This window comes from Lissotriton vulgaris, chromosome 5, assembly GCF_964263255.1.
Source record: "Lissotriton vulgaris chromosome 5, aLisVul1.2, whole genome shotgun sequence".
In the NCBI taxonomy this organism is placed as follows: Eukaryota; Metazoa; Chordata; class Amphibia; order Caudata; family Salamandridae; genus Lissotriton; species Lissotriton vulgaris.
The window spans coordinates 552357313-552645670 of record NC_141693.1 but is presented as its reverse complement, the minus strand read 5'-3'; the positions used below and the strand labels follow the sequence as shown (position 1 = coordinate 552645670).

General features: G+C 43.9%; 1 long non-coding RNA gene across 1 annotated transcript; it reads right to left on the bottom strand.

Moving 5' to 3' along the window:
* Positions 1-139709: 139709 nt before the first annotated feature.
* LOC147711228 (uncharacterized) lies at positions 139710-281024 on the bottom strand. The gene is made up of 2 exons (XR_015295669.1): positions 280942-281024; positions 139710-142148 (listed from the first exon to the last, which is right to left on the bottom strand). It is a non-coding gene; the product is annotated as an uncharacterized LOC147711228 (long non-coding RNA).
* Positions 281025-288358: the final 7334 nt, after the last annotated feature.

Here is a 288358-nt window from a genome sequence, read left to right as displayed (position 1 = left end):
GTGACAGCAAACTGCCGTCACACTGGCCCCGGTGTCGCATAGGGCTTCAGCCCGGTGCCCATTTATGTTTACCCACTGGCTGTATTTTCTTGTATTGGCGGGTAGGGGAGCCCGCGGAATCATGTCTCTCTCCCCTAGGCAGACCAGGGACATGGCGGCTGGTTCCCACTCGGGCTGTTCCTGTTCGTATTCTTCATACTCCTCTTGGGCTTGCTCTTCTCCCAGGGCGGCGGCAGCGACCTGGTGGGGTATAGGATTCTGGTTCTTCGGGCAATTAGGGTTGTTGGCATAGTGGCCGGTCCGCTGGCACCGGTGGCAAGTAACGTTGGCTCGGAACCCCGGATGCATTGGGGGGTTTCCCCTGCCGGCCGGGGGCGGGGTGTTGCTGGCGGGAGCCGCCGGGACGGCGTCTCTGCCCCGACCCTGGCCTCCTCCTCCTCGGGGGCGATGGGGACCTTGGTTGGTTCTGTTTGGCTCGCTGGGCCCGTTTCGGGCAACTCGAGTGCTTTCCCATCGGTCAGCTTCGGCGGCGAATTGCCGAGGTTCAGTCAGTTTACTGTCGAGGAGGTGCTGCCTGAGCTCGACGAAGCAATTGTTGGAGAGGTGCTCCCACACAATGAGGTTAAAGAGTTGTTCGTAGGTGGTTACCTGGCTGCCCTTGATCCACCCCTCGAATGCTCTGCTGAAAAAGTTCACGTACTCCACCCAAGTTGTACACGGGATCCGTTTGCAGTCGCGGAACCGCTGGCGGTACATCTCGGGCGTGAGTCCGTATCGAGTGAGAAGGGCGGCCTTCATGTGGTCATAGGACGTCATCTGATGGTCCGGGAGTTGCAGCCCTTCGTTGACGAACCTCCCCCATAACCCGGCTCCCCAGTCACTTCGAGAAATCCGGTGGGAGGTCATGGCTATCTCGTAGGCTTTGAACCACTGCTGGATATCGTCGTTCCGATAATATTCTCTGACGACATCCTTGGGGATGTGGACTTTAGGGTCTGTAGTGCCAGGAGTGTTTGGGCGCTCGGGCACCCCGAGATCTTTATTCTGTTTCCGAAGCTCTATTTCTGCTAGATTGCGCTCATGTTCGTAGGCTAGTTTTTTCTCTTCTAACTCCCTCTGTTTTTGCTTCTCTTCCCGCTCCTCTCTGAGCCGCAAGTGTTCCAATGTTATCTTTTGTTCCGCCAATTTCAGTTCTCCGTCCAACCGAAGTCGCGCCAGCTCTAATTCATGGAGTCTGCTTTTTTCTCGTTCTCGGATCTCCTCCGGGGAGAGACCTGATCTCCTTCCTTCTGTCGTAGTGGTGCTTGTTTCTGGCGCCTCGAGGTTTTGGTTTTGGGGTACGGTCGTACCCGTCTCCGCCCAAGATTCTAGGGCCTTTTTGAAGTCTTCTTTCGTGCTCAGTCCTGTGGTAGCAATGCCTAGTTCTATGCAAAATTGTTTTAGCTCTCTGTGGTTGTACTCTTCTAGTTTCTCCATCTGGAATTTTTCTGTGGTTCCGCTCTCTTTTGTTGTCATTGTGGTTGAGTCGTGGGGTGAGTTACTCTCTGTACGATTACGCGTTGGTTCGGATCGCGCCGCTGGCCACCAATGTTAGACGGAGACCCGGAGGGTCGGCCGAGGACAGGGGGAGAGGCCTCCGGTGAGGGCCGTCTCCTGCGATCGTACAGACGAGTAACTTCCCCCCCACAGATGGACACCACACAAGGATGAGGTCAACACTCTTTATATATGATTCTTGAAGCAAGGTTATCAGCGATACAGTGAGGTCAGGACACGAGGGTCCTCTTAATTCTAGTCTCTGAAGGGAAAAGGGTAGCGGGACAGTCTTGGTACCGGTCTGGTACGGGGTGGCAAGATGGGTAGCTCACAATCCTCGAGCTCGGAGTTCTGGAAGGTCGGGCCGCGGCAGCGCCAGCAGGCTAGGATGATAAGTCTCACTTGAGAAGGGCCGCAGCAGCGCCAGCAGGCAAAGGCGATGGTTCACACAAGGACGGCCGCGGCAGCACCAGCAGGTCCCGACGAAGATGTAGGTTGCAGAGGGCCGCGGCAGCGCCAGCAGGCAGGAACGATGTTTCACAAGGATGGGCCGCGGCAGCGCCAGCAGGTCCCGACGAAGGTGTAAGTTGCAGAGGGGCCGCGGCAGCGCCAGCAGGCAGGAACGATGGTTCACGAGGATGGGCCGCGGCAGCGCCAGCAGGTCCCGACGAAGGTGTAGGTTGCAGAGGGCCGCGGCAGCGCCAGCAGGCAGGAACGATGATTCACAAGGCAGGGCTGCGGCAACGCCAGCAGTCCATCAAGGATGAGTTCTTCAAGGTGTCCCTCGACTCCAGGATACAACTGCCTTCCTGCTCTGGAGATGCCCCAGTTATAGGTCTGGTGTCCTTTGATGTCCGGACCCTCGCTCTTGGAGGTCGGGAGGTCCGGGATGAGGGAGTCCAGACACCCAGCAGGGGGGTAGAGCCAGTGCCCAGGGAGCCCGGGGGCGATCGGCACCTGGCGGGGGAGAGCCATCAACACTCCTTTCTCCCATTGACCTGCCAAGTGGTCTCTTCACCTCCTGGGTGGATGGTGGTGCCTCGATGTCGGGCCTGGCCAGGCCCAGGGTTGGGGTCGAGCTGCGGCCACGCGGCCTCGTGGTGCAGTGTCCAAGATGGCGGCTGGGCCGGGGCAATGCTGCTGATGACGGCCCGGGCCGGCCGATGTCGGGGTGTTCGGGAGCAGGCGCCCCGTTGGGAACGGGTTGCGGGTTGCTTCTGTGGGTTGCCGGGGTGGTTCTTCTGGTGACACCGGGAGAGCCGGTGCTCGGGCCTTATTATGCGGGGGAGGGAGCGGCCCCTTCAAAAAGGCCTGTTCAACACCGGTAAACGCACCTGCCAACTCACTGAATCCCATTCAATACCAAGGAATGTCAAACAACAACTGGGCCCTTCTGTCTTCTCCGGTGCCAATGGCACCCCAAAATCCTGCGCCAACAACTGAAACTGCCGCAGAGCCGTTCCACATTCGCCAGAGCGCCCCGTCCCCACAAACAGAAAGTCGTCCAAATAGTGAGACACCAGCCGGTGCCCACTGCGGTCCACGAAGGCCCACTGTAAAAAGGAGCTGAAAGTCTCGAAGAGCACGCAGGAAATCGCACAACCCATCGGCAACACCATGTCCACAAAAATGGCCCCATCAAACTGCATACCCAACAAAGGAAAATCCGCCGGATGAATGGGGAGAAGGCGAAAGGCCGACTTGATGTCACACTTGGCCAACTCTGCCCCCCTCCCGCAGGACCGTACCAGACCAATGGCAACATCCACCGAAGCGTACAACACTCTAGAGTTCTCTTCTGCAATGAAATCATTCACCGACTCACCTTCCGGCCAAGACAAGTGATGGATCAACCTGAATTCCCCTTGCTCCTTCTTGGGCACCACCCCCAAAGGCGAGACAATGAGATCGGGTAGCGGCCAATCAGAAAAAGGACCCGCAATCCTGCCTTCCGAAACCTCCTTCTCCAACTTACGCGCCACAACCTCCGGCAGCTCCTTAGCGGACCGCACATTCTCAGCCCAACGCCTCTCCCTGGGCCCCTGATAACCAATCTGAAAACCTTCCACAAATCCCCAGTACAAACGCAACGCCGCCTCCTTATCATGGTACCGGGAGAGCCAAGGACCCATGGCCTCCACCTTAACCGGAGTATGGGCCCTTTGGCCCAGGCTGCCCCCTACCCTTGGCAAATTTCCACTGCTCTGACGGCATAGCCAAGGTGAGGCACTGCGTGACTGGGTGACGCCCCACGCACTTTGAACACTCATGTTTACATTTTACAGGAGGGGAGGTTGCAGAAACCTTTATTGAACCCCCAGCAGGCCCCCGAAGCGACTGGCTTGTACTGCTGCCCTGCTGATCCAGACCACACAGGCTGGCTCCCTTGTCCACTTGCAGCTCCCTGGTTACCCGCCCCAGACTGGGCGGGGCGCGGCTGAAAAGACCGATACGTGATCGGAAGACCACTGGCTGTATGCGTAGACGCCGCCGCCTGCGTCGAGGACATCCACTGAATCCAAAGCTCCTGATCTACATGCCCCCACGGTTTGTCGGGGTTAACGCTGACCCTAGCCCGAAACACCTCGTCGTAGCTCAACCATGCAAAACCCCCAAAATGAAGCTGCTCCTTCCTTATCACATCCATATACTTGAACAAAGCAATAGCCCGATCCCCATACTTCTCACAATAAATACTTGCATAAATCAGGAAGGCAGACGTCCAATTCTCCATCGTGATCGTCACTCTCGGCCACCTGGTCAATTCCCATTCCTCCTCTTTAGACCCTTACTTCGCCTGAATCTCCCTATGCAGTAGCTTAAACACATCCACATATTCATGCCTCCAGATCCTTGCCTTAGTCTCGTCCGACAAATGTGACCCCAGGGGTATCGCCAGCCCCATGTACGGCAGTTTCTTCCGTAGCTTCTCCACCCCATCCTCCTTCCCCTCCAGGTCTTCCACCTTGTCGGTCTGCGCACTGGCCATCGCGACCTGCTTACCCCCATCAGCCTTCACAGGCACCGCTCCACCTTGGGCCCCAGCCCGCACATACCCATCCCCCACCCCCACCGACCGGCAGGGCTTTTTCCTCCCCCCACTCTCCCCTTCCAACCAGGCGTCCCAGCAAGGGCCCTCACCTGACAAAGTTGCAGGAGCTTCCCGCTCCTGTCACCGTGCGTCCGCCGGCCTCGACATTCCTCTGCTGGCCCGACTGGCGCCGTCCCGTGCCTCTTGGAAAGCACCAACCTTGGTCGCTGCCACTCTAGCCTTACACCCACGTCCAGGCTCATGCAACTCACCCTCTTCCAGCTCATCCTCCTCATCCTCATAGTCCAACCATTCATCCTGCACATCCAGCGGCACCACTTCAGTCACGATGCTCTTAGCACCCTTCCCTTTCACTCCAGGCGTAAATTCACACTCTAACATGGACGGTGCCTGCTCCCTCGGTGGAGGGCAGGCCGCCGCGGACCACCCTGCTTCTTCGTCCCGGCGTTTGGAGGCCGTTTTGCGCCCCGCCGGCCTGCCCCGGCCTCTGCCATCTGACCCTGCTGGCCTGGTTCCCCCCCCCCCCCCTGAGCCGTATGCACTCGGGGGGGCCTGTGCCACCAGGTCTCTGATCCGTCAAGGCAGTCCCTGAACTCTCCACCCAGACCCACTGCCCTTGCGCCCCTGGGGCCCCTTTACCTCGGCCCCCAGCCGACCCCCTGCCTCTCCGGGTGCCCGGGCCCCATCGCCCTTAGGCACCCCGCCCGCCTTCGCCTCCCTGGCGGCACATATGCGCTGCCACTCCCTCTCATATTCCTCTATGACACGGTGCTGGTCACGGGCCCTCTCCTCCTCGGTCATCTGGGCCCACCGGTCGAACATGGACGACTGCCCTGGCTCCCCTAGACCTACTTTCCCGGGCAAGGGTGCCGCAGCACTCCCCGCCACCTGCCCTGCCCCTCCTAGCTGCTGCGCCTTCAGGGGGCCCTAGCCCTTGGAACCCTGGGACTTCACCACCCCTTTCCGGCCCCCCGAAAGGTCGACCGGTTGCTCGATGATGGTGAACCCTTCCTCGCCCCCGGACTCCTCCCCGGACAGCGTGAGGGGAAAATCCTCCCCAGCCGCCACCTCCCAGTCATCCGAGTCCTCCCCCCCACTGCCTTCGCTGCTCTCACCGTACCCCGCCAACTGACTCAAGCTCCTAGACAACCTGGCCTGGGACGCCAGTGGAGCCTGGCCCTGCCCTGGCTCCCCAACTGCCAGCTTGGGGCCTTCAGACCCCTCCCCCCAGCACCCTCCTCTTCCTCCGGGACCACATCCCTGCCCCCACCCTGGCAGGGAGGCTCAGCCTCCTCCCCCCTTTCTTGCGGGCCTCCTGTGGCTTCTTGCCCTTCCCTCTCCTGGGCCCCCCCTCACGAGACCCAGAGGGCTCGTCCATGCAGGCTGCCACCAGAGCAGCCACCCCTGCAGATGCTGACCTGGTCGGGCGGGTCATGCCGACCCAAGCCTGGTCCAGGACACCGGGCTGGAGGAGATCTGCCCTCCCAGCCCGGCCAAGCACAATCAGTGCAGCCCTCACAGCCTCAGCGTCTGGTGTAGCCATCAGAAAACCACCGTACACACCCTCCGCGAGATGCGTGAGGTTCGGCACCCGCTCGGTCCGTCCGCGAGATGCGTGAGGTTTGGCAGCCCTTCGCGTACCGCACCTGCGCACCTGCGCCGAGTAATTCAATTAAACGCTAAATCACTCCCAACCTAATTTAAAAGCAGGAAACTAGCCTAATCGTCGTCCTGGGGCACCAAGCACGACGTACCAACAACCCAATCACACTCCGCCTACCTAAATCACACTCCGCCTAAGCTCCAAGACTAACTTCTCCCTGAGGCACCGGGGACAGGAAAAGGAAGTTGTTCCCTCCTGTCCCCCTAAATAGCCTCCTACCTAACCCCTCCCACCCCTGACCTAACCCCTACCTAACTTCCGCCTGTCCTAACCTCGCGCGAACAACCCGGGGAAAAGACTGGTCTGCCGACCTGCATTCCCCCGGGGGCCGCAATGAGCATCCTAGTGTGCATGTTCGGGCTGGTTGAAAAAAATGTTAAGCCCTAAACAGAACATGCGCATTACAGCTCAAGCCAATCCTGGCGCTGCTGCTGGAGCAGCGTTGCTTTAGCTAGGAGCAGGCGGTACTTGCCAAGGCGCCAATGTGGGAGTCGGACCCCGGCCCACGAGGACTCGCAGAGGCGGCGCAGATCCGGGAAGTTTAGTTTGCCTAATATTAATAATGGTGCTTTATTTTCCCTGTGCCGTGTGCGACAACACCCCACGAGTATTGGAGCACGAGCCACGACTGGGCATTCGACAGTCTATGATGTCAGGGCAGTCAGTCTCGAATCTCAGCATAAGCTGAATAAGCATGGGCGGAAAATCAGTTTCGCTCGCGGATTTTGCGGATTTTCGGGAAATTCGCAATCTGCGAGATTCGCGAATCTCCCGCAAAATCCGCAAATCCGCGAGCAGCGGATTTTGCTCGCACTGCTCGCACTGTTCGCGTGAGTTCGCGGCTTCCCAGTACAACTTCGCGCCCCGCGAACAAGTGCTAAATTGCAGAAATACGATCTTAGCAAAACTGAAAAGTTCAGGCTCATCATTAGTAGCCATTTCCTGTAGTGCTTCCTGAGGGGCCCCTCCAGAGTTCAGTTGCCAGTTGCAACTATTATGTGACCCTGCTCTGAACCTCAGAATAGTTACACATATGCCACAAAGGTCCTGAATTACAGCTAAGGGAGACAAGCAGGAGCCAGGCTGGAAGTTAAAATCCATTAATCAGCCCCTAATTCATTATTGTCAGTTGGGGCAGGGCAGGTGTTGTAACTAATTTTGCAACAATGAAAGCACTTAGCAAGTGCAAAAGATCACTAATCAGGGCGCACTAAGGAAGCAGGTGCCACCAAAAAAAATATTCTGTGACACATTAATCAGCCCCAAATTAATTCAGGTCACTTGAGGCAGGGAAGGTGTGCTTTGCCGAAAATAATGTACACTGGACAACCAGAGGGTGTGGTGATGAAACAGAGGGTGGCATTGGTGGGCCAGAGGGTGGCATGAGTAGTCAGAGAGTGGCAGTGGTGACAGAGAGTGGCAGTGATGAAGAAGAGTGTCCCAAACAGGCTGGACACGTAGAAACAACAAGTTCGCAAAACTTGCGACCCGACAGGTAAGTTCGCAAATTGCGAAATTGTAAAAACCCTCGCGAACTGGCAGAAACACGGGCGAACACAAAAAAAATAAATCCGCAAATTTGCGGGAATTCGCGAATTTTGCGGATTGCGAGTTCGCAAATCCGCAAAATTCGCGAACGCGAGATTCGCAAAATTCGCCCATGCTTAAAGCTGAATCAAACCTCATTTCAGCCACATCTTAGCTTTAAATCAGACAGACAGGTTAATGCAGGAAGCAGGGCGCAATGGGCTCTGAAGAGTAGTTCATACAGATTTCCAATCCTTTTCTCTCTGTTAATAATGCAGCCCGAGGCTTTCCTAGTTACACAGAGAATGAACCAGCAGCTATCTAATATATTAAAAGTTAGTCATTAATGTATTCTAATGCCCAGGAATCAAACTTTGTATCCTATGTTTGTCTGCCTCTTCATTGTCAGGGACAGTTTGCAACAGAAAGTATTCCGTCTGTGCCCATTCAGAACAGCATGTCGCTCGAACTGGCCCCTTAGGACTACAAATGACATTTGTTGAACAGAAGAAATAGGTTATGCAATGGCTTCCTTGAATAATGCTGATGCTAATGCTGAGCCGTGGAATTGCCCATGATGCAGGACCGCTTTACTTGTGCCCAGCTGCAAGCTTTCCTTTAGCACTCAGTGTAACTCAGGATTTAACTTCCAGAAAGGCCAAACGATGCCAGCACGCACCCTGACTTCGATCACCTTGTGCTCAAGAGTGTGCTTCATCATAGTAATACAAAAATCTTACCCAATAATCTCATTTTTTAATAATTTAAGCCAACGACTTAAATTTCACCTACAAGAGTCATTTTGGGGCGAAAAACTGCAGGAAAAAGCTAGTTATTATGAATTGGGGAGCATAGGGTGGTCCGCACATTTAAGTTTGAGAATCCAAGTTTACGGTTTTCAAATATATATTTAGTTTCTATTCAATATCCCTTTTAAGTTAGTCATAACCTGATCAAATAATCAGATGTCCGCCTCAGAGGCATTTTTCCTAATTGAACAAACCGCTTGGCTGATTGGGAGACACTTATTATCTATCAACCATGCTAAAGTAAATAACAAACAAATGCAAACATTTCCAAAATGAATAACAAAAACATACAGCTAATATTTTAACAGTTATGGTGCAATGAAGCGGATGTGAAGTTCTTTGTAGAGTTTAGCTTTATTTCACAATCAAAAGTGGTAGAATTGTTTTTGGCACAATCAACTTTAAGTAATGCAGTTTATTAACAGGGAACTCCCAGATTTTACTCCTGTTGGGGGTTGCTTGTGTGCTCTCCCCCACCCCGGGTGGAAGTGCTAATGAATGTCGAGTTGATTTTGCATGGGATGTTTTCGGATTTCATTATTGCTCTCATTTATTGTATTGTATTGTAATTGCATTTCTATAGCGCTCACTACCCCTGACGAGGCGTTGAAGCGCTTTTTCGGCGAGTAGCATGCTACTCCGGGACCCATGAGGATTAGTGTTGAATTAGTGTAGTGAAACATGCACTACATTTTAAGTGATGGATAGGTTAGTCAGTTAATTGGATTTGGAATGATAGCAGAAGGATAGAGGAGGACAAAGGTTTGTATTTATATAGCGCTTGTTGACGCACGCTATTCAGGAAACCTACAAAGGATTAGTGGTGAATTAATATGGTGAAATATGAAGTAATTTCAGTGGTGGATATTAGTCAGTTACTTGGAGTGAGAAGGATAGTGGAGGGATAAAAGGGGAAGAAAGATTTGCATTCATATAGCGCTTGTTATCCCTGATGGGTGTTGTAGCGCTTTTCTGGCAAGTAGCACGCCACTCCGGAACCCATAAAGGATTACTGTTGAAAATTAGTATAGTAAAAAATTATGAAGTAATTTGAATAGTGGATATGTTATTCAGTTATTTGGGTAGTATATTAGTATAGTTTAATATGGAATTTGAGAAGTGAACATGTTCGTCTGTTAATTTCGATTGAAAAGAATAGTGGAGGGATAAAAGAGCGAATGATTTTTTTTTTTTTAGGTCTTAGCAGTAGGAGGAGGCTTTTGGATGAGTAAAAAGGAGTTTTGGAAGGGAGGACTCAGTGGGAAGAGTTTAGAAAGGTTTGTTTTAGAGGATCGGTATAGTAAAAGAGGTGTCAGATGATGCAAGGAGGGGTAAAGTAGGAGAGAGTCTAGAAAGGGTTATTTTGGCAATCATAGTAGTGGTATGGGGTTTGGGATAAATGAGAGCGTGGATGTAGAGGATATATTGATAGATGTATAGGATGAGAGATAGGGTAGTGCATTGGAAGAAGTAGTAGAAAAAGTTTGAGGTGAGTCAGAAGGTTGGGCTAGATGATATATTGAGCGAAGTATAGGCTGAGAAATAGGGTAGTGCATTGGAAATGCTAAATTAGAAGAAAGTGATAAATATATAGATCCATAATTACATTGAAAGTATATAGATACATAAAGGAGGTAGGTATATGTAGATTAAAGATATTGATAGAGGCACAGGATGAGAAATAGGGTAGTGCATTGGATATGCTTTTTCAGGAGAAAAGTAACAGACACACAGATCCAAGTACATGGAAGGTACAAGGATGCACAATGGAAGTATGCACATGTAGACCAAAGATGATTTTCTTTATTATTTATTATTATTATAATTTTTTTCTCTCAACAACATAATTATTTTACATGTTTATACAAAGTAATACACAAAGATAGGTATATATCTGTAGTGAAAAAAAATGCTTGTATACAGAGGGATATGCTGTAAATTTCTGTTTGCGTATAGTGCTTATGTGGGAAAGAGCCAAATCTTGAGTAGTTTTCTGAAAATAAGGTGGTTGTCGATGGACCTTATGTTGGGGGGTAAAGAGTTCCATAGTTTGGCTGTTTGAACAGAGAAGGATGTGCCACCCGTGGTTTTTTTCTTGTATGGTGGGATTTTGAGGCTCAGTGCTCCTTTAGAGCGGAGGTTCCTTTGTTGAATGTGTTTGGTGATTTCATTCCTGATGAAGAGTGGTCCCATTCCATGTATTGCTTTGTGGGTGATACAAAGCAGCTTGTACATGGATCTTCTGGCACCCAATAACTAATGCAGGGCTTTCAAGGCAGGAGAGATGTGGTCTCTCGGTTTGAGATGCAAGAGTAGTCTGGCAGCCGAGTTCTGAATCTGTTGTAGTCTTTTCATGGTCGTTAAAGGTGATCCGTGGTAGAGGCTCTTGGTGCAATCGAGTTTGGACAGAACAAGGGAAATGGTAGCTTGGACCTTGTGGGGAAATCCCAAATGAGGGAAAATTTGTTGCAGCATTTTTATAGTAGCAAAGCTTGATCTTGCTAGTTTATCCACTTGGGCATTCATCTGCAGTTTGGAGTCCATGGTCATTCCGAGGTTTCTTACTTCCTTCGATACTTTAGGCAGTGATCCCAGTTCATCAGGCCATGTGACAAGCAGGTTGTAATGTTTCTAATTGCCACACGTGAGTATTTCAGTTTTTGAAGCATTCAATTTGAGATGGCTCCAGGTCATCCACTGATCCCCGGCTCTGAGACAGCTGAAAGTTGGTGATTTTCCAATGTCTTTTGGGCATTCCAGTTAAAGGAGTATTTGTGTGTCATCTGCATAGTTATAGCACATAAGGTGAAATTTATTGATCAGTACTGGTAATGAGTTCATGTAGATGTTGAAAAGCATGGGCAAGATGATAGAACCTTGAGGGACCCCTGCTTTTGTGGAGTATGGATTGGACGAGAAAGGTGGGGTATGGATGACATTAGTTCTGTTTTGAAGGTAGGATGTAATCTAGTGTAGAGCAGTTCCTTCTATGCCGGCTTCATAGAGTCTTTGTTTCAGAGTGTCATGGTCAACCGTGTCAAAGGCAGCTGAGAGGTCCAAGAGGAGTAGCGCAGCAACCCCGTTGCGGTCAACTGTATTCTTTAGGTCATCCCAGATGACAAGGAGGGCAGATTCAGTGCCTCTTCTCGGCACACAAGTTCCACTTCTGGCTGCACTGAACTTGTCACTCGGAGGGGCCGAGAAGGCCCCTTGACTGAGCCAAGCACTGCTGCCTGCTGGTCACACATGTGCACAGTCAGGGCAGGCAGAGGCAGACAGGGGCCAGAGCCCAGGCTCACTGGCACTCCCGGGGCCCCATGTAATGAGTGACACCTTCACAATCCTTGCCCTTACAGGCTATAAAATAATGCACTCAGATCAAAAACTGGTCACGGGGTGTCTGTGACTGGAGACTGTTACTGGAGGTAGAGAGGGGTGGTATGTGTCTGTTACTGGAGACAGAGGCAAAGGGGTTTCTGTTACTGGAGACAGAGAGGCGCGGGTGTGTGTTTCTGGAGATAATAGGGCTGGGGGTGTGCTGCATGAGGTAAAGAGAGGCACGGGGTGTCTGTCACTGGAGATAGAGGGGGCTGAGGGTATCTGCTGCTTGAGGTAAAGAGAGGCACAGGGTGTCTGTTACTGGAGACAGTTACTGGAGGTAGAGAGGGGCAGTATGTGTCTGTTACTGGAGACAGAGGCAAGGGGTTTCTGTTTCTGGAGACAGAGCGGCGCGGGATGTAGGGTGTGTGTTGCTGGAGATAATGGGGCTGGGGGTGTCTGCTGCTTGAGGTAAAGAGAGGCACAGGATGTCTGTTACTGGAGATAGAGGGGGCTGGGGGTGTCTGCTGCTTGAGGTAAAGAGAGGCACGGGGTGTCTGTTACTGGCGACAGTTACTGGAGGTAGAGAGGGGCAGTATGTGTCTGTTACTAGAGACAGAGGCAGGGGGTTTATGTTACTGGAGACAGAGCGGCGCAGGATGTAGGGTGTGTGTTGGTGGAGATAATGGGGCTGGGGTTGTCTGCTGCTTGAGATAAAGAGAGGCACGGGGTGTCTGTTACTGGAGATAGAGGGGGCTGCGGGTGTCTGCTGCTTGAGGTAAAGTGAGGCACGGGGTGTCTGTTACTGGAGATAGAGAACATCTGGGGGAGTCTGCAGTACTAGGTAAAGATAGGCACCAGTGTCTGTTACTGGAGATAGAGAAGAGCTGGGAGTGTCTGTTACTGGAGATAAAGGGGGATGGGGGTGTCTGGTACTGGAGATAGAGGGGGCTGGGGGTGTCTGCAGCATGAGGTAAAGATGTGCACGGGGTGTATGTTACTGGAGATAGAAAAGAGCTGGGGGTGTCTTTTACTGGAGATGGAGGGGGCTTGGGGTGTCTGCTGATTGAGGTAAAGAGAGGCATGGCATATCTGTTACTGGAGATAGAGGGGGCTGGGGGTGTCTCTTACTGGAGATAGAGAAGTTTACGTTTTTGTGAATTTTTGCCTTTAGAGTTCGGCAGGAGAGGCTCTTTTCAGCATGCCACACTGGCAGACGGCGGCAAGAGAGATGGCAGAATGAAGAGGCAGACAGCGGCAAGAGAGACGGCAGAATGAAGAGGAGTGCTTAATTAAACATTTTAATTGCTAAGAGCCCAGACAGGCTGGGATGGTTTAATTAACAATCTGTGCAGCCGATGGCGCTTTAAGTGATGAGAGATCTCGTTTCACAGAAGCGCCGTTAAGCCATCAGTGAAGGTCTCCATAAAGCGCTGTATCCCATGCAGTCCTAGGAGCTGAGCGCTTTAAACGTGTTGGGCTTAAGATAAATGTGCCTATCCGTACCTTTATGTATTGCCTTCCCTGTAGCCTTGCGGTTTAGTGACAGGCTTCGTGTGCACTGTTACATAACTCCTGGGAGAGTCCTGCTGCTGGGTGAGTTATGGGTGGTCTGTGAGGAGTGGAAACGAAGAACTCTTTCGATTTCGAGGGGAGCATTTTCAAACTTCTGTTTTCAGCTGTGCCGGTCCCTGTTTTTTATGCTGTTCCGTGCATTGTCTCTGCTCTTTCCTAGTAAGTGAGGACTCTATGTTTGTTTCTCACGTGCAGCATATTATGGATTTCATGCCATTTATTACTCAAATGTCACTTCTTTATTCTGTCCCATACACACAGCATGCAGCTGTTATAAATATGGACTTGAATCCGCTCGATTCTCTGGAGACTTTGCAGCGCAGCTTGCTGAATATACACTCACAATAAAGTTAACAAGCATTGGCATAGCCAATAGGTCTCGCTTTTGGGACCTTCTAAGTATTTAGTTATGCAGCACAATATCCTTGGTAAAACCACATCAACTGTTGCGTGGCTAAACACTTATAAGATCCCAAAGGCAAGACCTATTGGCTATGCCAATGCCAATGCTTGGTGTGGTTGTGTGTGTGGTTGTGTGTGTGACTTTGTGTGTGGTTATGTGGGTGTGAGTGGTTGGTTGCGTGGTTGTGTGTGTGGTTGTGTGTGGTTGCATGTGTGGGTGTGGTTGTGTGTGGGTGCGGGTGCTGTTGTGGGTGTGGGTGTGGTTGTGGGTGCAGGTGTGGTTGTGGTTGTGTGTGTGGTTGTGTGTGGTTGTGTGTGTGTGGTTGTGTATGTGGTTATGTGTTGTATGTGTGGTTGTGTGCGTGGTTGTGGTTGAGTTTGTGGTTGTGTGTGTGGTTGTGGTTTTGTGTGTGGTTGTGGTTGTGTGTGGGTGCGGCTGTGGGTGTGGGTGTGGATGTGTGGTTTTGTGTGTGTGTGTGGTTGCATGTGTGAGGTTGTGTGGTTGTGTGTGGTTGTGAGTGTGGTTGTGGTTGTGTGTGTGGTTATGTGTGTGGTTGTGTATGTGGTTGTGGTTGTGTGTGTGGTTGTGTGTGTGGTTGTGTGGGTGTGGTTGTGTGAGTGGTTGTGTGTGTGGTTTGTGGTTGTGTGTGTGGTTGTATGCGTGGCTGTGTGTGGGGTTGTGTGTGTGGTTGTGTGTGTGTGGTTGTGTATGTGTGTGGTTGTGTGTGCGTGGTTGTGTGTGTGGTTGTGTGTGTGGTTGTGGTTGTGTGTGTGGTTGTGTGTAGTTGTGGTTGTGTGTGTGTGTGTGTGTGTGGTGGCTGTGTGTGTTGTATTTGTGGTTGTGTGTGTGGTTGTGTTGTGTGTGGTTGTGTGTGTTTGTGTATGTGGTTGTAGTTGTGTGTGTCATTGTGTGTGTGTGGTTGTGTGTGTGGTTATGTGTGTGTGTGGCTCTGGGTGTGTGTGTGTGTGTGTGTGTGGCTCTGGGTGTGTGTATATGTGTGGCTCTGGGTGTGTGTGTGTGTGTGGCTCTGGGTGTGTGTGTGTGTGGCTCTGGGTGTGTGTGTGTGTGGCTCTGGGTGTGTGTGTGTGTGGCTCTGGGTGTGTGTGTGTGGCTGGCTCTGTGTGTGTGTGGCTGGCTATGGGTGTGTTTGTGTGGCTCTGGGTGTGTGTGTGTGGTAGTAATTGCTGTCTGCTGAGCCCGTCCGTAGGGTACAATAGGTCTCACATTTGCGAGAGATTAAGCTAATGGCAATGGAAATGACAATGCCATTTATTTATCTTTCAAAAAACCAACACATAAATACTAATTTTGTCATTTACAATGCCAATAGCTCAAACTTTTCCAAAGGCGAAACCATTGCATTGTAAATGCTTGTTACTTTTGTGATGCATGCTTATAAAGTACATGTGTCCTCAGGTCATCTCTCTCACCCTCCTCCCACTGTCCATTCTGTTTCCCCACCGCTCCATCCTCCTCTCGCTGTTTGTTCTGTTTCCTCCACTGCCCTGCCCTCCTCACACTGTCTGTTCTGTTTCCCCACCCTTCACCCACCTCCCGCTTTCCGTTCTTTCCTCCTCATCCCGTCCCTTATGTACCTTGTTGTAATTGCTCAGTTTCCTAAAATGTGTTCCTAACATCTTTGTAAAAAGAAAAACGTGGTTGCGTAGTCTGTGCCCATTTGTTTTGCTCCATGAAATTTGCAAGCTAATGTGAAGGTGGAACAAAGGTATTTATCATGAGCAGATGGCTTTAAATCTATTCTTGTTGTTGTTAGTGGATCTGTGTATTGTAATACATACTTTCGCTGAGGCGGGGAAATAGTAAATATACAAAGCTAAGAGCTGCAATGAGCCTGAACTAACCACAGCAGAATCCGCTGGGTGATCGTTCAGGCGTAGGCTCAGTGAAATGTTCTCCGCATACAAGGAAGAGGAAACAAGGTAAATCTTGATAGAAGGTTTATTCGGAGAAACAAGTAAGCACATCCATTAAGCCCAGGCCAACCGATACATCTGGAACTCCAGGAACAGGCTTCACTCCGAGTGTTCCGAGTTCCAGATGGAACTGAGGACACCACACATCTCCCTCCTTAAAGAAATGATAAAAAGAAGAAGTAAAATTTGATATAATAAAGAAAATAAATATGAAGAAATAAAAACTGTAAAGGTTGCAACCACAAGGAGATAAACAGGAATAAAGTATACAATATACATATTATCAATGCATCACATAATCTTTGGACCAAACAGGATATTGTCTAGATCTAAAACTAGCTCTTGGTAGATTCGTGGTCGAACTGCGTTGACACCTCAACATAGACGTGCCAACACGAGGGAAGAAATCACCTTGATACACATTCCTATGGGAAGGCCCACCAACACGCACCTCATGACGTGAGCCTACAGGAACGTGAGATCTGGGGAACTTCACAACCTTCGACAAACTCCAAACATTACCATCAGACAACTCGACAACCTGTTTCCCAACCCTAACAACCTGCATAGGATCAGAAAATCGAGACTCCCCAGATCTGATGAAACCAGCTTTCCTCACCCGCACCCAATCACCAACAGAACATGGGAAACTCACAGAGGACGAAATCGAACCAGACTTTTTAGATTTACCACAAACCAGATCCCTCATCCACTGTTGATTCATATTACACAAACTCCTTCTACCCCGCATTTTTTCAAAAGGAGATAACTCACCAAAACTTCTGGGAGTATTCCTGTATTTCCACAAAAGTTTTTTAACTGCATCATAACAATTTTGACCGTTACACAAAGTAAGCTGCAACCCTTCCTTTAACACCCTGATCCACCTTTCCACAATACCATTACCCGATAATAGACAGAGGAACGTTTATGAATAATCCCGTGATTATCACAGAACAATTTCATTTCATTCGATGTAAACTGAACACCGTTGTCAGATAAGATCGAAACAGGAAAACCCTCCTTTTCAAAAATACAATTGAGAAAATCAATAACAACTTTAGATGTCACCTGGGGAACAAACTTAACTTCTGGCCATTGAGAGAACTGATCAGTTAAAACAATGGCATAAACTGGAATGTGACCAAAACTCATAGGTCCTGCAATATCAATGGAAACACATTCCCATGGTCTTGTGGGCCTAGATACACAATCATGATGATACTTAACCATCTTCTGAGACTTATCGCTATTGGTGCATTCTACACACGATCTAACTTTTCTTTCAATGGGCCTATCATTGCTGGGCCACCAAAATTCACATCTGATTCTTCTTTTCATACCAGTCATTCCAGGATGTCCCTCGTGAGCCATCTCAAGTACAATATCTCTAAAATCACGAGGAACCACCAATTGTAGCCCCCTTAGTAATATGTCATTTTCAACAGATAACTCACTGGCAATTTGAAAGTAAGGCAAAATATCATGAGACAAATTAGATTTGTTTGGCCAACCACTCTTAATAAAGGACATGACACGCGTATATTCTTCATCATTACTACCCGCAATCCTCCAATCTTCCTCTTTGATGCAACCATTAGAGACCTCGCAAATGGAAATTACTCTATCATTGCCGTCATCATAAGCAACTATGTTATCGTCTGCAATGGGCAATCTTGAAAGACAGTCAGCCAACACATTTTTTTCTCCAGGAATATATTCAACAAGAAAGTGAAATTCCTGTAATTTATATTGCCATCTGGCAATTCTGGCGGTAGCTTTGTTACAACCCTTCGTAGTGAAAAGGTCAACGAGTGGACGATGATCAGTTCTTACAACAAATCTAGACCCATAAACATACTTGCGAAAATATTCAATACCCCACCAACAAGCAAGGGCTTCTTTTTCTAGGGTGGAGTATTTGTCTTCCGCACCACGCAGTGGCCTAGATGCAAACGCTACTGTAACAAGACCTTCTTTTTGCTTCTGCATAAGTACAGCACCTATACCAACATTGCTAGCGTCAGATATGATCACAGATTGACAGGATGTATCAAAAGGAGCCAGGGCAGGGGCAGAAGCAATATATTGTTTAAGATAGGAAAATTGTTCTTTACAATTGGAGTCCCAAATAAACAACTGTTGATTTTTTATCAAATTTCTTAGGTGTTTAGTTTTGTTGGAGAAAGTGGGAATAAATTTAGCATAATATTCAGCTAATCCTAAAAAGGGTCTCAGTTGATCTTTATTGGTGGGTTCTGGGGCATTCTCAATAGCTCTGCTTAGGAGAAATACCTTTATTGCTGATGGAGTGACCCAAGTAATCTACAGACTCCATATTAAACTTGCACTTCTCTTTAGTTGATGTTAATCCACTATCTTGCAAAATAGAAAGGACTTGATGTAGGACCACTGAATGTTCTTTCTCATTTTTCCCGAAGACTAATATGTCATCTTGAAAATAAAGAACATTAGCCACATTTTTAAACAGATTATGCATGAGACATTGAAAAACTGATGAAGCAGACACTAGCCCGAAGGGCATTCTTTTGTATCTATAGGCTCCCTCAGTAGTGATGAAAGATGTTAGGTGTTTGCTTTCATCATGAAGAGCTATTTGATGATAAGCATTGGATAAATCCAATGTTGTAAACACCGAAGCATCTTTAAGTTTAGAAAACATTTCGCCAATGTTGGGAAGAGGATGTCTGTCAACCCACACTTTGAAATTCAGGTCTCTTAAATCAACGCATAATCTTATTTTACCATTCGGCTTATGAGCAACGACAACAGGTGAAAGCCATTCAGAAGATTCAATTTATTCTATAACGTCAAGTTCACAAAGACGTTCCAACTCTTTCTTGACAGATTCTCTTAAAGCTAAAGGAATGTTTCTAACTTTATCAACTTTAGGGATGGCATCATGTTTTAAAATTATTTTGTGAACACATTTCTTCAATAATCCTAGTTTGGGAGAGAAAACACTGGGAAACAATGTTTCCCAATTATTATCTGTGCAAGAGGAAATGAGATTAACCATATCTGAGTAACCCAAAACCTGTTGAGGATGGTTAGGATCTAATTTGATCATTAAATCACGTTGTTGTGGCCAACCTAACAAACATGAACCTTCCTTGGCAACATACACTCTAGACTTAATAGTTTTTCCTTTAAAAGCAATGTCTGTGATGAAATAACCCAAAACATCAATTGGTTTCTTCGCATAACCAACTAATCTAATGTCTGATGGGAATAAAGACACATTAGGAAATTCCTTGAGCCACTCATCTCCAATTAATGTATGCTTGGCACCAGAATCAGCCATAACTTTTATGACTTTAGAGCCAACTTGTAACATACAGAATGGTGCATCGTTTTTTTCATCATCAATTTCATACACAGTTAACAAATTATCATACTCATCAATGTCATCGACGATTTCATGAACATTGTCATGTTTGTTAGCTCTGATATCTGCATTAACATGACCAAATTTACTTCTGTTTCAACATACTCTAGCGAAATGCCCTTTCAATTTGCAATAATTGCAAATTTGACCTACAGCAGGACACCTTTTATCAGTAGCAACATGGCCAGGAAAACCACATTTAAAACAAATTATATCTTTTCTAAAATTTTGAATAACTGGAGGAGAAAATTTGTTGCGATTGCTTTCAAAAACTTTTCTCCTAACTACTTGAACTTCGGAAGTCTCAGGTTTCTTTTCAGAATAGTCTCTTGATTTCTTATCAGATAATTCTTTCATACCCAACTTCATGTCTTCGAAACGATGGGCAATGTCAAGAGCTTTGGTGAGAGACAAGTCTTTGGCATCCAACAACTTTTCTTGCAATTTTGTGTCAGCAACATTATGTACCATTTGATCTCTTACCATTTGATCATGAAATTCAAGATAGTTGCATTTAGCAGCCAAAATCCTTAGATCTTTAACAAAAGAATCAATAGATTTATTAGGTAACTGGGATCTGCTCAACAATTTGTGGCGTGAAACAACTTCATTCACTTTTTTGATGTATTGTTTATAAAGTTGCATAATGGCATTTTCATAAACATCCCCTTCATCACTTGAATTGTCCATAGTAAGAGGTGGTAGATGACTAAGTACCTATCTGCCTTCTGCACCTAAAGAGTGCTTTAAAATTGCAAGTTTACGTTTATCAGTAAAATTATCGCCATCAATTGCTTCTAAATATGCTTTGAAACCTTCTCTCCATTGCTTCCATTCTAAAATTGGCTCACCAGGTGTAGGTAAAAATGGAGGAGGAGCACTGAAACTTTCCAAGTTAAAAATAGTATTGAAAATAAATATATAACACAGAAGTAATGTACTGTAGAATTAAAGGCTTCCTCTTATTCTTTTTCTTTTTTTTATACAGTCAATTGAGCTATTGTGACATCATGTTCAATAAAAAGTTGATAAAGAAGGATCCAATTGTGAGTTACTAGCATTGTCTTGTCATCATTGAGAAATACAGACTCTGTAGCTCAAATGCGTCACAAAGCTTGTGTTGCTAGGATACAGAAACACACTGCAGAACGTTCAGTGTTTCAGTGCGATCAGCGTATATTACGCATGCGCTAAAGAGTGTGCACTTGACTGCTTCAGCGTGATTAGAGCGATGACTCTTGCGCATGCGCTATGGTTGCTTCAGCGTGATCAGCGTGATGACGGCATGCGCTATGACCAATGTGCGAGACCGCTGTGATAGAAATCAAGAAAAACCATGAAAATGAGAGAAATGAACAAAAGTCTCACCGTTCACAGCAAAAGAACGGGAATTTCACCTCAGAGGATCGCTTCGGTCGTGCTGGTGTGCGACAGCAGCTGTAGTCACAATATTCATCAGAGAAAAGCAACGGACTTCATGGTCTGCAACAAGCAGTGGTCCGGGCTTGTAAATTCAGTAGGTTCGTTAACCCGATCGTCGCCAGTGAAATGTTCTCCGCATACAAGGAAGAGGAAACGAGGTAAATCTTGATATAAGGTTTATTCGGAGAAACAAGTAAGCACATCCATTAAGCCCGGGCCAACCGATACATCTGGAACTCCAGGAACACTCTTCACTCCGAGTGTTCCAAGTTCCAGATGGAACGGAGGACACCACACTCAGGTGTTAGTTATGTCTACTACCAAGGCAACAATTGTTGGTAAACAGGCATTCCAGCCTCCAGGTTGTGCTTCTGAGCAGCAGCTTGCACATGCAAAAACTTTAAAAACAAGTTAATCAAAGGCTTGTTGAACGCAATGGTAGCTTCAAGGAATTCTTTTAAAGCACAAGGGTTAGGTACTGTCTGGCCTGCATGAGTGAGTGTGAATGTTCTGCTAAGGATTTTAGTCTTTTATTCTTAGGGTTTCAGATTTCTGGTAAGTGTGGCACAGTTCCGCAAAAGACGAGAACTTCTCCAAACCCTTAGTTAGGGCCCATAGTTTTTAAAAAACATCTATTAACATTGAACCTTATCTGTTAATTGTTAACAAGTTGTACCACTAATGGCTCCTAACTAGGTTGCGTTTTAATTTGATTCATTTAACATTGGGGGAGTTTCAAGGATGGTGTAATCCTGAAGATGCTGAACCTTGCCAATGTGCTAATTTCTCGCCCCAGGTCACGTTACATTTTATGATGTTTTGTGACATTTTTTCCCCATATTCGCATGAGATTTTTGTTACCTATCCTGAGAGGAAGGGGTTTCACCCAGGTTAGACCAGCGCTAGTTTTTCTTCAATCTTTGTGTAACCCTGGTGATATTTTTAATATTGCATCCTTTCTGGTAGCAGCAGTGAGGATTAAGAATAAGAGAACTTTGAGGACGTTACCATCTTAAGTTGCCGCTTGTGGTCCTCTGCTAGTATCAGGTCAAGGGGTCGGAATGGGTGATAGGGTTTGTTTTATTGATTTGAAATATTGCCTATGTATTTTAACTGTTAGGCCTAAAGATTTGTAATATTGTTGCCTGTGTTCCGTTTTTGTACTTTTATGGTTTTAAGTAATCAAATAAAGTGGATTGACTGACTGACTGACTGACTAGTCTTTTACTCTTATGGTTTCAGGTTTCTGGTAAGTGTGGTACAGTTCCGCATAAGACGAGAAGTTCTCCCAACCTAATTGTTGCTGGCACTGGGGGCACAGTTAGATGTCTCTGGACACCAGTGCGCTGCTTGATGTCTTTGGGCATGAGGTCTCACACACACAGTAGATAGGAATCACAAAGAAGAAGGGCATTACAATCTCAAGGAACCCTATAGCCTTAGCATTGAGACAACAGATATGGCAGCTACAGCGCATGGCAAGTCCACAATTGCATGAAGACTGTTGTTACTGCACATAGTGCCTTTCTCAATAAGCAAGTCATAACACTTTTGTGAAGTTTCAGTAACTTATATTGCACAACTGCTCACCAATCTAAAATGTACAACCCCCAAAAATGTATTATTTAATCACATAGGTGAAACCTTATGCATTTACCAATGCTTGTTTTAAACTGTAATCAATCCAAACTCCTTTTATTCCTCAGGCACATAGAAAGTTCCATTGCAGGGAGAAAGGAAAGGGGCCCAAATACGGTGCGTTAGCGGTTCCATTCACAGAGATACCTGGTGCTTCTCGTATGTGTGTATATCAGTCATATTGTATAATATTGCACAACTTTAAGCATGCTATATATGTGTACTGCCTCTAAATACTACATAAAAATATACAAAAAACATCATGGATCTTCTTCCCTTGAAGGCTTTGGTGTCGTGGATGCCATTGGCCTAAACAGTATCCGTGTAATACACAGGGAAGGAAACAGGCTGTGAAGATATGTCAGCATTTACAAATGTAGTGTAGGAATTAATACTGAAAATAAACACTGAGGCTTTTATTCAATTAAATAGCGCTATCGGGGTTTTATTGTAAAGTAAATAGGTAAGAACGTAGCAATTCTACTTGTTAGATGTAAATAGTATATTTAGTTCTAGGCAGCAAAGCCAATAGGGTCATAAACATGAGTGTTTAATAATTAAAATTGCAAAATAGCATCCCTATTTTACAATATACCTATAAAACAAAAATGTTTAATTAGTAATTATATCAAAGTACATTATCTGGTATGTGCTGCCATCTTCTGGGTTTTTGAATTATAACCACATCGGTCACTTCACAGTAATATATTGTACTAGGTTCAGGCTAAATTCAACTTGTTTCACGTTTTCAGTGTGAGCTCAAGAGGATTGGTTACACATTACATTATAATCGAGCTATGAACAACATGTGTCCTGTTATTTTCTGAGCAGTCCAAAGCCTTAGGGGCAGATTTACATGCCCCCTTGCAACACTATTGCGCCACCGTTACATCACCTTTTGACGCAGCTGAGACATAAAAAATGCGGGCAATGTACAACGTGATGCATCTAGGGAGATGTATCACGTTGTAAAGCCCTGCGTCATATTATACCTGTGTCAGGTATAATTTATTCGGGGTAGGTGTTCCCACGCAGAAATGCCTTGTGAAAGTGACGCAGAGAAATCTACAAGATTTCGCTGCGCTGCCGCTGCGTCACTTTTCTGACCCAGTGGCGACGTAAAAAATGCTGCCTAGTCACAACGTGACGCATCTAGAGAGATGCGTCACGTTGTAAAGGCCTGCATCCCATTATACCTTTGTCAGGTATATTGTATGCAGGGTGGGTGGTCCCATGCTTGAAAGCCTTGTGAAAGTGACGCAGTGAAATCTACAAGATTTCACTGTGCCACTTCTAGGACGCCACTGCATCAAAACCTTATGCCAGCTTGAAGCAGTCGTAAGGAGTGACGCAGTATAATGAGAATAGGCCTCAAGATGCATTGCTGGAGTTGCGTTGTGCTTGCAGCAGGACTCCAGCAATGCGTGACTTTTGCGCCAACTGATGCATCAGAATTTCTTAAACATCTGTCAATCCTTGTGCCATGGTGTGCTGTATTGTAAATACGGTGCATCCATGGTGGCGCAAGGGTTTCGCAGGTTGGCGCTGGGAAACTGACACATTCTCTACAGTTTGTATCACTCATGTTTTAACCAGTCTCTACCCTCATTAACCATGTTTAGGATCCCTAGCAGGCCCCATTATCACTACAAATCAAGCGGTTAGTGTGTTCTTTCACATCATGGTGCAAATTGACTAATCTGCAAACACCGGAAACAGGAGACCTGGTTAAAAATTCTCCAGTGACAAAACGTTGTAAGACTGGATTTATTTTCCTTTATGTCCCTTCTACTTCATGCAAAAAAGTTGCCAGTGCTTAGAGGTGATTCAGTTTGCAGTGTGCGCTAAACAAGATAAATCATTCATTTATTCACCCCGTCATCCATTACGTAAGCTTTAGCCCACATGTGTATCTCACGTCTGCTACATCTAAGGATAACTTATAAGTTGGTCTATAACCCTTCACATTAAAGTGCTTTAATCCGGGAAGGAAGCCGTTTTTCACACGGTGCGGTACGAAGAAGGATGGTGCAGGGAACATAGTACTTTAGCAAGAGTCACCCCTGTTGGAACAATCGTTTCTCTGTCCATCTCCCTCTGAGCTTTAGACTATATAGCAACTAAAGAGGACGACCATAGATGTCTTGCCAAAATTTTGAAGACGACCTTTCTTTTGACTACTTGTTTGCGCACTTCACAATAATTATGTGGCATCCCAGCACTATTAATTAAGAAATCCTTTGAGACGTTGAGTTACAAAGAAACTATCTACCCATTAAGACGACTATCCATACTTAAAAGAATTCGCCCTGAAGAAGTCCTTGAGGACGAAACGCGTCGGCTGCGAATACCTGTGTTTTGATTGTACACCCTTTTGGAATTAAGAAAATCACAACTAAGAAAATCTACGTCTGTGATTATTAGCATTGTAGTTTTGGAATTGTGTGGTGCGCCTTTGCGTTTATGTATTGATTACTTAAGTTCTTGGATGAACCATCACTGTGACAGTGGGTGTTAACCAGTGTGCACACACTTCGCCCATACAAACTATCGGGGGCGATTTAAAAATTTGGGAGTGATTTGGGTTAGGTGCTATAATTTAGGAAGTTTCCACTGTCTCTCTTTCCTCTTGAAACCCTTCACATTAAAGCTTAAAGTGCAACACCTGCATCGTGGTCAGCAGAAGAAGCACGGGTTAATGATCTCTTTTGATATAAACAAATTAATGCTCACATTTTGCTCATTTGGGTGCACAAAGTAAACATAGTCCACCCCGAAGAACTCTTTTGAAGCAAAAATGCACATTGAAGCTCATAAGAGCTTTGGCACTGTTTTCAATATGAAATCTGCTGGTGCTACATAATTTATGGAAAACAGGCATAGAGCGCGAAACTAATTAGCTCTAAACATGGTAATAGAAATTACATGCCGCACTACTACATTTCTAGGTGCTGGAATTAATTAGCCTTACGATTACCTAACATAATACTAGTCAATGTACTGACTTTGTAGGGGAAGAATAATCATTGAGTCTTGCAAGGATTCGAATTCGCAAACTGCAAAATTGCCATTTTGAACACCCCTCTGACACATCCTCCCAGATAGATGAGCTCACTCAGCTCAGCTGAATTATCTTGACAGTGTGCACCTAAAAGGTGAATTAAAATCATCACACTTTCTCATTTCTTGTTATCTCAGTTTCTTCTCCTAGCCACTGGTCATGTTCATAGCACGAGGGAGGTCATAGACAGGTACATGCATCAATATTGCTTTTTGCAATTCCTTTATTGCGAAAAATAAGGGATCGCAATTAAGGAATTGCAAAATGCAATGCATCAAGAAATCGCTAAATAAATTGCGATTTCTTAATATTCCTTAATTGCGACTCGCAAATTGCGAGTCGTAATTAAGGAATACCTCCCCATTCATTCCTATGGGCCTAGAGGCCCATAGGAATGAATGGGAAGACATTCTCAATTTGCGAATCGCAAATTGAGAATGCGATTTCAAGGGTGCAGGGGTGTCCAAAGGACACCCTGTTGCACCCCTGAAATCAATCTGTGCACATATGTTGTGCACACACATGTCCTTAGGGCATGTGTGTGCACAACATGAAACTTTGAAAAATGCACAAAAGTGCATTTTTCAAAGTTTTCGCAAATTAGCATGAGGTTCAACCTCATGGTAATTTGCTCCCCCTAATTGCGAAATCGCAATTTTTTTAAGTTTCATGCTTTGCATTTAAGGATTCGCGAAATGCGATTCCTTAAATGCAATCGCAATTTGAGAATTCGTAAATATTTGTGAATTCTCAAATTGCGAGGGCCTTCACCCTTCATGCATGCCAAAAGCAGATTTTGCGATCGCAAACGGCCGATTTTTGCGATTCGCACCGTTTGCGATCGCAAAATCCTTTGATGCATGTACCTGTTAGAGTTTGGCGGGCTGTAATTTGGTGGTGTCCCCCGCTACTGCCAAATGTGAATCACCCACCTATCTAGAGTTGAAGGACCTGCTGTGTGTCGGGTGGTGGAACCTCAGCTCGCTCTGACAGTAGAAACCCTTGAGCTGGCGGCTTAGGTATCGCTGGGCAGACAACTCCTAGTGACATAGGGTGAGATGACTGTCCCTAGATTGCCCTGCTACCCAACAAACGTGGGTGCAACCATTTTACAACTTTGGGGTGTCATAGATAACATCATAGAAATAGAGACACAAGTGTCTCAGTGACTAATTTTGTGGTCCATCTCATCTGGATAGGTGGTGTAGTGAGGGTAAATGGTTGAGTAAATTTACTATAGAAACACTTTCAGGTCACTGGGGTATCTATGGCACCCCAATGATATAAAATGAGTTCACTACAGATTCTGGTGTCGTTGCCATATATTGTTTGGGGGGAATAACCTAGAGTGTGTAACCCTGCCCTCCTCTGCGATATGAATTGAGGGGCTTATTTAGCAGTCCCTAGCCCTGCCGGTGCCTTGTTTTATGAGGCTCTGTCGATGCAGAGTGCAGACCCATATCAACGAGGCCACACAAAGCCATTTTGCGTGGCTTTTCACAGCTTTGTAGGTATGGTAAAGAAATGCAGCGCAAGTCACTGCGTTGCCTTACACTGCGTCAAGGTAGCATTCTATGGCCATTGCAGTGGGTTTTCCTACACAACATCCTTGAGCTTTGACACATTCCAGATTTACAAGGATCTGTAAACCTGGGAATGTTTTAAAACTGTAACCCTCCCAAGGGGAAGCGTAATGAAGAGAAAGGAGAAATATCTTTATTTCTCCTCGTTTTGTTTTCTTTCTTTGTCTACTGCATTGTGCAGCGCACATAGAAAAAGGAAAAATCCTTGATCAATTGTTTTTGTGCGGAAAGGTGTCCCTTCCTGCGCAAAAGCAATCCAGCCAACCGTGGTGCAATGGTGCCTGTATTGGCGCTAGGCACCAAATTGTGAGCTGGAGCAGCAGAAAGAACAGGAATGCACCGTATCTTGTAAATATGGTGCCTTCCGGCACCTTCGAATTGGTGTAGGGCAGCACAGCAAAACCTTCTGGCGCTGCCCTACGCTAATTAATTGTAAATGAGGCCCTAACTGCACAGCAGACTAGCTGTGGCGAATTCTCTTGCACTGTTTGTACAGCGAAGAAATACATATGTGATTCAGCAATTGCTTGACTCCTATCGGTCCGTGATGTGTTAATGACCGGTCTTTGTATTTATAAACACATTGAACTGTAGTGCTAACCATTCTTGATCTTTGAGGGACTGCTCTAGCTTGGATTGTAACTTTTTATCCCTCATGGTAGCTCAGATAACTGAAATATTAGCAACCTTCGCCTCATAACAGAAGATGAGATTCAAGTCACAACTTATAATGTAAAAGAATTAGAGAATCTGCACTCCTTTAAAAAGAAACAAATAGATAATGTACTCCATGGAGGGTTTATTACCGAATATCAGGGAAACTCTAGCTGTGTACATTAGCAGATTGGAGTCCAAGATCTTCCTAGATGACCCAGAGTTTTGTAAGAGCTGGAGCCAAATTTTAAGTGAATACACCAAAGACAGGTTGTTTATCATTTTTAACACTGCCAAGAACTTTCAGAATTACTTCTTTGGGGGATTTGGGAAAGTGAGAAGAAGTTGGCAAACACTGTAATCTTTTCAGAGCAAAGAAAGAGAATGGCAGAAATCCCTCAGGAAGTGACAGATTACCAAAGTTATACCTAGGCAGAAAATGTGTCCACTCGACAAACAACAGTAGCCATATACAAGTACAAATAGCATATCCATATATTTTAGACAAGCTCTACTAAAAATTAGGAACAGCATCAACTCACCAAAGGGTATGTAAGAAATAAAGAAAGGCAACATGCATACGCCCAAAACTAGACCTTTTAGAATCCCAGGGAAGAAGACTCTACGTATCTCACTGCTGAACCTATTCTAGAATGACAATACAATGGTTCTTATTAGCAGCATGTAAGCGTAGAGGGGAGAAAGTAATTCATATTGCCAATCAATTCAACAGGAGTTTCTTTGGACACATAGTAACCACAGACAACTACGTGAGGTTAGCTACTTTATTACAAAGCCAAAAATAACTGAACATAAAGTCACCTTAAGATGAGAATATAGAGGGGGGGGGGGGCATGGCCGACCACATAAGATGTTGGACGCGACCTGGTGAGGCTCCGGATCCTGGGGGGGAATTATCCTGTACACTCGTAGCAGTGCGGATTCTAAACGGTGTCTGTGAGGTTCTGCCGCCTACCCATTGCGGCCCGACGACGGAATCCAGCCAGAACCCCGGTGCACAGACTGTGGAAGGGAGCTGCAGAAGCTTGGAGCCTACTGCTAGATTTGCGGCCTAGAGGCGGAGCCCGTAGGAGACTATAAGACAGACCGCGATTCTCGCTGCCTGCGATCGGGGATGCAACTGCGGATGGTGAAAGATACAGCTTCCCGGAATATCGGTGTCTGAAAGAACGAGCACTGGAGATCGGCAACGGCGCTGGACTGCAGACAGTAGACGCATTTACACAGGGCGGTGAGATGCGCATATGCAAAGCATCAGCTGGGAGCGGTTGGCCCTTTCTGCCTCTACTTTCGCCTCTGCGGCCCGCCGACGTCCTGTAGGGCTGAGCTGTGGGGGCACCGAGTGAAGGCACGAACCTGGAGCGCAGCCTGCAACGCGGGCAATAGTACTTGGCGGTGGCGCCCGGCTGGGCAGTGAAAGCGAGCTTCCCCCAATAGCCCTACGGTGCCCCCCTTGGCTGGAGGACGTGGATGCGCTCCCCCCAACAACAACCCTCACCTCCCTCGCACATTGCCAGGAGTGAGTTTGGGCAGACCTGATACATGTTGGTCTACGCCTTGATCCCTGGAGTGGACAATTGCTGAGGCAGCTGTCATTGCAGAACAGCGGATAACGACCTGCTGTAGGACGGACCTCCGAGGGCTACCATGAAAATTGAGGCACAGTGACACAGGGACGGCGGTGGCGCAGAGGAGAGGGCTGACCACTACAGTCATGAGTGCGCAGTAGTGCACTGTAGAGTGCTTCCTGGTCAGACGCCACATTCACACAGGATGGTAAGGAGCACAGGTGCGGTAAACTGGGCTAGGCGAGGGCGGCCCTTTCTGCTTTCCACTTCACCCCCATGGCCTGCTGACATATTGTGGGTCTCTTGCGGGGAGTTTGTCCAGACATATCAGATACCTGCTCAGCTACACCAACGTCGACCGAGGCACAGTCGGGGGGCAGTGTGGAGGTGGATTACACTATAGTGAAGTGGATGGCGGTCTGCTACAGGATGCACCCTTGGGGCTGATGTGAAGACTGGGGTGCTGGGACATAGAGCCAGTGGAGACGCGGAGGGAGGAGTCAACGTCCACTGACTGGAGTGCACAGCGGCATACTACATGGTGAGAAGCAGAGATTACAGACTTGGCCAGGACTTGGTAACGTACTGTGACCAGCAGAGTCTCTTGTCCTCGGTGCCCTGGCTTGGGATCAGCTGGAATCCATGATGGGCAGACTAAAGGGCAAAGTTCTGGACGCCGGCCTGGAGGCCCCCCCCCACCCCCTGAATCCAATGATAAAAAACCGGCACCGGGCACTTCCAGCACCAACCCGACTGAGTCCCACTCTGAGAAACTGGATTTAATACTAAAGGAGATCCAAGACTCCAAAAGGTTAATGGAACAGTAGATAGGGGCCCTCGCGACTGGCCTTACTTTACTGCAGGCAGATCACGGGAAGCTTGCCGATACGGTGCGTGATCATGAGAAGGCACTGACAAGCATTGGCCCCCAGCTCAAAGAACATGAAACGCAAATACAACAGCTACAACACCAAGTTACTGGACTTCAGGACCGTATTGAGGACGCGGAGGGATGAAATAGGAGAAAAAACGTCTGAGTTATTGGTTTGCCGGAACGAGGTGAAAGGGTGAGACCAGCGGACTTTATGGAAACGTGGTTCAGAGAGCACGTCGCTCCAGAGGGTCTGTCCCCGTACTTCTGCGTGGAGAGGGCACACCGGATTCCGACTTGTGCACCAAAAGTCAGAGCTCCCCGCGCCCTCTGATTGCCAAGATTCTGAATTAAAGGGACAGAGACATGCTACTCCAAAAAGCAAGGGAAAAGGCGAAAATCCAATTTAGAAACCAGAGGATTTTACTGTACCCAGACTACACGATCATGGTGGTGCGCCAACGGACCTCTTTCCAAGCAGTAAAGAAAACACTACGAGTGGCACAACTCAAATATGCCCTATTGTTCCCTGCCAGGCACAAAGTCATCCACAACAAGAAATCTTATTTCTTTGACAGTCCCAATGATTTGGAGGAATGTCTCGAGGTAATGGACTTAGGACACAGCCAGGAGAGTCTGCCTGGTTCGGTGAGACATAACCCTGTACAGTCACAACACCAGCTCCCCTGAGGACGGGGTGGAGGCTCGAGGTTTCAGTAAGACGGGGTCTGACGCCGGCCAGTGGCGGTCAAGGCGGAGGCATTGGAGGTCGCCGGATCCTTCCGAGAAGACAACACAAAGATGTCGACAGACTCAGAGGTCAGCACTATACATTCGTACTCGGAACATAGCATCGCCCTCTTCCCCTCAGCAACCCCCCAAATGGGAGATGGCCTGTTTGACAACTGAGAGACGGTCATAAAATATCTCGACACTAGGATTGCATGGGGCTGACGGCTTGAGCATGGTCACGATACCGAACATTGAACAGTATCCTTTTCCTGTTTCTTGCATGGATTGGGCTGGGCGTTTTACAATGTGTATACTGTTCGTATTATGATCCATTCTGTTCTGATCATGTATTACTTACACACCGAGTGCAGATTGTGTTTTTACAGGAGTCCCACCTGACGGAGGCAGAGGCAGGGAATACTTGGAAAAAGTGGAGAGGCCGAATATATATCACTAATTATTCAGCCTGGAGTCCCATTTGAGGAAGTTGAGCGATGGGTGGATGATAAAGGGCGGTATATACTTCTGAAGGGGACATTAGATGGTCTGCCCATGGTCCTTGGTTGTATATATGCACCGATTTTTGACCAAGTCAAATTTTTCTCTGATCTGAGCAGAGCTCTGGTGGGATGGAATACCATTCCCTGGAACCTGGGGGGAGACTGCAACGCGATACTGGACATAGACTTGGACAGATCCCACCCTCCATTGAACAGGGCCAGCACACACAAACAGGCTGAACTACTGAACACTTGGATGCAGGGCTGGGGTCTGGTAGATGCGTGGCGAAAGTTACATCCTACACAAAAGGAATATTCTTTTTACTCCCCAGTCCATCAGCTTCACACCAGGCTTGATAGATTTCTCTGTTCACACACATTAGTCGCACAAATACACCGATCGACGTATTAAGCCAAGACATTCTCAAATCATAATCCCCTAGAGGCTACTCTCACTTGGGGCAGGATCCCGACCCCGGTGCCGACCTGGAAATTATGCCCGCAATTTCTAGAAGACGCTCCCTTTCGGAGCACTTTACTAGTTGTTGTCAATAATTACTTTACAAACAACTGGAATACAGCATCTTCCAACCTCGTAGATTGGGATGCGTTTAAAGTGGTGGTCCTTGGATCGTCAATTAGTGCTACCATAGAGGCACGCCAAGACACGCATAAAAGACTTACAGATACGGAGGCACTGATGACTGAGTTAGAACAGGCTGCAATAACAGATGACGAAAAATGGGTATCTCTCCAAGAGGATCGTATTAGACTCGCAGAGACCCTGGAAACACTTAGACTTATGGATTACCGAGCGTATACGTAACTGAAACACACGGATGCTGACAAATCCGGTACGTTGCTGGCCCGAATATTGAGAGATAACATAGAGTCGCCTTTGATCACCTGCATCCGTTCACCACAGAGGGGACTAATCCACATTCAAAGTGAGATTAATTACGCATTTTGTAATTATCTCACTACCCTATATGCGGCACCACTGCACGTGGACAACGGTCTCATGGAGGCCTTCTTCGGCTGCCTGCAGTTCCCCAAGATCACAGAGGCCATGCGAAAAGACCTTATAGGTCCCATCACCCAACAGGAAGTAAAAGCAGCGATAAAGGGCCTTAACCGTAATAAAACCCCGGGACTAGATGGCCTACCTGTGGAATTTTATGCAACGTATTTGGATGTCTTAGAAACTAAATTAGCGGAACTATATAAGAAAGCTTGGGAGATCGGTAGATTGCAACAATCCACGATGCAAGCTGTGGTGGTGACACTCCCCAAACCAGGACGAGACGTCACAGAGATGTCTAATTATAGGCCACTGTTGTTACTGGCCACTGAATACAAAATTCTCAGTAAGCCCCTAGCTAACTGACTGGTACCGGCTCTCCCCACTCTTATACACAGTGACCAATGCGGGTTTCTCCCTTAGAGTAGCACTTCACTCAATACTACGAGACTTCATCATGTGATGAGGTCTATTCCCAACGATAATGACAGGCCGGGATGTCTAGCCTTAGACCTACGTCAGGCAATTGACTTCATAGCATGGGAGTACATGTTCACAGCCCTGTCGCGTTTTGGTCTCCCCTGGATTTCTTCCGGTGGGTGCGCCTACTATATACTGACCCTACTGCACGGGCACATACCAAGAGGTATATATCTTTGGAATGCATATTATACAGAGGCACTAGGCAGGGGTGCCCACTCTTTCCCCTCCTGTTTGTGTTTGCAGTGGAACCGCTGGACATAGCCTTGAGGCAGTCATCTGAACTTTTGGGTATTCCCATACTGAATGATACACACCTTATCTCAATATATGCAGAAGACATCCTCATATATTTGCGAGACCTAGGGGGCGTGGCGAACCCGCACCCTATGGTATTCTCCACCTTCGAGACTATATCGGGGTTGGCTAACGACGGGAAGTCCCATGCCTTTTATTTCCAAGAAGGTCTTCGTCCAGAAATAATACAATTCAGTACTTATCAGATACCGGTAGCACAGGATACCTTTAAGTACCTTGGTATCCCCGTCTACAGGACTCCTACGGACCAACTAGAAGCAACTTGATGAAGGCCATCACCTCGCTGCGCCCTAGTACTTCCTTCTGGACATCCCTGCCACAGTCCGTGATGGGGAGGATAGCCATCTCCAAGATGGTGATGTGGCCCCGCCTATTGTATTTCTTTGTACACTTGCCCCTGGTGGTGCCCAAGTCTATATTTCACTTATTAGACACACTCTTGGTAGAACTTATATAGGGCAGTGGTAGGCGCAGGGTAAGTCTCAAGAAATTACAGCTAAAATCAAACAGGGGAGGGCTAGGAGTCCCCGATTTCTGAGCATATTATTATGCATCCCAATGGAAATGGTTGTCTTTCTGGACAGCATGTTGTAGATAACTGGGTTAAACCCATATAGCCAAAGGGACCTGGGTAAGTAATCGTTATAAACATAGGGGTCCCAGACTGGACAACAATTTTTTTTTTATATAGTCTACAAATATTTAAGCAAACGAATGAAGATACCAAATCAAATAAGTGCAGTGTTTTTATTTTCACTGCACTTGTATTACCATTCAATGGTTAATAGATTGTATCAAAAAAGAAAACATTTACATTTCAATATTACGCCCACATAGGGAAAGGGAAAGGGGGTGCAAGGCACAATTTGAAACAGTTGTAATTCACTCATCAATAATTCATAATCAAGCATATAAATTCATAACAAGCATATAAATTCAATTGGTACTAAATGGTCCCCATGAGGGAGGCCACACAGATTATGCACGAATCAAAACATTATTCTGACAATCAAGCTCCTACACGGCTATATGAATCATGCTGATGGTAGGAGTTGATATTGTAGATAGCAGTCTACGTTTCGACCCTGGGGGTTGTAGGATAGTTGATCCTTACTGCGCGGGTCTTCGTCAGGAAGTGTGGGAAGGGGTGGGAAAAGGGGCTGATTTTCTGTCGTGTTGCGGGGCGGGAGATCTCAGATGCGGCCAAAAAATGGTCCGTGGACAATCTGTGGATGTGGGGGAGCTGTTGATGTTAATCAATTAGCTGTCCGTATCTGTAGGCTCAGGATTTATTATGAAAAATCAGTTCCACGCGACCCCTGTAGCTGGGAAACGCTGACGAGGGGAAGCGTAAGTATTCAAGGCTCGATGTGCATTAATCAGCTGTCCGTATCCGATAAATCAGGATTATGGAGTCGTTCGGGCAGCGTCTCTCCGCGTCTCCTGTAACCAGGAAATGCTGCAGAGGGGAAGCGTGATGGCATTCAAAGCATAATAAATCCTGAGCCTACGGATACGGACAGCTGATTGATTAACATCAACAGCTCCCCCACATCCACAGATTGTCCACGGACCATTTTTTGGCCGCATCTGAGATCTCCCGCCCCGCAACACAACAGAAAATCAGCCCCTTTCCCACCCCTTCCCACACGTCCTGACGAAGACCCGCGCAGTAAGGATCAACTATCCTACAACCCCCAGGGTTGAAACGTAGACTGCTATCTACAATATCAACTCCTACCATCAGCATGATTCATATAGACGTGTAGGAGCTTGATTGTCAGAATAATGTTTTGATTCGTGCATAATCTGTGTGGCCTCCCTCGTGGGGACCATTTAGTACCAATTGAATTTATATGCTTGTTATGAATTTATATGCTTGATTATGAATTATTGATGAGTGAATTACAACTGTTTCAAATTGTGCCTGGCACCCCCTTTCCCTTTCCCTATGTGGGCGTAATATTGAAATGTAAATGTTTTCTTTTTTGATACAATCTATTACCTATTGAATGGTAATACAAGTGCAGTGAAAATAAAAACACTGCACTTATTTGATTTGGTTTCTGGACAGCAGGCAGGAACTTTCAAAAAATAAACTGTACTACACAGGATCTGGAGATGGGTATACTACATAGTATGCTGCTCCAGAGGGTGAGAGTGTGTAACGACCGGATTCTCGAACCAGATAGGATCAGCTCCTTAGAGCACCTCCAACCCAGTCGGAACGTAATCACCTCCCTCCTTAGAACGTATTTACAATAGGTATATGTATATATATGTACATCTCGTACCTAAGGATGGGGAAATAGCAATACACACGCATAGGTTTTCTACAATATCCCATTCATACCAGCTAGTCTCACGGCAACTTAGGCCCAGACTAATCTACCCTGGGGCAGTTCTGATTATGTACCATTACACACTGATCACCATCAGTGCTCACTCGACACGCAATCCAGCGTATCTTACACACTGAGCTGCAGCCCCAGTGCTCTCTTCCTCCCAATCCGGCGGACCTAGACACTGGTATCCCTCCCAGTGTTCTCTCACTCACAGCCCGATCCGCAATCCGGCGGATCTACACACCAGTCTCCCACCTGGTGCTCTCATTAACGCCGCTTACCAACGACGATCACTCTCCTATGAATACCTTTGGAAGGAATCTCTCATTGGCTACTCGGGGTGATACTACAATAACAGGAATTAGCACAACTTGCCAAATTGAATCATGTACCTTCTGCTCTCAGCATCAAATGGTCCCTCTCTCCCTCATTATTCAGTCACCTCTTACCTGACCGGGATTTACATCCGTTCATGAAAACGATGTCTGACTAGAAGACCAGGTTACCCTGATTGAACAAGAATACAAGGCACATGTTGGTTCACTAAGAACTAGGGTATTTTATTACAATGATTATAAACACAGCACTATACTATAACATATATCCTGCAAAGAAAAGTAAAAGGTTAGAATGTGCACACTATGGGGAAAAAGTTCGACGTCACCTTAGTAATGTGAAGTCTGGGTTCAGCAGTCATCTAGGTTCCCTTCTCGTCTGTGCCTTGGCTCGTCTCGGAATCACACCTCAGCAGTCACGAGTACACGTCTGCACTGCTATGCTCTGTCTTCTCTACTTTCCTCCAAGTCACTGGAACCTTCCTCTTTATTAGCTGCTGTCTCTCTCTGTCTTCGATGGCTCTGCACTATTCCTCTCTCCTCCTCAATCTTTCTCAGAGAGTATCAGCATCATGATCTTTCTCGGACTTCAAAATGGCGACTGTCTGCCTGGAAATAATTAATGGCATTGATGCTAACGGCTAGCTGCCGCCTACAGACTGACTGACTCACAGCCTAACACTTTCGCTAATATGGAAGCTTGTCCTTTCATGGAAAGTTACGGCCAGTAACCTGCCGCCCACCAAATTCTTGTACCTCCCCGTACCAAGGACACGTTCCCAGCCGGCCGGCCTGATGTTGTGTTCTCGGAGTGGAGAAAAATACAGTCTTTCGATAAGGGCCAGCCTGAGCCGGTTCTCTCCAAGCGAACAACTCTTTGAAACTAAAACATTACACTTGGCCTAGAAGCATCTCAAGCTGCCGGGGCAGAAAGCAAGATGGAGTCTCTCCCGTTTGAGGCCTACAAGGCCCGAAATAAGCATAACTCCATAGAAGGTATACTAACACTCTTGCAAAAGTACGGATTATCACTAATACTAATGAATCTATCCCCTAGCTTAAGTTTATAAGCCCTGATCTAAGGAAAAGGGTACGAAAGTGCATTACTGTGCCTTATGAATAGGCCCTGTTTATAGTTCTTATCCCTGCACTAGCAGGATAATAGGCTGGAGTCACCTCCAACCATTCTCCCTCAAAGGAGGGCCGAAAATGTTGGTCAGAACACTTCACCCTTGACTCCAGTCTATTACACATTCTCTATATGGAACTAACATCCGTGGAAGAATAATAGGAAACAAAACTAACTGATCTAGTCCTCTTGCCAAATCTACAGTATTGGAGTAGAGAAGGAATGCACTGAATAAAGCAGCAAATTGCTATCAAAATACAAATAGAAATCATAATACCCCCTAATATCTGTTGTAGGGAATGTAAGTCAGGTAACCAATTGAAGAGCCAGTCAAACCAACCCTGGTCAATGTGCTTCCTAACCTCTGTAGTCAAATCATGGAGTTTGTCAATATGGGCCTGAATTGATTTCGTATGGTCGGACAAATTGAAACAGCAAAGACCTTCAAAGTCAGAACTGTCGTGTCCATGCTTTAACAAAAGATAGTCGATGGCTGCACGGTTTTGCAGAATTGCTCTGCGTTCACCCTGGGCATCTAATAGCATATCAGATAAAATTGTAGAAGTATGATTAATTGATTTTACCATCCAACAGGCCATTTTCCTAATGGACTTGGCATTATAAACAGCCAATGCCGGGACACCAATAATGGAAACAGCTAAACTAAGGTATTTCGTTTTAGAATAAAGATGTAGAGAAGAGTCACAGTCCTCATGTAACATCATAGCATCACGAACTACACGGGAATAAGTATTAGGATGTGAGGAAAACATTAATAAACTCAGTCTAGTGATGGCACACGGGCCTCCGGAAATATTTGCAAGAATTTAGGGCCAGGAGGTGTTGCCGCATGAGAACAACCAACCAGAAGGTAACAACATTGTACGGTAATGGCTAGGAGCAACTACTATACTTTTACAGGTCATATTATTTCTAACAGAAGCACATGGTTTTGGGGGTCTTCGTGAGCACAGCAATCGTTCATGAGTCGAAAAAGAAGTGGAGGCTTTAAACTTCAACTTTACACATTCAGTAATTGCATTAGGATCACAAGTCAAGAAAAAGCACAAGTCACCCTGCGTGATATTATATGTAGTAATCTGAGAATGAATCGGGGGAATAGAATCCAAAAGAATGGTACATAAGGGACAATATTCATGGGCGGCGAAATCGCCCAGGATTACAATGGGTCGGGCATTTGATATATTGAAAATATGTTTTAAAGTTTCAATTGAGGCAGGGACAGCAACCAAACAGGTCGCTAAAATATCAGTTACTGAGCGCATGGGTGTCAGGCAAAAATGTGGAGAATTAGTAACTCGTTTAGCCAGAGTAGTCCAAAAGTTCGATGATGAATCCCACGCAGCGAAGGAACGCGGTACTCGGGTTCTCAAATCAACCAAAGCCTGTGGGTTCCCTCCTCTCCCGACGTAGCAGACCAAAAGGAGTCCAACGCCGGCACATCCTGCAGCAGCAGTCCAAAAAATGATATGAAAGAAAATCAAATACAGGCATTATTCATTCTCATAGGTAACATTTGTCAGCCGGGACAGCTTCCCAGCTATCTTTCCCTGGTCTCATCACCAAAATGGTGTTGTCATGACCGGTTGCAATAATTTCAGCTTGTTCAGGGGGATTTTTAGGCGATTGCACCCATATTCTCGCTCCAGGATTATCGGTAGATCCAAAGCCTTTTTGGCCTCGCACAGTTAGTAAAGTTGGGGCAGTGCCTTTCTGAATCTCACCACTGAAAACAGGCATAATTAGCAATTGGGCAACTCGGTCAGTCTTTTGAATCGATAAATCAACCTCACTGCTGTTCAGCAGGAGAACCTTAATCTCTCCCTGATAATCACTGTCAATCACTCCTCCAAGTACTTGGACACCTTTTAAGGCAAGGCCGATCTAGGGGCAATCAGTCCGAAACTTCCAGCCGGTATACAGACACCAACGCCTGTCTCAACAATTATTCGATCCTTACTCTTAAGTACAATGTCATTCATGGCATGCAGGTCCAAGCCTGCGGAACCTGGGGTTGCTCTGCAAGGAGCTAGAGCTCCGGGGGAAATTTCCCAGTACATTACAGTATTGCCAATGATGTTGGGTTTCGCATCAACATTTGGGGGAAACAAACGCATCAAGGGGGATTCAGCATTTAAAAAGGGACGATTATTCAGAATTAACAATGCTTGAAACAAATAATCCCTCCAATTTTTATATTTGTTGTCAGTCAATTTTCGCAATTGTTCTTTAAGCAAACCATTCATTCTTTCAATAAGGCCTGATGCCTGTGGATAATAAGGAATGTGAAACACCCATTCTATATTGTTTTCCGCACAAAATTCCTGTACCAATCTTCCACGAAAGTGGGATGCATTGTCAGATTGAATTTGAAATGGAATGCCATAATATATTATGATCAATTCCAATGTTTTAATGGTATTTACTTGGGTAGCTTGTTTACAGGGAAAGGCCACCAAAAGGCCACTGTAAGTACCGACAATTGTACAAACATATTGACAATTCTTGCTCATAGGGAGCGGGCCGATGTAATCAATCTGCCAAATTTGAGCGGGCAGTTTTCCTCGATGTAAATGACCTTTAACAATTTGTGGTACTTTTCGTTGTCTGGAATGTTGACAGATGGGACAATGCAGAATAGTATCTTTAATGTAATTTAAAGGAATATAAATTCCTCGATCGGCGGCCCACCTGCTAGTGGCTCTCTCTCCAAAATATCCTGCTTTCTGGTGGGCCCATTTCGCCAATCCCGCCAAATCAGAATCTTGCATGTCCACCACTGCCTCAGCAATTTTAGATTTCTCATCTGCAATGTTATGAAAGAATTTGTCAAGGGAGTCTATTGGTGTATGAGCATCCACATGAAAGATTGTCACAGTACTCTGTGGAAGCATTTCCCAAATGTCTTGCCATAATTCTTTTCCCCACAGTTCTTTTGAATGCAATTCCCAATTATGAGAATGCCAAGTTGGTAACCATACCGCCAGTCCGTTAGCCGTGGACCAGGAATCAGTGAAAATATGACATGTGCCAGGTAATTCCTGCTTCAAAACTTGGTAAACTGCATATAATTCAGCAAACTGACTGCTCTTTCCTTCACCAGTTGTACTCAACAATTTCTGTGTGATTGGATTATAGGTCACTGCCTTCCAATGCCGTTTCTCTCCAAAGAACCTCGCTGAACCATCCGTAAACCATACATGTTTTCTGTCCTCCGCGGACAAATCATCAAACGGCTTACCCCACTTGACAGGAGATTCCTGCACTACAGGTACGGAGCAATTACTTCCAGTCTCATTCGATGGCGCCTGCGCCACTTGCTCATGTAATGCTGCCACACCTTTCGGACCCGCACGTGCCCTGTCCTGAATGTATCATTTCCATTTAATCACACTCGCCTCTAGAGCATGTCCAATTCAATGAGTTTTCGGTGAACTCAAAACCCACTGCATAATAGGAATTTCAGGTCTCAAACTCACATCATGACCTAAAGTCAATTGCTCGGTATCCACCAGAGCCCAATAGCATGCAAGCAACTGTTTCTCAAAAGGTGTATAACGCTCACCAGCCTCTGGTAACTTTTTAGTCCAAAAACCTAATGGCACTTTTTGTCTGCCTTGCTTTTGCCACAGACTCCAATTTGCATAAAGTCCTTGTACAGACATATCCAAATCCACATCACCCTCGCCCACAGGCCACAAATCCAAAGCATACTGAATCGCTTCTTTTGCCAAATTAAATGCATTCTGTTGTGGTTCACCCCATTCAAACGCATTCTTTATGCGAGTGACTCGATATAAAGGAGCCAATATCTGACTCAAATGTGGAATATGTTGACGCCAAAAACCAAACAAACCAATGAAGCTCAGAGCTTCTTTCCTATTCCTCGGAACTGCAAAATCTAAAACTTTTTGTTTAACCTGCGGGATCACCTCTCTGTGACCTTCATGCCAATTGATACCTAAAAACTTGACATTTTGGGATGGACCTTGTAGCTTATCAGGATTAATTTCCCAACCTTTTTCACGCAAGCAGTCAAGGATTTGATCTAATTGGGTCTGAACTTGATCTTGTGTTTCGCCTTGAATTAAAATGTCGTCAATATAATGACACACTTGAATTTGCGGGTGTACAGTTACTTCGGACAAATGCTCCGCCACCAGCCGGTGACAGATCGTAGGACTATGTACATAACCTTGAGGAAGACTTCTAAACGTCATTTGACGCCCATTCCAGGTAAAACTGAATTGTTCCTGACACTCGGGGGCAATCGGGATTGAAAAGAAAGCATTAGCAATATCAATGGACGCATACCATGTACCTGGATGCTTTTGAATTCTTTCAATTAAGGTAATGATATCTGGTACTGCAACAGTCAAAGGGGGTGTGTGTTTGTTCAGTTCTCGATAATCAACAGTCAAGCGCCAAGAATTATCACTCTTGCGCACGGGCCAAACGGGATTATTCCAAGCAGAAGTAACCGGAGTTATAACTCCTACATCAACCAAATCCTGAATAGTGGCACTGATCTCGTCATGGCCACCTGGAATACGATATTGCTTCTGAGAAACAACTTTTGTAGCCTGGGGAATTTTTATGGGGGGCATTCGTAAACGACCAACCCGTACGGGTCTGGACGATATGTAATGTTTAGTTCCAAATTGATAACAACCGTCATCCAAATGCAAAGTCATTCCTTTTAAAATGTCAATTCCAATTATATATTCCAAGAGTGGTACAACTAATACAGAATATTCTCTTCAGGGAATTCTACCTATTCTCATTTCAAGTGTAGTTTGCACTGCAGGAGTCTCCTTTCCACCTAAACCAGTAATTGTAAAAAATTGGCCTTTGAATTTCTTCGACTTACCATGAATTAGAGTGGCCTCCGCTCCTGTATCTACCAATGCTCGGGCCCTTTGGATATTACGATGTTTCCAAAAAATTTCAATATCTACATAGGGTCTATTGTCTTTGTGAGCCCGCCTGCGTACTGGAGCTTGACCTATTTCCTAGTCATTTTTACTGCGTTCCGTCAACCAGGACAAATCAGGGTAGATGCTCTCATGTTTCTTAGGTATCAAAACATCCTGTTCATATCCATCTCGATTACGAAATGGATTTTTGTCATCTCCATAGTATTGTGAATTACAATCAGAAAGTCTGTGTCGATCCTCCCTTCTCCTCAACTCAGGGGACTGATCCCTTTCATCTCTATATCTGTTGTAGACACGATCATCTCTCCCCCTTTCTTTTTCCCCCTCTCTCCCCCTTACTTTTTCACGACGAGGAGATTCATAACGCTCAAAGCGCCGTTCATCACGGCGATCAGAATCCACACGACGCCTGTCGTCACCACTGTCATCAGAATATTCACGATCACAATCATTCTTTCGCACACGACGGGCACCCTCCTTGCGATTAAACCTCGCTTACGAAACATGTCCCATAAGCGATTATTAGGTTCACCGTCAATGTCCTCCTTTTTCACACCATCAGCCAGCAGTGGAAGAAACATATCACGTCTAGAGAATTTATCATCTCCAGCAGTACGACCCTCTGGTCGAGATTGTCTCTCAGGTTTAAACCAGTCGCCCAACTCACCAAGCTGACGGACAGATTCAAGCACCATTGATAAAGGATTGCCAGTTTGATTAATAAACAAAGTCATCATAACCTGCTTATAAGCAACAGGGGAAGAACGGATAATGCGATTCCGCACAGAAGATGTCAATAAGCCATCCAACAACCTATCAGCAGTACTGAGAAAAATAGCAGTTTTCATCACCTCCTCTTTCAAGCGCTGCGACGCATCGCGCAAAGTATACCACGGCTTATCATTGACAGGCCAATCAGACTCAGTAGGATATTTGTGATTACAGCCATCAGTCGCTAGCTGGAGTAGACTAATTTGGCCGACACCATTAAAATTACGAAACGATCTTGTACAGTAGAATCAGAACTCAAAGAGCAAAAACGCAAAGCATCACCTGCATCCAGCATGATACCTGCAGCACCTAACTCATAAAGGCGCACCATCCACGTAAGCAAAGCCTCACCAGGCCGTTGTCGAAATCGTTGCAAAATGTCACTAACTTCCTGTTGAGTAAAGTCTTCAATACTATCCATATGAATACCATTTGGATTACCAGGAGCCTGTTGTAATTTGCGCTGAAAAACTGGGTGCGCAGAAAACCTCCGGACGAGCATCCGAAGAAGCCCGGTCCATAGATTTAGAGGAACAATCAGCGCGAGATACGTCATCAGAACGGGAAGAGCGACCACGGACGCTAGAATCATCGTCTTTGTCACAAGAAGCAGATTTACAATCACGTCCGGAGCGAGAAGACTCGCGTCTGTCAGACTCCTCAGCCGAGGAACCAGAATCATTTGAGTCCCAGATATTACCATCCCACTTGTCGGTGTTCCAATCCAGTCCGGCTTTCGCCACGACCGAACGCACTTTCCGTTTAGAAACACGACCGCGACGGTTTCTATATTTGTATTTAGCAATCCGAACAGCAGCCCTTTCGGCAATAGTCTGATAAGTCTCAAGTTTGTCGGCAAGCAATTTATTTTGACAGCGCAAAAGAGTATGCGCATTCTGTACTTCAACAAACTTTTCCTCCATATCCACAAAACGCTTTTGTAATTTCGAAAATTTTTCATGAAGCATTCTGTATGCAGTCAACACAATCCAACCTCTGCGACCTAAAATAGGAAGCTCATCACCCTTCACTACTGGTGCCTTTTGCAAGCAAGAAACCACATCAGCAGGCTCCGCCTGCTCCAAACAAGAAGTTCAATTCTCACTTAAACCAGTAGAATCGGCCCACTCACGGGCCAAAGCCTCGTAAGGCGTTGATTCCCAGCCGGGAATTTCAACAGGTAATTTGAAAGTAGATTTTGACTTTCGCGAAAACATTTTGACACACAAAAAATATATACACAATTAACAACAAAGAAAATGCGTACGAGCCGAGCGCAAAGCAACAAGATGAAAACAATTCAGCGCACACAGGCTTCGTAAACAGTTCGTGACGCCAGATGTAACGACCGGATTCTCGAACCAGATAGGATCAGCTCCTTAGAGCACCTCCAACCCAGTCGGAACGTAATCACCTCCCTCCTTAGAACGTATTTACAATAGGTATATGTATATATATGTACATCTCGTACCTAAGGATGGGGAAATAGCAATACACACGCATAGGTTTTCTACAAAATCCAATTCATACCAGCTAGTCTCACGGCAACTTAGGCCCAGACTAATCTACCCTGGGGCAGTTCTGATTATGTACCATTACACACTGATCACCATCAGTGCTCACTCGACACGCAATCCAGCGTGCCTTACACACTGAGCTGCAGCCCCAGTGCTCTCTTCCTCCCAATCCGGCGGACCTAGACACTGGTATCCCTCCCAGTGTTCTCTCACTCACAGCCCGATCCGCAATCCGGCAGATCTACACACCAGTCTCCCACCTGGTGCTCTCATTAACGCCGCTTACCAACGACGATCACTCTCCTATGAATACCTTTGGAAGGAATCTCTCATTGGCTACTCGGGGTGATACTACAATAACAGGAATTAGCACAACTTGCCAAATTGAATCATGTACCTTCTGCTCTCAGCATCAAATGGTCCCTCTCTCCCTAATTATTCAGTCACCTCTTACCTGACCGGGATTTACATCCGTTCATGAAAACGATGTCTGACTAGAAGTCCAGGTTACCCTGATTGAACAAGAATTCAAGGCACATGTTGGTTCACTAAGAACTGGGGTATTTTATTACAATGATTATAAACACAGCACTATACTATAACATATATCCTGCAAAGAAAAGTAAAAGGTTAGAATGTGCACACTATGGGGAAAAAGGTCGACGTCACCTTAGTAATGTGAAGTCTGGGTTCAGCAGTCATCTAGGTTCCCTTCTCGTCTGTGCCTTGGCTCGTCTTGGAATCACACCTCAGCAGTCACGAGTACACGTCTGCACCGCTATGCTCTGTCTTCTCTACTTTCCTCCAAGTCACTGGAACCTTCCTCTTTATTAGCTGCTGTCTCTTTCTGTCTTCGATCGTTCTGCACTATTCCTCTCTCCTCCTCAATCTTATTCAGAGAGTATCAGCTTCATGATCTTTCTCGGAATTCAAAATGGCGACTGTCTGCCTGGAAATAATTAATGGCATTGATGCTAACGGCTAGCTGCCGCCTACAGACTGACTGACTCACAGCCTAACACTTTCGCTAATATGGAAGCTTGTCCTTTCATGGAAAGTTACGGCCAGTAACCTGCCGCCCACCAAATTCTTGTACCTCCCGTACCAAGGACACGTTCCCAGCCGGCCGGCCTGATGTTGTGTCTTCGGAGTGGAGAAAAATACAGTCTTTCGATAAGGGCCAGCCTGAGCCGGTTCTCTCCAAGCGAACAACACTTTGAAACTAAAACATTACACTTGGCCTAGAAGCATCTCAAGCTGCCGGGGCAGAAAGCAAGATGGAGTCTCTCCCGTTTGAGGCCTACAAGGCCCGAAATAAGCATAACTCCATAAAAGGTATACTAACACTCTTTCAAAAGGACGGATTATCACTAATACTAATGAATCTATCCCCTAGCTTAAGTTTATAAGCCCTGATCTAAGGAAAAGGGTACGAAAGTGCATTACTGTGCCTTATGAATAGGCCCTGTTTATAGTTCTAATCCCTGCACTAGCAGGATAATAGGCTGGAGTCACCCCCAACCATTCTCCCTCAAAGGAGGTCCGAAAAAGTCGGTCAGAACAGAGTGCCATTGAACGGACCACCGCTATTGCGAACGGCGCTGCAATGCTAGAAAAAGGCACTTCAGTACACATCGGATGCGATCCCCTACACGTCCAATACCCCACTATTGGGGCTGCCAGTCATGGGCAGTAGTCTCACAATGTCTAGGCTGAAGGCTTGGGAGGCTGTGGGAGTCACGAGATGGGCTCTTTCTTTGGGGTAGGGGTGCTTATGGATCATGGCACATTTGTAAGGACCACTGGGGCTTCCGATAGCCTTTATCTACTGTATGCAATGATAGTACATTACATCAAGACCATATGGGCACCCCAGCGTAGTGAGCCTCCACAGCATGACATGGTGCATCTGCTTTATTACATGGGGAGAGGAGGACACCTAGTTAAGTGGCTATATACCAGCACCCAAACGCAGGCCTCTATCAGCCTTACAGACCTCCGTTGGAAATGGGCAGAAACTACGGATATGGTAATTACTGGTACGGTCTGAGAGGGCATTCTGGAACATCCGAAGCGGGTCTTCCGGAATGCAAAACTCAAGTTTATACAGTATATGGGACCCCATATAGCGTATCTATCCCTGAAATGGATACACTGCATGTTCCCGGAATCCCAGAACCACTGTCCAAGATGTAGGGAGGAGGAGGCTGGTTTTGTACATATGCTATGGGCTTGCCCATGTCTCTAGGATTACTGGCGACACATTCACAATGTGCTAAAGGACATCACACACCTTCCAATGACAGACAACATATTGGAGTGCTTATTGGGTCTAAGCAGGCACACCAAAGCCCAGAAGGTACACTTGAGATTTCTAGACCTAGCGCTATACTGGCGCTCAGAGCAATTACCATGAGATGGAAATCCCCAAGGAGCCCCCCACTACATATATGGAGAGAGGAGGTAATCAGATGGGGTAACGTGGAAAGCGCTGCACTTAGGCGAGAGGAGGCAAGGGGATTGCAGAGGTGTCCCATCTCCATGGACTGGGATGTTATGCTAGAAGACTTCACTCAATTTGATATCCCACTTCCATTTCTTGATTCGCTACCCTGATCCACTATGTCATTCATCACACCACCAGAGACATCAGAGTAGACTATGAGGAAAGGCCCCATGTACACTGAAGGTATAGGTTGACACTCATGATTCCGTATGAATGTGAGACTGTATAGAAGACAACACACTGACAGACCAGGAAGGGGGGAGGGAGAGGGAGGGGGTAGTTAACTTAGTTCAGGGATGAGAAAATACAAATTTCTGTCACGACACGTTAGTGACATTAGTCATTAATATGGATGAGTCCACATGCCGCATATACGTTTAATGTTGTAGAACTGATGGATACAAAGATTGAAGTATGTACACTTATTTATAGTGAATGATGGGTCATGTTACACCACAATGAAAAATGTAAAATGCCAAGAACGTTTACTATGATGTAATGCACCCTGAATAAAGGCACAATAAAGTTTGTTAAAAAAAGATGAGAATGTAGAAATACATAGAATCAGCAGAAAGCCAAACCTGCCTATCCAGTTTAAACTTTTTAGCATAAACAAAACAATTAATTCAAGAGCCAGGACACAGAGGATGAAATTGCAAATTTCCCTGCATCGAGGGTTGATGAAAAAAAAATTAATCTATCTCTACACTAACGCTAAAATGACATCCCTACTTAAGCATCTTCTGGGAAAGGAAATAAAAGGTGTCCGCATGAGAAGTCTTCCTAAGAAGCCTCTCCACCATCGATGGGTCACATAGCATAAAGCTAATGAGACAGAGCTTGTTCTAAGGTGCTCTCTCTCCGAAGGCAGAAGGAGAAGTTGGCACTTTCCTGTTGAATGGAAGGTCCAAAAAGGTAAGTGGTAAACTCTTCTTTATTGCAGTCTGTCTCTACAACTGCCGCCACAAGGCAACTCCCAAAGAACTGTCACCAACTGACATAGAATGTTGGTAATAGCGAGAGCTGCAGTGGCACGAGGAAGAAATAAACCAAGGCATATGAAGGGGAAGAGAGGAGGAGAGGGTAACGGGGAAAACAAGGAATAATCAATATAACTCATCTTCCCCCTTATGTCCAAAATAAAAACCAGGAATAAATAAAGTGAAGAAGCACATCCCTGGAAATAATGCAACACAAAGGAGATTTCAATACAATATTCAGCAGTTAATGTAGGTCATGGAAAGTATACATAGTATTCAGTCTCAAACGTAATTACAATACAAGTTCCCAGAACCAGCTATGAACTATCGAACAGAGTGGAACCTAACAACATATCAGTTTGGAATGTAATCTCTGTGCGACACCGGAACTCTGTGTGGTCTCATGCTCCACCAACCATTTTCTGTTCTAGCATCATTCCAAGATCTCGCCACAGGAGTGTTTTTGATTAGTGAAGGGAGACAGTCCACCAACCTCTTCACACTCTATGTACGTCCATCATTCAGAGTAACTACATTCATACCCACCCTGATATCCTTCATGGGCTCTGAATACTTGCTTCCACCTTTTTGGCGAGGGATAGGTAATTTGACCAGGGTAGTGTCTCCCACTATCCAAGTGCCCTCAACACCCCCTTGCTTGAACTCATAATTATCTTTGTAACTTCGTTGGTGGAGTCCCCTTAGCATGTTCATCTTGTTCCTATCTACCCATCTAGGCTCTCTTCCACCTAACCAGTTAGGAAAAAGCTTAGTTCTGGGCAATCTACCTTTTGTCGCCAGGAACTGTGAGATATTGGTAACCAAGTTGAGTGTAGACATCAAAAGAGACTGATTGAGGCATCTGAGCGGCATTGGAAGAGTGTCTCATATTCATTCTGCGTGCCTGACCGTAAAATGGAAGCCACACCAAGACTAAAGTGAATCATACACTCGGCGTGCCTGACCTCAACATGGCTGCTGCACTCGGGTCATGGAATTCTTCTTTTATTTAGCATGGTTTATCCCCAAAACGCCCGCTATTGATCTTTGAAGCAATTCATTTTATTTTTTCTTTATTCAAGTAGTCATCAAAGACACTATAACATTATTACAGTGAACAGTGAAACAGGACTGGGGGGCGCTAGAGGGCGCCGGACAAGATGGCCGCACTTGCGTGAGGCTCTGTCAGGACCACACAATATTCGCCCATTAATCCTGCTTACTTAGCAACCTGCACCCTGTAATTGAGCTGGGGGGGCCCCGCTGACATCGGGGGCCTGCTGCATACCCTTTGGCCGAAATCTGAGGCTGTCCTGAGCGCGATTGGAGAGGAGCGCTGCGAGCCGGGAACCTGCCGCCTGCAACGCTCGCACCTCGTGGACCCGGATTGCCGCTGCTGGATGACTTGGGCACCCGCTGGATCCTGACGCTGCCGGCCGGCGGAGACGGGGACTGGGACCGGCGGAAGCGGGGCGGAGCGGAGTCGTCCCTTGGTGTGTCCCCGGAGAGGCGCCGGAGCAGAGTGCAGCCTGAACCCGGCTCCGCCGGAGTTGGTGAGTGGGGCGGGGCGCTACGCAAGCCCGGGGCTGCGGAGGTGGCGCTGGGCCTGCCGAGGCCGCGCCGCGTGAGCCGATTTCGGTGGGGGCAGGGGGAGGGGGCGGGCGGAGCAGTAAAGCGGAGAGGGGCCACCACTGAATGCAGCGCCTGCACCCTGGACAACGAATGGGCGCTAGTTTGACCGCCTCTACACTGATACCTTCCATAGCCATGATGGATGCTTGAGAGATCTATGGGGAGCCCGCCCATTCACTTTTCACGCTGCAGGCTTAAGGCTATCGGTCCCTGAGTGGGGTGCTGCGGCCAGCTGCTCTGGAGGGGAGCGTTGAGAGTGCCTAGACTCGATTGGGGTACTGGTTCCTGTTGGGAGTGGTGACCTTGCCTGAATTTCGGACAGGTACTTTACAGTGGGCTGACGCTGCGGAGCCCGCCTGACAGTTGCAACGGACCCACTCGGCTGGCACGTCCGAACTGCTAGCTAGTATAATTGATAGTGCTGAGTGCTCTGCAACCATGGGCCGAACAGACAGGAGCCAGCCGAAAATCACATTCGAGGCAAAGAAAACGGCACTCTCGTCCTCCCAGGCTCAGGTGGACGCTGACCAGGGGGGGGCCGTGGGGGGCGCCCCGAATCTGGAATCCACGTTAGTGGCCATGCAGAAAACCCTACAATCCATCGAGGGCACCATGGAGTCAGTCAATCACCGTCTCGATCAAATGGCGACGCAATTTGACCGGCAAAATGAGCGCATGGGGGAGGTGGAGCAGAGAGTGTCTGCCACAGAGGACGGCCTGGCCACTGTCTCATCTAAAGTATTCAACATGGAGAGGGTGCTGGCGGTCATACAGGCGAAGAACGAGGAGTTGGAAGGGAGGTCCAGGAGGAACAACGTAAGGGTCACGGGCCTGCCGGAATCCACGAATGTAGGACGCATGGAGGACTATATGGAAAGGATGCTCATTGACATATTTGGAGCAGATCAGTTGTCTAGAGTCTTTATAGTGGAGCGCGCCCATCGTTCGCTGGCCAAACGTCCGCCACCTGGGGCGCCGCCGCGGCCGATAGTAGCCAGAATTCTGAACTATAGGGACAGGGACACTATACTTCGGCTCGCCAGGGAGAAGGGGACCATTGACTATCAGGGCAACAGGCTAGAGTTCTACCCCGACTTCACTATGGCGGTGCAAACAGCCCGTAAAGAATTCGCCCCGGTGAAACAACTGCTGAGGGCTAATGACGTAACATACGCCATGTTGTATCCTGCGCGCCTGAGGATAGGGCCACCGTCGGACAACAAGATCTTCTCCTCCCCCAAAGCAGCAATGGACTACGCTAAAAAATTGAAAAAGCGCGCCAAGGAACCGGACGGGAGACATGTGGCTGAGGATGAGGGGCTGGAAGAGGCCGCATGAGCTGTGTTTGGACTGATTGACCGCGACAGGGGCGCTGCTGCGGGGCGCTGTGCTGAGCTCTCCCCTGTGGTCTTTCATCTGCTTATTTTCTAACAAGGTTGAGCGACCCACTGAGGCCTGGAGAATTTCAGAGCGAGAACATGTACATTGCGGAATGAGGAAGGAGCCGGCGAGTGGCATTTTTACATTTGCTGTGGACTTACGGTTTGCTGGCTCTGTCCCCACTGCACAAGATTGGAAGCTTTATCGGGCGGTGGGCACGGGGGGGGGCTGGTTGTGGACAAGTCCGGGGTTTTTTTTTTTGACAATGTACTGCAAATGTTTGAATTACCATTGGGTGTTTTGCTTACGACATCGGGGTTGCAAGGTTGGAGGTGTTCTTATTTAGAGTGGTCCACGCTCCCGTCACTTCTTGGCGGGGGAAGTGTGCCTCTACGCCCCCCGATATGGGAGATCCCCACACACTGTTGGTTGCCTTGTTGAGGGTTGTGCGGTGTTGGGGTTTGGGATGGCTTTGGCAAATTGGGTGCGCTGAAGTGGGTGGTGGGATGGGGGATGGGGTTTTGAGGGATGTTGGGGGATTGTTTTCTTTTCTGGTCCGGGATGAGGGATCTGTGATGCTGGTAATGCGTGTTCGGCTCCATTGGTTGGGGGTCTGCCTTCTACATGAAGATATTCCTGTTGTTCGTGGGATGCGGGGTGCAGAGGTGAGGTCCTCGGGGTGGACAGGGGGGCTGCTCTACTGGCTTTTGGGAGGCTTACAGAACGGGAGATATGGATAGGGGGGGTAAGATCACATGCGTAACTTGGAATGTACGGGGTCTCAATAGGCCGCAAAAGACAAGACAAATGCTTGCGTTTCTGAATCGACATGGCGCACAAGTGGTGTTCCTGCAGGAAACACACCTTCAGGGCAGGGCGGCTGAAATGGTGGGCAGACAATGGGCGGGGGTACGCTTGGCCACTACGTACTCTTCCTATGCACGGGGGGTGATGATTTTGATCAAGAGAAATATACCCTTTGAAGTGGTCCATGAGGAAATAGACCAGGAAGGAAGGTTTATTATTGTGCAGGGCAAATTATGTGGTACGCTAATTACTTTGCTTAATGTGTATGGTCCAAATATTGACGATCCTGATTTCTATGTTATGCTCTGGAACAAACTTTATATGCTCGCTCCGTCAGCTATTTTATGCGGGGGGGATTGGAATGTCACGCTGGATTCGGAGCTGGACAAGAAACATGATAGGCCTGTTGTGCACAAGAGGGCGGCGGAAGCGGTGAGCGAGGGTATGGCTGGGCTGCACTTGCTGGATGTATGGAGACTGCGAAATCCGACTGCGCGAGTGGGTACTTGTTACACATCGGCACACGACACGTGGTCTAGACTGGACTTCTGGCTGGCGACTAGGGATGTGAGTGGATGGGTGGTGGACGCTGCTCATTTGCCTCGCACTATTTCAGATCATGCACCTACTACACTGGTATTGCGGATCCCATCGCATGCTCCGCCCCCTTTCACTTGGAGACTCTCCCCCGGGATGCTGACTGATCAGGTGCTTTCCGAACGCCTGGGGCGGATAGTGGAGGATTTCTTTGTTAATAACGTGGGATCTGTTGAAGATATAGGTACGGTGTGGGAGGCCTTTAAGGTGACGGTGAGAGGTGCATGTATAGGTTTAAGATCGGGGGTGCTCACGTCTATCAGAGACTCCATGTCCAGGCTAGAAAGGGAGTTATCATCACTTGAGCGACGGTTGGAAGAGGGTGCGGAGGGCACGATACTTGCAGATATCAGGCTGAAGGTCACTGAGTACAATGAGTTGGCGGAGCAAGAGGTGAAATTCATGGCTAAACATGCTACTGCTAGATATTATGGAGAAGGGGGCAGGCCGGGAAAGGGGCTGGCGGATCGCATCAGAGAGCCGTGGGCGCGTCACTGCACGGTGCACGAGATCGAGGACCAAGGAGAAGTAGTGACAAATACTGAAGGCATCTTGGCTTGCTTCTCGAAGCATTATGTGCAACTCTATGAGCGAAGGGACACGGCTGATGAGGAGGAGGTGAACAGTTACTTAGAGGGTGTTGCCTTGGTGTGGCTCTCCAGAGGTCAGCAAGACTTCCTGATGCACCATATTACGGAAGCTGAGTTTAGGGATGCTATTGCGGCACTTCCGAATGGGAAGGCAGCCGGAACGGATGGCCTACCCTCCGAATTTTATAAAAAATATGCTGATATCCTGATTCCGCAGCTGGCGCAGGTCTTGGAAGAAGCGTTTGAGCGCGGGCGACTCCCGGCGACCATGAGGGAGGCGCTCTTGGTGGCACTGCCCAAACCTGGGAAACCACCAGATAAATGCGATTCCTATCGTCCCCTATCGCTTATGAACACTGATGTCAAGATCATTGCCAAAGTCTTAGCTACAAGACTGCGTCTCCTCCTGCCGGTCATGGTACTACCGGACCAATCGGGATTCATCCCTCTCAGGTCCACGTCGCATAATCTGCGGACCCTTTTTGCCGTATTACACCTGCTTAAGCCGGACCTCCCTGCAGCTGCAGTCCTGTTGGATGCGGCTAAGGCCTTTGATTCGGTGGCATGGAAATATATGATAACTGTCCTTCACCGGATGGGGGTGCCTTTTTTCTTCACTTCCCTTATTGCTCTATTGTACACTGCGCCGACTGCGAGAGTCAGGGTCAACGGGCATGTCTCCTCGTCGTTCCCGATCCAGAGGGGGACAAGGCAGGGGTGTCCTCTATCACCGCTCCTATTTGCCATCATGATGGAACCTTTGGCCTGTATTCTGCGGCAAAGGTACGCGGAAGCAACGTTAAAATTCCCCCTCAGAACGCTGGCTGTGTCGATGTATGCGGACGACATGGTCCTGTATGTAAGAGACCCGGGGCTTCATCTCGAAAATATGCTCCACGAATTCATTAAGTTTGGTCGGCACTCCGGGTTGACTATCAATTGGGACAAATCGGTGATACTCCCACTCACGGATGCGACTAGCCAGATACCGCTGGAATTCCCTCTGGAGTGGGCAACGGAGCCAGTTCGCTATCTGGGCGTCTGGGTACATAGGGATTGCCAGGAGGTCATAAGGGCTAACTACGGGGTCGCCATATCTAAGTTGGAGGATCAGGTGGCGAGATGGACTCGGCTCCCTCTAACGCTGGCCGATCGCACCTCTTTAATTAAAATGGTGGTTCTACCGAAGTTTCTTTATCTATTCGTAAATATCCCTGTACAGTTAAAGTCGCACTTTTTTGCGAGACTGAAGTCTCTTCTGATCTCGCTCACCTGGGCCGGCAAGAAACCACGTGTGACTTGGGACGTCATGATCAGGCCGCATGCACTGGGTGGGTTCGCCTTACCGGACATGAAGCTGTACTATCTATGCGCACAAGCGCAATTTGCTAGTTATTGGATACAGGCTCCGCCGTATACACCACATGTGGCGCTTGAAGCTAGTGCAGTCTTGCCGTATCCGCTTAGAGCGATGATAACTAACAAACATTCGATATTTGAGAAAGGGGAGATCGATACTGTGCGGCGCACAGCATCCGCCTGGGAGGAACTTGGTAGACGAGCTGCCAGATTGCCGCTATATGCCCCGGCTATGCCTCTGTTGTACCACTCAGATATTTCAGTGACCAGTGAACCCGGGGGATTGCAGGTTTTGAGGGAAGCTGGAGTTCAGACCATGGGGGATCTCTTCCCAGGGGCGTCCTTTCTTTCTTTACAAGACATGACAGCAGGCCCCACCAACGCAACTATGGCTACCTTTGTTTATGCACGATTGAGGGCAGCAGTACGAGATTTGTTTCCATCATATCCGGCGGAACCAGCGACACTTGGGGCATTACAGCTGCTCTACACAGCCAAAGATAGAACTAAATTACTCTCTAGACTTTATAAGGCTGCGCAGGAGGATGAGGGAGGAGGGGCGGTCTTGGCCAGGGCGCGCTGGGATAGGAGTTTACCAGACCCTCTGAGCGATGATGAATGGGAAGAATGCTGTAGCATGACTGGGGGGTGCGTGATTAATGGCAATTTTCGCCTTCTGCACTTTAAATTTCTGCACCAATGGTATTACACACCGGTCCAGCTGGTCAGATATGGGCTCCGGACTGGTGCCCAATGTGTTCGATGTGGAGCTGACGACGCCGATTTTATACACCTGGCATGGGGTTGTCCGCGTGTGTATGATTTTTGGAAGGAGGTGACCGAAAGACTGACTGTTATGATCTCTAGTGAGGTACAATTGGATGTGCGTCTCTGCCTCTTGGGCATCGCTTCTGGGGTACCAGCCCAATCGAGACGGCTTGTGGTCCTGGCATTGCAGTTGGCTAAGAGAAGAGTTGCGGTTGGATGGGGGGGGAGACGGGCGCCTGATGTACAGCTGTGGCTGAAAGACATGGCCTACTGTAGAGACCAATTGCACTGCTATTATGAGGGGCTGCCAGAGAGATCTCGTCCGAAGGATGTGTGGGAGCCGTTTACGCTCTACGTGCTGTCATTGGATGATTCTGATAGCGAAAGGAGTGAGACAGTTGAGTTGCCGAGGGGGGTCCAGGAGTCTGCTTGAATGCGGCCGCACTCTGTGTGAGACGTCCCAGCTATGTGGGAGGTGTGCCTAGTGATGCCCCCTGGGGCTCTCGCCTTTGCCCTGAGAAAAGCCGGGAACTTGCTGGCCTTTGTTGCTCCGTACTACTGTGAGAGCTGAAACAGAAACTGTGAGATATTGCCCAACTCATTTGTATACTTTTTGTACCCTGCTGAACCGGTTGACATATGTTCCACACACTGACTTGATTTGGTATCTTCGTTAGGACCAGGATGGAGAGGGGAGGGAGGGTGTTGGGGTTGGATGTTGGTTACCTTTAGTTCTACAAAAATGGAAAAAGACCGAGATCACATAAGGGCTATACGGCCGGAATTGATAGTGCACCTTGGACACCGTTTCTGGAACATTTGTGGTGCCTTCACGGGCTTAGCATACACTGCATATGCGTTTGAACTGAACTGACATGATGTATTGCTTGCCCTGTCTAATCTGTGGTGCTCTGATTGCGGCCGGCCCAATCAGTGGGTTGTAGGCACACCGCTGTGTAAATGTATAATGTACAATAAAGGTCTACCAAAAAAAAAAAAAAAAAAAAAAACAGTGAAACAGGACTGAGTAGTTAAAGGGCCCCTCGCTTCAAGACCTTTTCTGGACTATGAACAGAAAGGTAGGACACTTCACTGGCTATATGGTGGGGTAGCATTTTGGAACGTTCTAACTACAATAGGGCACTTCTAGTCTCCTTTCAGTCATGATGAGTAAGAAATGTGGGTTCTTCCCCCTAGCACACCTGGGTCTCGACCTGCTTGGGATCTACCTGAATGTCCTCCTAAATTGGGCCAAATAATGATTACTGTAAAAACATGGTTGGTGTGGCCCTGACCTCTTGTGAGTTTAGGATATACACTGCTATAAATGTTTTATACTGCAGTTACTATGGCACTTCAGAGCTTATTGTATATACTGCATGTAATTGTATGATAACTATCACCCTGCCTTCTGCTTGATTCTGTAGGCCGTTCTCGATCTTGACAGCTCGGACTCTAACCTCTGCCCTCCCTCGACTAAAATCCCCACAGGCACTCCCCGCTCGACACCTGATAATCTGAACCCTCCCTCACAAACTACCTCTTCCTCCAACACAGACCCTTTTCCCCGACCCTTATTTCCCCCTTGTCCAACGTCATCTCCAATCCATTGGCCACTCTCCCCCCTACTACCACTGCACACTCCCCTTCCGATGTCCCACAGCCACAGGCACAACCGATCTCCACCGCTTACCTCACTGACAACCCCCGTGACATCCCAATGTCCAACGTCATCACCAATCCAGCAGACACGATCCCCCCTATTATCACTGTACACTCCCCCTCCACCATCGCACACCCACATACACTACCTTCCTCCACAGCTAACCTCATTGACATTCCCCGGAATTCTGAATTCCTACCTAGAATTTCTCTCCCTCCTATCTTGGACAGTAGACCCTCTTCTCCTCCTCTGAACTTCTTGAATGGGAGCATTATTAATCCGGCTCCTCGCGTCAAACCTCTCCCCTCTCCTAATCCCACTGATTCTGTCCAAACCCTGACCCCTGTTTACTCTCCCTCCATAGACCCGTCATTTGCGGACCCTGCCTAAAACCTTCAACTTTTTCAGCTCAATAGCACAGCCACTGAACAGAATGGAGCTGAAAATGAACTCCCTTGCTGCTGATTTCCTATACTTACAACAAGACTGTCTCAAAAGGGCAAAGCCACCGTGCTCCCACCCCACTCAATACCTCTCCCTTGGCCCCTCAGAGCACTCCTGAACCCTCCAGTCCGTCAGCGAGTCAGGCACTTCAACCCAACCGGGATCGCCAACCCTTTTCAATACCGAAACCTGATGAGGTCAACGACTCTTACCTCGCTTTAAGCCAGAAGTCAGTCCCTTTCCCCAACCCTGTTATTATCTGCACTAACAGAATCTCTAAAACTGTCCACTCGCCTAGACCTCCTGCTCAATACACCTCTACCTACCTAACTCCCCCCGTCATCGAGGTTCCCCGTTCTCTCTCTTGCATGCTCCTCAACTGCAGATTAGCAGTACAACACGCCACAGACACTGCTGAAGCTCTACTCGCTGAAGAAATTGACATTGCTTTCCTACCCGAATCCTGGCTCAATGTCCACTCCACCTCCATTCTTGACATTCTCACCCCTCCAGGGTACACCATCATCAGACAAGACTGACCGATCCAAACTGGGGGGGGGATAGCCATCATTCACAAAGCTGGAATACAGATTTCCAAACTTAAACCTGCAGAATACCTATTGTTTGAATACATGGGTGTCAAACTCACTGCCAAAGGCACCTCACCCATAAAATTCCACACCATCTACAATCCTCCTGGAGAGCGTAGCCTTTTCCCCGAAGAACTAACAGACCTAATATCACGATTCTCCATGACAGACACAAAAGATGTGTTCATAGGTGACCTCAATATCCACTGGAACGACCCAGAAGACTCCACTGTCCAGAACCTATCCAACCTACTTGAAATATATAACCTCAACCAATTCTGCAATAAACCAATTCACATCAAAGGTGCAACACTGGATGCAATCATTACCAACAATGAACTGGTCTCTATGAGAGCGATTTCTCCCATTGACTGGTCCGACCACCACCTTATTCTGTTCAAGATTGATGCACTTGTCAGCCACCAACCTATTTGTGATGACAAACCTAAATACTGGACCAGAAATATCAAAGAAGTCCCTTTATCCGAACTTGAAACCAGGATTCATGCCCATCTTCAACTCCAACCCTCATCATGGACGGCCGATGAGCACACTACACACTTTAACTCAAAAATAGCAGAGGTTTTAGACCAAGTAGCTCCACTCAAACTGAAACAATTGAGGCAAACCAAATCTAAAACCTGGTTTAACGTGGATCTGAATGATGAAAGGCGTCAACTCAGACAAACGGAAAGGTCTTGGAGACTAAAGCCCTCAACCTTACACCTAGACCAACTTAGATCTGCTGGCAGGCATACAAAAAAACACATTTTCAGTGAAAAGGCGTAATTCTTCTGCAGCCAACTAGATCTGGCGAAAAACAGACCGAGAGAAGTCTTCAACATTGTCAAATGCCAAACAAACTGAACTCCCTCTCAAGAAACCAAAGCCACCAATGAGCGACGTGAAGAAATTGCCACCTTCTTCACTAATGTGGAGAAGTGTGGCTCAGGGGTTATAGGCGGCAGACCCGGAAGCTGAGATCGGCCCTGGACCAGGGTTCAATTCCCCGCCTCGACGGGGCTTGGGCTCAATAATTCCACAGACTCGATAATTCTCGCTCCGGTGCCTACTCGACTCACGGGTTCACACTCTGCGACTCTGGGCAATAGCTTGCCTAATCTCCACAACGGCCCCTCGCGGCGGGATGCCTGGCTTTCACCTTGTGGATACCCTGCCGGGGTTATCTCACAGGGGAATACCAGGACGGGTTCCCTAAGCAAGCGCTTAGATGCCTGCGATGTGGGTGATTTGCGCTATATAAATACATGTACATTTACATTTACTAATAAAGTCTAAAAAATGTATCAATCCTTCAACCAAACTGCTAACCCTCCTTCCCTCTTAACCTGCCCCCCTTTAACCACCCTTGACCATTCAGACAGAGTTCTTAACAAGGACAATCAGGCCTGTCTCCAGACAAAAATCAATGTGCTTTGGTCTGACTTTGAGCTAATGTCGGGAAATGAGGTCTTCAGTATAATTTGTAACCTAAAACCTTCCTCCTCATCCCATTCACAATTATAAAAGAACTCAACCACACCATTTCCCCTTTCTGATCAAAAATCATCAACGCCTCTTTCACCTCAGGCTGTGTCCCAGACTCCCTTCAATTAGGACAAATCAAACCCATTCTCAAGAAACCAGGGGCCGACCCTAATGATCTTAACAACGTCAGACCTATCTCCAACCTCCCATTCCTTGCAAAATCATTGGAGAAATGCTTTCTCCACCAACTCAACAAACACATTGATGAGTTCAACCTCCTCGACATCTTTCAATCAGGATTCAGAAAAGGCTGTAGCACAGAAACAGCTATGCTCAACGTCTCTGACGTATATTCATAAGGTTTTAGATGAAGGTGATGCCTGCCTACTCATCCTTATTGACCTATCTGCGGCATTCAACACAGTAAATCATCCAGCACTTCTGGAGACCTTCTCAAAGCGCTCCGGCATCAAGGGCACAGTACTAACATGGTTCACCTCCTTCCTTCAACACCGCTCGCAACAAATAAAAATCCACTCATGTCTCTCGAAACCAACAAAAGTCAAACTTGGGGTCGCAAGGCTCAATCCTCTTCCCGTCCCTTTTCAATCTCTTCATGGAGCCCCTCACAATCATCTTGAAAAAATCTGGAGTGAATTACCACCTTTACGCTGATGGTACCCAAATCTATTTCAAAATCAAGTCTCCCAGCGACATCCGACACCTCAATGCCACTCTAACCGAGATCCAAACTTGGTTCAACGCTAACCACTTAAAGCTCAACCCAGATAAAACAGAACTAACCCTATTCTCTCCAAAAAGCAACCCTCATCCAATCCAAGAGTGGCTCAAGAATCTGATTGCCCTAAACTGCCCCATCGTCCTATCCGACTCAGTTAAGTCTCTAGGCATCACCCTTGACAAGAACTTATCTATGGAGGCCCACATCAAAAACTGTGCAAAAGGTGCTCTTTTCTCTCTAAAACACCTCTAGAAATTGAAACCTTTTCTTCCCCATGATGACCTCAAGACAGTAGTCCAATGACAAGTTCTCTATAAAATCGACTATGGGAACGCCATCCTAACAGGGACTCCAAAAGCTCACCTAGCCCCTCTAAGGGCAGTGCTGAACATGGTTGCTCAAATCGTATCTGGAGTAAAAAAAAATTAACACATCACTCCAGCTCTCAACTCACTCAACTGGCTTCCCATGGAAGGGAGGTGTATTTACAAGCTGGCCTACATCACAAACAAAGCCCTTCACTCTCCGGCCCCCAACTACCTGAACAACAAACTGGTAAGAGCAGGTCAATCCAGAACTCTGAGAAGCTCCAACTCACTCCTTCTTATTCCTCCGAAACTGAAAAAGAAAACCACACAATTCAGATCGTTTTTTGGCAGCCCTCCCAGGATGTGGAACGCTCTCCCTAAAGTCCTCAGATGCAACCCCTCCTTCTCCTGTTTCAAAAGGGACCTGAAACTCCATCTCCTTAACAAACACTTTTCTGACCAACGTCAACTAACCTAGACTTCAATATCCGAGTTTACTCCTCTCCCTCGACATTCAAGGATAGTTGGTGACCGGACTGTGTTAACCACCTTATTTTTCATGCTGTATTTATTACCTACTGGCGGTCGCCAGTAGGTAGTTATAGTTAGGATTTTTTTCAATGTTAAATCTCAAAATTCTATTTGGAATAACTTTGGCACCGGTTGACGAATCTGCTTGAACATTTCCTTAAAATGGCCTCTTTGAGCACCGGTCCTTCCCTGAAAGTTTGGGGGGGATTCGTCAAGCGGGGGCCGAGATAAAAGGGGGGTCCCAAAACGCGTTTTCCCCATGTTAATTTCCATAGGGCGGTCGATTTCACTTTTAGCCCGAACGGCTGAATGGATATCTACCAAACTTGGCAAAATTGTAGGGACTGGTAGCCCGATGTGCCTTTGTTATGTCTCAAGATATGTGCTCCAATGGATTTTGAGTAATTTAGGTTCAAAAAAATATATATATCTATAGGCGCGCTCCGGTTCGCGCACCGGTACGCGCACCGGGCGCGCCACGCGACTTGCGCGCAGAAAGCTGATTGGCTCTCGGGTGTCTGTAAACATTCTAAACAGTCCGGAGCGGCCGCCATATTGTGTCTCGGTAAAATCGAGACACAAGAGGTGGCAAAAACAAAGGGGGGAATTGACCATAAGGGGGCAGAGTAGACCCCCCTGACCCCCTAGGTTTGATATGGGGGCCATTAAAGGGCCCCGCGGGGTCTCCTGGGAGCGCTCCTGAGAGCGTACTATTGGGAAAAAAGAATCACTTTTAAAAATTGTATCTTTATTAATTGTTCTTTTTTTATTTTTTATTTAAGTACCAAAATGTAGGTATCAATGCAGAGTCTATAATTTAATATACATAGTTTCCTTCGTAGATATCTTGCATGTTGTTACAGAAGTTATTGTGGTATATGGAATTCAAAACATAGTCTGTCAGGAAAGCAGAAACAACATTGAGGCAGGAGATGATAAAGAGATGTTAAATACACATTGGAGATAATATAGTGGGAGAAAGGAAGTAACTATGAACAAACTTTCTATGTAACACAATAAAGTTGCACAGTATATTATAAGTCTCACTTTATATTTTAAACATTTTTAATCTACTTGATGAATTACATATAAAAATGAATAATGGCTCGAACAATTTTTGATTATTAAATATACATTTATTCTTCTGATTCTTTTTCATAATTTAATAAAACTTCTAATAAAATGTTGTCTGGAATCTCTTCATTTATATTCTGTGTTTCCATTGATTCCACACACTCAAGTAATTCAAGGTCCAGAGACTCATCCATAAAGTCAATGTTATCATTTTCAGCATTTTTTCCATCCTGGTTGTTGTCCAAAACAATTTCAAAAGATATATTCTTTTCTCCTTCCATTTTGTTGCTGTAAATTGCATAAAAAATAATTATATCAGTAGAGATAGGGCACTGTTGGGTTTAAGTTCAGACATGTAAAATGAAAATGAAAATAGAATGCCTGCTAGAGCAGTTCATAATAATCTTCAGTTGATAGATATGATAGAGCGTGCAGGTCACCCGGCTCAGAATTTACCAGATTTTCACGCACTTGGGCCCATGACGTGATTACGAATTACAAATTTGAAAGTCGGGTGATTTTACACACTACTATCAGTATTTTCTGGTAGCAGTAAGATGGTTAGGACTAGTTAGGATAGGTAGATAAGAAAGTTACAGGTGAACCGTAAAAATTTAAAATGTGCTGCTGATTTTTATATACATGCTGCTATAAAGAGGATTGCTGTTACATTAAATGTCAAAAGAAATAAGCTTATTATATTTCATGCAATATTGAGTATTATTACTAACCAATTGTGAGTAAGTGTTTTATGTTGTGGGGATCCCCAGGGAAAAGAAATAGCAGGTGGTGAGTAGAATCCACTTGGCTGTAAGGTCACTGGCCAAGGGAAAGGTTAGTGCATGGTTAGGTAGAACTGGAAGCGCTAATCAGGGTTTTTCTTCTTTTCGAATTTTATTTGAAGTGTATATGTTAGCTACCAAAACTGTGGTGAAACTCTCGTTGTGATATCACCTAGTAAGGGTCACAGACGGCAGGAGTAATAGATTTTTTGGAGCTTGAGTGGCAGCAAGGGAGGACATTGGTGAAAATTGACTTAGTATATATCCCGGAAAGAAGTGGATTAGTCAAAAGAGTAGCAGGTTCTCTATTGCTTGTGTGAAAAGGATAGGCGGAAGGGATCTATCCGTAGTGAATGAAAAGTAGACAAAAGTGGTTTAATTGCAGTAAGAGAAAGATTCTTTTCTTTTCTAAAACCCTTAGGCACAGTGGCAGTCGTTTTACGTTACTGACTAAAATCTGCACTCGCACTTTAGGAAAAATTCAAAGTTTCCGTTACCTTGTAAAGGAGGGAGTCGATCGCAAGGCTGCGCTGACGTCACTCCGTGCCGCGCTGGTATTGGTAGAGCCAGCGGGTGTGTGGCGAAGCCTGTTGTAAGGGAGGGGTGAGCGTCGCAGAGTGAGACCGCGTTTCACGAAGGGGCCGCGCACCCATTGGGCAACAGATTTTGAAATCTTAGTACTGATTGGTTGTTGGAAGTGAAAGACGCACTAGCATTGGAAGTACAAAAGTAAACAAAATTTTCCGAACCGAGCTTGTAGTCTGTTTCGAGAGGTGTATGTGGTACCCTGAATTTTTGCCTGATCCCAGGAATTTAGGTTGTCATAGGGAATTGATGAGCAGAGGTAGACCTCACAATATGTACGGGGTTAAGAGAAAGTTGTCGCTGGCTGAAAAGATAAAGAATTATTTCAAGAAAGACAAGCCCATTCGAACTAGAGAAGGAGTAATCATTCCCCCTCCTAATACTCCCGCCTCATTCATGATGTTTGATAAAGGGTACCATACTTGTGTGTGGTTAGAAAATTGGGTAAAGTACACGGAAGAGGATGGGGTCCTAGCTTTTCCCCTCAATGGTACTTTTAATGGTAGGATCTTGTTTAACTTGAGAACCCGGATGGATGAATTACACCCCCGACCCCGATTAACGCAGTATGAAGCTTTAGAGGAATGGGAAATTGAGGCTCTAGAGCGAGACAGGCCCCGAATGGATAAGGGAGTGAGCAAGTGGTATCCTAAATTACATAGAGAAACAAAAGAACAGAAGATGAAGCGGTGGAGACAGAATATGATGGTCGAAGGGCTGTTTCCGATGTTTGGGGTAATTGAACAAACAGGTGGGAAAAAGACTGAGAAAAGTCGACCTTTAATGGCCATGGGGGACTCGGAGGATGAGTATCTGGAGGATTTATTGATGAAAAATCCTCCTCCTTATGCTGAAGCTTCAGGAACCCTAATTTCGAAAAATCCTTTTCTCCACCAGGCTAGGAGTAGGAGGGCAAGCGAGACAGACCTAGCTGGTAACTGCAGTAAATCCAGTAATAGTGATGAGTTTTGTAGACCTAGTACAGCAGTCCCAAATTACCGACCTTTTGGTGAAGATAGACCAGGGTCGGCCATTCCCACTGCCCCGAATATTTACCCTCCTTTGGTGCCTCAAATACTGCATGATAATTCGTCAGAAAGGGTCTTGCAAGAAAAGGAAAGAGATGTCCTGATCAAACAAAGAAATGAACTGATTCAAACTATAGCTCAGATACATCCCAGCCCTGATGCCCTGACGATCCCTGTAACTATCGGTCCTGCTATACCCCTTTATGGGGATAGGCAGGCTAGTCCTAAAGCCCCAATCCTTACTCCAATGCCAGTTCCCCCCAGAAAGGAGCCACTTATTATAGATGATCAGGCGAGCGAATGTGAGTCTGTAGTTTCCCTAATGGATCTGCCCATAAGAGAGCCTAGTACCAGTGGATCCCGGTCAGGGAGTCAGACCAAGGCCAAGGAGGTCCTAATCGAAACTACATCAGGAATACGGAGTGCCACAGTGGTGACTCCCGAGAAACTAGATAGATGGACTAAGCAAATGGATCGAGAAACTTCCCCGCCCAAACCTCTGGATATTTACCGATTGAGAATAGAAATAGAGGAGCTGATGGCAGGGAATGTGGGATTAGACAGATTGAACACCCTTAGCGAAGAAGAGTTGCTGTTTATCAGCAAAAGCCTTACCCGAAATACTAGAGTGTTCCATGAAAAACTCATGGACGCTGCTGCAGACATGGGGATTGATGTAAGTCAGTCCAAAGTCTTGCAAAAACCGTATAGGGCAGAATTTTCAGACAAGGATTTAGAAAACATGAATGTGTCCGGAAAGAGAACACAGATAAAAGAATTGTTGAACGTACTGCAGAAATGGGGAGATCTAGACAAATGGAAAACTAGGTGGGCAAAGAAAAAGGAAGAGAGTAGGGCAAAACCAAAAGCTTCCGAGTTTGTGCTAAAAGAAGTGGGTCAGGCAGAAAAACTGTATCCCATGAGGGAAGTGCCAGGGGGAAAATATGTACATGTTCCGTGGTCCCGGCAGGACATTGTGTCATTTACCAATGATTTCCCAAAATTGAGAGAGAAGCCAGTGGAGTGGTATAGACAGGTGGAGCGATTTGTGAAGGTCCAAAAGTGCCTCTTGAAAGACCTGGATGGGTTCTTTGACATTGTAGTACCAGTAGATTTGTGGACTGATTGCAAAATAGACGTTGATTGGCCCAGTGAAGAATTAAAAAGGGACCCCCAAACCGGAGCTCCTTCCCCCGAGGTAATGAGAAAATATGACCAAGTCATACAATTTCTAAAGAAAAAGGTGCCAGCAAAGGAAACTGATTGGACCCGAATAGACAGGACTACCCAGGACCATAATGAAACGGTCCATTCATATTATGAGAGGCTATTGCAGTATTCAAGACCTACAGTGGCATCGATAATATTGAAATGAAAGACATGACTCATTTTATCTATCGATTCGTGCTAGGGCTGAAACCAGAAATATCCCAGTGGATCAGAGATAATAAAATCTGTTGGCAGGGAAAGCCCATAGATGATGTTCTCAAGTACGCTAAGTACTGTGAGGATGAAATGGAGAACAAAAAGAAGGCCCTGAAGGAGAAGGTGATGTGGGCACAGGTAAAATTGGCTGAACAACAAGAGAAACAGTTAAGTAAAATGAATAGCAATGCTCCAAACAATAACTCTGGAGGGGGAGGGAAGCCTCGAGTTAAGATGAGCAAAGAAGAGGCTAAAAAGAAGTTTCCCTGTCACGGGTGTGGGCAGATAGGGCACTGGAGAGACGAGTGTCCACATTTGCAAGCTGGTAATGCCCCCGTAAATGGTTTAAATCCACAGGTGCAGAAAGAGGGGCCACGAAAGAATCAGCAACAGGTAAATCCACCTCCATTACCTAGAGCTCCTAGACCTAATTATAAGAATCAGGCCCAACAGAATGAGAGGGTTGAAGTGTGGGAAGGACAGAATGAGAGAAATCAGGCAACCTCACAGTTCCTATTAAACAATACATTCCTCTGTGATGAACCATACTGACGGGGCCTGAGGGGAGAGGAAGGGGAGTGCGTGCTTGGCGCATCCCTACCTGTGGACCAGTCAGGGCCATACATTGAAGGAAAGGTTGAAGGAAATGATGTCACCTTTCTGTTGGACACTGGTGCTACCCGTTTGACTGTGAGAACGGATTTAAATACTTATGAATCAATTTTGATTCAATGTGTCCATCCTTTTCAAGCTATTGTTCGCATGGAGCCTAGGATAGGGAAATTACCTCCTACAGATTTACAAAGAGGATTAAAGGGAAGAGTTGTTTATTTGCCTCTAGATATGAAGAAAAATATTGCTACAATTGGTGTAGAAAGAGTAGAAGAGGATCCTCTAGTTATTCTAGTTAATGGGGTTCCGACAAAGAGTAAGAAAATCTGGCAAGATTTAGTGGATGTTAGGAAAGTCAAAAAGGCAACGTTGTATTTGGTCAAAAACAATGAGTACTACAAAGATGTAAGTGTTGGAGCAGAGGAAACAGCTACAGAAGAAGATAGTGATTGTTCAGTTGGCCAAATTGAAAAAGTTGATGTGTCTAGAAATGAAGAAATATATGAACATTATACTGTTCATCCTTTGCATTCCAAAGAAGTAATGGGGAATGCAATTGACTTGTTTCAAATGAAAGCAGCAGAAGGAAGTCCTATTAGTGTATGGGAAGAAAGTTTGGAAGCTCGTTGTTTTCCACAGTTATTTCCAACAGGTCGTGGTGGACGATATGACGATCGACCAGTTCAAATTCCTGCAGCTGAATACCGGACTATAAGATTATATGCTGAAGATCCAAGGTTTCGTCAATGTATTCCATATTTGTTTCATCTATTGTATGAAAGTGATTTGTCTGGTCTTTCTTATGCAGTTAATCATATACTGAAAAGTGGAGCTCATCTGCAAAATGTTTCTGCCAGGGACTTTATGGAGAAAGTCAATCTGCAAGATAGTATTTTGGAATCTCAGCTAATCAATCTCATGGCATGTCAACGTGGAACCAATGAGTATTGGTTCCGTCGTCATGGAGAATTGAAATGTATGCTAAGAAACTTAGGAACTCCTACATGGTTCCTCACTCTTAGCTGTGCTGAGTATGCATGGGACGACTTACTTCAATTTCTACGAGAGGCAAATGGAAACATACAAAATATAGAATTGAAAACACCTGGAGAACTGTGTTCTTTGGATCCAGTGAATGTTTGCAGATATTTTAATCATAGATTTGAAGCTATGATGTCTTTTATTACCAACAAAAAAAATCCTCCCCTTGGAGAGGTTTTGGATTTCTTTTGGAGAAAGGAATATCAAGCGAGAGGTGCTCCTCATATACAAATGTTGTTATGGATTAAAGATGCACCCAAATTTGGAAGTGATTCGGATGAAACAGTGATGAGTTTCATTGAAGAGTATTCAACATGTGCTATTCCAAAATCTACTGAAGAAAACAGTTTAAGGCAACAAGTTTTACGTTTTCAATCTCATCGTTGTGGAAAGTACTGTCATAGAAAATTTAAAAACAAGGAAAAGTACTACACGAAATGTCGTTTTGCGTTTCCACGACCAGTAATTTCTAAGGGAAGAGTAAATAATTTGATGTCATCTTTACGACATACTGTGACGAGGAAATCTCCCAAAAATACATACAATTTGAAAAGAAATGAAGAATCTAAGTACATCAACGATTACAACCCAGTGATTTTGTCCATGTGGAATGCTAACATGGATATTCAGTTCGTTGCTGACAATTCTATTGCTGTGGCTCGATATGTGACATCTTACATCACTAAAAAAGAAAAGACAGAACTGAAGGAAATGTGGGAGGACATTTCACATGAAAAGAGTCTAAGCAAGAAATTAAACAGTTTCAGTCTGCAGATGTTGTCGCATCGAGAAATTGGAGCATATGAATGTTCTGATCGGTTATCATCAGCAAGTCTCTATGCCAAATCAAGAACAATCATTTGGGTGAGTCTAGGTCTTGCTGCAACACGAAACCGAGTTTTGAAATCTGTACAAGAAATTTAATATTTGGCGGAGATAGAACCAAACAGTACAGATATTTTGAAGACAAATATGTTGGATACATACTATCCATATAGAAGTACTCACCTTGAGAACACTTGTTTGTATGAAGTTCTGCAAAACTGCAGTTAAAAGAGGAACATCACAGAAGATATCAATAATGGAAAATATGCATTCATTGGCTATGAAGGATGTCTAGTGAAGCAGAAAAAAGGCCATTTGATTAATCATCGAAAATTGAGTTGTGAAGCTCCAGACAAAAGAGAATTTTACTATTTAGCTCTTTTGCAACTCTTTAAGCCATGGCGTACAGAAGAGGAACTACTTGGAGATTTTCTCTGTTATGACAACTCTTTTAATGCAACTAAGGATACTATAGAATGTCCAATTTTTCTAAATTATCTGCAAATGTTGAACGAAGAAATAGAGCAAGAAACCACAATTGCTGAAGAGATAGCTAGAGACAGTTCTCAAGATAGTCAGAGTTCTACTTCATTGAGTCAGGATCCACTAGGAGGACCTATTATCCAAAATGAAGCTGCCACTGCCATGGATGAGGTGGAAAGAGCTATGGAACAAGCTCAAGAGGATGGAGTTAACTTAAAAGATTTGGTAAAGCAACTAAACGTTGAGCAGAAAAAGATATATGATGAAGTCACAGAGCAGATTGAACATGGATTCAGACATGAGAAAAAAGAGTGCTCATGTACATCATTTGACCCTGTCCGACTGTATGTAAGTGGAGAAGCGGGGACAGGAAAAAGTTTTCTGATTAAAGCCATTGCAAGTTATCTGCAGAAAAGGACTGATTCACCGCTGTCTTGTGTTGTAACTGCTCCAACTGGTCAGGCAGCACATAACATTAAAGGGATTACTCTACATCGTTTACTGATGCTGCCAGTTGAGCAGGATAATAAATTGCATTACAACAAATTATCTGGAGATGCGTGTTCTGAAGTTTCAAGAGTCTTGAAGAAAATGAAACTTCTTATTATTGATGAAGTAAGCATGGTCTCAAATCTAATGCTTGCTTTTGTGCATTTGAGAATGCAAGAAATTCTTTGAACAGAGTATGATGTGTTATTTGGAGGAAAACACATTATTGTTTTTGGAGATCTATTGCAGTTGACTCCAGTAAAAGGACAACCAGTGTTTAAAATGCTCACACATGAAGATACTAGGAAGTCCCTTGGAAGCATTGGAAACGTTAATATATGGTTAAATTTTAAATATGCTGAACTGCTTCAAAATATGCGACAGGCAAAGGATGAAGATTATAAAAATATTCTACAAGATGTAAGAATTGGAAAAGTAAGCGAGCTTGGGAAAGAAGCTTTACATGATCGATTAATTTCAAATTTGTATCCAAATGAAAACATTCTTCCAGAGATTATTTTTTAATAAATGACTGAGAAGAAATCTGGGATATGTTTGATGCCAACTCTGCAAGAATGTTCCATCTTCAACAACAAAATGTTAGAGTTAGAAAATGAAGAGATTGTGAAACTGGAAGCAATAGATAAAATAGAGCATATGGGTGCAACAATTGTTTTGTCCGAAAATTTGAAAACTAAATTGGATTCATTAGAGAAAAGTATTTCTAAAACAGCTGGTTTTGAAAAGACTCTGAATGTGTGTTTGAATTGTCGTATTATTTTGAGAGGGAATTTAAATGTTGAAAGAGGTCTGGTAAATGGAGCAATGGGTTATGTTGTTGATTTTGTGAATTATAGAAATAGAGATGGAATTGAATTTTTAAAAATAAAATTTGATGGCATTGAGCAAGTACAACAAATCAGTTGTTGTTCTGCTAGATTTTTACTTGTAAAAGACTTATATGTTCGCCGAAAACAGTTTCCTGTTTGTTTGGCATATGCAGTAACAATTCATAAATCCAAGGTTTAAGTGTAGATAATGCTTTAGTGAACATTGGAAGATCTTTGTTTAAAGAGGGTATGGAATATGTGGCATTATCCCGAGTCGGAACTTTATCAGGATTGTACTTGATTGAGTGTGATGAGAGAAAAATTTGTGCAGATCTAGATTGTGTTAAAGAATACAATAGGTTAAGAAGAGAGTATGCTCCACATTTGCCTCAATATCCTCTGTTTGAAAAACATGTGGTAGGCCGAAAAAGAAGAAATGAGGATAATTGCAGTGAGGGAGTAGCAAAAAGACAAAAAGTAGACAAAACTGTAATTGAAAATAGGAAGAAAAAGAATTGTGGAGAAAATGTTGTTGGATTTCAGTTTGAAAATAGTTCTGGTGTCAACTGCTATGCTAATGTAGTGGTTAATGTTGTTTTTTTCTTAAAATTTTACAAGAACAGATTGTTGAAAATCGGGATCAAAGATTGTGTGGTTTATTGAATTCTGTGTTTCAGAAATGTAGCAGTGATAGAGCAAAAATAGAAAGTGTAACAGAAATTTGAAATATTTTAGATATGTGTTCTGGTCAAGATAAATTTTCACAGAACATTCAGCAGGATTGTCAGGAATTTTTAATGTATATGTTTGGTGTTTTGGAAGATGAAGATGTAGATATAAATAATCTTTTCAGCCTTTCTTATCAATGGCAGCATGACTGCCACAATTGTAGTTCATCAAGTACTACTAGAATAGACACTGAAAGATTTATATATTTGACTTTACCTGACTGTAAATCAGTGTCATTTAAAAATCTAGTTAAAGCAGCAGATCATAATATGGTGTGTACTCAATGTAAGTATCCAATGCTATCCACATTATTTATACAAAGTTATGGGCAGTATATCATTTTAGTTTTCCAATGATGTAGACCTGATGGAACTAAATTGACAACTTCTATCAAAAATTTTGTGGCTTCTCAGTTATCAATTTCAAGAAGAACCTTTACAACTGAAGCTATTATTTATCATGACGGTTCTCCGACAACCTCAGGACATTATACATGCTACTTAAAATGTGAAAAAGGATGAAGTTACTGCAATGATTCTCATTTAACTTATAAACAAAGTTTGCCTTATGACTACAAATTCTTATCTAGTGTTTTTAAAACCAAAGTTTTAGTAAAGGGAATTGGCCTTTGAAGACGGGAATAGATAATAAAAGTTAGTTAGTTAGTTAGTTAGTTAATCTAATGTTTTAAATTATTTATCTCATATAGATACTTTAAGTGGATCTCAAAGTAAAAAATACTGATGTATCTGGCACAAATTGGCCGTGAGGAAAGTGTAAGGTATGATGTTCTTAGATCTTTTTTCATAGGAAGTCAATGAAATGGAAGTTATAGAGCACAGCAGACTTTTTTTCCACCAAAAGGACCTTCACTATCTTCTATTTGGCCTCACGGAAAAGTAAGTGAATCAAAGATTAGTGTACATATATGAGATGTATGTTTGAATGGTTTTTTTTAAACACAATCTTTTAGATTGTGTTTTTTTTCCCGCTGTTATAAGATGAAGACTTTGAACTCACTAATTTAAGTGAAATTCAATATATTCTGAGAACAGCAAAAATAAATAATGTAACATATTGTAGAAGTTATTGTATAGTTTGCATTGTGTAATTTATACTGTATTCACATTGTCTCACACTCATTTTCCTTTTTCACCCTTATTTACCTCTCTTTACACATTTACGCTGCTTTTTTAACTTTGTTTCATCGCTGTTCCTTTACTGCACTTCATTCACAATTTCTCAATCCAATTTGAACTGTCTGCATTTCCTCTCTTCCTCCCACCTCTTATTATCTTTTTCACATCCTCTCAGTACCACTGCTTTAGTTTTCTTCCCCTCTCTTTCTTTCTTTTTCTCCATTTTTTTTCTTTCGCACTCATTTTACTGTAGTTCACTTAGTCCTTCCCTTTGTTTTTCTGTGTACTTACTCACTCACTCCTGTTTCATCCATCGTTCTATAATAACCTCATTCCCTTCCTCCCTTCACTCTGTGACTCCCCTTCGCTCACTCTCGGTCATCTTCTATTCCTCTTTTTTATTAATAGTTCCTCATTCAGACTCCTCTCCTTTTCACTCATTTTCCTTTTACTTTCTTATCTTTCCTGATTTCGTTTTGGTATCTCACATTCTTTTAGTATCTTTCTTACCTTCAGTAATTTGTTCTCTTTCTATTTCTTATTCCTTCTTTTTTCTCTTTCTACATTACTTTATTTCTGTTTATGTATCCTTCACTATTGCTTTATTTCTTAGTAAACTTTTTTTAGATTTTTTAACCTCTTGAACTGTTTCTTCTATTTTAATATATATTTTTAACTAATTATAACAGGTTTTTTCTTTTGTCTTTCACAGATACAAGTTTTCATTAATTATATGGTAAGTGTGTTTACAAAATGTACTTTCTTATCACCCTTTGCTTTAACCTCACTACTTTTCTCTCACTCTACCTCACCCCTGTTTCCTTACTTTGCTTCCCACACTTATTCTTATCCTCCATGTTTACTTCCTACCACATTCAACTTCTTTCATTACCTCTGCTTATCCACACTCCTCCACTTACCTTTTTAACTGGTTCACTTAGTCCCTTTGTGACACTCCTTCCTTTACTCTCTCTCTTCTTTCTCTCTGTCACTCCCCATGTCTTACCCTTATTCACTTATATCCACCCTCTTTCACTCCTCTTAACTTACACTCACTGCTATTTTCTTTCCCTCCGTCACTACTGTTTTTTTCTCTGTTTCGGTCACTATCTGGCATTCCCCATACTTAAGTCTCCTTCCTTTTACTTTCATCACCCATTCACATTTTCCCAGAACATCTGCTTTAGTCTTCTTCCTCTTTCTTCTCTTCTTTTGCTCCCTTATTCATTTTCTTTTTTTCAGTTACTTCCTCTTACACCTTTTCTCTGTCTTACTATCTATTACACAATCCCTCTGTGCTCCTCCCTCTAGCTCTCTTTCTCTTAACACCACTCTCTCTGTCCCCATTCTTCATGCTCACTCCTTCATTAATTTGTTTTTCTTTTATTTTTTGTTGGTGCGCAGACGGGACGCGCACCGGTACGCGCACCGGGGCGTTCACTGGTACGCGCACCGGGAGCGCTCCAGAGTCAAATATAAAAAAAAACTAAAATACTATTTTAAAACAAAAATATTATCTTAATAGAAAATATAGGGTTCATTTATAGAAAAACATACCTTTCTCAGCTATAGACATTTGCGAAAAAATAAGCTTAGAAATTCACTACAAAGTTCATAGGTATAAAGCCCTATAAAAAGTAAAAAATTAGCAGTTAAAAAACCTATGAAATTCACAGAAAAAACCAAAGGTTTCACACCAGTTATAGTTAGAAATTAGCATTAAAAAAACCTATGAAATTCACTGAAAAAAACAGAGGTTTCACACCAGTTATAGTTAGGAATTAGCATTTAAAAAACCTATTAAATTCACTGAAAAAAACAGAGGTTTCACACCAGTTATAGTTAGCTGGAAATTTTACTGACATAAAACCATTGAAATTCCCACGTTATAGTTAGTCAAACTCACTATAACTTGCGCGTGCAATGCACTGCTGATGACATCACATATTACATCACTCATGACATGGTCAGTGACATCACTCATGACATCACTGATGACACCATCCTTGTGACACAGTGACAGAACTCCTTTCACTGTAAAGTAACCTTTGAAACACATATTCAAAAATAGAAACTAACATTTTCAAAAAAGTGGATATACCCATACCAGTTACAACAACCAATTCAGTAATTTCACCATCTATATACACATTCACACATTCACCAACAGTTTTATATAGTCACTCATACATATACTCACTCATCATATGTAGTGATACCCCTATTCATCCTGTAACACACCGACAGTCATCAAAAAGTTACTCACACATATACTCACACATGCAAATAAACTAATAAACATCCATTTATTTGGATATACAGATTTACACACACTACCACCTTACTTCTAAGGAAACTTACACATATGTACTCTCTTAAACAATCACTTATAGAAACACATACTTATTTAAACAGGAACTCTTACAATCTCTCACTCTCACATATACTGACTTATATACATCAATACTCACATATACTAGATTAAAATATATCTTGTTACTGATAAACACACTAGTGAGACAGGCATTCAATCAGCAACACACACATATACACACTCATCCACTCATACAGTCCTGCACATATGCTGTTTTCAAAAAACATACAAACAGTGAGTCAGTCATTGATACATCTATGTGCTAAGTAACACCCCCACCAAACTATACAGACACTCATACTGATACTAAAAAAACATATAATAACCCATATACACACACATGTAGCTACTCACCAACCCATACAGCCACTTATACACAAAGTGAAACACTGATACATATATTTAAATATTTAAATATTACTCGCCAATATATGTATTCACTAAGATACACTTAATAAGCCAGTTAACCAATCAATTTTTTTAAAAAAAACATTAATTAAGACAATAATTTAAACATTTATTCTTCCATCGACCTTTACATATACATATATAAAACATATTTATTTTTCAGAAAGACACACATTCACTGGATGGTGTCATCAGTGATGTCATGAGTGATGTCACTGACCATGTCATGAGTGATGTAAAATGTGATGTCATCAGCAGTGCATTGCACGCGCAAGTTATAGTGAGTCCGACTAACTATAACGTGGAAATTTCAATGGTTTTATGTCAGTAAAATTTCCAGCTAACTATAACTGGTGTGAAACCTCTGGTTTTTTCAGTGAATTATATTATATATTTATTTTTATCTCTGGTTTGCTTCCTTACTGCCTGCCTAGTATGTAATGCAATTTCCGTCTGTTTTTTTTACAGCGTGTATGTAAAGCACTCTGATACCTATGGGTCAAGCTAGCGCTATATAAAACTTTTAAAATTAAAATAAAAAATGTAGTGTGATAGGACCACAACATGCTTTGAATGGCCTTGTCAGCTGGTCTCCTTGACATATGTGACAATTGTAAGCATTCTTTTATCATCCTATTGACCCTTTGAACCAATTCATTGGCCCTAGGACAGTATATGGCCGTCTTGTAGTGGTGACTAGACAAGCTCCTCAAGAACGCCCGCATCTCTTCGGATGTAAATTGCACCCCATTATTTGTGTCAATGATACTGGGAATTCCTTCCATCACAAACACCTTCTGGAGGAAACATATGGGAGATTCTTAAAAGAGTTTTTTATGTTCGGAAATCAATTATTATATGATTTTACCTGTAATTGAACTGTGGCATTTTACTGTGAACATTGTACGTTGTATGAAATATGAATTATGTGATTTAATTGTTGTAATATAAATTTTGATTATGTGTAAACTTTTATGGATATTATGTAATATAACCGAATAAAGTCTCTTGAACCGAACTGAACTGAGAGATTCAGTGTTAATGCGATTCACCATTTTTGTCATGATCCTCTGTGAATGGTAATCTACTAAAACCAGCATAAACGTTCTCTACCATAAAGGTACCTCGAGGGGTACAATAATGTCCAACCCAAGATTATCCCAAGGTTTTTGAGGGACAGACACAAGAGACAAATGTGCTTTAAGAGTGGTTCTTGCTTTGTCACTAAGGGCACATGATAAGCAGTCTCTTACAGTTTCTTCAATTCTGGAATCCATTCTAGGGAACCAATAAGTGGCTCTGAATTTGGGTTTAGTAAGACTTCTGCCCAAGTGTCCCTCGTGAGCAATCGTTGCAATTCTGGACCACAACTTCATTGGCAGAAAAAAACTGTGACTTCTCATGGCTCTATTATTAGAAATACTCAATGTGTGGCACACAAATCAATAATCCTTGAAGTTATCACTTTGTGTACCAGGTTTAACAGGCCAATCATGCAGCCTCCTTGAGAGCCTCAAGAACCTTTCTCAATGTTATTGTGTGTTGTTGTTCTGATACCCCATGAATAAGAATGTCGTCCTGAAAGCAAAGGAAGTTATCCTTTTTTTTTTCAAAATGTTCTGCTTAACACGCTGAAAGACAGCAGCCGCAGAAGCTAATCCGAATGACATGCAGAGAAATCTGTACGCACCAAAGAGGGTAATAAACAAGGTAAGAGACCTAGACTCGGGGTGTAATTCAATTTGATGGTAGGCATTTGATAAATCGATCACACAAAAAATCTCTCCCTTGCCCATCATATTGATCATTTCATTGATGCGAGGAAGGGGAAACCTGTCAACCCAAATGATTGTATTCAAGTCTCTCAGGTCCACAAAGAGGCGCAAACCTCTCCCGCCAGCTTTCTGGACAACTGCAATTGGAGCAAGTCACAAAGAACTCTCAATCGATTCAATAATGCTCAGGGAAACCAACCTGTTCAACTTTTCTTTCTATGGAGCTTGCATGAGATTAAGAATATTACACAATTTATGAATCACAGGAACTGCATTATCTTTCACTTTAATTCTATGCTGGAAACCTTTTAAGTGACCCAATTTGTTGCAAAACACCTCAGAAAATTCACCACAAATAGCCTCAGGCCCTGACTTTCTCGCACTTACAGCAAATACAGGTTCAATTCTGTTAGGATCCAACCTGATTCCCAACTCTTTCTGGTGAGCCCATCTCAGCAAACATGACCCATTTTTCGTGAGGCATATCTTCCCTTAAATCAAACGCTCTTTAAGTTTAATCTGCGTATTCAACTTGCCCACAAGAGGAATTGAATCTTTGTTATAACTTTGCAAATCTATATAAGGTGCGAATAGTGTGTAACTCTTGGCAACGAATTTTCCTTAGAAATGTCATAATCAATTAAAATATATGGAGAGCAAGAGTCAACAAACATAATACATTCAATATCATAAAGAGATATGTTGCATTTAAGGTAGTCCACACCCTTGCTTAAGGTGTCTTCCTCAATTTGGAAAATATACATTGTGCTGGTGCCCTCAGCCAACTCGTCAATTGCATGAACATTTTTTTTTATATGCATTTTTGCAAAGTCTCGCAAAGTGTCCTTTTTTACTACATTTTCTACAGACAATAGTTCGAGCAGGACAACTGGAACTGTTCGAGAAAGGTTTTTCATTCCTCCTGTCGTCTGTGAACCTGCTACTAGAATATTCACCATTTTTTTTAGTCGGAAAAGTTTCCTTCTCAATTGGGACAGGCTCAATTTTACTCTTCACCACCTGCATAGTTTCATTCCCATTAGAATGCTTCATTTCTCTAATACATTCAACTGAATGTTCGATGCCTTTGGCAATTTCTATGGCAGCCTTCAAATCTGGGTTCGGCATTAACAACTTTTCTTGAATTTTAGGGTTATTACTGCAGCAAACAAGCTGATCACTAATAGGAGATTCACCAAAGTCACATAAGTTTGCCAGACCTCGCAGCACAGCTATGTAGGAAGTGACTTTTTCTTATTTTCCCTGTATTCTGCAGAAAAATGTATGTCTCTCTAAAACAGTAGTCTTCAAACTTTTTGATGCCGAGACCCCCCAACAAAACATTTTAGGCGTAAGGACCCCCCTCCCTACAAAAATGTCTAGAACCTGGTACTCCTTATCATGGACAAACAAAAATGTTCGCCGGAGAAACGGTCAATCTGTGGTTTAACACCTAAATATAGCACTAAGCAACAATATAAGCCCCTTGAGCTGCCGGTACATCATTTCTTTTGACGCTCTGGTTGTGCAGAGTACAGTCCCATATCTATGGGGCCATGCAAAGTCACTTTTCATGGCTTTTCATGGCCTCCTAGATATGGTGTAGGAAATTCAGTCTAAAACCACATTCCCTTTTTGCCCTAAATATCTTACAAATTTCCCTGGAGTGGCAGAGTAAATATCACGAGAGTCCTCACGCTCTGAACTGCTATCCGAATCTGACAGATTCTCGTAGACTTTTCTGCCTTGTATGCCAATGTTGTGTAACAACATAGGCTGCTTCCTTGCTGGGGAAAATGTCTCTCCCCAAATAGCGATAAGATAAGAACTGAATAATTTCTCCCAGTCTTTCCAAACAATAGTGGGTTCCCCCACCTCATCTAAGAAAGGTGGGGGCTGGCTAATGTTAGATGAGTGGTCGCTCCCCTGTGGCTTCGGTATCGTTGTGCAGCGCATTGTGCCGGAAACTGATTGAAATCCATTGCCTGCTGTGTGCTTTGAATGCCGCTTTGTTTATTTGCTTTTTAATATTGCCAGCGCTACTTTCCTGCTGTATTTGCGTTTTCCCCCAAGCGCTCTTGCCGTGCTGACCCCTCCGCCTCCATTTTGTTGTTGTTGTCCTCCTACGTAGCCCGCCCCGCCTCCCAGGTGAGCCGCCCTCCCACAGACTACAAACAGCGCTCTGTTACCTGGAAGCGCTGTGACTCGCTCTACGCTTCCCAGCTGAGTGGTCGCTCCCCTGTGGCTTCGGTATGGTTGTGCAGCGCATTGTGCCGGAAACTGATTGAAATCCATTGCCTGCTGTGTGCTTTGAATGCCGCTTTGTTTATTTGCTTTTTAATATTGCCAGCGCTACTTTCCTGCTGTATTTGCGTTTTCCCCCAAGCGCTCTTGCCGTGCTGACCCCTCCGCCTCCATTTTGTTGTTGTTGTCCTCCTACGTAGCCCGCCCCGCCTTCCAGCTGAGCCGCCCTCCCACAGACTACAAACAGCGCTCCATTACCTGGAAGCGCTGTGACTCGCTCTACGCTTCCCAGCTGAGTGGTCGCTCCCCTGTGGCTTCGGTATCGTTGTGCAGCGCATTGTGCCGGAAACTGATTGAAATCCACTGCCTGCTGTGTGCTTTGAATGCCGCTTTGTTTATTTGCTTTTTAATATTGCCAGCGCTACTTTCCTGCTGTATTTGCGTTTTCCCCCAAGCGCTCTTGCCGTGCTGACCCCTCCGCCTCCATTTTGTTGTTGTTGTCCTCCTACGTAGCCCGCCCCGCCTCCCAGCTGAGCCGCCCTCGCCCCTCCCCCTCCATATATGACAGCTGTTCCCGCGCGCAGCGTTTACGCGCAGCGTTCGCGCCCAATCCGCGCCGAAGGTGCGCCAAAGGTAAGCCCGTCTACGCCCGTCCGCGCCTGGACCGCGCCCAGTGCCATACCCCCTGGCCCTCGCATTGCCCAAACATCCCGCATTACTTACGATGCCACCACCCTCCTAGCCCTTAACCCCGGCCGTTCCCCCAACTGCGTCCATGCCGCTCCTGGACACACACATGGACCTTTCTCATGCTACTCCTGCAAGTTCATCGGCACCGTCAACAACTCCGCTACGATCGCACCTCAGATTCCCGACCCCAACCACCTACAATGCATCTTGCTCAACACCCGATCAGTCCACAGGCACGCCATTGACCTATGGAATCTACTAGACACCATCTCTCCGGACGTCGCCTTCCTTACAGAAACATGGATGAACGCCTCCTCCACCCCAGACATCACCATTGCCATCCCAGAAGATTATAAGATCATACGCAAGGACCGTACCGGCCACACAGGAGGAGGAATCGCTATCGTCCATAAGAAATCTATCCACATCTCAACCAGCTCTGACATCAATCTCGCCAACTCTGAACACCTTCACTTCCAGATCCACATCGACCCCAAGACCACACTCAGAGGCACCCTCCTTTACAGACCACCAGGACCCTGCGCACAATTTAGTGAGGACATCACGGACTTCATCAAACCACACGCACTCCCCTCCAAAGATTACATCCTTTTGGGAGACCTCAACTTTCACCTTGAAAAGAACAACAACCGCAACACCACCACCCTTCTGGACAACCTCGCCAACCTCAGACTTAGACAACTAGTCACTTCCCTCACCCACATCGCAGGTCACACTCTCGACCCTATCTTCACCTCCAGCAATCATGTCTCCTTCAGCCACACTACGGCTCTCCTCTGGACTGACCACAGCTGCGTTCACTTCACCTACAACAAGCCCAAACCCAACAACCACCCCCAACCAACTCTGCAAAGAAACTGGAACAAAATCACCATCGACCAGATCTCCTCATCGCTTCTTCTAAACCCCCCAGTCCACTCCTCAAACCCCGACCAAGCCGCCACCAACCTCTCCCTATGGCTATCCAACAGCGCCGACAGCCTAGCACCACTGAAAAAGCGACAAAGCAAACTTGGCAGCAAGAAGGCCTCATGGTTCAACGATGATGTTAAGAAATCCAAGAAACTCTGCCGCTCCCTTGAGAAGGCCTGGAAAAAAGACCCAACCACCAGCACCAAGGACGCCTTCAAAAACGCCACCCGCATACACCACCAACTGATCCGAAAAGCCAAGAAAACCGCCTTCAAGGATCGACTAGATAACAACGCCCACAACAGTAAGGAACTTTTCAACATCGTCAAGGAATTTACCAATCCCTCAGCCAACTCTAACGACATCACCCCCTCTCAAGCACTCTGCGACTCCCTAGCCTCATTCTTCCACAACAAAATCGCAGACATCCACAACAGCTTCGACAACCAACCCGGAGACCAACCCTCCCAACCATCTACCGGACCTTCACCCCCCTCGAACACCCTTAATGACTGGAACCCTATCTCCACTGAGGACACCATCCGCCTGATGAATTCCATCCACTCAGGATCCCCCACAGACCCTTGCCCTCACCACATCTTCAACAAAGCAGACTCCATCATAGCACCGCACCTCCGAGAAGTCATCAACTGCTCCTTCAAATCCGCCACCTTCCCAGAAAGCTGGAAACACGCCGAACTCAGCGCCCTTCTGAAAAAACCCACAGCGGACCCCACCGAACTAAAAAATTACCGCCCCATCTCGCTCCTTCCTTTCCCGGCCAAAGTCATCGAGAAAGCAGTCAACAATCAGCTCACCGCCTTCCTCAAAGCCAACAAATCCCTCGACTCCTCACAGTCCGGCTTCCGAGCAAAACACAGCACTGAGACCGCCCTCATCGCAGCAACAGACGACATTCGAACTCTACTGGACAATGGAGACACAGTCGCCCTCATCCTCCTCGACCTCTCCGCAGCCTTCGACACAGTCTGCCATAGCACCCTTCTACAGCGCCTCAGAAACATCGGAATCCAAGGAAAAGCACTGGAATGGATCACCTCGTTCCTCACCGGAAGAACCCAGAGAGTCCGCCTTCCACCATTCAAGTCAGAGGCCTCTGAAGTCATCTGCGGCGTGCCTCAAGGATCTTCTCTCAGCCCCACCCTCTTCAACGTATACATGAGCCCCCTCGCGGCCATCGCACGCCAACACAACCTCAACATCATCTCCTACGCGGATGACACTTAACTGATCCTATCACTCACCAATGACCCTAGCACCGCCAAAACTAATTGAACTCAGATAAAACAGAGTCCTTATCTTAGGTACCTCCCCCTCTTCATGGGACGACTCTTGGTGGCCAGAAGCCCTCGGAAAAGCACCCATCCCGACAGACCACGCACGGAACCTGGGCGTCATCCTGGATTCCTCACTCTCGATGAACAGACAAGTCAACGCCGTCTCTTCATCCTGCTTCAACATTCTTCGCATGCTCAAAAAAACATTTCGTTGGATCCCTACCGATACTAGGAAAACGGTCACCCACGCTCTGATCACGAGCCGACTGGACTATGGAAACACCCTCTACGCCGGTACTACAGCTAAACTCCAGAAAAAACTCCAACGAATCCAAAACGCCTCAGCCAGGCTCATATTAGACATCCCGCGTAAAGAACATATCTCTGGCCACCTGAAAAACCTCCACTGGCTTCCCGTCAATAAGAGGATCACTTTCCGGCTCCTAACCCACGCACACAAAGCACTCCACGAAATCGGACCAGAATGCCTCAACACACGACTGTCCTTTTACACCCCCTCCCGCCAACTACGATCATCCAACCAAGCCCTTGCCACGGTACCCCGCATCAACAAAACCACCATGGGAGGTAGATCTTTCTCCTACCTGGCAGCTAAAACCTGGAACTCACTTCCCACTTACCTTCGCCTTACCCAGAACCACCTAGCATTCAGAAAGCAACTTAAAACGTGGATATTTGACAAGTAATTCCCCACCCCTCCTCAAGCGCCTTTAGACCCTCTGGGTATGTAGCGCGCTATATAAATTCTGTGACTTGACTTGACTTGACTATGTTGAGGATATGTAGCGTCACAAAATGTATGGAGAATGTATAACCCTAACAACAGTAGGTCTACCTAAGAAAAACATTTGTGCAGATTAATCAATCTTCAAAGCTGTGCCTATCAGTGTGACAGGCTCCAAAACAATGGGAAAGAAGTAAGGAAAGCTTCCACCCACTTGCCGCACGCTAGAGTAAGTTCCTTTAGCTGTGCTTATCAAGAGTGATAGGCTGGGGAAATGATGAGGCATGAACTGTGGAAGACTTTATCACTCTAACAGTTACGCTGATCAGCTTGATAGATAGAGAAATGATGATGTAAAATACTACTTTACTCCTTCAGCGGTGCCTATCAGTGTGATAGGCTCAAGAAATAACTAGTTATGAAGTGAGGAACACTTCTTAACACCATGAAGAACATCATAATTGAATTCGCTTGTGCTGTGCCTGTCAGCGTGACAGGCTTGGACCGTAATGAATGTATAGTGATTGATAACTGATCAAAGGTGAAAGTTCCTTCCCGACTTCACCACAATAAATGCGGAAGAAAAAGAACCAAGGAAATTGAAAGAAATTTTTACAAGCTGTGCTTGTCAGCGTAACAAGCAAACTAGGTGAAATGCTTTCCTTTTTTAAAGCAGGAGCTCCCTCAACAGGCTCCGACGACAATAATACTCCATCCCGAAACAACACAATATTGAAGAGAACTTACCCAAGATCCTTTGCAGGTCGCGCAATCTGCTCTGATTACCATCCTAAAGATAGTTTTCCATGGGACAATGGTGTTCTTCTTTTCACCACATTTGTCCTTTATTCCCAAGCCTTCCCCCTGTGGAAAGGACTTCGGCCTTTCTTAATCAATTCAAACCGTACAATGTAACTTTTTCTCTCCCTGCGGGACCTATAAAACAAAGACACTATTCTATCAAACAATAGCACCTCTTTCACCTGCAAAACAAAATGTGAGCAAGAACGAATTCCATAGCACACATGAAATTCAACTGTTAATTCTAAAATCGAGAGCTTCCAGGGAAAAAATTTTTCAGGCCTACAAAATTCAGCTTACATAAGAAAATGGCATGTGAACTTAACAACTTTGTAAAGGAAAATAAGGCACATTCAATTAATATATTTACATACATGTAAAAATGACACAATTAATAAACACTTTTAGTTCATGAACAATTGTCAGTTTCACAACACAAATTCTTCATGTTAATGTTTTCTGCTAGTTATGTTGACTTTCTACATTATTTCTCCAGGTTACTTTTCAATGGCCTAAACACATCATATTTCATGTTATTATATTTCGAAATTCTAACACTTCATGTTAATACAACAAAGGATTATATGCAGCTGCTCTCTACACATGTGATTATAATGCACCCCTATAAAAAATCGATTTCCTCTACATCAATGACAAGTAAATGTTTCTGATTTCACTTACCAAGAAGGTTCTACTCAGAGCCAGTCTTTCATAGATAGAAACCGTGGCAAAGACAAAGGAAAAGAAAGGCAGCAATGTCAACAGAACTTGCTCAGAATCATCTGCATACCGGGTGAAGAATTCAATCTTCCTAACTATATCTGGACACCTGAAGAAACTAGGCTTCTTCAAATAGGGTTAGGTTTTGAACCGACCGCCAAACATGACCCATTCATTTTTAGATTGAGCTTCATTCAAATGATGAGTGAAATCAGATTAGGGCAATTGTTGGAGTTCCATCTCCGGGGAATCTCCTTTTCATATCAATCCTAGATGTCGTTCAACATTTCCACCACCATATTACAGTGTGACACCAGAAGCACAACCTCAGTGAAAATTGTACAACAAAATAGAGCATATAGGTATCTGTCTGGGGCTGAGAAATTGGCCCACAAATGAGCCTGAAGAACAATACCAAATTCATAATACAACCACCAGGCAGTGGTGGAGAGATGGTCTTACTATCTAATGATATGTACAGAGATGAGGTCATGAGTCTCCTTGGAGATCTCAAGACTTACCATTGTAGTGCCAAAGAGCCTACTGAAGATGTGTGAAAACTGGTTGGCCTTTTGCCAGGAGTAAAAAAGATGGATTACAAGTTGAGAATATGAGTTCCATTTTGAAAAAAACTCATACACACCCTGATTCTATATTCTTCCAAAGTTAAATGAAAACTAACACCCAGCTCCAGGATGAATATTGTACCAGGGAAAGGCTGTATCTGAGAATGTTAGAATGGGGATTTCTGGTTGGCCAGGCCATGCGCCAAAGTCAGGCAGAAACCATCACTCTAGTCAGGGCAAGGGAGTTACATGCTGAAGATAACCCCTGCTCACCCTCTTGGTAGTTTGGCACAAACAGTCAGGGTTATCCCAGAGGCATTGTTTAAAGCATTTGCACATCACACAGGCACAGCAGCAACACACTAGGCATACCACAAAAGAAACTTCACACAAGGTTATAGGAAAAATAGCCTTTGTATTATCCAAAACACATTAGAATACTAATCACAAAATATACACTGTGCCAAGTTTGAAATGCTATATTGGTAGGTGGCGCAATCAGCGCTGCAAGCCCATCAGTATCATTTAATTTACCGGCCCGGGTATCTGAGATACCACTTTACAAGGGACTGACAGGCAAATTGAATATTCCAAACAGGTGTAGACCAATCTTGCCATGTTTCCCACAGAGGGCATATGTACTTTACACTGAACAGCAATGCTAAAGAGTCCTAAAACCACCAATGCCATGTCAGGAAAAAAAAGCTAGGAGGAAGGCAAAAAGTTCAGGGATGACCCTACAAAAAGAGCCACGTCCAACACAATGACCTTCCAGCTAAAACGCAGGGTACAACAATCCCCATCTTGATAGGCTTCCTTGCCTTGGGCGATAGAACATGGACGTGGGCCAGCAACTGCAGGGACACACTCCAGTTCTACGCCATTCTGAACCCATGTGGTTCCCTCTGTAAAAGCTCCCAGGACCAACTAAGCTACCCCACTGGTACTCCCTAGTTGTCCATGGCCAAGACCAGGCCCTAGGCCATCCAGATGGATCCGGTCCTTGCCATCTCACAGAGTGGGGGGCAGTAACCCTTGGTACATAGTAACCATTCTCCACTCTTCCTCTCATCAGTGCAATTCTAAACTGCCACTGATCCTCCAACCTAGGGTCTGTACCCTGAGGCTGACCAGAGGTCATGGGCGAGGCTCTCCTCCGCCTACCTCTCCTTCCGGGGTTCCGCACCCTCCTCCTTGGAGAGGCGCCCTCAAAACACAACTTTCCCACCAGTTCAGGACCTCTCTCCAGCAACTGGTCTCCCAACCTAGGGTCTAAACCCTCAGGTTGTACCGGGGTCAGAGACGAGGGGTCCCTCCCTCTGCACCCCCTTCCAGAGTTCTGCACCCTCCCACCTGGAGTGGTACCCCTGGAAGGCAAACCGGTCAGGACACTGCTTACAGTCATCCTTCCCTCCAGGTCAGGAAGAACCTGAACCTGGCCTCACAACCTTGGGGCTGAATCCTGCAGCCCCAAGGCATGCCAGGACTTCTGTGTACGCACACAGTATCCCCCAAGGGTAACACATGACTCACATGTTGTGTGACAGTCTGCCTGGCGCAGATCTCCTGACCCCTGTCCATCTGACAGTGCGTGGAGATCCCCCAGGACAGAAGTGGTATCACCATGGTCACTCCTAGGAGGCTCAGCCCATCTGGCTGTACCCTGACCCACTGGTTCTCCCACTTGGGAACACATGCCCCTCTCACCCCTCAATCTGGACTTCTGCACCCTCCACTTAGAAGCGGCACCGCCAGACACCAGAACCACTAGAGCTTCGTTTACAGATGCTCCAGGTTCTCCTGACACTAGGAGATCCCCCTCAAATGGCCTACTAGTACAGCCTAGGCCCTCAACCTGGTGTTCCCTTAGGGAAACCACCAGGCCCTGAGACTGGGTTTCGGGCACCTTGGGACACAGCCCACACTCACTCCTTATCCACTGAGACAGGTCGTGAGCCACTACACCCCTCCCACTACATCGGGATCTAGCTGGGCTACTCTGAATCTCTCCAACCACACAGGGACTTTTAGGATCACTCCCCAATACCTCTTCAGACTCTACGTCACACAGCCAGAGGTCTGCCTCCCGTGCAAGCTCCCTGGGATCAGAGAACTCACACTCCAACAGGTGTTGACGTAACCCTGGAAAACAATTACTGAACATGTGCTCTCTGACAACCAGATTGAACAGCCCTTCAAAATCATTTGACATGCTATCCATCACCCAACCTTTCAGTGCATCACAACACTTATCTACAAACTCCCCCCAAGACTAGTGAGGCAGTTTTCTACTGCCCCTGAACCTCAACCTATACCCTTTAGGTGTGACACCCTTTTCCTGGGAACTAGTTACCACGCTCTGGGATCTGGGAGTGGGACTTCCTGAACTGGACTCCATATTGCTGCCACCACTGCACCCGACCTTCACTGGTGAATCCAGACAGGTAAAACTGCACTCAGGGGATAACCTACCCTCCAGAGCTAGTTTCTCCCTGGTGAAGGCCCTCTCTGCCTCCACCATCCTCTCCTGCGCTAAGACCCTCTCAGTCTCTAGCTTTTTCTCGTCAAGGACCAATTCCTTGAGACACAGCTCTTGGGCCAACAAGGCCATTTTCTCCTCCACACCCAGCTGAGCCATCCGCTTGGCATGCTCCAACTTGAGCTTCTCCAAAGGCAGCTGATGCTCCCTTTCTTCCCTCCTATCCACCCACTCCCCTGGGGACAGGGAAAGGGATGGGGCACTGTACCCGGCACTGGACCAAACAAGGGACTCCCTATTTATGGCATCTTTCCTACCTACTGGCGTCCCTGCCCTGTCATTTTCTCTCTCCTCTTCAGACTCTTCAGGGCCACCGCTCCCGAGGGGTATGGACTGGAAACCCTCACTCTCAGAGTCTTCCCTACTCTTGGGGTCCTCCTCAGGGTCTCCCTCAGAGCCACCACCATCCTGGTTCTCTGTTGAAGCCTCTTCAGGGAACTGTTGAGCATAATACGGGGCCCAATAATAGTCCTTATGCTCCCATTTGCACTCTTGCCACCTGAACAGGGCTTTCTGAAGTAATAGCTGAGTGCCTTCCCCATTCACTGCCAAGCCTCTCTTATCACAGTACCCCCTTAGCTCCTGTAGACTGTAGGTCAACAGATCATGTATGTTAAAGGCAGGTTTCATTCTGGCAAGGTACTTAAACCCACACAAGTACAAAACAAGACTCCTAGGCGTAGGATCTGAAGCAAGAGTACACAATTTGAAACTGACACTTTCTGGATAAAAAATAATCAGGAAAAATAATCCCCAAAAGTGTGATTATCTAAATGCAGAGTTTGTAGTGCACAAATGCAAGTCCTATCCTCAGCGCTGCCAACCAATGTTAGAAATGTGATTTCTGGTTGGCCAGGGCATGCAGCAAAGCCAGGCAAAAACCACCACTTTAGACAGGGCAAGGGAGTTACACACTGAAGATAACCCCTGCTCACCCCCTTGATAGTTTGGCACGAGCAGTCAGACTTATCCCAGAGGCAATGTGTAAAGCGTTTGCGCAACACACACAGCAGCAGCACACTAGGCACACCACAAAAGAAACTCCAGACAAAGTTATATGAAAAATAGCCTTTGTATTATCCAAAACACATTAGAATACTAATCACACAATATACACTGTGCCAACTGGCACTAGGCAATATTTACAAGGGATTATATACATGACAGGGCCAATCAGGCCACTGTCAGAACCATCACAAGCACATGTAGTAAAACTAAAACACAACCAGTAACTACTGGTACAATACTGTACTTAGCATTATCACCTGCAACATAAACATTTTATGTTTGCATCACTTTGGGCATAAAACACATTACGCACAAACCTCATAAGCATAAACACATTATGCAACCTCTGTAGGCATAAACACATTATGCAGTAGGCATCAGAATAGGCATGCCCCGTGCACCACAGTAACACTGCAAAAGTGCACCCAGCACTTTAGCCTACACACTGAAATGACCCCAGGCCAACTGGCCTTCCTTGGGGCTCAAATGCCCTTTGTCCCAAATGTCTGGGCTTAAATATAGGGCCTCTCCAATAACCCTCTGGCTGCCAAAAGCAGCAAACTCCCAGTGCGCAATGCACTGGGGCAGGCGAGTGTGTCTCACTTCTTCCTTGCTATCACCAAAAATAATGACCCCGTCATTGCAGCTGCCCTCTGTCCAGCTGGGCAGCTCTAGGGAATTGGCTTCAGCACCATTGTGCCTGGGGAGCCCTCCTCTGGGGCTCCTTCTACAAAATTGCCCCTAACGTTGCAGCTGCCCGCAACTGCGGTGCAGCTGTGGAGCCAAAAAGAAACCAGCACAAATACTGCTCTGTGAGCTTCCCTCACGGGGGCTCCTCCGTTGCAACTGGCACCTGGAAAAATGCCACAGTGCAGTCCACTCACCGGGGCTCCATGCAGACTCCTCCGATCTCTTCTGTTGGTGGGGGAAGGCACCGACACCGTGCCTCGCCTTGCCTGGAGGACCCTTCCCTTCTCGCTGGGGCAACTCGGTCCTGGGAGCTCTCGAGGCCCCGGTCGAACTCTTCTCTTCTCTGGGCTCCTGTCCTCCAGCCTCACTCAACGGGGCTCTCCTTGTGGGTCAACAGTGCAGGGAAGGCCCCTGCCTGGCTTCTACCACACGCGGGCACCCACCGGCAGATGGGGCCCCTGCCTTCCTCTCAGCATGCTCGGGCGGGCTTCTGCCATCTTCCTTCCTGCTAGTGGGCCACGCCCCCATACAGGCACAGCTGCCTGGCTTCCAGGTCGGGCAGCGGAGGTTCCTCTTCATGGCAGAAGTGCGGGATAGGCTCCCGCCATAAATTACAACCAAATGTGGGATGAACTCCCGCAAGCAGGCGCACACGAACAGCGGGGTGGGCTCCTGCTCGTAAATAAAACCAAATGCGGGGTGGGCTCCCACTTTTCCCAGCAACTCGGGGGAATACCTACGCAGGGTTTCCTCCTAAATAATCACGCAGCCCAGCGCCGCAGGACACACCCGCTTCTCCCATTCCTGGCAGGATAGGAATCCCCTTCTCTGGGGCTCCAGTTAGAAGAATATAGAGCTCCCAAGGCACTAGGGCTCCAAAGTTATGGGGGGCAAAGCTGGGCCCAGGCAGGCCAGCACACAGGGCCCTCGAGCAGGGAGGCAGTCCCTCGTGGTGATTCCTCCTGGGGCCCAGCAGCAGCAGTTCCCCCACAAGTCACCAGAAAGAATAACTTCATAAGGTCACAACCCCAGTACTTATACATCCTTTTCTTTTGTTCTGCCCTTGGCATAGGGCTTGGGGAACCAGCCTAAACTGGTTCAGGGGGTTTTCAAACACCCTGTTTACAGGGCTCCTCTTCCCCTTTGTCAAGTGGGGGCTCGGTCATCAGACCACCACAGGGGGGCGGAGCCAGCATTCACCCAGGCAGGCACAGACCTATTCAGGGTCAGGGGACTACTCCTCCCACAACTCCAAATTTAGATCTTCCATTCAGCCTAGCACTGACTCACCCTGCCCTGCCTGGAGCCAAACACACCTCACCAGCCCCTGTCACTCCAAAGCCAGACATGCAATCCACATCAGGCAGGCAGACTGTAATGATCAAGTCCACAAGTGATCATGTAGTTTAAAGATGGTTTATTTCAGGATAGTTACAAGATGATAAGTAGATAGGAACAAGACCACAGGGAGACTCCAGCAGGAGCAGCCAGCATGCTGCTCAGCCCAGCCAACTGTGACTATTTGACTCCCAACATTCTGTGAAGTGACATCACATGAGAATTCCACAGAGAGGGAAGGCATAACATGGGAGTCAAGATACAACATATCCCCCTTTCTCCTTAATAAAAAAAACAACAGAGAAAGAACAAAAGAGAAGAAAGGAGAAGGAGGAGAAATAGAGCAAACCGTAAAACACCAAAAGAAGAGCAACAAGAATGAAGTCGAGAGAAAACCCATAAAAGAAGAGCAGCGAGAGATAACAAGGAACAGAGAAGAAAGGCAACAAAACATATAAACCATCCTCCCTTCTTACACGCCAGAGAAGAAGAAAAGAAGCAGCAACGTAAGAGAAAAGAAGGAAAGAAAGTACAACACACAACTCCAAAGCACACCCACTGGCCAGAACAGGAATGAATGGAGCCGGAAAATGGAAAATTAACAGAACACAGGACTACAGGCAGCGACGAACGGAGATAAAGAAAACACGTCAGAAAGGGACAGAAAAGCTCAGAGTCCACAAGAGGCACGAGAAAAAGACTTCAGTAAGAAAACGGAAAAGAAGAAACAAGCAAGAAAGATGAGGAAAAATAAAAGTTCCCCATCTAAACACCATTATCAAGCAAAGACAAATATGAAATGCAAAGATAACAGTGCAAAAGTAGTAACATAAAAAACAATAAAAACAGAAAATATTTAGCAATAACAGCGTAAAAATCTGTCAGTAAAGTAAAACATAAGCTAAATATGTGAGCAAACAGACAAAGTGGACTGTAGGAATGTAAATGTGATAAACACCACATATGAGTAGATACTCATGACGTATTAGGGTAGGAACCCGTGTAAATACAAAGGGACTAAAACCTTTGCATATCTCCCTTGTAAAAAGGGTGAAACTGACAGCATCTGGGTAGAAACCCAAAACATAATGCACAGGGACTGACAACGAGAGGTGTCCGTGTAAGGACAAATGGTGCGGAGGTCCCACATGGTGCACTAATATAAAGTGAAGTTTTGGGTAGGAACCCAAATACATGGGTGGGAACCCATGACTTGAATCTGACACATTGCAAAAAACACAGTTGATGGACAGAATGCAGAACAATGTCTTACATTCACCCCAGTACAAAGATCTGAGCCTAAATCCATTGTTCTTTTGCACTCCACACCACCCTAGGTGAGACAATGGATGGCTATATGCAAATCAGCCTTGACCCTGTGCCTCATGGGAACAGTCTAGCCCGAACTACCAAGCCATGTCTTTCCTAGACAGGAATCAAGCATCCAAGGACCGGTTTCTGGGTATCAGCCTTCTTCAGCCTGGATAGCTTGACTCCAGTGATGCGGAGAGCCTGGGACTCACGTCTTAGCATACCCAGCCCGCTCGGGGTGAAAATTGCAAAAAACACAGTTGATGGACAGAATGCAGAACAATGTCTTACATTCACCCCAGTACAAAGATCTGGGCCTAAATCCATCGTTTTTTTGCACTCCACACCAGCCTAGGTCAGACAATGGCTATATACAAATCAGCCTTGACCCTGTGCCTCGTGGGAACAGTCCAGCCCGAACTACCAAGCCATGTCTTTCCTAGACCGGAACCAAGCATCCAAGGACCGGTTTCTGGCTATCAGCCTTCTTCAGCCTGGATAGCTTGACTCCAGTGATGTGGAGAGCCTGGGACTCGCGTCTGAGCATACCCAGCCCACTCGGGGTGAAAATTGCAAAAAACACAGTTGATGGGCAGAATGCAGAACAATGTCTTACATTCACCCCAGTACAAAGATCTGGGCCTAAATCCATTGTTTTTTTGCACTCCACACCACCCTAGGTCAGACAATGACTATATGCAAATCAGCCTTGACCCTGTGCCTCATGGGAACAGTCCAGCTCGAACTACCAAGCCATGTCTTTCCTAGACCGGAATCAAGCATCCAAGGACCGGTTTCTGGCTATCAGCCTTCTCCAGCCTGGATAGCTTGACTGCAGTGATGTGGAGAGCCTGGGACTCACGTCTGAGCATACCCAGCCCACTCGGGGTGAAAATTACAAAAAACACAGTTGATGGACAGAATGCAGAACAATGTCTTACATTCACCCCAGTACAAAGATTTGGGCCTAAATCCATCATTTATTTTGCACTCCACACCACCCTAGGTCAGACAATGGCTATATGCAAATCAACCTTGACCCTGTGCCTCATGGGAACAGTCCAGCCCGAACTACCAAGCCATGTCTTTCCTAGACCGGAATCAAGCTTCCAAGGACCGGTTTCTGGCTATCAGCCTTCTTCGGCCTGGATAGCTTGACTCCAGTGATGTGGAGAGCCTGGGACTCACGTCTATAGCCAGTGTCTGACCTAGGGTAGTTTGGAGTGCAAAAAAACGATGGATTTAGGCCCAGATCTTTGTACTGGGGTGAATGTAAGACATTGTTCTGCATTCTGTCCATCAACTGTGTTTTTTGCAATTTTCACCCCGAGTGGGCTGGGTATGCTAAGACGTGAGTCCCAGGCTCTCCGCATCACTGGAGTCAAGCTATCAGGCTGAAGAAGGCTGATACCCAGAAACCGGTCCTTGGATGCTTGATTCCGGTCTAGGAAAGACATAGCTTGGTAGTTCGGGCTGGACTGTTCCCATGAGGCACAGGGTCAAGGCTGATTTGCACATAGCCAGTGTCTGACCTAGGGTGGTGTGGAGTGCAAAAAAACGATGGATTTAGGCCCAGATCTTTGTACTGGGGTGAATGTAAGACATTGTTCTGCATTCTGTCCATCAACTGTGTTTTTTTAATCTGACACATAGCACGCAGAAATGCCAACTTCTAAAAGTGGCATTTCTAAAATAGGTATAATAAATCTGTGCACACCATTGTGCAGCTTTTAATATTACCATTCCAAATATACTAAACTTGACCACGATACTCCTCTCATACCAGGAATTACCACTGAAACACTTATCAGGAAAACCACAATGCATTCCTATGAGAGGGCAGCCTCACAGCAGTGAGAAACCAAGATGGCTGTTTGTCACTACCAGGACATGTCACACACTTAAGGTACATGTCCTACCTACTCCATCCATGGACCCTGCCCATAGGTTAGCTAGGGCCTACCTTAGGGGTGACTGACAAGTAGTAAAAGGGGGGTCACAGACATGGCACACACTTTGGGTGCCACGTTACAGCAGCAGTAACACTTCGCTCACAGATAGTTCTAAAAATAATTTAGATTTTTAAGCAAATTATGTTGCCAAATCAATTGAATTTCAATGGGCTATACTTTTGTTTACAGTCTGGCAAATATGTATGCTGCGCTGTTAAAGCCCTGGCAATATACATTGACATTAATCCTTGTAAAGCTAAGGTGCCTTTTTAAAGGTCCTTCATAGACAATATGCTGTGCATTTGATTCTGGCCTAGTAGAAGAGCTCCAACATCCTTTCTTGGCTATACGAACAAGGATGACCATCTCTACTTTGTCGGGAACACACGGCGAGAACAGGAAGTAACCTTCCTTAACCTCAAAATTCTACATTTGGATGCTGACTTGCAATCACAATATTCTAATAACCCAGAGCTCGAACCTCATTCTAATAATATGACTACTTTTATTCTAGGGCTGTTTATGAACTTACGTGACGGGCCAGTGGACTTTATAACTCAGTCAGTTGATTTAACAGACTCTGCTGGCTTGGACTGATACCAGCAGAGGTCTTCATAAGATATATAAACAAGCCGTTCAGAATAAACAGGCGTTGCTTGAACACAGAATTAGAACTCCTAAACAAAGCATGGCCATGACTGCAAGTTCAAGCACGCGAAACACAATCAAATCAAGAAAAATATCCAGAAGAACTATTCTGAATGCTCAATGCGGGGACTATCCCATTTGATGAACCAAGATTTACATTCAAATATGGATCCACATCAGAGAATTGATGGTGCATCATCAACAATCAATCATGCCTAGGACCCCAGGCACACTCTAGTGTTTTTCACCGATCTAAGTGCATTATCCATATGGCACCTGTAATGTAAGTCATCTCACCAAGGTAACCAAATCTGTGACATTCACAAATGGCAAGTATTGGGAAAAGCACCAGCCAACAATAATTGTAAAACAGCCAATGTGGTTTACCTGATCATGCGTCTGTGACAATTGGTACACATTGGCATGATGACATTGGAAGACTAAATGAGGAATGCATGAACAGCGTAACAAAATTCGCCAAGCTCAATTCAGTACAAAATTGCTTACTCACTTCAGACAAAATAAACACGGCTGACAATCTGACATTAGTGATACTGGGCCAAACAAACATGACTTCAGAGAATCCCACAGCATTTTTCGGAAAGGAACAAACATTTATTTTTACACAGAATTCACGAGATAGGTCTGAATGATGATGTTGACATACCATGGTCCTTCTAAGATCGCTCTGCAATGTAGACTCATAAATGCACCTTTGGTGGGTAGCTTTATTACCTTCTGACTTCTAGAGAAATGTACGTGTTCCTTCCTAATTGCTCTTGAGTATTTTACTAACATTGCCATGGGCTATGCTGGGCTAGTCTTCCATGTATCGCACAATTCAGGTAAAATTATTGTTATTTCTGTCATCGGCAGCCTAACTGATGTCATCCTGGGGTTGCCAACGTTGACAGTCATTACACTAACCATACTAACTTCCCTTTTCACTCTCTCAAACAGGAAGTGGGCCAATCTTGGATTGTTTTGTGATTATAATCTTCGGGATGATACTGCCATCTCACTCTTCCATATTTGATTCGAGGTAATTACATATCTCTTTGCCTCATTTTCTCTACTACATTATGGCGAGCACATGCACTTGTAGACTATGATAGTTATAGATTATATTTTCTGCTTCTTACCATGCAATAGCTGTCTGTTGCTTGTTGATCATTTGACCTTGTTATGTTGTTTATGTCATATTTCCTGACCATGTGATGTTCTGTTGAAAGTGAAAACGTTTTAGGTACCGGACAATTCATTTAGATCATCGGAGAATCGGCACTAAATTGGTATTTCGGCCTTGATGAAAAACACTTGAATGGGGGAGACTTACTGAGATTTTTTGCCGAAGTGACGTAACTGGGCGCAAAATCTTCTTTTCTGATTTACTTTCCTGTCTAAACTTGTTGAGCACTGGGAATAATGTCAAAGTAAGGAAAAGCAGCGCTATGCACTGCTTTGCATTACTTAGTGCCAAGGGGGTACCATGAGTGTTTCTCATGCGACCACCCAAGGTTTCTGAAGCTAAATCCTATTTACTAAATAATGTAGACAGGGTTTAGCGTTTGAAAACTGCGCCCCTTTGAGATAGATGCAACAAAGGAGAAATGCTTTAATTTCTCCTTCCTTTTCTCCTAACTTTGTAATAGGGCTGTACTTTACAGCACATATACAAAAGGAAAACATGGTTAAAGCGAGTCAGTGCATAGTATTTTGTCCTTGAAGGGTTCCTTCCAGTCAAAAAAAGCGGTGGTACACTCACAGAGACACCCTTGCACTATGGCGTAACGGTTTCTCCATGGCGCACGGCAGCTGATTTCAACTCCGGCAGTAGGGAAAGGGGAGTAGAGTGCTGCATTTCTGTAAATATAGAGCTCAACTCATCTGTCCTTTTTGCGCAGTGCAGCATTTATGTCTGCTGCACTGAGATGCAAGAGTAAGTGGTAAATCGGGCCTGAAATTTTCAAATGTGTAGACACATACTGCAACTTCTTGATTTGACTCAATGAAATGGAGTTTTACTCAACGCTTCTAGTTTGTAATGTGTACCTAAATGACTAAATGATTTATCAGTGTCACTTACACAGTTTTAGTGCCTTCAGTTTAGTCACAACTACCTTTCCTTTGGTTAAAATACACTGATCTTTATTTTGCCTCTTTCTGCTCTTTTCTCACCCTTATTTTGTCTCTTTCTGCTCATTTGTCACTTTTATTTTGTCTCCTGCTGCTAGTTTCTGACTACTATTTTGTCTCTGTCTGCTTGTTTCTTTTATTTTGCCTCTTTCTGCTCATTTGTCACCTTTCTTTTGCCTCTTGCTGCTCATTTCCGACCTTTATCTGCTCATTTCTCACCTTTATTTTCCCTCTTTCTGCTATCTGCTGACCTTAATTTTGCCTCTTTCTGCTTGTTTCTCACCCTTATCCTGCCTCTTTCTGCTTGTTTCTGACATCTACTTTAGCTCTTTGTGCTCATTTCTGATCTTTATTTTACCTCTTTCTGTTAGTTTCTGACCTTTATTCTGCCTCTTTCTAATAGTTTCTGACTCTTATTCTGCCCCTTTCTGCTCATTTCTGCCCTTTATTTTGCCTCTTGCTGCTCATTTCTGACCTATTTTTTGACTCTTTCTTCTTCTTTCTTTCTTCTGCTTCTTTGTGCTCGTTTCTTACCTTTAACTTGCCTCTTTCTACTTGTTTCGGACCTTTATACTGCATCTGCCTGCTCATTGCTGACCTTTATTCTGCCTCTTTCTGCTAGGTTCTGACCATTATTTTTCCTCTTTCTGATAATTTCTTACCTTTATCTTGCCTCTTTGTGCTCAGTGACGACCTCTATTTTGCCTCTTTCGGCCTGTTGTTGATCTCTACTTTGCCTATGTTTGCTTGTTCCTGGCCTCTATTTTGCTTCTTTCTGCTCGTTTGTTACCTTTATTTTCCCTTTTCTCATTTCTGTCCTTTTATTTTGCCTCTTTCAGCTTGGTTTTTATCTTTATGCATACTCTTTTCTTTCTCCTCATTTCTAACCTTTAATCTGCCTCTGGCTGCTTGTTTCTTTCCTCTTTATGCTTATTTCTCACCTTCATCTTGCCTCTTTCTGCTCATTGCTGACCTTTAAGATGCCTCTTTCTGCTCATTTCTGACCTTTATTATACATCATTCTGCTTGCTGCTGAACTTTATTCTGCCTCCTTCTGCTCATGTCTGACCTTTTGTCTTTCTGCTCGTTTATCACCTATATCCTGCCTGTCTCTGCTCATTGCTGGCCTTAATTTGCCTCTTTCTGCTCGTTTTTACCTTTATTTTCCCTTCTACTCCTGATATCTGACCTATATTTTGTATTTTTGTGCTTGTTTCTCACCTTTATTTGACCTATTTCTGCTCATCCCTGATCTTTGTTCTGCCTCTTTGTACTAATTTTTTTACCTTCATCTCGCCTATTTCTGCTTGTTTCTGACCTTTATTTTGCCTCTTTTCACACCTTTCGGACCTCTATTTTCCTTCTATTAACTCATTTCTGACCATCATTTTATCTCTTTCGGCTTGTTTCTGACCTCTTTTTGCCTATTTCTTTTTTTTAATGTTTTTATTAGTAACAGCAAAACATGTGCATACAAGGACATCACTGTAGGACTTACAGAATTCGGGATTTGGACAGTTATCTAACATCATTTATGCATTACATAGCTTCAGCACCTCCTGTACTGTGACGTATTTCCAATTCCACTGTTGGGGACACCACAATATCTCCCCGGTACTCATTCCAGTTTGATCACTTTCGGTCCCATTTCTTGGGGCACCCGCCATCATGCATCTATCCAACTCTTTCCCCCACACATGGACACTCGGTGTGTTTGTTCCCCCCCAACCTTTCGCTATCTCCCTTTTGACCAGGGTACAGCCCAGCGTCACCAATTGCTTCTCTACTTTCGTCAGTTCAGTTGCCTCCCAGATAGTTAACAACCCCAGTCGTGGTGTTAGGATCAACTCCTTATGTAGGGTTTTATGCATGTGTTCCGTGGCTCCCTCCCATAGGACCCGCAACCCTGGGCATCTCCACAGCATATGGTAAAACGTGGCCTGTTGGCCACATCCGCTCAGGCAGAGATCATCCAACGGCGAACCCATCTTCACCAAAGTCGGTCCCGTCATATACGAGCGGTGCAATATCCGGAGCTGAATCAACCTGAGCTTTTGCGTTATGGCCGCCTCCCGTGGAGACATCAAGTTTTTTGCCTATTCCTGCTCGGTTCTGACCTTTATTTTACATCTCTCTGCTCCTTTCTGACCCCTATTTTGCCTCTTTCTGCTAATTTCTGACCTCTATTTTGGATCTTTCTGCTAGTTTCTGGTCATTATTTGGCCTCTTTCTGCTCGTTTCTGGTCATTATTTTGCCTCTTTCTGCTCGTTTCTGACCTCTTGCCTCTTTCTGCCCATTGCTGATCTCTATTGTGCCTCTTTCTGCTTGTTACTGGCCTCTATTTTGCATTTTTCAGCTCATTTGTGACCTTTATTTTCCCTCTTTCTGCTTGTTTCTGACCTCTATTTTGCCTATTTCTGCTCGGTTCTGACCTTTATTTTAAATCTTTCTGCTCTGTGCTGACCTTAATTTTGCCTCTTTCTGCTTGTTTCTCACCCTTATCCTGCCTCTTTCTGCTCGTTTCCGACCTCTATTTGGCCTCTTTGTGCTAATGTCTGATCTTTATTTTACCCCTTTCTGCTCGTTTATGACCTTTGTTTTTCCTCTTTCTGCTCATTTCTGACTTTTATGCTGCCACTCTCTGCTCATTTCTGACCTTTACTTTGCTTTTTGCTGCTCATTTCTGTCATGGTTCTTAGGGTAGACCCCCTTCCCTGCTTACCTGTGTGCCTGGGTACGCATGATCCTTAGTTCAGGCGGAAGCAAGTTGCCTAACTTCCAGGTTACTACGGTTGGCGGTCCAGCTTCCATACCGGGATCCGCTGTGACGTCATCAGCGCTTCAGGGGGACTCCGCATAACATCAGCTGTTTCCCCCGGATCGGCGCATTGTATTGACACCTGATCTGACCTTTGTTTCTTCCTTCAGGACACCATTGGTTTCCCGAAGTAGCGTGGAAGTGCTACTTATCTCCTAAGGTAACCCCCGAGCCGCGCTGGTGTGCTGTTTGTTTCCCTTTGCTTTCGTGCCCTCGTTGACTTTAACGTAGCGCAGGAGCGCTTACGCAATCGCTCACCTTGCCTCTTAAAATTTGCCTATAGCGCAGGAGCACTTATGTGGTTGTTTTCTTTGCCCATTTTGACTGCCAATAACGTTGGAACACTTGCTCTCTCGCTTGCTAGCCCCCATCAACATGGCCAACTAGTGCAGGAGCACTTACGTATTTGTTTACTTTGCCCCAATTTACCTTGGCCAAATGGCGCAGGAGCGCTTACCTTCATGCTTGCTTTGCCTTCATTGACTTGTATCAAGCGCAGAACAGCTTGCTAGTGTTGTCTTGCAGACTGGCCCCGCCACGCAGGACCGCTTACCGTGAGCCTGTCCTTACCTTGGTATGCCGCGCTGGAGCGCTTATTGTGGGGTTCTTTCTTCTGTTGCGCAGGAGTGCTTTAATCTTCTTTTCGAGAATGGCTACAGACTTATGATGCCCAGATATGAGGTAATCTCTCACTTCCGCATGAGCATATGTTAGTGATTGGGAGAAAGGTGTGTTTTGGCTGATTGTAATTGGTCTTCCCTTGTCTTCCTCTCCAGCTGGGGTCCACGGTCATTCCAACAGAGGGACGTCCTCTTCTGGCCTTTTTTAATGTCATCCTGCCATTCCCTAACTACCTTCCCCATTTCCATCTTCATCCTGGTTTGTTGTCAATTTCCAGATAAGGATAAGGTGGGCGTGGGGCCGATAGCTCATGTCGTCTCTGCAAGACCTCTCTGCAAGAAACAGGTAACACTTGTGGGGCACCTGACGATTTCTGATCTCTATTTTACCTCTTTTTTTCTGAGCTTTACTCTGCTTTTTTGTGCTAGTTTCTTACCTTTAACTTGCCTCTTTCTGCTTGTATCTGACCTTTCTTCTGCATCTTTCTGCTCATTTCTGACCTTTATTCTACCTCTTTCTGCAATTTTCTGGAAATTGTTTTTTTCTCTTTCTCATCTTTATCTTGCCTCTTTGTGCTAATTGCTGACCTCTATTTTGCCTCTTTCTGCCTGTGGGCGATCTCTGTTTTACCTCCGTCTGCTTGTTTTTTTTTTTTTTTTTAAAGTTTTTAAAACCTTTATTGTAGTAAAGCACACAGCTATTCAGCCTAACATCCCGGAGGCAAGGCAGCAAAGTCTCAGAACGGTCATAGTGCCAAGCGATTCATGTCAGAACAATGCAGGTTGTTTTTTATTTTATTTACAAAACAGAAACGTGAACAGAAGCGCCCGAGGGCGCGGAAAAGGCAATGGAAGGAGAAATGACTATGAGTCAGTAGGAGGCGCCAGAGGCTAGAGAAGATTCAGAAAGAACTTAAGTAGGATGTAGAAAAAAGGGGGGGGGGAGAAGGAAGAACAGGAGAAACAGAACGTGAGTAGCATAGCCGTTGTCAACGTCTACGGTGATAGGCGTTCATCGCGGGGCATCGATTCAGGTGGCAGACACAAATCCCCTCTGTAAGCATTCCAAGCACCCCACACCTTATTCCATGTCTGAGGCCGCCCCCTGGCAGTGTACACAGTCTTTTCACGCAACATACACCAATCCATGTTGGCCTTCCATTGTACCACCAGGGGGGCCACGTTGGATCCCCATTTCTGCGCTATGTCCCGTTTAGCGACCATGTTGCCCAGTGTAGCCCACCGGGTCTGTGCCGTGGTATAATCATTCGGCTCCCAGACATTGAGGAGGCACCTACGCGCCTCCGCAACCAACCCCACTCCAGTCACCTCCCTCATCACTCGATGTACCCTCTCCCAGTAAGGGGCAATAACGGGACACTCCCACAATATATGCAGAAAAGTAGCAGGGGCTCCGCAACCACGACGGCAAAGGCCATCCGGCGAGAAGCCCATACGCACAAGCCGGGGGCCGGTGACGTACACCCGGTGAAGGATTTTGAACTGGACTAGCCGCAGACGCGAGGAGATGGCGACCTCCTTAGGGGAGGACACAGCACTCTGCCAGTCCTCGTCGTCCAGTTCCAGCCCATCGGCCACCCACTGCTCCCGCAAGCGCTGGAGGAGGTCAACCTGAACATTGATCAGCTTCTTGTAGGACAGAGAGATGGAGCTATCCGGCATATGCCCGTCCAGTACTCTGTCCTCCAAGGGAGAACTCTCGGGGATGTCACCCTCCTCCGGTCTGGCGGCGGCTATTGCGTGCTTAAGTTGGGCATACCGGAAAAACTCCGTTCCACTCAGTTGGTATTCAGCCTGCAGCTGCGGGAAAGTCTTAACTTCCCCCCTGGCCAGCATGTCTTCAACCCTTGAAATCCCTATGAGGTCCCACTTGTCGAAGCCCTTGGTATGCCAGAGCTTGCCTAAAATGTCGGAATCGAATAGAGGGGTGAATTTCGTCAGTCTGCCCTGCCAACCCTGTATCTTATTAACCGTTCGCCACGTGTGGACCGCCGCCTTGGTCGGACCCGTGAGGCTCCGATCGAAGGATCTAGAATAGAGAGCGCGGTAGTAATTCCCACCTTGCAAGAGCCATCGATCCATAGCATAGCCCGGGCTGTCAACAGGACCGTAAAAACCATGATTGATAGCGGTGAGTTGAGAGGCCCAGTAGTACCTCCGCACGTCTGGTAACGCAATGCCCCCGTCGTACCATGGCATGGTGAGCTTCTGGACAGCGACACGAGGCCGACCATCCCAAAGCAGAGCACGCTGCAGGCTCTCAACCTCCCTGAAGTAGCGGGCCGGAACAAGGTCCTGAGTATTCTGCAAGGCATACAGGAACCTGGGCAGGGACATCATTTTAAATAATGCCGCCCGGCCCAGGAGAGAGAGAGGGAGCTTACGCCAACTCTCCACATCCCTCCGCAACCGGTGGAGGGGGGGGAGTAAGTTGTGGTCATACCTCGCCTTAGGGCTGCTCGAGATGTAAATCCCCAAGTACTTGAAGCCTTGCCCGGCCAGTTGTATGTTGCAACCTCTGGGGAGGCGCGGCGTGTCACCCTTGAGGATGTAAAGGGAGGATTTGGCCCAGTTAATAATCAGGCCTGAGTAGCGCCCAAACAACCTGAGCACATCACACGCCACAATGAGCGACTTGCAAGGGGAGGTGAGGTAGAGCAGGATGTCGTCTGCGTACAGGGAAACCCTGTCCTCAAAGCCCGGGGACCAGGAGATCCCATGCAAGTCAGGGTGCGAGCGTAGCAGAGCCGCGAGAGGCTCCAGAGCCAGCGCAAACAGGAGCGGAGACAAGGGGCAGCCCTGTCTGGTGCCGCGTTGGAGCGCAAAGGGAGCAGACATGCGGCCGTTAACCGTGACAGCAGCCAGCGGGCTAGCATAAAGAAGTTGCACCCAGCCCAGGAAACCCGGTCCGAACCCTAGTCTTGTCAGCACCGCCCATAGATAGTTCCATTCCAAGGAATCAAAGGCCATCGTGGCATCGAGGGAGGCCAGTACCGCTGGTTCCGTAAGGGTGTGAGCTCTGGCCATAACCCCGTGCAGGCGTCTCAGGTTGAGGGCAGTATTACGGCGAGGAATAAAACCAGACTGGTCCGGGTGCACCAAGTCGCTTATAACCCCGACCAACCGATTGGCCAGCAGTTTGGCCAGAATCTTGGGCTCAACGTTGAGGAGAGAAATGGGGCGATAGGACCTGCAAACATCCCGCGGCTTGCCTTCTTTATGGATAACTACTATGGTGGCCAGTCGCTGGTCCAAGGTAAGGACACCCTCTTCACGGGCACGGAGGAACATACCTCTCAAATAAGGGGAGATCACATCCGGCCGAATCTTGTACAGTTCAACCGGTATGCCATTGGGTCCGGTTGCCCTGCCCGCACGCAGAGCGCGGATCGCCAGAGCAATCTCGTCCGCAGTGATGTCTCGGTCCATGTCTGCACTGTCTTCCTCCGAGAGGCAAGGAAGGTCTATCGCCGAAAGGAATTCAGACGAGTCGGCCTCGGAGCGGTCCGAGCCGGAAGTATAAACACCCCGAAAATAGTCCGCAAAAGACTCAGCGATGGCACTCGGATCAGTGACCACCACTCCGTCCTCGCCCAGGACCTCCGGGACCACCCGGCTCGCCATCTCTCGCCTGTCTAACCAGGCCAGCAGTTTACCAGCTTTATCCCCGACATCATAGATGCGGCCCTGCTGCTCCTTCGCCAAGGCCAGGGCTGCGTTCGTGGCGAGATCGTGATACTCCGATTGTTTCAGAGAGAGTTCGTGCAGGAGAGAAGGGTCGGGCTCAGGCCCCAAACGGGACTCGAGATCCAAGACCTCCTCCTCCACATGCAGAAGATCAGCATCACGAGCTCGTTTAGCCGCTGCGATGAGAGCTAAGGCTTCACCCCGCAACACCGTCTTGAATGCTTCCCACAGGGTGACCGCAGAGCCCACGGATCCCGTATTTTCAGTAAAGTATAGGCCGATGGCCTTGGCCAGGAGTGCTCGCGTGTTATGGTTGCGGAAATACCAGGGATTCACCGCAGCCGGGCGGCTGGACAGAAGGACACCGAAATCAAGGGAGATCCACAACGGCGAGTGGTCGGATACGCCCCTCGCCAAAAAACGTGCCTCAGAGATGGCAGGCGACTGCGCCGCCAGGGTGAGGACATAATCTAAGCGGGACAGGCTCCCATGAGCCCCGGAGAGGAACGAAAACTGGCGGAGCGTAGGATGTAATAACCGCCAACAATCCACCAGACCCATAGAGTCAAGGAAGGCCGGCAGCCACGTTTGGGAACCCAGGAGGTCTCTCGGTGGCTGGCGATCAAGAGCGCCAGAGCAGACTGAGTTGAAATCGCCCCCCAGGATCAGTAAGCCCGAAGGCAGGGACAAGATGGCGCTACCAAGGTCCCGGAAGGTGCTAGATTGGAGGCCAGGGGGAACATAAACCGAAAGCAGGGCCAAGGAACGCCCCTCCCATCTTCCCGCCACAGCTGCGTAGCGTCCTCTATCATCAAGTAGTGTGACGTCTATTGCAAGAGGAAGGGACGCACGCACAAGGATGCCCGCCCCCCGGGAGCCCGAGGAGAACCCAGAGTGGGCAACCATTTTGTAACCCTTACGATTCAGGGCCCTACAGGAGTTCCCCACTAAGTGTGTTTCTTGCAACAGTACAACGTCAGGCATGTGTCTCTTTATCAGCTGGATCACCACCCCTCTCTTTACTCGGTCACCTAAACCATTGACATTCCAGCTAAGCACTTTCAATTTCCTACCCCCCATCCCCGAACAACCCGCCCCACCCGACTCCATCCAACTCAAACGTCAATTGCACATTAAAACACACAGTCCATTGCCTCAAGGAAGAAAAAGAGATAGAACAAACAAACAATAAAAATTGCATAGTTGCACCCCCCACCCTGCACCCCTGCATGTGACTAAAAAGCCCCCCCAACCAGCAGTGTGCCTGTCGCCCCATAACTACTCTACAAAAAGACACCCAGAGGAGTGAGGAATCTCCGCGAACACCTCCCGCCACCCTCCATGTACTAACAGGAAAGATAGTACGGCATCTCAAAGCTACATACGATAGACCACTGAGGAAAGCAAGATAATCAAGGAATCACCCACTATAGAACCAAGTCTCATAGGTCCGAACCGCCAGCCGCACCACCCTCATGTTCTTCCTGTGCTTCTCGGCGCGGCGGTAGAGTGTCCAGCCAGTCACTAACGTTCTCAGCGAAGTCGAAGAAAAGGGCACGACCTTCGTGCTCGATCCGGAGCTTAGCAGGGAACATCATGGAGTACTTGAAACCCAGGTCCCGTAGTCTTCGCTTCACCCCTGCATAGCTTTGGCGCTGTCGCTGAACTGTCCTGGTGAAATCTGGATAGAAATGGACATCGGCGTTTTGGAATTTAAGCGGCCCATGTCGTCTGGAGGCCTGCAGGACAGCATCCCTGTCACGGAAATTGAGCAGCCGGGCCACGATGGGTCTAGGTGCCACGCCCGACTTCGGCGGGCCACCCGGTACTCGGTGGGCACGCTCCACCGAGAAAAAGTTGCTGAGGCCAGGCGGGGCCAGATGAGTCCTGATCAGGTCTTCAACTAGGAGGTCCGTCGCCGCCTCCTCCGAACCCTCCGGTACACCAACAATGCGGACGTTCTGCCGCCTGGCCCGGCTTTCAAAATCATCCAGCTGCCTCGCGAATTGCTCCGCTGTCCTCTGTAGGTTCCGGACTTCAGTTTGCAAGTCCGAGACATCTCCCGTGAGACTGGTCGTCTTGATGTCCAAATTCTTGACCCTATCATTAGTTTTGCCTAAGTCGGCTCTAATGAGGGACAGATCAACGGCCATGCCATCCACCTTGTGCGTGAGGACTTCATGCTGTTGCTGCATGTCCGCCCGGAAGTTTGTAATGGCTCCCATGATGTCCCTCAAAGTGGGTTCAGAGTCGTCCGGCGAGCCCGAGTGCGGGTTGCCCTTGGCAGAGGGTCCAGTAACAGGCGGCGTCTTCGGTTGGGTATAGCGCTCAATCCTATTCTGCTGTTGTTGCGATTTACCGCGCACTCCTCTGTTAGACGGATTGTCGAGGTCCCTTTTGCCCGCCATGTTAGATCCAAAGAGAACAAAGGGCTATGCCAGGCAAGTCCAAGCCCAGAGAGTCGGAGATCCGTCCGGGGGGACACTAAAACACCGTCCCAGGTTCACTCCGCTGTACGAATAGCACCGCTGTACAGTACACTTCGCCGCTGGTGAGGGCAGGCAGGCACTCCGCAGATCGGCAGTGCGTAGCAGCGGAATCCGCAGAGACAATGGCACTGAGCTGGCACGGAGTCCCACTCGACGTAGCTCAGCGTAGGAGACACCGATTCGAGATCTGAAAACGGTTCTCGCCTCAGTGGGCCCTCGGCAACGAGTATCCACCCTCGTGGATCAGGATTTCGGGCAGGATAGTTGCGGAGGATCGGAAGGTCCGCGGAGCTCCGAGCTTACGCGGCCATCTTGGTTGCCCGCGAAGCTCCTCCTCCCCGTCTTCTTGTTTTTGGCCTCTATTTTGCTTCTTTCTGCTCATTTATTACCTTTATTTCCCCTTTTCTCGTTTCAGTCCTTTTATTGTGCCTCTCCCTGTTTGTTTCTAACCTCTTATTTTGCCTCTTTCTGCTTATTTCTCACCTTCTTCTTTCCTCTTTCTGCTCATTGCTGACCTGTAAGAAGCCTCTTACTGCTCATTTCTGAGCTGTATTATACAGCATTCTGCTTCCTGCTGACCTTTTTTTTTGCCTCCTTCTACTCATTTCTGCCCTTTATTTTGCCTTTCTGCTCATTCTCACCTATATCTTGCCTGTTTCTACTCATTGCTTGCCTTTATTTTGCCTCTTTCCGCTCATTTGTCACCTTTATTTTGCCTCTTTCTAGCTATTTGTCACATTTAATTTTTCTTTCTGCTGCTGATTTCTGACCTCTATTTTGTCTTTTTGTGCTTGTTTATCACCTTTATTTTGCCTCGTTCTGCTCATTTGTCCCCTTTATTTTTCCTTTTACTGCTGGTTTCTGATCTCAATTTTGTCTTTTTGCGCGTCTTTCTCACCTTTATTTTGACTATTCCTACTCATTCCTGACCTTTGCTTTGACACTTTGTGCTAATTTCTCACCTTTATCCTGCGTAATTCTGCTAGTTTCTGACCATCATTTTACTTCTTTCTGCTAGTTTCTGACCTCTGCTTTGCCTATTTCTGCATGGTTCTGACCTTTAATTTTCATCTTTCTGCTCCTTTCGGACCCCTATTTTTCTTCTTTCTGCTATCTCTGATCTTTTACTTTAGCTCTTTCTGCTCATTTCTGACCTTTATTCTGCCTCATTTTGCTAGTTTCTAACCTTTTGTCTGCCTTTTGCTGCTTGTTTCCTACCTCTAATCTGCCTCTTTCTTCTTGTTTCTGACCTTATCCTGCTTCTTTCTGTTAATTTCCTACCTTTATTTTGCCTTATTCTTCTCATTGCTGACCTTTATTCAGCCTCTTACTTCTTGTTTCTGACTTTTATTCTGATTCTTTCTGCTCATTGCTGACCTTACTCAGCCTCTTACCTCTCGTTTCTGACCTTTATTCTGCCTCTTTCTGCTTGTTTCTCATCTTTATCTTGCCTCTTTCTGATCATTTCTGATTTATATTTTGCTTATTTCTGCTAGTTTCTCGCCTTTATTTTGTCTCTTTCTGTTCGTTTCTCTTCTTTATTTTGCCTCTTTCTGCTCATTTGTCATCTTTATTTTCCATCTTTCTGCTCTTTGTTGACCTTAATTTTGCCTCTTTCGGCTTGTTTCTCACTCTTATCCTGCATCGTTCTGCAAATTTCTGACCTCTATTTTGCCTCCTTGTGCCCATTTCTCATCTTTGTTTTACCAAACAAAAGTAGACAGAACCTCTAGAAGGGCCTATATTTCTTTCAACATTGGATATATCCTAATAATTGGTAAGAAGATGCCAAAGAAAGATCCTTGAAATATTATTCAAACATGAAAAAATTTTATTAGACTATTTTGTCATTTTTTTTTAAAAATTGATTTTAGAGACTCTTATATATAAATACATTTCATTATCACTGTGCAATTTAACATTTGTACATGTATTTGGTGATAATCTAATCATTCAAAATGCCCTCTAGTAGCAGTTGATCCTATAGATCAGGATACACAAACTCACACAAACATCATACAATATCAATAAAGAATAAAGTGCATACCTAACAATATATACAACTAAGCAAAATTATACAAGACATAGACTAACACAGGTGGTAGCTCTAAGGTGTACTTAAGAGGGAACGTATAGGAACCTAGATGGAATGGTTCTATTGGTTATGATGTAATTGACCAAATCGTATCCAGGACAAAGATGTTGGCTCAACATCTTTGTCCTGGATACGATTTGGTCAATTACATCATAACCAATAGAACCATTCCATCTAGGTTCCTATACGTTCCCTCTTAAGTACACCTTAGAGCTACCACCTGTGTTAGTCTATGTCTTGTATAATTTTGCTTAGTTGTATATATTGTTAGGTATGCACTTTATTCTTTATTGATATTGTATAATGTTTGCGTGAGTTTGTGTTCCTGATCTATAGGATCAACTGCTACTAGAGGGCATTTTGAATGATTAGATTATCACCAAATACATGTACAAATGTTAAATTGCACAGTGATAATGAAATGTATTTATATATAAGAGTCTCTAAAATCAATTTTTTTAAAAAAAATGACAAAATAGTCTAATAAAATTTTTTCATGTTTGAATAATATTTCAAGGATCTTTCTTTGGCATCTTCTTACCAATTATTAGGATATATCCAATGTTGAAAGAAATATAGGCCCTTCTAGAGGTTCTGTCTACTTTTGCTTGGTTTGTCTCCCCCCTCTGGGCCTCAAAATATTTGGGAGAACTCTCTCTTTTCATTCATCTTTGTTTTACCTCTTGCTGCTCATATTTTACCTTTATTCTGCCTCTTGCTGCACGTTTCTTACTTCTACTTTTGCCTCTTTCTTCTTGTTTCTGACCTTTAGTCTGCATCTTTCTGCTTATTGCTGATCTTTATTCTGCCGCTTTCTGCTAGTTTTTGACCTTTATTCTTCCTCTTTCTGATCATTTCTCACCTATATTTTGCCTGTTTCTACTCATTGCTTGCCTTTATTTTGCCTCTTTCCGCTCATTTGTCACCTTTATTTTGCCTCTTTCTGCCTATTTGTCACCTTTATTTTCCCTTCTGCTCAGGGTTTCTGACCTCTATTTTGTCTATTTGTGCTTGTTTCTCACCGTTATTATGCCTCGTTCTGCTCATTTGTCCTCCTTTATTTTCCCTTCTACTGCTGGTTACTGACCTCAATTTTGTCTTTTTGCGCATCTTTCTCACCTTTATTTTGCCTATTCCTACTCATTCCTGACCTTTGTTTTGCCACTTTGTGCTAATTTCTCACCTTTATCTTGCTTAATTCTGCTCATTTCTGACCATCCTTTTACCTCTTTCTGCTAGTTTATGACCTCTGTTTTGCCTATTTCTGCTCGGTTCTGACCTTTAATTTTCATCTTTCTGCTCCTTTCGGACCCCTATTTTTCTTCTTTCTGCTCGTTTCTGACCTTTCTTCTGCCTCTTTCTGCTAGTTTCTAACCTTTCGTCTGCCATTTGCTGCTTGTTTCCTACCTCTAATCTGCCTCTTTCTTCTTGTTTCTGACCTTATCCTGCTTATTTATTTATTTATTTGAAAGTTTTATAGAGCGCGAACAAGATCCTAGCGGATATCAGAGCGCTATACAGACATTAAATGTTACATATACAGGCAATAATGGTAGATCCACATAGAGGTACAAAGAATATGATAGAGAAAGACAATACAGTTATGTTTGGCATAGATAGGTTTCTTGTAGTTAGTGGCTTAGCTGCCTTTCCCCACCTTGATTCAGCAGAGCATACTCATGTGTATTGAGCCATGAGGATGGATTTAACTTCATTTTTAAACGCAATAGTAAAAGGGTTAAGTCTGATTTCTGGGGGTAAGGCTTTCCAAATTCTGGGTGCCATCCCATAGAAGGATCTGCTATAGGTTTTTTTCTTATTGAATTTTTGTGGTTTCAGTAGAAGTTTTTCAGCATTTCTTGAGGATCTGGTCCCACCAGAGATAGTCTTCTATTCATCTCTTCGGAGATGCTTCTTTCTGTTAATTTCCTACCTTTTTTTGCCTCATTCTTCTCATTGCTGACCTTTATTCAGCCTCTTACTTCTTGTTTCTGACCTTTATTCTGACTCTTTCCGCTCATTGCTGGCCTTATTCAGCCTCTTACTTCTCTTTTCTGACCTTTATTCTGCCCCTTTCTGCTTGTTTTTCATCTTTATCTTGCCTTTTTCTGATCATTTCTGACCTGTATTTTGTCTCTTTCTGCTCGTTTCTCTACTTTATTTTGCCTCTTTCTGCTTATTTGACATCTTTATTTTCCATCTTTCTGCTCTTTGTTGACCTTAATGTTGCCTCTTTCGGCTTTTTTCTCACTCTTATCCTGCCTCGTTCTGAACATTTCTGACCTCTATTTTGCCTCTTTGTGCCCATTTCTCCTCTTTGTTTCACCTCTTGCTGCTCATTTTTTACCTTTATTCTGCCTCTTTCTGCACGTTTGTGATCTCTATTTTGCCTCTTTCTTCTTGTTTCTGACTTTTATTCTGCATTTTTCTGCTTATCGCTGATCTTTATTCTGCCGCTTTCAGATAGTTTTTGACCTTAATTCTTCCTCTTGCTGATGATTTCTCACCTTTATCTTGCCTCTTTGTGCTCATTGCTGACTTTTTTTTGCCTCTTTCTGCTCGTTTCTCACCTTTATTTTGCCTCTTTTTATGCGTTTGTCAGCCATATTTTGCCTTTTGCTGCTGATTTCTGACATTTATTCTGCCTCTTTCTGCTCATTTCTCACCTATATCTTACCTCTTTCTGCTCATTGCTGATCTTTATTCTGGCCTCTTTCTTCTTGTTTTTTAACTTTATTTTTCAACTTTCTGATCGTTTTACACCTTTGTCTTGCCCCTTCCTGCTCATTGTTGACACCTTTCTGGCAGTTTCTTTATTTTCCCTCTTTCTGATTGTTTCTCACCTTTATCTTTCCTCTTCCTACTTGTTGCTTGACCTTTATTCTACCTCTTTCTGCTAATTTCTCAATTTTAGCTTGTCTCTTTCTGATCGTTGCTGATCTTTATTTTGCCTCTTTCTGCTTGTTTCTTACCTTTATTTTGTCTCTTTTTGCTCGTTTGTCACTTTTATTTTGCCTCTTGCCGCTATTTTTTGACTTCTATTTTGTCTCTGTCTGCTCATTTCTCTACTTTAATTTGTCTCTTTCTGCTCATTTGTCACCTTTATGTTGCCTCTTGCTGCTCATTTCTGACCTTTATTTTCCCTCTTACTTTTCGTTTCTGACCTTTATTCTGCCTCTTTCTGCTTGTTTCTCATCTTTATCTTGCCTCTTTCTGAACATTTCTGATTTATATTTTGCTTCTTTCTGCTCGTTTCTCGCCTTTATTTTGTCTCTTTCTGCTCGTTTCTCTATTTTGCCTCTTTCTGCTCATTTGTCATCTTCATTTTTCATCTTTCTGCTCTTTGTTGGCCTTAATTTTGCGTCTTTCGGCTTGTTTCTCACTCTTATCCTGCATCGTTCTGCAAATTTCTGACCTCTATTTTGCCTCCTTGTGCCCATTTCTCAATTTGTTTTACCTCTTGCTGCTCATTTTTTACCTTTTTCTGCCTCTTGCTGCACGTTTCTGACCTCTATTTTGCCTCTTTCTTCTTGTTTCTGACCTTTAGTCTGCATCTTTCTGCTTATTGCTGATCTTTATTCTGCCGCTTTCTGCTGGTTCTTGACCTTTATTCTTCCTCTTTCTGATCATTTCTCACCTTTATTTTGCCTCTTTATATGCGTTTGTCACCCATATTTTGCCTCTTGTTGCTGATTTCTGACATTTATTCTGCCTCTTTCTGCTAATTTCTGCCCTATATCTTGCCTCTTTCTGCTCATTGCTGATATTTATTCTGGCCTCTTTCTTCTAGTTTTTTATCTTTATTTTTCAACTTTCTGATCGTTTTGCACCTTTATCATGTCCCTTCCTGCTCATTGTTGACCTCTACTCAGCCTCTTTCTGCCAGTTTCTGACCTTTATTTTCCCTCTTTCTGATTATTTCTCACCTTTATCTTGCCTCTTCCTACTTGTTGTTTGACCTTTATTCTACCTCTTTCTGCTAAATTCTCAACTTTATCTTGCCTCTTTCTGATCGGTATTTTGCCTCTTTCTGCTTGTTTCTCACCTTTATTTTCTCTTTCTGCTCGTTTGTCACTTTTATTATGCCTCTTGCTGCTATTTTCTGACTTCTATTTTGTCTCTGTCTGCTCATTTCTCTACTTTAATTTGCCTCTTTCTGCTAATTTGTTACTTTTATGTCCCCTTTTCTCGTTTCTGTCCTTTTATTGTGCCTCTTCCTGTTAGTTTCCGACCTCTTATTTTGCCTCTTTCTGCTTATTTCTCATCTTCATCTTTCCTCTTTCTGCTCATTGCTGACCTTTAATAAGCCTCTTTCTGCTCATTTCTGAGCTTTATTATACATCATTCTGCTTCCTGCTGACCTTTATTTTTCCTCCTACTGATTTCTGCCCTTTATGTTGCCTTTCTGCTCCTTTCTCACCTATATTTTGCCTGTTTCTACTCATTGCTTGCTTTTATTTTGCCTCTTTCCGCTCATTTGTCACTTTTATTTTGCCTCTTTCTGCCTATTTGTCACCTTTATTTTCCCTTCTGCTCAGGGTTTCTGACCTCTATTTTGTCTATTTGTGCTTGTTTCTCACCTTTATTTTGCCTCGTTCTGCTCATTTGTCCCCTTTATTTTCCCTTCTACTGCTGGTTACTGACCTCAATTTTGTCTTTTTGCGCATCTTTCTCACCTTTATTTTGCCTATTCCTACTCATTCCTTACCTTTGTTTTGCCACTTTGTGCTAATTTCTCACCTTTATCTTGCTTAATTCTGATCATTTCTGACCATCATTTTACCTCTTTCTGCTAGTTTATGACCTCTGTTTTGCCTATTTCTGCTCGGTTCTGACCTTTAATTTTCATCTTTCTGCTCCTTTCGGAACCTATTTTTCGTCTTTCTGCTCGTTTCTGACCTTTATTCTGCCTTTTGCTGCTTGTTTCCTACCTCTAATCTGCCTCTTTCTTCTTGTTTCTGACCTTATCCTGCTTATTTATTTATTTATTTGAAAGTTTTATAGAGCGCGAACAAGATCCTAGCGGATATCAGAGCGCTATACAGACATTAAATGTTACATATACAGGCAATAATGGTAGATCCACATAGAGGTACAAAGAATATGATAGAGAAAGACAATACAGTTATATTTGGCATAGATAAGTGTCTTGTAGTTAGTGGCTTAGCTGCCTTTCCCCACCTTGATTCAGCAGAGCATACTCATGTGTATTGAGCCATGAGGATGGATTTAATTTCATTTTTAAACGCGATAGTAAAAGGGTTAAGTCTGATTTCTGGGGGTAAGGCATTCTAAATTCTGGTTGCCATCCCAGAGAAGGATCTGTTATAGGTTTTTTTCTTATTGAATTTTTGTGGTTTCAGTGGAAGTTTTTCAGCATTTCTTGAGGATCTGGTCCCACCAGAGATAGTCTTCTATTTATCTCTTCGGAGATGCTTCTTTCTGTTAATTTCCTACCTTTTGTTTTGCCTCATTCTTCTCATTGCTGACCTTTATTCAGCCTCTTACGTCTTGTTTCTGACCTTTATTCTGACTCTTTCCGCTCATTGCTGGCCTTATTCAGCCTCTTACTTCTCTTTTCTGACCTTTATTCTGCCCCTTTCTGCTTGTTTTTCATCTTTATCTTGCCTTTTTCTGATCATTTCTGACCTGTATTTTGTCTCTTTCTGCTCGTTTCTCTACTTTATTTTGCCTCTTTCTGCTTATTTGACATCTTTATTTTCCATCTTTCTGCTCTTTGTTGACCTTAATGTTGCCTCTTTCGGCTTTTTTCTCACTCTTATCCTGCCTCGTTCTGAACATTTCTGACCTCTATTTTGCCTCTTTGTGCCCATTTCTCATCTTTGTTCACCTCTCGCTGCTCATTTTTTACCTTTATTCTGCCTCTTTCTGCACGTTTGTGACCTCTATTTTGCCTCTTTCTTCTTGTTTCTGACCTTTATTCTGCATTTTTCTGCTTATTGCTGATCTTTATTCTGCCGCTTTCAGATAGTTTTTGACCTTTATTCTTCCTCTTGCTGATAATTTCTCACCTTTATCTTGCCTCTTTGTGCTCATTGCTGACTTTTTTTTGCCTCTTTCGGCTCGTTTCTCACCATTATTTTGCCTCTTTTTATGCGTTTGTCAGCCATATTTTGCCTTTTGCTGCTGATTTCTGACATTTATTCTGCCTCTTTCTGCTCATTTCTCACCTATATCTTACCTCTTTCTGCTCATTGCTGATCTTTATTCTGGCCTCTTTCTTCTTGTTTTTTTAACTTTATTTTTCAACTTTCTGATCGTTTTACACCTTTATCTTGCCCCTTCTTGCTCATTGTTGACCTCTTTCTGGCAGTTTCTTTATTTTCCCTCTTTCTGATTGTTTCATACCTTTATCTTTCCTCTTCCTACTTGTTGCTTGACCTTTATTCTACCTCTTTCTGCTAATTTCTCAATTTTAGCTTGTCTCTTTCTGATCGTTGCTGATCTTTATTTTGCCTCTTTCTGTTTGTTTCTTACCTTTATTTTGTCTCTTTCTGCCCGTTTGTCACTTTTATTTTGCCTCTTGCCGCTATTTTCTGACTTCTATTTTGTGTCTGTCTGCTCATTTCTCTACTTTAGTTTGCCTCTTTTTGCTCATTTGTCACCTTTATGTTGCCTCTTGCTGCTCATTTCTGCCCTTTATCTGCCTCTTCTGCTCATTTCTCACCTTTATTTTCCCTCTTACTTCTCGTTTCTGACCTTTATTCTGCCTCTTTCTGCTTGTTTCTCATCTTTATCTTGCCTCTTTCTGATCATTTCTGATTTATATTTTGCTTCTTTCTACTCGTTTCCCGCCTTTATTTTGTCTCTTTCTGCTCGTTTCTCTATTTTGCCTCTTTCTGCTCATTTGTCATCTTTATTTTCCATCTTTCTGCTCTTTGTTGGCCCTAATTTTGCCTCTTTTGGCTTGTTTCTCACTCCTATCCTGCATCGTTCTGCAAATTTCTGACCTCTATTTTGCCTCCTTGTGCCCATTTCTCATCTTTGTTCACCTCTCGCTGCTCATTTTTTACCTTTATTCTGCCTCTTTCTGCACGTTTGTGACCTCTATTTTGCCTCTTTCTTCTTGTTTCTGACCTTTATTCTGCATTTTTCTGCTTATTGCTGATCTTTATTCTGCCGCTTTCAGATAGTTTTTGACCTTTATTCTTCCTCTTGCTGATAATTTCTCACCTTTATCTTGCCTCTTTGTGCTCATTGCTGACTTTTTTTGCCTCTTTCTGCTCGTTTCTCACCTTTATTTTGCCTCTTTTTATGCGTTTGTCAGCCATATTTTGCCTTTTGCTGCTGATTTCTGACATTTATTCTGCCTCTTTCTGCTCATTTCTCACCTATATCTTACCTCTTTCTGCTCATTGCTGATCTTTATTCTGGCCTCTTTCTTCTTGTTTTTTAACTTTATTTTTCAACTTTCTGATCGTTTTACACCTTTGTCTTGCCCCTTCCTGCTCATTGTTGACCCCTTTCTGGCAGTTTCTTTATTTTCCCTCTTTCTGATTGTTTCTCACCTTTATCTTTCCTCTTCCTACTTGTTGCTTGACCTTTATTCTACCTCTTTCTGCTAATTTCTCAATTTTAGCTTGTCTCTTTCTGATCGTTGCTGATCTTTATTTTGCCTCTTTCTGCTTGGTTCTTACCTTTATTTTGTCTCTTTTTGCTCGTTTGTCACTTTTATTTTGCCTCTTGCCGCTATTTTCTGACTTCTATTTTGTCTCTGTCTGCTCATTTCTCTACTTTAATTTGCCTCTTTCTGCTCATTTGTCACCTTTATGTTGCCTCTTGCTGCTCATTTCTGACCTTTATTTTCCCTCTTACTTTTCGTTTCTGACCTTTATTCTGCCTCTTTCTGCTTGTTTCTCATCTTTATCTTGCCTCTTTCTGAACATTTCTGATTTATATGTTGCTTCTTTCTGCTCGTTTCACGCCTTTATTTTGTCTCTTTCTGCTCGTTTCTCTATTTTGCCTCTTTCTGCTCATTTGTCATCTTCATTTTCCATCTTTCTGCTCTTTGTTGGCCTTAATTTTGCCTCTTTCGGCTTGTTTCTCACTCTTATCCTGCATCGTTCTGCAAATTTCTGACCTCTATTTTGCCTCCTTGTGCCCATTTCTCAATTTGTTTTACCTCTTGCTGCTCATTTTTTACCTTTTTCTGCCTCTTGCTGCACGTTTCTGACCTCTAGTTTGCCTCTTTCTTCTTGTTTCTGACCTTTAGTCTGCATCTTTCTGCTTATTGCTGATCTTTATTCTTCCGCTTTCTGCTGGTTCTTGACCTTTATTCTTCCTCTTTCTGATCATTTCTCACCTTTATTTTGCCTCTTTATATGCGTTTGTCACCCATATTTTGCCTCTTGCTGCTGATTTCTGACATTTATTCTGCCTCTTTCTGCTAATTTCTGCCCTATATCTTGCCTCTTTCTGCTCATTGCTGATCTTTATTCTGGCCTCTTTCTTCTAGTTTTTTATCTTTATTTTTCAACTTTCTGATCGTTTTGCACCTTTATCATGCCCATTCCTGCTCATTGTTGACCTCTACTCAGCCTCTTTCTGCCAGTTTCTGACCTTTATTTTCCCTCTTTCTGATTATTTCTCACCTTTATCTTGCCTCTTCCTACTTGTTGTTTGACCTTTATTCTACCTCTTTCTGCTAAATTCTCAACTTTATCTTGCCTCTTTCTGATCGATATTTTGCCTCTTTCTGCTTGTTTCTCACCTTTATTTTGTCTCTTTCTGCTCGTTTGTCACTTTTATTATGCCTCTTGCTGCTATTTGCTGACTTCTATTTTGTCTCTGTCTGCTCATTTCTCTACTTTAATTTGCCTCTTTCTGCTAATTTGTTACCTTTATGTCCCCTTTTCTCGTTTCTGTCCTTTTATTGTGCCTCTTCCTGTTAGTTTCCGACCTCTTATTTTGCCTCTTTCTGCTTATTTCTCATCTTCATCTTTCCTCTTTCTGCTCATTGCTGACCTTTAATAAGCCTCTTTCTGCTCATTTCTGAGCTTTATTATACATCATTCTGCTTCCTGCTGACCTTTATTTTTCCTCCTACTGATTTCTGCCCTTTATTTTGCCTTTCTGCTCCTTTCTCACCTATATTTTGCCTGTTTCTACTCATTGCTTGCTTTTATTTTGCCTCTTTCCGCTCATTTGTCACTTTTATTTTGCCTCTTTCTGCCTATTTGTCACCTTTATTTTCCCTTCTGCTCAGGGTTTCTGACCTCTATTTTGTCTATTTGTGCTTGTTTCTCACCTTTATTTTGCCTCGTTCTGCTCATTTGTCCCCTTTATTTTCCCTTCTACTGCTGGTTACTGACCTCAATTTTGTCTTTTTGCGCATCTTTCTCACCTTTATTTTGCCTATTCCTACTCATTCCTGACCTTTGTTTTGCCACTTTGTGCTAATTTCTCACCTTTATCTTGCTTAATTCTGATCATTTCTGACCATCATTTTACCTCTTTCTGCTAGTTTATGACCTCTGTTTTGCCTATTTCTGCTCGGTTCTGACCTTTAATTTTCATCTTTCTGCTCCTTTCGGAACCTATTTTTCTTCTTTCTGCTCATTTCTGACCTTTATTCTGCCTCTTTCTGCTAGTTTCTAACCTTTCGTCTGCCTTTTGCTGCTTGTTTCCTACCTCTAATCTGCCTCTTTCTTCTTGTTTCTGACCTTATCCTGCTTATTTATTTATTTATTTGAAAGTTTTATAGAGCGCGAACAAGATCCTAGCGGATATCAGAGCACTATACAGACATTAAATGTTACATATACAGGCAATAATGGTAGATCCACATAGAGGTACAAAGAATATGATAGAGAAAGACAATACAGTTATATTTGGCATAGATAAGTGTCTTGTAGTTAGTGGCTTAGCTGCCTTTCCCCACCTTGATTCAGCAGAGCATACTCATGTGTATTGAGCCATGAGGATGGATTTAATTTCATTTTTAAACGCGATAGTAAAAGGGTTAAGTCTGATTTCTGGGGGTAAGGCATTCTAAATTCTGGTTGCCATCCCAGAGAAGGATCTGTTATAGGTTTTTTTCCTATTGAATTTTTGTGGTTTCAGTGGAAGTTTTTCAGCATTTCTTGAGGATCTGGTCCCACCAGAGATAATCTTCTATTTATCTCTTCGGAGATGCTTCTTTCTGTTAATTTCCTACCTTTTGTTTTGCCTCATTCTTCTCATTGCTGACCTTTATTCAGCCTCTTACTTCTTGTTTCTGACCTTTATTCTGACTCTTTCCGCTCATTGCTGGCCTTATTCAGCCTCTTACTTCTCTTTTCTGACCTTTATTCTGCCCCTTTCTGCTTGTTTTTCATCTTTATCTTGTCTTTTTCTGATCATTTCTGACCTGTATTTTGTCTCTTTCTGCTCGTTTCTCTTCTTTATTTTGCCTCTTTCTGCTCATTTGACATCTTTATTTTCCATCTTTCTGCTCTTTGTTGACCTTAATGTTGCCTCTTTCGGCTTTTTTCTCACTCTTATCCTGCCTCGTTCTGCTAATTTCTGACCTCTATTTTGCCTCTTTGTGCCCATTTCTCATCTTTATTCACCTCTCGCTGCTCATTTTTTACCTTTATTCTGCCTCTTTCTGCACGTTTGTGACCTCTATTTTGCCTCTTTCTTCTTGTTTCTGACCTTTCTTCTGCATTTTTCTGCTTATTGCTGATCTTTATTCTGCCGCTTTCAGATAGTTTTTGACCTTTATTCTTCCTCTTGCTGATAATTTCTCACCTTTATCTTGCCTCTTTGTGCTCATTGCTGACTTTTTTTTGCCTCTTTCTGCTCGTTTCTCACCTTTATTTTGCCTCTTGTTATGCGTTTGTCAGCCATATTTTGCCTTTTGCTGCTGATTTCTGACATTTATTCTGCCTCTTTCTGCTCATTTCTCACCTATATCTTACCTCTTTCTGCTCATTGCTGATCTTTATTCTGGCCTCTTTCTTCTTGTTTTTTTAACTTTATTTTTCAACTTTCTGATCGTTTTACACCTTTATCTTGCCCCTTCTTGCTCATTGTTGACCTCTTTCTGGCAGTTTCTTTATTTTCCCTCTTTATGATTGTTTCATACCTTTATCTTTCCTTTTCCTACTTGTTGCTTGACCTTTATTCTACCTCTTTCTGCTAATTTCTCAATTTTAGCTTGTCTCTTTCTGATCGTTGCTGATCTTTATTTTGCCTCTTTCTGTTTGTTTCTTACCTTTATTTTGTCTCTTTCTGCCCGTTTGTCACTTTTATTTTGCCCCTTGCCACTATTTTCTGACTTCTATTTTGTGTCTGTCTGCTCATTTCTCTACTTTAATTTGCCTCTTTTTGCTCATTTGTCACCTTTATGTTGCCTCTTGCTGCTCATTTCTGCCCTTTATCTGCCTCTTCTGCTCATTTCTCACCTTTATTCTCCCTCTTACTTCTCGTTTCTGACCTTTATTCTGCCTCTTTCTGCTTATTTCTCATCTTTATCTTGCCTCTTTCTGATCATTTCTGATTTATATTTTGCTTCTTTCTGCTCGTTTCCCGCCTTTATTTTGTCTCTTTCTGCTCGTTTCTCTATTTTGCCTCTTTCTGCTCATTTGTCATCTTTATTTTCCATCTTTCTGCTCTTTGTTGGCCCTAATTTTGCCTCTTTTGGCTTGTTTCTCACTCTTATCCTGCATCGTTCTGCAAATTTCTGACCTCTATTTTGCCTCCTTGTGCCCATTTCTCAATTTGTTTTACCTCTAGCTGCTCATTTTTTACATTTTTCTGCCTCTTGCTGCACGTTTCTGACCTCTATTTTGCTTCTTTCTTCTTGTTTCTGACCTTTAGTCTGCATCTTTCTGCTTATTGCTGATCTTTATTCTGCCGCTTTCTGCTAGTTCTTGACCTTTATTCTTCCTCTTTCTGATCATTTCTCACCTTTATTTTGCCTCTTTATATGCGTTTGTCCCCCATATTTTGCCTCTTGCTGCTGATTTCTGACATTTATTTTGCCTCTTTCTGCTAATTTCTGCCCTATATCTTGCCTCGTTCTGCTCATTGCTGATCTTTATTCTGGCATCTTTCTTCTAGTTTTTTATCTTTATTTTTTAACTTTCTGATCGTTTTGCTCCTTTATCATGCCCCTTCCTGCTCATTTGTGACCTCTACTCAGCCTCTTTCTGCCAGTTTCTGACCTTTATTTTCCCTCTTTCTGATTATTTCTCTCCTTTATCTTGCCTCTCCCTACTCGTTGCTTGACCTTTATTTTACCTCTTTCTGCTAATTTCTCAACTTTAGCTTGCCTCTTTCTGATTGTTGCTGATCGTTATTTTGCCTCTTTGTGCTTGTTTCACACCTTTATTTTGTCTCTTTGTGCTCGTTTGTCACTTTTATTATGCCTCTTGCTGCTATTTTCTGACTTCTATTTTGTCTGTGTCTGCTCATTTCTCTACTTTAATTTGCCTCTTTCTGCTCATTTGTTACCTTTATGTCCCCTTTTCTCGTTTCTGTCCTTTTATTGTGCCTCTTCCTGTTCGTTTCCGACCTCTTATTTTGCCTCTTTCTGCTTATTTCTCTTCTTCATCTTTCCTCTTTCTGCTCATTGCTGACCTTTAATAGGCCTCTTTCTGCTCATTTCTGAGCTTTATTATACATCATTCTGCTTCCTGCTGATCTTTAGTTTTTCCTCCTACTGATTTCTGCCCTTTATTTTGCCTTTCTGCTCGTTTCTCACCTATATTTTGCCTGCTTCTACTCATTGCTTGCCTTAATTTTGCCTCTTTCCGCTCATTTGTCACCTTTATTTTGCCTATTTCTGCCTATTTCTCACCTTTATTTTCCCTTCTGCTCAGGGTTTCTGACCTCTATTTTGTCTATTTGTGCTTGTTTCTCACCTTTATTTTGCCTCGTTCTGCTTATTTGTCCCCTTTATTTTCCCCTCTACTGCTGGTTACTGACCTCAATTTTGTCTTTTTGCGCATCTTTCTCACCTTCATTTTGCCTATTCCTACTCATTCCTGACCTTTGTTTTGCCACTTTATGCTAATTTCTCACCTTTATCTTGCTTAATTCTGCTCGTTTCTGACCATCATTTTACCTCTTTCTGCTAGTTTCTGACCTCTGTTTTGCCTATTTCTGCTCAGTTCTGACCTTTAATTTTCATGTTTCTGCTCCTTTCGGACCCCTATTTTTCTTCTTTCTGCTCGTTTCTGACCTTTATTCTGCCTATTTCTGCTAGTTTCTAATCTTTCGTCTGCCTTTTGCTGCTTGTTTCCTACCTCTAATCTGCCTCTTTCTTCTTGTTTCTGACCTCATCCTGCTTCTTTCTGTTAATTTCCTACCTTTTTTGCCTCATTCTTCTCATTGCTGACCTTTATTCAGCCTCTTACTTCTTGTTTCTGACCTTTATTCTGACTCTTTCCGCTCATTGCTGGCCTTATTCAGCCTCTTACTTCTCTTTTCTGACCTTTATTCTGCCCCTTTCTGCTTGTTTTTCATCTTTATCTTGCCTCTTTCTGATCATTTCTGACCTGTATTTTGTCTCTTTGTGCCCATTTCTCATCTTTGTTTCACCTCTTGCTGCTCATTTTTTACCTTCATTCTGCCTCTTGCTGTACGTTTGTGACCTCTATTTTTCCTCTTTCTTCTTGTTTCTGACCTTTATTCTGCATTTTTCTGCTTACTGCTGATCTTTATTCTGCAGCTTTCAGATAGTTTTTGACCTTTATTGTTCCTCTTGCTGATAATTTCTCACCTTTATCTTGCCTCTTTGTGCTCATTGCTGACTTTTTTTTGCCTCTTTCTGCTCGTTTCTCACCTTTATTTTGCCTCTTTTTATGCGTTTGTCAGCCATATTTTGCCTTTTGCTGCTGATTTCTGACATTTATTCTGCCTCTTTCTGCTCATTTCTCACCTATATCTTACCTCTTTCTGCTCATTGCTGATCTTTATTCTGGCCTCTTTCTTCTTGTTTTTTAACTTTATTTTTCAACTTTCTGATCGTTTTACACCTTTATCTTGCCCCTTCCTGTTCATTGTTGACCTCTTTCTGGCAGTTTCTTTATTTTCCCTCTTTCTGATTGTTTCTCACCTTTATATTTCCTCTTATTGCTTGTTGCTTGACCTTTATTCTACCTCTTTCTGCTTATTTCTCAATTTTAGCTTGTCTCTTTCTGATCGTTGCTGATCTTTATTTTGCCTCTTTCTGCTTGTTTCTCACCTTTATTTTGTCTCTTTCTGCTCGTTTGTCACTTTTATTTTGCCTCTTGCCGCTATTTTCTGACTTCTATTTTGTCTCTGTCTACTCATTTCTCTACTTTAATTTGCCTCTTTCTGCTCATTTGTCACCTGTATGTTGCCTCTTGCTGTTCATTTCTGACCTTTATCTGCCTCTTCTGCTCATTTCTCACCTTTATTTTCCCTCTTGCTGCTCTTTTCTGACCTTAATTTTGCCTCTTTCTGCTTGTTTCGCACCCTCCCTTATCCTGCCTCTTTCTGCTCATTTCTGACCTCAACTTTGGCTCTTTGTGCCTATTTCTGACCTTTTTTTTACCTGTTTATGTTTGTTTCTGACCTCTATTTTCACTCTTTTTCTTGCTTCTGACCTTTATTCTGCTTCTTTGTGCTAGTTTCTGACCATTATTTTTCCTCTTTCTGATCACTTCTCACCTTTATCTTGCCTCTTTGTGCTCATTTCTGACCTCCACTTTGCCTCTTTTAGCATGTTGTTGATCTTTATTTTGCCTCTGTCTGCTTGTTTCCGGCCTCTATTTTGTTTTTTTCTGCTCGTTTGTTACCTTTATTTTCCCTTTTCTCATTTCTGTCCTTTCATTTTGCTTCTTTCAGTGTGTTTCTGACCTTTAAGCAGACTCTTTCTCCTCATTTCTAACCTTTAATCTGCCTCTTCCTGCTTGTTTCTGACCACTTGTTTTTCCTCTTTCTGCTTATTTCTCACCTTCATCTTGCCTCTTTCTGTTCATTGCTGACCTTTAATAAGCCTCTTTCTGCAAATTTCTGACCTTTATAATTCATAAATCATTCTGCTTGCTGTTGACCTTTATTCTGCCTCCTTCTGCTCATTTCTGACCTTTATTTTGCATTTCTGCTCGTTTCTCACCTATATCTTGCCTGTTTCTGCTCATTGCTGGCCTTTATTTAGCCTCTTTCTTCTTGTTTGTCACCTTTATTTTGCAATTTCTACTCGTTTGACACCTTCATTTTCCCTTCTGTTGCTGGTTTCTGACCTCTATTTTGTCTTTTTGTGCTTGTTTCTCACCTTTATTTTGCCTCTTTCTGCTAATTTGTCACCTTTATTTTCCCGTCTACTGCTGACCTTTATTTAGCCTATTTCTGCTCATTCCTGACCTTTGTTCTGCCTCTTTATGCTAATTTCTCACCTTTATCTTGCCCATTCCTGCTAGTTTCTGACCATTATTTTTCCTCTCTCTGATCGTTTCTCCCCTTCATCTTTCCTCTTTGTGCTCAGTGCTGACCTCTATTTTGCCTCTTTCGTTCTGTTGTTGATCTCTATTTCGCCTCTGTCTGCTTGTTTCCAGCCTCTATTTTGGTTCTTTCTGCTCGTTTGTCACCTTTATGTTGCCTCTTGCTTCTAATTTCTGACTTCTATTTTGTCTCTTTCTGCTCGCTTTGCTCCTTTATTTTGCCTCTTTCTACTCATTTGTCACCTTTTTTGCCTCTTGCTGCTCATTTCTGACCTTTATTCTGCCTCTTTCTGCTCATTTCTCAACTTTATTTTCCCTCTTTCTGCTCTGTGTTGACCTTAATTTTGCCTCTTTCTGCTTGTTTCTCACCCTTATCCTGCCTCCTTCTGCTATTTTCTGACCTCTATTTTGCCTCTTTGTGCCCATTTCTGATCTTTATTTGACCTCTTTCTGCTTGTTTCTGACCTTTATTTTGTCTCTTGCTGCTTATTTCTGACTTCTATTTTGCCTCTTTCTTCTTGTTTCTGATCTTTAGTCTGCTTCTTCGTGCTTGTTTCTTACCTTTAACTTGTCTCTTTCTGCTAGTTTCTGACCATTATTCTTTCTCTTTCTGATCATTTCTCACCGTTGTCTTGCCTCTTTGTGCTCAGTGCTGACGTTTATTTTACCTCTTTCAACCTGTTGTTGATCTCTATTTTGCCTGTCTGCTTGTTTCCAGCATCTATTTTGTTTCTTTCTGCTCGTTTGTTACGTTTATTTCCCTTTTCTCAATTCGGTCCTTTTATTTTGCCTCTTTCCACTTGTTTCTGACCTGTATACAGACTCCTTTCTTTCTCCTCATTTCTAACCTATAATGGGCCTCTTCCTACTCATTTCTGACCTCTTATTTTGCCTCTTTCTTCTTATATTTCACCTTCATCTTGCCTCTTTCTGCCTATTGCGGTCCTTTAATAAGCCTCTTCCTGCTCATTTCTGACCTTTCTTATATATAATTCTTCTTGCTGCTGACTTTTATGATGCCTCCTTCTGCTCATTTCTGACCTTTAGTTTGCCTTTATGCTCGTTTATCACCTATATCTTGCCTGTTTCTGCCCATTGATGGCCTTAATTTGTCTCTATCTGCTCGTTTGTCATCTTTATTTTCCCTTCTGCTGCTTGTTTCTGACCTCTATTTTGTCTTTTTGTGCTTGTTTCTAACCTTTTTTTGCCTCTTTCTGCTTGTTTGTACCTTTATTTTCCCTTCTACTTCTGGTTTCTGACCTCTATTTCGTCTTTTTGTGCTTGTTTCTCACTTTTATTTGACATATTTCTGCTCATTCCTGACCTTTGTTCTGCCTCTTTGTGCTAATTTTGGACCTCTATTTTGCTTCAATCAACTCGTTTCTGACCATCATGTTACCTCTTTCTGCTTGTTTCTGACATCTATTTTGCCTATTTTTGCTCGGTTCTAACCTTTATTTGACATATTTCTGCTCCTCTCTGACCCCTATTTTGCCTCTTTCTGCTCATTTCTGACCTCTCTTTTGCATCTTTTGCTAGTTTCTGGTCATTAGTTTACATCTTCCTGCTCATTTCTGACCACCTGCCTCTTTCTGCTCATTGCTGATCTCTATTGTGCCTCTTTCTGCTTGTTACTGGCCTCTATTCTCCATTTTTCTGCTCATTTGTGACCTTTATTTTCCCTCTTTCTTTTCGTTTCTGAACTTTTACTTTAGCTCTTACTGCTCATTTGTGACCTTTTTCTGCCACTTTCTGCAAGTTTCTCACCTTTTGTCTGCCTTTTGCTGCTTGTTTCTTACCTCTATTTTGCCTCATTGTTCTCAGTTCTGACCTTGGTCTGCTTCTTTCTGTTCATTTCCTACCTTTATTGTGCCTCATTCTGCCCATTGCTGACCTTATGCAGACTCTTTCTGCTAGTTTCTGACCTTTAGCCTGCCTGTCTGCTTGTTTCTCACCTTTATCTGATCGTTGCTGATCTTTATTTTGCCTCTTTCTGCTCATTTCTCATCTTTATTTTACTTCTTTCTACTCATTTGTCACCTTTATTTTGCCTCTTGCTGCTGATTTCTGATCTCTATTTTGTCTCTTTGTACACCTTTCTGACCTTTTTTCTACCACTTACTGCTCATTTCTGAACTCTATTTTTCCTTTTTGCTCTTTTTTTACCTTTATTCTGCATCTTTCTGCTAGTTTCTGACATTTATTTTGCCTCTTTCTGATCGTTTATCACCTTTATCTTGCCTCATCCTGCTCATTGCTGACCTTTATTGTGCCTCTTTCTACTCGTTTTTCACCTTTATTGTGCCTCTTTCTGCTCGTTGCTGACCTTTATTTTGCCTCTTTCTGGTCATTCCTCACCTTTAGTTTGCCTCTTTCTACTCTTTTGTAACATTCCTTTTGCCTCTTGCTGCTAGTTTCTGACCTTTACTTTCCCTCTTTCTGTACGTCGCTGACCTTTATCTTGCCTCTCTCAGCTCATTTCTGACCTTTATTTTTCCTCTGTTTACTAATTTCTGACCTTTATTACAACTCTTTCTGCTCATTTCTGACCTCTATTTTGCCTCTTTCTGCTCCGTTCTCATCTTAATTTTGCCTCTTTCAGCTGATTTCTAATCTCTATTTTGCCTATTATTACTCGTGTCTGACCTTTATTTTGCCTCTTTCGCCTAGTTTTTGACTTGTATTTTGCCTCCTCCTGCTCATTTATGTCCTTTATTTTACCGCTTTATGTTCATTGCTGGCCTCTATTTTGCCTCTTTCTGCTCATTGTTTACCTTTATTCTGCAATCTTTCTGCTCATTTCTGACCTTTATTCTACCTGTTGTTGCTTGTTTCTTACCTCTATTTTGTCCCAAGGTTGGGGGTCAGGGTATTCCTACTGCCCCCTCTTCTTTTTATTCCCTTTTTTTTTGGGACTCGGTTTAAGCAGAGTTCCAAGGTAGCTGCCAACACTTCCTGGTTGAAGTGTTGGCAGCAGATCAGAGCTCTGCATTTCCTTGCACAATCTTGTTATTTTTCACCAAAAGCTAGCTTTTGTGAAATTTGGTACAATTCTGTTCAGTGGTTCGGGCTACAGTTGATTCTAAAGCCATTATGGGAATTAACATGGAAAACAAACCTTTTTTGACCGACCCCCCCCCCCCCCCCCCCCCCGATTTTCTCAGCCCCTGCTTCATGGATCATCCCAAAACTTTAAATGCACAACAAAACTTACTATGACACTTGTTGGGAAGATTTCGTAAAAATTTGCAAACAATGCAAAAGATATAGACAAGTTCCAAAAATAATTTTCAATATGCATAGTTAAGACCTAGTTTCCATAGGAAGAGTGTTTTTTGACTTGCCTATATCTTTTGCGCTGGTTGGCAAAGCTTAACAAAATTATCCAACAAAAATGCACAGGTGATTCTAGTTGTGGGTGGGAAGTTTTGGGGCGATCCGTCAAGCCGGGGCCGAATAAAGAGGGGGACAAAGAAAGGTGTGTTACCCATGTTAATTCCCATAGGGATTTAGAAAAAGACTACAGCTCAAACCGCTGCATGGAATTACACCAAGAAGGATAGCATTTGGCCCAGAAAGTGTCCTTTTTTGTTATTTGGTGTAAATCCATTCATTAGTTTTGGAGATATTAAAGAAAAAGCTAATTTGTATATCATGCCCTCCAAGGCAGTCTCCCTATGTCCCAGTGTGCCTCTCCCCGGACACAGCTGTTGGCTTTTGCTTGGTGGGAGCTGTGACAGCTCCCGCCAAGTGAGAGCAAACACTAACTCTCCTCCCGCCAAGCGGGAGCTGTCAAACTGCTCCTGCTTGCTGGGAGCTAAGTTTTTCTCTCTTTCACTGCCTGCTGCTATGCGGGCAGGGAAATAGATGAAAGATTGCTCCTGCATGCAGGGACCTGTATATTTAGCCACTCGCTCCATGCAGGAGCAATGCCAGCACCTGTAGGAGGTGGGGAACCGGCTAGGACCGCGGGGTAATTAGGCTACACTGTAGTCCTATCAAAGCACACTAGGTTCCCTGGATGGAGCCAGGGCACTCAGGTAGATGTGGCTGTTCCCCAGGCAATGGGGTCCCCGGGGCAGAAATTGGCCCGGGAAGGGGGCGTGTGGCCTCCCTCCTCCATTTAATTTTGACCGGAAGGGAAACTGCGGGAATATGGTAAAAACGAGCAGCAAATGACAAAACAGAGGACAGAAATACAAGTATAAGAGTCAAAATGGAGGTCAGAAAAATACACAGAAAAAGGCATAAACAGAGGGCAGAAAACCAAGTAGAAAAGGCAAAACAGAGCAAGAAACGAGCAAAGGAGGCACAAACAGAGGGAAGCAGTTGGACAGGGAGTAGAGAGTAGCTGAATGCGGGCAAGCTGGACAGGAGAACTGTCACAGGGGGAGTTTACAGAAATTAAACCACAGCAGAAAGCACTTACATATATAAGCAGGTGCTTCAATTAACATAACATATGTATTCGCAAAGCTCACGGTCCCCCTTAGGCATCTTGGTGCTGAATAACAGATGTTTATTGATACCCAACTAAATGGTACTCATTTGATCAGCCTCAGATGGATGAAAGGCTGAGTTGACCCACCAGGATTTGAACCTGTGATCATGAGGTCAAACACAGGTCTTTGCAGTGCATACATTAGTCAACTGAGCCACCAGAACTGACAATTGAAGCTCCACTTCTGTAAAGGACAAATAATCCTGGCCTCCTCAGCTTGACATAGGCAATGCAAGTGTGTTTTTTTTAGCAGTTCCACAGTGAAAGATGATCTGAAATGATTTGAGGAGGTGAATGCATCATTGATCTATTGGAGTTCAATGTGTAGTGACTGTAACAAGTGGGTTCCTTCTTGTCCTTACCTGGTGAGAGGAGAGTTCATGGTTCTCCCTTTACATTTTACTTTTATGAATATACAAATGTGCAAAATCACCTGAAGCTCCTCTTACATAGCCCCGCCCAATCCACCTTAGTAGTGTGCAATGGTCTTCCCCACAACAAATAAAGAGCTCCCTTTCCCTGCTTTTTGTACAGAATGAGGATCTGTACCTTTTACACTCTAAAGTGGAGTATTCACCAGCCTATTTCTGAACTATAAAGTCTAAGGTAGGTTACCAAAGGGAATTTTCAATTACAAACAACATTGATTTTAGTGAAAACAGGGAAAAAAAAACGAAGCCTAGAATCTATTTGTTATCTATTTTATTTGTTAGAAAGCATATCATCATTGCCCATATAAAACCATTACAAACATTTCATTTCTACATATATTAAAAACAAATTAGGTACAATTAAAAACAAGTTTTCTGCCGCCATAAGTGTGGCAGGGTATGCTCAGACGTGAGTCCCTTGCTCACTTTGCCACTGGATTCAAGCAGGCCGGGCTGAAGACGGCTGGAATGCCCGGTCCTCGGAAGCTTGTTTCCGGTCCAGGGAAGACATGGCTTGGCAGTTCAGGCTGGACTGTTCCCATGAGGCACAGGGTCAGACTGATTTGCATATAGCCATGTCTGAACTGGGGTGGCAGAGTGGGCTAAATAACGGTGATGGATTAAACCCAGATCTTTTGACTGGGTGTGAGTGTTTGATTGATTCAGCTGCTCCGTCCATCACCACCCCCATTTGTAACGCTTTTGGCCGCCATAAGTGTGGCGGGGTATGCTCAGACATGAGTCCCTTGCTCACTTTGCCACTGGATTCAAGCAAGCCGAGCTGAAGACGGCTGGAATGCCAGAAACCGGTCCTCGGAAGCTTGTTTCCGGTCCAGGGAAGACATGGCTTGGCAGTTCGGGCTGGACTGTTCCCATGAGGCACAGGGTCAGACTGATTTGCATATAGTCATGTCTGAACTGGGGTGGCAGAGTGGGCTAAAGAACGGTGATGGATTAAACCCAGATCTTTTGACTGGGTGTGAGTATTTGATTGATTCAGATGCTCCGTCCATCACCACCCCCTTTTGTACCGCTTTTGGCCGCCATAAGTGTGGCTGGGTATGCTCAGACGTGAGTCCCTTGCTCACTTTGCCACTGGATTCAAGCAAGCGGGCTGAAGACGGCTGGAATGCCAGAAACCGGTCCTCGGAAGCTTGTTTCCGGTCCAGGGAAGACATGGCTTGGCAGTTCGTGCTGGACTGTTCCCATGAGGCACAGGGTCAGACTGATTTGCATATAGCCATGTCTGAACTGGGGTGGCAGAGTGGGCTAAAGAATGGTGATGGATTAAACCCAGATCTTTTGACTGGGTGTGAGTGTTTGATTGATTCAGATGCTCCGTCCATCACCAACCCCTTTTGTACTGCTTTTGGCTGCCATAAGTGTGGCAGGGTATGCTCAGACGTGAGTCCCTTGCTTACTTTGCCACTGGATTCAAGCAAGCCGGGCTGAAGACGGCTGGAATGCCAGAAACCGGTCCTTGGAAGCTTGTTTCCGGTCCAGGGAGGACATGGCTTGGCAGTTCGGGCTGGACTGTTCTCATGAGGCACAGGGTCAGACTGATTTGCATATAGCCATGTCTGAACTGGGGTGGCAGAGTGGGATAAAGAACGGTGATGGATGAAACCCAGATCTTTTGACTGGGTGTGAGTGTTTGATTGATGCAGAAGCTCCGTCCATCACCACCCCCTTTTGCACCGCTTTACACACTTACACATGTACTCACATTCCTATTCTCACACCAATATGAGTACTCATAAAACCACTCACTCTTTGTCACAGGCACTCACACATCCACTCACTCACTTATATTGCCAGTCATACAACCATTTACTCACCCATACAATTACTCACACACAGACCTTTACACCCATAGAGCCATTGAGCCAGCCACACAGTCATCTATAAAGTGAATATTACCCTCACTTATTCTCCTTTACAGCAACCTAACAGTCACTCACATACCCCTACACCCACTCCCTCACCAATTCAACCCCCTCAAACACTCAGTCATACAGATCTACACCCACCAAGACACTGCCTCACCCACCCATGCTGCTACTTACACATTGACTCACTCACCCATGCAGCAACTAACACAACTTCTCACTCACCCACACAGATACTCACTCACCCACTCACTTAGTCATACAGATACTAATACATGTACTCACTCACCTACACAGTCACGGACACAAGTGCACACTCGCCCATACAGTCACTGACACAGCCACTCACTCTACCATACAGACACTCACATAGCCTCTCACTCACCCACTCACCCATACAGGACTCATATATTGGTTCACTTACCCATACAGCCACTCAGACACTCACTCACTCCCCAGTACAGCCACACACGATACCACTCACTCAACAAAACAGCTACTGACACTTACATTGACTGGATGAGATCATCAGTGATTTCATTTGAGATGTCATCAGTGATGTCACTATGTCAACAGTGATGTAATATGTGAGGTCATAAGCATTGTGTTGAGGAGGAATACGTTATACTTAGCTCAGGTAACTATAACTGCTTAATTTTTAGGGTTTTGCAAAAGAGAAATGAGAGCCTAACTTTAAGAACTCTGTAGCCTTTGGTGCTTAAAGTGAATTTCCAAGTTAAAAGAAATTATACATCCCCTTAAACTTTGTTTTTTTCAGTGATATATGTATATATACATGTATATATAGACAGATAGATAGATATATAGATAGATAGATAGATAGATAGATAGATAGATAGATAGATAGATAGATAGATAGATAGATAGATAGATAGATAGATAGATTATGCAGTGTGTGTGTGAATATGCACTACATTCATATGTATTATCAACTCAAGACATGGGAAAATCCCATTACAGCACCAGTAAATGCTTAAGCTCCATTTGGCTTATTAGTTTAAATGTAGGCAAGATATTGTTCACAACTAAATTCCTGAGTGTTCCAAATGTGGTGATGACTGGTCAAACAGTCCAAAAGTTAGGATGGGTTTCTGAAAAATTAAATGGTAATAAATAAACGTTATGACTATTTTATTTTTAAGCTGCTCTGTGACATTTTTCTAGTGGTACAACGCTCCTCCACTTTCATGGAGGAGCCACTCCTGCTGTTTTGAGGATATGATAAAAAATGAGTAGCCAATTCTCATGCCAAGGTTACCATAAATGACAGTTCTCATACAATGCACAGACTCCTTCGTGTTTCCCAACTTTCTGTGTGAAGTGTACATGTTGCCCAGCCCAACTCACCTCCAGGGCCGGACTGGGAAACCAAAGCAGTCCTGGCAATTTTCTCAGACCATCCCCAGGGGAAGCACTGCCTTGCCCTAGGAGGCTGGAAACACTTGCTGCTTTTGTTTCTGAGGGCTAATTTGCAACATAGCTTTTCAGCCTCTCGGGGAAACACCTGATTCCGGGTATGGCCAGTTCGGCCCTGCTCATCTCTATCACTCAGACTTAGCAAGGTTTTGCACCAGTGCTAGTGCAACACAAAGCAGCAAAAAGCGAGGCTGAGAAGCAGTTGTGATTTGTTATACAGTTCAAAAGGTACTTTGCAGTGGGAAGGTGTACTTTTTTCAGTGCTGCATTTCTGGGAGACACACAAACACCCATAAGTTTTGAAGTAATGTCCGATCTACTAAAATAGCCCAACTGAACTTTGCATGAAAACACAAATGCTTAATGGAAGCACATGAAACAAGGGGTGAATGTGCTGATTTCTCCGAGCAGTCAATATATTGTATGTGCACTGAAGTGCTCAGTATACACTATGTGCTTTGCAACAATCTGGATGTGTCTATTCGTGAGAATTTGTACTATAAGAGTGCACTTCCCGTACAAATCTTATGCTAGCTATCTCTCACTTGCACCTGCGCAATAGTGATGCGTGAAATACTTGGATTAATCTTAGCGACTAGTTATTACTTGGGCCACATACCAGCCCATTACTTTTTTGCTGTTCATGCCACCTCAAAAAGGAACCAACCATATGCAAATCAGACTTGGGTCTGCTTCAATATGAACAATCCATCCTTAAAAGCCAGGCCAGAACCACTCTGAACTGAACACACACAACACCAGACCGGTTCCCCACAATTTAGACCTCACCAGGAGGGTTCAGCTTGGTTCCAGTGGCACAGTGAGCATCTGATCCACATCTGGCTATAAACATTACACTTAAGGCATTGCACTGAGGAACGCAAAAATGTGATGGGTGGAATGTTTGAATTAATCTCAGTGACTGGTATTTACTTGAGGTTGCATCTCGGACCATCATTTTTTATCCACCATTCCACTTTACACAGGAAACAGACAGAGAAATCAGCCTTGGTCCTGGCCAAAAACGAACTGTCCAGCCTGAGCTGCTCGGCCATGTGCCTCTGATCCTGAATACAATCCACCCCAGACTGGTTTTGGCCTATTAGGACCTCGTCAATAGAGTGTAGCTTGGTACCAGTGGTACAGTAGGAACTGACACACTTTAGGGTACAACCGCCATATTTAGTGCATTGCAGTGAGGAGTACAAAGATGTAATGAGTGGAATGATTGCATTGATCTTAGCTGCTGGTAATTACTCACAGTCACATCTCAGTCCATCACTTTTATTACCTCTCTTTGCCAATTCCAACACCGACCAACCATTTGCCAATCATTCTTGAACCTGCCCTTAGAGGAACAGTCCACCCCAGACTGCCAAACCAGGTCCTTTCTAAAGTGGAGCGCAAGCAACGCTAGACCCATTTCGGTCTATTTGGTCCTCTTCGAGAGAGTGCAGCTTGGTTGCTGTAGCACAGTGTGCAAGGGGCTCACGTCTGGAAATACTCATCACACTTGAGGCATAGCATTGATAAATACAAAACAAGTGATGGACGTTATTCTTGAACTAGTCTCAGCCACTGGTATTTATTTGGATCTGCATCCCAGTCCACCGTTTTTGGCCACCCTGCCACCACAGACAGGCAACAGCATATGCATTTTAGCCAGGGCCCTGGTCCAATAGGACAAGTCCGGGCCGAGTTGCCAAACTAGGCCCACTCTGCCAAGGTTGTTTAGGTCATGCAATATTTTTCAGCTTGGCTCTAGTAACATATGGGCAGAGGTATCAAGATTCGCATTTGCGAATTCTAAATAGCGATTTTTTGCGAATCGCTATTTAGAATTCGCAAAATGGAATGTATGTACAAAATCGCTATTTTTTAGCGATTCCTTAATATTCTTTATTTGCGAATTCGCATTTTGCAAATTCGGAAATAAAGAATAATTTTCAATGCATTCCTATGGGCCAGGAGGCCCATAGGAATGATAGTGCAATAATTCTCAAATTGCGAATACGCAATTTGCTAATCGCAATTTGAGAATTATTTCAAGGGTGCAGGGGTGTCTCAAAGACACCCTGCTGCACCCCTGAAATGTACATGTGTGTGCATGTGGCACACATACATGCCCTATGGGCATGTATGTGTGTCACATGCCACCCTCACAAATGCCAAATAGGGCATTTTTAAAAGAAATCACAAATTACCACCTACTACAAGTTGGTGGTAATTTGCGATTTCTTAACACAAATTCGCAATTCCTAAAAGTTACATACATATCATTTAAGGAATCGCAAAAATTGTGATTCCTTAAATGCTATTGCAAAATAAGGAATCACAATGTTTTGCGATTCCTTAAATTGCGATTTTTTGATACATAGCAAATCATGCTAAAAGGCTGTTTGCGAATCGCAAAGGCCGAAATTCTGCGAATTTCGGCCTTTGCGAGTCGCAAATGCCTTGATACATCTGGCCCATAGTGACCATGCTGCCCATGTATGTATATTATTTATATATCTGTCGTAATTAAGGCATTGCACTGAGGAATAACAAAAAAGAAGTAAAGGGTGGAATGCTTAAATAATTTCAGCCACTGGTAATTTCTCAAGGCCATATGCCAGTGTACCTTTTTGTCAGCCAAGCCAACTCAGAGAGGAAACACCAGTGTGCATCCAGCCTTAGGAGTGCTCCAGTAGGAACAGTCATCACATAACTGCAAGGCCAGTTAGCCAATGAGCTTGAACACAAGCATCATTAGAGTAGTAGCAGCCTATTTGCATCTGACGGTGTTTACCAGTTCATTCACCATGAATCTAATAGTCAAGCATGTTATTCCAATTTTTGAGGAGCCAAATGCATCATGCCTCCAATATATTCAACTGATTTCATTATACACCTTTTCTCATTCTCACCACCCAGTAGTAGTAATTGAGGCATTGAAGTATGTGCCTGGGCTTCTTGCTGCCTTGTGCCCCACACTAAACATGTTAAATGTCATGAATAATGGAAATGTTAAGGATTGGAAGTTACTGGGTGCCTTGGCTGTACTCTGAATTCACATCTAAGACGGGTGTTTTCTTTTGGGAGGGAGTAGATTTGGTAATCCAAGAGTGCTGTCAATTTCAAGAAAATCCACCCTAAAAAAGGGATATTTCATTGTATCTAGGGCCAGGGGCATTATGTGTTTTCTTTGTCCTGAAATTCATGCTAAATTTGATACCTCTACAATGACTAGGAGATCACTGGTCTCAGACGGACAACAGGTGGAAGACAAGTAGCAGATGGCTCACAGATCAAAAAAATCTCTTCTATAGTGGACTCTTTGTAGCAATCTCCTGAAGAAAGTTATTTTAAATCAAGACCTCTTGGCACAGATAATTACAGATTGACTCTGAATGAGGTGGGTCAGCCTCCATTTATGCTCTGATGTACATGGTGCATGGTTTAGGAAAGAAACTCTAAATTACAACAGCCTTCTAGAGGTCATGAAGCCCATCTATCCGATAATTCTTTCCTAACATCTATGGCAATAGATGGGATTCAGGTGCTGACTGATAACAAAACAATGTATTATTCAAACAAGCAAGGAGGCACCAGGTCAAGGACTCTGACACTGGAAGTGGAGGAAACTTGGAATTTGCTTACTCCAAAGCAAATGCAAGGTACATGCAGAGTCCAAGTACCAGATTATATGAGGAGAGCACTATATGCTTTACCTCCATCTCCCCATATTCAATCAGCACTTCTAATACTGAAGTACTCCACGATTTCCCCTAATTCAATCAGCACTGCTAAAACTGAAGTACTCCAGGTCAAAGATGGTCCTCATTACTCCAGAATGTTACAAGCTAGTGGTGGCACCCAGATCTGCTCCAGATGCCGCGCAGGCCAGACAAAAAACTTCTGTGCAAACCAAATCTGTTCTACGGTTAAAGGGACAAATATTCAAACCCAAACTGACATTATACAAATGTAATGGATGGTACCGTATTCTTGCGGGTATTTGAACTTGAAACAAACCTTTTCGGATCTTTTGAAATAAGCAAAGCGGCTGAGCAGCAGACTCTCTTTCTCTTTGTTACTCCTTTCTACGTACCCTAGAGCTCGCTCTATATCAGGACCACTGTAATGCTCTCTTCTCCTACCTCTTGGTTTTGGACTATACTTAACCTCTCCTCCCAGAGCATGCAGTATCGAATGACAAATTACTCTTACTAAAGTGCTCAGCCCGATCGACAGAAGCGTCCCGGCACTCTAGTAGACAATATAGACGAGCCGAAAGGAGGGGGGACTAGACAGAGTCAAATAGCCAGGCTTTGAGTTGCCTTTTGAAGGCTGACAAAGACTCAATCTGCCGTAGTTAAAGAGGACGACTGTTGCATAGATTTGCTCTGCGTACAGTGGAGGAGCTCCCACCACCATGAGTCTTCAAGAATTTCGGAATAAGCGTGTGTGGGTGTGCCGGTAAACAGCAGCAAAGTTAATGACATCTTAGTCTTCTCTGTTAGGGCTCGGTAAGGGTCTGGGGCTAGAACCCCTGCCTTTTTTCCTGAACCTCTTCCACTCCTACTCCTCTTCTGGAATCTAATCTTCATCCAAACAACAGGATGAGATATCGATGCTCCCAGGTGGATCCTGGACCAGTGATTATATGCCCAGTGCATTTGTGGCATAGACCTCTGTTGCTCCCGGGTGCACTCCAAGTAACATACCTTGAGAAGATTGGGAGTGCCACCAGTGGGCTGGGTGTCTGTCTCTCATTGATGAGTCCTACATTCCTGGCTGCTTACCAATGTTGCCATTGGGTTGATTCTATGGTGCTTCTGGATGCACCCTATATAATGCTCCATGGTTGCTTATCATACCTACAGTAGGCTGGGACTCTGGTAGTCCTGCTTGGACTATACATGTTTTCTTCCTGTTTGCTCAACAGTGGCTTCAGTGGGTGAGACATTTTCCATTCCTGGGTGAACCTCAAGTAGGATGTAGCCAGTTATACCCCACTGTTGAACACAAATGACAGTTTATTTATGACATGCCTACTACAAAATATAGTAAGTACCTGTATTTGCAACTGTCTCATTTCTCTAGATGTCTACAAAACCAGGAGTATGTCCAGATATGGTTCACTGGGTCGAAGAGCCACAGGATCCAGGCTCCATCTCACTAACGAGGTCTAAAAAGGCAGAAACAAGTCTGGGGCTGAGCAGTTCGGCATGGACTGTTCCCATGAGGAGTGGAGTCAGTACTGATTTACATAAGGTAAGTTGTGAAATCAATGGGTTAGCATGGATGACATTTAGGGGTCATAGCTGCAACTCCTGGCTAGTACCTTGCTACCACTGTCAGTACCCTCACCGCGTTTGGCCTCAGGTTGCAAAGGCAGCACCGTTTTTGTGGTATAAAATAAAAAACAGCATTGAGATTGTTCTATCTGTAAAACAGCAAACAGTAAAGAGTAGAAACATTAAATTGTTCCAGTTTGTCCCATCAAGTCTGGTGTTGTTTAGCAACATTCCCTTTAAGATCTCTTTGCCTCAGGCTCCACCAGCGGCTGCCACTTCTTTAGGGACGAGGAGTGCCCCCACCCCCGCCACCACTAGTTCATAAAACGAATAAAAAATGGGTTTTACACCCATTTTATTATCATTTTTATTTTAATTCCCAAGACCCACCCCCAGGACTTTGTCAAGTCTTGGGGCCTTGTCCAGGTGATGACACTGCTGGTGGGGGAATGGTGGGCTCTCCCTTCACTGTGCATGAGGTGGTTGGCTGGCCGTCTCAGGCCGGCCTAAACCCTCATGCACAGTGAAGCTCTCTCAAGCCTACGTTGAGATACTGGGGTTGGAGAGAGCAGGCACAGGCTCCCAGTCTTCCTGGGAGCGCAAGTTGCCAACGCTCATCCGAGAGCAGCTTCAGGATTGGCCGCAGGGAAGGCTGGAAGCCTGTACCCAGCCCCAGAGCCAGAAGCAGGAAGGTCCGATGCGTGGGAGACAGCGGCGGCGGTAGCCTTTGGGTACTTTTTTTATTTAAATTTTTTGTGCCCAAACACTCTCCACCTCCCTCCTCCTGCCCGGCAGCCGCCCTACTTTGGCAAGGGAGGGGCCGCTACTGGGCTCCACCAAGCACAACTTTGAGTGTCCTGCAGGCTTTCATTTCTGGTATGTTTGGCCACTTGTCACAGGGATTAACAGTGGCTATTTTTGTTCTTGTTTTTACGATTCTTAGAGCCAATACCTGGAACTTCCTTAAGAAGTTGTGTAAAATTCCTAATATATTTTATGACAAGATAATTCTACTTCTATCTGCTTCAATAATCACATACGGTTAGTTTAAAGAGATATAAAATAAGTTGAAGAGAATTTCTCTTATATTGGCTGTTTTAAGATTTAAAAGTGGAACAAGTATAAGCTGATTTTTCAGTTTTTTCATCGGACTTGGCAATCAGGGGCTGCATTACAGATAATAGTCTCAATATGAGGAGAGTAACCCTTACACGTCAAGGGAACAGGGTAAGTAAAGCTCAACAAATAAAGGGAGTTCCCTTTATTTGTTGTGCATTACAGATAAGGCACATTTTCGTTGTTTGCACCTGGCGCAAACAATAAAAGTGCGGTCTATTATGCTGAATGCACTGCCCCCAGGGCAAATATGAACTTACACTGCCCTCTGGGCACCACATTCGATGAAAAAGGGAGCAGCTGCTTTAAAGTGCTCTGTGTTTTCACAGTGCCTACAGCAACCCACCAGCACTTTGAAGGGGGATTAGAGATCCCCTTGCACGTGGGTGCAGTCATTGACTGCACTCGGCTCCAAGGGGATGTCTGGGGGTCCATGGGACCCCCTTTATCTCTGCCAGAAGGCTGCTTTCAGGGGACGCACTCACAGTGTGCCACCTTTTAGGTGGCACCCTGTCAGTGAACCTTTTGAGAGCTTCTGTGCCTCTGCACCCGCGTCTGTAATATACTGCAGGCGCAGAGGCAAAACAGATTCCCTCATGTGCATGGGACACACCCCATGGAAATAAGGCAGATGCTATTGGTATTACAAAGGGGCTGCACAAGCGTCTGTAGCCCCTTCTGTAATACTAAAGCGCCCCAGGGTGTGCAAAGCGTGCGCAAATGCCCTGTACACCCTCGGGCACTTTATGTAATACGGCAAAATGTTAGCAAAATACTTACAATGTGGCAGCCCTAACAGCCTCAAAGAAAGAAGAGCTCACAAGGACTCATGTCAGTAGTCTGTCAAGGTTTATTTTTATAATCTTACATCCACTTCCTAAATACCAATTATTGAAGCTAACTCAGGTCCAAATGTCATAAGGTGCCAATTTCTGTGATGACATCAGGGCTAAAGATCATGTGATGCCAGTTCAGCTACCTCTGGCATATCGGTGAAACGAAGTCTAAGTGGATTAGAATGCTGTGCAGAGTAATTGCTTGTGTTTGACTATTTGTAAGCATTCTACCTGTCACCTTTTTATGTGTTTGCTTTGATATTTGGTAGCACCTCTTTCAAATTCGATATTTTGTCATATTTTTCACAGGTAAATTACAACTAGGAAAGGAGTGATGAGTGCAGTGCCTATGGACTGTGGATACAATTGTACTAGGAAAAAAACTAAAACCAACAGAACCTATGTTGGTAAAACTTAAAAATGTAATAAAAGAGGAAACCCATAAGAATCAATCACTGAATGTTCCCTAAATTGGTCTGTGAATCTTGAAGCACTTGAGTGTTTTCCATGCTGTATAGAAATACCATTTCAGTAGTGTAAGTGACTGATGGCAATGGCTTTGGTCAAGGCTGCTGAGGAGAAAGATCCATATCCATGGTGAGCAGAGCATTAACAAACAATTGCACTTATATTTAGAGAACAAGTAGAGAAAGGCAGTCGGACAAGCCTAAATGATTGAGGGGCTGATTTTGAGTTTGGATGAGAGGGTAACCCCCAGGTCCGCCAACCTGATTGACAGATGACCAGACTTTACATAAGTCAGCAACAGATTATTCCGTCTCCATCGCTGACATACTCCCTTACGCTGTCAGGCCATCGGAGATATGTCCATTTGACCACTTGCCTGATTTAGAGTGGGTGGTCGAATGGCCAGTTTTTACTCGACCTCACTGCCGTAAAAGACGTGGTCGTAAGGGACAGTAAAACATCTAAATGCTACGTCCACACCATTATGTAGGGGTCAGGAGATTTTTTTTAAAAACATTTTGGCCTGGATGGTACCATCATTATGATGGTATCATCTGTCAAACTTCTAATACATTTAACATCACCACAGTGACAGTGGTTCCAACTAATGTTAAAAGATGTCTGCTGGCCGACGGACATCTCTATGGATTATGGTATTTTACTCTGTCACCCTGGTGGTGTAAATAATGTACTACAACTCTAGCTCAGGCCCTGTGTGTTATAACTTCTCATTTGCAGCTCTCCACATTTCGCCCGCATCAGAGCTTTCAGTAAAACATTTTGGCAGTCTACTATGAACATTTCTGTTCCAACCCTTTAAAACTTTAGATCAGACAAGGGAGACCTGCAGTCATTTCAAGACTTTATTATTTCATTTTTTAGGTTTTCTTATTAATGCTCAAATAACATCCAAAAGTGTTAATATTATCAAAACAAAACAGTTCAAACATGATGACCCACAAAATGGAAATAAATTGGCTAGAGTTACATCGGTTCCAATGAGAATTTGGTACACTTCTTCCTTTCACAACAACTACTCCTTCGGTAACTGATGGCTGAACTAAATGTAATTGTAGGATAGGGCCAAGGTCCCTTTATCTTCTACTCATTCTACACTGCCTCCCATGGTAACGTAATATCCTAGCCTTGTTTCTCTGAACTGAATTTTAGATGAAACCCAGACCTACTTCAATTCCTTTGCTTTTTGTCAACATGCCTCAGTCACAGATCACATGAGACAGATCCTTCACCAGATGACACTCCTGGCTATCATGCTAAACTCACCAAAAACATAAATGTTTCATTTCCTTCATCCACTGCACAGTTTTCCCCTTCCATATCCTTGCCCCTTGGTATCTTAACCAGCCCGCTTTTTTTCCAGAACCTTAAGATCCATCTAGACAATCAAAGGTGACCGTCCCAGTCCATTAGCTGCACAGTAAAGACTGCAGACTATCAATCACTCGACATATTGCACTTGGCCAAAAACCTTATGAACAACAAAGAGTTGTATATTCTTGCCATCTCAACAGCATCATAGGACATTCCCAATACTCTGTCCCCCCTGAAAATGAGAATTTTATGACTCACTCAAACTGCTCAACATCTCCTCCAAGTCTCCTTTTAGCCACAAAGGAGGATTAGTACACAACAGGGCTTTATTTCTGATTGTCTCTTCAAGGTTGTACACAGCCTATCGCGTCCCCAATTCGCCACGAGCACCTCCAGATCTATTTCTACATGGTTTCTATGCTGGACTCAAGGTAAACTTGTGGTGTCTACGTTGAGCGCCATCATTTCCTTGAATTGTCCACACTGGAACTCACTCTGTATCCTAAATATCATTCATATATTGATACATCTGTGCTAAACTACTTCTTTGCTACACTTCATCCTTCCACCCCTCAGTTCTCTGCAATCCACTAACCCATTGAGCTCTTTGGAGTGTAGACAGAGGTTTTTTTGCAGCAATACTATCGCAAACCAATAGTTACCAATCCAAGACCTCTGAAAGGGCGGTAGGGGCACAAATGCCGGCCATTACAGGACATGTCACCAACTCTGACCCAGCTTTCCTGGCTTAGCAGAAACCAATAACTATTGTACATTTTTCTCAATTCCCTTGTCTAGGTTTGTCTTTATCCGAAACATCAAGCACTGCCTAAGAGACTAACCCAGAATCAGCCATGACCTAATGGAAAGGAAATAAGACTTCAAAGAGTTTGAAAAACACAAACAGCTCAGAAAGGTTCTATTTACAGTAAATCAAGTGATCATCACAATGCGTCCAAAAAGTTGTGTTTTGCCTTCTAACTGAAAATTATAACTTTTCTCACTTTTACATGACAGCAAGACAGTAGCAACTGCACTGTTCATCTACATCTCTGATTTGGCTTTAGGCATGTCCAAAAGTGTGACAGAGGGGATAAAGGTGATACAGTAAACAACATTTCTGAATTTTTATCAACGACTCTTTCCTTAATTTATTTATTGTAATGTGCTGATGGTGCCAAACACTGTTTTGTTGGGCCTGGGACTGGTTTTCATAGGAAAGAGAAGCTAACAGCCTGTGTTGGATTAAATTGGCTTTGAATGAATAAATATAGGTAGAAAGCCGCCCGCTTTCCCTACCCCAAGGATGAACCCATTTATAGAAACAATGACTTTCTGTAATTCTCAAAATTTGCAAACCTGAAAATGTCTGAGGCCAATATCAAAATCATTGACATTTAGAAAGCCATTTACAGAAGATGCCTCACGCTCAGGAAGCAGTGGGGTATGTGAAGAGAGGTACACCTGCAGCATAGACTGGGGGACCTAAAGATCCCTTTAAAAGTCCACACGTTTCATACAGTGGATGACGAAGGCAAGAGATGGGCTGAGTAGGTAACTGATGGGCAGGGTGCAGGAGTCCGAAGTCCAGGCCCGGTAGCTGTACAGTCCCTGCAGTGTTCGGTTCCCACCTTCAGCATCTCTCTCTGAGCTATCAGCCCAGTCATTCACCCCAGGTGATAACATCCTCCTGCCTGCGACCCCTGCGGCTGCCCCTGCAGCTGCACCTGCGGCAGCAGCCGCAGCCACTCTCAGAGAGGTGCCTGATGACCCATAGCGGCTAGGGGCCCGCACGCGGACACGGGAAGCCCGGCCCGCTCCACGGCCCCCTCGGCCACCTCCTCCGCGGCCCCCTCTGCTCTCCACATTGTGACAGAGGAATGCTGCGAGTAGCAGGAGGGTCCAGCAGGCTGCAGTGGTTCGGAGATTCATCTCAAGAGTCTCAGGGTTCGCAATCTGTCGATGAAAGAGAAGAAAAACGATTAGACATGAAAAATTCGTTCCCTTGTGTATCACAGTAAAAAGTGCAAAAGACCACAGTTGGCTAGGAACCCCCATGTACCTCAAGAAAGCTATTATTTAGTTAAGGAAGCCCCAATACCCCTATAGTATTTTTGATATATTCCTTGTGGAACATACACTCTGATTTATCTACCAAATGTAGCACAAATGTAACACTGCAGTCCTTGAACCCTAGCCCCCATCAACTAAGAGCGCCAGGACTCTTGAAGAACACAATCCACCAGAGGTGCTCAATGGTTCTTGGCAAAAACAACATTGTACCCCAGAAAGAAATCAGCATGTGCCAGAACCACATTGTCCAGGTCAACAAAGAGTGCCACAGGTACTGACCAGTTATCTGTTAGACTCACCCTGTTCAACTAAACAAACAGCCACATCAACCAGCCTATGTGTATCCAACAAATAACACTGCAGACAGGAACTTCCAGTGAAAGTAACATCATCTGCACCTCAACATCAAGCAACATTACCTAGAACTAGCCTGCTCAGTTCTGCATTCTACACTGAAGCCCAGGAACTCTATCCGCCAGTACAACTATGTGAACATCAAATAATTGAACCACAACCCAACAAACCTCCCCCTAACAAAATAGTGCTGCTCTATTTAGAGATCTTTGTCATAGCTGAAGAGTTCCATGGACACCCAGGCAACCTGCCTTTCGCGCCTAGATGGTCTTTCCCACCACCTTGGCCCCCGTATATTTTCTGAATATAAAGTACATGTTACTTTAGCAGCACTTGTTGGTCCTTTTCTCTGATGGCCAAAGGTAACAATGTAACTTCATAATTGTTTAGAGTTCTGCTAGCACAGTTTTGAAAAGCTGATCCTGAAAGCCGCCTTGCCAGTGGTGTATGTACAAAGAGCTATGGCCCACATGCATCATTGTAACATTTTGCGATTTCTTAATTGCGAAAATTAAGGAACCGCTATTAAGAAATCGCAAAATACTATGCATTAAAAAATCACAATATTTTTGCGATTCGGTATTTTTCCTTAATTGCGATTCACAATTTGCGAATCGCAATTAAGGAAAACCCTTCCAATTGATTCCTATGAGCCAAAAGGCCCGTAGGAATGAATGGGAAGGCATTCACATTTTGTGATTTTCAAATTGCGATTCGCTAAATGTGAATGCAATTTCAAGGGTGCAGGGGGGGTCCAAAGAACCCCTCCCTGCACCACTGAAATTTAACTTTAAGTGCAATTTGCACACACGCATGAACCAAGGACATGTGTGTGTGTGTGTAAATTAAAACTTTCAAATATGCAACTAGTGCATGTTTGAACGTTTTCGGTAAATTAGCATGAAGTTCAACTTCATGCTAATTTACCCCTTCCAAAGTGCAAATTTGCAATTTAAAAATAATCATGCATTGCATTTAAGAAATCTGAAATTGCGATTTCTTAAATGCAATCGCAATTTTAGAAATCGCAACATGGTTGCAATTCCTAAAATTGCGAAATGCATGATGCATTCCAAATTAGTCAATTGCATTCGCACCGTTTGCGAATGCAACTGACTTTGATGCATGTGGGCATATGTGTTTTGTAAGCAGAGACAGACTATACAGTCCAGACAGCGGAAATGACTGGTTATTTGCGATTAGAAAATGTAGGCTTTTTCTTGGTTGGCTTGGGCTTCGTGGTTCTGAGTGCCCTGACACTAGGCAAAGCAAAGCAATCGAAAGTAAATAAGTACAATAATCTTCCTATTTGCTCCTTGTAACCTTAGGTTTTTTGTAACTATTGGCTCATTCCTGGTATGTCCCTTAAATATCGAAGTTAGAAAATTGAGACATACAAATATCAAGCAACAAAATATCGAATCACAATGGTAAGTTTTGATTTTCTCTACCTAACTCCACAGCTATGTACCTTGAATATATATATATATATATATATATATATATATATATATATATATATATATATATATATATATATATATATATATATATATATATATATATATATATATATATATATATATATATATATATATCTTTAAGGTACGTAGTGTGGAGTTAGGAATAGTAAATCTATGCTTTCTCTATATGTACTTACCTTTTGATTCAATAATTTGCCCACGCTATTCTTATATCTGGAGATCCTTAGCCTCGATATTCAGTAGTACAAAAAAACTCATTCTATCATACGATGTTGTGCCAACATATGTATTAAAATGCCGTTTACATTTGTGTGCTGCTATTAAAACTTTTAAGAACTACTTTTATAATGCTTCCATTGTAAATCATTACATGGTGAGAATAACTTATCAATTTACATCCCTACCTATATTTATTCTAACATATTACACAGACGTCCATTCCAGCCTATTTACATTTTAATAACAACTTCCACTCACCCTTGAGGGTCTGTTGGTCCAAATTAAGTAGTGCACCCCTTTTAAAGCAACCAGTTTATTTTTAAACTATACTCAGTGTACCTAAGATATTGAAATATTTAAATATATCTCGTACTTCATATGCAATAATCTCCCAGTGATTCCCAAACGTTTTAGAACCATGATCCAAATTTTAGAACAACAAACTTTTGCAACCCATCTAACTTTAATGTACATGAGGCGGGGGGATTTTTTAATGTAACTAAATCATCATGTGTTTGAGCATTGTCATTTAATTCAGCATATTTTCCATTAAAATGGCCACTAAATTTGCACAGACATAAAGTTTACTATACAGCACACAAATGATTATGTATGGTAATCGGTTTCCATCAAATGTTTAACATTTTTGCATCACCAAGGAAAGTATCTTGATTTGTTTTGATCCTTCTAAAATCTCTGTTTCCAGGACATATTTTCAAGTTACAAAAGAATGTGCTTCATTTTTACTTTCCTAACTGCTGAATGCATACAATTCATTTTTAGGTATTTGCATTAGGTATTTGCATTTTGTTATGAGGAGCATTTTAAAATTCCTCTCACTTTGCAGGCAGAGAAAGAAAAGTAAACCCCAAGCTCCATGTTAAAAGAATCAGCTGCAATTTGTCAGAAGTTCTAGCCTTAAACGTGACCTCTGTCTTTGAAGCACCAGCAAACGTGTCAAGATAAATGCAGAGGGGCCGATTTGTGGCAGGAACTCTGTACTGCAGTTACCTATTGTGGGGGCCCCGCCATGAGTGTTGACCCCATCCCCCCCCCCCTACGACAGAGAATGAAGACGCCCTTTGAGAATCTGCCCCAGAATTTAAAAGCTTCTATATTTATTTTTCGGTCTTTCTCACCCACCAAAAATCAGCTTGCGAACCACAGTTTGGGAAACAATGATCTAGAAATAACTTTACCACAGAACACACTTCTATATTAAATACCAACCCACCTCATACACCTTTATCATCTGTCTCATTCTTTTTTTTTATTTTTTTTTATTTTTGGAAAACCTTTATTAGACATTATAAGCAAACAAATACGGGCCTACAACCCACCGGCCGGCCTCGAAATCGTTTGAATCACATCAGCAAGCAATGGAGCGACTCAGCAGCATATCGAGCGGAACACGATTAGTCCAAGTTACACTGCAACGAGATGCGCCGCCGAGAGGCAGGAGTAGTGAAGGTTTAATTTTAAAAATTTTTAAAAGAGGTCCAAGGTAATAGGAGTCAAGAAGGATTAGAGTCCAAACAATCCGTACCAGGACCGAAGTGGGCAGCAATTTGCAGGAGCATCAACAAGCATTATCAATTTACACATGAGGCTGGTGGCAAATAAAACAGGAGAGAAAGCGATCAAACATTATATACACCCCAGCCACTACCCACATCGTGCCAATCCACCCCTTGACCCAAGGAAATAAGAAAAAGAAAGAGGAGAAGAAGAAAAAAAAATAAGGCCCATAGTAACTGAACGATCGAAGAAAAATACCCCCCACCCTACACGCATGCGAAGGCTACGGCCTACCCCCCCCCTAAGCAGTGTGTCTGTCGCCCCAAGAGTACCCGAAATTCAGAAGCAAGAAAAGAAGGAAAAGAAAACACATAAGACCGGAGGAGGGCCAAATAGACGTTCAAAACAATCAGCGTTGTCACCCTCGGCCACCCGTCCCCGGACCCCGACCCAGTACCTGACCAACATTTAGCTCCCAAAATGTCCGTTACAGTCCCAGCAATGCACACAACCGGAGACAGCCAAAAGAGAGATGCATCCTTATCCTTGTCCCCTGCGATCCAGCAAGTCGACGGAGTCCAGATCTAAAACAGCCACCGTTGACGAAGAAAGCGAAGGTGAGGTCCACTGCTGCACACGATGCCAGCCACCAAAGTCACACCGCCACGGAACCAGACGGTGAATGTCCATCCAGAAAGTGGCTACGCACAATCGCAACGCGTGAAGGGCAGCCAGCAAGAACAGCAGTTGCAACACCAGGATGGACCGGTGGGACCCACGAGGAAGCCCCGAAGCAGTTGTAAGGCAGGGCGCCGTAACACAAGTCACCCGTGTCCGCCAAGGACCGAGATCTCCACACACCCCTGCAACAATACTGGACATCTCGGCAGCAGCGACATCACTCTCAGCCAGCACCATCAAGTCCGTCTGAGCAGGTTGGCAGTCGCAGACAAGCACCGGGTGTGGCGAGGTGCACAGCACAGAGGGCGCGATATGTCCATCTAGGGGTTCTGCATTAACGGAGATATCCGGTTGGCATTGCAGGTTCAGGACCATGGCACGCATTGCCCCACGGAGGTCTGTCAGGGCAAGCATAACATCCGCGAGGCTGAGGGATACCGCAGGAGGAGAGGGAGCTGCCGTCCCACGCACCCCGGGCTCGGGATCACGCCGCAACCCTCGAGACTGGATGCCTTCGGCCATCGCCTCAGCCGCCCACCAGTAGCCGGTCCCCAAATGTTGCCGCTCCGGGAGCACAGCAACAAGACGGTGCCCTTCGCTCAGTCCCCGGCGTCAGTGCAGCACTGTCCCCTAGGTGCACTCCAAATGGCCGCCGAGCGCCCAGAACAAAATGGCTCCCGGCGCAGTCCTGGAAGGCAAGAAGATGTCCGGATCCGTCCACTGGCCGTGGAGAGGGTGAAGCCTGTCGATCACGGCGAGAAACCGAGTCCGGCGCCAGGGAATGCAGGACCGGGCGGCACACTGCAGCTGAAAAAGCAATGCGGTAAAAGTTTCCAAGCAGCCGCCCCCGTCCTGATACAATGTCAGCTGTGGCTACATCGAGGAACGGCAGCCTCCGAAGAACAAAGACCCGGCCGCAGCGCTGCAACACTGTAGCAGAGATCGGGACTCCTCGCCGTCTCTGCCACCAGGATCGCGCCGATAAGAACACCGCTGGACACAGGAGCGCCTCGCGGTTCCAGGACACCGACAAGCGGGCAGGATGATGAGCAGGATATTCGGCGTTTCGGGAGATGAACGGAAGGGTCGGCGGAGCCGAGGGATCAGGCGGCCATCATGGTCGCGGGCTAGGCTCCTCCCCTCATCTGTCTCATTCTTAAACACACAACTAAGGTGGTAATTCCCTAGTTTATAAGGACCATCTGGATCTGCAGTCATCTAGAATAAGGCCGTAAAATGTATGGTAATCATGAAAATCCAGTTTTATAATAACCAGTATTCACAAGATCCACCGTAGTTTGCTACAGACCTGAGTAATCAATACCTGGTGTTAGCTGTATACATAATCTCTATAAATAGTTAATTTCTACTCCATTCATGGTAGAAAGCAAAATAAAGTTCTGAGCTGATGTCAGGCTACCAATGCTATCTATCGCTTTAACAAACAACATTTGCTTTTGTTAGTGTAAAGGTAAAAAAATACTTATTTCTCATCCAGATATTTAACCAATAATAAATTATCGGTCACGAAATGTATGTGCAAATCACAATGCGTAACCCAATTACTAGCCACCAGACGTACTCTCAATATTCTTTGATGAACTTCTGGAGTATCAATAGGTCTATACCATAGTCCGGCCTGAGACATCACTATGCCTTAATGTTTTCGCTTCATAGACCCTGATTGGTGCTTTGACGGAACACTCTCCCACCTGTTATGCAGATGTCAGGATTTCCCCATTGGCCTGGGATAAGCCTAACAAATGTTTCTTCTTATGTACCTTAGTGTCATATTACTTCCAGACAGAGGCGCAACTAGAGTCAAATTTCGGGGGGGGGGGGGCTAAGAAAAAATTTCGGGGGCGGCTGAATCTTTAGGCAATCGGCAGACTCGAGCTGCAGGGGCTCTAAGAAGGGGTGAAAAAACAACAAAGCCCTATTAACAAGCACAAGGTCTTTTAAAGACCTGTGACGTGCTCGGGTGCGGCTGTGAGCAGGCCCGGGAAGTGTCTCATCCCGGGCTGCCACACACGACGGGGGGCGGAAGCCCTTCGAGGCCAATGGGTGTTGCGCGCGTGCTTCCACATCTAAACCACCATAACCCTGGACATATTGTTTATTGGATAGGTTCCGGAGTCCTACGTCCATCAATTTTGATTTAACAATTGTAATCTTTAGGATCTTTTCTAGGGCATATATCCCAAACGTATTCAATAATCAACGACGAGAATTTCAAGACATTGCAATGACTATAGCATTGTCCAAAGACATTAGGGTGGGTCCCCTAATATTCAATGCCTTTTGATATATCTGTCTCCCTTTCTACCAAAGCGAAACACACTAATTCATGTACAAAAACTACAGCAAAGGGACCTTGCATACCAATTTGTAGACATTAAAGGCCATACGTCTTGAACCACATTTCCCTCCCTTCTGACAGACACTATATTCATGATATAGGAGCTTTAGACAGCTAAGTAACCCCTTGTAAATCCAAATTGTGTGCAGAGTAGACTAGAGGATCTTTTAGATACTGGTTTTAGGATTACCACGTAGGGCATCGGCCTTGGCTGCATTGATGGCCCTTCACTGGCTCCCGGTCCACAAAAGAGTTTTGTTCAAACTCTTATTGACAACTTTTGGAGCCCATCGTCATCTGGGCCCAGGATATCTTTCAGCAAGATTCAGGCCTCATACCACTGTAAGAACACTAAGGTCCACCACTGCAAATTTGCTCGGGGTACCAGCATTTAAATTAGCCACCAGAGGCGGAAGATCAGCCACTGTGTTGGGAGAAAAAGCCTGGAACAGTATGCCTAAGGGGCTCAGAGCTATTGAACAGGAGGGGCAGTTTAGAAAACTGTTGAAGACGTGGATATTCGGATTATCAAATGCTTGCTGCCTAAAGCTAATTTAGGTTTATGTTACAGTCTGATCTGTTGTTGTTTACAGCGCCAGGAGACTCCGTTAGGAGTGGCAGTTTGCGCTCTATAAAATCACCTTTCATTCCATTTCATTTCATACAATATCACATCACATCGTTATTTACCGCATGCCCTGTCCCTAACATCAGGAGATAAAGATTCAGTATCTGGTGAATTGTGTGAATTGATTTTGTTTCTGCCAATATTTTCTTCTCTCTCCATTCTAACATCCTTTTACATGTTACTTACTGGTGTGGCTCACTGGTTAGAGGCAGCAGACTCGGAAACAGAGGATGGCCCAGGACCAGGGTTCAATTCCCGACGCGGCAGGGTCGTGGACCATGGTCAGCGGACTCGATAATTCTCACCTCGGTGCCAACTCTAACCAGGGATCACACTCTGCAACTCTGGGCATTAGCTTCCCTCATCTCCACAACAGCCCCCCACATACGCTGGGGATGCCTGGTTTCACCTTGGAGATACCCAGTAGGGACCATCTCACAGGGAAAGCCAGGACGGGTTCCCCCGCGGTCTACAGCGCGGAGATACCCCATGTGGGGTGATTTAGGCGCTTTACAAGACATCATTACATTACTCTGCCAAACAATTTTGACTGCATGTCCAACAGGAAAATAACCTTGTAGTAGGATGGTGCTGTCCTTTCCCCTTAATAGATGAGGCTTGAGAGCGCAGCTGTCACTAAACATTTTGGGATTAACCTGAAAAGGGACTTTAAGAGGCACTTCCAGGAGAGGGGATTTGAGTCAGCCTTCATGTTGGGAGCCAGGAGTACGTTTTGATTGGGCAGAAGTTGTGTGCTACCACAAAGAAGTGCATGCCCTCCACGCATGATCATTTTATTTCTTTATCCAGCTGCCTCAGCTTGAACTTTGAGGGCCACACACATAACTTTGTAAAGGTATTAAAAAGTTCTAGATAGTTAGCCAATTTACAAGCCCAGGGCAACAATAACCCACATAGACTTTAGGTTTGGCGTGACAGTGCAACTGTAACCGTGCCTTATGTGTTCAAAAAAGCATTTAGAATCCTACTGAGAGCTAGTCTCTCCTGCATGTTGGTTCCACAGACTACAAGATTTGCTTCAGCCAAATGTCTGTTCTTCCACTACAGAGACTGCTTGTATTGCACTTTTTGGATTGTCGCAAAGTTTATACTCGATACAGAAGGACTAAGTTGGTTATATTGGCAAGCCAATTATCACAGCTTTTTCCTCATTATTATGAAACGTTCTGACAATGGCACTAGGCCTAACATTTATTGAAAAATATGTGTTAAAGTTGATAGCCACTTAAGTGTGGAATGTTATTGCACTATGTGAAGGCCTGCTGACAGGTATTTTGTTACATGGAAGCTCACAGATTACCGTAGTAGGAAACAGTTTTGGTGTAGGGCACCAAGTGTGACAAACCATAAACATAGAACATTTGCTGTTGGACAAGCCCTTCTTAGGGGAATTTACCTGAAAACTTTTCACCTTTTCCTCCTATTTTTTGCCTACCCTCTCTGCATGACCTAAGGTATCTTGGCACCTTCTGCCTGTACTGCAGAGGGAAGGTGCGCTTGCTTGCCTGCTTTAGGCAAGGGGTGCGTACGCAATGGACTTAGGCACCATCCCTCAATGTGCCCCGTAAACAGGTACATCACATACCAGGGGCGGCTACAGCACTGGCTAGAAGTGGGAAATAGCACTGAGTGTGCCACCCACCAGATAGCCTGTCAACCATGTACTGGGCCTGCAATTGCAAGCCTGTGGGGCGCCATTGCGCCCCTGCCTAGGATTTCATCACTTACGCCTCAGCCAACCCTGAGTCGGTCATCACATTCCATGAGGGCTCCCCCCCTCCAGGGAAGTACTGACTGAAGCAGGGGGGGTGGTAAGCTGAAGGCCGGGCATGTACATATGGATGTTCCCTGCCCAGGTAGTGAGGAACCCTTCATGTGGGGCTTCCCCTGCCTTGGAGCTCCGCATTTCCCATGGGATACCCCTGGGGTGTCACTGATTCATTTGTGTGGCCTCAGGGCTCGGAGCACGTCCTCACTGTCCCGGCAGCGTGTAAGTGCATCTGCCTTCCTACTCGGGCTAGGAAGAGTCACTGACAAGGTGTTCTGAAACATGGGCTGGTCTGCCAATGCAGACCGGGGAGTGCGCACTTACACCTATGGGGTTAGCTATGCGCCCAAAACTTCCAATACAGGCCTGGGTGTGTGTACCGGCCCTTATGTTGTCTCATATACAAGTACAGCCTGCCATCGTAGGCTTGAGGATGAGCCAGGCACCTATGACATTTTAGATCGGTGCCCGGCCTGCCATTGCAGGCCGGTGGGTGCATGCTTGCATCTCCGGTGTTCTAACACCAGTCGCACCTCGCAGGTTGTGCGTCATTGCACCCATAATTTTTATTTATTTATTTATTTATTTTATGCAGTTTTTATATAGCGCAGACTTTACCCGAAGATGTCAGAGTGCTTCACATTAGGAACTGAACTGATACATGAGAAGAACATTACAAGTGAACAAGTTACAAAAGCAAACGTTAAGTTACATGAGGCAAAAGTGACAATTGTGCGCAAACAAAATACAAGAGGTAGCAAACGGTGCATTACAGGAGGAAAAAGTGACATGTGTGCAGGTTACAAAAGCGTACAAAGTACAAGTAGAGGTATGGTACTGCAATATATGGCAGACACTCAAACACAAGAACAAACGTTACGTAGGCAATGGTGGCACTTGTGCAAGTATCGAAAGCAAACAAAATGTCAGAGGTAACAGACAGTGTGTTACAAGAGAAAAGTGACGTGTGCATGTTACAAAAGAGTACCAAACACAGGTAGAAGGATAATACTGCAATAAATGTCAGAATACACTGGGAAGGCACTTCCAAGGTCATGGAGAAAAGGATTCACTATAATGGAAGGTCTTCCTTCACAAAATAGAGAGGGTGTGAATTAAATTTGGAAGTGTCTTTGAAGGAGGAGAACTTTGAGGTCAGTTTTGAAGGACTGGGGGGAGGCGGTGGTCCGGAGCTGAGGCAGAAGTGAGTTCCAGATTCTCACTGCGTTGCCGGAAAAGGATTGGACCATCGATCTTTCCTTCTTGAAAGTGGGAGGTTACAGCAGTAAATTTTCCACGTTACGTGATGGTCTAGAGCCTCCAGAGAGTTTCAGTTTATTTGCCAGGTAGCGAGGACAGAAGTGCAAGGCTTTGTGGGTGATACAGGCAGTTTTGTAGATAGATCTTGCCTCAATGGGAAGCCTGCGGAGGGTGGTTAGCATGGGTGTGATGTGGCGCTTCTTTTGGCCCCATAAATGAAGCGAGCTGCTGAATGGAGAACAGATTTACAGGGGGACAGGTGGGATTTGTGGAGGCCAGTGAGAAGAGAATTGCAGAAGTCCAGTTTGGAGAGGACCAGCGATTGGACCAGGGTTTTAAGGTCTTGCTCTGGGAAGAAGCGGCGAATTCCCAACAGAAGGCGCAGTTGGTATCGAGCAGACTTTGCAATGGAGTTGATGTGGGAGATTAGATTGAGTTTTTTGTTGAGTGTGACACCCAGGGATTTTGCACTGTCAACAATGATGGGTTTATTGTTAAGTAGATTCATCTGATCCATCCATGATTGAACCGGGGAGGGGATAGTGAGGAGGAGAGGAGGAGGAATTCAATTTTGGAGGGATTCAGAATCAGTTGATGTGTTGACATCCAGTTTTGAATGGAGTTCAGAGTAGAGCTTAGGACGGAGAGATCGTGAGTGGAGGCAACCTTGAGATAGATTTAAGTGTCGTCTGCGTAGAGATGATAGTGGACCCTGTATTCACTTAGGAGATTTCCCAGTGGTTCTAAATAGAGATTGAACAATGTGGGTGCAAGTATAGAGCCTTGAGGAACACCTTGACTTACCGCTAAAGGAGATGAAAGACTGTTCGCTATTTTGATCATTTGGGATGTATTAGAGAGGAACGAAGAAAACCATTTAAGCACTGTGCCCTCCATGCCCATTCTCTGTTGAAGTGTGTTGAGGAGAGTGTTGTGATTGACAGTGTCAAAGGCTGCAGAAAGGTCACGGAGAATTAAAAGACAAGACCTCCCCTGAATCGAGTATCCGTATCGCGTCATCAATTACTTGCAGCAGGGCTGTTTCAGTGCTGCAGTTTTGGATGAAGCCAGACTGAAAATTGTCAAGAAGATCATTGTCCTTGATATGACGAGAGAGTTGTTTCGCTACACATCTTTCTGTGATCTTCGCAAGAAAGGGTAGGTTAGTGATGGGGCGGAAGTTGTTGAGGTCATTCGCACCAGCAGTGGGTTTTTTAAGCAGAGGGGTGACCTGCCAGTTTTGAAGGGAATAGGAAGGGAGCCTTGACAGAGGGAGAGGGTGACCAGAGTGGTCCAATAGGGAAGAGAATGGGTATAGAAGTCATTGGCAATGGCACTAGGGATGGGGTCAAGAGAATGGTTGGAGGACTTTGTTTCGAGGATGCAATTGAGGAGGGCATCTTCAGAGATGGGGTCGAAGTTCTGCCAAATGGCTAGTGATTTGCCCTCCTCTGGAGGGGTATGGTGAGCGCCCTGATCCACAAGTGATTTCACTTTTTCGTCAAAGAATACGGCGAAGTCCGCTGCTTTCTTTGTAGAAGCCTCCAACTTGGAGATTGGGGAGAGCAGTTAGTATTCTTGATGAGATCAAATAGTTTTTTGGGTTTATTTCTGGCTGAGTCAAGGATGGTTCTGAAGTGCGACGCTTTCCCAAGGAAGATGTGCTTGTGGTACTTGGATCTTGCTGAACGGTGGAAGACGCTTGCCTCCATTGTTTCTCCAGGAGTCTTAGGTGCTTCCTTTCTTCATACAGGGATTTGTTGAACCAAGGTGCTGAGGGAATGGGCCTTTTCTTTTTGCTTTGGAGAGGAGCGACATTATTGATTTTGACTGCAAGGACTGAGAGGCATTGGGAGGTGAGTTCGACAACATCCAGGTTCGGGTTGAGCCTTGGAAGTGACAGCAAAGCTGATTCACAGAGGGAACTGGTGTCAATATTTTTAGTGTCACGGAATCAGGAGGTAGCCCTCTTAGGTTGGCCAAGAGTTATAGAGTGTGCTAGGTGAAGAGAGAATGGGATGAGGAGGTGGTCAAACCAGTCTACATGAATAGGGGTAGCGATAGAAAGCATGCCTGCTTTCGAAATAACAAGGTCCAGGATTGAGCCCTTAGAGTGTGTTGATTCTGTGCAGTGTTGAGGAAGGTGGCCAGCAAATTCGCGGAAGAGTCTTGCGGTGAGCCCCAGTGGAGTTTGAAGTCACCCACGAAGGTCTGATTGTCACTTTGCAAGTATTGGTAAGTGGGTGAACCCATGTCTGGCTGGCCCGTGAAGAGTGATTTGTGTGACCTCACACCTAGGGTACTAGTGGCTGGGTAAGCCCATGTGCCCAGCTTACCACTGCTGACCGGTGTGTGCTCACTGGCATCCATCATGATTAAACTCATAAGCAGCCTGCCACTGCAAGCCGCTGTCTGTGTGAACACACAGCTATGGTGCCGATGATTACATGTGCAGCATGCCATTGCAGGCCTGTGTGTGCGCACTGACACCTGTGTCCAGTCTACAGATGAATACTTGGGTGGGCACATTAGCACCCCTGGTGCTAGACACTATGGGCCCCATTAGGAAGGCGGGCGGGCACCCTATCGGAAATCGGGAACTCCCGCCCTAAGGGCGGGGGTCCCGCACGCACCATTGGGATGTGCCCGCCACTGTGGCGGGCACATCCTGTATTTATAGTATTGTGGTGGGTGGAGCTCTCTGCTCCACCCGCCACAATACTAAAAATGCTTAGCAGCATTTACGTAATTAAAGCGGCAGGCACCGCGCGGTGCCTGCCGCTTTGATTATACCGTGTGCTACCCCCCTTTGGCCTTCACTCCGGGGGCCCCCAGGGGGCCCCCAGAGTGAACACCGCCTGCCTTTCCGTGGCGGCATTGCCGCCGCGGAAAGGCATTGCACACTTGCCATTGTAATATGGCTGGCGGTGTCTCATAGACACCGCCACCATATTAATCATTTTCCGCCCCGGTCGCAATGCGACCGGGGCGGAAAAGTGGCGGGCGGTGTTTACCTCCGTTGCGGTCCCCCCACCATTGTAATGTGGCGGGGGGGGAAAGGGTGGCGGCAGTCATTTCTGTCAGGCAGATCGCCACCGCCACCATGGCGGTGGCGATCCGCCCGACATCCTAATGGAGCCCTATGTGTCCAACCTAAAATTGCAGGTCTGTGTGCCCACTAGCACACGGGTGCCCAGGTAATGAGGAATGCCTGTGTGTGTTTTCACTATCTTTGAGAATTGCTCTTCCCTTAGGTTAACATGGGGACGTGGTTGACATTACTTCGGGCTGCAAAAGTGGATTGCAGTGGAGCAGCCTCATGATGTTTCCTATCAATGGATTTGCCATGCCAAACCCTTTTCCAGTGGTAAAGGGGGTTTTGGCATAACTCGCTTAGAAATGGCACTTATAGAATATGCTGAAAATGAGTAGCGTGGCGCACAGCAATGGTTTAGGTTAGATTTCTTATGTTTACTTTGATTTTGGTTGTGGTTTCGAGTGCTCCGGCAAGAGACGTAACCGTCCGTGTACGTTGTGGGTAATGACTGGTTGTGTGCGTTACATGGGGAGTAAACGCATCCTTGTATAAGGGCACACACTGTGGTTCGTCAGATAAAGACAGACTCCAATATTGCTTTTGGTGGTTGATTATTTATTCATCAATTACGCAAAAGTTATTTGCATGTTTATTCACAATAAATTTGTGAATAAACATGCAAATAACTTTGGGGGCTGAACTCACCTTCAAAAAAACCGGAAATGAATAAAAAAACACACAAGTAATGCGAGCCCGAGTTGTGAAGTTTGTGGCCCTTGATGAAGAGGTTTGTCCTTGAAACGCGTTGGCCGAAAGAAAGCAAGGTGGAGAAGTAAGCAAGGCTGCATCTGATAGCCTGTTGGCAGAGCGCTGTCGTGAGCCCTTCCAATGCTTCAGGGCACTTTGGATTGCAAAATACGACACGGCGCCCGGCCGTGGGAAGGTGCTCCATCAACCAGCTGGCAGTGAAACCCCAAACCAGCTGGAAGAGGCTGCTGCTGTGCACTGTTCAGAGCAGATCGGCACAGCGTTCTATATGCTTAATTAGCCTGCCGAACAAATCCACGTCCTACTACAGGAATTAATGGAACTTTTAAATGCACACCAACAACTGATTTACTCAAATGAAACACTGACTCTCGCATTAGAGGACTTCGTGTCCCAACAAGCACTACTAAACTGTGGACCTTGCACACGCCCAATGGGGGCTGAACTCACCTTCAAAAAAACAGGAAATGAATAAAAAAACACACAAGTAATGCGAGCCTGAGTTTTGAAGTTTGTGGCCCTTGATGAAGAGGTTTGTCCTTGAAACGCGTTGGCCGAAAGAAAGCAAGGTGGAGAAGCAAGCAAGGCTGCATCTGATAGCCTGTTGGCAGAGCGCTGTCGTGAGCCCTTCCAATGCTTCAGGGCACTTTGGATTGCAATATATATATATATATATATATATATATATATATATATATATATATATATATATATATATATATATCCATCGCATGCAGGAACACCATTGAGAGGAACCACACAGGGAAAAGTTTGTTCAGGGAGGCTTTAATGGCACACTGCTGACACAAGATGAAACGGCAGCTCTTCCCCACTTCAATGAAAGCGCCGGACGCGTTTCAAAATTCCTCCTCTCTTCATCAGCGGCGTCAAAATGTCAGGAAATGCAGGCTTCTCGAAGCACTCACACGCACCTGCATAAATGTCTGCCTCCAAGGCGTGGCTAAATGCAAAGCCTTCTGGATACTGAAGTGCGTGTATGCATGATCCCTTGTGGGTTCAGCCCGCATACCAAATGTCAATCACAAATTAAAACTCCATTAGGCATGTGGAAGGGCAATCGTCAGCCTGTGCCCCGCTCTGTGTGTGCCAACCTGGTGAGCGAGCGCCGCCCTGCAACGGACTGCCCGCTTACTTCCCGTTTCTGTGAGTCCCAATACCCCACCGGGCATCCAGGCAGAACCAGCTTCCAAGCGGGGGTTCCCTCTCACGACTGTGTCAGCCGTTATAAATCCATCGCATGCAGGAACACCATTGAGAGGAACCACACAGGGAAAAGTTTGTTCAGGGAGGCTTTAATGGCACACTGCTGACACAAGATGAAACGGCAGCTCCTTCCCACTTCAATGAAAGCGCCGGACGCGTTTCGAGATTCCTCCTCTCTTCATCAGCGGCGTCAAAATGTCAGGAAATGCAGGCTTCTCGAAGCACTCACACGCACCTGCATAAATGCCTGCCTCCAAGGCGTGGCTAAATGCAAAGCCTTCTGGATACTGAAGTGCGTGTATGCATGATCCCTTGTGGGTTCAGCCAGCATACCAAATGTCAATCAAAAATTAAAACTCCATTAGGCATGTGGAAGGGCAATCGTCAGCCTGTGCCCCGCTCTGTGTGTGCCAACCTGGTGAGCGAGCGCCGCCCTGCAACGGACTGCCCGCTTACTTCCCGTTTCTGTGAGTCCCAATACCCCACCGGGCATCCAGGCAAAACCAGCTTCCAAGCGGGGGTTCCCTCTCACGACTGTGTCAGCCGTTATAAATCCATCGCATGCAGGAACACCATTGAGAGGAACCACACAGGGAAAAGTTTGTTCAGGGAGGCTTTAATGGCACACTGCTGACACAAGATGAAACGGCAGCTCTTCCCCACTTCAATGAAAGCGCCGGACGCGTTTCGAGATTCCTCCTCTCTTCATCAGCGGCGTCAAAATGTCAGGAAATGCAGGCTTCTCGAAGCACTCACACGCACCTGCATAAATGCCTGCCTCCAAGGCGTGGCTAAATGCAAAGCCTTCTGGATACTGAAGTGCGTGTATGCATGATCCCTTGTGGGTTCAGCCCGCATACCAAATGTCAATCACAAATTAAAACTCCATTAGGCATGTGGAAGGGCAATCGTCAGCCTGTGCCCCGCTCTGTGTGTGCCAACCTGGTGAGCGAGCGCCGCCCTGCAACGGACTGCCCGCTTACTTCCCGTTTCTGTGAGTCCCAATACCCCACCGGGAAGAGCTGCCGTTTCATCTTGTGTCAGCAGTGTGCCATTAAAGCCTCCCTGAACAAACTTTTCCCTGTGTGGTTCCTCTCAATGGTGTTCCTGCATGCGATGGATATATATATATATATATATATATATATATATATATATATATATATATGTATATATATATATATATGTATATATATATATATTCAATGAAAAAACCATTGGTTTTAGGCCATATATAGTTAGGGATTTGCATTTAGAAAACCTTATTTTACTCGCATAAAACCATTGAAATTCCATATATAGTTATAAGCGCTAACTATATATCGCGCACCCGCAATCCACTGCTGATGATGTCACATATTACATCATTCATGACATGGTTAGTGACATCACTGATGACATCACTGATGACATCTCAAATGACATCACTGATGACATCACTGATTACAACATCCAGTGACTGTATGTTTCTGTAAAGTTAAAATATGTTTTACATATTGATGAATGTGTGGATATATAAGTGTCTGGATGAAGGATTTACTAGGTGCATGACTGACTGATTGAGTGAGTGATTAAATGTGTCTCACTGAGTGCATGGGTTAGTGACTAAACTGTTTTAATTTGTGCATCATTATATCTGTTGTTCTACAAACTGCTGCATATGTTGATCAGTAGCTATATGAGTAACTGTATGGGTTGATTGGTTGTCCAAGTATTTGTATGGGAAACTGAGTGTGTGTGTATGGGTGGCTGGAAGGTGTGTGACTCTGTACATAGATGTGTGAGTAGTTGATTCACTAAATGTATAGATTCAAAACTGCATGTGGAAACAGCTGTATGGGCGGTTGACTGTGCATGAGTGTATTAGTGAGTGAATGGATATCTCATTGCTACATGTCAAAGTAAGTACATATGTAAAACACCGTACATGTGAGAGTTGACATATATAAATAACTGTGCATAAGAGCTAGTGAATGTGTGAGTGGCTGTATGGATCATTGTGAACATGTATCAGAGATTGTATAAGAGAGTAAAGTAAATATGTGTTAGTATATGTTTGAATAAGTAAGGTGTGTATAACTGTATAGTTGAGAAAATGGAGGTGTGATTGATTTTTGGCATAACTGACTAGGTGTGTGAGTAACTCCATGGATGAGTGACTGTCTGTTTACACTGATTGTATCTAAGGTTATATTAGAGTCTGAAGAGGTTCATGGTATTATCACATGAATGATATCATCAGTGATGTGATCAGTCATGTCAAATGAGATGTTATCAGTGATGTCATCAGTGATGTCATTTGAGATGTCATCAGTGATGTCATCAGTGATGTCACTAACCATGTCATGAATGATGTAATATGTGACATCATCAGCAGTGGATTGCGGGTGCGCGATATATAGTTAGCGCTTATAACTATATATGGAATTTCAATGGTTTTATGCGAGTAAAATAAGGTTTTCTAAATGCAAATCCCTAACTATATATGGCCTAAAACCAATGGTTTTTTCATTGAATTTTCAAGGTTTTGTAAATGCAAATTCCTAACTATATATGGACTATAACCTATGGTTTTTTCTGTGAATTTCAATGGTTTTTTAATAGCAACCATCAAAAGCTGTCAAATGTCAAGTACGTGATAGGTAAAAACGTTTTCGTGTTTATGCACGCTGATGTGCTGTGAACGCTGCCCCCCCCCCCCTCCCCTCTTTTCTCTTAGTAGTACTCTCTCTTTGCAGATAGTGAACGGTAGTTAACGCAGACCTTTACCCCTGTTGTAATCCGTCGTACCTGCTTGTCTCTCCATTTGATTGATTATTATCCAAGCATTTACTGTTTTAGAATTGGTTCTCTTTGGATCATTCTCTATTTACAAACAAGCACAAAGTCGCAATACTCTGTTTAGTCTTTGCAGATAGTGAAAAATCGTGTAAAAAAATAAAAGTAATCGAGCAAAATCAGTAGACCACTAATTCGATCTGTTTTTAACCTCGGTAAAATACAAACATTAGGAATAACCCTTCATGAGAAATACGAAAATAGTGAAATGAATTGAGCTCCACACCATGAGGCCTTTTGAAGAATCTTTCATTCTGGACCTTGTCCCACAATCCGTTTCACCTGAAGACACGCTGTCGTAGGGCGCCCCTTTACCGTTTTAGTTGCCATTCCGCCCGCTTTTGGTACTCTGTGCCTCTTCCGCCATTCAGCTGTTTACCGCTCGCTCTTGCGACTACAACGTCTCGCTCACCATGTAGTTGAGTTGCTCCCGCTCTTAAGATTTGACCGAACTTTTTGGACTGCTGAAAGCGGTGGAATTCCGACCGCTGGTTGGTGGAGACATTTTGACTATATTCTGCACCTGCATTGTCGCGTAATGCGTCATATGACGCGACGCGTTAGCGCACCCGGATGTGCTCCGGTGCGCAAGGCGCAGCTTCCCGGAAACGATCCAGAGCGCGCCGCGCAGCGCGTAACGTAAGCATAACAGGTCATGTGACTTGTTAATAAAACTTTTCATTGGTTCATTTTACTTTTCTTTTCCTAATTATGTAAGACTAGGTCATGTGACCTAAAAATAACACTTTTCATTGGATTAAAACATTTTTTTTCCCCAAACGATGAAAGCCCCACCTTGTTTCTGGATGTTTCAGACTGAAGCTGGCGTCACCATGAGAGCACCACCATCTCGTAGCTCCGTCGTGGCCATTCCGCAAGCAATCATGGCAGCCGCTCCCCACCGGAAGCCTGCGGGAGTCGAGGGCCCCCAAGACTTTTGTACAATCTTCAAGGCTGAGGGGACGCTTTCGAGAATGGAACCCAAGCCCTGGCAGACAAGCGTCCGAGTTCCAAGGTGTCCCAGGGCCATTTTACTGGACCAGGCCCAAATCCGAAGAGCCGGCCGCCATTTTAAGAGTCCTGTGGAAGCCGCCTACCGCTGCACCGCAAGAGTGGGAGCAACTCAACTACATGGTGAGCGAGACGCTGTAGCCGTAAGAGCGGGCGGTAAACAGCTGAATGGCGGATGAGGCACAGTGTAGCAAAAGCGGGCGGAATGGCGACTGAAACGATAAAGGGGCGCCCCACTACAGCAGACAAGCCTCCGCCATGTGCTTCAAAACTGCATATGTATCTCGTGATATCAAGGTTGGGCAACCAGTACAAAACAAGCAGTTACGAGTCCCATTTACACCGGCGCCATTTTGGGCGCGGCCGGGCAGGTCCAGGATCTACTGAAACATAAAAAATGAGGCTGACGTCTCTGAAGCAGTTCACGAACAGCAGGACATAGCAAATAAACATGAACTCTCTAAAGCTGTTAACTCACTGCAGAACAAAACAAGTGAACCTGAAACCTCTGGAATAATTGTCGCTCAGAAGAACAACACACAAAACTCTGTAGTGTCTGTGGAAAGTAAAACAGAAGGGCACTGTAGTTTCAGACACACTTAACACTAATGACTTAACAAAGATATCGTCTGTCTATGAAGCAGCTGTCACAAGGAAATCCCTAACGCATCAGCATTCTCGGAAGAGGTTGACACAGATAACATTTTAAGGAACAAAGAAAGACCTGTTCACTCTTGACACCCCAGGTGCTGTGTATATTGCACTATAGTGCTGCATCGACAAAACGGGCAACCCTATTGATGTGGATTTTTCATTATTGATTATTGTAAAGAAATGGCGACTCCCCCCTTTAGCAGATTAGCTAAATGTTTGCGTAATTTAGGCATAAAAGTTATATTATTGTTGTTGTTGTTGTTATCGTTATAGTTCTGGTTAATTTCAAAAAATTGTTAAATATATTTACAGTTTTTGTTGCGTTCGTTATATTTAAATATTAATAAAGTTTTAAAATGTAACTGTCTTGGAGTACTATATTTTTTTTAAAAATCGGGTGAATGGGGCCTTGAATCGGGTTATTGTCATGTGTGGGCTTTGCAAGTGTACTGCTACAAGATCGGACATTTCAAACTCAAATGCACGTTCATTTTCTTACCTTTCCGAAACATGGAGCGCAATAGCAGGCAGAGAAAGGGTGATGCACGTGTTGAACACTGCCTGGCCTGCAAATTGCTGCCAGTGCCCCCCCCGCCCCGAGTACTTCACAAATCTTTAAAAGACCATGCGCTTGTTCAATGGGAAGTGGATAACATGGCTAAGAGCATTTGCTGACTAATGCATGAATATCGCTGACTTTTCAGCGATATTCATGCATTGCGGCCGTTTTTTATCGCATTTGCGATAAACCTTGCTAATAGCAAGGTTTATGTGCGATAAAATTCGCCGAAGTGCGGCGATAATTATTGTCTCTAAACAAGTTAGAGTCAAAAATTACCGCTAGTTGTTGGAAATATGCCCCCGGGTTTTTCCTTGCAGGAATCGGGAAACGAAAGACTAGCACTGAAATCAGTAGTCTCACACCTGAATCGGGAGGGTTGGCATGTCTGGATACTCTACAGCTGGAGCCATACACTACATCCGCAGGGCTAGGTGATAGCCTAGGTCCGGCCTGGACAATCGGACACAGAGGAAGAGAAGTGTCAGAGGGTGCGGTAGTGAATAGGGTGAAAGGGAGGTGTCGAACGGGCACAGGGTGTGATTCTCAGAGAAGAGCAGCGCAGATGGGGGAAGTATATGGCCCATGCATGAGAGAGAGAGCGGGGGTGACCATTGCGTGGGGGAGATGCGTGCGAGGGTGGGGAGCCATGCTGAGAATCGACGGCGTGCAGAGAGTGGCCCTGGTCAAGGCATCTAAAATGGCTGCCGTGCACGACAAAATTGTGGCATTGGACAAAAACGCAAGATGGCGCAGACAATGTTTATCAATAAGGATTCATTTATAACAAAATATTTACTCGCAGTGACAAAATGGTGTTCAACACTTCCTGATTTCCATCGAATCGAACGTTAACAAACGTCACGCAGCAAAAAAAAAAAAGCTCACGCACAGAGCGGTTTTTAGCCATGTTATCCAATGGAAGGTGGATAACATGGCTAAGAGCATTTGCTGGATAATGCATGAATATCGCTGACTTTTCAGCGATATTCATGCATTGTGGCCGATGTGCGGCGATAATTTTTGTCTCTAAACAATTAAAACGAAGCACAAAATGGCGAATTCCCGTTTCGCTACCAGTTTGCGGCCCAGTTCGCGGCCCGTGAAGCGCTTCTACCGTGAAAAATAATTTTTTTTTTATTTTCCCCACGGGACCCTTTAATAACCCCAACAACATTCCTAGGGGGTCAAGAGGGGTATACCTTGCCCCCTTTCAATAAATTCCCCCTTCGTTTTTCACCTCTTCTTCTCTCTCGATCCTACCGAGAGATAAGATGGCGGCCGCTCCGGACTATTTAGAATGTTGACAGACACCGGAGAGCCAATCAGCTTTCTGTTATCCAATGGAAGGTGGATAACATGGCTAAGAGCATTTGCTGGATAATGCATGAATATCGCTGACTTTTCAACGATATTCATGCATTGTGGCCGATGTGCGGCGATAATTTTTGTCTCTAAACAATTAAAACGAAGCACAAAATGGCGAATTCCCGTTTCGCTACCAGTTTGCGGCCCAGTTCGCGGCCCGGGAAACGCTTCTACCGTGAAAAATCATTTTTTTTTATTTTCCCCACGGGACCCTTTAATAACCCCAACAACAATCCTAGGGGGTCAAGAGGGGTATACCTTGCACCCTTTCAATAAATTCCCCCTTCGTTTTTCACCTCTTCTCTCTCGATCCTACCGAGAGATAAGATGGCGGCCGCTCCGGACTGTTTAGAATGTTGACAGACACCGGAGAGCCAATCAGCTTTCTGCGCGCAAAGTTCCGTTTCGCGAAAAGTAAGCGGACCGGATCGCTGCCCAGAGCGCTGTTACAGATATATATCTTGGTTTGAACGTTAATTTCTCAAAAACTACTGGAGCACATATATTGAGACCTAGCAAAGGCACATCGGGCTAACAGTCCCTACAATTTTGCCAAGTTTCGTGCAAATCCATTCAGCCGTTCGAGCTAAAAGTGAGTCCAACCGCCCTATGGAAAAATGAATGGAAAAAACGCGTTTTGGGACCCCCCTTTTTTCTCAGCCCCCCCTTGACGAAACTCCACCAAATTTTCAGGGGCTGCTCAGAAACACAATGTGCCATTTTCCTGAAAATTTCAGCCGATTCCGTCCTCAAACGCCAAAGTTATTAGGCATAGAATTTTCAGAAATCCCATAGGGAATTAATCCTAACTATATATACCTACTGGCTATCGCCAGTAGGTAATATGTATATATATATATATATATATATATATATATATATATATATATATATATATATTACCTACTGGCGTCTCGCCAGTAGGTATATATGGTTAGGATTAATTCCCTATGGGATTTTTGAAAATTCTATGTCTAATAACTTTGGCGTTTGTGGACGGAATCGGCTGAAATTTTCAGGAAAATGGCACATTTTGTTTCTGAGCAGCCCTTGAAAATTTGGGGGGGTTTTGTCGAGGGGGGGCCGAGAAAAAAGGGGGGTCCCAAAACGCGTTTTTCCCATGTTAATTTCCATAGGGCGGTTGGACTCACTTTTAGCTCGAACGGCTGAATGGATTTGCACGAAACTTGGCAAAATTGTAGGGACTGTTAGCCCGATGTGCCTTTGCTAGGTCTCAAGATATGTGCTCGAGTAGTTTTTGAGAAATTAACGTTCAAAACAAGATATATATCTGTAACAGCGCTCCGGGCTGCGGTCCGGTTCGCTTACTTTTCGCGAAACGGAACTTTGCGCGCAGAAAGCTGATTGGCTCTCCGGTGTCTGTCAACATTCTAAACAGTCCGGAGCGGCCGCCATCTTATCTCTCGGTAGGATCGAGAGAGAAGAAGAGGTGAAAAACGAAGGGGGAATTTATTGAAAGGGGGCAAGGTATACCCCTCTTGACCCCCTAGGAATGTTGTTGGGGTTATTAAAGGGTCCCGTGGGGAAAATAAAAAAAAATGATTTTTCACGGTAGAAGCGCTTCACGGGCCGCGAACTGGGCCGCAAACTGGTAGCGAAACGGGAATTCGCCATTTTGTGCTTCGTTTTAATTAAATTACTAGGTATAAGGGGGTGCGGGAGACGTATCCTAATCCCCTATGTTTCCTGAGGGTGGCTGAGGAGGCTCATATATGTTGATACATCTCTTCCAGCGGCTGTGCGTGAGCTTTTTTTTTTTTTTTGCTGCGTGACGTCTGTTAATGTTCGATTCGATGGAAATCAGGAAGTGTTGACCGCCAATTTGTCACTGCGATAAAATATTTTGTTATAAATGAATCCTTATTGATAAACATTGTCTGCGCCATCTTGCCTTTTTTACAATGCCACAATTTTGTCGTGCACGGCAGCCATTTTAGATGCCTTGACCAGGCCCACTCTCTGCACGCCGTCGATTCTCAGCACGGCTCCCCACCCTCGCAAGCATCTCCCCCACGCACTGGTTACCCCCGCTCTCTCTCTCGTGCATCGGCCATATACTTCCCCCAATCTCCGCTGCTCTTCCCTGAGAATCACACCCCGTACCCGCCCGACACCTCCCTTTCACCCTATTCACTACCGCACCCTCTGACACTCCTCTTCCTCTGTGTCCGATTGTCCAGGCCGGACCTAGGCTATCACCTAGCCCTGCGGATGTAGTTTATGGCCCCAGCTGTAGAGTATCCAGACATGCCAACCCTCCCGATTCAGGCGTGAGACTACTGATTTCAGTGCTAGTCTTTCGCCTCCCGATTCCTGCAAGGAAAAATCCGGGGGCATATTACCAACAACTAGCGATAATTTTTGTCTCTAACTTGTTTAGAGACAAAAATTATCGCCGCACATCGGCGAATTTTATCGCACATAAACCTTGCTATTAGCAAGGTTTATCGCAAATGCGATAAAAAACGGCCGCAATGCATGAATATCGTTGAAAAGTCAGCGATATTCATGCATTATCCAGCAAATGCTCTTAGCCATGTTATCCACCTTCCATTGGATAACATGGCTAAAAACTGCTCTGTGCGTGAGCTTTTTTTTTTTTTTTTGCTGCGTGACGTTTGTTAACGTTCGATTCGATGGAAATCAGGAAGTGTTGACCACCATTTTGTCACTGCGAGTAAATATTTTGTTATAAATGAATCCTTATTGATAAACATTGTCTGCGCCATCTTGCCTTTTTGTCCAATGCCACAATTTTGTCGTGCACGGCAGCCATTTTAGATGCCTTGACCAGGCCCACTCTCTGCACGTCGCCGATCCTCAGCATGGCTCCCCACCCTCGCAAGCATCTCCCCCACGCACTGGTCACCCCCGCTCTCTCTCTCATGCATGGGCCATATACTTCCCCTCATCTGCGCTGCTCTTCTCTGAGAATCACACCCTGTGCCCGCCCGACACCTCCCTTTCACCCTATTCACTAACGCACCCTCTGACACTCCTCTTCCTCTGTGTCCGATTGTCCAGGCCGGACCTAGGCTATCACCTAGCCCTGCGGATGTAGTTTATGGCCCCAGCTGTAGAGTATCCAGACATGCCAACCCTCCCGATTCAGGCGTGAGACTACTGATTTCAGTGCTAGTCTTTCGCCTCCCGATTCCTGCAAGGAAAAATCCGGGGGCATATTACCAACAACTAGCGATAATTTTTGTCTCTAACTTGTTTAGAGACAAAAATTATCGCCGCACATCGGCGAATTTTATCGCACATAAACCTTGCTATTAGCAAGGTTTATCGCAAATGCGATAAAAAACGGCCGCAATGCATGAATATCGTTGAAAAGTCAGCGATATTCATGCATTATCCAGCAAATGCTCTTAGCCATGTTATCCACTTCCCATTGGATAACATGGCTAAAAACTGCTCAGGGCAGGTGTTAGGTTTTGGAGATATTCGCGCTTAGCGAGAATATCTCCAAAAGTTGGTAATAGGAGATAGCGATGGTTAGGGACTGTTTCCAGTCGCTAAAATCTTGGCACGCCCACTTTGCATGTCATTAGTGATAAATATCACTGATATGCAAAGCGGGGCCCAAGATGGTCGCTATCTCCTTTTAGGTGTCACTAACTGGTGTTAGCGACAGCTTGGTAATAGGGAGATAATTTTATCTCTTTTTTTTTGGCTTTTAAAGCCAAAAAAGCGGAAATAAACCCCCTTGATAATATGCCCCATGATTTCTCGGGGGTTTCAGCTGACAGGGCTTGGTATTGTGTTACGTGCTAATTCTTCCAGGAAACGTCAGAGGGTCGATGCAGGGGTTCTAGAAGGGGTGATAAACCATTTAAGCCTCATGAACAAGCGTATGGTCTTTTAAAGATTTGTGAAGTACTCGGGGCGGCGGTGTGTGTGTGCCCTCTTTCAGGAGCGGGCGGGGGGGCACTGCCAGCAACTTGCCAGGCCAGGCAGTGTTCAACACGTGCATCACCCTTTCTCTGCCTGCTATTGCGCTCCATGCTTCGGAAAGGTAAGAAAAAGAACGTGCATTTGAGTTTGAAATGTCCGATCTTGTAGCAGTACACTTGCAAAGCCCACACATGACAATAACCCGATTCAAGGCCCCATTCACCCGATTTTTTAAACATATATAGCACTCCAACAAAGTTAGATTTTAAAACTTTATTAACTTTTAAATATAACGAACGCAACAAAAACTGTAAATATATTTAACCATTTTTTGAAATTAACCAGAACTATAACGATAACAACAACAACAACAATAATATAACTTTTATGCCTAAATTACGCAAACATTTAGCTAATCTGCTAAAGGGGGGAGTCGCCATTTCTTTACAATAATCAATAATGAAAAATCCACATCAATAGGGTTGTCCGTTTTCTCGATGCAGCACTATAGTGCAACATACACAGCACCTTGGGTGTCAAGAGTGAACAGGTCTTTCTTTGTTCCTTAAGATGTTATCTGTGTCAACCTCTTCCGAGAATGCTGATGCGTTAGGATTTCCTTGTGTTTCTTAATAGCATTGGTGTCTGCACACTTCTTTGTCAATTCTGTGAAGATGATAACTGCTTCATAAACAGACGATATCTTTGTTTAGTCATTAGTGTTAAGTGTGTCTGAAACTACAGTGCCCTTCTGTTTTTTTTTCTTCAGGCTCTACAGAGTTTTGTGTGTTGTTCTTTTCAGCGACAATTATTCCAGAGGTTTCAGGTTTACTTGTTTTGTCCTGCAGTGAGTTAACAGCTTTAGAGACTTCATGTTTATTTGCTATGTCCTGCTGTTCGTCAACTGCCTCAGAGACGTCAGCCTCATATGTTATGTTTGACTAGATCCTGGACCTGCCCGGCCGCGCCCAAAAGGGTGCCGGTGTAAATGGGACTCGTAACTGCTTGTTGTGTACTGGTTGCCCAACCTTGATATCATGAGATACATATGCAGTTTTGAAGCACATGGCGGAGGCTTGTCTGCTGTGGTGGGGCGCCCCTTTATCGTTTCAGTCGCCATTCCGCCCGCGTTTGCTACACTGTGCCTTTTCCGCCATTCAGCTGTTTAGCGCCCGCTCTTACGGCTACAGCGTCTCGCTCACCATGTAGTTCAGTTGCTCCCACTCTTGCGGTGCAGCGATAGGCGGCTTCCACAGGACTCTTAAAATGGCGGCCGGCTCTTCGGATTTGGGCCTGGTCCAGTAAAATGGCCCTGGGACACCTTGGAACTCGGACGCTTGTCTGCCAGGGCTTGGGTTCCATTCTCGAAAGCGTCCCCTCAGCCTTGAAGATTGTACAAAAGTCTTGGGGGCCGTCGACTCCCGCAGGCTTCCGGTGGGGAGCGGCTGCCATGATTGCTTGCGGAATGGCCACGACGGAGCTACGAGATGGTGGTGCTCTCATGGTGACGCCAGCTTCAGTCTGAAACATCCAGAAACAAGGTGGGGCTTTCATCGTTTGTGAAAAAAAATGTTTTAATCCAATGAAAAGTGTTATTTTTAGGTCACATGACCTAGTCTTACATCATTAGGAAAACAAAAGTAAAATGAACCAATGAAAAGTTTTATTAACAAGTCACATGACCTGTTATGCTTACGTTACGCGCTGCGCGGCGCGCTCTGGATCGTTTCCGGGAAGCTGCGCCTTGCGCACCGGAGCACTTCCGGGTGCGCTAACGCGTCGCGTCATATGACGCATTACGCGACAATGCAGGTCCAGAATATAGTCAAAATGTCTCCACCAACCAGCGGTCGGAATACAACCGCTTTCAGCAGTCCAAAAAGTTCGGTTAAATCTTAAGAGCGGGAGCCACTCAACTACATGGTGAGCGAGACGTTGTAGTCGCAAGAGCGGGCGGTAAACAGCTGAATGGCGGAAGAGGCACAGAGTACCAAAAGCGGGCGGAATGGCAACTAAAACGGTAAAGGGGCGCCCCACGACAGCGTGTCTTCAGGTCAAACGGATTGTGGGACAAGGTCCAGAATGGAAGAGTCATCAAAAGGGAAAAAATTCCGCCGGACCCCGGGAGCCGGCCGCCTATGCCGGGGGCGATCTCAGGCCACACCAGGGCAACACGACTTGGGGAGGGGGCAGGAGCCAAGCGCCCCCTCTCAGTCCGCGCCATCTCACCGCCCCTCGGGCGCCTCCGTGAAGCGGTTTAGGGAGGCACCGTATCACATTGTTTTCCAATGCAGTCAGGTCCACAAATGGACCCCACTTACTTTGAATAGTGAAGCTGCAGCAGGTGCAAATAAGGTTTAAACAGTGTTACAAGAGCTGCTTAGAACTCTGAAGTATGGCACTCAACAACCAGGACTTATGCCATTTGTGTAAGGCAGTGACATGGAAGCAACTCAGGGACAAAAAGCATGAAGGAACATTCACGTATGAAAATCTTATTTGGGGAAGGGGTAGAATCCAAACGCCCCCTCCCAGTTCGCGCCACTACACCGTATGTGGAAAATCTGAAGCCATTGTTCTACAAACTCTCAACGCTTGCTATCAGTGCATGAGTTTCATGCTCGATCGATTGAGCTAGCCGGATCGGGCAATAAAAAGTATAAAATAGTTATGTAAATAGTTATTTAATAAAATGTTTTACCCTGTTTCTTTGCTGATGTGTTGTCTATATTTATAATATTTGCATAGGGTTTGTCGTTATTTTGGGCGGGGTGGGTGGCGGAGTCGAGCTGTCTTGCAGCCCTCATGGTGTGGAGCTCAGTTCATTTCACTATTTTCGTATTTCTCATGAAGGGTTGTTCCTAATGTTTGTATTTTACCGAGGTCAAAAAGAGATCGAATTAGTGGTCTACTGATTTTGCTCGATTACTTTTATTTTTTTACACGATTTTTCACTATCTGCAAAGACTAAACAGAGTATTGCGACTTTGTGCTTGTTTGTAAATAGAGAATGATCCAAAGAGAACCAATTCTAAAACAGTAAATGCTTGGATAATAATCAATCAAATGGAGAGACAAGCAGGTACGACGGATTACAACAGGGGTAAAGGTCTGCGTTAACTACCGTTCACTATCTGCAAAGAGAGAGTACTACTAAGAGAAAAGAGGGGAGTGGGGGGGGGGGGAAGCGTTCAAAGCACATGAGCGTGCATAAACACGAAAACGTTTTTACCTATCACGTACTTGACATTTGACAGCTTTTGATATTTGCTATTAAAAAACCATTGAAATTCACAGAAAAAAACATAGGTTATAGTCCATATATAGTTAGGAATTTGCTTTTACAAAACCTTGAAAATTCAATGAAAAAACCATTGGTTATAGAACATATATAGTTAGGAATTTGCATTTACAAAACCTTATTTTACTCGCATAAAACCATTGAAATTCCATATATAGTTAGATGCGCTAACTATATATCGTGCACCCGCAATCCACTGCTGATGATGTCACATATTACATCATTCATGACATGGTTAGTGACATCACTGATGACATCACTGATGACATCTCAAATGACATCACTGATAAAATCACTGATAACATCTCATTTGACATGACTGATCACATCACTGATGATATCATTCATGTGATAATACCATGAACCTCTTCAGACTCTAATATAACCTTAGATACAATCAGTGTAAACAGACAGTCACAGACTGTCACTCATCCATGGAGTTACTGACACACCTAGTCAGTTATGCCAAAAATCAATCACACCTCCATTTTCTCAACTATACAGTTATACACACCTTACTTATTCAAACATATACTAACACATATTTACTTTACTCTCTTATACAATCTCTGATACATGTTAATACATGATAACTTCCTACAGCTCCATGAAGCCTACGGGCGTACGTGCGCTTTATAAGCTAAATTTAACATAACATAACATAACATACATGTTCACAATGATCCATACAGCCACTCACACATTCACTGGCTCTTATGCACAGTTATTTATAGATGTCAACTCTCACATGTACTGTGTTTTACATATGTACTTACTTTGACATGTAGCACTGAGATATCCATTCACTCACTAATACACTCATGCACAGTCAACCGCCCATACAGCTGTTTCCACGTGCACTTTTGAACCCATACATATAGTGAATCAACTACTCACACATCTATGTACAGAGTCACACACCTCCCAGCCACCCATACACACACACTCAGTTTCCCATACAAATACTTGGACAACCAATGAATAACCCATACAGTTACTCATATAGCTACTGATCAACATATGCAGCAGTTTGTAGAACAACAGATATAATGATGCACAAATTAAAACAGTTTAGTCACTAACCCATGCACTCAGTGAGACACATTTAATCACTCACTCATACAGTCAGTCATGCACCTACTAAATCCTTCATCCAGACACTTATACATCCACTCATTCTTCAATATGTAAGACATATTTTAACTTTACAGAAACATACAGTCACTGGATGTTGTCATCAGTGATGTCATCAGTGATGTCATTTGAGATGTCATCAGTGATGTCATCAGTGATGTCACTAACCATGTCATGAATGATGTAATATGTGACATCATCAGCAGTGGATTGCGGGTGCGCGATATATAGTTAGCGCATCTAACTATATATGGAATTTCAATGGTTTTATGCGAGTAAAATAAGGTTTTGTAAATGCAAATTCCTAACTATATATGTTCTATAACCAATGGTTTTCTCATTGAATATATATATATATATACACACTGAAAAAAACTTAGGTTTCAGGGGTGTTTTAGTTAGCTAGTCATTTCACTCGTACAAAACCATTGAAATTCCTCTGTTATAGTTAGTTGTACTAACTATAACTCGCGTGCCCGCAATCCACTGCTGATGATGTCACATACTACATCATTCATGACATGGTCAGTGACATCACTGATGACATCACTGATGACATCTCAAATTAGGTAAGTATTGTTATTATTACTTTTTCTTACTCAGTGGTGGATCCTGGATCCATCACTGGTGCATCTCCTGTAAACAGTTGAAAGAATGTGTTTAAGTCATACAGGCGATTTTTTAGGAATATTTTTAGATTGTGAAAATAGACAGAAACTTTTCGGGTGAAAATCAGACAATGGATTCCTATGTTATGTTATGGGCTCTTATATAACGTGTGACTCACCCGGGGGCATCTCAGCGCTTACCTAGGGGATAACATGAAACAGGTCTGGATGAAAATTACTTGAGAGTGAACAGGGTTAAAACAGGAAAGTTTTAAGTTGTTTTTTAAAAACCAAGTAGGACGTGGATTTACGCAAGGCCTCTGGTAGCGAGTTCCAGTATTTGGGAGCAATGTATGAAAATGCTCTACCCCCTGTGCGAGTCAAGCGAATACGTGGGACCTTCAAAAGGGCCAATGAGTTAGATCTTAGATTGCGTCCGGACATCTGCTTGAAAAGCTTTTTTTGCAGATAACAAGGGCCCAACCCCTTGAGTGCGGTAAAAGAGAGACAACAGATCTTAAAGAAAGATCTTTTTTTCACTGGGAGCCAGTGCAGTTCTCTAAGTAGGGGAAGAGATGGGGATCCTAGGGGGCGGTTTAGAACCATCCCTGCTGCTGTGTTTTGGATCACTTGAAGTTTACTTAACGTAGTCTCACCTCCTTCCATCAACAGTGCATTCCCATAGTCGAACCGACTCATGACCATCGCCTGGACTACTGTTCTGCAGTGTTCTAGTACAGGTAGGGAAGTCTTCTACGTAGAAGACGGAGGCTATAATAGCATGCCCCGGAGATATTCTTGATGTTATCATTCATAGTGAGTTTATGATCTAGTTGAAAGCTTCCTAAACTTTTTACTGAGGAGGTGGGGGTAGGGGCCTCTCCCAACTGGGAGGGCCACCTGTCAGCCGACCAGGAGTGAGCAGCTCTACCAAGCAGCATAAATTCATTTTTTCCGGATTAAGCTGGAGGCATCACTCCATCATCCAATCCGAGATTGCTAACATTCCCCCCGAGAAACATAATTTCTCGTCTGTGGGATTGGAACCAATAGAAAATAGCAGCTGTGTATTATCGTCATACGAGACTATCTCGAAGCCGAATGGTTGAACAATCTTGGCTAGAGGAGGCATATACACGTTAAAAAGCATGGCACTTAGGCACGAGCCCTGGGGCACACCCTTGTCCAACAAAGATTTTTGAGAAGTAAAAGGACCCAGAATAGTGGTTTGCCATCTGTCGGCTAGGAAGTTCCTTAGCCACTGCAGGGCCACGCCCCTGATACCGCACTCATGCAATCTCTCCGCCAGCAGTCGATGAGAGATAGTATCGAATGCTGCGGAGAGGTCCAAGAGGATCAGTATCATGGATCCTCCGGCATCAAGAGTTAGTCTCAGTGAATCGGTGACAGCCAGAATGGCCGTCTCTGTGCTGAAGCCCGGGCGAAAGCCAGACAGTGAAGGGTCGAGAATGTTGTTGAGTTCTAAATACTGGCTACGTTGTTTATTTATTACTGTTTCCAGCATTTTACCGAGCAAGGGCAGCAAATATATTGGTATGTAGCTACTGAGCACCTGGGGGTCAGCAGGTGTTTTCTTTAGATTGGGACAAACGTAGGCTTCCTTCCAAGTAGCCGGGATAAGACCAGTCAAAATAGAAGAGTTAAGAATTTTTTGTATTGCAGAAGCACAAGTTGGGGTGAGGAGGGCCATAATGCTGGGGGAGCATAAGTCAGCCAGTGAACCTGAATTCGCTGCCAATAAATTGTATCCTCAAGCGAAATGGTCTCAAACTGATTGAGGTAACAGGTGGTGGATGTAAGAGAATCGTCCAGATTCAAAGTAAGTCCGCAGTTGTTGGCGCTCATGACAGGAAAATTAGCATAAATCGTAAAAATTATTTCTTGGAAAAAGTGTGCTATTGAGTCACATAGTGGTTGGGATTCTGGTGGTAACTGTTTACAAGCTGGAGGGGAGGAGAAATCCTTAACAATGTGAAATAATGCTTTAGAAGAATTTCCGGATTGTTCAATTTGGTTACGAAGATATAAACATCTGGCCATTTTAATTAATTGATGGTAGTGGGATAAAGCTGATTTATAAGGTAGTTTATCCGCTGAATTTTTGTACACCTCCAACGTCTCTCTAAAGCTTTGCATAATGACTTTTTGATTTTCAGATCGCCAGAATACCAGGGGGAAGAAGGCCGCTGCGTAATGGGCTGCTTTTTTTCACAGGGATAGCAACATTAGACTTCTTTGCTAAGGCAGAGTTAAAACTAGCCAGCATGGCCGAGGGGTCCTGGCAGTGTTGCCCAGGATCTACCATAAATTGAGGAAATATCTCATTAAAGGCTTCCACGGTTAGTTTTTGCCAGGGCCTGTTCCTTCCATTTTTGGCTTCGGTGGCTCATATGGGTTAGCCCAGAATGGGACAAGAATGAAAATTGGATCATACAATGATCTGTCCAAGTGAGGGAGAGCGGGGGATATATGCTTAACCGTTCTGAGTTTGTAAAGATAAGATCTAATGTATGGCCTGTGCAGTGGGTGGACCCAAGCACCATTTGTGATAGACCAATATCACTCAGACTGGAAATAAGCTTCATTACTTCTGGGTTCATCACCTCTTCTCCATAAAAGTTGAAGTCCCCCAGCAAAATAAAATTACTGGAAGCCAAGACCCGCATGGCGATGGATTCCATCAGAAAGTTGACAACGTTTGTTTTGGGTCCGGGTGGCCGATTGAGCAATGCTCTGTCCCAGGATACCCAAGGAGACATGGCAACTTTAAAAATTCCCAGTTCCACTGAATTGTTACAAATTGTAGAGAGCCATTGAAATTTTAGATGACTTTTGAAAGCGATCCCTATGCCGCCTCCTAATTTCCCCACTCTGTCTAGATGAATACATTTATAATCGGCAGGTATTGCAAAATTGATGGCAGGATGATTAGTGGGGGTTAACCAGGTTTCAGTTAAAAAACATAGATCAGGGGAGTGGGTAGAAATCAAATCCCAAATCTCAATGGGGTGTTTCGCAAGGGATCTAACATTACTAATTTGGGCTGTTGTGGGTTTGAGTAGGCTCTATTGTGGACTTATTTGCAAGAGAACCAACCAGGATACACTGGAACTTACATGACATGCAGGTTACAGGGCCCTCCAACATGGCAGGGAATGAGATGTGGCAGCTACTCGCAGACCCCTGCTTGGTGGAAGCAATAGATCTCATCTTACGCAATGTGGCTCCCGTGTACTTGCAGCGCGTAAAGGATGAAACCTCTGGAATAGTTTGGGTAGCGTTTCCCGCCTCCCTGCTTGATCTGGCGCGGACGGGAACAGACGGGCTTGCCTTCGGCGTGCCGGCGGCACACCCATTGCGGGCGTCCGGTTAGGTCATTATATGCTGATATGGTCAGGTGGTGCCACGACAACTAGCCCGCCAATCCAAAATCACCCCCAAGATGGCGGCTCAAGGTGTGGACAAGCCGTTTCTATCCCCATACCCAGACAGCGCCTAATCAGCTGAAATGGAGAAGCAGGAGGTCAGTGAGTAAAGCAAAAGTAATAAACAATAATTTTTAAAAAGGGTTCGCAATTAAAACAATGTTTTCTCTGGTTCCCGGCCTCCGCCTCAGGAATACCCTAAAGGGGCGCGGGTGCATCCTGGTGCCGAATTTATGCCTGTGAGGCCAGGTAGGCCACGCCAACTAGCCCGCCAACCCAAAATCACCCCCAAGATGGCGGCTCAAGGTATGGACAAGCCATTCCTATCCATGTCCCCAGACATCGCCTAATCGGCTGAAATGGAGAAGCGGGAGGTCAGTGAGCAAAGCAAATGTAATAAACAATATTTTTTAAAAAGGCTTTGAATTAAAACAATGTTTCCTCTGGTTCCCGGCTTCCGCCTCAGGAATCCCCTAAAGGTGTGCGCATGCGTCCTGGTGCAGAATTTATGCCTGTGAGGCCAGGTGGGCCACGACAACTAACCCGCCAACCCAAAATCACCCCCCAGATGGCAGCTCAAAGTGTGGACAAGGCGTTCCTATCCCCGTCCCCAGACAGCGCCTAATCGGCTAAAATGGAGAAGCGGGAGGTCAGTGAGCAAAGCAAAAGTAATGATATTGTTTAAAAAGGGTTCGTAATTAAAACAATGTTTCCTCTGGTTTCCAGCTTCCGCCTCAGGATTCCCCTAAAGGTGCGCGTGTGCATCCTGGTGCAGAATTTATGCCTGTGAGGCCAGGTGAGCCACGACAACTAGCCTGCCAACCCAAAATCCCCCCCAAGATGGCAGCTCAAGGTGTGGACAAGCCGTTGCTATCCACGTCCCCAGACAGCGCCTAATCTGCGGAAATGGAGAAGCGGGAGGTCAGTGAGCAAAGCAAAAGTAATAAACAATATTTTTTAAAATGGGTTCGCAATTAAAACAATGTTTCCTCGGGTACCCGGCTTCCGCCTCTGGAATCCCCTTAAGGTGCATGTTGCAGGAATTTATGCCTGTGAGGCCAGGTGGGCCACGACAACTAGCCCTACAACCCAAAACACCCCGAAGATGGCGCTCAAGGTGTGGACAAGCCGTTCCTATCCCCGTCCCCAGACAGCGCCTAATCGCTGAAATAGAGAAGCGGGAGGTCAGTGAGCAAAGCAAAAGTAATAAACAATATTTTTTAAAAAGAGTTCGCAATTAAAACAATGTTTCCTCGGGTACCCGGCTTCCGCCTGAGGAATCCTCTAAAGGTGCGCATGTGCGTCCTGGTGCAGAATTTATGCCTGTGAGGCCAGGTGGGCCACGACAACTATCCTGCCAACCCAAAAACACCCCCAAGATGGCGGCTCAAGGTGTGGACAAGCCGTTCCTTTCCCCGTCACCAGACAGCACCTAATCAGCTGGAATGGAGAAGCGGGGGTCAGTGAGCAAAGCAAAAGTAATAAACCATATTTTTAAAAAAGGGTTCGCAATTAAAACAATGTTTCTTTGGGATCCCGGCTTCCGCCTCAGGAATCCCCTAAAGGTGTACGGGTGCATCCTGGTGCAGAATTTATGCCTGTGAGGCCAGGTGGGCCATGGCAACTAGCCCGCCAACCCAAAATCACCCCCAAGATGGCGGTTCAAGGTGTGGACAAGCCGTTCCTATCCACGTCCCCAGACAGCGCCTTATCGGCTAAAATGGAGAAGTGGGAGGTCAGTGGCCTATGGAAGGAAATACAAGTTACTGGTAAGTATGGTTAGAATGACTTTTCAGGGTCAGTGTTGGGCTAAAAGAGGCAGCACTGGGTTCTCTCCTGATAACAGGTGAGTAAATCGGAATTCGTTGTTCGGATAATTTTAGGTGAATATTTTAAAGTTCCAAAACTCCTCACTTAAAAGAATTTTCAAGTGAAACCAGTCAATGTTAGCCTATGGAAGGAAATTAAAGTTACTGGTAAGTATGGTTAGAATTATTTTTCAGGATTAGTACTGGGCTAAAAGATGCAGCACTGAGGTCTCTCCTGATAACAGGTGAGTAAATTGGAATTCGTAGTACATCCAGTAAGCGCCGCAGAGCTGCGTAGCAGAAAGAGGCACGGCCTGCACCACCTCTCTGCAAGCCAGTGCAGTGGCGCTTCCTGGAAGCACCTGGTGGGCTACTTGGCCCCAATGGTTCCTCAGGTTTAAAGTGGAATTTATTTCCCAACTTAAAACGTGCCACAGGGTGTGTTTGGCCCCCTCCCATCCCTCCACCACTGTGAAAACACACCCTGTCACCATTCTAAGTTGAGATATTAAGTCCCCTTCAGTCCTAAGGGTCCCTAGGGTCAAACTAGCCCACTAGGTACCTCCAGTAAGCGCCACAGAGCTGCGTTGCAGAGAGGTGGTGCAGAGAGTGATATGTTTGCAAACACCCCATGTGGCGCATATTAAGTTGAGGAAATAATTCCTCTTCAATCCTGAGGTGCCCTGGTGCCAACTAGCCCACCAGGTACCTCCAGTAAGCGCCACAGAGCTGCGTTGCAGAGAGGTGTAAAAAGGGGCATGGCCTCTGAACACCTCTCAGCAACACAGCTCCCTGGAGCATACTGGAGGTACCTGGTGGGCTAGTTGGCCCCCAGGGACCCTCAAGATTGAAGAGGAATTAATGCCTCAACTTAAAACACACCACAGGGCACGTTTGCACAATGGTAAAGGAGGGGGGGGCCTGACGTGACATGTGTGCAAACACGCCCTATGGCGCTACAGGGCGTGTTTGCAAACATATAACCTCAGGCCCCGCCCCCTACCTTCACCACTCTGCAAACGCACCCGTGGCGCATTTTAAGTTAGGGGATTAAGTCCCCTCGAATCCTGATTTTCCCTGGGGGTCAACTAGCCCCCCAGGTACCTCCAGTAAGCGCCACAGAGCTGTGTTGCAGAGAGGTGTAACAAGGATAATAAAGGATAATTACGCACTTATATAGCGCACGACTCAAGGCATCTCGGCGCTTGTAAGAATACCGCCGAGGAACCCTTCCTGGCCTTTCCCTGTGAGGAGCCCACTCCTGCGTTGTTGGGGCCATTGTAGAGATTAAGCATGCTATTGCCCAGAGGTGCAGAGTGGGGCTCATGATCAGAATAGGCACCGAGGTGAGAATTATCAGGTCCGAGGTAATTGAGCCTGAGACCCGCCAAGGCGGGAATTGAACCCTGGTCCCGGCCAGACTACTGCATCAGGGTCTGCCGCTCTAACTATTGAGCCACACTTCTCAAGGGATGTTGCCTCAGAACACCTCTCTGCAACGCAGCCCCCTGACTCATACTGGAGGTTCCTGGTGGGCTAGTTGGCCCCTAGGGACCCCCAGTATTCAAGGGGAATTTGCTCCCCCTCTGCAAACGCGCCAGGGGGCAATGGTGGTGCAATGAGGGGGCGTGACCTCCGGTCGCGATCCCGTTTTTTTTAATTTACATTTTTAAGAAGGGGAGCTGTGTAGCCCCCCTTCTTTTTCTAATTTTTTAGTCCTGGGGACCCCATCCCCAGGGACTGCCCCACAATTTTTTTTTAATAAAAAATTGGGAAGGGGCGGCATGGCCCCCCTTCTGAGGCCATAATCTGCCCCTGGGACCCCATCCCTCAGGGCATGGGCCTTTTAAAAAAATATTTTTTAGTTGAAGGGGGACTGCCTTGCCCCCCTCCTGTGGCCACTTATGGCCGAGTGGCCCTCCTCCCGGGCCACTAATAGCCCTGGGGACCCATCCCCCAGGGCTGGCCTACTCCGTTGGGGACTGTGGGGGGGTCCCCATCCCCCAACAGTCCTGCCGGCTCCCTGCGTCCTGCGGAAGCCGGCATTGCTTTTCCACATGGGGAGCAGCTAACATGCTGCTCCCCATGTGGAAAAGCAATCTGCTTTGCTATTTGGAAAAGAGAGCGGGTTTTAAAAAAAGGAAAAAAAACATATTTTGGGCCCTGGGGGTCCTTGTGGGACCCCCTGAGCAGGCCTAGGGGGTCAAGGTGTTTCTACCCTGCCACCTTTTTGCATTTTTCGCATTTGTTTCTTAGGTTTCTTGTGCCTCAGTTCTACCGAGGCACAAGATGGCTGCCAAAACGTCCTGATTTGGAGTGTTGGCAGCCAATTAGAATACAGCTCGTGCACAGCATGGTGCTCTTAGGGTGCGCAGATCCTGCACGGCCATAGATATATATGTACTTTTAAATGTCATTTTCTCAGGAACTACTGAACGGATTTACACCATTTAAACAAAAGGCACTAGTGTGTACTAAGAACTACCTCTTTGCCAATTTTGGTGTCATTCCGTTCAGTAGTTCGGGATGTAGCTGCGGCTAAAGATCCCTATGGAAAATTGCATGGGGAAAAAAATGTTTTGGGACCCCCCTTTTTTCTCGGCCCCCACTTCACGAATCACCAAGAGACTTCAGGATAGGAGCAGACCAGAGCTGGCCATTAGTTTGAAAATTTCACGAAGATTTATTAACCGGCGCCAAAGTTATTCCAAATAGGATGATGCGGATTTCCTATGGTAAATAGGTCCTAACTATAACTACCTAATAATATATATATATATATTCACTGAAAAAACCATAGGTTTCACACCAGTTATAGTTAGGTGGAAATTTTACTTGCATAAAACCATTGAAATTCCCACGTTATAGTTAGTTGGACTCACTATAACATGCTCGTGCAATGCACTGCTGATGACGTCACATATTACATCACTCATGACATGGTCAGTGACATCACTCATGACATCACTGATGACATCTCAAATGACATCACTGATGACAACATCCTTGTGACAAAGTGGCAGACCTCCTATCAGCATAAAATAACCTTTGACACACACATTCAAAAATAGAAACTAACATTTTCTTAAAAAAGGAGAAACCAATACCAATTACAACAACTTATTAGGTAATTCCAACATCTACATACACATCCACTCATTCACCAACAGTTCTATATAGTCACTCATGCATGTACTTACTCATCATATGTACTCATACACCTATACCCTATACATCCTGTTACACACTAATACTCATCCATATAGTTACTCACACACAAATTCACACATGCAAATAAACTATCAAAAAAACATTTACTTGATTATACTGCTATATACACACCACTACACATACTTCTACAGAAACTGAAACATATTTACTCTCTTAAACAATCAATTATAAAAACACATACTCACTAACCCACCCATACACACAATCATCCACCCATACAGTCTTGCACACATACTGTCTTCAAAATACATACAAATAGTGAGTCACTCATTCATGCATCTGTGCTCTAAGTAATATCCCCCACCGAACCATACAGACACTGATACTGATACTCAAAAAAACAACTAATAACCCATATACACACTCATGTAGCTACTCACCAACACATGCAGCCACTTATACACAAAGTGAGACACAGATACAGATATTTAAATATTTAAACATTACTCGCTAATATATGTATTCACTAAGATACATTTAATAAGTCAGTTAACCAATCAATTTTACACAAAAAAACATCCATTTAGACATTTATTTACCCATTTATTCATCCATCAACCTTTAGATATACATATATAAAAATATTTATTTTTCAGAAAGATACACATTCACTGGATGATGTCATCAGTGATGTCATTTGAGATGTCATCAGTGATGTCATGAGTGATGTCACTGACCATGTCATGAGTGATGTAATATGTGACGTCATCAGCAGTGCATTGCACGCGCAGGTTATAGTGAGTCCAACTAACTATAATGTGGGAATTTCAATGGTTTTATGCAAGTAAAATTTCCACCTAACTATAACTGGTGTGAAACCTATGATTTTTTCAGTGAATTTAACAGGTTTTTTAAATGCTAATTCCTAACTATAACTGGTGTGAAACCTATAGTTTTTTCAGTGGATATATATATAAATATAAATATGCATATATATATATATATATATATATTACCTACTGGCGGTCGCCAGTAGGTATATATAGTTAGGATTTTTTCCCTATGGGATTTCTGAAAATTCTATGCCTAATAACTTTTGCGTTTGTGGACGGAATTGGCTGAAATTTTCAGGAAAATGGCACATTGTGTTTCTGAGCAGCCCCTGAAAATTTGGTGGGGTTTCGTCAAGGGGGGGCTGAGAAAAAAGGGGGGTCCCAAAACGCGTTTTTTGCATTGAGTTTTCCATAGGGCGGTTGGACTCACTTTTAGCCCGAACGGCTGAATGGATTTTCACGAAACTTGGCAAAATTGTAGGGACTGTTAGCCCGATGTGCCTTTGCTAGGTCTCAATATATGTGCTTCAGTGGATTTTGAGAAATTAACGTTTAGATCAAGATATATATCTGTAACAGCGCTCCGGGCAGCGATCCGGTTAGCGAACCTTTCGCGTATCGGAACTTTGCGATGCGAAGCTGATTGGCCCTCCGGTGTCTGTCAACATTCTAAACAGTCCGGAGCGGCCGCCATCTTGTCTCTCGGTAGGATCGAGAGACAAGAGGAGGCCAAAACAAAGGGGGAAATTACCATAAGGGGGCATAGTAGATCCTCGTTGACCCCCTAGGTTTTATGTGGAGGTTTTAAAAGGGCCTAGGAGGGTCCAAAAAAAAAAAAAAAAAATTTTTTTTTGCGTGGTAAGCGCCAAGTTCGCGAACCGGAAAGCGTTCTGGGCAGTGAACTTTATGGATAAAAGAATGAAAGACTTTTCTAATACTGTATGTTAATTATTTGTTGGTTTTGTTGATTATTTTTTAATTTTTTTATTTTGTAAGCAATTTTTTATTGTTGTGATTGTGTTTCAAAATTTAATAACATTTCTAACATTTAACTAGTTTATGAATTACATATAAAAATGATTAAAGACTCAAACAATTTTTTAATATTACATACAATTTTATTTTTCGGATTGTTTTTCGAAATTTAATACAACGTCTAGCATTTCACTGTCTGATATGTGTTCTTGTTCAGTGAACATAAGTTCAAACATTTGACCGTCATCATAATGAAGTAAATGATCCACTGATTCTACACATTGAACTAATTCATGGTCCCGTGATTCATCCATGAAATCTGAGTCATCATTGTCCTCAATAACTTTTTCTGTGTTGGTCTCCAGAACAATTTCGAAGGAAACATTCTGCTCACCTTCCATTTTATTGCTGTAATTTGCATAAAAAATAAATATATCAGTAGAGATAGGGCACTGTTGGGTTTAAGTTCAGACAGGCACTTGTGAGTTTATAACAGAGAAGTAATCTATGGGCACTGTATGGTTTCAGGCGTGAAGTAGTACTATTAAAAAGTGCCTGTGAAGAAGCCTAAGTAAATTCATAATTATACCACAGAAACCTAAATCAGTCCATAATTATAATAAAGAAGCCTTTCTCAATGTCTAACTCTTACAGAGGGATAGTATATAACTATCTGAAAAAGTTTACCATATTTACTTATAGTGCACAATATACTTCAGTTTTAAAAATAACAACTTACCTTTAGAAACAAGTTGATGTTATTAGTGATATTCTAAATGATATATACAACAACAAGTAGTAGTCAAAATGGCTGTGTTTCCTTCTCTCCCTTTATATATATACAGGTATATAACCAATCAAATGTCAGGTAATAAAAGTAGAAAATGAAAGTAACATTTTCATTGGTTGTCAATTCCAACAATTCAGATGTGTTTTGTGAAGTAATTTACCTCACGGTATTTGGAGAGGTCTACAGGCTAAATGGCTAAATGGAATTTCAATGAAATTTGTGAGAATGGAAGGGATTGTTATGTAGTATGAGCTAATCTATATTTGGTGAGAGTGTCTCTAGTCGTTTTTCTGTAAATTACTTTCCCGCCTTTTTTTAGGACCGCTTTCCGGGAAGCGGCCCGGTTAGCGAACCTTAAGCGTCACGGGAGTCCACCATTTTGTGTTTCGGTCGCATTAAGATACAAGATGGAGGGCAAATAATGTTTAGAATGGGTAGAAGGGGTCATGGTAGACTTATCTTGACCCCCTAGGTTTTCTGAGCGTGGCTGAGGAGGCTTATATGTGCGGAAAAAAAAACTTTTTTTTAAAAAATTCCGCGAGGTTAGCTTTCGGTTAGCGAACCGGGTAGCGCTCCGGGGAGCGAATTTTGTGGAAAATTAGTGAAAAAAGTTAGAGAAAAATAATAATTGTGAGTGATCAGATGTAGGGTAGCTCTGAGAAGAGCTTTTGGGTTTATGGTACATTTAGGTACTTATAAGTAGGTACCAATGCACAGTCTTAAATTCAGAATGAAAATTCTGTTGCCCTCATCTGAGAAGTGAACTCCATCTCCTCTGTAGATATCTTGCATGTAGTAACGCAAGTTATTGTTGTACAGAGAGCCCATTCCATGGTCTCTCATGTAAGCTGAAACAGATTTGTTTACATGCTTCCTCGCTTTCTCAATTTGTGGACAAAATTGGTTGGACCACCTCCATTTCTGTCTTTGGCATATATTGGAATATACCAAGGCAGTTTGAGGAAAAAGTGCCATTAATTGCTCAAAGGTGTCCTTTAAAAGCATTTCCAGACCTACCCCTGTCAAAGTGCCCAAATCATTACCTCCACAGTGCACTATTAACAGGTCAGGTTTTGGCAAATGCATAAAGGTTTTCACCAATGGTATCAATTGGTGACATTTTAATCCTCTTTGGCCCAACCACTTAATTTCCACATCTTGTAAATTGAGGTTAGGTAAATTTCTGCTCTCAGCATACCTTTGAGCCCAGTGGATGTAACTATGTCCAACAATCCAGACCTTAAACATGGTGGGAGAAGGTTGTTCTGCAGTCAGATGAAGTGTGGTAATGAAAGGGCAGTTGAAACAGTAGGAGTTTCTAAAGAAAAAAAACTGTGGATTTACAATGCTAATGATTCATTAGCAGTGATTGGTGCATTTCCATTTCTGAAAACAGAAAGTTAGGGTGCATGGATGTGTTCTTTGAAAGATGTAATTTGAATGGTCAAGGAAGAAACATTTAATGAAAGATTGCACTGGATACGCAGGTGCACTGAGAGTTCAGAGTTCAATTGAAACATTGTTGTGTGAATTTGCAAACATGAGAGGTCTTCCAGGAGGTGGTTGCTATGGAAACAAGGCAGACAGGGCAGAGGGGGGAAGGGTTTTGATTTGAAAAAAGTGAGGGAAGAGGTATGATTGGCTAATATGAGAGATATGTGAAAAGAATATCTGTATTTCTGTGCTTTCAATAGCTGCAGCCTTTGGAGTGCATCCTTTTTCTTCTGCTGAAGACAATTTGGTGTATTTCTTAGACTGTTTTCAAAACTCAAAAAATATTTGCTAAGGTGAGAAAAGATTTATTTAATTTAGATAGAGAATAGTATGATTTAAGGAGAAAATGATGAAGAAAGCTGTGTTTTTAAAATGTGGTTTTGTCTCTAGTGATATAGTAATAGAATTAGTTTCATAGAGAAATTGTAATTGCATATTTGGTGTAACATTCTGGCATGCAGTAACACAAGTTATTGTGGTACATGGAGCCTATTTTATGGTCTGTTATGTAAGCTGAAACAGAGATGTTGCTTTTAAAAACGATTTAAGAAATCAATTTCATTTCTGGATATGTACTGCTAGAGCTTCATAGGTTGTTTTGAGCCATATTTATAAGGTATTTGAGTGTCTAAGATGTTATGTTTTCCTTTTAAAATGTAAAGTGTTCCTCATGGGGCAAGTGTCTTGTAAATACGCTCCCACTTGTGCTTGGCAAATTTAGATTTTGATTATGGGAGTTACCTAGCCATGTTAATAGTGTCCCAAAAATGGTGCTAGGGAATTGCAGAAAACACTTTCATGTGTCTCAAGGACATTTTTAGTCATTTCTTCATGAATGCAGGTATACAATTGATTTATATGCTGTGTTTAAAAACGAATTTTGAAATCAATTACATTTCAGGATATGTACTGTTAGAGCTTCATAGGTTGTTTGGGGTCATATTTAGAAGGCATTTTAGTGTCATTGATGTTATTTTTCCCTTTTTAAATGGAAAGCGTTCCTCATGGGGCCCTGAGCAGTTCTTAGCCATGTTATTTAATAGGAAGTGGATAACATGGCTAAGAGCATTTGCTGGAAAGTGCATGAATATTGCTGACTTTTCTGCGATGTTATTTTTCCCTTTTTAAATGGAAAGTGTTCCTCTTGGGGCAAGTGTCTTGTAAATACGCTCCCACTTGCGCTTGGCAAATTTAGATTTTGATTATGGGAGTTACGTAGCCATGTTAATAGTGTCCCAAAAATGGTGCTAGGGCATTCCAGAAAACACTTTCATGTGTCTCAAGGACATTTTTAGTCATTTCTCCATGAATGCAGGTATACAATTGATTTATATGCTGTGTTTAAAAACGAATTTTGAAATCAATTACATTTCAGGATATGTACTGTTAGAGCTTCATAGGTTGTTTGGGGTCATATTTAGAAGGCATTTTAGTGTCTTTGATGTTATTTTTCCCTTTTTAAATTGAAAGCGTTCCTCATGGGGCCCTGAGCAGTTCTTAGCCATGTTATTTAATAGGAAGTGGATAACATGGCTAAGAGCATGTGCTGGAAAATGCATGAATATCGCTGACTTTTCTGCGATATTCATGCATTGCGGCCGTTTTTTTTCACATTTGCGAGCAGTTCTTAGCCATGTTATCCAATGGGAGGTGGATAACATGGCTAAGAGCATTTGCTGGATAATGCATGAATATCGTTGACTTTTCAGCGATATTCATGCATTGCGGCTGTTTTTAATCGCATTTGTGATAAACAATTACATTTCTTGATATGTACTTTTAGAGCTTCATAGGTTGTTTGGGGCTATATTTAGAAGGCATTTTAGTGTCTTTGATGTTATGTTTACCTTTCTAAATGGAAAGCGTTCCTCTTGGGGCAAGTGTCTTGTAAATACGCTCCCACTTGCGCTTGGCAAATTTAAATTTTGATTATGGGAGTTACCTAGCCATGTTAATAGTGTCTCAAAAATGGTGCTAGGGCATTCCAGAAAACACAATCATGTGTCTCAAGGACATTTTTAGTCATTTCTTCATGAATGCAGGTATACAATTGATTTATATGCTGTGTTTAAAAACGAATTTTGAAATCAATTAAATTTCAGGATATGTACTGTTAGAGCTTCATAGGTTGTTTGGGGTCATATTTAGAAGGCATTTTAGTGTTTTTGATGTTATTTTTCCCTTTTTAAATGGAAAGCGTTCCTCATGAGGCCCAGAGCAGTTCTTAGCCATGTTATTTAATAGGAAGTGGATAACATGGCTAAGAGCATTTGCTGGAAAATGTATGAATATCGCTGATTTTTCTGCGATATTCATGCATTGCGGCCGTTTTTTTTCACATTTGCAAGCACTTCTTAGCCATGTTATCCAATGGGAGGTGGATAACATGGCTAAGAGCATTTGCTTCAAAGGTTGTTTGGGGTTATACACCATTTTTGGGAAATTAGTAACATGCCTATCTAACTCCCATAATCAAAATCTAAATTTGCCAACCGCAGGTGGGAGCATATTTACAATAAATTTGCACCAGGAAGAACGTAAAATAGCATACTAGATACTCAAATGCCTTATAAATATGACCCAAAACATCTTATGAAGCACTAGTAGTGCATATTTCCAGAAATGTATTGGTTTTCATTTAATGATTTACTTCATTGGTAGGCCTTCACATGTTTTTTTATTTTGGTATTTTTCAGTGAAAATCTTATCTGCAACCATGTGTTGGCCTCACCTCAAATAAACAAAACAGGTGATGGACTGAATGTGGATCAATGACACACATTTACCCCAGTCTAAAGATCAGGGCCTAAACAAATCTTTAGATAGGCTACATCTTATCGTCATCCTGAATTAATGATTTAAAATATTAGGGAGTGATTTATGAGTGTTGTATGCCTTTTTTGTACCATTGAGTGTCATTTTTGTGATGCAGTGCTGGTGGAAAACATTTGCTATGTTAAATAATTAGTACGGCATTAAGTTTTAGATGACTGTTATTTATTTACTGTTTGGTAATAGTGGTTAATAACATTTTATATTATATTTTTCCACAGATTCAACTGCAGATTCTTTCATAGTTTGGAAAATGCCTTCCAAAAGTCGAATACGAAAGGCTAGAAAACGTCAAAGACAGCAGGATGATGTTTTATTGCAGCAGTCCTCTTCCCCAAATACTTGTCAAAACACCAAGAAAGGTCCGGGTAAGAGCACGAAATCATTCTTAAGAAATATTTGTAGTAAAAAAAGTTTTGCTCAAAAAAATGTTTCAGTTCACAAAAAGAAAAGTAATTTAAATGGAAAGGAGAGACCCATCACAAATGTTACTGGTAGAGGAAGAGATAACTCTGTGCATGATAGTAGAAGGAAACAACAGTTTAGGGACATTCGAAATCGAATGTTCCGTAATAGGATATTAGTTAATTTATTGAAAAGTATTAAAAAGAAAGGCCAACAGAAAGCGGCATTTTATAAGAAGAAGAAAAATGTAGAGAAAATTATTGATCATGCTTTTGAAATTAAGCGAAAGTTGTTTATTTTGGTAATCAATAGAATTAGGAAACTAAGCAAGGTAATTTCTGATTTCAAAACAAAAAGTAGATGGAAGAGAGTAGTAAATCGTACTAACTTTTGTGAAGTTTTTTCCGGAGAATGGATGCATAGTTCAAGTTCTGAGGCATTTTTTAATGAGGAGACTTATTTTCAGGATAATGATTTGGTGCATGCAGTTGACATCAGTGGTCGAGCTTATGAAGTGAAGGATGGTTGTCCAGTTGAAAAAGAACAACTTGTGACAACAGAGACAGAAGAGGCGCTAAGTGATGAGGTTTTAGGAAGACGTCCTAAGGGTCCTGTGTACATTTGGAAGTGTAGTTCTATTTGCAGTGTGCGACAGGTTTCCATCAATTTGCTTTGTGATTTTATACGGACATTTAATAAGAAAAGTTTGAAGCAGAAAATGAAGTTGTTGCAAGATTTAGATCCTTGCAGAGTGAGACAAATGACAGGTTTGCGTGGTCATTCACTGGCTTGTCTTTCCAGGAGAGTATGCCAGAGTGTTTTTCATCATTTCAGGATGCTAGCAGTGCATCATAATAAAGTGAGAAAATTAGTGAGAATGTTGTATTATGCTAAGAGTCCAGCAATTATGCTTAAACAATTATGTGCTGCTCTTTTGCATGGTTCTGAAATAGATGTGAAAAATATTTGTGAAGAAATTGAGTTTTGTTACTTTGGTAGTAAAGATGAGAATGTTCAAATTGACCCTGAAGTAGAGGGTAATGTGGAAGATAATGTACAGGTTTCCAGTACAGATAATTTTCAGAAGGAAATTGCCACGTTTCAGATGAAATCAAGTGAGAGGCCTAATTTCACTTGTGTATGTTGTCAACGCACTTATTATAAGAATCAGACTAAGGTAGTGGATTTATATGCAAAAAGTGAAAGGGAAAATAATAGTGAATGGAAGGATTTTGCCACATACTTGATGGTAGAAAATTATTTTGATTTGGGATCGGATCAACGTGTGTGTACTTATTGTTGTAATAAATTAAACCAAAACCAGATGCCTGCTAGGGCAGTTCAAAATAATCTGGAATTGGTTGAGATTCCTTCTGAATTGAAGGATTTAAATACTTATGAATCTATTTTGATTCAAAGTATCCATCCCTTTCAGGCTATTGTAAGAATGGAGCCAAAGACAGGGAAGTTGCCTCCAGCAGATTTACAGAGAGGATTAAAGGGAAGAGTTGTTTATTTGCCTCTAGATTTGAAGAAAAACATTAACACAATTGGAATAGAAAAAGTGGAAGAGGAACCTCTGGTTATCTTGGTTAATGGGGTTCCGACAAAGAATAAGAAAATATGGCAAGATTTAGTGGATGTTAGGAAAGTCAAAAAGGCAACAGTGTATTTGAAGAAAAATAATAAGTACTATAAGAATGTATATGTTGCAGAAGAGGAAGTAAGTGATGAAGAGGATAGCGATTTGTGTGCTGGCCAAATTGAGAAAGTAGAGGCCTCTAAAAGTGAAGAAATATATGAACATTATAGTGTTCATCCTTTGCATTCCAAGGAAGTCATGGGGAATGCTATTGAGTTGTTTCAAATGAAACAAGCCAAAGGGAGTCCCATTAGTGTTTGGGAGGAAAGTTTGGAAGCTCGGTGTTTCCCACAGCTATTTCCCACAGGTCAAGGAGGAAGATATGATGAGCGACCTCATCAAATTCCTGCGTCTGAATACCGGACTTTACGATTGTATGCAGAAAATCCTAGGTTTCGGCAATGCATTCCCTATTTGTTTCATCTCCTGTTTGAAAGCGATCTGTCTGGACTGTCATATGCAGTGAACCACATCTTAAAAAGTGGTATACAGATGCGAAACATCTCGGCAAGTGACTTTATGCATAAAGTCAATGTCCAAGACAGTATTTTGGATTCTCACTTAATTAATCTCATGGCGTGTCAGCGTGGTACTAATGAGTACTGGTACCGTTGTCATGGTGATTTAAAATGTATGCTGAGGAACTTAGGAACTCCAACATGGTTCCTCACTCTGAGCTGTGCCGAGTATGGCTGGGAAGACTTACTTGAATTTCTACGAGAGGCAAATGGAAATATTGAAAACATTGAATTCAAGACACCTGGAGAACTGTGTTCTTTGGATCCAGTGAATGTATGCAGGTACTTCAATCATAGATTTGAAGCTATGATGTCTTTCATCACAAATAAAAAGAATCCACCTCTTGGAGAGGTGTTGGATTTCTTCTGGAGAAAGGAGTACCAAGCAAGAGGTGCCCCTCATATACATATGTTGTTGTGGATCAAGGATGCACCTAAATTTGGAACAGATCCGGATGACTTAGTGATGAATTTCATAGAACAGTATTCTACGTGTGCTGTTCCAAACGCAACAGAGAAGAAAAGTCTAAGAGAACAAGTTCTACGTTTCCAAAGCCATCGTTGTGGAAAGTACTGTCGTCGTAAATTCAGAAACAAGGACAAGTTCTACACCAAATGTCGTTTCAACTTTCCACGACCGGTGATTTCTAAAGGAAGAGTGAACAGTTTGATGTCTTCGCTGCGACATAATGTGACGAGGAAATCACCCAAGAATACATACAATTTGAAAAGGAATGAAGAGTCCAAGTACATCAATGACTACAACCCAGTGATTTTGTCCATGTGGAATGCCAACATGGATATACAGTTTGTGGCTGACAACTGTATGGCTGTGGCTCGGTATGTGACATCTTACATCACCAAAAAAGAAAAGACCGAACTGAAGGATATGTGGGAGGACATTTCCCATGAAAAGAGCCTCAGCAAGAAGTTGTACAGTTTCAGTCTGAAGATGTTGTCGCATCGAGAAATCGGAGCTTACGAATGTTCTGATCGATTGTCTTCAGCAAGTCTCTATGCCAAATCCAGGAGTCTCGTTTGGGCGAGTCTTGGTCTTGCTGCAACGCGAAATCGAGTTCTAAAACCTGTCCGGGAAATTGAGTATTTGGCAGAAAAGGAACCAAACAGTACCGACATTTTGAAGACCAACATGTTGGATACATATTATCCAAATCGAAGCAGTCACCTTGAGAATGTTTGTTTATATGAGGTTCTCCAAAATTATATATTCAAGAGGAACATCAAAGAAGATATTGAGAAAGGAGTGTATGCTGTAATTGGAAGTGAGGGATGCCTGGTCAAGCAAAGAAAATGCCAATTAGTAAACCATCGAAAATTGAGTGGTGAATCTCCAGAAAAAAAGGAGTTTTTCTATTTAGCACTTTTGCAACTTTTCAAGCCTTGGCGTGCAGAAGAGGAACTGCTTGGAGATTTCCTCTGTTACGAAGACTCTTTCAATGCAGCCAAGGAGTCCATAGAATGTCCTGCTTTTTCTAAATATCAAGAAATGCTAACTTTGGAAATTGAGCAGGAAGCAACGATTGCAGCCGAGATTGCCAGAGACAGTTCTCAGGACAGTCAGAGTTCTGTTTCATTGAGTCAAGATCCACTTGGAGGACCTATTATCGAAAATGAAGCTGCCACTGCTATGAATGAAGTAGAAAGAGCCATGGCACATGCTCAGGAGGATTCAGTTAACTTAGAAGACTTGGAAAAACAACTCAACGTTGAGCAGAGGAAAATATATGATGAAGTTACCAAGGAAATTGAGCACGGATTAAGTCATGAGAAGAACAAGTGCTCATGTACATCGTTGAAGCCTGTCCGACTGTACGTGAGTGGAGAAGCGGGAACTGGAAAAAGTTTCCTCATTAAAGCAATCTCTTGTTATTTGCAGGAAAGGACTGAGTCATCGCTGTCTTGTGTTGTCACCGCTCCTACTGGACTGGCAGCACATAACATTAAAGGTATTACTTTGCATCGTCTACTGATGCTGCCGGTGGAGCATGACAACAAATTACAATACAACAAGTTATCTGGAGATGCATGCTGTGAAGTTTCAAGAGTCTTGAGGAAAATGAAACTACTTATCATTGACGAAGTAAGCATGGTTTCCAATGTCATGCTTGCCTTTGTGCATTTGAGAATGCAAGAAGTACTTAAAACTGAATATGATGTGTTATTTGGTGGGAAACACATCATTGTTTTCGGAGATCTTCTGCAGCTGACACCAGTAAAAGGTCAACCTGTGTTCAAAATACTCACGCATGAAGATACCAGGAAGTGCCTAGGGAGCATTGGCAACGTCAATATATGGTTAAACTTCAATTATGCTGAACTGCATCAAAATATGCGTCAGGCAAAGGATGAAGATTACAAGAATATTCTACAAGATATTAGAATTGGAAAAGTGACCGAGTATGGGAAAGAAGCTTTAAATGCACGATTACTGTCAAATTTATATCCCAAACAAGAGATTGAGCCTGAGAATATTTTTCAGAAAATTACTGAGAAGAAATCTGGGATATGTCTCATGCCAACTCTTGCAGAATGTGCCATCTTCAACAACAAAATGTTGAATTTAGAAAAGCAAGAGATTGTGAAACTTGAAGCTATCGACAAATTAGAGCATATGGGATCAACAATTATTTTGTCAGACAATTTGAAATCAAAATTGGATTCATTAGAGAAGACTATATCTAAGACAGCGGGTTTTGAAAAGACTTTGAATGTGTGTTTAAATTGCCGAATCATTTTGAGAAGGAATTTACATGTAGAAAGAGGTCTGGTAAATGGATCAATGGGTAATGTTGTTGATTTTGAGAAATACAAAAATAGAGATGGAATAGAATTTTTAAGAATTAAATTTGATGGCATTGAGGAAGTACAGCAAATTGGTCGTTGTTCTGCTAGGTTTTTGCTTGTTAAAGACTTATATGTTCGCCGTAAACAGTTTCCTGTTTGCTTGGCATATGCGGTGACAATCCATAAATCGCAAGGTTTAAGTGTAGACTGTGCATTGGTGAATATTGGCAGTTCTGTGTTCAAAGAGGGTATGGCATATGTGGCATTGTCACGAGTTAGAACTTTATCGGGATTGTACTTGATTGACTGTGATGTCACAAACATTTGTGCGGATCTAGATTGTGTTAAGGAATACAATAGGTTAAGAAGAGAGTATGCGCCACATTTGCCTCAATATCCTTTGTTTGAGAAACGTGTGGTAGGCCAGAAACGTAGAAATATCAGTAACAGTAGGGAGGTTGTTGCAAAAAGACTAAAAGTCAATGAACCGAAAGTTGTTAGCAGAAAGAAAGTGGATTCTGTTGAAGATATTGTTGGTTTTCAATTTGAAAACAGTTCTGGTGTCAACTGCTATGCAAATGTAGTTGTTAATGTTCTCTTTTCACTAGAGAGTTTAAAAGAACAGATTGTGTTCAATTCAGAACAAAGTTTATGCTGCTTGTTGAATTCTGTGTTAGAGAAATGTAGCACTGATCGAACAAAAGTAGAAAGTGTGTCTGAAGTTCGTTATCTGTTAGATGAATGTTCAGGTCAAACAGACTTCTCTGAAAATAATCAGCAAGATTGTCAGGAGTTTTTAATGTATATGCTTGATGTATTGCAAGATGAGGGTGTAGATGTAGATCACCTGTTTGGGCTTTCTTATCAATGGCAGCATGACTGCGAGAACTGTATGGTATCAAGTACTACTAGTGTAGACTCAGAAAGATTTATATATTTAACTTTGCCAGACAGTAAATCAGTGTCCTTTAATAAGCTAGTAAATGCAGCGGATCACAACATGGAGTGTAGCCAATGTAAATGTGATATGATGTCAACATTATTTATACGTAGATATGGCCAGTATGTCATTTTAATGATCCAACGTTGTAGGCCTGATGGATCAAAATTGTCAACTTTAATAAAAAAATTTGTGGCTTCTCAGCTGTCAATATCAGGGAGGACTTTTGTTACTGTAGCAATTATCTATCACGATGGTCCATCAACAACATCAGGACATTATACAGCTTACTTAAAGTCTGGAAACGGCTGGTCATTCTGTAATGATTCCGTTGTAACTTTCAAAAAAAAATTGCCGTTTGACCTTAAAAATTCTTACCTGGTGTTTTTAAAACCAAAATTTTAAGTAGAGGGAATGTAAGTCTGCAATGCTGTCTAGATTAAAAATCCAACTATATAAACCTGATGCCAGTAAGTCTGCTTCATAGTAAGCAGTATCAGTGTCATAGGAAAAGGAGAACATGAGTGACAAAGAAGAGTAAGTTATTAGTAGTCCAGGATTGTGAAAATAATCTCAAATATTTTATTTTTGAAAGTTGCGAAAATAGAAAATGTCGGGATTTGATTGGAAGAATAACAAGACTTGCGAATCGCGGCAACATGATTTGGCCTAGTGGAAACATGTGATATAATGAGAGAAGTCTTTTTTTCTATGTAACATATTTTACGTATCGATGGAGGTTTTCTTTCAGAAAGTGGCGGGCTGAAAATATTTGTAGCACAACAGAGTGGATGCTGTTTATAGGAGATCGTTCGACGTCATTGAAAGTAAGTTAATTTTAAGGAGTTTTGAAATCAGATTTCTTAGGTTGTATGGGTTTTTTAAACACAGTCATTTTGATTGTGTTTTTTTTTCCCCGCTGTTACATGATGAATACCTTCAAGTCACTGATTTAAGTGAAATTTGATACATTCTGAGAACAGCAAAAAGAAACCATTTAACATGTATAATTAATGTTATGCTTTTTGTCCTTATGATATACATTTAGAAATGTGAGGTACATATGGGTAAGCTGAGTTCTGTAAATATCAATTTTAATGCTTTCAGTGCTGTACTTCTGGGTAGTGTTTTTTTAAAAAAAAGAAAAGAGGCCTCACCTCAAAGAAAGCTCTTGAAAGCACACATCTTATTTGCATCCTAAATCAAGCATTTACAATGTTAGACACAATTTTATGATGGCTTTACATCTTTTTTGCGCTGCTATTGCATCACTATTGTGAGACATTAGCAGTGCAAGAAAAACATCATGTTCCAAAATAGGCCTCAGTTCATCAACATCAAGATACAGTTTCTTTAGAATATATATCTTTAGGATAGTGTAGGGGACGTAGAGAAGCAGAGACTTCTGTAAATGTCAAAGTTGTTGAAAAACTGTTTGTTTTTGAACCTTTTCCCTTGTCTTTTCTAATTTTTAAATACATGTTTTAATATTTTTGGAAATGTTTGTTCTTTGTTTTACAGATTGAAAGTATGAAAAAATATTTAAAAAAGGTAACAAGAATTATAAGGTAAATGTTTTCTACTCTTTTTACCCGCAATGCACTGCTGATGATGTCACTGACAGTATCTCTCATTTACTCTCTATAGCTGTCTTTCTTTTTACATTATTCTCTGTTTACTTCCCTTATACTAACTCTTCTTTTTTTTAAAAAAATATTTTTTTTGGTTCGCTTCCAGTTCGCGAACCGGTCAGCGAACTTGAAGCGAACGAAAAGAAATAGTGCTTGCCAGAGTGATAAACATTCTAGCAATTTTGTTTGAAAGGGGAGGTAGTTCTGAAAAGAACTGTTTTTTTTTGTTTTTGTTGGTTTTTTTTTTTTTTTTTGAACATTTTTTGATTTTTTTGTATTTTTAGAACTGTTTTATGTTTTTTTTGTGTTTTTTATGGAGGGGAGACAACAAAAAACAGGCATTGAAAATGGCTCAACTGGAGCAAAAAAAAAATTACTTCTTGGGTGCATTAGGGCATTTATGATTTTCGAACGCCATGTTAATCAGGTTGACGCTCATGTTGCCATACGACAGCATACCACCACAGTATATACAAGTTAACTTCATATGTTGGAAGTTGGGTTGAATGTTTGGCACAGTTTCTTGTGTCTCTCTTCCCGTCAAAGACATTGTGGAGGTAGATCTGGCCACAGGAGTTGTCGTGGGATTGTCTTGTAGATCCCTTAACTCAGCCCGGCTGTAGTTTAAGGGATGCCACCTGCTCATGTGTCGATGCATCGTATAGTTGCCCATACTGTATTTCTTCTCTGTGCCTCTCGACAATCTGTAATCACAGATGAGGCAGGTGGCATATTTAGCATTCACCTTCTTTGATCCAGGAGGGCTGGAGAAAAACTGCCAGATGAAACTTGTTTTTCGCTTTGAAACCCGGGGCAACTCTTGGACAAATTGTGGTTCCTCTCTGTCCTCTTCTTCTTCTTCCTCCTCTTCCTCCTCTCTGTTAGTGATAAATTGACTAGGTGGTCCTCTCTTCTTATGAGGAGGTGGAGGTGGTGGTGGGGGTCCACCAGCTGCAGCAAGTACAGAAGCCATTGTTCAATTCTAGCTAAATGGTCTTTCTCTCACCAAGATGAAAGTCAGAGTGAGGAAATAAGGAGGGGTTTACATGATTTGGGGAAAGCAAAAGTTCTGAACCAATGAAAAGTGTTATTTTTAGGTCACATGACCTAGTCATACATCATTTGGAAACCAAAAGTGAAATGAACCAATGAAAAGTTTGATAAACAAGTCACATGACCTGTTCCGCTTACGTTACGCGGCGCGCGCCGCGTCCCAGATCGCTTCCGGTTCGCGGTCCGGAGCACTTCCGGGAGCGCTAACGCGGCGCGTCATTAGACGCATTACGCGCTAACGTGATACGTCGCGCTTCCGCGACGCGTCACAGTTCCGCTAACGTAACGTTGACCGGTTCGCGGACTAGATCGCGGCATCAAGATGAGCTAACGGAAAGCTTCCCGGTTCGTGAACTAGAAGCGAAGAAAAAAAATATTAAAAAAAAAATTATCAATAAACATCTAAATATATTTTGGGATTTAAAGAAGAATACATTTTACAGCTACAGATGTTAGCTTTTAAAAAACCAATGAAATTCACAGAAAAAACCATAGGTTATAGACCATATATAGTTAGAAATTTGCATTTAAAAAACCATTGAAATTCAATGAAAAAACCATAGGTTATAGACCATATATAGTTAGGGATTTGCATTTACAAAACCTTATTTTACTCGCATAAAACCATTGAAATTCCATATATAGTTAGTTGCGCTAACTATATATCGCGCACCCGCAATCCACTGCTGATGATGTCACATATTACATCATTCATGACATGGTCAGTGACATCACTGATGACATCACTGATGACAACATCCAGTGACTGTATGTTTCTGTAAAGTTAAAATATGTCTTACATATTGAAGAATGAGTGGATGTATAAGTGTCTGGATGAAGGATTTAGTAGGTGCATGACTGACTGTATGAGTGAGTGATTAAATGTGTCTCACTGAGTGCATGGGTTAGTGACTAAACTGTCTTAATTTGTGCATCATTATGTCTGTTGTTCTGTAAACTGCTGCATGTGTTGATCAGTAGCTATATGAGTAACTATATGGATTATTGATTGGTTGCCCAAGTATTTGTATGGGAGACTGAGTGTGTGTGTGGGTGGCTGGGAGGTGTATGACTCTGTGCATAGATGTGTGAGCAGTTGATACACTAGATGTATGGGTTCAAAAGTGCATGTGGAAACAGCTGTATGGGCGGTTGACTGTGTGCATGAGTGTATTGGTGAGTGAATGGATATCTCAGTGCTACATGTCAAAGTAAGTACATATTTAAAACACAGTACATGTGAGAGTTGACATATATAAATAACTGTGCATAAGAGCCAGTGAATGTGTGAGTGGCTGTATTGATCATTGTGAACTTGTATCAGGGATTGTATAAGAGAGTAAATATGTGTTAGTATATGTTTGAATAAGTAAGGTGTGTATAACTGTATAGTTGAGGAAATGGAGGTGTGATTGATTCTTTGCATGACTGTCTAGGTGTATGAGTAACTCCATGGATGAGTGACAATCTGTGAGTGTCTGTTTTCACTGAGTGTATCTAAGGATATATCAGAGTCTGTAGAGGTTCATCGTATTAACACATGAATGATGTCATCTGTGATGTTGTCAGTGATGTCATTTGAGTTGTCATCAGTGATGTCATCAGTGATGTCACTGACCATGTCATGAATGATGTAATATGTGACATCATCAGCAGTGGATTGCGGGTGCGCGATATATAGTTAGCGCAACTAACTATATATGGAATTTCAATGGTTTTATGCGAGTAAAATAAGGTTTTGTAAATGCAAATCCCTAACTATATATGGTCTATAACCTATGGTTTTTTCATTGAATATATATATATATATATAACATTTCTATGGCAAAATGAAACCCCTCATTTTGTTCCTTTTCGAATTAAATGTATTAAGTGTTACCACTTTATTCCAATCAAGATGACTTCAGGTGTGCCATACTTTTGTCATAAGTAAGACTGTTAGCGTTCTAGTTGTTCTTTAGAACACTCTGGGACATTCTGTCACTGGGCTATAGTTGGGCTACATTTGGCTGATATTTGGGCTACATTTGGGCTCTTTTGTCTCTGGTGGGCATCTTGGGAGACTGCATATCAGAAGTTTTTTTAATGAAATAGAAGAGGATTTGAGAAGTCACTCAAAATGTGCCCTAATTTTTCTTTCTTCAGCACTAATCATAATTTCTATGGCAAAATGAACCCCTCATTTTGTTCCTTTGCAAATTAAATGTTTTAAGTGTTAACACTTTATTCCAATCAAGATGACTTCAGGTGTGCCATACTTTTGTCATAAGTAATACTGTTAGCGCTCTAGTTGTTCTTTAGAACACTCTGGGACATTCTGTCATTGGGCTATAGTTGGGCTACATCTGGCTGATATTTGGGCTACGTTTGTTTTTTTGTCTCTGGTGGCCATCTTTGGGCTACATTGGGCTACATTTGGGCTCTAACATATATATAGCCCAATGTAGCCCAATATATATTTTTTCAAAGTTAATTTTTGTAAAAACCACTGGAGCATATATCTTGAGACATAGCACAGGCACATCGGGGTACCAGTCCCTACAATTTTGCCAAGTTTGGTGGAAATCCATTCAGCCGTTCGGGCTAAAAGTGAGTTTGACCGCCCTATGGAAATGAACATGGAGAAAACACGTTTTGGGACCCCCCTTTTATCTCGGCCCCCGCTTGACGAATCCCCCCCACATTTTCAGGGAAGGAGCAGAGCGGAGCGGGCCACATTCTTTGTGAAATTCACGAAGATTCGTCCACCGGCGCCAAAGTTATTCCCAATATAATGTTGCGGATTTCCTATGGAAAGTAGATCCTAACTATAAATACCTACTGGCGACCGCCAGTAGGTAATATATATATATATATATATATATATATATATATATACACACATTTTTTTAAAACAAAGGTTATACCTTTGTAATAGTGAAGTATAGGTAGGACAACTTTATTTTTTCTTTACATACAAATCAAACTTAAAATACACAAACTAAGTTGAATATCCTTGGTATGGAATGGAGGTGCACAAGTTATAATAATTTGAAGGTGTTCTGTAATTATAAATTAAAGGTGTAAGTATAAGTTTCCAAATATAAATTTGTATGTACTTTCATTTTTTTTGTGCATAAAGAATAAATAAAGTTATTTTAATGTAAAGGTGGTGTGTGAATTATACATTTAAGATATAACTATAACTTAGTAATTCATAAGGTTTGTGTATTGTAAGTTTGGTTTGTTGTATAGAATGTTTTTTCAACTAAAATAAAGGTTTAACCTTTGTTTTTTATTGCATTTCTGTTTTTTTTAAAACTGTAATCGTAGAGTTTACTAACGTGGAGTGGAGGGTCATTAAGTGGAGTGTGGTACTCTAGCGTGAGGAGATCATTGTAAAGTGTGCCGGCATGGAGTATAGTGTCGTATGGTGGAATAGAGTGTAGTGGAGTAGAGTGGATTGTGGTATCGGGAAATGGCCTACAGTGGAGTAGTGTACAGTGGAGTGACATAGAGTGGAGTGTTATACAGTGGATCGTGGTAGAGTGGAGCGGTGTAAAGTTGAGTGGTGTAGAGTAGAGTAGAGTAGAATAGAGTAGAGTAACATACAGTGGAGTAAATTGTTATATAGTAGAGTAGCGTGTTGTATAGTACAGTGGTGTGGAGCACACTAGAGTGGACAGGCGTAGTACAGAGTTTTTAAATGTAGCACTTGTTGTGTATGCAAATTTGATATTAATACCACCTCTTACTGTACAGCATTTTCCTCTGAAACTATTGAACCTAAAGGGCCCTATACCTGTGGAACATACCACGCAATATATGTGCTTTAATGTGTCTGTTCAGAAAAGGGGGTGGTGATGGACAGAGTATCTGAATTAAACAGAACACTCATACCCAGTCAACAGATCAGGGTTTGATCCATCACCGTTTTTTAGCTCACTGCGCCATCCCAGCTCAGAAACTGGCTACATGCAAATTAGTCTGTCCCTGGCCCAGTGCATCATGGGAACAGGGCAGACCAAACTACCAAGCCAATTCTTATATTGGGAAGGAAACAAGCTTCCGGGGACCGTTTTCTGGCATTACAGCCGTCTTCGGCCCGGCTTGCTTGAATCCTGATGGTGCAATGAGCAAGGGACTCACATCTGAGTATACCCTTCCACGCTTATGGTGGACAAAAATATTTACAAAAAGGGGTGGTGAGGGACAGAGTCTCTGAATTAAGCAGAAAGCTCTCACCCAGTCAAGAGATCAGGGCTTGATTCATCACCGTTTTTTAGCTCACTGCACCATCCCAGCTCAGAACCTGGCTACATGCAAATTAGTCTGTCCCTGGCCCAGTGCATCATGGGAACAGGGCAGACCAAACTACCAAGCCAATTCTTATACTGGGAAGGAAACAAGCTTCCGGGGACCGTTTTCTGGCATTACAGCCGTCTTCGGCCCGGCTTGCTTGAATCCTGATGGTGCAATGAGCAAGGGACTCACATCTGAGTATACCCTTGCACGTTTATGGTGGACAAAACGATTCAGAAAAGGGGGTGGTGATGGACAGAGTATCTGAATTAAACAGAACACTCATACCCAGTCAAGAGATCAGGGCTTGATTCATCACCGTTTTTTAGCTCACTGCACCATCCCAGCTCAGAACCTGGCTACATGCAAATTAGTCTGTCCCTGGCCCAGTGCATCATGGGAACAGGGCAGACCAAACTTCCAAGCCAATTCTTATACTGGGAAGGAAACAAGCTTCCGGGGACCGGTTTCTGGCATTACAGCCGTCTTCGGCCCATCTTGCTTGAATCCTGATGGTACAATGAGCAAGGGACTCACATCTGAGTATACCCTTCCACGCTTATGGTGGACAAAACAATTCAGAAAAGGGGGTGGTGATGGACAGAGTATCTGAATTAAACAGAACACTCATACCCAGTCAAGAAATCAGGGCTTGATCCATCACCGTTTTTTCGCTCACTGCACCATCCCAGCTCAGAACCTGGCTACATGCAAATTAGTCTGTCCCTGGCCCAGTGCATCATGGGAACAGGGCAGACCAAACTACCAAGCCAATTCTTATACTGGGAAGGAAACAAGCTTCCGGGGACCGGTTTCTGGCATTACAGCCGTCTTCGGCCCGGCTTGCTTGAATCCTGATGGTGCAATGAGCAAGGGACTCACATCTGAGTATACCCTTCCACGCTTATGGTGGACAAAACGATTCAGAAAAGGGGGTGGTGATGGACAGAGTATCTGAATTAAACAGAACACTCATACCCAGTCAAGAGATCAGGGCTTGATTCATCACCGTTTTTTAGCTCACTGCACCATCCCAGCTCAGAACCTGGCTACATGCAAATTAGTCTGTCCCTGGCCCAGTGCATCATGGGAACAGGGCAGACCAAACTACGAAGCCAATTCTTATAATGGGAAGGAAACAAGCTTCCGGGGACCGGTTTCTGGCATTACAGCCGTCTTCGGCCCGGCTTGCTTGAATCCTGATGGTGCAATGAGCAAGGGACTCACATCTGAGTATACCCTTCCACGCTTATGGTGGACAAAACGATTCAGAAAAGGGGGTGGTGATGGACAGAGTATCTGAATTAAACAGAACACTCATACCCAGTCAAGAAATCAGGGCTTGATCCATCATCGTTTTTTAGCTCACTACACCATCCCAGCTCAGAACCTGGCTACATGCAAATTAGTCTGTCCCTGGCCCAGTGCATCATGGGAACAGGGCAGACCAAACTACCAAGCCAATTCTTATACTGGGAAGGAAACAAGCTTCCGGGGACCGGTTTCTGGCATTACAGCCGTCTTCGGCCCGGCTTGCTTGAATCCTGATGGTGCAATGAGCAAGGGACTCACATCTGAGTATACCCTTCCACGCTTATGGTGGACAAAACGATTCAGAAAAGTGGGTGGTGATGGACAGAGTATCTGAATTAAACAGAACACTCATACCCAGTCAACAGATCAGGGCTTGATCCATCACCGTTTTTTAGCTCACTGCACCATCCCAGCTCAGAACCTGGCTACATGCAAATTAGTCTGTCCCTGGCTTAATTCAGACACTCTGTTCATCACCACCCCCTTTTCTGAATCGTTTTGTCCACCATAAGCATGGAAGGGTATGCTCAGACATGAGACCCTTGCTCACTGCACCATCAGGATTCAAGCAAGCCGGGCCGAAGACGGCTATGATGCCAGAAACCGGTCCCCGGAAGCTTGTTTCCTTTCCAGTATAAGAATTGGCTTGGTAGTTTGGTCTGCCCTGTTCCCATGATGCACTGGGCCAGGGACAGACTAATTTGCATGTAGCCAGGTTCTGAGCTGGGATGGTGCAGTGAGCTAAAAAACGGTGATGGATCAAGCCCTGATCTTTGGACTGGGTAAGAGTGGTCTGCTTAATTCAGACACTCTGTTCATCACCACCCCCTTTTCTGAATCGTTTTGTCCACCATAAGCGTGGAAGGGTATGCTCAGACATGAGTCCCTTGCTCACTGCACCATCAGGATTCAAGCAAGCCGGGCCGAAGACGGTTGTGATGCCAGAAACCGGTCCCCGGAAGCTTGTTTCCTTTCCAGTATAAGAATTGGCTTGGTAGTTTGGTTTGTCCTGTTCCCATGATGCACTGGGCCAGGGACAGACTAATTTGCATGTAGCCAGGTTCTGAGCTGGGATGGTGCAGTGAGCTAAAAAACGGTGATGGATCAAGCCCTGATCTTTGGACTGGGTAAGAGTGGTCTGCTTAATTCAGACACTCTGTTCATCACCACCCCCTTTTCTGAATCGTTTTGTCCACCATAAGCGTGGAAGGGTATGCTCAGACATGAGTCCCTTGCTCACTGCACCATCAGGATTCAAGCAAGCCGGGCCGAAGACGGTTGTGATGCCAGAAACCGGTCCCCGGAAGCTTGTTTCCTTTCCAGTATAAGAATTGGCTTGGTAGTTTGGTTTGTCCTGTTCCCATGATGCACTGGGCCAGGGACAGACTAATTTGCATGTAGCCAGGTTCTGAGCTGGGATGGTGCAGTGAGCTAAAAAACGGTGATGGATCAAGCCCTGATCTTTGGACTGGGTAAGAGTGGTCTGCTTAATTCAGACACTCTGTTCATCACCACCCCCTTTTCTGAATCATTAATGTGCCTGTGGCCTACACTATGTGGGTAGCACCAAGTTGCAGGTTGATGTTAGGTTCCTGCAACATTTCCTTGCTATAGTCAATTCAGATCCTTCATATCCAGTAGCTAGGCATTTCAAATTTACACACAACAATGATTTGAGCTCTATCCAATACTATGTTATTGTTGCTGTACAGGGAAATAAAACAGGAGGTAATCGAGAAAAAACTCTTCGTCAACTCGAATCATAATTTATTATGGAATCAGACACCAGGTTCCCAAATAGGTTTGAACACTGACAACATTTTTATTTAAAAAGCCTTGTATTCTGGTTTCTACACCCTTGCTTTGGCCAATGATGTGCATATTCTTATTGTCATACAAATAGATTGTTGTGGGCCCAACATGACATATATTTTGTTGTATATATGTCTTTTTCAGCTGCTATGTTCCTTTAGGGTTATTTTTTACTTGCTGGACCTCACATTAGTGAAGCCACAGCATCTCATCATGTAAAGCACTTTAATTGTAGCACTTTTACCACATTGCACTTTAAGCACTTTAGTACTTCAGCATGGAATATTACTACTGCACATTAAAGAGGGATTATGTGCAATACGACTTTGTATTGGAATTTACTGATATGTCTCAATAACTAGCATTTTAGTAGAAGTATCCTGGTGAGACATTATGCTACAGTGTATCAAACCAGCTCTGGTTTTTATAATGGTGGCACATACAGACATACAAAGCTCTATATATCTCTATATACTAATCAATATAAGATGTATATATATTTTGTATCATAATGTATTTTACCCTGATATTTATGGGGATATTCTCTATCAAATATGATATGAAATCTCGTATTGTCAAATTTTGATGTAATAATTATGATTGATTCATGGGGGCGTGGCTAGACACCGATGTGAGAGGGAGCAGACACCAGAGCTCCATCCAGTCTATTCCCCCAAAGACAATTATCATGAACATTGAGCGCAAACCTGTACCATTCTCTTGACTGCGGAATGTCCAGGGACCGTGCTGGACTGGTGGGCGAATAAAATAAACACTGTGCTGTGCTGAAACTGCTGTTTTCCCTCCTGACTCGGTGCAGTACATGAAGACGCGAGATAGCGGCCACAGATAGAGGAGTCGAGTCCTGGCATCAGAGAAGACGAGTTAAGTGCCGTGGCTGGACAGCAAACGAGTCCCAAGAGTCCCCGGGGACGAGACACAAGCTACAGGCCACAACAGCGTGAGACAGGACGCCCACTCCGGAGAGGCCACAGAGTGCGCTCCACTGAAAAAGGCTTTTGCGTCTGCTCTGGTCGACAGGGGGAGGCTACAGAATTGAAGCAGTGCACTCAGAGGGCCCATGATAGACGGGGGTCCCCTTGCAAGAACCGAATAGTACTTTGGAAGGGCTCTACCCACCATACGGACGACTGAAGCAAAGTGGCCTGCAGGGGCACAGAAGGCGGCTGTATTGCCCTAACTTGTAGCACTGTCAGGACCCCACCCTGCTGGCGGAGAAGCCCTTACAACATAGCCTTACAATATCATATCCTAAGCTGACGACACCCAGCTCATCCTCTATCTCACCAAAGACTCAACTTCCAGATTGGAATGCAGGACGTCGCAGTCTGTATGACCAACATCTGCCTAAAGCTCAATGCAGAGAAGACAGAATTCCTCATCCTCTGGACCACCCCCTCAGCATGGGACAACACCTGGTGGCCGACTGCCCTCGAAAGCCCTCTGACCCCCGCAGACCACACCAGAAATCTCGGCATCATACTTGACTCATCGCTCACCATCAACCAACAGGTCAACACCATCACCTCCAGCTGCTTCAACATCCTACGCAAGACCTTCAAATGGATCCCCCCGGAATCAAGGAGGACAGTAACCCACGCACTCATCAGCAGCAGACTGGACTATGGAAATGATCTCTACGCCGGCATAAACAAGTCCCTACTCCGCAAACTCCAGACGATACAGAACACCGCCGCCAGACTCGTCCTCGGCATCCCCGTTATGAACACATCAGCAAACACCTACACAAGCTTCACTGGCTCCCCATGGACAAAATAGTCACCTTCAGAATCCTCACCTAAGCCTACAAATGCCTACACAACATCGGACCCAAATACCTCAATGACAGAATCAACTTCCACGTACCCAAAAGAAACCCCCGCATCCACAGAGCCAGACCAGGCAGAAGATCTCGCATTGCAGACAAAACCTGGAACGAACTCTCAGCAGACATCTGACGCACTTTCAGGAAGACTCTCAAGACCTGGTTCTTTAGCTAAACAGATCTGTGGACCCCCCCCCAGCACCTTGAGACCATCATGGGTGAGTAGCACACTTACAAACCCCATGATTGATTGATAGCTGTGAGTGCAGTGTGGCGTGCCACAATGACAAGAGGGGGCAAAAAAGTACTGAGCTGAAGAGTGCCTGATCCGGAGGCTCACTGCTCTGGGGAGGAGACCAGAGGGCACTAGGCGACCATAATGGTGGAGGGTGGAGAGGCCCTGTGAAGGGTCACTCCGTGGAACACCCGAATACACAGGCCCAAGGGGGGTTGCCTTCGCATCCTTGCGATCCAAGCATGCCGGGTGATTGCCTCCATTGAAGTGCCAGAACTCCATGCTCTGCCTGGCTCGGCTGAGCCATAGTCTACTAATGAACACCAAAATGCCACATGGCTGTGACCTGTGGGGTGCGTGCTGGAAGCTGGTCATGGGGAAAGTTCCTAAGAGGAAAGAGTATGCTGCTCTCAGTGCGTGGAATGCAGGGCATCAGACGGATGATGACGACGAAACAGCTGAGATGAGGAGATATACTGCTCCTGAGGGGCCCACCCTAGCAGACATCATGAAGGCCATCACTGCCTCCAGAGAGGGCTGGAGTCGAAGATAGACTTGATTGGGGCAGACCTTAACTTGTTGAAAGATGAACACCGCAAGCTTAAGGAGAGGGTTGGGTTCACTGAAAAACGACTCACTGATGTCCCAGAGGCAGATTCCACATTACAGAACTCGTTGAAAAGTGTAGAGGCCAAGGTCAAGGTACTAGAAGCACGGGCAGAGGACAGTGAGGGTAGATCCCGTAGAAACAACCTACGCATAGTAGGGATTCTGGAACGGGCGGAGGACACAGATGTGGTACGATTTCTTGAGGACTGACTTAAGGCAGAGGTGGCCCTGGAGGGTCTTTCCCTCTTTGATGCCCTGGAGAGAGCTTACAGATTCACAGCCAGACCACCCAAATCCCGTTGCTCCCCCTTGTCCACTAGTGGTGCGACTCCTTCACTTCAGGGATCGTGACAACCATATTCTTCAACAAGCCCATCAAAAACTGGTCTTACAGATTGGAAATCACAAAGTGATGGTATTTCCATACTTCACCAGGGAAGTGCAACGCCAATGAGCATCATTTATGGCCCTCAATCGAAAGGTGTGACAATTGCAGATCCCATATGCAATGCTGTTTCCAGCACACCTCCGGGTGATTGACAAATTGGGGAAGCAGTTCTCCACTACCCCGGGCATGGGAGTGGCTAGAAGCCCGCCGGAATCAAGAGGTTTGCGCTTCATCCCTGGACCTGACTCAGTAAAATCCGACCAAGAGCCAACATTCCTCTAGAGCCCCTTCTCCTAAAGAGTGCCGAACAGAACGGCACAAGGCACTGCAGGCAATTGGAGAACTTAGCCAAGGAGGCTCCAGCCCTGGCTCAAGCAAAAGCGGCCCTGACATGGACAGATATCAAAGTTCGCTACCAGCTAGGGCAAATGAGGACTCTGAGACTGACCTTCCGGAAGTTACACCCCAGACAAGACAACGGATGAAATTGCCTAAGAGAGGAGTTCCATGAAGTGCTTTGGAGGTCCTCCGAGAAGCCAAGTATGACTCATGCCAGGATTCTGACATTGCAGCAGTTGAACGAGGATGACATGACCACTGGGTCTGCCAGCCGAGTCATGATGTTGGGGGGTGCGGCCTGGAGGAGTTTCGGGCCCGATAGGGTAAGCTATGTAACCCCACCACTATCAAAGACTTCCTATTACTAAGTTTTAGTTTGGATAGGAACTAGTTTGTATGTGGATGGGGAGTTGGGGGGTTCTTTTTGTTCCGTGGTTGTTGTTCTGGGCCAGGCATGTCGCTTTAGGAGAAATCACTAGGGGTGTGTCCCATCTGCCACAATGGTATATACCGTAGGCATTAAATGTTTATCTTAGAACTCCTGGAGGATGCACACTATTCTACGTCACCATAAAATTCATGCATATTTGATCAGAAGGGGGGTGCAAGTCGCGCTGTTGCAGGATACCCACTTATCAGGGAAGGAAGGCACTGCGATTCGACGTAGGTGGAGGGGACAGGTGTTTTACACCACTTATTCATCCTTCGCCAGGGGAGCCCTGGTCTGGGTGAGGCCGGGAGTCGCTTTTCAGTGCACTAGACAGATAATTGACCCAGAGGGAAGATCTGTTGTTGTCTCGGGCGTTTGGATAGCAGGGACATAACGATTGGGAGTTTGTATGCCCCTAACACAAAACAACCTGCATTTCTATTGCAGCTTTTGAGGCTCTGAAAGGATCGGTGTTACTGGGAGGCGACGTTTATTGCGTAACTGGCGTTAGATTGGATTGCTCTCACCCTCCACTCCCCGATGCTCCCATACATAGAGTTGCGGAGGGCCGATGCAATTGGCAGCAGAGGTGGGGGTTGATTGATACCTGGAAGTCCAAATATCCTGGGGAGAGGGACTATTCTTTTTTCTCAGCACTGCATGAACTTCATGTTCACCTGGACGCCATCCTGTGTTCTCCGGATGTGCATGGGGGTCAGGACGAGTGAGCACCTGACCAGAACAGTCTTCGACCACAGCCCGCTGCTGCTGACCCTGGAGTGGTCCTGGCTTGAACCAAAATACACGTCAGGCGCCTGAGACCAGAGGCACTGGAAGACCAGATCTTTCATGCTACAGTGGGTACCGCTAGAGATCACTATTTTTTAGACAACGCTAATACGGCTACAAACCCGCTCATAGAATGAAATGCTTTTAAGACTGTCGTTGAATGACGCTGCATTGCAGAGGAGGTGGGGACACAGAAGGTTCTCTTGCAGGATGTACAGAGGGCAGAACAGCAAATCCATGAGGTTGAGAAACACTGGGGAGAGTATATAAACAAGCAGAGCTCCTGGAGGCTAGAAAAGCAATGGCAGCCAGGGTAGAGCGTCTGCGTTGTTTCGATTGCAAACCTTTTATAACCCAGGCCCAATTGAGCGAGACAAATCTGGGTCACTACTGACTTGGCTGGCTAATCCGGTGAGAAAGGGGACAGTGATACTGGAGCTCCGAGGGCGTGTTGATGAGATCTATTATAGACAGCGAGATATTAACACCCAGTTCCTGGAATACTATACCGACTTATATCAGAACAGACTGGCCCCAGTCAATGAGGATATATCTGCGTTCAAGGGGGAAGTGGAGCTTCCAGGTTTCGATAGAGAGGCAGCGGAAGATCTGGGCAGAGACGTAGAGATTAATGAGGTGCAAGGGGCCATTAAACACATGGCGAGAAATAAGACGCCTGTGATGGATGGGTTGCCAACAGAGTTTCATTCGACGTACGTCGAAATCTTGGCTCCCAAACTGGTGGCGCTCTATAATCAGGTGATGCAGGAAGGGCATATGTCTGCCACGACAAGAGAGGCAGTATTCCACTCCTTAAACCCAGGAAGCCGGCTTGGGATAGAACTCTCCATGCTCAATCTAGATGACAAAATCTTAAGCCGGATACTAGCCTCCCACCTCCTACCACACATATCGGTGATAATACATAACAACCAAGGGAGCTTTATCCCTGCTAGGAACACGGCGATGAATATCCACTGGCTTCTATGCGTTTTGGAGGCGGACACCTACCAGAAAGAGGAGGGGACTTTTTTCGCAGTTGATATCGAAAAGACATTTGATAGCCTTGAATGGCCTTATCTTTTCCAAGTTATGAGGAGATGTGGGCTGGAGGAGCGATTTGCAGGCTCTCCTGTACAAGGACTCCACTGCCAGGGTCAAGAAGGGGGGCTGATCTTGGATGCCTGTATGGTGGGCCGAGGAACAAGACAGGGCTGCCCGCTGTTGCCCTTGCTGTTTGCCCTGGCGATGGAGCCGCTGGCAGCCCATGCTACATCGGGTCGATACTACCAGGGACTGAGGGTGTCGTATCAGACTCAATACATAGCACTATATGCAGAAGATTTATTGATGTTCCTAGCCAACTCTCGAGAGGCACTTTGGGGACCTTAGGAACTCCTGCATGCTCTTGGAAGAGTGGTAGGTTCTTGGAGTGAATTGGGCAAAGTTGTGTCTCTTCCCGACCGGACAGACAGAGTGTGACCACCAGAGACAGAGGGTGTGAAGTTGGAGGATAGATGCCTTACTTACCGGGTACTCAAATATACAATACTCATGGGGACCTCTTGGAGGGCAGTATAGGAAAAGCGCTGCGAGCCACCAAAAGCAACTTTGACTTCTGGGGGACCCTCCCGTTGTCAGTGGCGGGCCGAGTCGCTCTTTTAAAGATGGTCACGTTGCCACAACTCTTGTATTACTTTGGCTCATTACCACTTTGGAAACCACCTCGACTATTCAATCAGCTCAAAAGAATGGTCAAGGGGTTCCTATGGGGAACTGGTAGATGAAAGGTTGCACTCACTACCATGATGCAGCCCAGAGTGGAGGGAGGCTGCGATGTGCCAGATTTTGAGGCCTACTATCTCGCATCTCAGCTGCAGTGGCTCATGAAATGGGTGGTGGGAGAACTCAGGGGAACTGACAACCATGGGGGCGATGACCCAAGCTTGCGGCTATTATCACAAATACTGTTGAGACTCCCCTCACGGTGTCACTCGGTTCCCTCTGACTTGAGTACAGTGCGTCAATGCTGGAATAGGACCCTCCGACGAGCGCGGATCCGATGCTCCTATGCACCTGACATCCCACTGACCATTTGTGAGGCTTTACCCGACAGAGGGAATTGGCATGGGCTAGAGGGCTGGAGAGAAGCGGGGATAACCACAGTAGGAGACTTGTATGAAGATAATACTATGTTCCAATTCAATGACCTCTGAGAGAGATATGACCTGCCAAGGGGTGATTTTCTCCTGCATGCAGCTCTTACAGCAGCCATGCAAAAACACTGGCAGGAAGGGATCGCTGACCCCGGACGTCAACAATCTGCCAATATGTAGTGACGGCAGATGGAATTTTTAAGGAGGTTTCATGCCTCTATAGGTGCCTAATGCATGAAATACTACACCCTTTGACTGCGCTACGTCTCAAGTGGGAGGAAGACTTGGGTGAAGCTATAGATGATAAGCCAGGAGGGGAGCTAATAGAGAGAGCCTAGAAGCTCCAGAAATGCAAGATTTCAGCTGGTCCATTTCTAGTTCTTGTACAGAGCATATCTCACCACTGGTAAGATGAATGAATACTTTGGTGTCCACTCAGCCACTAGCCCACACTGTAATATGGAGGGAGTGGGGTATTTGCGTATGTTCTGGGATTGCCCAAACTTGACCAGCTTCTGGGAGGGGGTCACCACAGTTTTGACGAATGCAATGGATAGAGAAGTTGAAGTGGCACCAGGTTATTGCCTGCTGCACTGGTTCCCTCACACGGCCATAAACAAGGTCACAAGTACGTTTTTGGACTTGGGACTGGTTTTGGGTAAAAGGGATATCACTAGTCACTGGCAAGCAAGGAGTGGTCCTAACATATCCAGATGTGCGAGAGAATTTGTAAAATGGGCGGAATGAGAGGGAACAATCAGAATGCAAATAGCAAAAAGGACAGGAAGCGAGAACATGTTGGAAGCGGCCAGGGCATGGGTAGCACTAGTGGAGCTCCTGCAACACCCAATTGAGGACAGGGAAGACAGCCTAGTTGAAGTGGGCCCTGACAGTGGAGACTAGCCCCCCAGCACTACCACCATTTTTGGTTGATGATCACACATTAGGCCGGCCCACCATCTCATGTGCCCCCCACCCGCACCTCCAACGGCACACCCTAGTTAGAGCGGAGGACAGTTCACAATCTGGTGTGACCCTAGGTTACAAATATATGGTTTGATAGTAAGAGATATGCCTGGGGGGTGGGGAGGGCGGGTTTGGTTATGGTCGAACCAGAGTTGTAAGAGGAGCACACCGACTGAAAGAAGGGATCCTTGTGGATTTATAACTACTGTATTAGGTTGATAATAAGTAAGGGGTTGCGGACTGGGAGTTGGGCCGGCATTTTGATTTATGCTTTTATCCTGTCCCACAATTGGGGGTAGTGGACAACTGTAATTGAAGGAGTTTGCTGTAGTTGTAATTACTTGCTTCTCTTTGCTTGTAGGTGTCTCCTACCTATTGCTAATGTATCCTGAGATCCATTATCATATGCAGCTTGAAAACTTAATAAAGTCTGTTTAAAAACATATATATATATATATATATATATATATATATATATATATATATATATATATATATATATATATATATATATATATATATATATATATATATATATATATATATATATATATATATATATATATATATATATATATATTACCTACTGGCGGTCGCCAGTAGGTATATATAGTTAGGATTTTTTCTCTATGGGATTTTTGAAAATTCTATGTCTAATAACTTTGGCGTTTGTGGACGGAATTGGCTGAAATTTTCAGGAAAATGGAACATTTTGTTTCTGAGCAGCCCCTGACAATTTGGGGGGGTTTCATCAAGGGGGGGCCGAGAAAAAAGGGGGGTCCCAAAACACGTTTTTCCCATGTTAATTTCCATAGGGCGGTTGGCCTCACTTTTAGCCCGAACGGCTGAATGGATTTACACCAAACTTGGCAAAATTGTAGGGACTGGTAGCCCGATGTGCCTTTGCTAGGTCTCAATATATGTGCTCCAGTGGATTTTGAGTAATTTAGGTTCAAAAAAAGATATATATCTGGGCGGAGCCTAACCACACATCTGATCTGATTGGCTGTCAGCACTTCATCCAAGAAGTGTTGGCAGCCATCTTGGGACCAATATACATGATAGCACCTCATTAAAAAGCATTGTAGTTAAAAGAGGGTTTTAGGACTTTAGTTACATTATAAATCATTTGTTGATGGTACCATACTCGTTTTAGGAATTGTGGTGGGTTCTAAGGTGATTTTACCATGTGAAAAAACCTTCTGCTGTGATATCATGAATATTGTTTGAAAGAAAACTAATATCTCATGATTTTCCCACAGTGGTTTGGAAGGGGATCTATAAGCTAAACTGAAAGCATATTTTCTGTAAATTCACATTATCTTTCTCAGTCATGTGAAAATGAAGTCTGACATTCTCAGTAAAACATGTACATCCAACAAGGACAGAGACTGTCAGTTGATTCCTTTGTGTTCTACTGCAGCCTCCTAGAGTGTTCTAAAGAACAACTAGCGCACTAACAGTCCTACTTATTACAAAGGTATGGCACACCTGAAGCCATCTTGATTGGAATAAAGTGGTAACTCTTAAAACATTTAATTTAAAAAGAAACAACATGTGGGGGTATATTTTGCCATAGAAAGTATGATTAGTGCTGCAGAATGAAAAATTAGGGCACATTTTGAGTGACTTCTCAAATCCTTTTCTATTTCATTAAAACATTCTGACATGCAGTCTCCCAAAATGGCCACCAGAGACAAAAGAGCCCAAATGTAGCCCAAATATCACCCAGATGTAGCCCAAGTATAGCCCAATGACAGAATGTCCCAGAGTGTTCTAAAGAACAACTAGAGCGCTAACAGTCCTACTTATTACAAAGGTATGTCACACCTGAAGCCATCTTGATTGGAATAAAGTGGTAACTCTTAAAACATTTAATTTAAAAAGAAACAACATGAGGGGGTATATTTTGCCATAGAAAGTATGATTAGTGCTGCAGAATGAAAAATTAGGGCACATTTTGAGTGACTTCTCAAATCCTTTTCTATTTCATTAAAACATTCTGACATGCAGTCTCCCAAAATGGCCACCAGAGACAAAAGAGCCCAAATGTAGCCCAAATATCACCCAGATGTAGCCCAAGTATAGCCCAATGACAGAATGTCCCAGAGTGTTCTAAAGAACAACTAGAGCGCTAACAGTCCTACTTATTACAAAGGTATAAAACACCTGGAGCCATCGTGATGGGAATAAAGTGGTAACTCTTAAAACATTTAATTTAAAAAGGAACAAAATGAGGGGGTATATTATGCAATAGAAGGTATTATTAGTGCTGCAGAAAGAAAAATTAGGGCACATTTTGAGTGACTTTTCAAATCCTCTTCTATTTCATTAAAAAATTCTGACATGCAGTCTCCCAAAATGGCCACCAGAGACAAAAGAGCCCAAATGTAGCCCAAATATCACCCAGATGTAGCCCAAGTATAGCCCAATGACAGAATGTCCCAGAGTGTTCTAAAGAACAACTAGAGCGCTAACACTCCTACTTATTACAAAGGTATGGCACACCTGAAGCCATCTTGATTAGAATAAAGTGGTAACTCTTAAAACATTTAATTTAAAAAGGAACAAAATGAGGGGGTATATTTTGCCATATGAATTATGATTAGTGCTGCAGAAAGAAAAATTAGGGCACATTTTGAGTGACTTCTCAAACCCTCTTCAATTTCAATAAAAAATTCTGACATACAGTCTCCCAAGATGGCCACCAGAGACAAAAGAGCCTAAATGTAGCCCAAATATCACCCAGATGTACCCCAAGTATAGCCCAATGACAGAATGTCCCAGAGTGTTCTAAAGAACAACTAGAGCGCTAACAGTCTTACTTATGACAAAAGTATGGCACACCAGAAGCCATCTTGATTGGAATGAAGTGGTAAGTCTGAAAACACTCAATTTAAAAAGGAACAACATGAGGGGGTTAATTTTGCCATAGAAAGTATGATTAGTGCTTCAGAAAGAAAAATTAGGGATCATTTTGAGTGACTTCTCAAATCCTCTTCTATTTCATTTAAAAAATTCTGACATGCAGACTGAAACATGCACTTTGAATACCAGCAGCAGACGTCCCTGGTGAGCAGTAGCTTTACTACAGTGATCTAATGTGCAACTAGAGTGCTAACATTCAGAATTTACGGCAAATGTGTGACACATCTGAATGCCTTCTTGATGGAACCAAAGTAAACAAGCATTGAAAATGCAATAGATCTCGCCCTCGTTTAAGTTAAAGACATTCTGTTTGTAATGAGGTGGCTTTTTAGCTTTGCTTTTATTAGTATTTTTTCAACTTTCATGTAAATAACATGCATCTGTATGCATATAAGTATATGTATGCATGCATTTATGTTTGTATTTATATAGATATACAGATGATATATGTTTATATATGCATGTATATATATATATATTCACTGAAAAAACCATAGGCTATAGACCATATATAGTTAGGAATTAGCATTTACAAAACCTTGAAAATTCACTGAAAAAACCATAGGTTATAGACCATATATAGTTAGGAATTAGCATTTACAAAACCTTGAAAATTCACTGAAAAAACCATAGGTTATAGACCATATATAGTTAGGAATTCGCATTTACAAAACCTTATTTTACTCACACAAACCATTGAAATTCCATATATAGTTAGTTGCACTAACTATATATCGCGCACCCGCAATCCACTGCTGATGATGTCACATATTACATCATTCATGACATGGTCAGTGACATCACTGATGACATCACTGATGACATCTCAAATTACATCATTGATGACATCATTGATGACAACATCCAGTGACTGTATGTTTCTGTAAAGTTAAAATATGTCTTACATATTGAAGAATGTGTGGATGTATAAGTGTCTGGATGAAGGATTTAGTAGGTGCATGACTGACTGTATGAGTGAGTGATTAAATGTGTCTCACTGAGTGCATGGGTTAGTGACTAAACTGTCTTAATTTGTGCATCATTATGTCTGTTGTTCTGTAAACTGTTGCATGTGTTGATAAGTAGCTATATGAGTAACTATATGGGTTATTGATTGGTTGCCCAAGTATTTGTATGGGAGACTGAGTGTGTGTGTGGGTGGCTGGGAGGTGTATGCCTCTGTGCATAGATGTGTGAGCAGTTGATTCACTAGATGTATGGTTTCAAAAGTGCATGTGGAAACAGCTGAATGGGCGGTTGACTGTGTGCATGAGTGTATTGGTGAGTGAATGGATATCTCAGTGCTACATGTCAATGTAAGTACATATGTAAAACACAGTACATGTGAGAGTTGACATATATAAATAACTGTGCATAAGAGCCAGTGAATGTGTGAGTGGCTGTATGGATCATTGTGAACTTGTATCAGGGATTTTATAAGAGAGTAAATATGTGTTAGTATATGTTTGAATAAGTAAAGTTTGTATAACTGTATAGTTGAGGAAATGGAGGTGTGATTGATTCTTTGCATGACTGACTAGGTGTGTGAGTAACTCCATGGATGAGTGACAGTCTGTGAGTGTCTGTTTACACTGATTTTATCTAAGGTTATATTAGAGTCTGAAGAGGTTCATCGTATTATCACATGAATTATATCATCAGTGATGTGATCAGTAATGTCAAATGAGATGTCATCAGTGATGTCATCAGTGATGTCATTTGAGATGTCATCAGTGATGTCATTTGAGATGTCATCAGTGATGTCATCAGTGATGTCACTGACCATGTCATGAATGATGTAATATGTGACATCATCAGCAGTGGATTGGGGGTGCGCGATATATAGTTAGTGCAACTAACTATATATGGAATTTCAATGGTTTTGTGTGAGTAAAATAAGGTTTTGTAAATGCGAATTCCTAACTATATATGGTCTATAACCTATGGTTTTTTCAGTGAATTATATATATATATATATATATATATATATATATATATATATATATATATATATATATATATATATATATATATATATATATATATGTATATGACTGAATCGTTTGAACATCCATTATTGATTTGATTATATTTATGAATCAATATATATGTACTTATACAGTTATTTATATTGCCCTCGAATAATATGAGATTGTAATTATTGAATGGCATTTTGAAGTTAAAGTATAATATTACAGTCTGTTTTCCATGTCTAGTAGTGATGTCATGTGTCACATTGTGTGATTTCCACCATTTAATGAATTTGCAAATATAGCATGGTCATGTGAACAAGGCCACAGGATGTGGCCGAAAAGCATCATGGGCAGCATGAGAAAAATAAACTTCTAATTTCAAGCACAGCAAAACGTTGGAGTCTGTACCTGTTTTGTGTGTGATATGCACTTGGATAGATATATATATATGTATATAGTCCAATTGCATATCACGCACAAAACAGGTATATGGACTCCAAAATTTAGCTGTGCTCGAAATTAGAAGTTTATTTTTCTCGTACTGCCAATATATATATATATATACAATATCGGAACCACATGTCCCAAAATACACTGCTGCCACACGTGATGGGAGGAGGTGGAGCAGAGACATGTGGGTGTTTGAAACCGTCAAAAACCTGTTGTAAATACCAGTGACGTTCCAAGCTGCCCAGGAAGAAGGGGCGTGACTGCCCTGAAACGCGTAGGCTAATGAAATAAAAGAAAGGAAACCATCAGATGTGTCATCATTTATGCCGGAGGGCGCAGAGACAAGTCGTGTGCTTTTCTCAAAGCTGAAGGGCTGTTTGTTCTTGATAGACTGACATGGCTAGTCCTTGCCGTGGAGAAGAGGCACCATCTCGCAAACCAAAGAGAGGCCGGGGGAAGAACTGATCTTCACTAAATCGGCACTTTGCTCTGCTGTTAATGAAAATGGCACGTCTGAAAATTCCATATCCACTCAGGATTTTAAATGCTGGAAAAGAATGGAACATTAACTGAACTGATTTAAAGCTATCATGCCAGGAATCTACAATATCGGAACCACATGTCCCAAAATACACTGCTGCCACACGTGATGGGAGGAGGTGGAGCAGAGACATGTGGGTGTTTGAAACCGGCAGAAACCTGTTGTAAATACCAGTGACGTTCCAAGCTGCCCAAGAAGAAGGGGCGTGACTGCCCTGAAACGCGTAGGCTAATGAAATAAAAGAAAGGAAACCATCAGATGTGTCATCATTTATGCTGGAGGGCGCAGAGACAAGTCATGTGCTTTTCTCAAAGCTGAAGGGCTGTTTGTTCTTGATATATATATATATAAAGACAGCTGGAAATGCCACATTACACTCTACTAGTATGCACCCAAGACACACTATTACAAGCATCCCTTACGGTGAAATGTTAAGGCTTAAAAGAATATGCAGCTCCACCTCTGATTACGAATTATGTTTAAAGGACCTTAATTCCCGCCTTAAAGCTAGGGGATATTCAGAGGCATTGCTAGAAAAAGCCTATAAAAAATCTTTATCCCGCACAAGAGAAAGCCTGTTTCCAGATAACAATCCTGATATTGAGAAACCCCACTACCAGCAAGTCCCTAGATTCTGGCCCTCGAATGATCACTACCTTTAGCAGGGAAGAAAAGAAAATTAAGGCTATCCTTAACAAAAACTGTCCGATAGTCTTAAGTGATCATGTTCTCAATTCAGTATAACCTTCTGCTCCTCAAGTGACCATTAGGAGAGCAAAAACCATGGGTAGCTACTTAGACACTGCTGCGCCTGAATTAAAAACCAAAGCAACTTGGCTACAACCCTCTAGGGTTTTTTTTAAATGCTCCAGCTGTCGGGCATGCAAATTTGGCATGTCCACTACCCACTACACGACTCCATTTAGTTCTGTAGATAAACCTATATTGGGCAATTACTCCTGCAAAACCGATTATGCCGTGTACGTTTTGGTATGTGCCTGCGGACTTCGGTACGTGGGGAGTACCAAACTCCAGGTACATATGCGCATACTACAGCATCTACGAGCCATACTCCACAACGACCCGGCTTATCCGGTTGCAAGGCATTTCGATCACACCCACAAAAGAGATTTGTCTTGCCTTTCATATTTTGTAATTGGTTCTGTACCCATGTTAAGAAAAGGTGGCAATAGAGAGTTGTTATTGAGAAAGTTGGAATCAAGATTCATCCTAGAGCTAGATAGCCGTTGGCCCAACGGGCTCAACAATATTGAAGAGATGCACCACTTTCTAGAATGAAATTCCATCCTCAATATCTCTTTCACCCCTTAGCGTCATCTGCTGCAGTAGTATAAATATCTTGAGTTAGGTTCCCTACTTGTGATATCTAGATGTATGTGCCCATATCTCATTACGAAGTTCGTTTACCTGCTAGACTATAGATTTTACACAAGTTAGGTTCCCTATGTGTGTACTTAGAATTTAACATCGTTTTCTATTTTAGTCGTGTTGTAAATTTGTAAATATCTATTCCTGTGTATATATGACAGTGTTTTGACTTTGCACTTTATTAGCACTTTATGAACCTGCAGTTTGCACATTCGCGCAAGTTGTCTATGTATTTATGACAAAGTGATCTGTCCATTTGGTTTGTAAATACTGAGAGGTTTATCAACCTTTGTATACTTGCACACCCGTTTTTTAACACTTTTTTAACACTTTTTTTACACTTTTGATATTAACTTTTACCATTTATGACACTGATAGCCTAAATGTATTTATGATCATTTTTAATTCAGGGCTCTGAATTTCGAAATATTTGCTAATTTGGCTTCTCTTGTCTGGTGGTAATGCGGCTTATCATGCACTTTCATATGTATATACATTTTTTCGTCGCAATCACCACTTTTTGCACTTTTTTCACACATGCACTTTATTAAGGTCTATTTGCTGCTACTATAACATTGCTGAATTTTGCACACTAAAGCTATAGTTTTCAGGTTTCTATAAATTTTGGATCCCTATCACTGTATAAGTAACATCAATTTATATACAATTTGTTGTCTATATAATCATGATAGTGAAGGATCGAGTTAATAGATGTATTTAACCAGTTACTTTGTTTATTTTAACAACTCTTTTACGCAATCCTGGATTCAACCTGTGAGTAGCTCCTTTAAGTGTGCTTTAGACATATTGGTATTGCAGTGATAGTCTTTCTTCACTTTTATCACTCACGTGATATGGCACATCACCACCAGGGGGTGGTAACACACACAGGTGCACTGCATTTAAAAATGGCTTGTGATTGCTTTATTCATTCACTGCAGCGTGAACAAGGGCACTCGTGCTCGAAACGCGTCGCTGGAAATGGCTTGTGAATTGAAATAAACTAAATATGCTTGCTGAATTGGTGGTCCGTTTTTCCTTCCTGTGGTTGGCGTGGAGGCTTTGACCGCATTCGCAGATCTGGAGAGAGGGAAATCTGTGCTCTCATATATATATATATATATATATATTCACTGAAAAAAACATAGGTTTCACACCAGTTATAGTTAGGAATTAGCATTTAAAAAACCTATTAAATTCACTAAAAAAAACATAGGTTTCACATCAGTTATAGTTAGCTGGAAATTTTACTGACATAAAACCAATGAAATTCCACGTTATAGTTAGTTGGACTCACTATAACTTGCGCACCTGCAATGCACTGCTGATGACGTCACATATTACATCACTCATGACATGGTCAGTGACATCACTCATGACATCACTGATGACACCATCCAGTGAATGTGTGTCTTTATGAAAAATAAATATGTTTTATATTTGTATTTGTAAAGGACGATGGAAGAATAAATGGTTAAATAAGTGTGTAGATGGATGATTTTTTTTAAAAGAATTGATTGGTTAACTGCCTTATTAAGTGTATCTTAATGAATACATATATTAACGAGTAATTTTTATATTTTTAAATATATGTATCAGTGTTTCACTTTCTGTATAAGTGGCTGCATGGGTTGGTGACTGACTCACTGTTTGTATGTTTTTTGAAGACAGCATATGTGCAGGACTGTATGGGTGGATGAGTGTGTATATGTGTGTGTTAGTGAGTGAATGCCTGTCTCACTAGTGTCTTTATGAGTAACTACATATGTTTTAATCTTGTATATATGAGCATTGATGTATATAAGTCAGTATATGTGAGAGTGAGAGATTGAAAGAGTTCCTTTTTAAATAAGTATGTGTTTCTATAAGTGATTGTTTAAGAGAGTAAGTATGTGTAAGTTTCCTTAGAAGTAAGGTGGTAATGTGTGTATAGCTGTATATGCACATTAATGGATGTTCAATAGTTTATTTGCATGTGTGAGTATGTGTGTGAGTAACTTTTGTAAGACTGTCGGTGTGTAACAGGATGTATATGTGTTTCATTATATATGATGAGTGAGAATATGTATGAGTGACTATATAAAACTGTTGGTGTATGAGTGGATGTGTATATAGATGGTGGAATTACTGAATTGGTTTTTGTAACTGGTATGGGTATCTCCATTTTTTTTTAAATGTTAGTTTCTATTGTTTGAATATCTGTTTCAATGGTTACGTTACACTGAAAGGAGGTCTATCAGTCTGCCACAAGGATGGTGTCATCAGTGATGTCATGAGTGATGTCACTGACCATGTCATGAGTGATGTAACATGTGACGTCATCAGCAGTGCATTGCAGGCGCGCAAGTTATAGTGAGTCCAACTAACTATAACGTGGAATTTCATTGGTTTTATGTCAGTAAAATTTCCAGCTAACTGTAACTGATGTGAAACCTATGTTTTTTTTAGTGAATTTAATAGGTTTTTTAAATGCTAATTCCTAACTATAACTGGTGTGAAACCTATGGTTTTTTCAGTGAATTTCATTGGTTTTTTAAATGCTAATTCCTAACTATAACTGGTGTGAAACCTATTTTTTTTTCAGTGAATTTCAAAAGTTTTTTAAATTCTAATTCCTAACTATAAGTCTCACTTTATAAATAAGACTGTTAGCACTCTAGTTGTTCTTTAGAACACTCTGGTACATTCTGTCATTGGGCTACAGTTGGGCTACATCTAGCTGATATTTGGGCTACATTTGGATTTTTTGGTCTCTGGTGGCCATCTTTGGGCTACATTGGGCTACATTGGGCTACATTTGGGCTACATTTTGGCATATATATAGCCCAATGTAGCACAATATATATTTTATCAAAGTTAATTTTCGTAAAAACCACTTAAGAATAGGGCTACCAGTCCCTACAATTTTTCCCAATTTTTTTTTTTATTTTTTGCTTTGGAGCGCTCCCGGTGCGCTTCCCGGGGAGCGCCCCGAAAAGCGTAGTTTTATAAAGCGCCCCCGGGCGCGCTCCGGGGAGCGTCCCGTAAGCGCCAATATCGCGAACGAAAACATGATCATGACGTATCGCGTAGCCGCGTCCGCGTGATACGCACGGCGTAAGCGCACCCGGAAGTACTCGAGCGAATACGATCGCGCAACGTAAACATCCGACGCGCTTACGCTACGCGACCCGGAGCGCCCCCGGGCGCGCCCGGGGGCGCGTAGCGTAAGCGCGTCGGGTCATGTGACCTGAAAATAACACTTTTCATTGGTTCATAACAGTTTTAGTTTCATAATGATGAAGCCCCTGGTCTTGTGACCTGAAAATAACACTTCTCATTGGTTCAGGACAGTTTTCTTTCAAAATGATGAAAGACCCCACCTTTTTTCCTTATTCTGACTTTGTCCTTTGACTGAGGAAGACCTGTTTGTACATCTCTGTACATTTTTGATCTTAATAATGGCTTCAGTAGCAGCAGCAGCTGGTGTATCTGCCCCACCACCACCACCACCAACAGGACCAGCTCCAGATTATATTGGTGGTCAAGAAGAGGAGGAGGAGGAAGAGGAAGAGGAGGAGGGGAGGAGAAGATGGCTGCCTGAAAAAAATACCCCATACAAACCCAAGCCACACATTGTATGGGAGTTTTTTTCAATCCCAGAGGGCAAAAAAAAAGTGAATGCGGCCAAGGTAACTTGCCTAATCTGCAATGAAGAACTTTCACGGGGCAACCCAAACAAAAAATATTCATTTGGTAACTATACCATGATTCGTCATATGACCGGAAAGCACCCAAACAACTACTCTCGTGCAGAGTTCAGGGAACTGGCCAGTAACCTCCCCCAGTCGTCAAGGACCACCTCCCAAAGAAACCAACCCACTTCATCGGGACCAGAAACATCAGAGATGATGCCTTGTATTCAGCCAAGATTTGCTGATTTTAAAATCACTTGTTCTGCATGTGGCAAGCTTATCGCCTATGGTGAAAAAAGCGTAAAGCTCATCGTCCTTGCAGGTGATAATCACAAGTGCCCCAAAAAGAAGTAATTTTTTGGGTTTTTTGTTTTTTTGCTCCAGTTGAGCCAGTTTCAATTCCTTTTTTTGTTTCTCCCCCTAAAAAAATACAAAAAAAAAATATAAAACTGTTTTGAAAAGCCAAAAAAAGTACAAAATGTTCAAAAAACACAAAAAAATATAAAACAACAAAAAGAAGAAAAAAAAAAGTTCTTTTTAGAACTACCTCCAATTTCTAAATGAAGGCTTCTTTTTTTATAAACTCTGTCATCTTTTTCCCTCATAGTACGCTCCCCGGGCCGCTCCCCGGTGCGCGTACCAGGCGCTTCCCCCGCGCAAAACGAAAAAAAAAATATTTTAAATGCCCCGCAGGGCCCTTTTATAGCCCCCACATCAAACCTAGGGGGTCAAGGGGGGGTCTACCCTGCCCCCTTATGGTCATTTCCCTCTTTGTTTTGCCCACCTCTCGTGTCTCGATCCTACCGAGACACAAGATGGCGGCCGCTCCAGACTGTTTCGAATGTTTACAGACACCCGAGAGCCAATCAGCTTTCCGTGCGCACCTCGCGAGGCGTGCCCGGTGCGCGTACCGGTGCACGTACCAGTGCGCGGCTATAGATATATATATTTTTTTGAACCTTAATTACTCAAAATCCACTGGATCACATATCTTGAGACATAGCAAAGGCACATCGGGCTACCAGTCCCTACAATTTTGCCAAGTTTGGTGGAAATCCATTCAGCCATTCGGGCTAAAAGTGAAATCGACCGCCCTATGAAAATTAACATGGGGAAAACGCGTTTGGGGACCCCCCTTTTATCTCGGCCCCCGCTTAACGAATCCCCCCCAAACTTTCAGGGAAGGACTGGAACGCTGCGAGGCCATTTTGAGGAAATTTTGAGGCACATTCGTCAACCGGCGCCAAAGTTATTCCAAATAGAATTTTGAGATTTAACATTGAAAAAAATCCTAACTATAACTACCTACTGGCGACCGCCAGTAGGTAATATATATATATATATATATATATATATATATATATATATATATATATATATATATATATATATATATATATATATATATATATATATATATATATATATATATATATATATATATATATATGTATATATATATATATATACATATATATATATATTCACTGAAAAAACCATAGGTTTCACACCAGTTATAGTTAGCTGGAAATTTTACTGATATAAAACCATTGAAATTCCCACGTTATAGTTAGTCGGACTCACTATAACTTGCGCGTACAATGCACTGCTGATGACATCACTCATGACATCACTGATGAGACCATCCAGTGAATGTGTGTCTTTCTGAAAAATAAATTTGTTTTATATATGTATTTGTAAAGGTCGATGGAAGAATAAATGTTTAAATAAGTGTGTAAATGGATGTTTTTTTAAAAAAAATTGGTTGGGTAACTGGCATATTATGTGTTGTGTTTTGAAGACAGCATATGTGCAGGACTGTATGGGTGGATGAGTGTATATATGTGTGTGTTAGTGAGTGAATGACTGTCTCACTAGTGTCTTCATTAGTAACGACATATGTTTTAATCTAGTATATGTGAGTATTGATGTATATAAGTGAGTATAGTATATATAGTGAGAGATTGTAGGAGTTCCTGTGTAAATAAGTATGTGTTTCTATAAGTGATTGTTTAAGAGAGTAAGTATGGGTAAGTTTCCTTAGAAGTAAGGTGGCAGTGTGTGTATAAATGTATATGCAAAGAAATGGATGTTTAATAGTTTATTTGCATGTGTGAGTATGTGTGTGAGTAACTTTTGGATGATTGCTGATGTGTAACAGGATGTGTAGGTGTATCACTACATATGATGAGTGAGTATATGTATGAGTGACTATATAGAACTGTTGGTGAATGAGTGGATGTGTATATAGATGGTGGAATTACTGAATTGGTTGTTGTTACTGGTTTGGGTATCTCCATTTTTTAGAAAATGTTTGTTTCTATTTTTGAATATGTGTTTCAAGCGTTACATTACACTGAAATTAGGTCTGTCACTCTGTCACAAGGATGGTGTCATCAGTGATGTCATGAGTGATGTCATCAGCAGTGCATTGTACGCGCAAGTTATAGTGAGTCCGACTAACTATAACGTGGGAATTTCAATGGTTTTATATCAGTAAAATTTCCAGCTAACTATAACTGGTGTGAAACCTATGGTTTTTTCAGTGAATTTCATAGGTTTTTTAAATGCTAATTCCTAACTATAACTGGTGTGAAACCTATGGTTTTTTCAGTGAATTTCATAGGTTTTTTTAATGCTAATTCCTTTGTATATCGAGTTTCTAACCTTTTTTTTTTTACAATTTGCTGTTTTTTTTAAGTATTCATTTTTTTTATAATTTTTTTCTTTTGCGCTCTGGGTGCGCGCTCCTGGAAGCTTTCAGCTAAGCTCTCCTGTAAGCTTCTCCGAGAGCTCATCTGAAAGCGCACCCAGAGCGCAACTGTCGTTTGTGAAAAAAAAATATGAATGAAAAGTTAATAATAATGCAAAACATTTCGTACCATACAAATAAAATTTGTTTTTTTTAATATTGAAAATGATTATGCATTTCTATTAAAGATTGATGACGTCACTTCAGCGCACAACGTACGTGCCCTCGGAAGCGCCTACGTGCGCGGCTCCTAAACGCACGCAAAAGCGCCTACGATCGCGCCACGTGTGCGCCCCGGAAGCGCCTACGATCGCGCCACGTGTGCGCCCCGGAAGCGCCTACGATCGCGCAGCGTAAACGCACCCGGAAGTGCACCCGAGCGCGCAGCGTAAGCGCGTCGGGTCATGTGACCCTAAAATAACACTTTTCATTGGTTGCTAACAGTTTTTTTTTACAATGAATGAAATCCCCACCCATTTCCTTCACTTCTTCTTTCACTTTTGTGACTGAAAGACCTGCTTTTTTGCTGCTCCTTTTTTCTTGGTTCATCATGGCTGCCAGATCATCCAGCAGTGAAGATGACTTCATTGATGAAGAGCCACCTACCCCAAAGGTGAAGGGACATTTCATTTGGAAATTTTTTAAGTTTCCAGAAGGCCAGAAGAAGGTGAATGCACCAAAAGTGGAGTGCAGGATCTGCAAAAAGGTCCTGTCACGGGGTAACCCCCTAAAGAAATACTCTTTTGGCAACTTCACGATGATTCGCCATGTGGAGACCAGGCACCCCCAGAATTTTGCCCGAGAAAGTGTCAGGGCTCTGGCACAGGAGGTTCCCTCTACATCAACAGGAGGAGCAACTTCTTCTGGAAGAGACCAATCTCAGGGGCAGGTAGCCAACATCCAACCTGCATTCAACCATGGGCTCGTCAGATGCAGATACTGCAATCAACTCCTCACCTATGGGGAGCAAAGTGTCCAGCTCATGGTTCGGGCATTAGAGAACCATCACTGCCCTTCCCACCCCTAATTTTTTTCTTTTCTTTTTGCTCCTGTTGAGCAGTTTCTATTCCCTGTTTTTGTTCCTCTTCAGTTAAAAGAAGAAAACCAAAAGTTCTTTTCAGAACTACCTCCAATTCTCATCAAAGAGCTATAATCTTAAAAAATGAAGAGTAAGTGAAATATAGTGCATTGATAATTGAAAGGAGAATGAGTAAGAAAGAACAGAAAGGTATGAGAGGTGAAAGGAAGTGAAGTAGGAGGACTGAAAGAAGGTGAGTGTTAGAAAAGAAATTTATGACACAGTGAATAAACTGGAGGCCTCATTTCTGAAAAGTGACGCATCGCTACGTGAAAATAGCGATGCGTCACTTATCTGGACGCACTCCTTATGACATTCCACATATGTCATATTTAATATATGACTAATCAATTCGCAAGGAGTTACAGATATGTCAGTATTTCTGACATATCTCTAAACACAAAAGTAACGCATTGCAGGAGTGCGTCACAAAAGTGACGCAACTCCAGTAATGTGTCCTTTCACATGGAAAAAGCACCATGTGAAAGGTTTGCTGAGAAGCAGGCGCAAGATTTTGGCGCAACTGCATCCTAAAAGTGACGCACTGCGTCATTATTAGCAAGCTTTTTGCAAGGAACACCCCCTCTGCATGCATTATACCTGACACTATTTTTTAAAAAGTGACGCATCTAGGTACATGGGTCACTTTTTAAAACTCTGCGCCATATTGTATCTGCATCAGGTATAATGTATGCAGAGGGGGCAATCCCTCGCAAAAAGCTTGGTAATAACAACGTACTGAAATCTATGAGATTTCCCTGCGTCATTTTTTGGATGCTATTGCGTCAAAATTTTGCGCCGGCCTCGCATCACTTTTATGTTTACACATATGTCAGAAATACTGACGTATCTGTAACTCCTTGCAACATGATTCGTCATACATTAAATATGACACATCTGGAATGTCATAAGGACTGTGTACAGAAAAGTGACGCATCACACCAACAGTGTAATAAAATGTGCCTCGTTGCACTATATTTAAAGGATGCAACAGCATCCTAAAAGTGACGCAGTGAAATCTCAAACATTTCACTGCGTCGCTATTACAAAGCTTTTTGTGGGGGAACACCCCCTCTGCATACATTATACCTGACGCTATTTTAAAAAGTGACGCATCTAGGTACATGGGTCACTTTTTAAAACTCTGCGCCATATTGTATCTGCAACATGATTCGTCATACATTAAATATGACACATCTGGAACGTCATAAGGAGTGCGCACAGAAAAGTGACGCATAACACCAGCAGTGTAATAAAATGTACCTCGTTGCACTATATTTAAAAAGTGACGCATCTAGATAGATGCGTCACTTTTTGAATATTGCATAACAATGCGCATTTTTTTACACCGCTGGTGCGTCACAAAAATTGACGCACAGGAAGCGCAAAACTAACAGCGCAAGGCCTTCATAAATATAGTCCTGGATTTAGGGGGTCAGAGGGGGTCTACTCTTCCCCCTTATGATCCAATCAGCTTCCTGCGCGCAAGTCGCTCGTCGCGCCTGGAGCGCTCTCCCGTGCGCGCACGGGAGAGCGCATATTCCCGCGCAAAACGAAAAAAAAATTTTAATGCCCTGCAGGACCCTATTTTAGTCCCTACATCAAACCTAGGGGGTCAGAGGGGGTCTACTCTTCCCCCTTATGGTCATTTGCCCCTTTTTTTTTCAAACCCCTTCTGTCTCGATTTTACCGAGACACAAGATGGCGGCCGCTCCGCACTGTTTAGAATGTTTACAGACAACTGAGATCCAATCAGCTTCCTGCGCGCAAGTCGCGTGTCGCGCCTGGAGCGCACTCCCGTGCGCGCACGGGAGCGCGGCTATAGATATATATATTTTTTTGAACCTTAATTACTTAAAATCCACTGGAGCACATATCTTGAGACATAGCAAAGGCACATCGGGCTACCAGTCCCTACAATTTTGCCAAGTTTGGTGGAAATCCATTCAGCCGTTCGGGCTAAAAGTGAAATCGACCGCCCTATGGAAATTAACATGGGGAAAACGCGTTTTGGGACCCCCCTTTTATCTCGGCCCCCGCTTGACGAATCCCCCCCAAACTTTCAGGGAAGGACCGGACCGCCATGAGACCATTTTCCTGAAAATTTCAGGCAGATTCGTCAACCGGCGCCAAAGTTATTCAAAATAGAATGTTGAGATTTAACATTGAAAATTATCCTAACTATAACTACCTACTGGCGACCGCCAGTAGGTAATATATATATATACATATATATATATATTCACTGAAAAAACCATAGGTTATAGACCATATATAGTTAGGAATTCGCATTTACAAAACCTTATTTTACTCACACAAAACCATTGAAATTCCATATATAGTTAGTTGCACTAACTATATATCGCGCACCCGCAATCCACTGCTGATGATGTCACATATTACATCATTCATGACATGGTCAGTGACATCACTGATGACATCACTGATGACATCTCAAATGACATCACTGATGACATCTCAAATGACATCACTGATGACATCACTGATGACATCTCATTTGACATTACTGATCACATCACTGATGATATCATTCATGTGATAATACGATGAACCTCTTCAGACTCTAATATAACCTTAGATACAATCAGTGTAAACAGACACTCACAGACTGTCACTCATCCATGGAGTTACTCACACACCTAGTCAGTCATGCAAAGAATCAATCACACCTCCATTTCCTCAACTATACAGTTATACAAACTTTACTTATTCAAACATATACTAACACATATTTACTCTCTTATACAATCCCTGATAGACGTTCACAATGATCCATACAGCCACTCACACATTCACTGGCTCTTATGCACAGTTATTTATATATGTCAACTCTCACATGTACTGTGTTTTACATATGTACTTACTTTGACATGTAGCACTGAGATATCCATTCACTCACCAATACACTCATGCACACAGTCAACCGCCCATACAGCTGTTTCCACATGCACTTTTGAAACCATACATCTAGTGAATCAACTGCTCACACATCTATGCACAGAGTCATACACCTCCCAGCCACCCACACACACACTCAGTCTCCCATACAAATACTTGGGCAACCAATCAATAACCCATATAGTTACTCATATAGCTACTTATAAACACATGCAACAGTTTACAGAACAACAGACATAATGATGCACAAATTAAGACAGTTTAGTCACTAACCCATGCACTCAGTGAGACACATTTAATCACTCACTCATACAGTCAGTCATGCACCTACTAAATCCTTCATCCAGACACTTATACATCCACTCATTCTTCAATATGTAAGACATATTTTAACTTTACAAAAACATACAGTCACTGGATGTTGTCATCAGTGATGTCATCAGTGATGTCATTTGAGATGTCATCAGTGATGTCACTGACCATGTCATGAATGATGTAATATGTGACATCATCAGCAGTGGATTGCGGGTGCGCGATATATAGTTAGTGCAACTAACTATATATGGAATTTCAATGGTTTTGTGTGAGTAAAATAAGGTTTTGTAAATGCGAATTCCTAACTATATATGGTCTATAACCTATGGTTTTTTCAGTGAATTTTCAAGGTTTTGTAAATGCTAATTCCTAACTATATATGGTCTATAACCTATGGTTTTTTCAGTGAATTTTCAAGGTTTTGTAAATGCTAATTCCTAACTATATATGGTCTATAGCCTATGGTTTTTTCAGTGAATATATATATATACATACATATATAAACATATATCATCTGTATATCTATATAAATACAAACATAAATGCATGCATACATATACTTATATGCATTTTAGGGTTGATAGGGCGTTTTTTCGTGTGTATTATGTTGCTTTTTTAGGGCTTTTGGGTCAATTAAGTAGGGTTCCCAGAGCCTAGGGCTGAGGGGCCGGTTCAGTTTCGTGCGTATTGGTGTTGGCAAGGTTTTGAGGGATTTTGGCGGTTTTTGGTCGAGATTTGGCCGTTTTATGGCTTTTTTTGTGTTTGTGGGGGGCGCGTATTCGGGTTGAAATTCGTCCCCGTTCCAGTGGATGGATTGGGCTGATCTTTGGTGAGATTTTAGGGAATCGCTGGAACTAGTGTCCAGCCAAGTTTGAAGCGGATCGGAGCAGTGGAAGTGCTTTAAAGAGCAATTTTTGTGCGGAGTAATGAATTGCCATGTTATTCAATGGGAGTTTTTGGTGCGCATGGAGAAGGTGAATTTGGGGTGTTCCAGTTGCGCTAGAGGGACGGGGCTTGGGTGAGCTGTAGGGAGAGTGGATCGACAGGTGTGCCGAATTTTTGGGATTTGTTGGCCGAAGGGAAGGGTGTGCTTGGGCAAAGTCGATTTGGTGAAAACGGTGCGTTATTTACATGTAAGTTGAAAAAACACTAATAAAAGCAAAGCTAAAAAGCCACCTCATTACAAACAGAATGGCTTTAACTTAAACGAGGGCGAGATCTATTGCATTTTCAATGCTTGTTTACTTTGGTTCCATCAAGAAGGCATTCAGATGTGTCACACATTTGCCATAAATTCTGAATGTTAGCACTCTAGTTGCACATTAGATCACTGTAGTAAAGCTACTGCTCACCAGGGACGTCTGCTGCTGGTATTCAAAGTGCATGTTTCAGTCTGCATGTCAGAATTTTTTTAATGAAATAGAAGAGGATTTGAGAAGTCACTCAAAATGATCCCTAATTTTTCTTTCTGAAGCACTAATCATACTTTCTATGGCAAAATTAACCCCCTCATGTTGTTCCTTTTTAAATTGAGTGTTTTCAGACTTACCACTTCATTCCAATCAAGATGGCTTCTGGTGTGCCATACTTTTGTCATAAGTAAGACTGTTAGCGCTCTAGTTGTTCTTTAGAACACTCTGGGACATTCTGTCATTGGGCTATACTTGGGCTACATCTGGGTGATATTTGGGCTACATTTGGGCTCTTTTGTCTCTGGTGGCCATTTTGGGAGACTGCATGTCAGAATTTTTTTATGAAATAGAAGAGGATTTGAAAAGTCACTCAAAATGTGCCCAAATTTTTCTTTCTGCAGCACTAATAATACCTTCTATTGCATAATATACCCCCTCATTTTGTTCCTTTTTAAATTAAATGTCTTAAGAGTTACCACTTTATTCCCATCACGATGGCTCCAGGTGTGCTATACCTTTGTAATAAGTAGGACTGTTAGCGCTCTAGTTGTTCTTTAGAACACTCTGGGACATTCTGTCATTGGGCTATACTTGGGCTACATCTGGGTGATATTTGGGCTACATTTGGGCTCTTTTGTCTCTGGTGGCCATTTTGGGAGACTGCATGTGAGAATGTTTTAATGAAATAGAAAAGGATTTGAGAAGTCACTCAAAATGTGCCCTAATTTTTCATTCTGCAGCACTAATCATACTTTCTAGGGCAAAATATACCCCCTCATGTTGTTTCTTTTTAAATTAAATGTTTTAAGAGTTACCACTTTATTCCAATCAAGATGGCTACAGGTGCGCCATACCTTTGTAATAAGTAGGACTGTTAGCGCTCTAGTTGTTCTTTAGAACACTCTGGGACATTCTGTCATTGGGCTATACTTGGGCTACATCTGGGTGATATTTGGGCTACATTTGGGCTCTTTTGTCTCTGGTGGCCATTTTGGGAGACTGCATGTCAGAATGTTTTAATGAAATAGAAAAGGATTTGAAAGTCACTCAAAATGTGCCCTAATTTTTCATTCTGCAGCACTAATCATACTTTCTATGGCAAAATATACCCCCTCATGTTGTTTCTTTTTAAATTAAATGTTTTAAGAGTTACCACTTTATTCCAATCAAGATGGCTTCAGGTGTGCCATACCTTTGTAATAAGTAGGACTGTTAGCGCTCTAGTTGTTCTTTAGAACACTCTAGGAGGCTGCACTAGAACACAAAGGAATCAACTGACAGTCTCTGTCCTTGTTGGATGTACATGTTTTACTGAGAATGTCAGACTTCATTTTCACATGACTGAGAAAGATAATGTGAATTTACAGAAAATATGCTTTCAGTTTAGCTTATAGATCCCCTTCCAAACCACTGTGGGAAAATCATGAGATATTAGTTTTCTTTCAAACAATATTCATGATATCACAGCAGAAGGTTTTTTCACATGGTAAAATCACCTTAGAACCCACCACAATTCCTAAAACGAGTATGGTACCATCAACAAATGATTTATAATGTAACTAAAGTCCTAAAACCCTCTATTAACTACAATGCTTTTTAATGAGGTGCTATCATGTATATTGGTCCCAAGATGGCTGCCAACACTTCTTGGATGAAGTGCTGACAGCCAATCAGATCAGATGTGTGGTTAGGCTCCGCCCAGATATATATATTTTTTTGAACCTAAATTACTCAAAATCCACTGGAGCACATATATTGAGACCTAGCAAAGGCACATCGGGCTAACAGTCCCTACAATTTTGCCAAGTTTCGTGCAAATCCATTCAGCGGTTCGAGCTAAAAGTGAGGCCAACCGCCCTATGGAAATTAACATGGGAAAAACGCGTTTTGGGACCCCCCTTTTTTCTCGGCCCCCCCTTGATGAAACCCCCCCAAATTGTCAGGGGCTGCTCAGAAACAAAATGTTCCATTTTCCTGAAAATTTCAGCCAATTCCGTCCACAAACGCCAAAGTTATTAGACATAGAATTTTCAAAAATCCCATAGAGAAAAAATCCTAACTATATATACCTACTGGCGACTGCCAGTAGGTAATGTATATATATATATATATTCACTGAAAAAACCATAGGTTATAGACCATATATAGTTAGGAATTCGCATTTACAAAACCTTATTTTACTCACACAAAACCATTGAAATTCCATATATAGTTAGTTGCACTAACTATATATCGCGCACCCGCAATCCACTGCTGATGATGTCACATATTACATCATTCATGACATGGTCAGTGACATCACTGATGACATCACTGATGACATCTCAAATGACATCACTGATGACATCTCAAATGACATCACTGATGACATCACTGATGACATCTCATTTGACATTACTGATCACATCACTGATGATATCATTCATGTGATAATACGATGAACCTCTTCAGACTCTAATATAACCTTAGATACAATCAGTGTAAACAGACACTCACAGACTGTCACTCATCCATGGAGTTACTCACACACCTAGTCAGTCATGCAAAGAATCAATCACACCTCCATTTCCTCAACTATACAGTTATACAAACTTTACTTATTCAAACATATACTAACACATATTTACTCTCTTATACAATCCCTGATAGACGTTCACAATGATCCATACAGCCACTCACACATTCACTGGCTCTTATGCACAGTTATTTATATATGTCAACTCTCACATGTACTGTGTTTTACATATGTACTTACTTTGACATGTAGCACTGAGATATCCATTCACTCACCAATACACTCATGCACACAGTCAACCGCCCATACAGCTGTTTCCACATGCACTTTTGAAACCATACATCTAGTGAATCAACTGCTCACACATCTATGCACAGAGTCATACACCTCCCAGCCACCCACACACACACTCAGTCTCCCATACAAATACTTGGGCAACCAATCAATAACCCATATAGTTACTCATATAGCTACTTATAAACACATGCAACAGTTTACAGAACAACAGACATAATGATGCACAAATTAAGACAGTTTAGTCACTAACCCATGCACTCAGTGAGACACATTTAATCACTCACTCATACAGTCAGTCATGCACCTACTAAATCCTTCATCCAGACACTTATACATCCACTCATTCTTCAATATGTAAGACATATTTTAACTTTACAAAAACATACAGTCACTGGATGTTGTCATCAGTGATGTCATCAGTGATGTCATTTGAGATGTCATCAGTGATGTCACTGACCATGTCATGAATGATGTAATATGTGACATCAGCAGTGGATTGCGGGTGCGCGATATATAGTTAGTGCAACTAACTATATATGGAATTTCAATGGTTTTGTGTGAGTAAAATAAGGTTTTGTAAATGCGAATTCCTAACTATATATGGTCTATAACCTATGGTTTTTTCAGTGAATTTTCAAGGTTTTGTAAATGCTAATTCCTAACTATATATGGTCTATAACCTATGGTTTTTTCAGTGAATTTTCAAGGTTTTGTAAATGCTAATTCCTAACTATATATGGTCTATAGCCTATGGTTTTTTCAGTGAATATATATATATACATACATATATAAACATATATCATCTGTATATCTATATAAATACAAACATAAATGCATGCATACATATACTTATATGCATTTTAGGGTTGATAGGGCGTTTTTTCGTGTGTATTATGTTGCTTTTTTAGGGCTTTTGGGTCAATTAAGTAGGGTTCCCAGAGCCTAGGGCTGAGGGGCCGGTTCAGTTTCGTGCGTATTGGTGTTGGCAAGGTTTTGAGGGATTTTGGCGGTTTTTGGTCGAGATTTGGCCGTTTTATGGCTTTTTTTGTGTTTGTGGGGGGCGCGTATTCGGGTTGAAATTCGTCCCCGTTCCAGTGGATGGATTGGGCTGATCTTTGGTGAGATTTTAGGGAATCGCTGGAACTAGTGTCCAGCCAAGTTTGAAGCGGATCGGAGCAGTGGAAGTGCTTTAAAGAGCAATTTTTGTGCGGAGTAATGAATTGCCATGTTATTCAATGGGAGTTTTTGGTGCGCATGGAGAAGGTGAATTTGGGGTGTTCCAGTTGCGCTAGAGGGACGGGGCTTGGGTGAGCTGTAGGGAGAGTGGATCGACAGGTGTGCCGAATTTTTGGGATTTGTTGGCCGAAGGGAAGGGTGTGCTTGGGCAAAGTCGATTTGGTGAAAACGGTGCGTTATTTACATGTAAGTTGAAAAAACACTAATAAAAGCAAAGCTAAAAAGCCACCTCATTACAAACAGAATGGCTTTAACTTAAACGAGGGCGAGATCTATTGCATTTTCAATGCTTGTTTACTTTGGTTCCATCAAGAAGGCATTCAGATGTGTCACACATTTGCCATAAATTCTGAATGTTAGCACTCTAGTTGCACATTAGATCACTGTAGTAAAGCTACTGCTCACCAGGGACGTCTGCTGCTGGTATTCAAAGTGCATGTTTCAGTCTGCATGTCAGAATTTTTTTAATGAAATAGAAGAGGATTTGAGAAGTCACTCAAAATGATCCCTAATTTTTCTTTCTGAAGCACTAATCATACTTTCTATGGCAAAATTAACCCCCTCATGTTGTTCCTTTTTAAATTGAGTGTTTTCAGACTTACCACTTCATTCCAATCAAGATGGCTTCTGGTGTGCCATACTTTTGTCATAAGTAAGACTGTTAGCGCTCTAGTTGTTCTTTAGAACACTCTGGGACATTCTGTCATTGGGCTATACTTGGGCTACATCTGGGTGATATTTGGGCTACATTTGGGCTCTTTTGTCTCCGGTGGCCATTTTGGGAGACTGCATGTCAGAATTTTTTTATGAAATAGAAGAGGATTTGAAAAGTCACTCAAAATGTGCCCAAATTTTTCTTTCTGCAGCACTAATAATACCTTCTATTGCATAATATACCCCCTCATTTTGTTCCTTTTTAAATTAAATGTCTTAAGAGTTACCACTTTATTCCCATCACGATGGCTCCAGGTGTGCTATACCTTTGTAATAAGTAGGACTGTTAGCGCTCTAGTTGTTCTTTAGAACACTCTGGGACATTCTGTCATTGGGCTATACTTGGGCTACATCTGGGTGATATTTGGGCTACATTTGGGCTCTTTTGTCTCTGGTGGCCATTTTGGGAGACTGCATGTGAGAATGTTTTAATGAAATAGAAAAGGATTTGAGAAGTCACTCAAAATGTGCCCTAATTTTTCATTCTGCAGCACTAATCATACTTTCTAGGGCAAAATATACCCCCTCATGTTGTTTCTTTTTAAATTAAATGTTTTAAGAGTTACCACTTTATTCCAATCAAGATGGCTACAGGTGCGCCATACCTTTGTAATAAGTAGGACTGTTAGCGCTCTAGTTGTTCTTTAGAACACTCTGGGACATTCTGTCATTGGGCTATACTTGGGCTACATCTGGGTGATATTTGGGCTACATTTGGGCTCTTTTGTCTCTGGTGGCCATTTTGGGAGACTGCATGTCAGAATGTTTTAATGAAATAGAAAAGGATTTGAAAGTCACTCAAAATGTGCCCTAATTTTTCATTCTGCAGCACTAATCATACTTTCTATGGCAAAATATACCCCCTCATGTTGTTTCTTTTTAAATTAAATGTTTTAAGAGTTACCACTTTATTCCAATCAAGATGGCTTCAGGTGTGCCATACCTTTGTAATAAGTAGGACTGTTAGCGCTCTAGTTGTTCTTTAGAACACTCTAGGAGGCTGCACTAGAACACAAAGGAATCAACTGACAGTCTCTGTCCTTGTTGGATGTACATGTTTTACTGAGAATGTCAGACTTCATTTTCACATGACTGAGAAAGATAATGTGAATTTACAGAAAATATGCTTTCAGTTTAGCTTATAGATCCCCTTCCAAACCACTGTGGGAAAATCATGAGATATTAGTTTTCTTTCAAACAATATTCATGATATCACAGCAGAAGGTTTTTTCACATGGTAAAATCACCTTAGAACCCACCACAATTCCTAAAACGAGTATGGTACCATCAACAAATGATTTATAATGTAACTAAAGTCCTAAAACCCTCTATTAACTACAATGCTTTTTAATGAGGTGCTATCATGTATATTGGTCCCAAGATGGCTGCCAACACTTCTTGGATGAAGTGCTGACAGCCAATCAGATCAGATGTGTGGTTAGGCTCCGCCCAGATATATATATTTTTTTGAACCTAAATTACTCAAAATCCACTGGAGCACATATATTGAGACCTAGCAAAGGCACATCGGGCTAACAGTCCCTACAATTTTGCCAAGTTTCGTGCAAATCCATTCAGCGGTTCGAGCTAAAAGTGAGGCCAACCGCCCTATGGAAATTAACATGGGAAAAACGCGTTTTGGGACCCCCCTTTTTTCTCGGCCCCCCCTTGATGAAACCCCCCCAAATTGTCAGGGGCTGCTCAGAAACAAAATGTTCCATTTTCCTGAAAATTTCAGCCAATTCCGTCCACAAACGCCAAAGTTATTAGACATAGAATTTTCAAAAATCCCATAGAGAAAAAATCCTAACTATATATACCTACTGGCGACTGCCAGTAGGTAATATATATATTACCTACTGGCGGTCGCCAGTAGGTATATATAGTTAGGATTTTTTCCCTATGGCATTTTTGAAAATTCTATGTCTAATAACTTTGGCGTTTGTGGACGGAATCGGCTGAAATTTTCAGGAAAATGGCACATTTTGTTTCTGAGCAGCTCCTGGAAATTTGGGGGGGGGTCGTCAAGGGGGGGCCGAGAAAAAAGGGGGGTCCCAAAACGCGTTTTTCCCATGTTAATTTCCATAGGGCGGTTGGACTCACTTTTAGCCCGAACGGCTGAATGGATTTTCACGAAACTTGGCAAAATTGTAGGGACTGTTAGCCCGATGTGCCTTTGCTAGGTCTCAATATATGTGCTCCAGTAGTTTTTGAGAAATTAACGTTCAAAACAAGATATATATCTGTAACAGCGCTCCGGGCAGCGATCCGGTCCGCTTACTTTTCGCGAAACGGAACTTTGCGCGCAGAAAGCTGATTGGCTCTCCGGTGTCTGTCAACATTCTAAACAATCTGGAGCGGCCGCCATCTTATCTCTCGGTAGGATCGAGAGAGAAGAAGAGGTGAAAAACGAAGGGGGAATTTAATGAAAGGGGGCAAGGTATACCCCTCTTGACCCCCTAGGATTGTTGTTGGGGTTATTAAAGGGTCCCGTGGGGAAAATAAAAAAAAAAAGATTTTTCACGGTAGAAGCGCTTCACGGGCCGCGAACTGGGCCGCAAACTGGTAGCGAAACGGGAATTCGCCATTTTGTGCTTCGTTTTAATTGTTTAGAGACAAAAATTATCGCCGCACATTGGCCACAATGCATGAATATCGCTGAAAAGTCAGCGATATTCATGCATTATCCAGCAAATGCTCTTAGCCATGTTATCGGCCTTCCATTGGATAACAGAAAGCTGATTGGCTCTCCGGTGTCTGTCAACATTCTAAACAGTCCGGAGCGGCCGCCATCTTATCTCTCGGTAGGATCGAGAGAGAAGAAGAGGTGAAAAACGAAGGGGGAATTTATTGAAAGGGGGCAAGGTATACCCCTCTTGACCCCCTAGGAATGTTGTTGGGGTTATTAAAGGGTCCCGTGGGGAAAATAAAAAAAAATGATTTTTCACGGTAGAAGCGCTTCACGGGCCGCGAACTGGGCCGCAAACTGGTGGCGAAACGGGAATTCGCCATTTTGTGCTTCGTTTTAATTGTTTAGAGACAAAAATTATCGCCGCACATCGGCCACAATGCATGAATATCGCTGAAAAGTCAGCGATATTCATGCATTATCCAGCAAATGCTCTTAGCCATGTTATCCACCTTCCATTGGATAACATGGCTAAAAACTGCTCTGTGCGTGAGTTTTTTTTTTTTTTTTGCTGCGTGACGTTTGTTAACGTTCGATTCGATGGAAATCAGGAAGTGTTGACCACCATTTTGTCACTGCGAGTAAATATTTTGTTATAAATGAATCCTTATTGATAAACATTGTCTGCGCCATCTTGCGTTTTTGTCCAATGCCACAATTTTGTCGTGCACGGCAGCCATTTTAGATGCCTTGACCAGGGCCACTCTCTGCACGCCGCCGATCCTCAGCATGGCTCCCCACCCTCGCAAGCATCTCCCCCACGCACTGGTCACCCCCGCTCTTTCTCTCATGCATGGGCCATATACTTCCCCCCATCTGCGCTGCTCTTCTCTGAGAATCACACCCTGTGCCCGCCGACACCTCCCTTTCACCCTATTCACTACCGCACCCTCTGACACTCCTCTTCCTCTGTGTCCGATTGTCCAGGCCGGACCTAGGCTATCACCTAGCCCTGCGGATGTAGTTTATGGCCCCAGCTGTAGAGTATCCAGACATGCCAACCTTCCTGATTCAGGCGTGAGACTACTGATTTCAGTGCTAGTCTCCCGCCTCCCGATTCCTGCAAGCAAAAACCCGGGGGCATATTACCAACAACTAGCGATAATTTTTGTCTCTAACTTGTTTGGAGACAAAAATTATCGCCGCACATCGGCGAATTTTATCGCACATAAACCTCGCTATTAGCAAGGTTTATCGCAAATGCGATAAAAAACAGCCGCAATGCATGAATATCGTTGAAAAGTCAGCGATATTCATGCATTATCCAGCAAATGCTCTTAGCCATGTTATCCACTTCCCATTGGATAACATGGCTAAAACTGCTCAGGGCAGGTGTTAGGTTTTGGAGATATTCGCGCTTAGCGCGAATATCTCCAAAAGTTGGTAATAGGAGATAGCGATGGTTAGGGACTGTTTCCAGTCGCTAAAATCTTGGCACGCCCACTTTGCATGCCATTAGTGATAAATATCACTGATATGCAAAGCGGGGCCCAAGATGGTCGCTATCTCCTTTTAGCTGTCACTAACTGGTGTTAGCGACAGCTTGGTAATAGGGAGATAATTTTATCTCTTTTTTTTTTGGCTTTTAAAGCCAAAAAAGCAGAAATAACCCCCCTTGATAATATGCCCCATGATTTCTCGGGGGTTTCAGCTGACAGGGCTTGGTATTGTGTTACGTGCTAATTCTTCCAGGAAACGTCAGAGGGTCGATGCAGGGGTTCTAGAAGGGGTGATAAACCATTTAAGCCTCATGAACAAGCGCATGGTCTTTTAAAGATTTATGAAGTACTCGGGGCGGCGGTGTGTGTGTGCCCTCTTTCAGGAGCGGGCGGGGGGGGCACTGCCAGCAACTTGCCAGGCCAGGCAGTGTTCAACACGTGCATCACCCTTTCTCTGCCTGCTATTGCGCTCCATGCTTCGGAAAGGTAAGAAAAAGAACGTGCATTTGAGTTTGAAATGTCCGATCTTGTAGCAGTACACTTGCAAAGCCCACACATGACAATAATCCGATTCAAGGCCCCATTCACCCGATTTTTTAAACATATATAGCACTCCAACAAAGTTAGATTTTAAAACTTTATTAACATTTAACTATAATGAACGGAACAAAAACTGTAAAAACATTTAAACATTTTTCACCCAAAAAAGCAACAATGGTCAGAAGCTGTCTTTTGTGCGAATAGTCCCAAGGCAGCACAACGTGCAGAGTTCTGGACGGCACCCAGGTGATGTCGCCTGGGTGCCGCACTGGTTTTGGTATCCTACAATGCTGCTCCGAAAATTGGCGTGGGGCGTCCTGGGTGGTGCGGGGGGAGGCCTCGTCAGTAGCGGTCTGTTGTGCGAATAGTCCCAAGGCAGCAGAACGCGCTGAGATGTTGATGGCACCCAGGTGATGTCCAGTAAACTGACGCAATTTGCGTGCGGCGGCCCGGGGGGGGGGGGCGCGTGGGGGAGGCGGCGTGAACGGGCCTCCCCAGGTGGCGGCCATCCAGCTGAGTTGCGCCCGCTCTTGCGGCTACAGCGTCTCGCTCACCATGTTGTTGAGTTGCTCCCACTCTTGCAGTGCAGCGATAGGCGCCTGCCACATGACTCTTAAAATGGCGGACGGCTCTTCGGTTTTGGGCCTGGTCCACTGAAATGGCCCTGGGACACCTTGGAACTCGGACGCTTGCCTGCTAGGGCTTGGGCTCCATTCTCGAAAAGCGTCCCCTCAGCCGTGAAGATTCTACAAAAGTCTTGGGGGCCCCCGACTCCCGCAGGCTTCCGGTGGGGAGCGGCTGCCATGATTGCTCGCGGAATGACCACGACGGAGCCACGAGATGGTGGTGCTCTCATGCTGACGCCAGCTTCAGTCTGAATGATCCAGAAACAAGGTGGGGCTTTCATCGTTTGGGAAAAAAAAATGTTCTAAACCAATGAAAAGTGTTATTTTTAGGTCATATGACCAAGCCTTCCATCTTTAGGAAACCAAAAGTAAAATGATCCAATGAAAAGTTTTATAAACAAGTCACATGACCTGTTATGCGGCATAGGGCTACAAAAAGCGTAGAAAATCCGTTGGCACGTGAGGCGGCGTCAGTAGCGGACCGATGTGCGAATAGGCCGAAGGCAGCACAACGCGCTGAGATCCGGATGGCACCGAGGTGGTGTCAAGCAAATTGCCGCACTGGTGTGGCCATCCTACAATGCTGCGCCGAAAGACGGCGTGTCCAGCTGAGTTCCGGTCACTCTTGCGGTACAGTGAGTCGAACGTGCCGAGATCCGGATGGCACCGAGGTTGTGTCCAGCAAGTTGCCGCACTGGTGTGGCCATCCTACAATGCTGTGCCGAAAGTCGGCGTGGGGTGCCCCGTTGGCTTATGAGGTGATGTCAGTAGTGGACCGATGTGTGAATAGGTCGGAACCAGCACAAGGCGCCAAGATCCGAATGGCAAGTCCTGGATATTGAGTGCCATAGTTGAGAGTTCTGAGCAGTGCTTGTAAGACTATCTGAAGCTTATTTGCACCTGCTGCAGCTTCACTGTTGCCCAAGGTGGTGTCCAGCAAATTGCTGCAGTGGTGTGGCCATCCTACAATGCTGCGCCGAAAGACGGCGTGTCCAGCTGAGTTCCGGTCACTCTTGCGGTACAGTGAGTCGAACGCGCCGAGATCCGGATGGCACCGAGGTTGTGTCCAGCAAGTTGCCGCACTGGTGTGGCCATCCTACAATGCTGCGCCGAAAGACGGCGTGACCAGCTGAGTTCCGGTCACTCTTGCGGTACAGTGACTCGAACGCTCCGAGATCCGGATGGCACCGAGGTGGTGTCCAGCAAGTTGCCGCACTGGTGTGGCCATCCTACAATGCTGCGCCGAAAGTCAGTGTGGGATGCCCCGTTGGCTTATGAGGTGATGTCAGTAGTGGACCGATGTGTGAATAGGTCGGAAGCAGCACAAGGCGCCCTGCACTGTTGAGCTTTTTTCAATGCCTGTTTTTTGTTGTTTCCCCTCCATCAAAAACAAAAAAAATATATAAAACTGTGCAAAAATACAAAAAAATGTTTAGAAAAGCAGTGCTTGTAAGACTGTCTGAAGCTCTTTTGCACCTGCTGCAGCTTCACTATTGCCCTGGTGTGGACAAAGATCGCCCATGACTTAGGCTGATTGAGAGTTTGTAGAAAAATGGCTTCAGATTTTCCACATATTACTCTTCAACATTCTTCCTAAATGTAACAATGTGAGACTCACTAGGAGAACGGCTGTTTATCTTTCCTTTCAAAATGCTGCCAACAATATTTTCTGAATGGAAGACACCATCTTGTAGCATAAAGGGCCGAAAGGGGTTCTGGTCTGGCCGATTGTTGGTGGAGACATTTTGACTATATCTTGGACCTGCCCGGCCTCGCCCAAAATGGCGCCGGTATAAATGGGACTCGTAACTCCTTGCCCGCAAATGTATATCTAGAAAATTTTATTGTAAGTGGCCCTGTCTTATATTAATTACAAAATGTACGTCCACCGATTCCGCAACTGTTAGACACCTTAGTTCTTGCAACCTAATGGCCCGCTCGTTACGTTCCTCTACAGTGTAAATGTCTCCTCATCATATACGATTTCAGTTTGCTCCGTGGCCGGCCCAGGTGGTTATAGGCCCGTATTTGTATACTGACATTTTCACAATAAAGGTTTTTAAATCAAACACGGTAGTAGTATTTACATTGGTAAAGTTTTTACTTTTAGTCACTGTTTTCGAATCAGTAAAAGGCAAGTGAAATAAAGCAGTCCAATTACATGACGGATAAAAGGTATAATATGTAGGAACGTAGTAAAGATAAATGGTCAAGGGCAGTTGTGTTTTCCACTCCTGCAACATAAAGTGATCGATAAGAATCTGATAATCAGGCGTATCGGCGACTAAGACAGCAGGCCCAGTCTCTTTTACTCAACGGCTCCGTCATGGAACGAAGAAACGCCCTTTTTCTCGAAAAAGGAATATATTTTACTTGCAGGACAGTTGTAAATTTTCCAGGAAAGTACATTAGCCTGGAATATTATAACATATATGTTTTTAAAAAAATAATGTTCGAAAAAAATAAAAAGCGTAATTTTTAGGTCATATGACCAAGCTTTTCATCATTAAAATAACAAAAGTAAAATGAACCAATGAAAAGTTTTATTAACAAGTCACATGACCTGTTATGCTTACGTTACGCGCTGCGCGCCGCGCCCCGGATCACTTCCGGGTGCGCTAACGCGGCGTGTCATATAACGCATTACGCGACAACGTAGGTCAAGAATATAGTCAAAATGTCTCCACCAACCAGCGTTCGGAACACAACCCCTTTCAGCAGTCCAAAAAGTTCTGTTAAATGACAACAGAGGGGACAGGCAACAAGAACCATCAGTCAAAGAGGGGAGGGCAAGTTCTTCTCTTCCGGGTCATGTTGGGGCGCTACCGGAACTGATCGAATTGGTAGTCTACAGTGTTTCTGGATGTTTCAGACTAAAGCTGGCGTCAGCATGAGAGCACTACCATCTCGTAGCTCCGTCGTGGCCATTCCACGAGCAATCATGGCAGCCGCTCCCCACCAGAAGCCTGCGGGAGTCGGGGGCCCCCAAGACTTTTGTAGAATCTTCACGGCTGAGGGGACGCTTTCGAGAATGGGACCCAAGCCCTATCAGGGAAGCGTCCGAGTTCCAAGGTGTCCCAGGGCCATTTTAGTGGACCAGGCCCAAAACCGAAGAGCCGGCCGCCATTTTGAGAGTCCTGTGGCAGCCGCCTATCGCTGCACCGCAAGAGCAGGAGCAACTTAACTACATGGTGAGCGAGACGCTGTAGTCGCAAGAGCGGGCGGTAAACAGCTGAATGGCGGAAGAGGCACAGTGTAGCAAAAGCGGGCGGAATGGCAACTAAAACGGTAAAGGGGCGCCCCACTACAGCGTGTCTTCAGGTCAAATGGATTGTGGGACAAAGTCCAGAATAGAAGAGTCATCAAAAGGCAAAAAGTTCCGCCGGACCCCGGGAGCCGGCCGCCTATGTCGGGGGCGATCTCAGGCTACATCAGTGCTATAAGACTTGGGGAGGGGGTCGGAGCCAAGCGTCTTCTCCGAGTCCGTGTCATCACACCGCCCCTCGGGGGCCTCCGTCAAGCGGTTTAGGGAGGTACCATATAACATTGTTTTCAAATGCAGTCAGGTCCACAAACGACCCTCACTTACTTTGAGAATAGTGAAGCTGCAGTAGGTGGAAATAAGCTTCAGACAGTCTTACAAGCACTGCTTTTGTAAACATTTTTTGTTTTTTTTGTATTTTTGCACAGTTTTATATATTTTTTTTGTTTTTGATGGAGGGGAAACAACAAAGCACAGGCATTGAAAAAGGCTCAAACTCAGAACTCTGAACTATGGCACTCAATATCCAGGACTTTCCATCCTGATCTTGGCGCCTTGTGCTGCTTCCGACCTATTCACACATCGGTCCACTACTGACATCATCTTATAAACCAACGTTATGTAAATAGTTATTTAATAAAATGTTTTACCCTGTTTCTTTGCTGGTGTGTTGTCTATATTTTTAATATTTGCATAGGGTTTGTCGTTATTTTGGGCGGGGTGGGTGACGGAGCCGAGCTGTCTTGCAGCCCTCATGGTGTGGAGCTCAGTTCATCTCACTATTTTCGTATTTCTCATGAAGGGTTGTTTATAATATTTCTATTTTAGCGAGGTCAAAAAGAGATCCAATTAGTGGCCTACTGATTTTGCTCGATTACTTTTGTTTTTTTACACGATTTTTCACGATCTGCAAAGACTAAACAGAGTATGGCGACTTTGTGCTTGTTTGTAAATAGAGAATGAACCAAAGAGAATCAATTGAAAAACAGTAAATGCTTGGATAATAATCAATCAAATGGAGAGACAAGCAGGCAGGACGGATTACAACGGGGGTAAAGGCCTGCGTTAACTACTCTTCACTATCTGCAAAGAGAGAGTACTACTAAGAGAAAAGAGGGGAGGGGGGCAGCGTTCAAAGCACATCAGCGTGCATAAATACGAAAATGTTTTTATCTATCACGTACTTGACATTTTAAAGCTTTTCATATTTGCTATTAAAAAACCAATGAAATTCACAGAAAAAACCATAGGTTATAGTGGATATATAGTTAGGAATTTGCATTTACAAAACCTTGAAAATTCAATGAAAAAACCATTGGTTTTAGGCCATATATAGTTAGGGATTTGCATTTACAAAACCTTATTTTACTCGCATAAAACCATTGAAATTCCATATATAGTTATAAGCGCTAACTATATATCGCGCACCCGCAATCCACTGCTGATGATGTCACATATTACATCATTCATGACATGGTTAGTGACATCACTGCTAACATCACTGATGACATCTCAAATGACATCACTGATGACATCACTGAAAACATCTCATTTGACATGACTGATAACATCACTGATGATATCATTCATGTGATAATACCATGAACCTCTTCAGACTCTAATATAACCTTAGATACAATCAGTGTAAACAGACAGTCACAGACTGTCACTCATCCATGGAGTTACTCACACACCTAGTCAGTTATGCCAAAAATCAATCACACCTCCATTTTCTCAACTATACAGTTATACACACCTTACTTATTCAAACATATACTAACACATATTTACTTTACTCTCTTATACAATCTCTGATACATGTTCACAATGATCCATACAGCCACTCACACATTCACTGGCTCTTATGCACAGTTATTTATAGATGTCAACTCTCACATGTACTGTGTTTTACATATGTACTTAATTTGACATGTAGCACTGAGATATCCATTCACTCACTAATACACTCATGCACAGTCAACCGCCCATACAGCTGTTTGCACATGCACTTTTGAATCTATACATATAGTGAATCAACTACTCACACATCTATGTACAGAGTCACACACCTTCCAGCCACCCATACACACACACTCAGTTTCCCATACAAATACTTGGACAACCAATCAATAACCCATACAGTTACTCATATAGCTACTGATCAACATATGCAGCAGTTTGTAGAACAACAGATATAATGATGCACAAATTAAAACAGTTTAGTCACTAACCCATGCACTCAGTGAGACACATTTAATCACTCACTCAATCAGTCAGTCAGTCATGCACCTAGTAAATCCTTCATCCAGACACTTATATATCCACTCATTCTTCAATATGTAAAACATATTTTAACTTTACAGAAACATACAGTCACTGGATGTTGTAATCAGTGATGTCATCAGTGATGTCATTTGAGATGTCATCAGTGATGTCATCAGTGATGTCACTAACCATGTCATGAATGATGTAATATGTGACATCATCAGCAGTGGATTGCGGGTGCGCGATATATAGTTAGCGCTTATAACTATATATGTAATTTCAATGGTTTTATGCGAGTAAAATAAGGTTTTGTAAATGCAAATCCCTAACTATATATGGCCTAAAACCAATGGTTTTTTCATTGAATTTTCAAGGTTTTGTAAATGCAAATTCCTAACTATATATCCACTATAACCTATGGTTTTTTCTGTGAATATATATATATATATATATATATATATATATATATTCACAGAAAAAACCATAGGTTATAGACCATATATAGTTAGGAATTTGCATTTACAAAACCTTGAAAATTCACTGAAAAAACCATAGGTTATAGACCATATATAGTTAGGGATTAGCATTTAAAAAACCTTATTTTATTTGCACAAAACCATTGAAATTCCATATATAGTTAGTTGCACTAACTATATATCGCGGACCCGCAATCCACTGCTAATGATGTCACATATTACATCATTCATGACATGGTCAGTGACATCACTGATGACATCACTGATGACATCTCAAATGACATCACTGATGACATCACTGATGACATCTCAAATGACATCACTGATGACATCACTGATGACAACACCCAGTGACTGTATGTTTCTGTAAAGTTAAAAAATGTCTTACATATTGAAGAATGAGTGGATGTATAAGTGTCTGGATGAAGGATTTAGTAGGTGCATGACTGACTGTATGAGAGAATGATTAAATGTGTCTCACTGAGTGCATGGGATAGTGATTAAAGTGTCTTAATTTGGCAATCATTATTTATGTTCTTCTGTAAACTGCTGCATGTTTAAATCAGTAGCTATATCAGTAACTATATGGGTTATTGAATGGTTGCCCAAGTATTTGTATGGGAGACTGAGTATGTGCGTGGGTGGCTGGGAGGTGTATAACTCTGTGCATAGATGTGTGAGCAGTTGATTCCCTAGGTGTATGGCTTCAAAAGTGGATGTAGAAACAGCTGTATGGACAGTTGACTGTGTGCATGAGTATATTGGTGAGTGAATGGATATCTCAGTTCTACATGTCAAAGTAAGTACATATGTAAAACACACTCCATGTGAGAGTTGACATATATAAATAACTGAACATAAGAGCCAGTGAATGTGAGAGTGGCTGTATGAATCATTGTGAACTTGTATCAAGGATTGTATAAGAGAGTAAATATGTCTTAGTATATGTTTGAATAAGTAAGGTGTGTATAACTGTATAGTTGAGGAAATGGAGGTGTGATTGATTCTTTGCATGACTGACTAGGTGTGTGAGTAACTCCATGGATGTGTGACAGTCTGTGAGTACCTGTTTACACTGAGTGTATCTAAGGTTATATTAGAGTCTGAAGATGTATTATCACATAAATGATATCATCAGTGATGTAATCAGTAATGTCAAATGAGATGTCAGTGATGTCATCAGTGATGTCATTTGAGATGTCATCAGTGATGTCATCAGTGATGTCATTTGAGATGTCATCAGTGATGTCATCAGTGATGTCACTGACCATGTCATGAATGATGTAATATGTGACATCATTAGCAGTGGATTGCGGGTCCGCGATATATAGTTAGTGCAACTAACTATATATGGAATTTCAATGGTTTTGTGCAAATAAAATAAGGTTTTTTAAATGCTAATCCCTAACTATATATGGTCTATAACCTATGGTTTTTTCAGTGAATTTTCAAGGTTTTGTAAATGCAAATTCCTAACTATATATGGTCTATAACCTATGGTTTTTTCTGTGAATTTCATTGGTTTTTTAAAAGCTAATATCTATAGCTGTAAAATATATTCTTTATTAAGTGACGTATCACGTAGCCCGTGAGACGCCTCATTATGCATCGCATAACCGGGACGTATCGTCTCTGCAGCGCAAACCAAACCCAAAACGTAAGCGCGCCAAAACACGCTTAAAGATATATATATATTTTTTTACCCTTAATTAGACAAAATCCACACGTGCACATATCACAAACGTTCAAAAAACACAATATGTCGGACTCCCGTTACGCTGCCGGTTAGCTGCCCGGTTAACGTACCAGGAAGCACCTTTACCGCGAAAAATCGCATTTTTTTTTTCACCCCCCAGGGAACTTTAATAGCCCCCTCATCAATCCTAGGGGTTCAGGAGGGGTATGCCTTACCCCTTTCATTCATTTACACCTTTTTTTTTTCCACCTCTTGTCTCTCGATCCCACAGAGAGACAAGATGGCGGCCGTTACACTGCCGGTTAGCTGCCCGGTTCGCGTACCAAGACGCGTCTCTACGGCGAAAAAATCTCGATCCTACCGAGAGACAAGATGGCGGCCGCTCCGAACTGTTTACAATGTTGACAGCCAATCAGCTACTCGTCAGACTCCCGTTACACTGCCGGTTAGCTTCCCGGTTAGCTGCCCGGTTCGCGTACCAAGACGCGTCTCTACGGCGAAAAAAAAAGGAATTTTTTTTTTTTTTTTTTTTTGGGCCCAGCGTGCTCTATAATATCCCCTCATCAATCCTAGGGGGTCAGAAGGGGTCTACCTTGCCCCCTTTCATTCATTTCCTCCTTTGTTTTGGCCTCCTCTTGTCTCTTGATCCTACCGAGAGACAAGATGGCGGCCGCACCGGACTGTTTAGAATGTTGACAGACACCGGAGAGCCAATCAGCTTCGCTTCGCAAAGTTCCGATAAGCGAAAAGTACGCGAACCGGATCGCTGCCCGGAGCGCTGTTACAGATATATATCTTGATTTAAACGTTAATTTCTCAAAATCCACTGAAGCACATATATTGAGACCTAGCAAAGGCACATCGGGCTAACAATCCCTACAATTTTGCCAAGTTTCGTGCAAATCCATTCAGCCGTTCGAGCTAAAAGTGAGTCCAACCGCCCTATGGAAAACTCAATGTTAAAAACGCGTTTTGGGACCCCCCTTTTTTCTAAGCCCCCCCTTGACGAAACCCCCCCAAATTTCCAGGAGCTGCTCAGAAACAAAATGTGCCATTTTCCAGAAAATTTCAGCCAATTCCATCCACAAACGCCAAAGTTATTAGACATAGAATTTTCAGAAATCCCATAGGGAAAAAATACTAACTATATATACCTACTGGCGACCGCCAGTAGGTAATATATATATATATATATATATATATATATATATATATATATATATATATATATATATATATATATATATATATATATATATATATATATATATATATATATTCACTGAAAAAACCATAGGTTATAGACCATATATAGTTAGGGATTAGCATTTACAAAACCTTATTTTACTCGCACAAAACCATTGAAATTCCATATATAGTTAGTTGCACTAACTATATATCGCGCACCCGCAATCCATTGCTAATGATGTCACATATTATTCATGACATGGTCAGTGACATCACTGATGACATCACTGATGACATCTCAAATGACATCACTGATGACATCACTGACATCTCATTTGACATTACTGATCACATCACTGATGATATCATTATGTGATAATACAATGAACATCTTCAGACTCTAATATAACCTTAGATACAATCAGTATAAACAGACACTCACAGACTGTCACTTATCCATGGAGTTACTCACACACCTACTCAGTCATGCAAAAGATTAATCACACCTCCATTTCCTCAACTATACAGTTATACACACCTTACTTATTCAAACATATACTAACACATATTTACTCTCTTATACAATCCCTGATACAAGTTCACAATGATCGATACAGCCACTCTCACATTCACTAGCTCTTATGTTCAGTTATTTATATATGTCAACTCTCACATGGACTGTGTTTTACATATGTACTTACTTTGACATGTAGCACTGAGATATCCATTCACTCACCAATACACTCATGCAGTCAGTCGACCGCCCATACAGCTGTTTCCACATGCACTTTTGAACCCACACATTTAGTTAATCAACTGCTCACACATCTATGCACAGAGTCATACACCTCCCAGCCACCCACACACATACTCAGTCTCCCATTCAAATACTTGGGCAACCATTCAATAACCCATATAGTTACTCATATAGCTACTGATTTAAACATGCAGCAGTTTACAGAACAACATATATAATGATTACCAAATTAAGACAGTTTAGTCACTAACCCATGCACTCAGTGAGACACATTTAATCACTCACTCATACAGTCAGTCATGCACCTACTAAATCCTTCATCCAGACACTTATACATCCACTCATTCTTCAATATGTAAGACATATTTTAACTTTACAGAAACATACAGTCACTGGGTGTTGTCATCAGTGATGTCATCAGTGAAGTCATTTGAGATGTCATCAGTGATGTCATCAGTGATGTCATCAGTGATGTCACTGACCATGTCATGAATAATATGTGACATCATTAGCAATGGATTGCGGGTGCGCGATATATAGTTAGTGCAACTAACTATATATGGAATTTCAATGGTTTTGTGCGAGTAAAATAAGGTTTTGTAAATGCTAATCCCTAACTATATATGGTCTATAACCTATGGTTTTTTCAGTGAATTTTCAAGGTTTTGTAAATGCAAATTCCTAACTATATATGGTCTATAACCTATGGTTTTTTCAGTGAATTTCATTGGTTTTTTAAAAGCTAATATCTATAGCTGTAAAATATATTCTTTATTACGTGACGTATCACGTAGCCCGTGAGACGCCTCATGATGCATCGCATAACCGTGACGTATCGTCTCTGCAGCGCAAACCAAACCCGTAACGTAAGCGCGCCAGAGCACGCTTAAAGATATATATATATTTTTTTTACCTTAATTAGACAAAATCCACACGTGCACATATCACAAACGTTCCAAAAACACAATATGTCGGACTCCCATTACGCTGCCAGTTAGCTGCCCGGTTAACGTACCGGAAAGCACCTCTACCGCGAAAAATCGCAATATTTTTTTCTTTTGCCCCGCGGGCAACTTTAATAGCCCCCTCATCAATCCTAGGGGTTCACCTTACCCCTTTCCTTCATTTACACCTTTTTTTTTTCCACCTCTTGTCTCTCGATCTCCAGACTGTTTACAATGTTAACAGCCAATCAGCTACTCCTCAGACTCCCGTTACGCTGCCGGTTAGCTGCCCGGTTAGCTGCCCGGTTAGCTGCCCGGTTCGCGTACCGGGACGCGTCTCTACGGCGAAAAAATCTGAATTTTTTTTAAATTTTTTTTTTGCCCCGCGTGGCTCTATAATATCCCCCTCATCAATCCTAGGGGGTCAGAAGGGGTCTACCTTGCCCCCTTTCCTTCATTTCCCCCTTTGTTTTGGCCTCCTCTTGTCTCTCGATCCTACCGAGAGACAAGATGGCGGCCGCTCCGGACTGTTTACAATGTTGACAGCCAATCAGCTACTCCTCAGACTCCCGTTACGCTGCCGGTTAGCTGCCCGGTTAGCTGCCCGGTTAGCTGCCCGGTTCGCGTACCGGGACGTGTCTCTACGGCGAAAAAATCGGAATTTTAAAAAAAAAAATTTTTTGCCCCGCGTGGCTCTATAATATCCCCCTCATCAATCCTAGGGGGTCAGAAGGGGTCTACCTTGCCCCCTTTCCTTTATTTCCCCCTTTGTTTTGGCCTCCTCTTGTCTCTCGATCCTACCGAGAGACAAGATGGCGGCCGCTCCGGACTGTTTAGAATGTTGACAGACACCAGAGAGCCAATCAGCTTCGCATCGCAAAGTTCCGATACGCGAAAAGTACGCGAACCGGAGCGCTGCCCGGAGCGCTGTTACAGATATATATCTTGTTTAAAACGTTAATTTCTCAAAATTCACTGAAGCACATATATTGAGACCTAGCAAAGGCACATCGGGCTAACAGTCCCTACAATTTTGCCAAGTTTCGTGCAAATCCATTCAGCCGTTCGGGCTAAAAGTGAGTCCAACCGCCCTATGGAAAAATGAATGGGAAAAACGTGTTTTGGGACCCCCCTTTTTTCTCGGCCCCCCCTTGAAGAACCCCCCCCAAATTTTCAGGGGCTGCTCAGAAACAAAATGTGCCATTTTCCTGAAAATTTCAGCCGATTCCGTCCACAAACGCCAAAGTTATTAGACATAGAATTTTCAGAAATCCCATAGGGAAAAAATCCTAACTATATATACCTACTGGCTATCGCCAGTAGGTAATATATATATATATATATATATATATATATAGAAACAATGCTAGGACCATACAATATAACATCCTTATGAAGAAACTTAGTCAAAATCAGGAAGTTGTTATTAACAAATCTGATAAGGGGGGTAATATTGTCTTATGGAAGAAAGAGGAGTACGTGACTGAGGCCATGAGACAGTTAAATGACCCTGCCTGCTATGAAAGATCGAATGGGATGGCCTACAAACGAGCCAAAGACAATCTAAAGAAAATGCTATTGTCTTATAAAAGAACCAATTTGATCTCTCAATCAGAATTTGACTATTTGCACAGAGAACATCCGGTGCTACCGAGATTGTATTTGATCCCAAAAATCCACAAGCAGAAAATCCCGACCCCGGGCCGCCCCATCATAGCGGCTATAAACAGTGTGGGGGAGAATATCTCACACTATATAGACTATTTTCTGCAGGACATTGTTAAAGGTTTGCCCAGTTATCTAAAAGACACGGGGGACTTTCTGACCAAACTCAATTCCATCCAGTGGCGCCAAGAATGGTGTGTGATAACTTTGGATATCGAGTCTTTATACACTTCTATAAACCACACTCAAGGACTGAATGCCATCACTCATTATCTGGGTCTTCGATCTTGTGAATATTATGCACACAATAAGATGCTGTGTGAATTAGTGCAGTGGTGTTTGAATAACAATTACTTCATGTTTGCCAAAGATGTATGGAGACAAGTACGGGGTGTGGCGATGGGATCGTGCTTCTCCCCCAGTTATGCATGCCTGCATGTAGGCTGGTGGGAGGAGCGCGGTCTCACCAATACTCCCGGTTTTGAAAAGGTTCAATATTGGAAACGGTTTATTGATGATGTGTTTTGCATTTGGGAGGGGGATGAGGAGAGCGCTAGAGTTTTTGTTGATGCTTTGAACCAGAATAATGACAATCTGTTCTTCACGGCCAACATCAGCAGAGAAAAAGCTGACTTTCTAGATGTACATGTTGCCATTACCAACAATACAATTACCACTTCATTGTATCGCAAACCAACGGCTGGCAACAGTATATTACACGCCAGCAGTAAGCATCCCCAACACGTCATCACCAATATTCCTTATGGAGAGTTGCTCAGAGTGAAAAGAATTAGCAGCACTCCAGAAACCTTTGAAAAAGAGGCACAGATCACAATGAATAGACTGAAAGCCAGGGGGTATAATGACAAGGTTCTCAACAATGCACTCAGGAGATGCCGAGCTAAATCTCGGGAATCCCTTCTGATTAGTGAAAATGTAGAACAGGAATCAGACAATCCTGCCCCTCGTCTTATATTGGCATTCAGCAGTCAAGAAAAACAGATAAGATCCATTGTGAAAAAGCACTGGTCAGTTCTTCGGACAGACAGTGTCTTGGGTGATATCATCCCCAATGCCCCCATAATAACATACAGAAAAGCACCAAGCATGCATAACTGTCTGGTCAAAAATAGCCCTGAGTTAGGTAATGGTAATGCCTGGCTCAAACATAAAGGTTTCTTTAAATGTTCCTCCTGTAGGGCTTGTAAATTTGGTGTTAATACATCACATTATGTTACACCGTTCAGCTCAAGGAAGAAAGCCATTCGGGGGTACTTTAACTGTCACAGTGAGTTTGCAATATACGTCCTGACGTGTACCTGTGGCCTACGATATGTGGGCAGTACAAAGTTACAGGTGCACGCCAGGATTTTGCAACACTTACGTGCCATTGTTAACAATGACAATACGTACCCAGTAGCACGTCATTTCAAGTCCACACATAACAATGACTTATCACACTTGTCTTATTATGTTATTGATGTGGTCGCGCCCCTCATGCGAGGTGGCGACAGAGAAAGACTGCTACGCAAAAAAGAAACCGAATACATCATAGAACTAGACAGTAAGTACCCAAATGGGCTGAACACCACAGAAGATTTGCACCATTTGTTATAGTTTTACCACTATAATATTCTTATGAGGTTTTCTCCACATTTTTCTCCTCAAGGTCGTTCTGAAAATAACAAACTGATACCAGATGACGCCGACTTGGCATCAAATGGGAGTCCAGCAAGGATTCATATATCAATCTGATCTTGAGGAGTTTGACTTCATGTAAATATTATCTCTCCATCAATTTCTGAAAATATTCTGATGACTAATGATTTTTCATGTCAACAAAGAATTTGTTTTTAATTCACGATTTTGCACTTTCACTATTTTTTTCAATAAGGTTTTATCACTAGTGGGTCAATTCATTCCCAGTGTAGCCATGATACAGATACATGTATATATAGATGTTATACATTTTCTTCCCAATCATAGTTTACAACTTTGTACTTATATGTGTCCTTTTGTCCATCTTAATACTATGAAATTTTCACATTGGAGATGTAATAAGTGTATATTTATAAATAGGAATAGAGTATATATATTTTTGTAATATGTAAATATTTTGATATGTATAGGAATTTATAGATTTTTATATATATATTTTTTCACACAATATGTGGATATAGTATATAGTTTCAATACTTTTATAGATGGATTGGAATTTATCGGACCAGTTTCAGCATTAAATGGAGGGATGTATATATGTTATGGTTGCATGTATATACATATTCTTTGTACATGGTTATGGCTTTATGAGTTAATAATATTGCATTCATGCAGTTATAATTTTCTTTTTCTAAAAAAGAGCCAACACACTGGTTTTTTATTACTTGTGTATATAGAGGTGAGCACGTATTGTATATGTAACTACGTATTTTCTCTATGTCTACACCTTGTGACCCACGAAAATGGGTGGAGCATCACTAATTAAAAAAATGTATAAATTTGTAGCTGACCTGGTGCGCGGTGTGTGACCAAGGGCACTCGGTGCTCGAAACGCGTAACCAGTGAGGTTTGATTAAAGATCTCCTTGACTGCAGCCTTTGGGTCCGTGTCTTCGTTTTTCCACGACAGGAATGTGGTTATTGAAGATTACTCGGTTCATATATATATATATATATATATATATATATATATATATATATATATATATATATATATATATATATATATATATATATATATATATATATATATATATATATATATATATTCACTGAAAAAACCATAGGTTTCACACCAGTTATAGTTAGCTGGAAATTTTACTGATATAAAACCATTGAAATTCCCACGTTATAGTTAGATGGACTCACTATAACTTGCGCGTGCAATGCACTGCTGATGACATCACATATTACATCACTCATGACATGGTCAGTGACATCACTCATGACATCATGACATCACTGATGACACCATCCAGTGAATGTGTGTCTTTCTGAAAAATAAATATATTTTATATATGTATATGTAAAAGTTGATGGAAGAATAAATGTTTAAATAAGTGTCTAAATGGATGGTTTTTAAAAATTGATTGGTTAACTGGCTTAATAAGACATCATCAGCAGTGCATTGCACGCGCAAGTTATAGTGAGTCCATCTAACTATAACGTGGGAATTTCAATGGTTTTATATCAGTAAAATTTCCAGCTAACTATAACTGGTGTGAAACCTATGGTTTTTTCAGTGAATTTAATAGGTTTTTTAAATGCTAATTCCTAACTATAACTGGTGTGAAACCTATGGTTTTTTCTGTGAATTTCATTGGTTTTTAAAATGCTAATTCCTTTGTATATCGAGTTTCTAACCTTTTTTTTTTTTTACGATTTGCTGGTTTTTTTTAAGTATTCATTTTTTTTATATAATTTTTTTCTTTTGCGCTCTGGGTGCGCGCTCCGGGAAGCTTTCAGCTAAGCTCTCCGGTAAGCTTTTCCGAGAGCTCATCTGAAAGCGCACCCAGAGCGCAACTGTCGTTCGTGAAAAAAAATATGAATGAAAAGTTAATAATAATGCAAAACATTTCGTACCATACAAATAAAATTAGTTTTTTTTAATAAGGAAAATGATTATGCATTTCTATAAAAGATTGATGACGTCACTTCGGCGCGCAACGTAAGTGCCCTCGGAAGCGCCTACGTTCGCGGCGCATAAACGCACGCAAAAGCGCCTACGATCGCGCCACGTTTGCGCCCCGGAAGCGCCTACGATCGCGCTGCGTAAACGCACCGGAAGTGCTCCGGAGCGCGCAGCGTAAACGCGTCGGGTCATGTGACCCTAAAATAACACTTTTCATTGGTTGCTAACAGTTTTTTTTTACAATGAATGAAATCCCCACCCATTTCCTTCACTTCTTCTTTCACTTTTGTGACTGAAAGACCTGCCTTTTTTGCTGTTCCATATTCCTTGATTAATCATGGCTGCCAGACCATCCAGCAGTGAAGATGACTCCAATGATTTCATTGATGAAGAGCCTCCTCAGCCGAAGGTCAAAGAACATTTCATCTGGAAATTTTTTAAGTTTCCAGCAGACCAGAAGAAGGTGAATGCACCAAAAGTAGAGTGCAGGATCTGCAAACAGGTCCTGTCACGGGGTAACCCCCCAAAAAAATACTCTTTTGGCAACTTCACCATGATTCGCCATGTGGAGAGGAGGCACCCCCAGAATTTTGCCCGGGAAAGTGTCAGGGCTCTGGCACAAGAGGTTCCCAGAGATGGGGCCTCTACATCAACAGGAGGAGCAACTTCTTCTGGGAGAGAACAATCACAGGAGCAGGTAGCAAACATACAACCTGCATTTAACCATGGGGTCGTCAAATGCAGATACTGCAATCAACTCCTCACCTATGGGGAGCAAAGTGTCCTGCTCATGGTTCGAGCATTGGAGAACCATCGCTGCCCTTCCCACCCCTAATTTTTTTCTTTTCTTTTTGCTCCTGTTGAGCAGTTTCCATTCCCTGTTTTTGTTCCTGTTCAGTTAAAAGAAGAAAACCAAAAGTTCTTTTCAGAACTACCTCCAATTCTCATCAAAGAGCTATATTCTTAAAAAATGAAGAGTAAGTGAAATATAGTGCATTGATAATTGAAAGGAGAATGAGTAAGAAAGAACAGAAAGGTATGAGAGGTGAAAGAAAGTGAAGTAGGAGGAATGAAAGAAGGTGAGTGTTAGAAAAGAAAGTTATGACACAGTGAATAAACTGGAGGCCTCATTTCTGAAAAGTGACGCATCGCTACGTGAAAACAGCGATGCGTCACTTTTCTGGACGCACTCCTTATGACATTCCAGATATGTCATATTTAATATATGACTAATCAATTCGCAAGGAGTTACAGATATGTCAGTATTTCTGACGTATCTGTAAACACAAAAGTAACGCATTGCAGGAGTGCGTCACAAAAGTGACGCAACTCCAGTAATGTGTCCTTTCACATGGAAAAAGCACCATGTGAAAGGTTTGCTGTGAAGCAGGCGCAAGATTTTGGCGCAACAGCCTCCTAAAAGTGACGCACTGCGTCATTATTACCAAGCTTTTTGCAAGGAACACCCCCTCTGCATGCATTATACCTGACACTATTTTTTAAAAAGTGACGCATCTAGGTACATGGGTCACTTTTTAAAACTCTGCGCCACATTGTATCTGCATCAGGTATAATGTATGCAGATGGGGCAATCCCTCGCAAAAAGCTTGGTAATAACGACGTTTTGAAATCTATGAGATTTCTCTGCGTCACTTTTAGGATGCTGTTGCGTCAAAATCTTGCGCCTGCCTCGCGTCACTTTCATGTTTACAGATATGTGAGAAATACTGACGTATCTGTAACTCCTTGCAACATGATTCATCATACATTAAATATGACACATCTGGAATGTCATAAGGACTGTGGACAGAAAAGTGACGCATCACACCAGCAGTGTAATAAAATGTGCCTCGTTTCACTATATTTAAAGGATGCAACAGCATCCTAAAAGTGACGCAGTGAAATCTCAAACATTTCACTGCGTCGCTATTACAAAGCTTTTTGTGGGGGAACACCCCCTCTGCATGCATTATACCTCACGCAGATATAATGTGGCGCTTGATTTTAAAAAGTGACCCATCTACCTAGATACGTCACTTTTTAAATATAACGCAACGAGGCACATTTTTTTACACCACTGGTGCGATGCGTCACTTTTCTGTGCGCACTCCTTATGACATTCCAAGTAACGCATTGCTGGAGTGCGTCACAAAAGTGACGCAACTCCAGTAATGCGTCCTTTCAAATGGGGAAAGCAGCATGTGAAAGGTCTTGCCTCAGTCTAACACCTGCTGTAAAGCAGGCACAAGATTTTGACGCAACAGCATCCTAAAACTGACGCAGTGAAATCTCAAAGATTTCACTGCGTCGCTATTACAAAGCTTTTTGCGGGAGAACACCCCCTCTGCATGCATTATACCTGACGCTATTTTTAAAAAGTGACGCATCTAGGTACATGGGTCACTTTTTAAAACTCTGCGCCACATTATATCTGCGTCAGGTATAATGTATGCAAAGGGGGCATTCCCCCGCAAAAAGCTTGGTAATAACGACGTACTGAAATCTATAAGATTTCTCTGCGTCACTTTTAGGATGCTGTTGCGTCAAAATCTTGCACCTGCCTCGCATCACTTTTATGTTTACAGATATGTCAGAAATACTGACGTATCTGTAACTCCTTGCAACATGATTCGTCATACATTAAATATGACACATCTGGAATGTCATAAGGAGTGCGCACAGAAAAGTGACGCATAACACCAGCAGTGTAATAAAATGTGCCTCGTTGCACTATATTTAAAAAGTGACGCATCTAGATAGATGCGTCACTTTTTAAATATTGCATAACAATGCGCATTTTTTTACACCGCTGGTGCGTCACAAAAATTGACGCACTGGAGGCGCAAAACTAACAGCGCAAGGCCTTCATAAATATGGTCCTGGATTTTCCCTGTGCTTCGCCGGTGCGCGTACCATGCGCTTCCCCCGCGCAAAACGAACAAAAAAAAATTAATGCCCCGCAGGACCCTATTTTAGCCCCCACATCAAACCTAGGGGGTCAGAGGGGGTCTACTCTTCCCCCTTATGGTCATTTGCCCCTTTTTTATTCAAACCCCTTGTGTCTCGATTTTACCGAGACACAAGATGGCGGCCGCTCCAGACTGTTTAGAATGTTTACAGACACCCAAGAGCCAATCAGCTTTCTGCGCGCAAGTCGCGTGTCGCGCCAGGAGCGCACTCAAGTGCGCGCACCGGAGAGCGCCTATAGATATATATATTTTTTTGAACCTAAATTACTCAAAATCCACTGGAGCACATATCTTGAGACATAGCAAAGGCACATCGGGCTACCAGTCCCTACAATTTTGCCAAGTTTGGTGTAAATCCATTCAGCCGTTCGGGCTAAAAGTGAAATTGACCGCCCTATGGAAATTAACATGGGGAAAATGCGTTTTGGGACCCCCCTTTTATCTCGGCCCCCGCTTGACGTATGCCCCCGAAACTTTCAGGGAAGGACCGGAGCTCGACGAGGCCATTTTCAGGAAATTTTCAGGCAGATTCGTCAACCGGTGCCAAAGTTATTCCAAATAGAATTTTGAGATTTAACATTGAAAAAAATCCTAACTATAACTACCTACTGGCGACCGCCAGTAGGTAATATATATATATATATATATATATATATATATATATATATATATATATATATATATATATATATATATATATATATATATATATATATATATATTCATTTAAAAAACCCAAAGGTTAAGCCTTTGTTATAGTGAAGTATACTTAGGAAAACTTTATATATTCTTTCCATACAAATCAAAATTAAAATACACAAACCGAGTTGAATATATTTTGCATGGAATGGAGGTGCGCAAGTTATAATAATTTGAAGGTGTTCTGTAGTTATAAATTAAAGGTATAAGTATAAGTTTCTAAATCTAAATTTGTATGTACTTTAGTTTCTGTTTGTAGTGAGAGAATAAATAAAGTTATATTAATGTAAAGGTGGTGTGTGAATTATACATTTAAGATATAACTATAACTTTAAGAATTTCTATTGTTTGTGTATTGTAAGTTTGGTTTGTTTGTGGTACTCCAGTGCTCCAGAGTGGAGGAGAGCGGTGTAAAGTGTGCTGTTGTGGAGTATAGTGTTGTAGGGTGGAATGTGGTATAGTGAAATGGCGTACAGTGGAGTAGTGTTATACAGTGGAGTGAGGTAGAAAGGAGAGGTGTAGAGTGGAGTGGTGTAGAGTAGAGTACAGTACAGTACAGTACAGTACAGTACAGTAGAGTAGGGTATAGTAGAATAGAGTAGAGTAGTATACAGTGGAGTAAATTGTTATATAGTATTGTAGCATGTTGTATAGTACAGTGGCGTGGAGCACACTAGAGTGGACAGGCGTAGTGCAGAGTTGAGTAAATTGTTATAATTTGGAGTTGCGTCTTGTACAGTACAGTGGATTGGTGTGTTGTAAAGTGTTCCAAAGTGTCATGGAGTGGTGTGGTGTACAGTGTAGTATTGGGGCATAAAAAGCAGTATAGTGTTGTACAGTGGGGCAGTGTAGAGTGGAGTGTTGTAGAGTGCCATAGAGGGAGGTAAAGTGTTGTGCAGTAGAGTAGAGTTTAGTGTAGTCCAGTGCAGTCCAGTGGAGTGGTGTAGCACAGAGTGTAGTAGAGTGTTCCAGAGTACAGTGGTGTGGAATCAAGTAGATTTGAGTGGCATAGTATAAAATGGAGTAACATGTTGTGGAGTGGTGTGTGGTACAGTTAATTGAACTGCTGTATTGTAGAGTGTTGGTAGGTGTCATAGAGTAGAGTAGAGTGTCATAGAGTGGATTGCAATGTTGTACAGTGTGAGTGGTGTGGAGTAGTGTAGAGTATTATACAGTACGGCAGAGTGAAGTCATTTGAGTGGAATAGAGTACAGTGGAGTGCCGTAGAGGGCAGTAGGGGTGCCATAGAGAGCAGTAGTGAAGTACAGTGGAATATATTGGTGTTGTGTCTGAGAGAATACAGCATATTAACTGGGGGTGTGGTGTAGGAGGAGATGTGTAGTGTGTTGTAGAGTGAATAGAGTGTTGTAAAGTGCTATAGAGTAAAGTAGAGTGTTGAACATTGGCACTGAGAGGAGTACATTTTTGTACAGTGTAGTGCTATACAATGGAATATAGTGTAGTAGACTGGAGGGGCGTAGACTGTTGTTGAGTGGAGTATAGTGTTGTTGAGAGGAGCATAGTGGAGTGGCGTGGACTGGAGTTAGAAAGAATGGAATGGCATAGAATAGAGTAGCATACAGTGGAGTGGAATAGAGTGTAGTGGGGTGCATCGAAATAGTGTGCAGTGAAGTGAAGTAGAGTGGAGCGACGTAGAGTGGAGTGGGGTGGAGTAGAGTGGACAGGCATAAACTGGAATAGCCTAAAGCGGAGTGGCACACAGATTAGAGGACTGGCATAGAGTGGAGTGGTATTGAATAGAGTGGGATAGGGTGGAGTGGCATACAGTGGATTAACATATAGTGGAGTAGAGTAGAGGGGAGGGGAGTGGCATGGAATAGCATACAGTGGAATAGTATACACTGTAGTAGCATGCACCGAAATAGCATACTGTTGATCAGTGTAGAGTGGAGTGGCGAACAGGAAAGTGGTGTACACTGGAGTGCTATAAAATGGAGTGGCATAGATTGAAATAGTGTACAGTAGAGTGGCATAGAGTGAAGTGGCGTAGAGTGGAGTGACATAGAGTGGAGTGGGATATAGAGGCGTAGCATACAGTGGAATAGTGTACAGTGTAGTAGCGCACAGTAGAGTGGGGTAGAGTGGAGCGGCATATAGTCAAATAGGGTAGAGTTGAGTGGCATGGGGTGTAGTTACACACAGTGGAATGGCATATATTGGAGTTCATTGAGTAGAGTGAGGTATGGTGGAGTGGGATAGATTGGAGCTGTGTATAGTGGAGTGACGTAGAGTGTAATAGCATAGAGTGGAGTGTTGTGGAGTGGAGGGGTGGGGTGTAGAGTAAAATAGCATACAGTGGAGTGATGAAAAGTGAAGTGGCATAGAGTGTATTGTGGTCAAGTGTGAAAGTGTACAGTGGAGTAGAGTATAGTGCAGTGGCATAGAGTGGAGTGGCATACAGTAGAGTGAGGTACAGTGTAGTGGCATAAAGTACAATAGAGTAGAGTGGGGTGGTGAGAGTGTAATAGCATAAAGTGGAGTGTTATGCAGTGGAGTGTCATAGAATGTAGTGGACTAGGGTGGAATAGCGTATACTAGAGTGGCATACAGTTAAGTGCTGCAGAGTAGAATAGCGTAGAGTGACGTGATGGGAGTGGTGTTGCATACAGTGAAATAGCATAGAGTGGTATAACATTGACTGGACTAGCGTTGAGTGCAGTGGTGTAGATTGAAGTGGCATAGAGTGAACTGGCATAGACTGGAGTGGCAAATAGTTGAGTAGAGTACAGAGGCATAACATTTAGTGGAATACAGTGGAGTGGCATAGAGTGGAATAGCATAGCGAGGAGTGCAGAAATGTGAAATTGTGTACAGTGGAATAGTGTAGAGGGGATTGGCGTACATTGTGTAGCAGCATAGTGTACAGTGACATAGAATGGAGTGTTAGTTGAGCAGCATACAGTGTAATAGCGCACAGTGTAGTGGTGTACAGTGCATTTGCATACAATCAAGTGTGTAAGAGTGGAGTGACTTACAGAGGAATAGCATAGAGTAGAGGGGCGTACAGTGGAGTGGCATAGAGTGGAGTGGCGTAAAGTGGCATGTTCTAGAGTGGACCGGCATAGAGTGGACTGAGGCGCAGTGGAGTACAGTGGAATACCATAGAGTGAAGTGGCATTGAATGAAGTGGCTTGTATTGGAGTGGCATACATTGGAATAGTGAACACTGGAGTGGTGTACTGTGGATGGTGTAGAATTGAATAGCATAGAGTGGGGTGGAGGATAGTGAGGTAGCATACAGTAGAGAGGCATAGAGTGGAGTGAGGTACAGTGTAGTAGTGGACAGTGGAATAGCGGTGGAGTGGCATAAAATGTAGTGACATCTAGTAGATTGTTGTAGAGAGCAATACGGTAGAGTGGAGTGTTGTAGATTGGAGCAGGATAGAGTGTAGTGGGGTACACTGTAGTGGAGTACAGTGTAATAACGTACTGTGGATTGGTGCAGAATGGTAAGTTGCAGAGTGGAGTGGTGTAGAGTGGAATAGAGTAGAGTATAGTGGCGTAGAGTGGAGTGTCTTAGAATGGAGTGGCATACACTGGAGTAGTGTACAGTGAGTGGTGTAGAGTGGAATAACATTGAGCGTTACTAGCGTACAGTGTAGTGATGTAGAGTGGAGTGGCACAGAGTAGAATAGCATACAGTATAGTGGCATAGAAATTAGTGCTGTACAGTCGAATAGGGTAGAGTGCAGTAAAGTAGAGTGGATTGGCATTCAGTGGAATGGTGTACAGTGGAGTGGCATAGAATGGAGTGATGTACAGTGTAATAGTGTAAAGTGGATTGTTATAGAGTGGAGTGGCGTATAGTGGACTGGTGTACAGTGCGGTGGCGTAGATTGGAGTGTTAAAAAGTGGAGTGGAATAGGGTGGAGTACCATATGGTGGAGAGGCATAGAGTGGAGTGGGGTATAGTAGAGTGTTCCGGCATTCAATGGAGTCGCATACAGTGGAATAGCAGGTATTAGAGTGCCGTACAGTTGAGTAATGTAGAATGGAGGGACATAAAGCAGAATTGCGTAGAGGTGAATGTTATACAGAGGGGTTGCGTACATTGGAATAGTGGGGTTGCGTACATTGGAAAAGTGTACAGTATATTATCATACAGTGAAGTGGCATAGACTGGAGTGTTGCACAGTTGAGCAGCATACACTGGAATAGCATGCAGTGGAGTGGTGTACAGTGCTGTGGCACAGAGTGGAGTGTGTTAGAGTGGAGTGGCGTAAAGTGGAATAGCATAGAGTAGAGTGGAGTGCAGTGGAGTTGCATAGAGTGAAGTGTCATACAGTGGAGAGTTGTAGAGTGGAGTGGTGTAGAGTGAAGTGAAGTACAGAGTAGTGGCACACATTGGAATAGCATAGGATGGAGTGGTGTTTATTTGACTGACAAACAGTGGAATACCGTACATTAGGGTGGGGTAGAGTGGAGTAGCATAGAGTAGAGAGGCAGAGAGTAGAGTGGAATAGTATACAGTGGAGTATTGTACATTAGAGTGGCATACAATAGAGTGAGGTACAGTGTAGTGGTGTAGGGTGGAACAGAATAGACTGGAGTTGAGAAGAGTGGAGTGTCATACAGTATATTGGCGTAAAGTGGAGTGTTGTAGGGTGAAATGCCGTTAAATGGTGTGTGGTAGAGTGGGGCAAGGTAGAGTGTAGTGGGGTAGACTGGTGTGGCGTACAGTGTAATACCATCCTCTGGAGTGGCGTAGGGTGGAGTGTCGTAGAGTTGAGTTGCGTACAGTGGAATAGAGTAGCGTGGAGTGGTGTCAGTGGAGTAGTGCACAGTGAAGTGGTGTGTATTGAAGTGGCGTACAGTGGAGTAGCACAGAGTGTAATGCATAGAGCGTAGTGTTGCAAAGTGGAATTGAAATTGAATATATCTAGTTGTACTAATTGAATATTTGTGGTTCTGGTATCATTTTATTCATTAATATTTACTCGATTTCTCTAAATTGACTTTGTCTTGTGCCATGTTTTCACTTTGTTTCTGTTTCTGTGCTGCATAAATACTTTTGCATCTAAGTTAAGCTTGGCTGCTTTGTGCCAAGCTAACAGAGGGTTAAGTACAGGTTTATTTAATGAGTTTTCTGGTTCACCCTGAAAAGATTTGTATTTATTATTTGAGTGGGGCTTTCACCCCTTTCAACTGATAACCCGATTTCATACACTGTCATTTTGTAAAGTTGTCGTTCCCCTTTTAGCTACTGATTGGGGTACTGTTGCATCAGAGTCACCTTTCATTGGTGGAATAGTGAATATGCTGATTTTTTTTCAGCAAGGGCAACATTGTATATGTTTTAAATAATCTATTTTACTTTCCGAGATGGACGTAAAAAGGGAAATAAATTGCACGGCCATGGGACAAAGATAACCAACTGCCCTCTCCTTGTGATGGCCCTGGTCTTAGAATGTGTTGCATGATTGGCCTTTAATCACATTCCAAATAATTTGTCTTTCTTTGCCGCATAATTAACTGCACCATCAAACAATTTGTGTCCATCCATGGCTGCATATAGGCTACATAGGGACCCTGTTCATAATTCTGAAAAAAGAGAGGAGGGGAGATTTCCTGAAAAGAAGAGTCTGTAGTAGTATGTGCAAACAAAATAATACTGAACACAATATAAATTTTAGCTCTTGACTGGACACACAAAACACTAACCCGTCCTTGGAAGCCACGTTCACTATATTATTGGATGGGGCCTGTTTATAATAGCAGTTCCATGGTGATGCAAGATGCAATAAATGACCAATTTATATATCAAGTTTGGGTAGCAGCAACCAATCAGTGCTGAACGCCCAAACTTGCCATCTCTTGAACCCAGAAAGTTGGGTCCAAGTCCTATTCAAAATTGGAGAAATAAATATTAACACAGGCAATGTGTATCAATGTCACTTGATATTAAGTGACTTGCACAGCCTTATTGCGCTCACTATTACAGTAATAGGTGAGGTAAAACATTAGCAATATATATTATATATATACATTTAAATATTCCATTTAAAGTGCATATTTTCATTTATAAAGCACATGCTGGAGTTTAAGTGGTTTATGCTCACGTAATGTTTTGATTAGTATCTTGAAGAGGCTCCTGACTATATGAGCACTATAAAAAATAATTTATATTTTATCCTAGATGGAAATGTGAAAAGAACATTTATTTTCCTAATGTGAATCACTTGCATATTTTCCACATATTTAGGAGTTGATCTTTGAATGGCTCAAATGAATATATTAAAACAAGGGGTACACTTGCTTGATATATTTAAATTGGTCCGTTTTTCAAAAAGTGAAGTAAATGTTCTCCCTCGAATATTACAATGTCAGGATGCCAAAGGTATGGGCAATGTGAGATGGATATAAATTGCATCCTTATATGTTTCTGACACGCCCACCACAATCCCTTCGTTCTTTCACACCAAGAGCCTTATTTACGAAGGCCTTACGATGCTGTTGCGTCACATTTTAATGACGCTGTGGCAGAGTAAACAATGTGCCACGCTGTGCCATATTTACAAAGGGATGCATCTAGGCAGATGCATCACTTTGTAAAATCCTGCGCTACATTATACCTGCATCAGGTACAATGTATGCAGGGTGGATGTTGCTCTGTAAAAAAGGCTCATGAAGTGGCTCACTGAAATCTATAAGATTTCACTCTACCACTGCTACGAGTTCACTGCGTAAAATCCTTCACAGCAGGTGGAAGGACTGATGCGGGCCATTTTACATGAGACTCGCCCATGTGTAATGACACATTGCTGGAGTTACGTCTGTTTTCGACACACTCGAGCAAAGCGTCATTACTGCGCCAGCAGATATGTAAGGATTCCTGATGTATCTGGTGAAACCTTACAACATGGAGTGCCATACTGTAAATACGGAGCATCCATGGTGTCGCAAGGAGGGCGCACTGAAAAGTGTTGCATCGCTGTTTTTAAACCAGCGATCAGCGTCGGATCGGTAACGAGGGCACTCGGGCAATGCCCGAAGGGCCGGTGTCCAGTTCCAGCTATGGGCTGCTTTTTTTAGCTGTCTGGGCGGCTTATTTGTGCTGTTTCTGTATTGTTCAATGCTGCCAGTGGCCCAGTGGGTGCCTGAGTGGCCTTTCTGGAGGTAAATGGGCGTCCATTACCTCCCTCTTATCAACGAACAGCAGAGGTGTCACTCCCTTTCTCTTGCTGGGACGGCCAAATAATGTGTGCATACTGAGCGGGGCAGGGGGCCAGAGCTAAAGTGGCCTCATTTATTTTCAGGTGTTTCACCACTGTAACCTAATCCGTGCATTTTTTTAACCCCCCCCCCCCCCTTTTTAAAAAATAAAATTTCGCTGAAGCAATGTTTTGCAAGGCAATATGCAAATGTGGGCCACCTTTTATTGGCGTGCCCGGGCCGATTTTTAATCCCAATCCAACCCTGCCAGCGATGCAACACTTATCATGCATGTGGCCCAAAATGTTTCTGAAAGGAGGCATCCGAAATATTTGACGCTGACATGAGTTCATCCAGAAACCAGTGTGAAAATTCCTGGGCCAACCCGTGGGCATTTAGCACAAATTATGTATGGGGCACAAGCCCCATAAGTCTATATAACCGGGCGCCTATGATCTCATCCTTTCGTGTAATAAGTGCAGTTTAAAGTTGTTCCTTTAATGCATCCTCTTTTCTTTTGTTGCTAGTCCATCAAGGTTATTAATGATCAGCCTGATTTTGAGGTGAGTACATTTAATAAAGAGATGTTTGCTCGCGAAAATGATCTAGAGTTGTAGGGTTTGAATGAAAGGAACTGAATCAATCTACAGAATTTCAACAGTAGAGTAAGGGATTTAGCGGAAGTGTTTATCTGATTATTACCACCTCTGCAACAAGTAGCACTTACACGTATTAACCCAGCAATTCTTCTGAAGGCCCTTTGCACTACACTTCAAACAATGTCATGACCTAGTCGTCCCATGAACGAGAAGCAAAATATGCAGTCACACTTGATGAAACATTTTTTGCTAAAAATCTGCTGTGCTTCACAACATATAGCCCAGGGACTGCAACCACCAGAACAAAGACAAAATCGTGCCGTAGTCGATAGACTCACCCTTCCTCACTGCAATAAAAAACTCAACAAAAATTGGTGCACCCAAGGACCTGATCCAGTAAAATCACTATGTGCATCTGACGACACACCAACACCATCTTGTATAAACCAGCCAGTGCCCCCAACTACAGTAGCATTTTCCAGAAGGCCACTGCCCTGCCAAGTACCACGCATCAAACTTTAGACTAACGCTTTTCAGTGTGGTACTCCGCATCACCGCACAGAAATCGTGCATTATAGCACTTCTCAGCTGTCAAGCCGGTGTGCCATTAATGCACCAAATGACATCTCCGGTAGCAGCGTGTGATGTGGGCTGCTCCTGGTAGGCTTAGGGGGCTGGTTAATCTGCTTGCTAGTACTGTGCTACAGTGTAACAACACCTGAGACGTGGCTGGCATAACTGTGGCGTCAGGCAAGGAGTCACTTTCAGTGCCCAATAGCTATGGAGACAGTGTCTCCCTCAGCTATCAGACTCACTTTAATAGGGCGTGATTTCAAGTTTAGTAGTTGCAGTGTGTGGGATTTCGATTGACAGTGCAGCTGAGTGAACACACTGCTTGAACCACCCCAGGGACGGTATAATGGATCCTGCAGGTGGGCCGGACCCTCTGAGGCTCAACCAACCCCCATCAGCGTTTGCACCGTCTGACTCAAACTTGCCATCAAGAGCCTGCTGCCTAGCAACCTGTAGCATAGGGAGCTGCTTGACACTGGCTTTCGGCTGCTGGGGTAATCATCCCTCAGACTGACTGACTCAGACTCGACCTCACCCACGCCGCCGCCATCCAGGCTGCTGCTCAGGGTCATGTGTCACTCTCCAGTTGTAGGGGGCCAACCAACATGTCCTGGGGCTCACCTGTTGCCGCGGTGATGCTCGCCTCACAGAGGAAAGTGCAACTTGTTATTTACCTGCACTGACTTGACATGAAAGAGTCGCAGATCACCATCCGCATATCTCAGCTGACTGCCTGCCATGCCTGACTGTGAAAACTGTACGCTACGAGTGACTGGCAGCTCAGTAAAAGTCTTATATTTTGGAATTACGACTGGTGCAAGTAACTAAAGCTGAACTGTCGCCGTAGTAGCAGGCAGCACGCCGGACTCTAAGCTGCTCACTTAATTATTTTTATACTGAGCAAAGCTAGGACTTGTAGCACAGCCTTTTATTTATTTTTCAACTAACAGCTGGTGCAACAGAACTGTCTTAACTCGCCGTAGTAGTGGGCGGTGCGCTTGGCCGAGGCCGCTCACTTAATTATTTTTTTGTGATCTGTTCCTTTTTGAAATAGCACAGCATGTCTGTCTGTGATTGCTATGTGTGCATCACAGCCTGCAGATCTTCTTAGATTTTGTCGTTGTTCAAATGGGTGTAATTTCTGATATTTATGTTTCCCTCGTCTTCACTATTTGATTTTGTTCCCGAGAAAGTGGCTCTAATAGTCAATGAAAAGTCACTTATAATTACACTGAAATTATGAATATGTCACACATAGCAATTTGAAAACTTGGCAGCTATGAGCCCAATATATCAGGATCACTACGAGCCACACAGCAACTAAATATTGCTCGAAATGCTCACGTCAACAAACCACGAAAAGGAGATCCTCTTTATACGAATCTCAACAAACGTCACCACCTTTTACCTACTCCATGCGCTTTGGTTCAAAATTCAATCGACCACATGGTACTCCTTTGTTTCTAAAGATTCAACGACAACCCTTTCATATTTCTGAATCAAGGTTTTTTAGGTCTCGCCTAGCGAGCAGCGCATATGCGCTGTTCGCTCTGCGAGACATATTGAATTAGTTTATGTTTTAGAAGTGGTGTGGAAGCACCGCCCATCTTTTTCATTGGCTGGTATCATTGTCCATCGTAAATGCTGGCTTCTGATTGATAATGAGGCATCTTAGTCTGGCCTTGTTACCGCCCTGTCTCCTTTTGGGACCGCCCATCCGGACTGAATCTTTTACTTGCGGTGTTACACTGTCTCCTTCAATTAAACGGTGAGCACTTTTTTTTTTATTTGCAGCGCGGTCGCTTTCACTTTAGCGGCTGCACTTGTTTTTAATTGCATCCTGAGTTTCATACAAGTTTAACGTTCCATAAATGTGTCTGATCGTATTAACTAGATCACGCCTTATTTGCATCAGGCTTACTGCAATGAGACAGCAAAACACACAATGATGGACGGAATGTTGCACATTGGCAAAACATTCACCCCAGTCCCAGATCTGGGTTTAATCCATCGTTATTTTGCTCACCACGCCACCCCAGTTCAGACATGGCCATATGCAAATCAGTCTTGACCCTGTGCCTCTTGGGAACAGTCCAGCCCGAACTGCCAAGCCATGTCTTCGCTGGACCGGAATCAAGCATCCTAGGACCGGTTTCTGGCTATCAGCTGTCATCAGCCAGGATAGCTTTACTCCAGTGGCGTAGTGATGGGACCCTCGTCTGGGCATACCCTTCCCACATAGGGCGAACAGCAAAGCACACAAGATGCTGGACGGAATGTTGGACATTGGAAAAACATTCACCCCCAGTCACAGATCTGGGTTTAAACCATCGTTATTTTGCTCACAACGCCACCCCAGTTCAGACATGGCCATATGCAAATCAGTCCTGACCCTGTGCCTCTTGGGAACAGTCCAGCCCGAACTGCCAAGCCATGTCTTCCCGGGATTGGAATCAAGCATCCTAGGACCGGTTTTTGCATTTGTCACCCCGAGTGGGACGGGTATGCTCAGACGTTAGTCCTGTGCTCTCCATGCCACTGGAATCAAGCTATCCTGGTTGATGAGGGCTGAAAGCCCGAAACCGGTCCTAGGATGCTTGTTTCCAGTCCAGGGAGGACCTGGCTTGGCAGCTCAGGCTGGACTGTTCCCATGGGGCACAGGGTCAAGACTGATTTGCATATCGCTATATTCAAACTAGGATGGCATGGTGAGCAAAAAAACGATGGATTTAGGCCCAGATCTCTGTTCTGGGGTGTGTAAGTAACAAGGAGATTTTTCGATTTAACCAGGGAAAAGGGGCGCGCACCAGTGTATCCGCACGGTAGAGAGCACTTTAAGGTGGTAGGTAAAGGCAAAAGGGCGGGCGGTAATCTCACTGAACCGCCCAAAGATGGACCAGGAGGATCCACACAAGTAACAATAACACAACAATGCCCCTGCGCTATACACGTATATGAAACATAACAGAAATGATATATATAGCAAATGAGCATCAGTTGGTATACATCCACACGTTAGGAGATACTTTTTGAGAATCAATAAGTCCAGGTTCAGGTACAAAAGTTCCGAAAAAGAAAGAGAAATGTTCTGTCCTTGATATTAAATCATTGGTTTATTGTTCCTTTGTTAATGCCAACACGTGTTTCATCGCAGGGAACATACTGCGAATCTTCAGGGCTGGACGAAAGACATAAAAAGGTGCATTTGCAAGAGGTACTTATTGTTAATGTCGAAAGTTGGTGACTAGCCAAAGTGGAAAAGTGGACATGCTTATGGTGACTAAGTGTAATCGTGACATGTTCAATTTCAAAGTAAATTTTGTGAGTAATAAGGTGTGCGTGTGGTTAAGTGACTTTATAGTGACATGTCTATAATATCCTTTATTGCTTTTTGGTGCAATTGTCTAACTGAACACTGGATTGCGGATATGTGGTAGGTGAAGTGTAGTCAATCTAAACATTTGCCGTAGAGAGAGTGTATTGGTGTAGTGACAAGAATGTGGCTGTGGTTGAAAGGGCGGTAATCCCATGTGACATCGGTATACATGCGCATAAACTCTAGGTTACATTAAGGCCAAACACATATTCCTCTGTATGAAATCCTAGTCGGACGTATATCATATGCTATCCTAATGGAGTATTGCCTCATAGTTGCTTCACTATGTAGAAGTTACAGGTTAGATAAATAGGTGGTCTGACTGGCGTGTTTTAAGGAACATTGTGATTTATCGTTAAAATTGCTGCGCGCTATATTATGAGAGCTAAGATGAAAAATACATTATGTGTTTGGTAAGTTTTAGAAGAAACGACCTACATGTTGTGTGAAAAAGGGCAGCAAATGTCTAGCATTAGTGAGGAGATTGGATAAGTCTAAAGGGTTATAAAGGAGGACGAAAGAGGAAATAATATTAATTAGACATTGGTATATTTATATAGAAACATCGTTGTTTCTGTCAGGCTCCAAAATACAGTTTATTCTGAAAACACTTGGACCAGTAAGTCACGCTTACCTTGGTGAGGGAAGTGTGACAATAAATGTCAGATTAGTCTGACAAGTCCGTGTGCGGACAAAAATTCCTGTGAGTGGATTCTAATGAATCGAGGTTTGTAGCACGCTGCCTGCGTGATTAAGGGATCTGGGTGGGAACAAGCTTAGATTAATTTTTTAATTGTTACCCACATGGCGAGAAAAAGAAGACAAAAGAACTCGTAATATATACATGTACACTCGTACCTTGTTCGGTTAGGTGTATGTCAAAACCCGGGAGGAGTTTGATGATAGAGTACGGGGTGTCTCGGTTTGAGGCTAAAAATCCTTGAAAGGCGGGTGCACCTGGAAGAGAAGAATTGTGTGAAGGCGGGTGCGACCCGAAAAGCATTCTATTACAGTCGGACGCTAGGGTGTGAGATCCTCTTGGAGCGGGGGAGAGCTGGCTTACCTTATCAGTGCTGGACTCCCTCTTGAAGTTCCCGGTGCCGTTTAACGATGACGGTCACGTGACGGGAAGTGCTCGCCGGCTATATGCCGGCAGTCCGTCTTTCAGAAAATAGACTAGAGCGTGTGTATTTATTCCGGAGGGGAACAAACACCGTCCCAGAAAAGAAGAGTTACTGTAAATTATTTCAGATACGTGTGGAGAAAAGTGGGTAGTGATACAGGCAGCGTTAATACTGGGGAAGCTCAACGCATATAAATGCGAGAAGAGCTAAGTGGTGGCAGTGTTTCAACATCTTGTTTATTCAAATGTCGAGGAGCCATAAGTGACAATTCTTGAATTGTACACACTAACATCTGAGTAAGGGGGTTATGAACAGAGATTGAGCTGTAGTGAATTTGAACAGCCTTATTTTGTAAATTCTTTTTTATGGGGCTGGTGTGTCGAAAATGGACACTTTATAGTGGGGCAAAGTGTGCCTATTGTTATACAATATGAATCGGTGTTGCCAGATGGATTTTGCTAGTAATGCAAACTTTGATACAGAGAGAACTGTTATTATTGTGTCTATGGATTAATATCGTTGGATGGGTTTCGCTACTCATACAGATTTACAAAGGGAGAAAAACATAGATCAAGGAAAATACAATAAGAGTTTGTTAGCCCAGGAAGTATTGCAACTCGGGATCATAGTTAAGCCCGAATTCGATACTCCGGAGACGCATAATCCAGGTTGCTTCTTTCCGTCTTAGAGTCAATTCACGGTTACCACCTCTGATATGGGCGGGCACAGATCTCTGTTCTGGGGTGAATGTATGACATTGTTCTGCATTCTGGCTATCAACTGTTCTTTTTACTGCAATAAGACGGCACAGTCACAGCATTCACCTAAGGCACATCTATTTTCACAAACATGGAGTAAACATGGCGTATGCACCTGAAGAAGAGGGCTATTCAAGGGCTCTGGCTGAGGGCAGGGGGCCACTCATGCCATGTTTAGCGGCTCCCATTCACCCCGGAAGCTAGAGAGGAAGATCGGTGTATTTATATACAGGTCTTCATAAGTGCATAGAAATAACAGATGCGTGCTTTCAAGCGCTTTATGAAATAATAACAGCATGATTAACAATAACAGCAATAACATAACTGTTATTAGTATTACTACCTAGCGTTCAACAGCTTTTGGGGCAGGCTTGGTTTTGGCGCGCACTGTGCATAAGGCTCCTAGGACAGGCACAGGCCTCGCCGAGCGGACGTCGAGGCTTCCTCTGGTGACACAGGTGTCTGACAGGGTTATCTGCACAGCTCTGGTGCATAAACTGCTCCCTGTGAGCGTCTGCTCCCTCTCTCTCTGTCTCCCTCCCTATGTCTCCCTCCCTCTCTGTCTCCCTCTCTCTGTGTCTCCCTCTCTATCTGTCTCCGTCACCTCACTGGGCTCTCACTCCCTGCTGCCCACCCACTTCACCCGGGCTCTCACTCCCTGCTGCCCTCCCACCTCACCCGTGCTCTCACTCCCTGCTGTCCTCTGTCACCGCACCAACTGTCCTCCCACCCCCGCGCAGGCGCGGCTGGTCCATTTGACGGAAGGGCCCGCCCGCCCTCTTTTTCCCCGTAGGAACAGTGTCTGTCAGGCTGAACAAAAGTCTGCCTGACAGACACTATTCACTTTCAGTTTAAGCAGCCAGGAGACACACATGCGCATTTAGCGCTGGCTCCTGGCTGCCTGAACTGAACTTTGCTGAACTTTCACAGCTCCGTTGGGCATGACTTTCTCAGCTCAGCAAAGGTTAGTGAGGCCCTCCCCTCAGTGGCGAGGGATAGCGTCACTAATTGCCTCGCACCTGGGCGCTTCAATTTTAAGCCCTGAAGCGCCCAGGGTCGAGTGTCAATCAGTGACACTTCATCACAGAGTGGGGTGGGGTTAGTAGTCTTCCTGACCCCATCCCACTCTGTGATGACGATAGGACTGCTGCCTTCCCTCATTGGCTGACCTTAGGTCAGCCAATGAGGGAAGGCAGCAGTCCCAAGCCTCCTAGAACTTCCGAGGCAGAGTAGAGCTGGCTGAAGGTTAGTATGATTTATTTTCTTTTTACATTGTTCTGTGCGTGCGTGTGTGCATATATGAATGTTTGGAAAAGAGTGTTGTGAATTAATGTGTTTGTGTGTGCGCCTGGTTGTGATTGTTATGTGTATGTGAGCATGTGTGTGTGTCGCGTCCGCCCCCCTCCCCCCAAAACGTACCGGCCACCACTGCCCCCTCGTGTGTGTGTGTGTGTGTGTCAGCCCTGGCTGACACAGCTTCCCGGGCACACACACAGCCGCACACCAGTACTTCACAGGTTTTTAAAAGACCATTTACATGTTAATGAGGCTTTGTTCACCTCTTCTTAGCACCCCTGCAGCTCCACTGACTGTGGCTGGAATTGCTCGGCCCCCACAGAGCAGTACCGGCGATGTTTGCTGACATTTAAAAAAATAAAAAAGAACACAGGTACGATGTCTGTAAGGGACGCGTGCCGCCAGGGAAGGCTTGCCGGGCCGCTGGCGCCCGCGGGCGGTAATTTGAGTACCCCTGTTGTAGCACATTGTAGTGAAGCAGATAGATAGATAGATAGATAGATAGATAGATAGATAGATAGATAGATAGATAGATAGATGGATGGATGGATGGATGGATGGATGGATGGATGGATGGATGGATGGATGGATGGATGGATGGATGGATGGATGGATGGATGGATGGATGGATGGATGGATGGATGGATGGATGGATGGATGGATGGATGGATAGATAGATAGATAGATAGATAGATAGATAGATAGATAGATAGATAGATAGATAGATAGATAGATAGATAGATAGATAGATAGATAGATAGATAGATAGATAGATAGATAGATAGATAGATAGATAGACAGGCAGATAGATACACAGACAGGCAGATAGATACACAGACAGGCAGATAGATAGATACACAGACAGACAGATAGATAGACAGACAAACAGACAGACAAACAGACAGACAGACAGATACATCGATAGACATAGAGACAGATAGATAGACGAGCCAATTCAGTGTTTAATCCTCCCGAGAATACTGAATTGAATACTTTTACATCCTGTAATGCCACAAGCTAGAGGCTTTTAACTTTCTTCAGAGGGAAAGGCGGTCAGTACTATTATATGCGCTTGAAGCTTTTACCTTGCTACACTTGGATTACCAATCTTCTCCACTTTGCTGCTACTGTGCGCGACAAAGGGAAAGCACGAACCCTATTTTTAAAATCACTCGCACTGTTTTCTTTCACTCACCTCTAGAACTCACTGTGTAATAAGCTGCCCAAAACACACCTGGTGACCTCCTTGCGTGTTCCCCGGTCCACCGCGGTTGTTACCGTTTGAGTGGAGGGAACGCTACGCACACGGGAAGCACCAGAGGGAACTTCCGGCAGGGGCACAGGAGAGGTCAGCGCTCTAGTGGCGGGACTCGCCCTATAAAAACAGGATGCCTGCCTTGATGGGCAGCCGACGTGCGCAGCGGGCGTGCCGCTGGCGTGCCAAAGGCGCACCAAAGGCAAGCCCGTCTATGCCCGTCAGCGGCCGCCCGGGGCCGGGGGCTAGACCCCTGGCCAAATTCTAACTTACTCCAAAGCTTTTCTGCTCTCTCTTACACCGGGCAGTCAAACTATCAACGAAAGTGTGGCAGATAAACTGCATGCAGAAAATCTACTAAGGTCCTCTCATGAAAACATACCGAAGCCATCCCCTACTGACACTTCCCTACCCAAAATCCCCCACTGCCTTAAAATAGCAGTTTTAAATACCCGATCCCTTCAGAAGCACCATCTAGAAATGTTCACACTCCTCCAAGATGATGAGGTAGACATCCTAGCCCTCACTGAAACCTGGCTCGAGGACTCTTCTGCCCCAGACATCTTTGCCTCACTCCCAGAGAACTATGATGCCCTCTGGCACAATAGACAAGAAAACACCCGGGGAGGAGGAGTAGCCATCCTCTTTAACAAATGGCTGCAGGTCACTAAAGTAGTGGCTAAAAGTATTGACCAAGCTTACTTTCTAGGGATCAAAATTTCACTTAAATCCTCCTGCTTCTTAATGGCTGTAGTCTGTCGCCCCACAAGGCCAACCCCCAGATTTAACAAACTGTTCCTGGAAATTGTTACAGATCTCTGCTTTCGCTACAAAAGGCTCATTATCACAGGAGATTTCAACTACCACTGGGACTCCGCCCCAAAAGAATCCCACGTGAGACAATTTGAAATAGGAATGGAAGCTATGGGGCTCCATTAGATCGTAGATGCCCCCACCCACCAGAAAGGGCACACCCTCGATCTAATCTGGACCTCACAACCCTGGGCCAGCCCAACTGAGATTATCCACTGTGCCTGGTCGGACCACCCACTCCTAAAATGCTGGGCCCCCATGGACTGCGCAATACCTCAAGCACCCCAGATGAGATGAGGGTGCGCAACTGGAAGCGAATTAATGCCACCAATCTGATACAAGCGCTACTTAGCCTACCCCAGGTCCCCACTCTCACTGCAGGTAACTTAGACCTAGAAAGTGAAACCTGACAAACACCCTATGCCAAGCCATATATAAAATAGCACCAGAGAGCATAATCAAAGTTAGAAACAAAGGGAAGGGAGCGCCCTGGTTTAATGAGTCTCCTAGGGCCCAAAAACAAAATCTCCGCCAGGCCGAAAGGCAATGGCAGAAAACCTACGAACCAGAACAGTTGGCTCTCTTCAAAATTAAACTAAATCTTTATAAAAAAATCTATCACTGATAGTAAGGTGTTATACTACGAGGCCAGGATTATCATGGCCACTAATAAACAGAAAGAGACCTTTAAAATACTGAGAGAACTCAGACAAAAAACTGAAGTCAAAGCCACCGACATCTCCTTAGACTGTAAAGCCTTCCAGTCCTACTTTCTGCAAAAGGTCAAAGACATCATTACTGAGATTGATAACACCCCAATCAACCAAACCGAGCCAACTGACTCTCAGGAACCCCGCCCCACGGGCCACCAACTTTCGGCCTTCCCCCCTCTGACCCGTACCTCTCTAACTCAACTAATGAACAGCACTAAATCAGGCTCCCCGGTGGACCCTTGCCCCCCAAGGATCTTCCATCTTGCGGCGCCTGGGTTGGAACACCAGATACTAGCACTCCTAAACCACTCATTAGAGACCGGCTACCTGCCCACTAACCTAAAGGAAGCATGAGTTACCCCCCTCCTAAAAAAATCGGGAGCAGACGCCGCCAACCCAAAGAACTACAGGCCGATCTCCCAAATACCCTTCCTGGCTAAAGTAATTGAGCAACATGTCCTAAAAACACTTTCTTCTTTCCTGGAGGATCACCAACTCCTTCAAACGCAACAAGCAGGATTCAGAGCACACCACAGCACCGAACTTGTGATGCTCTCGGTCCTTGATGACCTAAGACTCCTGGCCGATAAAAAACAACAGAGCGCCCTGATTATATTAGATCTATCAGCGGCGTTCGATACGGTCAATCATCTCCAACTGCTAAACCGCCTAACTGCTCTGGGTCTCCAAGGCCCGGTCCATCAGTGGTTGTGCTCCTTCCTCACTGGAAGATCTCAAAAAATCCAGTTGGGGAAACAGGTATCAAATAGGGGAGCCCTTACCTGCGGGGTCCCCCAGGGATCCGCCCTCTCCCCACTCCTATTTAACATCTACCTACAACCCCTGATAACAGCCCTGGCCCACATGGACTGCCGTGTTTTCAACTATGCTGATGACACCCAGCTCATTCTTCAGATTGACAACACCGCCCAAGCTCAGGAAACGGCCCAAAAGATCCTTAGATTTACCATAAACTGGATGACTAGAAACTCCCTGAAAATCAATCCGGAGAAAACGGAAGTCCTTGTGCTACCCACAAAAAGCAACCCATGGCATGATGGCTTCTGGTCTCAGGAGTTGGGCACCACGCACTCCCCCGCCACCACAGTAAAAAGCCTAGGCATTAAATTGGACCAAGAGCACTCCATGACCAACCAAATAACCACAGTAGCAGGCACCTGCACTGTACTCCTAAGACAACTACGCAAACTGGCCCCCTTGCTCTCCCCCGGCTACCCTACAAATGATCATCCAAACCACAATACTTTCAAGGCTGGACTACGGGAATGTGCTATGCCTTGGCCTCCCGCAAAAACTCACTAACAAACTTCAGGTGGTGCAAAATGATGCAGCCAGGCTGATCTTTAGGCTACCCAGAAGATCTCATGCCTCCCCTTTGCTTAACAAACTTCACTGGCTCCCCATCAGGCAAAAAACAAAGTTCAAGGGCCTCTGCATTGCCCATAAAGCAATATACGGCAAACCCCCCGCATATTTAAAGGAGCGCCTTAAGATCAACGTACCAGAGCGCTCACTATGTTCTACAGAGGCATGCAACCTGGCGACTCGCCAATACACCCTGGCTTCGAAAGGAGGGAGAACCTTCTCTGTCATACTCCCTAAACTCTGGAATCAGTTGCCAGACCACCTTCGCAAAGAACCCTCACTCCTCAAATTCAGGAAACAACTTAAAACACTATTGGTTAAGGAAGCAGTGACCACCGGTTAAACCTACCATTGTTGCCGATTTTCCTGACCTGCCCTCATTGTTTCAAGCCTCGCCTCCAAAGCGCTTAGAGGCAGGTTGGTGATTAGCGCTATATAAATACAAATACAAATACAAAGTCTGTTCTATATTTAGAAACGCCAGTACCGCACTTTGAGGTGCCATATACAATTTGCAGCTTTATTAAATCCAAGCCACACCACACAATTCCATGCCACACAATTAGACAACTAACTAATCCAGTCCAACACACAATTCCACTACACACCGCATACATACATTCCATTACACATATCTTCAGGGACACCGTGCTCTATTTCATTTTTTTTTACTTTAATGGCGAGTTCGGTGCCGGCTTCAGGGACACCGCTCTCTTTCATTTTTTTTTTTTTTTACTTCAATGGTCGGTGCGGTGCCCACTTCAGAGACACCGCGCTCTGCAATACAGTAGGTGTAGTTTTTGCCAAACTTCGACCTTTTGGTATTGTAAATGACAATGTCTTTAATTATTTTAAAAGGCATTGCCATTTACAATGTCAAAAGCTCAAAATCTCGCAATTGCGAGACCTATTGCATTGCAAATGCATGTTTTATCTTTTTATCTCAAATGGAATTGTTTTTCAACATTCAAAGTGAATCAAATCATCTAAGCTGTTCCATGAGCTATATCTCAATGTGACACTAGATGGCATCACGCCATTAAAAAACGGAGCCTCTCTAAAGGCCGAATCGTTAGGATTTATCTGCTAATAAACGTCGATACAACGAGGATCCATATTTATCGAAGCCGATTAATAACGACCTAGAGTTTACCCATTGAAATGAGAACTAACACGGTAATTAAGTGTTTCCAAGTTTACAGGACATTTTTTTACCCGTTACATTTCAGCTGTTCGACATTAAAATGTAGGTGCGAGAGTCAGACTTTCTCGCATTCGGTAATTACCAGGTGCAGTAATCTCTGGCAAACGTTTAACTGTTGACAGAGACAGCAATTTACTGTGCCACTCCTGATGAGGGCCTTAGCATTCTTTATTTGAGGCTACTATTTGTTTCCTATGCAGTGAGGCAAACCATTTATTTTGTTTATCCGTTATCAGCTTGCCAAGCAGACTAATATCCCTGAGGCACGACATATCTTTGGGAATGATGGCACATTCATGGGTGTGGTGACTCAGAGCAGGTCAGCGGCGGCAAGAAAATAACAACAAGCTCACACCTGTTACCTGCTTCAGCACTCCCCTTTTATTGAGTCGCTCCTGCCCTCAAACGTGGGGTCAGGGCGTGCGTTCTGCGACGCACTACGGGGCATATTTACAAGGCCCGCCCCTCGTGCAACTTTAGCGTCACTTTTAACATGGCAAAAGTGACGCAAAAGTGGCGCAATAGGCTTGTAAATCTGCCCCTACATTCCTCCAACACCTTTAATTAACACACCATTTGTTTAATCATTTTAACTCAAAAGCACGTACGGTTCTGAGGGGCTGAGAGCCCCACTGTCTTCGGGACTCACACAAGCATAGTTAGACCTACAGCTTCTGCGGCCTTTTGACATTGGGTCTCTGCCTGTACGTTTGTCCTGGTCCTCAGGCTACCGCAGGCATGATGCCGGTGTGTGCCGTTTGTGGGTCTCTTCCAGGTCCGGCCATTTGCGAAGATCAAGACACCCCAGCTTCAATCTACGGGTTGGCGTCTCGCTCCAATTAACTCTCTCCAGAGGTGTGTGTGTGTACCTTGACCACTGGCTCAAGGTCAGCACTCTCCCCAGCAGCCTCGCCTGCACGCCGCGTTTCTACTGACTCCCAGCTCCTAGGTTCGAGCCAGCATTCTGCCCGGCGGTAACTGATCCTGCCTCCTGCGCCCGCCGTAATTTCTCCCCTCCTCTCACCCCATACTGTGTTAGCGCTGCTTTATTCCTTGTCTTGTTTTTCATTTTTCTTTTCCTGTACTGTGCCCCATATTTTGTGCGCCTTGTGTACGTGTGCCCCTTCCTCCAGGCACCTCTGTGTTGCCTGCTCTTTCCCACCGCTGCTGCCCCTTCGGCCCCGCCCACTGATACAACTCGCACCCGCCCCCTTCCTGCTCCCGCCCCCTCCCCTTCTTATGACGACCGCTGCACGGTCGCGCCGCTGGCGCGCCCAAGGCAAGCCCATTTGCGCCTGGACCGCGCCCAGCACCAGAACCCCTGACCCCCACAAACAACACCACAACGCCAGACTCCGCTACGATGCCAGCACCCTCCACGCACTCAACACCGGTCGAACTCACTCCTGCTTCCAGCCTGCCCCGAAACGCACCCAAGGACCCTTCTCCTGCTGGATCTGCAGCTTCACCAGCAACAGTCCTGCCAATCCTCCCACCAGGACAGGACGCAACCCCCTCAGATGCGTACTCCTAAACACCCTCTCCGCACGCAAACACGCCATCGAACTCTGGGACCTGCTCGACACATCCTCCCCGGACATCGCCTTCCTGACCTAGACCTGGATGAACAAGTCCTCGGCCCCCGACATCGCCATAGCCATCCCGGACGGTTACAAGATCACCCGCAGGGACTGCACTAACGGAGTAGGAGTGGAATCACCATCGACCACAAAACCACCCTCAAGATCTCAACCAACTCCGACGAAACCTGCACTTCCAGATCCACACTGATCCCAACACCACCCTCAGAGGAACTCTGATATACCGGCCCCCTGGACCCCGAGTGTGTTCAGCGACTCCATTGTTCACTTCATCAGCACGCAAGCTCTGGCGTCCACAGACTACATCCTCCTCGGGGACCTGAACTTCCACCTCGAGAAAAACAACGACACCAACTCCACCACCCTGCTCGACAACCTCGCCAACCTCGGACTCAAACAGCTCGTCACAACCCCCACCCACTCTGCCGGACACACGCTTGATCCCATTTTTTCCGCAAACCCCCACGTTTTCTTCAGCCACACCACCGAACTCCACTGGAATGATCACCGGTGCATCCACTTCTCCTTCAAGGAGCCGACCAAGCACCACCGCACCCAACTTATCCCCCACCGCTGCAGGAGCAAAATCACCGAAGACCAGCTACACGCGGCCCTCACCCGGAACCCACCCACAGACCCCACCAACCCTGAAGCCGCCACCAGCAGCCTCAAGCGCTGGATCGAAGACTACGCAAACACCCTCGCCCCGATCAAGAATCCCTCCAACAGCCGCAAGAACAAGACTGCCGGCTGGTTCACCGCGGACCTCCAGAACAAACTGCAGAAAGCTAGAAAGGAAATGGCGCCATGAACAAACACCAGAGAACCAAACAGCCCACAAGAACGTCATACGCCAGCATCATCACCTCATCAGATCCACCCAAAAAACCTCCTTCAAGGACCGCCTCGACAACAACGCACACAACAGCAAAGAGCTCTTCAACATTGTGAGGGAGCTCTCCGACCCCAACACCAGCACCAACGACATCCACCTTCACCAGATCTGTGCGACTCCCTGGCCTCCTTCTTCCACCGCAAAATCGCAGACATCCACGACAGCTTCAACAACCAGTAGCCCTCTACAGCACGCAATACCCCGGAGCCCTCGCCCACCGCCCGCGGCGACCCCCTCGTCAGCTGGAACAACATCAACGACGACGACACCATCAAAACCATGAGCACCATCCACTCCGGCTCTCCGTCAGACCCGTTCCCCCACCACATCTTCAACAAAGCCAGCACCACCATCGCACCCCACCTCCGCAAAGCCATCAACATTTCCTTCGAAACCGCAACCTTCCCGGAGAGCTGGAAGCATGCCGAGATCAACGCCCTGCTCAAGAAGCCCAAAGCAGACACAAGAACTTCCAGCCCTTCTCCCTGCTCCCGTTCCCAGCTAAGGTCATTTAGAAAACAGTCAACAAACAGCTAACCCACTACCTGGATAAGAACAACAGCCTGGACCCCTCACAGTCCGGTTTCCGCATCAACCACAGTATTGATCATCCCCTCATCGCCGCCACCGATGACATCAGGGCCCTACTTAACAACGGCGTGACCGTGGCCTCATCCTCCTAGACCTGTCAGCTGCCTTCGACACTGTCTGCCACCACACCCTACGCACCCGCCTCCATGACGCAGGAATCTGAGGCAAAGCCCTGGACTGGACCACCTCCTTCCTCTCCGGCAGAACACAGAGCTTCCCCCTCCCTCCCTTCAGATCCGAAGACACCAAGATCATCTGCGGCATACCCCAAGGATCCTCCCTCAGCCCAACACTGTTCAACATATACATTGCCCACTCGCCCACATCGCCAGACTGCACAACCTCAACATCCTCTCCTACGCCGACGGCACACAACTGATCCTCTCACTCACCAAGGACCCTGTCACCGCCAAAATCAACCTCCACGAAGGTATGACAGCCGTCGCCGATTGGATGAAGAACAGCCACTTGAATCTGAACTCTGACAAAACGGAGGTCCTCATCCTCGGCTCCTCACCTTCAGCCAGGGACGAATCCTGGTGGCCGACCACCCTGGGTGCTGCTCCAACACCCTCCGACCACGGACACAACCTGGGATTCATCCTCGACTCCACACTCTCCATGACCAAGCAAGTCAATGCCATCTCATCCTCCTGCTTCAACACCCTCCACATGCTCTGAAAGATCTACAAGTGGATCCCCACCAACACTAGAAGAACAGTCACCCAGGCCCTCGTCAGCAGAAACTGGACTAAGGAAACGCCCTCTACGCGGGAGACCCAGCCAAACTACTGAAACAACTGCAACGCATACAGAACGCCTCTGCCCGCCTGATCCTCGACATCCCTTGCCACAGCCACATAAAACCCCACCTGGGAGACCTGCCCTGGCTCCCCGTCAACAAGAGGATCACCTTCAAGCTCCTCACCCACGCACACAATGCCCTCCACAACACCAGTCCGGCATACCTCAACAAACGGCTCACCTTCTATACCCCTAACCACCAGCTCCGCTCTGCTGACCTCAGCCTCGCGACCGTCCCCCACACCAGGAGAATGACCACCGGTGGCAGATCATTCTTCCACCTCGCCACCAAGTCCTGGAACACCCTCCCCATCCTCCTACGGCAGACCAAAGACCTTCTAACCTTCAGCAGGCTGCTCACGACCTGGCTGTTCGAGCAGTAGCAGCACCCCCCCTCCAGCACCTTGAGACATCCACAGGTGAGTAGCGCATTATACAAATGTTGTGATTGATTGATTGATTGATTGTGTGTGAGCCATGGTGCCAGCCTGTTAGGGGTCTGGGACACCACTTGCTGAAGAACTACGCGTTCCTTGTGACGCAGTCAGTCTTTCTTGGCTGTTACCATCGCGCCTTTCCTGCCAACGACTTGGAGGGGGCGCATTTCGATGGGTTGACAGAATTTTCCTCCTGGGTGCAGATCGCACACAAGAGCCCAGTTACCTAGGCAGATGTCAGTCCCGAGCTCTGTGGGACAGGCTATCAACCTGGTTATTCTTGGTTCTCACTTGGGGTAGATTTACAATAACTGGCGCATCCCTGCATATCAGCAGGGATGCGCCAGATATTGTGCGTCACGGCTCCTCCACCATGGATGCGCCACATTTACAATGCGGCGCACCATGTGGCAAAAACAGACAGATGCGTGACGCATCTGCTGCCGTAAAGGCGGCACATTGCTGGAGTTGTGTCGCATGCGCGACGCAGCCCCAGCAAGGCTTGAGGGTGCCCTATCTTGTTAATGCTGCGTCAATCCTTACGCCTGCTTCAAGCAGGCGCAGGGTTTTGACGCAGCATGGGCTTAAAAGTGACTGAGTCGACTTTTGTAGATTTCACTCAGCCACTTTTAGGAGGCGTTCCTGCGTTCGAACGCCCCCCCACCCCCGGCGCAGGAATGCCTACATGTGGAGCAGGGCTTTACAACGTGAACCATCGCCCAGATGTGTCATGTTGTAAGTACCCCGCACCATGGTGCAGGATTTGCGCCACCGCTGCGTCACAAAAGTGACGCAACAGCGGCGTAAAAGAGGCACAAGGGGCTTGTAAATCTGCCCCTTGGTGTGTGGCCTTCAGTCCAAAGGGCTCAGGACCCATCCATCCATCTGCTTGGGGGATGTTGTCTCTAACAGCCCTTCCCAATAGAACATCAGCGGGTGCCTTGTGTGATTTGCTGTGGGGGATGCCTCTGTAGGGTCGTGTAGATTACCTCCTCCAAGTGAGCCTTTATTCACACCCAATTGCATCACTTTGTATAGTGTGCGCATCAACCTCCCAACTTTCTTGTTGACCTGGGACCAGTGAGGGGTGATTTTCCTGTGGGCTATCGTGGGAGATGGCAGGTACTCTTTGAAGTGTTGTCTCTTGAAGGGGGGCCCATGTTCGCTCTTGAGGGGGCTCCGAAAAGCGCCAAGAGCTTGTCCAGGGACTTTCTTGTGGGGTCAAACACTGTGCTTGCCAGCAGCTCCACTACTGCAAATTTCAAAAAAGTGTCTGAGACTACCAGTAGATGGAGTCCATCAGGTGATGAGCCAAAGTCCACACTGATGTCGCACCATGGACTGGCGCTGGGCTTGTCAGTGATGATTGGAGGGGGCTGGTCTGAGGACTCGCACACTTGGCACCAGTTTCAGTGGGCAACCATGTTGTCAACTTCTACATCCAGTACAGTGAACTAAACCTTCCTCTGCAGGTGTGCTTTTTCTTTTAGTTGATCCCAGGTACCCGGTATGGGCAAGGGTCAGTATAGCAGCCCGAAACTAGCGGGAAATTACGAGTCTATGGCCCTGGAGGAAAATTACTTGTTCTGAGGAGCCGAGTTCGTCTCGGTTATCCAACAGGGTGGAGAGGTCGCTGTGAGTTAAGTCATTGTGTTTCTTCAGGTCCTGTAGAAATTTCCTACATTTTCCAGATTTTATCGATGTTATTGTTTTTGTAAGCGCTGGTCTGAGGCAATGGCATCAGCAATGTCCTGGAGGGCCAGTGTCTTCAGGCAACCCGTTTCTGCAACCAGTGGACAGATGCGTCAGCGTCCGGCTGAGGGTTGCAGAGCCCACTGAATGGGAGATAATAGGTGGGGCTGTCGCAGCCTAGTTTATAGCCAGCAGACAGCGGTAGTTCTGGAGTTGCAAGGCTCATTTTTCAATGCGAGGGGGTGGGTGCTGTAATTGAAACGAGCAGTTCGTGGTCTATTATGACCCTGAAGTACCGTCCATAGAGATACAGATGGAAATGTTGGCAGCTCCATTTCACGGCAAGTGCTTCCTTTTCAAAGTGAGCATAAAGGTTCTCGGTCTCAGAATGGGCCTTTCCGGCAAAAGCAATCGGGGCCCACCTGTCACTATCATCTCGTTGCTGAAGGACGGCTCTAAGGCTGATGGGGCTAGCATCCACCACAAGTTCAGAGTCTTTTGTCGGATCAAAATGTACCATTATTGTGTCTTGGAGGAGAGTA